Source organism: Hemitrygon akajei, chromosome 1, assembly GCF_048418815.1.
Source record: "Hemitrygon akajei chromosome 1, sHemAka1.3, whole genome shotgun sequence".
In the NCBI taxonomy this organism is placed as follows: domain Eukaryota; kingdom Metazoa; phylum Chordata; class Chondrichthyes; order Myliobatiformes; family Dasyatidae; genus Hemitrygon; species Hemitrygon akajei.
This window is the reverse complement of record NC_133124.1, coordinates 193,097,246-193,385,603: the sequence shown is the minus strand read 5'-3', so window position 1 is coordinate 193,385,603 and position 288,358 is coordinate 193,097,246. Positions and strand designations below refer to the sequence as shown.

Sequence of the window (288,358 nt, the reverse complement as noted above, 5' to 3'; positions counted from 1 at the left end):
AATTTCCTTTTACATACGTTCACTAATGGTATTCTACATTGATGGCGTTCAATGTTGTCATTACAATAAGATTGGCCTGTCCGATCTATCATGTTGGTTTGCCATTGTCCCTCCACTGCTATTGGATGCGAATTTAAAGGTGAAAACCAGGGTAGGCAGAAAGTCATAGACCTACAGTTGCAGGTTTGTTACTGACTTAATGTACCAGCCATCCACCTGAAATAAACCAATATGCAACCGATCCTTTTCTATACCTTCAGTATTTCAGTATAGTACAAACTCTCTGTAGTACTCTGCAATTTTGACTGATGATACATATAATCTCTCACTGCAATAAGCTGCAAAATGTTAATAAACTCATAATATCATAAGATGTAGGAGCGTAGTTAGGCCATTTGGTCCATCAAATCTTCTCTGTCATTCAATCTTGCCTGTTAATTTTTTACAATCCCCTTCTCATTTCTTCCCATAATCCTTTACCATAAAAAAAACTATCAATCTCTGCCACTGCCTAAAATACACTCAATAATTTGGAGTTGACAGCCTTTTGTAGCAATGAATTTCACAGATTTACTACCCTCTGGCTGAAGAAATTCACTCTTCATCTCTTTAGCTGACGTCCCTTTATTCTGAGGCTATGCCCTTAGATCCTAGACTCTACTTTTGATGGACACATCCTATAAATTCTAACTAGGCCTTTTAGTATCTGGTGGGTTTCAATGAGACCCTCCCTCATCCTTCTAAACTCCATTAGATTTAGGCCCAGAGATTAAACCATTCATTCCTGGGATCATTTTCAGTACAGCAGTTGCTCTGCCCATGACTGCAACAAACTGCAGAGAGTTGTAGACACGGCTCAGCTCTTCACAGAAACCAGGCTCACCTCTAGGGACTCTGAGCAGACTTCTCGCTTCCTCAGTAAGTAGCCAGCACAGTCAAAGATCCCACCCACTCCAGAATTCTCTTTTCTACTCCCTCACATAAGGGAGAAGATACAGAAGCCTGAATGCATATACTGACAGGATCATACCCTGCTGTTATAAGATTATTGAATAGTTCTCTAGAACGATAAGAGGTACTCTTGATCTCAGAATCTACCTTGTTGTGGCCTTGCACCTCACTGACTACCTGTTCTGTGCTTTCTCTGGTGTTACGCATTATTCAGCATTCCGCTGTTTTACTTTGTACCGATGTAATGAATGCATCTGTATGGATGGCATGCAAGACAAGTTTTTCGTTGTGCCTCAAAGCATGTAACAATAATAAACTAAATTACCAATCTCCCATTTTATCCATTCTGAATCTCCTCTGGACCCTCCCCAGGACCAGCACAACTTTGCTTAATTATGGGGCCCAAAAATTACACAAAATATTCCAGGTTACTACTGGGGAAAGAGAGCAGTCTGGTGTAGGAAATGGGTAGCATTTTCACTGGTTCCTTCAGGAGTGTAATCGAAGGTGATTTGATATACACTTCCGCAGGTCATGGATCCTTTTTCTTTCAATATCTGAGCTGCATATCTGAAGCAGTTTTAGTGTGACCACAATACCTCTCCACATTGATCATCAGTGGCCAGCAAAGTCTGATGGATGAGTGCTCTGCAAGGAGCCAACACTATTAAAAGATAAGGGACAAGGCCCCACATGCAAGTGTAGCTTGTGGGAAGCACAATAGCAGAGGCGCTGCATCACAACGTTGGAGAGCTGTGTTCAATCCTGACCTCCAGCGTTGTCTTTGTGGAGTTTGCACAGCCTGCCTATCACCCCATGGGATTCTTTTGGGAGCATCACTTTTCTCCCAATTAAAAATAGATGTGTGGGTTGATAGATTATTTGGCCATTACAAACTGTTCCAGTGTTTAGATGGCTGGTGGAATCAGGAGAAAGTTGGTGGATTGTGGGGGTGAATGGAATTAAATGGGTGGTTGATGGTTGTCATGGACGCAGTGAGCCAAAGAGCCTGTTTCCGTGCTGGATCTCTCCATGACTCTATGACTAAGTAAACAGCCTGCTGGGGCACAAGGACAGAGTCTTTATGGATTCCATCTGGATTGGGAATGTTGCAAAGTTTACAAGGCTTTAAAAAGAACAATTTTCCTGTGCTTGCTTATTTAAGATTCCTGCCATGTATTTTTAACAAAAGAATAATATTTTGAGTAATAGAAATATGCAGAAAGGGGGAGGCGGGAGTAATAGGATTAACTCTAGGTGGAGTTATTGTATGAGAATCAATACCAGCTGGGTGACTGCCTTCCAACAGTGAAGACCTTAACAGTTAATCAGACCATACTACAGGCTTCCTCGTACTCCTATTCTTCACGTTACAGAATTTTCGACCTATTTTGGTGGAAGCATCTGAAAATTCTGCAGAGCTCTGAGGATGAGGATGGGCACTTTGCCTGACAAGTTAGAAAGGCTGAAATGGGTTGAATAGCGTTTCACTGTCTTGTATAGCATTGCACACATTTCTGTTAGCCCCATTATAGGAGAGATACTGAGGCTTTAGAGAGGGTGCAGAAGGGATTTACCAGGATGCTGCCTGGATTAAAGTGTATCTGCTATAATGAGAAGCTGGATAAACTTGGGTTGTTTCAAGAGTGGTGTAGGCTGAAGTGAGATAGAGGTTTTTAAGATAATGAGAGGTGTAGATAGAGTGGACAGACAATATCTTTTTCCCAAGGTTAAATTTCTAATAGAGAGGGGATGCATTTAAGGTAAGAGGGAGTAATTTCTAAGGAGATATGACGGGCAAGTTTTTTACACGGAGATCGGTCGGTACCTGGAATGTGCTGCCTGGGAAGGTGGTAGCGGCAGATACATTACAGACTTGTACAAGACGTTTAGATAGGCGCATGAATGTGAGGAAAATAGAAGATTTGGATGTTTTTTAGGTGCAGGGGGATTAGATTAGTTGGACAGTTTATTGTCACTTCATAGGCTTGGCTAACATTGTGGGCCAAAGGGTCTGTTCCTGTTCTACGTTCTATCTCCTCAGTGCTGCTGCCTGCCCGATATTATCTGCTTAAGCTGCTGGAAGGGAACTTGGCAGGGAAGTTTGAATGCCACAAACGCAGCCAAGTACGAGAAAAAGTGAATGCTTATCCAACATTTAATTACTCTAACACGAGCAAAGCAGAAACTTAGGATTTTGCTGTTTACAAACTTAATCCTATGTTTACCCACATAACTGCAATGAAGCAGGAAAGGGAAAACAGGCCGCATAGCATATTCAGTCTGGATCAACTATTTCTGCTTTCCCCATACCCTTGCAAATCGATCCTTCTTCAATTATTTATCTAATTCTATGTTAAAGCTTAATATTGATTCTGTGTGGTACATAAAATTCCAAAAATAATCATGTGTTGCAATGCACTGGAGATGTTCTAAAAACCTTAAAGGCTCTGTTCTGCACTGACAAAGAAGTAAAAACTACAATGTTTTAATGTACTCCCTGCTAGATAATGGCAGCTAGCCAGTGCTCGGTGTAAAAGGAATGGGGAAAGGCAAAATACAGCTGTGATGATAATGAACAACAGCAATAAACAGTTATAAACATTTGACAGATTAAGAAACTGCATTCAGAAAGCATTTCTCAAAAGCAGTAGATCATTGCTGCCAAGATGCAGCCCCACACTGGTACTTCAGCTTTTGAGGATGGTTGAAGCACCATAAAAAATCATCTGCAAAGTAGAAAGCCCGGCAAATGAGTGTATGTGTGTACAGAGCAGCAAGTGCCCCAAGTCATAAGCATCTCTTTGCTGGTGGTTGTTCGACTCCGAGGAGCTCAATTAATTTATTTTTTAATGAACTTCCCCAACAGTGACCTGCTCACACAGACCTTCTTTGCCCCCAACTGTTAGAATCCATTAAAGTGTTGTTAAAGTGAGGGGTGCCCTTAATCACTCCCAACTATTCCCCATCAGATACCATGATAAGATTCTTCAGCCGATTATTATTTTAGCTGCTTATTCAGGTACACTGGAACAGCTAATTATTTTCATGCTGTTAACCTGTTAAGATGGTGGCAACCAACTGCCCTTGAACAGTGACAAAATGGAAGAATGTTAAAACACTCCTCATAATTACAACAGTCTTTATATTGCGCTTTGGAAATAAATTGATACAAATTAGCTCTGTCCATTATATGACAGGGGCTTTGCAGTAAATGGGGAGAAGTTATATCGATAGGTTCTTGAGGGATAATGTACTTAAAGTGTGTTACTGCACAAAATCATCAACTGTATAGCAGCTTTGCCATACTGATTGGTCATCCATGTCATTTACTGCCTTGATGAGAGGCATCGTTGTTGGAAAACACGAACAGGGGAAGGTGTCATGTTTGATTTCGCATCGGGCACTGGAAGGGGCTCTCCAACTGGCCTGCTTATCCTACGAGAGAGGAATCCCCCTCTGAACATTTGTAGAGAATACAAAACGGGCTTGGTCTGGGCTTCCATTCATTTGGCAGGGCGGTGTAGTGATTGTGTTACAGTTGGCCGCTATTTAGATCATTATTGCACAGCAAGCACTGCCCTTCAAGGCAGCCTGATTTGTGGGCACTGCTTCCCTCGCCATGGTATTCGAGAGGAGACTGATGAGCTCCTAGGGTGCTGACATGATGCAAGAAAGTAGCCCTCTATGCAAAACATGACTGAGTCCGCTGATTTCCAATAACTTCAGCACTTAGGACTAGCGAAGCTGAAGGAGTCATAGATGTGGTCTGGTTTTGATTTTCAGTAAATAAACAAATCAAACCCAGCTCTCTTGGTTGTGCTGTTAGTTGAAACAGTAATTGTACACTGACGCTTAACCTATTCAGTACTGAGTCTGCCTCGTAGAAAGTCTTGCAATTTTGTCATGCCTCGTCATACCTTATAGATATTCTGAAACATGCCATAGTTATTGACCTGGTTTTGAAATGTATGAGTGATTTTAAGCAAGCGGACACATTTGTGATCGTTCGGGTTCCACCAGCAGTGGTAAGAGGTCATTTGTCCTGGGTAGTGTTGCAGGAGGGAGAACAACAGCCAAAACACCAAGAAATCCTATTGCTTCTTTGGTTTTGGGCTGTGTGGCTCTTTAGCAGTGGAAGTCTGCAGTTTGGCAGTTCTGTCTGTATTAGTGTTTCCAGCAACAAACAACCTGATGGAGGAATGCAGCAGGTGGAACAGTGTCTGTGCAAGAACATTAATTGTCAATGCTTTGGGTCAAATCCCTTCATCAGAACTCTGCAGTCCTGATACAGGGGTTTAAGCCAAAATGCTTTTAATTCCTTTTCTTCCACAAATGCTTCTTGACCTTTGAATTCCTCCACACTCCAGCATCTGCAGTATCTTGTGTCTCCCATTGGTACTTGCGTTCAGCTATTTCGTGAAAGCTGTTCCAAAACAAACTACTGGGCCCTTACAATCATCTCAAAAACTCGAAGGGTGTCAAAGATCATTCCCTCTGAATCCACTTTGGCACGTTTAATTATGTGTTGATGTTGATTGGCCAAGAGCCCACTGTTCACACTGATGTTATTGCTGAGTTGCTCAAGCTGGAGGGAACAAATGAATGAAATGAAGCAGAAAAGTTATAGCCCCAATAACTGCAATCCAAACCGGCTCTCCCGCACTCCGTACATCAGCTTTGCAACTACTGACTTTGCATTGACAAAATTATTGCTCCCTTAATAAATTAAACTAAAGAAACCCAATGCCAATGTCACATAAAAGCTTAAAGCAATTTATTGTGCGTGGTATGAGAAGTGTTAAAGGCAACCTTTTAGTTAGTTATGTTTTTATGAAGAAGATTAACATTGGACCAAAGGGTCTGTTTCAGTGCTGTATAACTATGACTGCATGAGAATAACTATATGGCGTTATCAACAGAGCAATTTATTTTTCTTCCACAGAAGGTTTTTCCCCATTTTATTACTTCTGTTAAATGATGGTTTATGCCACAAGCTCCCAGGCAGAGCATGGTCAGGTGATGCAAAGGCGCACTGCCGCAGATGTTGCAAATATAAAAACGAAACAAAAATAGCTGGAAATACTAACAAGTCAGAGAGCATCAGCAGAGGGAGAAACATGCTGCTGGTTTCAGAAATGCCATTAATCCACCGAGTGTTTCCAGCATTTTCTGCTTTTCCTTAAAGATGCTATTGTGGTGCAATTTGTGGAATCTTGCTGTGTCACAGACCAGAATCCGGAATTGGCTTTAATATCACTGTCATTGGTTATGAAACTTGTTAACTTTGAGGCAGCAGTACAATGCAATACATGACAAATATAGAAAAGAACTGAATTACATTAAGTCTATAAATGTACATTTAATAGTTCAGTTAAAATAAGTAGTGCAAAAGCAGAAATAAAAAAAGTAGTGAGGTAGTGTTGATGGGTTCAATGTCCATTTAAAAATCGGAAGGCAGAGAGGAAGAATCTGTTTCTGTAAGCTGAGTGGGCTTCTGTACCTCCTTCCTGATGGTAATGGTGAGAATAGGGCATGTCCTGGGGGGTGGGGGTCCTTAATGATGGACACCGCCTTCCTGAGGGAACGCTCCTTGAAGATGTCTTGGATACTATGGAGTCTAGTATCCATGATGCAGCTGACTAATTGTACAACCTTCTGCAGCTTACTTCAATCTTGTGCAGTAGCGCCCACGTACCAGATGGCGATCGATACAGCCAGTGTTCAATCTCAAGCTCTGCTGCGGTCTGTGTGGAGTTTGCACGTTCTCCCTGTGACCTTGTGGTCTGGTTTCCTCCTGCAACCCAAAGGTGTGCAGGCTTGAAGGTAAACGAGTCATTGTAAATTGTCCCTAGTGTGGGCGAGTGTAGCATCTGGGGAGAATAGGAGAAATGGGACTGATGTAGGGTGGTTGATGGTCAGCACAGACTCTGTGGGCTGAATGGCCCATTTCCATGCTGTATCTCTCAATGGCATCATTACTTCTGTTTAATGAATGCAGTATATTTGAACACAAGTGCTGCCATTCCTTTACCCTGCAGGGACATATTGGCTTCCTGCAGATTGTCTCACAGCACCTATCAAGGCAGATGAATCTTAAACTCCATCAGAGTCATTGATGGGAAAGTCAATGTTCAAGCAGTTCACCCAGCAAATGACCAAACAGATGTCATGATAAAAATTAAAATAAGTAAAATTGGCTTTGTATTGCAATTATAGAATGGGTGAATGCTGCTCAATAGAACTCTCTGCCCAAATTTATTCCATCATAAGGGATTTTAAATAGAGAGCAATATCAGTGTGGTAGCACCTATAACTGGTGCTGAAAACTGATTACCTCCCTATAGTTTCAATGAGCTATCAATAGCACTTAACAGAGTCTGGGAGAGTGCTGTCATGGATTCCCCATCCACGTTTGATGGAGCACTGTCAAGGGATCCAAATGCCTTATGGTTAAATTTCCCAATAACTTCTTTCAAATGCAAGGTGCTTTCCATGTAGTAAATTAGAAAAGCAAAGCGCCTTTATTATCAAAGAATGTATAAACTATACACCTTGAAATTTGTCCACTTACAGGCAGCCACTAAAGCAAAAAACCCAAATAGCTCAATTTAAAAAAGCCCAAAAATCACTACTGAGGAGGGAGGGGGGGGGGGGGGGGGAGGAGAGAGAGAGAGAGAGAGACAGAGACAGAGACAGAGACAGAGACAGAGACAGAGAGAGAGAGAGAGAGAGAGAGAGAGAGAACACACATTATGCGAACAATAGAAGCAAGCCAGCATCATTCCAAACCAGACAGTCCCAGATCCAGAGAAGGCCCTAACCTCGGTCCCCAGTTCATCACTCCAGTGGGGCTACAATGCACAATGGCTAGATCAGTTCACAGCCTTGTTGCTGTGGAGAAAGGAATGAACATTCGGAAGAGAGCGAATGAAATCAGCCTGACTCTCGCCTCTGTTCCGACACTCGGGCTACTAGTCTATCTGGGCCAACGTTTAAATTGTTCAAGCACCAAGTCGCACCACGCTCCAGGACATGGATCCAGGTGCCACAATACACTTGGGCTACCCAGCCTGAAGCCATTGGTGATCGTGCCAGATCAACTCGCTGCTTGGAGCAATCTAAACTCACACTCAGGTTAAGTGGATGGGCATCGAAACTCTTCTGCATCGACTTCTCTCCAAATTGATCACTCCTCTTCCAGCAGCATTTCTGCGACCCCGGTTCGAACATGTTGCACCTTGCAATGCTCCAGCACGACTCGTCCCTTGAACCAGCCTCGCTTCTGCCTGCCTCCCCACTGTCTGCGGTGACAGTTCACCACAATTTGCTTCAGAAAAGATGTTACAATTAATGCTTTCAGTTGAATCTCTTGCCTTACGACTTAACAGCAATCTGTTGCACATCTTCGGTAGCGCCATCTTAAACCAGAAGCTTTGATGTCGGCTTTACTCCCATCAAAATCTGAACCAGAATCAGATTTAATATCATGGGCATGTGCCAAGAAATTTGATTTTTTTTTGCTGCAGCAGCGTGCACTGCAATACATGGTAAATAAATCTATAAATTGTAATAAGAAATATATGTTAACAAAATACAAAAAGAGAGTGAATACAGTGATGCCACGTACAATTCAGAAATCTGATGGTGGATGGGGAACAAGCTGTTCCCGAAACACTGCGTGCGTGTCTTCAGATTTCTGTACCTCACCCTTGATAGTAGCAATGAGGAAGAGCCGATGCCCTGGGTAATGGAGGTTCTTCATGATGGATGCCGCATTTTTAGGCATCGCTCTCTTGAAGATGTCCTCAGAGCTGGGGAGACTACTGCAGTGCCCATGGTAGAGCTGGCTGAGTCCACAACTTTCTGCTGCCTTTTCCAATCCTGTGGAATGGACCCTTCATGTCAGTCGGTGATGCAACCATGCTCCCCATGGTACATCCGTAGAGATTTGAAAGAATTTTTGGTGGCATACCAGGACATACCAAACTCCTAATGAAATATAGCCACCATCACGTCTTATTTGTAACTGCATCAATATATTGGGCCCAGGATAGATCGTCAAAGATTTGGACATCCAGGAACTTGAAAATGCTTACCCTTTCTACTGCTGATCCCTCGAGATGAGGGGTGTTGTGTATTCCCTTGACTTCCCCTTCCTGAAGATCACAATTAATTCCTTGGTTTTACCGACATTGAGTGTAAGGTTGCTACTGCAACACCTCTTAACTGGCTGATCTACCTCACACCTGTACACCTCCTGATCGCCATCTGAAATTCTGCCAACAATAGTGAGTAATCGGCAAGTTTATGGATGGTGTTTGTGATATGCCTAGCCACACAATTATGTGTTTTCTGAGAGAGAAGAGTAGTGGGGCAAGCATGTATCCTTGAGGTGCACCAGTGTTGATTGTCAGTGAGGAGGAGATGTTACTTCCAATAAGCCCTGACTCTGGTCTCTTGAAGAGGAAGTCAAGAATTAGTTGCAGATTGAGGTACAGAGGCCCAGTCTTTGGAGCTTGTTGATTAGTACTGAGGGTATCATGGTATTGAACGCTGAGCTGTAATCAATAAATATCAACCTGTTGTAAGTATTGCTATTGTCCAGGTGATCCAAAACAGAGTGGACAGCCAGTGGAAATGCGTCCATTGTAGACATATTGTGGTGATGTCCAAATTGCAATAGATCCAGGTCCTTTCTCAGGCAGGAGTTGAATCTGACCATAACCCATATCTCAAAGCATTTCATCACAGTAGATGTGCATATAACTGGGCGATCATCATTAAAGCTGCTCACCATGCTCTTCTTGGGCACTGGTAATGATTGTCGCCCTTTTGAAGCAGGTGGAAACCAGCAGTGAGAAACTGAAGAGGTCTTTGAATACTGTTGGCTGGCATAGGTTTTCAGATCTCTACCAGGTACACTTTCAGAGCCTGACACCTTGCGAGGGTTCATCCTCTTCAAAGATGTTCTGACATCGACCTCCAAGACAGTGATCACTGGGTCACCAGATGCTGCAAGAATTGACACGGGTCTAGTTTTATTCTCCCTTTCAAAGTGTGCATTAAGGGAATTGATCTCATCTGGGAGTGAACCATCACAGACATTCATGATGTTAGATTTTGCCTTGTAGGAAGTAATGGTCTGCAAACCCTGCCAGAGGTGACATGCATTGAATTCCTTTTGTAAATTCAATTGGAAATATTTTTCTGATCTTAGTAAGTCATACCTGGACTACTTGTACTTCAGTTGCCCAGGAGACTCTTTAGTTAAGTTCTTCCTTCCAATATCATACCTTCCAATATTAGAGCACAGAGCTTTACATAGATAGTCCTCAATGGTGTTTTCCATTGAGTCAAAGCCATTAGCTCTAAGAGAAAAGGAGAAAAAAGGAGGTGGAGAAATAGAATTGGCAGAGAAAGGAAATACAAGAAGGCAAGCAAATAAAAAATAAACTCAGCAGGGCGAAAGATTTTTATATGTTTAAAGTTGTAGAAACAGTCGCGGGAAGAGTAATAATTATTTACAGAAAGGCTTGAACTTTTTGTATTCGAGGAAAGACAAATTCTCGCATGGAAGGTGTCCACACATATCCTGTTTATTATCAGGAATAGTCAAACAGTGCAGCCAATTTTGCGTTTTAATAAGCAGATGAAGAAACACTACTAAAGAGTATCCACCAAGATTGTGCTTTCTTAGCCCCAGGGTGCTGTCAGATGGTTCTTGGGAATGACCATATGTTCAAAGTCATTATTCATTGTCTGAATTAGCGCTCTGTGTTTGTGCTTGACCCACTGTTTATTTTAACATTGTTTATTCATTTAGATTCCTGAAGTCTGTCAGAGCTTGTTTCCCAAGCCAAACATTACTTCTTTTTTTTTAATTATCATTCATTAGAATTTTCTAGAGGTTGAGAAAGGTTAATCACTTCAGGCTGCAGGGGAAAGCACTTCAGTAATGTCCATTTTCCCACAGCTCAGCAAAAGGACTTCATCATCCGAGGCGTTTTAACTGGTCCCAGTTTAGCTTTAGATTTTATGGAAGTTTTAAGGAGCTCTTAAATTTTTGGTTCTACTGCATCTAATTCTAGGAGACCAATACACAGCACACAGGAGTTGGTCAATCAGCCTTTTCCATCTATTCCACCCTTTACTTCAACTTTGATTCATTTTGACTGCTTTCTTTGACTTTGAAACCTTAAAAGATCTCTATTACCTGAAACAAAACTCTCAATTTCAATCCTTAAAGTCAGAGTTATAGAGATACACAGCACAGAAAGGGGCCTTTTGACAGAACTCGTTCATGGCAACCAAGATGTCTCTCTGAAAGAGTTCCTTTTGCCTGTATTTAGCACATATCCCTCCTGGTCTTTTTCTATCCATCTGACTATCCAAACATCTTTTAGACATTGCAATTGTACCTGCCTCTATTCCTTCCTCTTGCAGCTTATTCCATATATCCACCATCACCTATTTGAAAAGATGGCCATTAGGTCTCTTTTAAGTTTATTTCACCTTAAGTCTATCCTGTACTTTTAGAATCCCCATCACAGGAATAAGTCTGTGACCCTCCACCTTATTACTTCCATAAGGTCACCCCTCAGCCTCTTATACTCCAGGGAAAATGACCCAGCCTATCAGCTCGCTCCTTATAACTTAAGCCTTTCAGACACAGTAACCTCCTTGTGAACTTTTTCCAGCTGAATAGCATCCTTACAAGCTTCTATTGGCATATGGTGAAGAGCATTCTGACTGGTTACATCACAGCCTGCTTATGGAGCCTCCAAAGCAGAGAATCACAAGAGGCTGTGGAGGGTTATGGATTCAGTTAGCACCTTCACAGGGGCAACCCTCTCCACCATTAAGGACATCTTCAAGAAGTGGTGCCTCAAGAAAATGTGATCCAATCACTAAGGACTGCTGCAACCTCTGGCATGCCCTCTTCTCATTTCTACCATCACGTAGCAGGTACAGGAGCCTGAAGACCCACACTCAAACATTCAGAAACAGTTTCTCGTCCTCTGCCAACAGATTGTTCAATGGTCCATGAACCCATTAATTCTATCTTTTTGTACCACATAGTTCTTTTGTAATTGATAGAAATGCGACGTCCTAGTACTGCACTGCTGCTGCAAAACAACAAATTTCATGACAAATGTCGGTCAGTGAAAGATATTCTGATCCTGAGTCCTTCCTCACTAACAGCTTTCAGTGTTGTGTCTCCAGCCAATGCAGGAAACACAGCCCCTTAGGACAGAGACAGAGAGAGAGAGAGAGTGAGACAGACAGATTTGTAAATGTTTGTGAAGAATTGCTTCCTGATCTCATTCCTATATGACATGGAAATAAGTTCTGGCTGTCCCAAAGGTTCCATTTAGAAGTTGTTGTTGTGCGTATTGTGCCACGTGTGATCCCACAGATGGCATTGTGATCAGATGCTATGGTTTTAGACCAGATTAGATTTACTTATTTATCACCTATAGATCAAAACATAGAGTAAAATATTGACAGAGGGACATATATTGGCCAAGGTATTAGGAAAAATCCCTCACAAAACAGAGATGCGGATTCCTTCTGGGTCATCCCCAAAGGGAGATAAGCCCTCAGCTTATCACCTCATATAAAACAGTGCCTACAACAATGTAGCACAGCTCACTGAATCAGAATCAGCTGCATTATCACTGACGTATGTCATGAAATTTGTTGTTTTGTGGTAGCAGTACAGTGCAAGACATAAAAATTACTCCGCTGCAATAAATAAACAAATGATGCAAAAGAGGAATCACAAAGGTAGGCTTTGTGCATTGGTAGAGAGATACGTTCCTAATATGTTGAATGTGGGTCTTCAGGCTCCTGTACCTCTTTCCTAATGGTACTCATGAGGGAAGGGCTTGACCTGGCTAGTGAGGGTCTTTAGTGATGGGTACTGCCTTCTTGAGGAGACTCCCCTTAATGATGTCCTCAATTAGAGAGAGGGTTGTGCCCATGATGGGGCTGGCTGAATCTACATCGCTCTGCAGCCTCTTTCGATCCTGGAGCTTGGAGCCTCCATACTAGATAGTGACACAGCAGTCAGAATGTTCTCCACCATACACTGATCCAAATTCGCTGGAGTCTTTGGTAACGTATCAAATCTCAAACTTCGAATGAACTGGAAGTATTGGCATGTCTTCTCTGGGATTGCATCAATGCATTGAGCTCAGGATAGAACCTCTAGGTTTTGACACCCAGTGACTTGAAGCTGCCTACCCTTTCCACCACTGACCCCTTAATGAGTACTGGTGTGTGTTCTCACGGCTTCCCCTTCTTTGAAGTCCACAAACAATTCCCTGGTATTGCTGATACCAAGTGCATCACTGTTGTTACAATTTCACTCAACCAGCCAATCTATCTCAGTCCTGTACACCTCATTGCCATCTGGGATTCTGCCAATAGCAATGGTGTCATCAGACAATTAATAGATGGCATATAAGCTGTGCCCAGCCACACAGTCATGAATATAGACCAGAGAGATAAGCATGCATCTTTACTGTGTGCCTGAGCTGATTGTGGGAAATGAGATGTTATTACTGATCTACATTGACTGTGGTTTCACATTGGGGATGCCAAGGATCAGTCATATGAGACCCTCATAGAATTGAACAAGTTACAGCGATCTCCTTGTAGGAGATTGCAGGGATCTGTCACCAGCTAACATGAAGAACTCTTCCTCTGAGGTAATGATGCAACGGCTGGTCAAGGAAACCATACCTGTGTTTGTACACCCTGCTGGGTGAGGACTTCGCCACCTCCTGCCTCTCACTGAATCTACAGAACTGTGTTGAATGGGCTTCTCTTTCCAAACCATCAAAAAATGCTCTAAATCTACAATCATAACCAAAATGAGCATCACCAGCTGCAAAGTGTCAAAGACCCACGCAATCAGAAAGAAAGTCTCTTGGTCTCATTGAAACCATCCACCCATTTACACAAAGTGCATTTTATTCTCTCCACATTACTTTCCATTTCCTTTCAATTCCATCAACCACCTACCTGAGGGAAAATTCCATGTGGCCTATAAACCAACCAATTCATGTCTTGAGGATGTGGGAGGAAACCAGAGCCTCCAGGGCAACCCCATTAGGCCAAACAGAGAATATGCAAACTCCACACAGGCTGCTCCAGAGTTCAGGATTGAATGTGTGAGCAAGGCAGCAACCCTACTCACTGCACGTTCCAGCACCTTGAGAATGTGGGAAATGTTAGCATTTGAAGAAAATGAGGTTATTCTCCTTGTAGCAAAGTAAACGATGGTGTGCAGTTGTTCACTAATGGAGGTTGATTAAAGTACCAGGAGACACAGTGAAAGTCAAATTCATATGAGTGAGTATGAGTATGTACTGGTGCAATGAAAAACTTACTTGCAGCAGCATCACAGGAACACAGCATCAGTTAAGGCACGTACAGAAGGAAAAACATAGATTAAACATAAATGGTGCACAATTTATGAAATAAAGCACATAGTTGGAGCAAAAAGACCATTTTTGTGGCAGGTGTTTGGAGTGTTGCCGTCTATTAGTGATTAAAGTTGTGCCAATTGGTTTACAGATGCAAATTGTACAAAATTACCTGGGGGACATTAAGGAACAGTATTTTATTAACAGAGTAATTATGAACTGAAACTCACTGTGTGTAAGGATGTTAAGAACAGAACCAGCCAAAGACTTCAGAAAAGATTTGCCAAAAGTCGTGAGAGTGAACAACATGCAAGTCTATGGGACCAATGGAGATTTTCTACCAGGAGCTCACATGGACTTAATAGGCCAAATTACCCTATTCTATACAATACAATTTATTATTCTAACCATTTCACACTATGCACTCCTCCCAGATTTTCATACATAATCACCTGCAAATATTAAATCTTTGTTTACTTTATCCTTATTTTTACCACCCCTATAGTACTGAAGATCTTGGAACTCTGAAAGAGGAAATGCTGCAACACTCTTTGATCAAAGCAGCTCCTTCAGAGGGAAAGAATGAATAAAATTGATGTCTTATCCTCCACCATTGAGAGCTGTTGTTGTACATGTCTGTGAGAACATAAGGTTTATGGTTATCAATTTGTAACAGTAAGTTCACAAACAGTAAGATAGTCGCCAAATAATGTGATATGATCATACTGATATATAAATATTGGCTTGTTCTTTCTGAAAATAGATATGGTTTTTGGGTAACTTACTTTTAATTTCTGTTTGTATAGATTCCATTTCTGCCTGATGTCATGTTGGCGCATTTTACTTTCTTTACTTTCTAGTATAGTCTGGCCTACTGGATGTGTCCCTTAACCAGACTATGGAAAACACATTTCATCAACAAAGAGGCATAATGTCCTTCAATGCTACTCAAACTATATCCATTAATGCATTTGGTCTCACTCTATCAAAGATATCTGCAGATGACACAAAGGCAGTGATGCCGTGGATAGTGTAAAAGGTTTTTCGTAGGTTGCAATAGGACATTGATAAGATGCAGAGCTGGGCTGAAAAGTAGCAGATGGAGTTCAATTTAGAAAAATGTGAAGAGATATGTAGATTTTGAAAGTTTGAATTTGATGTGGAGTACAAGATTAATGGCAGGATTCATAGCAGTGTAGAGGAATAGAGGGATCCCTCAAAGTTTCTACACGTCAACAGGGTTGATAAGTAGGCATACAGTATGCTGGTCTTTATTATTGAGTTCAAAAGTAATTTTGCAGTATGATAAAACCTTGGTTAGACCACACTTGAATATGGTGTTCATTTTTGGTTGCCTCATTATAGGCAGAATGTAAAAGCTTTAGAAAGGGTGCAGAGAAAATTTAACAGGATGCTGTCTGGATTAGAGAGCATGTCTAATGAAGAAAGATTGAGTAAGCAGGGATTATCTCTTTGGAGCAAAGGAGGACGAGAGGTGATGTTGATAGAGGTGCATAAGAGGACAAAAGGCATTGACAGAGAAGACAGCTAGCACTTTTTTCCCAGTGTGCCAATGGTTAATACAAGAGGGCATAATGTTAAGGTAGGAAAGTATAGGGGGATTGTCTGAGGTAATTAACACAGAGAGTGTTAAGTCTGTGGAACTAACGATCAGAGGTGGTGGTAGAGACGGAGCATTTAAGAGACTCTTAGATAAGTACGAGAATTAAAGAGAAATGGAGAGCTATGTGGCACGGAAGCATTAGATTGATCTTGGAATCGTTTAATCATTGACATAACATCATGCGCCGAATGGTCTGAACAGAGCTGTACTGTTCTGTTTTATCTTCACAAGATCTGAGATCATTTCCTTTGTTCAACCCAGCCCTCCTCCATCCTATCAGCTATTGATAACTAACTTGTGTTTCACTCTTTCCATGATAAATTATTAACTGTTGCTCTTTTCACAGATATTGCCTGAGCTGCCTAAAATGTTTCCAGCATTTTCTCTTTTTGTTACTTGCGATCTTTTATGGTCACGTGAGGGAAGACACAGATCTTCATATCTCATTCAAGCAACAGCATCGCCAACAGTGCAGCACACTCTGACTACGTAGAACGTGCAACAGGAGCAGGCCCTTCACATAGAACAATACCATGTGTGGGGGTGGGGGTGGGTGGGAAGCAACTACCAGAAATTTGAGAAATCGATATTCATGCTATCAGTTTGGAGGCTAACCAAACGGAATATAAGGCGTTGCTCTCCAACCTGAGTGTGCTTCTCACGGCAGTAGTGGCGGCCATCGACTGACATGTCAGAATGAGAATGAGAAGTGGGAGTGTAATGGGTGGCTACCAGGAGATCACGCTTTATTTGGCGGATGGAGCATAGGTACTCTGCGAAGCAGTCTACCAATCTACATCATTCCTCGCTGCGAACACCGGATACAGTCGATGACCCCTACAGACCGGCAAAAGAGTTAACCCTTGGATCAAAATTGCTGCTTGAAGTGCAATTGAGTTCATTGCTCTTCCACTGCTATTGCCTGAAGATGCAGGAACCTTCTATTTCAAATAGATTACAGACAACCTTTCCTTTCTGCTCCACTGCTATAAAGATTTATAGCTCCTCTGTGTCCACCTTTCATTCCTCTAATTTCTCACATCGTCATCTCCTTCTATTCTCACTGTTGCCGGCTGATCACTGTGTACTCGCGCACAATCACACCCCCTCTTGCTCTTTCTCTTTCCATGACTGCTGCTTTCTGACATAGAGTTTTCAGCACTTCTTTGGCCTTTGCTTTTTTTATGTGCCTTCAATTGACAGAAATTCCACTACTATCCATTCCCTGGCTTAAGTTCTCTTGCATAAACTGGCTGAGGGTAGTATGGAGTAGACTGACTAGGGTAGCTGACAGTGTTAAAAAATGCACAGGACTTCATACAAACTTCACTGAGACATTTTTTTGCTTACAGCCCCTGTCACTAAGCAATTAAGTTTATGACACAAGGTTAGATATATACTGACATTGGGACATTTGCTTGCAAGAAAACCTAGGCTATTCTATCTGGAGAACAGAAAGCAGACTGATTAGCTTTGTAAGACAAAGGCTATTCTCTGCTGATTATGGTGATTTGTGAAGCCTAGTATGTGAGTCCTTTTACTCACCCCCCAGGTACAAGTTGTAAATCTCCAAGAGCCATGGGCTGGTATGCAAACAGCTTAGCTTGTAGCTAGCTGAGGTTAAAGAGGTGCTGAGTTTCGTCCCTGGTACTGTGTAGTCACCTTAATACCTGCAAATGCTGGATAATTCAGAGCAAGGCTCATTTTGTGATCAATCTGCCTTTGTAACTTGAAGATTATTTTCCTTTTTGTGTTACCTCTGGGCTTAATTGCACTTCCATTTCGACAATACATCGCTCAAAAATCCCTTTATTTCAACAAGGATAAAATTTTACATTTGTAAGACTTTCACAAACTTGTCAACATGATCAAGTGCTTTAGAGATGACATTTCTCATGTTACAATATGGTGAATGCAGTTACAATGCATGCTCCCACACACAGGGAAGTAAGAGTGAGCAGGTTATTTTTCCGGTTGACTGGGATGCTCATCTACATTTCTGCCCAGTTAAGTGGCTGCCCTGATAAGCTGAAGTTTCATGGAAGTAGTTGAAAAGGTATAAAACAGGCAAACTGCTAACAGTAGTTGAACTGAGTAACAAATTATGTATTTAAATGAAATACAGAATAAATTAGAACATTACCAAAGTAACTACAGTACTATAAAACTGTGTATTCATTCCTAATGGTTATCAATGAAGGAACTCATTCAGTGTGCACTGACATTTTTTTGATTGACTGTAAATAAACAAAATCAGTGCAGACACCTAGCGTGGTTAGTAGACGACCTTCAAATGATGCTTTCAACGATTAGATCCTCCAAATCTTCATTTCAATTGTAACAGTCAAGATGATTGTCCACACCTTCAAATTTTTTGTAGTTCCTAACTTGATGAAGTAGTGAAATCATTTTGTTCTCACTCCCAGCCGTTTCTCAGCTTTAATGTTGGCAGTCAGCAAAGCAGTTCTGAATTGTCTTCCAGTTTATTACACGCCAAGTATCAGTGACAAAAATCACTGCTCTTTGAACACAAGCACACAAGTGACGCTATTTAAAATCTGTTTCCTCCAAACACGATGTAGTGTCTTTCTGGTCACATGACATGCAAGCGACTGACGCTAGTGAGAAAACATTCAGCAACAGTCTCCTGCCCCGATTCAGCAGCACTGTGTTCCAAATAAACAAAGGGAATCCTCACTATTTCCTTGATTTGTTTTTGTTCTTTAAGACTTGTCCCAAATAAGTGGCTACCCCGGTTAACCGATGGCCCAGTTAATCAGAATCCACTGTATATTACACTCCTGGTGCATTACCGAAGTGCTTGCTTTGATACTGTGCTCTAATTTCCAAGAAGGAACAATGTTCTGACTCAAAAAAGGAGTGCTGCGGGCTCTGTCAGAAAAATTCAATTAAGAATTAGTAAGGGTTAAAAAGCAATGTAACACCTCAAGAAAATGTGTAAAGTACAATTTAATTATTCAATTTTTCATGTTCTTTCTGTTTTAATATTTAAATGTTCTTTCTGTGGTTAAGAAGGCATACAGTGTATTGGCCTTCATCAATCGTGGAATTGAATTTAGGAGCCGAGAGGTAATGTTGCAGCTGTATAGGACCCCGGTCAGACCCCACTTGGAGTACTGTGCTTAGTTCTGGTCGCCTCACTACAGGAAGGATGTGGAAACCATAGAAAGGGTGTTGAGGAGACTTACAAGGATGTTGCCTGGGTTGGGGAGCATGCCTTATGAAGACAGGTTGAGTGAACTCGGCCTTTTCTCCTTGGAGCAACGGAGGATGAGAGGTGACCTGATAGAGGTGTATAAAATGATGAGAGGCATTGATCGTGTGGATAGTCAGAGGCCTTTTTCCAGGGTTGAAATGGCTGCCACAAGAGGACAAGGGTTTAAGGTGCTTGGGAGAAGGTACAGAGCAGATGTCAGAGGTAAGCTTTTTTTACGCAGAGAGTGCTGAGTGTGTAGAATGGGGCTGCTAGCAACAGTGGTGGAGGCAGATACGATAGGGTCTTTTAAGAGTCTTTTGGATAGGTACATGAAAATAGAGGGCTATGGGTAAGCCTAGTAATTTCTAAGGTAGGGACATGTTCAGCACAACTTTGTGGGCTGAAGGTCCTGTATTGTGCTGTAGATTTTCTATGTTTCTATGTTAACATTGCAGAATGTCTTGAACCAGGAAGTTATAGAACAGTCATAGTATGCACTCCCCACCAATTGTCAATACTCAGGAGATGTTCAGTTGATTTTTAATCCTTTCAATCCAAATTTGAACATTTTCCAGACCTAAAGTCATATTGAATTATGAATCTGAAGTTACTCTGCTTAGTAAATTCCTTGGGGTTGTGGAGCCTTGCATCAACTCTTGTTTTGAGTACACACCTGGCTTACCTATGGCTGGAACTTTTCTCTCAAAAATGAAAAGAGTGCGACTGTAACATAGGAGACAGAGATAATTTTGGCAGCATTGGTGAAAGGGAAAGAGAGCTCAGACCTCGAGTCAAGAGACTTGAAGCCACATGTTTAAATAGAGGTTGGGTTCAGGCTGAGATGGGTGCAGGTGAAAGAACAAAAGTGAAGGTTGGTGATCATTTGGAAGTCACTATATAATGTTTGGTGTTCCAAAAACAGCAAAAAAAGAAATAAAGAAAGTTGAAGGAGAAGTGAATAGATAGATAGATATTTTATTTATCCCAAAGGATATTACAGTGTCACAGTTGCATTGCAAGTGCACAGATATTAATATTAGAAGAGAAGTAGAATGAATTAAAGTAAGTTACTACACGCAGTCTAACAGGAGGGGGTCTTCACTTATAGAGCCATTGTTGACTCATTATAGAGCCTAATGGCTGAGGGTAAGAATGGCCTCATATAGCACTCTTTGGAGCAGCACAGTTGTCCCAGTCTAAATGCCAGCAGCTGAAATAGTACCTGCAGCTAGTTAAAACAAAATGAGTAGTATTAATGATATGAATTACTGAACTGCAGCATCTGTGCAAAGAAAAGTAGTTAACATTGCAGTTCCTTCATCAGAACTGATGCATATCTCAAGCATCTACAGTTATTTTTGATTTTCACTTAATGCTGATACTCGTTGTTTTGAATCAAGTCCTGATGCAGACTTTCAACCCAAAGCAGTGAAAGGTCCTTTCCTCTCACAAATACTGCTCGTACAGAATTCCTGCAAGTGACTGTTTGCTACTCCATGATTCATGGGATATTTCAGACATTTTCTGTTTTTTATGTAAAATTTTCTGCTTCTTTGAAATTTAACTATGATCTATATTAGTTCTATTTCACTATAGTAGCTTTCCCTTTATTTTTATGTTTTGGAAGAAATTATGTTTATTATAACTATGCTTTATATTCTTCCAGTGACAGGTGGAACATATTAACCTGGGTCATTGAACAGAACTGATTCAAAACTGGCAATTTTAAACAGGGTGAGAAGTTTTCACTCAACTCACCTGGTCTAGTTTAAATATGGGAATTGTGGCAGAATTTGATTTTCATTTAATAAATATTTAAGTGGCAGGATTCAGTAGTACAAATGGGTTAATTGGATTTATATGTCAGAAAAGAGGCCAGTATGTCAGTAATTATCACATACTGCTCCTATAACCTGACTTCATTCATAAATAGTATATCTTTTTCTGTTTTCACCAAATGTAAAAAACCATAAAGAAGAAATTCCATTGTTGAGAGGAATGGGTTATTCTTAACACTGTGAGCTTGACATTATCACCTCATGTGCTTTATTGGTTAGCTTTACTTTAACCTTTCAACTCATTGGAGATCAGAGCTGATTTGTAAGTCCCATAACTCACTGGCTTACTCATGCGGAAAGAGGAAAAACCGTCTAGTCAGACAAAACTGTTACCCATTACTTGCCTACTGACTTGTGATGGCTTGAAATGGGTTTCTTCAAGAGATCCACAAACATAACTAATACGAGATTGAAGTACTCAGCATATAATGGCATGAATGAAAATCCTGCATTATGACTTCTGAGCTAAGATATGGTGTAAAAGAAAGCCTGCCTCATTTTGAGAGTCTAGTAGATCAAGGGGTTTGACAGAAAGTCACAGGAGAGACAAAACGAAAACAAACTCTGGCATTTGCCACTCCAGAAAAAATATACAAACAATTTGCCAGAGCAGCTTCTGCCTTTTTTTTTTAAACTTAGGTCACTGGGTAGAGAATCTGTTGAAAAAAGCTGAGGGGTGACTAGGAACTAACGAACATCACACAGCAGTTGAACTGTGCTTTGGATATGATTGTTTGAGAGCAAATTGTTAACTGGCTACAGTTGTTCCTAATTAAGCTACTGAGTCAGGCATTCACAGTTTCAGCATCTTAGTCATTTTTATATAGTGCGTCTGCATCCTATCTGGAGAATAATATTGCCTTTATACTGCAGTGATTGTTAACTGCCTATCTGAGTTATAAGTTTATCCAAAATAAATTAGACATTAAAGAATTAGTATCAACAGTTCTTGCTTTTAAAATGCAATGGTATGTGGTGGTGACATTATATACTATAAAACTAAAAATACAGCAGAACTAAAGCAATTAGGATTTTTTTTTTGTTTTTTGGCATGTTATGTCAAAGAGCTGGCCCATGACTGATGATACGCAATATCTTTGTTATCAGTAACTTACAGCCGTGCTGTCCTGTATATAATGTAGCCACTGTTTGGAACAGTGAGACTAGGTGAAGTGTTCCTCTCCTATGCATTTATGCCAACTGTACCAGAAGGAAAATACTGGGAAAGATGAAAATCTGAATAAAGCCAGAAAATGCTGGAAAAAAGCCAGACAGCACCTATAGAGTGAGAAAGATTTAACACTTCATCTCAGTGACCTTCCCACAAAAAGCTTCTGAACCATTTTCAGAGAGCTGTTAAGGGTTATCCTTATGGATTTGAATGCTGATAGGGTTTCTTCCTGAAAAATCGACAGTTCCCTTCCTTCCTCGGAGGCTGCTTGAGCCGTTGAGTTCCTCATTCCGGCACATGCAGTCTCCCGCGTCTCTAAGAGTTGACTGCTTTGCTGAGATTCTGACATGCGAGATAAGGACTCTTGCCATTACCAATGCCGCCTTTCATTTGTAATTCCAGATTGCTTATGAAACAAATCAAATTTTGTTGCTACAACACACACAAAATGCTGGTGGAACACAGCAGGCCAGGCAGCATCTATAAGGAGAAGCACTGTCGATGTTTTGTTGCTGCCATTGCACAACTTGAAGCCAATGTCCCCAAAACAGCAGTCAGGGGTTCCAGTGATTAAATTACTGGATAAGCATCCTGATTCCAGACAAATGCAATCAACTACTTTGAAGGAATTGGAATTTGGAATATAAAACTACCGTAGTTTCAGTGGCACCAGCAATGAAATTACTGGGTTGTCAAGAAAACTGTCCTGTTTATTTCTGTCCTTTTGGAAGGGAAACAGTCATTTCCACCTGGCCTGGCCTATATATGACTCTAAACTCATCAATAGGGTGAATTGTTAATTGTCTCTTTGGTACAGGGTTAATTACAATCAGCATAAGTGCACCACTACTATGTACCATGACAACGTAAATTTTAAAATGATATGTCACTGTATTCTGGAAGTCTGTAGCATTCTTGTCCAGCCAGCTGATTCATTTTGCTCCCAGCCCTGCTAAGGAAACTCCTTTATCAACTACCAGAGACCAACAGAGCCACTTATGTCTTGACCAGCAGAAGGTGGGTGGCATTTTCAATGAATGTTTCTCCACCGTGTTTACTAGGAGGAAATCTTGGTTGATCAGGAGGCAGGAAAATAATTTGTAATGTTAGGGAGGATATTCATATTACCAAGGGAGGGGTATTTGCAGATTTACAGTGTATTAATGTGGATTAAGCGCCAGGGTCTTTCAGAGTACATTCTCAGACTTTGTGGTAGTCTAGTGAGGAAATTGCAGAGGCCAGAAACATTTGTGGAGATATTTGCTTCATCATTAGCCACTGGTAGTATCCTGAAGACTAGAAGATGACCAATGTATTTCCATTGTTTAAAAAGGGTATCAAGGACAATCCAAGGAAGTACAGACCAGTTAGCCTGACATGGAAGTTATGGGAGGAAATTCTGAAAGACAGGACTTGGATAGACAGAGTCTGATTAAGAGGAATCAGCATGGTTTAGAGCACGGGGATTTGTTCTTGATGAAGTTTTTACAAGAGGTGACCAAAAAGTTAGACAATGGTAGGACAGTCTATTTGGACTTGAGCAAGGCCATCAACAACATCCCGCATACAAGGCTGATCTGGAGGGTTAAGCCCCATGGAATCCAGGGAGAGTTAGTTAGGTGGATTAAAAATGGGGAAAAAAGGATGGTGGTGTAAGGAGTGTAACACAGGGGTTGGTATTAGGACCTGTGTTATTACTAATGTTAATAAATGATTTGGATGCAAATGCACAAGGCTTGATCAGTAAGTTGTGGATGACACAAAAATTGGCTTTGTTGAGAGTGAATTTATTTATCGTAGATTATTGTGGGACCTTGATTAGTTAGAGAAGCGTGCCAAGGTATGGAAAATGGATTTCAGTTCAGACAAGTGTGAAGTTATGTAAGTTAGAAAGTCAAATCAGGATAGGAGTTGAGCATGTGAAATCAACATAAGACAGAGTTATTCCAGTCATGTAGGTGCTATGTACAATGCTCGCTCGGTCGATACCTTCCGGATAGACCATGAAACTGTTTATTTCACTTAATTTTAAGTCTGTTTTTCATTTTAAATGTGTTTCCAGAACTGTTAGAACCAGTAAATCACAGTATGGAGATTCTGGGAAGTGAGTTTGATCCTCAAGGTGAAGAAACAACGAGAAGGGGCTCGAGCCGATGTTCAACTCCATTTCGCCAATTAAAACTTCCATTATTTACTGATTAAAGCGATGAGGAAGATTGTAATATCGAGGTGAATGCAAAAGATGAACAAGGGTTCAGCACCAGCTATCCGGCTTTTGATCTCTGATGCGGTCCCTCTGCTAGCAGAGAAGGAGCCAATATGGGCTATTGCTGTGCCCGGAGGATAGGCCTCTGCGTTCGATTGGTATCTCTCTCATTCAATGATGTTGGAGGATGTTACCGAGGTTCTGCATTTATGGATTTGGACTATGAGCTACAGACTTTTTCAGTCTTAGAGTTTTTATATTCTGTGTTGTTGCCCATTCTTTCTCATTTTTTTGTGTGCAGGGGAAGGCATTTGGAGACCGATATTCTCATTCTGTTTTGTGTTGGGGTGGGGGATTTAGGGGGTGGTTGATGGTCATGTTGCTGTTCTTTTTTTATATGGGGTTTGGGTTTACTATTTCTCTTTGCAAAAGTGAGATATGCCAACTAGTGGAGTGGCGCCACACCAACAACCTGGCACGCAACGTCAGTAAGACGACAGAGCTGATTGTGGACTTCAGGAAGGGTAAGACGAAGGAACACAAACCAATCTTCATAGAGGGATCAGAAGTGGAGAGAGTGAGCGGCTTCAAGTTCCTGGGTGTCAAGATCTCTGAGGATCTAACCTGGTCCCAACATATCGATGTAGTTATAAAGAAGGCAAGACAGCAGCTATACTTTATCAGGAGTTTGAAGAGATTTGGCATGTCAACAAATATACTCAAAAACTTCCATAGTTGTATCGTGGAGAGCATTCTGACAGGCTGCATCACTGTCTGGTTTGGAGGGGCTACAGCACAGGACTGAAAGAAGCTGCAGAAGGTTGTAAATCTAGTCAGCTCCATCTTGGTCACCAGCCTACAAAGTATCAAGGACATCTTCATGGAGCAGTGTCTCAGAAAGGCAGCATCCATTATTAAGGACCTCCAGCACCCAGGGCATATCCTTTTCTGACTGTTACTATCAGGTAGGAGGTACAGAAGCCTGAAGGCACTCACTCAGCGATTCAGGAACAGCTTCTTCCCTTCTGCCATCCGATTTCTAAATGGACATTGAAACTTTGGACTCTACCTCGCTTTCTTTTAATATACAGTATTTCTCTCATTGTACATTTTTTAATCTATTCAATGTACATATCCTGTAATTGATTAATTAATTTATTTTTCTTAGTTTTATTTATTTATTTATTTTGAACTGCTAAGTTAACATATTTCATGTCACACACCGGTGATAATAAACCTGATTCTGATTGAACTGGCTTCCATGATTTTCTCTGTTTCTTGGCTTTCTGGAGAAGAAGAATCTCAGAGTTGTATAGTATATACATACTTTGATAATAACTGAACCTTAGAACCAATGGAGCAGAGGGACTTATAGGTATAAGTACATAGTTCATTGAAAGTGGCATCACAAGTAGATAAGGTGGTAAAAAAGGCACTTAGCATGCAGCCTATTATCATTTATGGAATTGAATATAGCTTAGGGACATTATGTTGCACTTGTATAAGTCATTGGTGAGGCCACACTTGGAGACTGTGTACAGTTTTGGTCACCATGTATAGAAAGATATTAAATCAGAAAGAAAGCAGAAATGATTTACCTGGATGCTGCCAAGACCAGAGGGCCTGGGTTATGAAGTAATGTTAGCCAGACTAGGGGTTTATTCATTAAAAAGCAGGGGAACGAGGGGCAATCTTAGAGGAATATTTAACAATATTTTCCTGTGGATCCAGCTGTCTAAAACTAGGGGACATATATTTCTAGTGAGAGGGAAAAGTTTTAAAAGGTACATGAGGGGCAACATATTCGTACAGTAGGTGGTGAGTATGTGGAACAAACAGCCAAAAGAAGTGGGTGAGGCAGTTACATAGATAGATAGATAGATAGATAGATAGATAGATAGATAGATAGATACTTTATTCATCCCCATGGGGAAATTCAACTTTTTTCCAATGTCCCATACACTTGTTGTAGCAAAACTAATTACATACAATACTTAACTCAGTAAAAAAATATGATATACATCTAAATCACTATCTCAAAAAGCATTAATAATAGCTTTTAAAAAGTTCTTAAGTCCTGGCGGTAGAATTGTAAAGCCTAATGGCATTGGGGAGTATTGACCTCTTCATCCTGTCTGAGGAGCATTGCATCGATAGTAACCTGTCGCTGAAACTGCTTCTCTGTCTCTGGATGGTGCTATGTAGAGGATGTTCAGAGTTATCCATAATTGACCGTAGCCTACTCAGCGCCCTTCGCTCAGCTACCGATGTTAAACTCTCCAGTACTTTGCCCACGACAGAGCCCGCCTTCCTTACCAGCTTATTAAGACGTGAGGCGTCCCTCTTCTTAATGCTTCCTCCCCAACACGCCACCACAAAGAAGAGGGCGCTCTCCACAACTGACCTATAGAACATCTTCAACATCTCACTACAGACATTGAATGACGCCAACCTTCTTAGGAAGTACAGTTACAATAGTATTGTTAAAGAAGCATGTGGATAGGCAACAGAAGGGTGGGTCTCAGAGGGATACGGGCTGAATGCAGGAAATTTGGACTGTCTGGCTGGGAACGGGTCAGCATGACTCATTGGCTGAAGGGTCTGTATCTGTAAGGTATTGCTCTGTGACTTTGGTTCTACGGAAATCCCTAACAGAGCCGCCTGTGTCTCACATACTCTCTCTTCTCCAAAGAATTCTTTTCCTTGCAGCTGCCTCAACGTGATGGCAAAGCCATGGTCTGATATACATGGGGAAAATGAGAGTGAAAATATATACAATGGGTTCCAGTTAATTGGGGCTCATTGAGACCAGTGCATTTTGGCCAATTAAGTGGCTGCCCCAATTAGCCAAAGTTTCATGGAAATAGTTAAAAAGGTATAAAAAAAGACAAACTACCATTTAATGGAGTAATAAATTATGTACTGCAGTTAAATGAACTATAGAACAAATCAGAATACTACCAATACTACTACAGTACCACAAAACTGTACATTGGTGCCTAATAGTAATCAACGGATGGTTTCACATAAACTTCATACAAAGCTTTCAATGTCTGCATTCTCCAAATCTTCATTTTCATTGCAACATTCAAGATAATTATAGAAACCTTCAATTTTTTTATAGATTCTAACTTGTTGAAGAATAGAAATCATTTCATTTTCACTCTTGGCCATTTCTAGAACCTCCAGGCTTAAATGCTTGAAACCACAGTGAGCAAAACAGTTCTGAATTGTCTAACTGCTTATTTCTTACCAACCATCAGATTCAGATTCAGTTTATTGTCATTTAGAAACCACAAATGCAATGCAATTAAAAAATGAGACAATGTTCCTCCAGAATGATATCACAAAAGCATATGACAAAATAGACTACACCAGAAAATCCACATAACGTTTGGCAATCCCTAATCCAGTCAGAAATCACTGTTTTTTGAGCACAAGCACATACAATTGATGTAATTTAAAAACTGTTCACTCTATGCATGGTGCTGTATCTAACGGCCACACAAGTATCTGTAGCTGACGCGAGTTAAAAACTGTTTTACAACAAACTTTTGCCCCAGTTAAATGGCAAAATGTCCCAAATAAACAACTGCTCAGATTAGCCGATGGTCCAATTAATCAGAATCCATTGTATTTTAACGTTGTCCTCAGCAAAAAAACTATGGTGAAAATTTTACCATGGTTTATGCCATTAATTTAAAGCTCTTTTCACAGTCTTATCAATGGAATATCAATACTTAAACAGTATTGTCAATGAAATTTGGCACAAGTTGCAATTACATCTTCTTGGAAACTGACCAAACAGGCCTTTGGCTGCCTATTCCTTGTAGTTATTTACTTACAATATCAAGTGACAAGTTATCACTCAATACTCGCACATTATCGTAATTAAATCAGAGAATTTGAGTCTGGAAGAAACGGATGTGTACAGTTATCATTCTCCACTCTACACTGATGATGACTGAATCATTTTTTGTTGTTTCGTTTTACATTTCACTTTTGAATTATGCAGCTGTACTCCTATTTGATCTGAAGTGAATCTGGCTTTCTACATCAAAGTTCTCATTGCAGATCTGAAGTTTTATTACACTCAAGTTATACAAACAATGTACTCCAGAAACAAATAATTTTCATTATCAGTTCTATGTGTAAAGAGGTTAATCCACAGTTTGAAATGACATCAAGACACTTATCCTGGGAACATATTTACACAAGAGATAACTGGTGTTAAACTTAGTTCCTCAAGTGTACCTAATGCTATTTGCTAAGTGATTGTTTAATGATTCTCTTTATTCCAAAAATAAGTAGAGATTACAGGAGGAAGAGGATCTGATAAACAATTGGCAGTGTCTCTTAGGGGTATTTAGAGTGCAACTGCAGTTATTTATCTTGCAAACAGGTCCCGTGCTTCAGTTTGGACATCACTGGTGGAACTGGTGAGGAGCGAAGCACAGGCATTAGCCTCAGTGTTATTAATGTTTCTTCGTAAGTAGTCCTTCAGGATTAAGGATGACTTGCATTCTGATTTTGAAGGTTGCAAGGTGGCTATTGAGACAATGCAACAACGGTAAATTCTTTCACAAATAAGACATGTTTCCGACGGGGTAGGTGAATATTTGTGAGGTGCTTTTCTCCTTCCTTTGCTGCAGATTTTCTGTATGGTCCCGGTGCCTGGTCTTAGACATCTTCACACGATCCTAAATGTTCTTTCTCTACTATGAGCAGTCATGGGCCAGAGATTCCCAAGACTTGCTGAGGATGATGCAACTTTTCGAGAATGTTTGGCTACTGGATATCCTTGAACCTTTTCTTGTGTTTGCCTGGTATTCAGAATCATGTTTATTATTACCGGCCTGTGTTGTGAAATTTGTCCCTACCCATGATGCTGTTCAGAGCTGTGTCTGCTTTGGTACCCTTGAATGATGTGGCCTTCCCAGCATCACTCAATGAGTGTAACCCGGATCCCTATTGCCAGAGATGTTAGCCTGGGTGACGGCACTAATGTTGGTATGCTGATCCTTCCAGTGAAAATTCACTGCAAAATTTATCTCAGTGTTCTTGGTTCATTGATGAGTGGATACTGATGGAATTCATGGATGTGGCAAAACAGGGATACCTAGAGTCTTACAGCATAAAAACAGGCCCTTTGGCCTAATTGATCCACGCTGACCAATATGCTCATCTAAGCAAGTACAATTTATCCGGGTCTGGCCTGTATCCCTCTAAACTTTTCCAAATGCCGTTTGAATATTGTTAATATACCTGCCTCAACCACTTTCACTGGCTGTTCATTCCATATATGGACCATCCTCTGGGTGAAAAAGTTACCCCTCAAGTTTCTACTAAATATCTGTCCTCTTACCCTAAATCTACACACTCTTGTTCTTGCTTCCCCATCTCTGGGAAAATAGTGCACAGTCACCCCTTCTATGCCTAACATGATTTAGTAGGGCTCTATTATATCACACCTCATTCTCCTCTGCTCTAATGAAGAAGATCTAATCGGCTCAACTACTCTACCTGACTCAGTCCTTTAAGATAGATAGATAGATAGATAGATACTTTATTCATCCCCATGGGAGTACTAGCAACAGCCTCATAAATATTCTGTGTACTCTTTTCTGTTTAATGCCATCTTTCCTTTAGCAAGGTAATTGAAACTGAACACAAGATTCCAAATGTGGCATCACTAGCATCTTGTACAACCACAACATAACACCATATAATCAATATCCTGACTGATAAGCAACATTGTGCCAAATGCCTTCTTTACCACATGACTTTGAGGGAACCATGTATTTGTACTTCTATTTCCCCCTGTTCTTCATCACTTCCCAGAGCCCTATCATTCACTGTGAAAATCCTACTAAATTTGTGTTTTTTCAGCACTTCCCACTTCCATTTACCATCCACTTACCCAGCTGATCAACACTAATCTGCAATTCCTTATAATCATCCTCACTCTCAATGGTGCCAACTATTTTAGAGTCACTTACTAATCATGCCTTGTATACTTTCATCCAAATCATTGATATAGATGACAAACAGCATTGGGCCTAGCACTCACCTCTGAGTCACAACATCTGTTATGAGACAGGGACTGGCAAGAGAGCAGGAAAATGAATGAGGTGCAGTATCCACTGTTCAACCAAACGTGCTGAATCATTCCTCAACCCCCTTTCTCTCTATCACCATATCTCTTTGCCTGCCCATCTGGTGTTCCTCGCCCCTTCTCTTTCTTCCATGGTCTTCTGTCCTCTCCTATCAGACTCCCTCTTCTCCATCCCTGTATCTCTTTCACCAATCAACTTCCCAGCTCTTTACTTCATCACTCTCCCTCTCAGTTTCATCCATCATCTTGTGTTTCTTTCTTCCTTCCCCCAACTTTGAAATAGAACATGGAATATGGAACATAGAAAACCTACAGCACAATACAGGCTCTTCAGCCCAGAAAGCTGTGCCAAACATGTCCTTACTGTAGAAATTACCTAGGGTTACCCATAGCCCTCTATTGCTCTGACTTCTATGTACCTGTCCAGGAGTCTCTTAAAACATCCTATCGTATCCGCCTCCACCACCATTGCCGGCAGCCCATTCCACACACTCACCACGCTCTGCATAAAAAACTTACTCCTGATATCTCCTCTGTACCTACTGCCATGCACTTTACAACTGTGCCCTCTTGTGCTAGCTATTTCAGCCTTGGGAAAAAGCCTCTGACTATCCACACAATCAATGCCTCTCATCATCTTATACATCTCTATCAGGTCACCTCTCATCCTCCGTCGCTCCAAGGAAAAAAGGCTGAGTTCACTCAACCTATTCTCATAGGCATGCCCCCAAATCCAGGCAACATCCTTGTAAATCTCCTCTGCACACTTTCTATGGTTTCCACATCCTTTCTGTAGTGAGGTGACCAGAACTGAGCACAGTACTTCCAGTGGCTACTGACTAGGGTCCTAAATAGCTGCAACATTAACTCTCAGCTCCTAAACTCAATCCCACGATTGATGCAGGCCAATGCACTGTATGCTTTCTTAACCACAGAGTCAACCTGCATAACAACTTTGAGTGTCCTATGGACTATGGACCCAAGATCCCTCTGATCCTCCACACTGCCAAGAGTCTTACCATTAGTACTATGTTCTGCCATCATATTTGACCTACCAAAATGAACCACCTCATACTTATCTGGGCTGAACTCCATCTGCCACTTCTCAGCCCAGTTTTGCATCCTATCAATGTACTGACAGCCCTCTACACTATCCACAACACCTCCAACCTTTGTGTCATCAGCAAATTTACTAACCCATCCCTCCACGTCTTCATCCAAGTCATCTATAAAAATCACGAAGAGTGGGATCCCAGAACAGATCCCTGAGGCACACCACTGGTGACTGTCTTCCATGCAGAATATGACCCGTCTACAACCACTCTTTGCCTTCTGTGGGGCAAGCCATTTCTGGATCCACAATGCAATGTCCCCTTGGATCCCATGCCTCCTTACTTTCTCAATAAGCCTTTCATGGGATGTCTTGTCAAATGCCTTGCTGAAATCCATATGCACTATATCTACTACTCTACCTTTGTCAATGTGTTTAGTCACATCCTCAAAAAATTCAATCAGGCTCATAAGGCACGACCTGCCTTTGACAAAGGCATGCTGGCTATTCCTAATCATATTAAGCCTCTCCAAATGTTCATAAATCCTGCCTGTCAGGGTCTTCTTCATCAACTTACCAACCACTGAAGTAAGACTCACTGGTCTATAATTTCCTGGGCTATCTCTACTCCCTTTCTTGAATAATGGAACAACATCCACAACCCTCCAGTCCTCCAGAACCTCTCCTGTCTCCATTTAGGATGCAAAGATCAATGCCAGAGGCTCAGCAATCTCTTCCCTCACCTCCCACAGTAGCCTGGGGTACATCTCATCCAGTCCTGGTGACTTATCCAACTTGATGCTTTCCAAAAGCTCCAGCACATCCTCTTTCTTAATATTTACATGCTCAAGCTTTTCAGTCTGCTGCAAGTCATCCGTAAGATCCTTTCCCATAGTGAATACTGAAGCAAAGTATTTATTAAGTACCTCTGCTATCTCCTCCGTTTCCATACACACTTTTCCACTGTCACACTTGATTGCTCCTATTCTCTCACATCTTATCCTCTTGCTCTTCTCAAACTTAAATACTTAAGTATGTGAAATCTACTCCATATCTTTTTTTCTCAAGTCCTACCAAAGGGTCTTGGTCTGAAACGTTGACTGTACATTTTCATAGTTGCTGCCTGGTCTGCTGAGTTCCACCAGCATTTTTTGTGTTCTGCTTGAATCATTTTCCTCATGAGTTCACCACCGTTGCAGAAGCCGTTCTCCAGCCAATTCACTCCATATGATTTTGCAAGAAGGTTGAGAGCACTGGATATAGAACTGGACCATTAAGATGTTCCCCAGGCCGCTGTGAGAGGCAAAAGAAAAGCTTGCCGAGCCCTTGACAGAGATATTGAAATCTTTGCTGGCCACAGGTGATAGGTCAGATGACCAGAAGACTGCAAATGTTGTACCTCTATTGAAGGAGTGATAAACCAGGTTGTTATAAGCATATGAGATAAAACTGAGTTCCCTTGACATCAACATAGTACTTGACTGAGTGTGTCCTCAAGCAACCTGATGTCAATAAGCCTCAAAGGGAAACTACTCCACTGGCTGGAGTCATACCTTGCACAGTGGGTGATGGTTGTGGATGTGGGTGGAAATCACTGCAGGAGTTCCTTAAAACAGTGTCCTCGACCCAATCATTTTCAGCTACTTCACTAATGATCGACACTTAATGATGTCAGGACTGGGCTGTTTGTTGGTAGTTGCACAGTGTTCAGTTCTGTTCTCAACTCCTCAGCAGATAAATGGAGCATATGAGCCTGCAGCAAGACCTAGACAACATTGTGGGTCTAAATCCTGGAACTTCCTCCCATACCTTCCCCAGAGGAATGGCAGTGATTCAAGAAGGTGACATATCACCATCACCTTAATGGTAATTAATAATGAGCAATAAATACCGAGGGTGGCAGAGTGCAGATACGTCTCTACAAAAGGAGTGTAAGGTGTTCTTTCCTCCACTAGCCTGCAGGTCACCCTTGGGCAAGGTGTAGCACCTACTAGTGCATATCGCAAGTCCTGGTTATCCAACGACTGACACCAGGCAGACATTCTCTGAAGAGTATCGATAATGGCTGGGGTCGCCTTTCTTGTAAAGTCAAGAAGAAGGCGATGGCAAATCAATTCTGCAGAAAAATTTGCCGATAACAATCATGGTCATGATCAACTACGTCAGATGACGCAGCACATAATGATGATGATGATGAATAAATACTGACTTTCCTAGCAATGTTCAGATCCCAAATACAAGTTACACAATGATTTATCAGGTTGTTGCAAAATGACTGTGGTTTAGCTCTGAAAATCCAAAAAATTACTCTTGGCTTTGTCAAGTGACAGTATGTGTTGTTTCTTTGTACAAAGAAGCACAGTAATACATTCTGAAAGTTGCATCTCAACACATCAGCAACCTGACCACACAAACCAGTGTCTGATATCTGATATGTGGCAATGGGAAGGAAAGAGAGGCAGGCATCTTAATGTTAGTTGCTTGTCTTCAGGAACAGACGTAGTAATGGGAATGTGGACAGAATTTTTTTTTCAATAGAGCTAAGCTGCATAAGAATACATGTTGCATTTGCAAGGCTAGTAGCAATTTAGCTCAAATGATCCACATTCTCATCTGCTGATGTATGGTCACATGGTGATGACACAATGATGCTACGTTTTAAAAGTCTCCTTGGATGGGTAGCTTGACTAAACCCGCTCTGTATAGCTGTTCATATGAATATTGGTCACAAACAAGAGTATGCTGAGCCGATTTCTCTGGGATCGCAGTAACTTGCCCTTGGCATGACAGGAAAAATAGAAAATCCTAAAATCCCAAATATCTGGCTGTGCTATTCAAACATACGAGGGACAAACTACTTCCACTGTTAGAAAGGCCATTGACCTGATACACTAACTCTGGTGTCTGTCTTCACAGACCCTGCTGACCTGATGAGTATTTACAACATGCATCATTTTTAATTAACGGTTCAGTGACCAGGGGAAAGAAATTTATACCAAGTGGCAGAAGTACAAGAGGGACAGAAGAGGTGATTTTCCTTGGCAAGTTGATACGTTGGTTTATCATTGTCACATCTATTGAGGGACAATGAAAAACACTGTTTTGCATGCCATCCAGAGAGATTGTTTCATCACATCAGTGCAAGGGAAAACGACAGCAGAATGCAGAATAAATTGTTACAGTGCACAAAAACGATAAGGTGAAGGTAGATTGTGAAGTACAGAGTCTAACAAACTGCCCTTGGGGATCATTTAATATTGGTATAACAGTGGGATAGAAGCTGTCCTTCAGCCTGGAGGTAGTTGCTTATGTACTTTTGTATCTCAATCCCAAGGCAGGTAGGAGGAGAAGAGAGTGTCTGCAGAGGAAGGGACCTTTGATTATGTTAGCTGCTTTACCAATGCAGCAAAAAGTGTCGACAGAGTCCATGTTCTTGAGTGACTTAGAATCCATTGCTTAATAAACACTGGAAGTAGCTTCAAAGATAACACTTAGCGTGAATTTCTCTCTGCATTTGGAATGGAAAAAGTTTGCAGGTCTGACGTGGAAAAACCAGGGAGAGCGATCCAAATTGTTCTTTCAAAGAGCTGGCAGGAGAATGATGGGCCAAAGTGCCAAAGGGCTATAGTAAATAGGAAACAGACTTTCACAACCACGGAAAGAGTGTTGATCTCACTTGTTACTGATTCCATGCTTCATAACTTTGGTGCCATAACGTCACGATGACAGGAACTAGCACAGGCACATCCAGAATAAACTCGCAGTGTTTTTTATGATGTCATTCCAAGCCCATTTTCAGTAATGATTACACAATCTATTCTGCAGTCTACTCACAGACTCCTTAATTAGTGCAACAAGCCTGTGAATAGGGTTGGCCCGGTGCTCTGTGCTCTGAAGAGGATAATAAATGATGCCATTTTCTGTGTTAATGTGGCCAGACAAGCCTGGCAAAGCAGTCCGAAAGAAAAACATGTGCAGACTTGCTGAAAGGGCTCAGTGTTGACTGACAGACAATCGAAGTGACAAATTGTTTAATTGTCTTTTACCAGTAGGGCAGTATTAGCCAATTATGGCGAGCAGTGAAATGAAAGGTCAGAGGTCAGAAGACGTGTCTGACCCGTTAACTCACACTCCCCCTCTAACATCTCCCCACCCCCCAGTCCCCTCGTGTTTGCTGAGAACACAGGAGAATGAGACATAGCTGACATTCCCTAACAACCCCCTATTCACCGGAGACCTCCCCCTACTCCCTCGCCCCCCCCCCCCCCAACATAAGCTCCAGGGATGGAGCCTCGGAACAATCACTCCCTTTCTGCAGATTAGTGTGTGCAGTCTGGTCACCACACTACAGGAAGGATGTGATTGTGCTGGAGAGAGTGCAGAGGAGATTCACTCAGATGTTGTCTGGATTGGAGGACATTCATTACAGAACACAGGACATGAAAAGACCTATCAACCCACTATGTCTGTGCTTTGTTCATGCACTTGCCTGTTCATGCCTGTTCTTGCATTTGCCTAAATGCTTCTTAAATTTTGCAATCATACCTGCTTCGACCATTTCCCCTGGCAGCAGGTTCCAGGCACCGAACACTCTCTGTGTTAAAACTCCCCTCCTCTTACCTTAAAGCTAAGCCCTCTAGTTTTTGGTATTTCCACACTGGGGAAAAGACCTGTGTTATCTACCCTATACAATGTCAAAGTCAAAGCACTTTTATTATTATCAAAGACTATAAATTATATAACCTTGAGATTTGCTTGCTCACAGGAAGCCACAAAGCAAGAAACCCAAAAGAGCCCAATTAAAGAAAGAAAGGAATAAAAATAAAAGACCAATACCCAACATGCAAAAAAAAAAAGAAAAAGACAAAAATCATGCAAACAATTTAAGCGAACAACAATCTGAACCAAAAATGGAGTCCTTAGATCCGAATCACAGAGCAGCCCAGAGTAAGCCCAAAGCCTCACTTAGCAGTTCATCATATTAGCAGGCACAGAGTAAAAATAGCCAGGGCAGTCTTCATAGCCTCAGCGTCTTGGAGAGAGAGGAATGACCATTGTGGAGACTGAGCGAAATTGCCTCCTGCCTTGGATCTCAACACTCTGCCTTTTCAGTCTATCTGGGCCAGCACTTAAATTAACCAAACAACAAAACAATGACATCTTTACTATCCATGCCTCTCATAACTTTATCTACATCTATCGGGTTGACCCTCAGCCACTGACTCTCCAGAGGAAACAATCCAAGTTTGTCCAACCTCTCTTTATAGCTGAAGTTATATGGAGAGATCAGATAGGCTGGCTTTGATGCCCTAAACAAAAAGAGGATGAGTGTTGACCTGATGGATGATTAAGAGTGACATAAATAGAGTAAAAAGCCAAAATCTTTTTCCACGGTTGGTGAATCAAAAATGAAAGGGGATAGGTTGAAGGTGAGAGGACAAAGTTTCAAAGGGGGCCTGAAGAGTAAGTAAGGAATATGGTTCTAATGTGGTCAATTGGTCATAGCAGCTTTCGTCACCAATCTTTGTGTTCATGAGCAAAGGGAGAACCACCATCAATTATTAAGGGCAGCACTGTGACATAGCCTGTAGTGCTGCTGCTGCTGCCTCTCAGGTTCAGTGAGTAGCGTTTGATATTGACCTGTGTGGAGTATGGTTACTGTGTGGTTACCACGGGAGCTCTGGTTTCCTCCCACATCAAACAGGTTAATTGCTGCCGCAAGTTGCCTCCAACGTGTAGGTGTGTGGTAGAATCCGGGAGTTGGAGAAGGAGAATAAAAGTGGATTAACGTAGGAGCATTGCACTTTATGGTTAGCCTGGACCTGATAGACTGAAGAGTTAGTTTCAATGTAACGTGAAGCGATTAGAACAATCACTGAACACCAAAGTGTTCATGCTAGCTCTTTAACCACTATCCCATTAACCCCACACCCATTCTCCTTCCCGTCTGTTCCCACAATTGGTGACTCTGCAGCCTGAACCCTTGGATTAGGATTAAGGATCGATCATCTAGGACTGAGAGGAGAAGAAATTTTTTCACTCCAAGGGAATTTTCCATTTCAAGGGACCCACTTGTTGAGTATTTTCAAAGCTATGACCAATGGATTTTTTTGGAAGCTATGAGGTTATAGGGACTGAGAATAATGAGTCATAATCTTACAAAAAGGTGAATGGAGCAGTCCAAGAGGTTTATTCCTTCTTTTAATGTTCTTACACAATGTTACTGACATCCCGTATTCATAGAACAGACAGACAGACATACTTTATTGATCCTGAGAGAAATTGGGAACCCCATTTTGAGTGTTATTAATGAGTCTGGGCCCACCATCCTTTCAACCACTGTGTTGTGCTGTATGTGAGCTTCACAGGATGTCTATAATTTGCAAGGTGTGAGGCTGAACTCTGGGTCCTGGACAAGCAGAGCTATACCAGTCCTACCCATTGTTCCACTGTCACATCCAGAAATGGTCTACACTGGAAATTGCACAAAAAAAAAATCAGCTGGAATTCTGCTAAATTTGCCAACAAAACACACAAAGAACTCTGCAGCTTGGCTATTCGATTAGTAAGAGGTAAAATGAACTAAAAAAAAATATTAAATACAATATGTTGCTTCTTCTGTCTCCAGAATACTGGCTGATGGAAACCAAACAGGGATTTTGAGGAATTACCCAGTTTAACTATCACCGTGTATCTAAACAGGATTTGGGAAGATCACACAATGGCTGTAAACACTCCCTGAAATTACTGGGACCACAGTGTATTCCTGCTTCTCAATAGCAAGGGATAAAGTGGGTGTAAACAATCTAAAATGGAAGAATATAAAATAAAAAGTACCTGCAAGTCATGTTAAGTTTGTGATGGAGCATTACTCTGACCTGGAGGACAATAGCTTCAACATATAATTAAACCATATAAGAGTCTAATTGGGGATGGTTACCTTATTGAAACAGAAAGGTTCTGAGAAAGATTGACAGGAATGTCTGCTGGCAGAATGTTTCAGTGTGGGGTTGGCTGAAAGAGTCTGTTTCTGTGCTGTATAACTCTATAGCTCGCTGGTGACGCAGCAGTAGTTGGCCTCATCAGCAACAACGATGAGCCAGCATGCGGAGAGGAAATAGACTGGCAATTGGACTGGTCTCAACGTAGATAATTCTAAAGAGATGATTGTAGACTTCAGGAAGGTGCAGGCTGACAGTGGAGAGAGTCAGATTTCTTGGAGTGCACATTATGAATCGTCAACATCACCTCTTTTGTCAAGCAAGCTCACCAATGACTCCACTTACTGAGGAGATTGAGGTGAGTGAGGCACCACCTCCTCATTCTTACCACATTTATGTTGAAGCACCACTGAGAGTGTCCTAACCAGCTGTATTACCATCTGGTACAGGAGTTGTATGGCATCTGACCACAAGAACCTTCAAACAGATTGTGAGGTCTGTCGAGAGAATCATTGGGATCTTTCTTCAACCCCACCCCCATCCAGGCCATACACCAGAAGCATGATTTTTCAGAGCACTCAGCACTGTCAAGGACCCCTTCCATTTCTGCACAATCTCTTTGACCTCGCACTGTCAGTCAGCAGGTATTAAAAAAGCAATGGTTAGGCTGGGTAACAGATTATACCTCCAGGCTATGAGACCTCTGAACCACCCAGCACACACTATTTATGACAGCGCTAGTAGCATTATACTCTTATATATAGCTATATGTCAACTTATACATCTACAGAACATTTTTTTATTATCTGTTAACATTATTGTGTCAGTATTATTTTATGTGCTGCATGTGATATATGTACTGTGTTTTGCACCTTGGTCCCAGAGGAAGGTTGTTTTACTTAGCTGTATACTTATGTACAGTTGAATGACAATAAACTTGAACTTGAACTATAACTGCATGACTATTAATACAGGCTGTATTTTCAAAAATAAAGTTCCATAAAACCGTTCGGCACAAACAGGCCCTTCATCCCAAAATATCCATTTGAGCTTATCTATACTAATCCTATTGCCTATGTTAGCCATATCTTTCTACACCTTGACTGCATTTAAGTGCCTCTCAAATATCTCTTAAATGTATCTGATTCCATCACATTCACTTACTCTGTCTTCTGAGTATCAACCACATTTCCCCTTATGTCCCCTTAAAAGCTCCATCCTCTTACCTTAAATCTATGCCTTCTTGGTTTTGGTGTCACTTTCCCTGTTGCCTTCCATATTCGCTATCCTCCAGAATTCTGGCACCTCACCTGTGGAAAATGAGGATGCAGACATCTTTGCCAGGCCTGGCTACCTTCTCCCATGATTCTCATAGCAGTCTGGGATAGCTCTCATCGGGCCTGTTGATTTATCAACTCATATGCATTCTAAAGCATCGAAGACTCTTTCTTAATACTGACTGTATTACTCTTTCTTAATACAGGGAGTGACCGCCCTGAAGTCACTCTTTGCCTTTTCCTGATGATTCTCTTAGCACAACCCACAACCTGTTGAAGGGTCCTTTTCCTTCTCTAGATAAAAAACGCTGAAAGGCATTCATTTATGACTGTACCTATTTTGTCTGGCACCACACTTATGTTACCCCTTTGGTATTTCATGGAACACATTCTTTCCCTGGCTACCCTCTTTCTCCTGATATAGAATGTCTTGGGAATCATCTTTAATTTTACTTGCCAAAGATACATCATGACAGATTTTTGCTGAAATTTTCTCTGACACATTCTGTATCCTTCGAGAAACACCCTTGACCAGAGTTGCCTATACTTGGCATAAGCTTTCTTTTTTTTGGCAGAACAGACCTTCAATATATTTTGTCATCCAAACATCCCTGATCTTGTCCTCTTTGCCTTTTACCTTCACCAGAACATGCTGTCCCTGAACTCTTACAATAATTATAAGGTCTCCCACTTACCAGCAGTTATTTTTGTCTTCAAGCAGCTGCTCCAAATTTACTTTCACCAGTTCTCTCTTATGCTATTGAAATAAGTCTTCACCCATTTCAAGACCTTAACTTGTGGACAAACCTTATCCATTTCCATAACTAACTTGAAATTTACAGAACTATGGCTACGATTTTCAAAATGTTCACCCACCAAAACTTCCACCAATTTAATTCTTTAAGATAAGGTTAGGTACTGGGCCATCTCTGTGAAAACTCCACATATTGTCTGAAAAGCTTTCTTGGATGCATTTAACCAATTCCACCCTTCTCTTTCCCACCTAAAATCCATTTGCAGGAGTTCATTTCTCTTTTGACCTTTGTCAATAATACCTTTCTCGCCCTTCAGAAAGTTCTGTACCTGATCGAAGACATCGCTACTACTTAAGATAGGAATCAGGAGAAGTGGCTTCTCTGATGCTCACAGATCTGTGGAATTCTATCCTCAGAGAGCTATGGAGACATGCTCATTGAATATTCAAACTAGATATCGATGGACATTTGAATTGCAAAGAAGGATGAAAGGGAGAATATCAGTGGTGTTGAGGACCAGAGTGGATCAGTTATGATCTTATTGAACAGTGTGCAAGATGGAGATACAGACCTCATTCAGCTCATGTTTCTAATGTTCTTCACACAAACTCTTCTCCCTCCTGCCATCTGGGAAAAGGCACCAAAGCATTCGGGCTCTCACGACCAGACTATGTAACAGTTTCTTCCCCCAAGCTATCAGACTCCTCAATACCCAGAGCCTGGACTGTCACCAACTTACTGCCCTATTGTCTTGTTTATTATTTATTGTAATGCCTGCGCTGTTTTGTGCACTTTATGCAGTCCTGGGTACGTCTGTGGTCTAGTGTACTTTTTTTCTGTGTTGTTTTTTTATGTAGTTCAGTCTAGTTTTTGTACTGTTTCATGTAACACCATGGTCCTGAAAAACGTTGTCTCGTTTTTACTGTATACTGTACTAGCAGTTATGGTTGAAATGACAATAAAAAGTGACTTGACTTAAATATTCCCTCTCTCCTCCACCAGTCTTGATTCAAGTTCACCTTAATCACTTAGACAAGCAAAGGCAACAAGTACATAGCAACACCTCACCTCGTCGGTTTCCCCAGTGCTGAGCTCAGTGGTTTACTCCGAGTGGGCTTCGTGTGCACTACAATGACCTTTCTAGTATTCTTTCAAGCACAATCTTTGTACGTTTTATATAAAATCCATTTTTTCTCATGAATCTTGTCCATATGATGTTACGCGATTGTGATGTTGCTGTGAGTTTTTCATTGCTCTCTGCGTACGTGTACTTGTTTGGATGACAAGAAGCTTGACTTTGACATAGATGAATGAAAATGAGCCAGCTTGTTTGGCAACACAGCATTGAGGTTTTCACAAACCAGTTGTTACATTTGAGAGATGACTTGAGTTACATCAGTCATCGCATGGATGGAAAGGTAGAGGAGGGCATGCAAGGGTTAGAGCGCCCCCTCCATTATAAGCACCAGCTTGATCCAATTACAAACGAGAAAATTTGCAGATGCTGGAAATCCAAGCCGCACTCACATAACGCTGGAGGAATTCAGCAGGCCAGGCAGCATCTATGGAAAAGAGTACAGCTGATGTTTTGGGATATCAGAGTCCTGATGAAGGGTCTCGGCTCAAAACGTCAACTGTACACTTTTCTGTGGATGCTGCCCAGCCTGCTGAGTTCCTCCAGCACTCTGTGTATGTAGCTTGATTCAATTGACTGGTTGGATTTCCAAGTTTCTGGTTCAGCCTATAAAATCATATCCTGTCACAGATTCTCGCTTGCCCTCTGCGCCTGACAGTTTAATTCATATTTTATATGAAATATTAATCAATGGCAGCACCCGAAAGTACTGGGAACCTATAACTGCCCCTGGAACAAGGCAAATTAATCTCATGAGGCACAATAGGGCCAGACTGGGTAAGGACAGCAGATAATTTCCTTCACTAAATCAAACAAATATGTTTCATAAAAATGCAGTAGTTTCCTGCTTATGATTGCTGAGATTAGTTTAACATCCGTGAGTTATAAAATAACTTGATTTTAAATTTCCTGGAAATTTCATCTGATTCAACTTCTGTCTGAGAAGTTCAAAACTGAATTTCTGTCCAAAACTCAAGCATTCATCACAAAGGACCCTTATCATGGGCAAGTTCTCCTCTTATGACTACCATCAGGTACAGGAGCCTCAAGGTCCACACTCTGCATTTGAGGGGCATCTTCTTCCCGTCTGCTATCAGATTTCTGACTGGTCAATGAACACTGCCTCATAATTCCTCTTCTGTTCTATTTATTTTTTTCAACTTATACTAATTTTTCTGTTTTGCATGACAATCCTGTTGCAAAACGATAAGTTTTATGACACATGGCAATGATAATAAAACTGACTGATTCTGATCCCAATGGAATGTTGATTGTATTGATCAACAATGTACTGTAAATGAGAGGCACAAAATAGGAATATGTTTCTCTGTCAATGTCAACTTCTGTCATTGATGCTAAAATTGTGTTTATTAAAATCAGACTCTTTGTTCAAAATGGAGGTACTTATGATGGCCTTTGTTAATGACAACAGCTTCTGATTCCTGTTAACCATTTTGTTAAAGCTGAATCAGCAGCAGGGATATTTCATGGAGCACATTTTTTTAAAAAAAAGGATCACTGCTTATTACTGCTAACTAAAGGCTCTCACTGGTGTGGACATGAGTGACATGGGTCCAAATTAGCTTTTGCAGATTAGGCTCATAGATAGATTTTCCCATCAATGAACACTTTGTTGCAAAGTCTACAGAACAGTCCTGGAGAACAAGGGACAGGAAGGTTAGTTACAGCACCTAGAGAATCAAGGGGCTGTAAAAAAAATCCAACACATTCATTTAGTCCCACTTTCTCTATAAATGCTCGTAAAAATACATTGCATATGAGGTAAGAGTTTGTTGGATAATCAAGAATCCTTCAAAGAGCTGTTGACAAGAGGTTTAGGGAAATAGCATGCTTTGAGTATTCACCTGTCGAGTGATTAGTGGGACCTCTTGTGTGTCTTTCTGGTGTGTGTGTGTGTGTGTGTGTGTGTGTGTGTGTGTGTGTGTGTGTGTGTGTGTGTGTGTGTGTGTGTGTGTGTGTGTGTGTGTGTGTGTGTGTGTGTGTGTGTGTGTGTGTGTGTGTGTGTGTGTGTGTGTGTGTGTGAGTGAGGTAGAGATGAGGAGAGAGATAGGTAGATGAGACAGTTTGGTGTGTGGAAGCTATGTGAGTGATCCTGGAAATGCATTCGTTCGTGTTTTATTTATTCAGTTACAATGTGGACTAGGCCCTTCCATCCCGATGAGCCACTTGCTCCAGCAACCCACCGATTTAACCGTAGGCTAATCACAGGACAATTTACAATGTTCAATTAATCTACAAACCGGTACGTCTTTTGAATGTGGGAGGAAATTGGAGCACCTGGAGGAAACTCAGGCATATCACAGCGAGGGCATACAAACTCCTTACAGACCGCTTCGGAATTGAATTCCAAATTCAACGCCCCAAGCTGCAATAGCATCGTGTGAACCGCAACGTTACCATGGAGCCCACAATGGAAAATTCCCAATTGCAATATGTAGCAAAGAAAATAAATTATTTACTATAGCCAGACCCCTGAGTTAAAATGAGAGAAAGGAATGTCAGTTTTCAAACAAAGTTTTACAACCACTCTCATTTATCTTTCCTATTTAGCTGTTGTGCATTTATTTATTCTCTGAACTGACCTCTCACACAATGCCCAGTAGAATGTATTCTACTAATCACACATCGTGCAGGAATGCATTCATAACCTATTAGAAAGAAAGGAATCCAGACAAATTTCAGCTTGCCTCAGTGGCAAGGACAATTCTGCATATTATCAACTGCCAAAACCCTAACCCATCTAAAACCAATAATACAATATCTGAAATAACATTGGAACTATTCCACGGTCTGGAAGAGAAATACAATCTTTATAATACAACTAGAAAGTTTCTTCAAATATGGTTCTGCTATAATGTCACAATTGGTCTTATACCTGTAGTGGATTTATAATCATTATTCGCGTTATTTGTTTATATGAGCAATGACACTATATTGGTATGATTTCTACCTATGCGAAGATTGGGCCTAATGTATCACCACCCAGCACTCAGATCTACCATGATGAGAGTCTTGGTCATGGCTAGAATTAACTTTTACCTTATCAAGGACCCAGTCCTGCTGCAATTTGCCTACTGCAAAACAGGTCTACAGGAGAAAGAAACTCATTGCCTCTCCACTTGACCTTGGACTATCTGGGCAATAGCGATACCTACATCAGGCTGCTGTTTATTGAATATAGCTCAGAATTCAACACCATCACCCTCTCAGTGCTAATCCGCAAGCTTCGAAACCTGACCTCTGTACTGGATCCCCGACTCGGAAATAACATCTCCCCATTACTGACAACACATTGCTCTCTTCTCTCGCCACTCCTAACTGCATGGCTAGGCACAGCTCAAGTGCCAATCATAAATTTGCCTATGGCACAATTGTTGTTGCTAGAATATCAGATGGTGATGAGGGGGTGTACAGGCATGAGATAGTTCGGCTGGTTGAGTGGTGTCACAACAACAGCCTTGTACTCAACATCAGTAAAATCAAGGAACCGATTGTGGACTTCAAGAAGGGGAAGTCAGGAGAACACATACCAGACTTCATTGAAGGATCAGTAGTGGAAAGGGTAGGTAGCTTCAAGTTCCTGGGCATCAATATTTCGGAGAATCTATCCTAGGCCCAATATGATGATGCATTCATGAGGAAAACACACCAGCGATTCTACTTCATTAAGAGCTTGAGGAGATTTGGTGTGTCATCAAAGACTCTAGCGAATTTCTACAGAGCTCTCTTTCTGGTTGCATCACCCTCAGTACAGAAGCACAATGCAGAGGATTGGGAAAAGCTGCTGAGGGTTGTAAACTCAGCCAATTCCATCATGAGCACAATCATCCCCATCATCGAGGACTTCTTCAAACGATGGTACTTCAAGAAGGTGGTATCTATCATTAAGGACCCTCACCATCATGTACATGCCCTCTTTTCATTACAACCATCTGGGAGGAGGTACAGGAGCCTAAGAACAAATGCTCAATGTTTTGGGAACAGCTTCATCCCCTCTGCCATCAGATTCCTGGATGGTCCATGAACCCATGAATATTATCTACTATTTAGCTTTCCTTTTGCACTATTCATTTATTTTAAATATATATACTGTAACCAATAGAATTTTTTTTTATTCTTTATTGTGCTGTAACACTGTCTTCTGTACACTTGAACTGAAAGGTGCATCAGTTCACATGGGCAGAATGCATAAACTGTAAAGACAGACTGAATCTATGGCAGACCATGCATAGAATTATACTGGGCAGTCTATTGCAAGGGGATGCAGGATTGCAGGTTAACTTGCCCAGCAACAACAAAGCAAGCCCTATGTCTGTGAATCAAAGGCCTAATGCCTACAATCTGCAGTCCAGTCCAGGGATTGTTGTACGATTGTTGAACGTATGTTATATTCCACCCATGTCCATATAACCCCTCTGATTATGTTAGTGTATATGTTCAGCTCAGGCGCAGTGATGTATAAATACTGTGCGTACGTATTTAGTCCTTACCTGGAACTATTTTATCTCAGTATTGTTCAGTATTGCAAAAATGGTTCCTATTTCTGGTAGATGACATACGCTGCCCATGGTTGGTACTATAAATACTCTGACCATGTTCAGAACTGTTCAGACCTGTTGAGGCAGTAAGCAAATTGCAGTAGGCCCAGGCTCTCGCTCAGGCAGTAGTTAATTCTATCATGACCAACCCCTCAAAGTATATCATCATATAACATATAAGTGCTCCTGGGCAATAGACATTGAGGAATCTCACCCTTTTCTTCTTGGGTGTCGGTATGATTAATGCCCTATCGAGGCAGGTGAAAACCTTTGATTGCAGTAGTAAGACATTGAAGATGTCCTTGAACAGTCCAAAATGAGACCAGGAATGACCCTTCATTCCTTCAAATGTGTGTTGCAGAGTCTCACAGTTTCAATCAGTGGGATTCAGCTGTGACCACTTCAGTGTAAAGTTTATACCTTCTCCCTTTGAGCCTGGGTGCTCCAGTTTCCTTCCATCTCATAGTAGATCATGTTGGTTGGTGGGTTAGCTGGTGACTCCAATTTACTGCTAGGTGTAGGTGATTGAGAGAACTGGAGGTGGTAATGAGCATATGTGAAAAAACTTTATTGGAAATTAAGTGGGGGAGTGGAATTTGATGTGAAAGCCAAAATGGACTCAATGGCTCAATTGAGTCATAAAGAAACAATAAGATATGAAATGGACCCGTTAAAATGAATACTGACAACTCACTGTATAGAGTGGTACATAAATACAAGACAGTCTCTAGTACTGAGTTTTCAGAGAGGAACATTTCAAGTAAATTCTTTGGTCTGGGTTAGTTATTGGTAATGTGATGATCCAGCTATTTAAACCAAAGGAATATCCCTTTGAGTATGATACAATTAGTTTAATCTCACACACTAAATTTGAATCACAGAAGGCTGGTCGACAGCTGTAGCAGGGCGTGAATGCTATCACGTCTTACAAAACAACACCCCACAACCCCTGACAACCAGTCTCTAATACCAAAGTGAGAGCATCAATCGAGAGGGTGAATGCACAGAAAGCGTCAGACCCAGCTGGCAAATCTGACTGAGTAATGAGGACCTGTGCTAATCACCTGGCTGGAATGTTTATGAAAATCTTCAACCTCTCACTTTGGCAGTCTGAGATACACAACTACCACCATTGCCCAAGCAGAACATTTTAGCCTGACTCATTGAATATCAGACAGTAACACTTACTGTACATCCAATGTAATGACGTAGTTTATGAGGTTATCAACTCCTACCTGAGGAGTGACCTGGATCAGTTCCAAATTGCCTCTCGTCACAATAGATAACAGTAGATGACATTTCATTGGCCCTTCACTCACCTCTGGAACACCTGGTCAATGAAAGATGCTCTTCATTAACCACAGCTCAGCATTCAACACTATCACCCCCAAAGCCAAGACCTAGGCTTTGATAACTCTCTGCATAACTGGATCCTTGCTTTCCTCACTTGCAGACCACAGTCAATTTGGAATGGCAACAACCTCTCCTCCACAATCACCATCAGCACTGGTGCACTACAGGTGTGCTTAGCTCCCTGCTCTACTTGAGTTATACCTATAATCATTTGGCTAAGTACAGCTCCAACGACATAATTAAGTTTACTGATGACACCACTGTTGTTGGCCGAATCAAAGGAGGTAACCAATTAAAATATAGGAGGAAGATTGAAAATTTATGAGCCAGTCTTCATTGGTGGATAGACGTGGAGAGGGTCAGTCGCTTTAAATTTCATGGCATATGTATCAGAGGACCTGTCCTGGGAAGCATACGTACGAGGGGGAACTTTGTTGGCTAGAGGGTGGTAAACTTGCCACAGTTGCTGTGGAGACCAAAGTCACTGTGTATGTATAAAGTGGAGGTTGATAGGTTCTTGATTAGTAAGAACATAAAAGATTACAGGGAGAAGACAGGCGAATGGAGTTGACAGGGATAATAAATCAAATCAAACAGAATGAAATAGTGGAGCACACTCATTGGGCTTAATGTTCTAATTCTGCTCCTGTACCTTATGGTTTTATGTTATATTAAGAAGGCACAACAACGCCTCTATTTTCTTCAAAGTTTGTGCAGACGTGTCACCTAAAACTTTGACAGACTTCTATAGATGCACAGTGGAGAGTATCCTAACTGGTTGCATCACAACCTGACTTGGAAACACCCATGCCCAGGAATGGAAATGTCCTCAGAAAGTGGTGGATCACAGCAAAATCCCTCCCCATCATTAAGCATATTTACATGGAGCACTGCCACAAGAAAGTAACATCCATCATCAAAGACCTCACCATCCAGGGAACGCTCTCTTCTTGGTACTATCACCAGGCAGGAGGTACAAGAAGATTAGGTCATACACTACAAGGTGCAAGGAACAGTTATTACCCTACCACCATCAGCCTCCTGAAACTCTGTGGATATCTTCACTAACCACAACTCTGAACTGATTCTACAGACTCACGTTCAAGGACTATACAACTCGCGTTCTCAGTATTATTTTTTTAATGTACAATTTGTCTTCCTTTGCAAATTGATTGTTTATCAGAATTTGTGTATAATTTTTCATTATTTTCCTATACATGCCTGCAATAAAACAAATCTCAGAGTAGCATATGGTAACATACATGTACTTCGATAATAAATTTACATCAACTTTGACTCTGAATATACACCAGGGTGCAATGAAATTCTTTGTATTTGTAAGGCTTGCAGATAAACAGTATGCATAACAAAAATAAAAATAACAATAAATGCAACCAGCAATGCAAAACAGCAGAATGGTGTGAAGATTGTAATACAATCTAAAGTAGTGTAAAAAATACTATAGAACAGAGGCACCTAGGATTTTAAGTTCTGATGAGGGGTTTCAGTCTGAAACATCAGCTGTTTACTCTTTTCCATGGATGCTGCTTGGCCTGCTGAGTTCCACCAGCATTTTTCGTGTGTTGCTTGGATTTCCGGCATCTGCATATTTTTTCTTGTTTAGGATTACAAGTACAAGGTCCCCTGAAAGTGCTTTCATAGCGGATGGAGTGCTGAAGAAAAGGCTTTTGGTACGCTAGCCTTCATCATTCAGGGCATTGAATATAGAATGTAGGATGTCATGTTCTAGTTCTACAAAATGTTGATAAGACAACTTTTGCCCAGTTTTGGTCACCCTGTATAGGAACAATGCCATTGAGCTGGAAAGAGTGGAGATAAGATTTTTGGAGATGTTGCCAGGACTCGAGGGACCAAGTTATGGAGAGAGGTTGAGCAGGTGGGAACTTTTTTATTGGAGGAGGAGATCTAATAGAAGTGTATTAAATTATATGGGTCACAGATAGGTCAAATGTGCACATTCTCTTTCCCAGGATTGGGGAACAAAAACTATAGCACATAGGTTTAAAGTATGAGGGAAGAAATTTAATAGGAACATGAGAGGCAACACTTTGACCCAGAGATTTTTTAGTATATGGAAGGAGCTGTCAGAGGAAATGGTTGAGGCAGGCACATTAACAACATTTAAAACATACTTGGATAGGTAACTGGAAAGGGAAGATTTAAAGGGACATGGGCCTTTAAAAAGTTCAGGTTTAGAATGGAATCTTGGTTGGCATGGGCTAATTGAGCTGAACAACCTGTTTCCATGCCACATGACTCTATACACAATGTTTGAATGTAACAGTTCAGTCTATCTTAGCCTCGTCAGTTCCTTCCACCCAGCCCCTTTAAACCTTCACAATGCATTGCTTCAGGGAGGCTAACACTATTGCCAAGGATGCCTGCCACCCTGGACATTCCCTTTTCTCCCTTCTCTTACCTTCTGGGAGAAGATGCTGTAACTTGGAAATCTAGACTTCCAGACTTAAGAACTGCATCTTAAAGTCTGTCATCACTGCTGGCAGACTCCACAACTAATCACCTCTTTCACCTCCACTTTCTAATGGCGTGATTGCATTCTACCCCTTAATTCTACCACTCTCAGATAGTCTGTTGTTGTTGCTTTAGCATTACCTTTTGCATTGCATCAGTCTGCACTACCATCTTTGCACCATTCAGCTGTATTTATGCTTTCAATTTTATTGATTCTTGACTTTATTATTACCATTGTACTCTGGTTATTTGGCGAGCAAGACAATTCCTTGCAATTTAGGATACATTAGAATAAACAAATCTGAATCCGTCTCGGAATTCTACAAAGGGTTTGCATTCCGTGAGGAAGCATATCCCATTTTTGTACCTCCAAAGCAGGACGATGCCCATACATTTTCAATCCTCTGCTTTTCATAAGCGCAAGCACATCTTAAGGCTTATATAAAACCTCTTTGCTCCTGTCATAATGGGAGGTAGATGAGTCACATCCCTCTGCTCGAACATGCCACCCGCACTTTTCTAAAGAGTCTCCTGATATCACCAGATCTCCTGATGGCATCATTCTGAAGTCAGTCTACACAATGCTGCCTCTCTCTGCCGCTTTTACAAAACCTTCACTGTTTCAGACTGAGTCAGAATAACCAATATTAATTTTCAGTGTGATAATGCTGATTGACTTGTGGAAGTGTTGATGTGAGTTGTGATTATAGGATCATGCTTAACTTTATTCACTGGATTCCAAGGACAGAGCTTTTTATTCTTTACTTATATTACTTTATTTATTTTGACATAATAATATCTGAGGCAAGGAGTCAAAAGTAGAAACTTTACTCTGCAGCAGACATTTGGCTCATTTGCTTGTCATAGCTCTTTGAAAGAGATATCCAATTAATTCCACTCCCTTGCTCTTAATGCCATTTGTGCTGCAAATATTTGCTTTCCAAATTACTCTGACTCGACCTTCACCACTCTTTCAGCCATTTACCTTTACTGCTGTTTTAAAAGATCCCCTTATCTTCCTCTCTGGTTCCTTGTTTGTTATCCTAAATCTCCTCTGGATTCCAATCTTCTTGTGAATAGAAATAAACTACTCTTATTTCCACTTGCAAAATCCTTCATAATTGTGAATCTCTTAATGATCTCAATCCAGTCTTTTTTGCCTTCCGGAGAACAATCTGACTTTCTCCAGTTCCCAATCCCTGGGATCAGTTAGGTAATAAAAACAAAACACTGGAAACAGAGGAAAGGGAAACAGAGTTTACATTTCACAGCAGAGATCCTTTGTGGTTTCTGCTGTGTTTCTCTTTTACAGAGGCTGCCAGACCAGCTAAGTTTTTCCAGTCATTTTCGTTTTTGCTTCAACTTTCATGTGACATGTGGCAGCCGAGATTCTCACAATGCTCCAGCTGATGCTTAACTGCTGACTTATAAAGGTTATCATAACTTCCTTCTGTGCTCGCTGTTTCAGGTCATAGATCAAAGGGACATAAACGCATACTAATAGCCTTCTCAACTTGCTCTGCCAGCTACATGTAAGAAATCTCCAAGATTCTCCTTTAGAAATATAGAAACATAGAAAACCTACAGCACAATACAGGCCCTTCAGCCCACAAAGCTGTGCCGAATATGTCCTTACCTTAGAACTACCTAGGCTTACCCAGAGCTCTCGATTTTTCTAAGCCCCAATCGTTTCCGCTTCCACCACCTTGGCCGGCAGCCCATTCCATGCACTCACCACTCTGCGTAAAAAACTTACCCCGGAGATCTCCTCTGTACCTACTTCCAAGCACCTTAAAACTATGCCCTCTCGTGTTAGCCATTTCAGCCCTGAGAAAAAGTCTCTGACTATCCACACGATCAATGCCTCTCATTATCTTATACACCTCTATCAGGTCACCTTTCAGCTTCCGTCCCTTCAAGGAGAAAAGGCCGAGTTCACTCAACCTATTCTCATAAGGCATGCTCTCCAATCCAGACAACATAATTGTAAATCTCCTCTGCATCCTTTCTATGGTTTCCAATTGAGCACGGTACTCCAAGTGGGGTCTGACAAGGGTCCTAAACAGCTGCAACATTATCTTTCGGCTCTCCATGCAAATATCCCCTGAACATTTGCCAAATTTCTTCCATACGTTTCCTTGAGAACATCTGCTTCCAAGTTCCTGCCTGGTAGCCTCATATTTCCCCTTACTCCAATTAAATGTTTCCCTAACTAGTCTGTTCCTATGCCTCTCCAATGCCATGCTAAAGGAGATAGAATTGTGATCACTATCCAAAATGCTCTCCCACTGACAGACCTGACACCTGACCAGATTCATTTCCCAATACCAGACCAAGTACAGCCTTTCCTCTTTCAGGCTTATCGACATATTGTGTCAAGAAACCTTCCTGAACACACCCAACAAACTCCACCCCTTCTAAACCCTTCACTCTAGGGAGATGTCAATCAATATTTTGGAAATTAAAATCTCCCAGCACGACAACCCTGTTTTATTACTCCTTTCCAGAATCTGTCTCCCTATCTGATAGATAGATAGATAGATAGATACTTTATTCATCCCCATGGGGAAATTCAACTTTTTTTCCAATGTCCCATACACTTGTTGTAGCAAAACTAATTACATACAATACTTAACTCAGTAAAAAATATGATATGCATCTAAATCACTATCTCAAAAAGCATTAATAATAGCTTTTAAAAAGTTCTTAAGTCCTGGCAGTTGAATTGTAAAGCCTAATGGCATTGGGGAGTATTGACCTCTTCATCCTGTCTGAGGAGCATTGCATCGATAGTAACCTGTCGCTGAAACTGCTTCTCTGTCTCTGGATGGTGCTATGTAGAGGATGTTCAGAGTTTTCCATAATTGACCGTAGCCTACTCAGCGCCCTTCGCTCAGCTACCGATGTTAAACTCTCCAGTACTTTGCCCACGACAGAGCCCGCCTTCCTTACCAGCTTATCTATCTATCTATCTATTAAGACGTGAGGCGTCCCTCTTCTTAATGCTTCCTCCCCAACACGCCACCACAAAGAAGAGGGCGCTCTCCACAACTGACCTATAGAACATCTTCAGCATTTCACTACAGACATTGAATGATGCCAACCTTCTAAGGAAGTACAGTCGACTCTGTGCCTTCCTGCACAAGGCATCTGTGTTGGCAGTCCAGTCTAGCTTCTCGTCTAACTGTACTCCCAGATACTTGTAGGTCTTAACCTGCTCCACTCATTCTCCATTAATGATCACTGGTTCCATATGAGGCCTAGATCTCCTAAAGTCCACCACCATCTCCTTGGTCTTGGTGATATTGAGACGCAGGTAGTTTGAGTTGCACCATATCACAAAGTCCTGTATCAGTTTCCTATACTCCTCCTCCTGTCCATTCCTGACACACCCCACTATGGCCGTGTCATCAGCGAACTTCTGCACATGGCAGGACTCCAAGTTATATTGGAAGTCTGATGTGTACAGGGTGAACAGGACCGGAGAGAGTACGGTTCCCTGTGGCGCTCCTGTGCTGCTGACCACCGTGTCAGACCTACAGTCTCCCAACCGCACATACTGAGGTCTATCTGTCAAGTAGTCCACTATCCAATCCACCATGTGAGAGTCTACTCCCATCTCCGTTAGTTTGTGCCTTAAGATCTTGGGCTGGATGGTGTTAAAGGCACTAGAGAAGTCAAGGAATGTAATCCTCACAGCACAACTGACCCCATCTAGGTGAGAGAGTGATTTGTGCAGCAAATACGTGATAGCATCCTCCACTCCCACCTTCTCCTTATACGCAAACTGAAGAGGATCCTCAATGTCCCTGTTATGATTGGATGGCTATAAGATACACCCAGTAAAGTTATTGACACCTTCCTATTCCTAACTTCCACCCACAGAAACTCCAAAGACAACCCCTCCATGGCTTCCTCCTTTTCTACAGCCGTTAAACTATCTGTGATCAACAGTGTCACGCCTCCACGTCTTTTACCTCCCTCCCTGTTTTTTCTGAAACATCTAAAGCCTGGCATTTGAATTAACCATTCCTGCCCCTGCAGCATCCAAGTCTCTGTAATGACCCCAACATCATAGCTTCAAGTGCTGATCCACACTCTAAGCTCATCTGCTTTAATCAAAATACTCTTTGCATTAAAATAGATACATCTCAAAACATCGGTCTGAGTGCTTCTCTATCGCCTGCTTATCCTCCCTTTCGCACTGTCTGTAAGCTTTCTCTATTTGTGGGGCAACCTCCCTTTCCTTCGTCACTTCAGTTCGGTTCCCACTCCCCAGCAATTCTAGTTTAAACTCTCCCCAACAGCCTTTGCAAACCACCCTGCCAGGATATTGGTCCCCCTCAGATTCAAGTGCAACCCATCCTTTTTTGCACAGGTCACACCTGCCCCAGAAGTAGTCCCGAGTAAACAGGCAGTAATCCCGAGATTACTATCTTTGAGGTCCTGCTTCTCAACTTCCTTCCTAACTCCCTGTAGTCTGCTTTCAGGACCTCCTCCCTTTTCCTACCTATGTCGTTGGTACCAATATGTACCATGACCTCTGGTGTTCTCCTTCCCACTTGAAGATATTGTGGACACGATGAAAAACATCCCAGACCCTGACACCCGGGAGGTAAATTACCATCTGCATTTCTTTTCTGCGTCCACAGAATCGCCTGTCTGACCCCCTAACTATAGAGTCCCCTATCACTGCTGCCATCCTCTTCCTTTCCCTACCTTTCTGAGCCACAGGGCCAGACTCTGTGCCAGAGGCGCTACCACTGTTGCTTCCCCCAGATAGGCTGTCTCCCTCAACAGTACTCAAACAGGAGTACTTATTCTTAAGGGGATGGCCACTGGGGTCTCTAGCACCTGCTTCTTGCCCTTCCCTCTCCTGACTGTTACCCACTTACCTGTCTCTCCAAGCCCCAGAGTGACTATCTGCCTATTGCTCCCCTCTATCACCTCCCCATGCTCCCTGACCAGACGAAGGTCATCGAGCTGCATCTTTAGTTTCCTAACGCGGTCCCTAAGGATCTGCAGCTCGATGAACCTGGTGCAGATGTGGCCATCCGGGAGGCTGGGATTCTCACTGGCCAGCTTCCACATGCCTCAGTAATCGTGCCCCATTCAAACCGCTGGAGAAATAATCCTCACCTTTTCAATTCTGCTTCCTTTTAAACTCTTCCCGCTGTTCTCACTGGCCAACCTCCATGTGCTTGTGCAGTCATGCCCCGTTCAAACTGCTGAAGAAATAGCCCTTTCTTACACTGCTTTGCCCTCCAGTTCATTGACCACTCCATGTCCCAAGACAACTAGTAACTTTGCAATGATCAACCAATCACCCCAGCCAAACATACATCAAAGATTAAGTTTGTGTTATCTGTCATCTCACATTTAACATTTTTTCTGCTCACTTTATTCAAAACTAGAAGTCTATCTTCCCTACCAGCTCCATAACACAACTGTACTTCTGTCACAGGATAGTTGGTAGAGCAGTGAAGACCATTAGCAGATGTACAGATTCTCCTGAACTTTTGCCCCTGCAAAGTTGTGCTATCATTCCTTACAGGGGGAAAATGGGTGGAATCTGTACTGTCAGGTGGACAATGGCTTTGCTTGTAGAACAATGGCAGCAAGTTCCTAAGTTCCTTCAGTTTCCTGGATGTGCAGATTCTTCAATAGCTGGATTCATATACCGAAGTTCTGTATATAGGAGAGGGAACAAGAATTCAGAAAATCAATTAAAATTTAAGCATATTTGATTTTCTAGTATCACTAATATTCTATTGCATATAATTGATATTTATCTTTCAAACATTCACCTTTGCTATTGCATTTCAATTTATGCAGCATTGTAAACAACACTCCAACCCTTATGTGAAATTTCTTTTCACAAATCAGTATAAAACAACAGCAATTTCACCTCCTCTGTATTTACTGTCCCTGTTTTTCCTTTTATGAATTAAATAAGAATGGTTAATTATGAGCTGCCCTTTAAAAACCTGTAACAAATGGCCCTGATTAACACAAGTTTTTCGAAGTGATTCATAACAGCATCCCATATAATCAACTCCAGTCATTTAATATGTTGATTAAAGAAAACCTGTCTTCCTTCACCTTAAGGGTTAGTGAAGATAGCTATTTTAAATTCTTGAATCAAGTGTTCACTTTCCTAATTGCATTCCATCATACTTTGAATTCTCACTTTAGCGTTAATTTACATATGTTCTCAATAATTCCACAATTTTTAGATTTTTAATGTTTGCTGGCAGTTTGTCTGCTTGGCAGTCATGGAGTTTTGTTTTTGGAAGAAAATAACTTCACAGAAGAAACCTCTAGACTTGAAATCCCACAGTAATGAATGCAGTCTCTGCCATTTTACTGTTGACCAAGGCTTAACTATTCCCAACAGGGAGGCAAGGACAATCATCAGAAATACCCTTGTCTACTCACAAGCTCTTAAGACCAAGCAATTTGCTCATTCAATTAATCACAGGAAAGGCATAATGGGGGAGAACAGGGATTATGAACAAAGCAGAGGGAATTTACCTCCATAGGTTAAGAACACTCAGTAGCTGGTTCCTGGTAAACAACTTTAACTATGGACAATGCAGTTATACTGACAGTACACTGCAGCTAAAATCACTCATGACAACTTATCATCAACTTTTATACAAGTAGTTTTCTGTTGTACTTTGCCATTTTTATGAAGTCTGAGTTGACACATTTTGTGAACTTGCTTCCATTACTTTTAATGACTGTTTGTTGAGCTAGGCAGAATACTGTCAAGGAAATAGTATTTGTGATTAATGCTTGAGTTCGAGATGGCTGAAATTCCTCCCAACATGCTGGATCCATCAAGACTTGGACGATGGAACCACACATCTGAAAAGAGGTCACAAAGAGCCTCTGTCTCTGCTGGTTTCTTGTAGGATCCACCCAAATGGACTCATTCCTCTGTTTACTTCTCAAAAGCCAGCAAAGTATGTTGTTTTTATTCCATATCCACACTTCTTTGAAAAAGAGCACATTTTCTAGCCTATTAGGAAACTTAGGTTTCTACAACTTCCTTTCGAAAGTTGCAAGTTGTCATGGAAAGATTTAAATTTCCAGAGATAAACATCACCTATAGCTTGTCCTGGCCCAATCAGGTTGATTCCATGGACAAGAAAGCACTGCACAGTATCTACTTCTTATGAAGGGTAAATAAATTTGGTATGTCCTGATGACCATTACCAATTTTTACAGATACACCTTTGAAAGCATCTGATCTTAGATTCATCAGAGGTGACATGACAACTACTCTGACCAAGACCACAAGACATTGCAGAGAGCTGTGGACATAGCTCAATCCATCATGAAAGGCAGCTTCCCCTACCTGGATTGTGTTTGCATTCTTGCTATCTTGGAAAAGCAGCCAACATCATCCAATCCAGGGCTTCCTCTCCATTGGTCCTTTCCAAACCGATTCGTCGTGGGAGGCCCGGCTCCTAGTGCAAGTTTTGGACAATTTAAATGCAAGCCCAAAAAGTCTGGGGGGCTCCTCTCTCCACAATGCTACAGCTGTAAGACTGCCCCGGGCTGCTGCGCTTTGTGTCAGTGAACTTTGTAGCGACTTGCTCCATGAATATGATGAACTGAACACCGAGACTTTGGGCCAATTCTGAGGATTTGGAAGTAAGAACTTAGTTTGGTTCGGAATGCTGTTGTCGTTGCTCACTTTTATTGTTTACATGATGTCAACCCCCAACCACTGGGTGTTGGTCTTATTTCTTTTATAATTGGGTTCTTTTGGGTTCCCTGCTTTGCTTTGCCTGTAAAACAAATCTCAAAGTTGTATAAGTTATGCATTTTTTGATAATAAATGCAATTTGAATATTGAATCTTTGAATCTTTAGAACTCTTGATCTCATAATCTATCTTGTCATGATCCTTGCTTTTATTGTCTACCAGCACTGCCCATTCTTTGTAACTGTAACTGTAACACTCCTTTTTCATTCACTTTGTGCTTTTCCCCTGTACTACCTCAATGTGCATGTTTTGAAATGATCTGTACGAGCGGCATGCAAAACTACATTTTTTTCCACAATCTCAGTACATGTCAGAATCTGAATCAGATTTAATATCCCTGACATACACTTGTCAAAATATTTGAGTGTAAAATATGCGTAGCAACCTTTGGTTAATGCACCTAGCAATACGTTACTGCCTTATAAGGGAAAAGAAGATCCCAGATTAATCAAGTCAGTCCTTAGTGAGAGAAGCAGTAAAGGAGCACATCTACGAGACTGTGAAGCAGAGAAAACACAGGGTTAAAATCACACCTGGGCCACTTAGTGGAGAAGTGAGGCAAACAACCTTTGTGTATGCTGTGGAAGAATATTCTCTCTCCCAAACAGAAGAAAGAAAATGCCAGCCCAGGTAATCTGAAACGAAGGTGTTTTTGTTCAGTGAGGTCATTAAAGGATACAGAGGCAGGGCAGGTGGATGGATTTTGGAATTAGATCAATGCATGGGAATAAGCCTAGGGATTGAATGACATTATCCTATTCCTCTGCTCATATTTTTCAGTCACACTAGGTTCTATTTACAGTTCCCTGTTAGAACACCTACTGTAGATGTTAGGCTCAGATAGACTTAACTTGGCATACTTGAGAAAATAGTATTGAGGTAAAATACAGAACAACAAATTGTCTGAGGTAAAATAAATAAGAATAACTTGCACTTACTTGGGACAGCTCACCTAGTAAAATGTTTTGAGATACCCGGCAGGAGCAATTTAAAAACAAATGTTGACATTGACCCAAATATGAAGGAATTAGCTCAGATTAGTTCAGTTGATGAGCTGGAAATTAAAGATGAGAGAGAAGCAGAGGGCTTCAGGGAATGAATGCCAGAGCTTACAGCCTTGCCATCTGGCATCGTGGCCACTGGTAATGGAGTGAATATAATTGAGGATGCACAGAAGGCCAGCATCGAAGGCAGGCAATGACCTTGAATGCAGCCAGACTAGAAGAAAATTGCAGATATAGGACGGAGCAAAGTCAGGGAGTGAATCATATCCATCCCTTCACTTATAGCAATGCAGTCATCAACTTTGATATGGAAATTTTCCAATCACACCTTCATTGGCAGGCCTGCCGAGTATCTGAAAGCATTGCACTAGGTGAGAGACTAAATGCAGTCTTCCATTACATCTGCTTAAATTCATAAATTAAATTGGTTTATTATTGTCACATGTACCAAGATACAGAGAGAAACTTTGTTTCACATGTCCTCCATATGGATTATTTCATTACAATACTATATTGAGGTAGAGAAGCAATTTGAGGCCACACATGATGGGCCAGGTAGCCTAATTTTGTTCTCATGTCTTATGGCCTAAGACAATAACACAATCCTGAATAAAATGTTACAGTTAAAGAGAATTGCACTGGTGATAGATAATAAGGTACAATCAATAATGAGGTAGATTGTGAGGTCAGGAGTCCGAGGCAAATGAGGAAGCTCATGCTAGAGGAAGTTCAATAGTCTTATAACGGCAGAATGCAAGCTGCCCTTGTGGTACGTGCTCTTAGGCTCTTGTCCAATGATTGAGCGGAAGAACAGACAATGTACAGGGTGGGTGAGGACTGCGATTATGTTGGCTGCTTTACCGAGGCAGGAAGACATCCAGACTGAGGTCATGGATGCGAGGCTGTTTTCCATGATGTGGTAAACTGTGTCCACAGCTTTCTGTAGTTACCGGTACTTGCGGTCACAGGCAGAGGAATTTCCTTACCAAACTTGATGCATCCAAGTAGGATGGTTTCTATCATGCATTGATAAAGATTGTAAGGGTCAAATGGAGACATGCCAATTTTTTTTTTTTACCCTGCCATGGAAGAAGAGGCTTTGGTGAGCTTTGCTGGCCATGATGCCACCTGGTTGGAGTACTACAGGCTATTAATGATGTTCATTCCTAGGAACTTAAAGCTTTCAACTCTCTCAACCTCAACACCATTGATGTAAACAAGAGTATGTGCACCAGCCCTTTCCTGAAGTTAACAGCCAGCTCTTTGCTGAGGGAGAAATTAAGACTAATTCTTGCTATTTGTGGACAATCCCTTAATAAATAACTAGGTATCAATTTCCCCTTTTTTTAAAAAATAGTGAAAGACACTTCCCACATAATCCTGAAAATTTCGGAGTGATTACCTTGAGTTTAGCTCACATTGAATATTTGTGGGGTATTTCTTAATTTTATGCAATTTAGGTTGCACTTCATGGCTCTACAGAAGAAAAAACTCTGTACCTCTTATCTTTTTGACTAAACAATGGAATTATCTGTTTCAGGCGCACGGTTGATCGACGGCACAACTGTCCTAACTCTGCCAACCAATAGTTGTGTGAACGTTTAACAAGAAAGAGCTTGCATTTAACAACAGTGGTGATTTCCATCCAACCTTAACAGGAATGCAGCAGATAAGAACTTTATGAATAACAGAGTCAGATCATCAAGGTATATAAAATATTAAATGAGTCAGAAGGGATATCTTTCAAAGCTAGGGAGAAACCTTACATTAAAATGGTAAAAAGCTAATTCAAAACAGATACTGTACATTAATGAAGAATTTCTGCACTCCAAGCATAACAACATTTTGGAAAGATGGAAAAAAAACAAATACCTTGAAATAGCATTTAGTCCCAGAAATCTCACAAATACTCAATAGGATAGGAATATTCCAGGTAATTATACTAGATCAAATGTTCTCAACCTTGTTTTCTATTCTGCTCAGGACTTTTCCAGTGATGACTTGGAATTGTGCAACAAGTCCCAATGGATGCTGCCATAATCCCTTCAGTAGGTTCAAGATTTTAGAAGAGCACTACAGGAAAAACTACACGTAAAGCATAGCAGTACTTTGAGGCAGGTCAGCACCACCTTCTCTGGTTGAAGCGAGACCTGGACAATAAGTGCTGGCCTAACCAGAGACACAGCTTTTGCAAGTGACTTTTGAACTTATGGAACATACGTGAACCTAAGCAGCTTATGCTAGCTCTCTAGTCATATGTTGATAATCTTCATGGTGTCCATTACCTAGAAACATATCATGCAACAGAGGTGAGTCAGACAATTGGCGCTGATTTTTCTCCTTCTGTCTATTGTCTGTTCTAGACCAACCCATTGACGCAGGAGAGAAAACAGGACTTAACGTGAGCAACACGCGCAAAGTGCTGGAGGAACTCAGCAAGTCAGGGAGCATCTACGGAGGGGAATAAATGATTGACGTTTCAAGCCAAAATCTGTCAGAACTGGAAAGAAAAGGGGGGAGGGCAGTATAAGAAGGCAGGGGGAGGGGGGAGTGACTTTTCCAAAATCCAAGGCAATCTGTTGGGTTCAAAGATGACTTCCACAGCAGCTCTGGGATGGATAATAAATTCTGTACAGATTCCACAGACTCAGCAACAGATGGGGTCTGGGACTGGGTAATAGGGCTGTTTTCTAGGCTGTTTGGTGGTGCTCAGCTTTGCTTTTACTGCTTATGCTTGGCACCCGTAATCTTCCATTGTGGAACCGCGAAGGTATTTAATGTCTTCCTGAATGCTCCTACATTTGAATGGCCACAGACGAAGTGTTGTTATAAGATGTTTGTTCGCAGTGATCACTGTTCAGTAAACCATGCACTTTGTATCTGGATCGAGGGTTTGATCTTTGAAAACTCTTCTCTATAGCCAGCCTAAAGCTATGCTGGATGTGGTGGGGAATTTCAGAATCAATACCTGCCTTGGCAGACAGGTGGTAGCCATGGTGCAGAATGGGGAACTTTGAACAGTAACAGGCCCTTTGCCCACAACGTTTTGTTGAAATAATTAAGTTCATGACACCTGATCCCTTCTGCCTGCACATGGTACATATACATCCATTCAATCTTAGAGCCTCTTAAAAGCTTGTATATTGTGTCTGCCTCCACCACCCACCCTAGCAGCACATTCCACGCACCCACTGCTCTTTCTGTAAAAAACTTGTCCTGCACTTCCCCCTCAAAATTTCCCGTTACTTTAAATGAATGCCCTCTAGTTTTAGACATATTGACCCTGGAAAAAAAAGGATACTGACTGTCTACTCATTTTATCTCTATCATAATTTTATAATGTGATCTGCTTGTTCTTCTTGTTTTGTTTGTATTACAGAAGTTGTTGGAGCGTGGGACGTGCAGCTTGGAACGCAATCGAATGATCCAGTCCTCTGCTGTGTCCGGAGAGCTGCCCCGTAGAGAAGATCTCAGACAGAGATTTGAAAAGGGCTGAGAACACAAGCTGACTCAAGGAAGAGACTGGGAAAGGTGTGCTGGGCGGTGCTACTGTCACCGTTCTTTTCTGTGAGTGGGGCAGTGGGGGATTATTATTGTCAGCTTTTTTTTCTGCGGGGAAGGGGTTGGGGAATTTGATGCAGTTGTCACTGCTTTTCTCTGCAGGGGAGGAGGCAGGGGATTTTAGGGTTTGAAAATTTTGTTTCTTTTTCTTTTTCATGCCGGGGTGGGGGTAAAGTTGATGTCTTTTCTTTCAGCATCACCATAGTCTTTCTGTATTTCATGGCTTTCTGGAGAAGACAAATATCAGAGTTGTATTGTACATGTATTCTGTGACAATAAAATTAACCTTTGAACCTTTGAATCTTTTAAATCCTTGCTCTAAGGGTTCCCTGAAGTTTTTTCCTCTCCTTTCCCTGATTCCAAGTTTATTCCCTTAGGTGCCAACCTGTCTTCACCTTCTCTGCCTTAACAAAGGCCCATTAGGGTCTATGTGTAACTGGGTGTATCTATTTCTAAAATATAATTAGCTGGAGAACAAGTCATATTGTCTGATGACCTGTTGTCCTTGGAATCATGGATAACATTCATTAGGCTGAGTGAGTGTACAAATGCTTGTGAAGCAAAATTCTGAACGTGTAGTTTCTTCAGCAGTGGGGTCTTGTTGATGCTAGGGAAGGAAGTACCTGTCACTCCCATGTTGGTCTCACAATCTACTTCATTATGACAAGCTGGAGGAACTCATCAGGTCAGACAGCATCCGTGGAAACGAGACCCTTCGTCGGTCCCGGCCCAAAACGTTGACTGCTCATTTCCACAGATGCTGCCCGACCTGCTGAGTTCCTCCATCCTATTGTACATGCTGCTTTGACCCCAGCATCTGCAGTGTATTTTGTGTTTACTTCATTATGATGTTGCAGGTTATTGTTTACCCGCTCAGCACTTCCTCTGTAGCTATTATAGTTTATTCTGCATTCTGTTATTGTTTAATCTTTTTTTGCTGTAATTCATCGTGTATTGACTTGATCTGAATGAACAGTATGCTGTACCTCGGTACATGTGACAAGAATAAACCAATTCCAGTTCTGTCACCACCATGCTCAGCATCAAGTCAATGGCCATCAAATTGGTGGACAATGAAATCTGGCCCAGTTAGTAGTGATGTGGCACCATACCAAGATGTTAGCAGCCTGCTCCACCCAATCACTGGTGTCAATGCCTCCATCTCCATGGCAACCATGACCATGTCTTTCTCCCTTTATTTTTGGCCACCTGGTGAGCCTCAGCCCACATTCCTGAAAGAGTAGAATAACTAATGGTAAGCTGTTTAATGGCTAAGATCTTGCGCACTCTGAGATGAAGCAATTGATTTCTCCATGATCTAATCATCCACCTCCTTCCAGAACCAGGCACATTTACACAGCCTCGGCAAAGAAGGAGGGGCACAAAGATGAGGAATGTTGCCATTCATCGAAATCCTGGCAGTGGTTCGATTTAATTGTGACTATTCTTTCAACCATTTAAGATCTGAATGTGGTAGATAGTGTTTCATTCAAAACAGTGAACATATGCATTTCAAACTGTAAAGCACCATTAGCAGAATGTTATTAAAAAAGTCCAAAGTCCATTAGCCTTCTACCAAGTGATTGGTTAGATATCCATACCTTCATGCACATCCTTTATCAAGACAGTTGCGAAGGTGAAGCAAAGAGGGATTTATTTTTTCTAATTGCCTTCCTGGAATAAATAATAAATCCTGGTGTGTGTGTGTGTGTGTGTGTGTGTGTGTGTGTGTGTGTGTGTGTGTGTGTGTGTGTGTGTGTGTGTGTGTGTGTGTGTGTGTGTGTGTGTGTGTGTGTGTGTGTGTGTGTGTGTGTGTGTGTGTGTGTGTGTGTGTGTGTGTGTGTGTGTGTGTGTGTACGCACTCGTGAATAGTTTGAAAAGTTTTGTTGAGGTTTTGCCAGCAATAAACTTATGTGCTGATTCCTTATCCCTCTCTCCCAATTTCCCTGAGAGGGGTGGGCATAACAATTGCAGTTTGAAAAGATCTCACGTAAGGCCCAAGAGTCTGGGGGTGGGCTGTTTCTCTTTTGCTAAATTTATGAAATTGATCTAAAGCTGACAAGTAGGTCATTGGGCAAACACAAACAGGTCTTCAGGCAAGTTAAACTAAAATTCACTGAAACAATGCTACACATTTAAGAATCACTGCTGGCACACAAGAGTTTTCAGAAAGCACTTGGGTTGTGATATATACGGTATATGTTTTTACCACAATTGTTCCACACTAGCTCACTTTTCTTTTGAAGGATGAAATGAAAGCTTGGGAGCTGGGGTCGTGGACAAGAGGGGAGTGGGTGGTGAATAGTGGTGGGGTGGGGGAGGTGGGGTGCCTGTCATTTCACCTACAAAAAGCTGATTGGTAAATAAAAGCTGTAATTGACACTTCCAGAGGAGTGTAATAGGGGACGGCCACGGGCTGATTGGTTGGTCTGTGAGGCTCATAGTCTGTGCTGAAGACAGAAAGCTGCACATTGAAAGCAGTACAAGCCTGTGGCTAGAAGCTGGATGCTGACATCAGTGGAGCAAGCTTTATAAATCAGCATTCCTTATGCACATTTCAAGCACTGAAGACTGAAAGGTGAATTAAAAGTGGAAGAAAGTGCCTGGCTGGCCTGGATAATGAAAAAGCAGAGACAGGTACTGATATCTTCAAGGCTTTCCTGTTTCTAAAGCAGAGACGTATTAAAATCAAACAATCACTGCTGCTTTCTGTTAAAGACTGTTGCTCACAGATCAGAGATAAAGTCCAGCAGTGGTGCAAAGCAAGGAAAAGTAATATTGACACCTACGCACAGGGTTCTGCCAGTAACAAAGAAGCCAGAGGAAAATGGGCGAGAGAGGGATTTCAGGCAAAACTTGCTGGAACTTTTGCACTGTGCTTCTTACACTGAGCATGGGACTCTTTGCCTTCTGTGCTGCGATGGAGGAGGAAGAATCCAGTTGGCAAGCCGACAGCCGCGCTTACATCAAGCCACCACACTGTGTGGACATTCCTTTTGCCCTGAGACTCTGCAACAATGTAGGCTATCACAAGATGAGTTTGCCCAACCTGCTGGACCATGAGACCATGGAAGAGGTGCAGCAGCAGGCCAGCAGCTGGGTGCCACTGCTCAACAAGAACTGCCACCCCAGCACACAGCTCTTCCTGTGCTCGCTCTACGCGCCCATCTGCCTGGACAGACCCATCTACCCGTGCCGCTCACTCTGCACAGCAGTCCGAGATGCCTGCACACCTGTCATGGAATTCTTTGGCTTCCCGTGGCCTGATATGCTAAAGTGCGACAAGTTCCCCCTTGACAATGACTTGTGCATCGTCTTCCCAAATCCTAATTCCACCCTCTCCACAAGCTCGCAAGGTAACACGATCTTTTCACTGTCATCTATCTGAGGTCCCAGATGTTAAAGCAAAAATGCTTGCTCTTCACAAAATTACTTGCTTAAATCCAGTAAGGGAAGGGGTAACTTTTAAGTGGAAACGCAGAAATGACAGATGGTAGAGATGCCGCCTTACAACACCAGTGACTCAGATTCAACCCTGACTTCTGGTGCTGTCTCTGTGCAGTTTGCATGTTCTTCCTTCGACCGCGTGACTTTCCTCTGAATGCTCAGGCTTTCTGCCACGTCCCAGAGATGTGCGGGTTGGTACTTTGATTGGCGACTGCAAATTGCTCCCATTGTGGAGGTGAGTGGTAGAACTTGAGGGAAGTTGATGGGATGCAAGGAGAGTGAAAAGTGGGATGAATGCGGGATTAGAGTAAATGAGCAGAAAATGGTCAGTGTAGACTCGGTGGGCCCAAGAGTCTTCTCCCATGCTGAATCTCTATATGACTGCATGACTCTCTGATCTCTAAAGTTTCATCTGTTCCTGGTGAAGTTTGTTTAAGAAAGAACTCAGGGTGAACTTTTCTTTGCCAAGTTTTCAAGTAGCTGCTTACCAATTTTAAATTGTGGATCTAAAGTATGCTTACAAGTACAAAAGGATATCCTGGAAGCTGTAAACCCAGGACAGACCCGCAGTCTGGTGTATGCTCCCAATTCTCTTCTCCTTCCTTAAATTCAGATGTTTTGAAACTGTGCTAATGTACGATAAATTTCAGACACTAAACAAAGTGTGAGGGAAGCTCAGCTGGAAAATTTTCCCTGCTTTTACCAAGATCGAAAGGGTTAGAGAGAGGGCTGGGGCAAGTGGTTGCCCAGATACCAGTTCTGCCCTGAAATGGTTAACAGCTTTTCTGTAACACACACACACACACACACACACACACACACACACAGAGATTATTTTTTTCTCTCTTTTCAGCCTGGTACTTTTCAAAATGTTCATTCTATTTTGTCTGTTTCATTCAAAAAATTTGCTTCAGACATCTGGCTTGTCAGGGAGGGTACATCTCTGTCAGCGAAAATCAATGTGAGGGGTTAAGCTATTACTTTTGATGGGATGTGGAAAAGTTATAATGAGAACAGAGCTGTCAAATACTGGCCCCGCATGGTTTATCCAGCCTTAGAGCTCTAAAAGAAAACATTAACCCTAGGTTTTCTTTAATAGTTTGTGCTACAAAACTTCCTCTCTCCCAACTTCCAAGTATTGCATACTTCAGCTGTGAGATGGAAATCAAGCATTGTTTTCTGGGACGTTACCAGCTCCTCCACACCTCCCCCTCCCTTCTTTCTTGACAAAACCCTAAGGAAACAAAGATGTTCGATTCCATATTGTTCTTATTCGGATTCAGAGTAACTTGTATACCTGACAGAACCCGATGAGCCCAAGCTTCAAAACGAAAGCCTGCGAACAGATGTCACACATGTTGGTCAGGAGAAAATCTGGCCACTTTCCCTGTTTGCCCTTTTTTTCCCCCTTGGTTGCTTAATAGAAGCCAAAGTGAGTCGATCCATGATACAGATGTTGCTGTCAATGCAGATTCCTCAGTGTTGCACTTCGCAGCTTTCAGTGCTAATCCCATATTTCATCAGAGGTGCTTTAAAGGTGTTATTATAATGGTATTTCAACCTAACCCAAGCAAATTAAAATTAAAAGTAATGAACTACAATTGTAGGTACTGTATTTGCAGGAATGTCAAGATAGCAATGTCATCAAAGTTTTCATATTCTGAAGCTTTTGATTACATTATTAGTGTAGGACCTCTCCATATTATTCTGCTCGTTCTCTGTGAATTGCATGGCTTTTATTTCTATGTTAGAGTTATGCTTGTTCTTAATTGGCAGCTGTCCATCACAGTTTTATCAAAGCAGGATTATATTCCCACTGCTTCCTATGCAGCATCATTACTGAAGCTTTTTATTGGCCTGTCACTTGTAGTCGTTTCCCTGGAAACGTGGCACACATTAAGTAGTTCTGAAAGGAATTACATTGAGTGGATTTTATGAACTCCTTGAGACACAATGACCGAAGGTGCGATTTTCAGTTGGACTGATAGTTGGGGCACATCAGTGGGAAGGGAGAAAAACAGGCAAAGTTCTTGATCTTGACAGCAGTCACCGCTTATTGAGGAAGGAACATATCATCCTCTACACCATCTCCAGTGCCCCTCCCTCCCCAAAATCTCTGAGCACCCAAAAAGTTTAATCATGAGGTGATTTGCCAGAAAGCAGCAAATTCATAGTCTAATAACAGTCCAAAGGTTTTGTTGCAGAAAGTAGAAAACTGTCAAAAGAGAAATAAACTTGAAATTATATGCAATAATGAATTTTTAATTGAAATTCATTAACAACATGAATGGCTCTGGAATTTTTGGTTGTCAGCTCAGTCCCCCTACTGGGTTGTGGAAATAGTTAAACTGTTTAATATTTTTCCATTTTGTTCTAGCAATCATAGGACCCTGTTATGTCTTAAAGGGGAAATTGTTGTTTATTTTTGGTTAGCCAATATAACGAAGAGGCTGGGGTAATTTATTGGGCATTTGCAAAATACACAAATAAATGCTTGTTATTTTTGGCTTCTGAACACTTACTGTCGAATAAGCACAGTTTTGTAGTTAGTATTCAATTACAAATTCAGCACCAGCTTTGTCACTAGCCCTCTCCTAAGGGCACAACCTCGTAAAGATATAGGTCCCTGGATGATAATCATATTTTATCTGGCCAACTACCTTTAACATATAAACTCTGAAAATAAGGAAGTCAGTTTTTCTGCCCCCCCCCCCCCTCATTTTCTACATCTCTCGCCATCTAAATGACCTTAAATCCAACACCTGAACACATTGGAAATATCTCATTACACGTGGCTTTATTTGATGACATTGCTAGCAGTGTTGTGAGTTGTTAAAGTTGTCATCAACTCACGACATAAACTTGCAGGTTAGCCGGTATACTGAAGAAACTATATCCGTCTCATTATCTGTTAGTGTTACAGCCCAAAGACACGCTTTTCAAGTGGCACTGTTTAAAACTGTGAACGACTCTTTCGCTTCAGCAGCAAGACAGTGGAAAAGCTGCACTTCATCATGTGAATTAATGCCAGTCTAAACATAGCATTTAAATTTAACTAACAGGAAACCTTCTCATTTCAACAGAGGAGATTGTCTCTGGAGGTGATATGTATCATAAGTGTCCCGACTAAGTATGCAATGGTGCAAACATACATGCAATGGGAAGAATGCTGTATGTCTTTATCAGAATGGACAGCCTGATTTCTGTAATGGTCTGTGTATATCATGTTTATCTTGACCAGATTTGGAACACTGATAAATAATTATTAACAGATTCACATTTGTGTGTGTGTGTGTGTGAATGGTTGTAAATTAAACAGGTACAAAATTAAACTATTTATTGCCATGTGCTTGGTGGAGTGAAAGAAGAAGATTGTTGGACAGAGGTTCTACTTTGGGCAAAGTCAGTCAGAAAATGTCTCCATATCTGACCAACGCTTTGACAAGTGGATTTTCACAATTTTCCACGCTAATCATATCCAAGTTACCAAATGCAAAATATGCCATGGCCATGCAATTGGGCGGCATTTTATCAAATCATTTTTTTAAACATTTTGCACAGAAATATTTCTGTTACAGCTGGAGAGTTAACTAAGGCAATTTTGATTTCAGTGGCTGAAAATAGATGTATAACAATAACTATTTTGAATTGAAGTGTCAATGCACTAACAGTATGCAACCAAATTTATATGAGTAACATTTATTTAAAAAAAATAAACAGATTAATTGGAAAGGATTAGGAATTTTTCAAAGGCAAACTTTGCTGAGGACCTAAAAATATTTTTGAGTGTCCTTGGAACTATAAATCCAGCCTTTGTTTATATAGCTTTCTCAGAGTCTTTCAAAACAGAGCAATTACAGAGGAAATTCCTGGTGGCATTTTGCTCACCCCAGGTTTCGAGGGATAGATCTGCTTCTGGTAGCATGTTTGAGAAAATAGTGCAGAAGATTGCAGAAAGTCAAGGTGGGCTGAACCAGATTCAGGCTTGTAATTTGGCAGTCTTTTCTACTGGTTCTGGGTGACTTACAACAAATTTATCCCAGGGGCAGATCATATTGAATGGTTCAGGAGGCTGAGTGACTTACTCTTGTCCTGTTGCACTGTGTTTTGGTTAACCAGCAACAAAGATCAGCAAACCTAGCACCACATCAGGGAAGTAAATATAAAATGTATGTTGGTTATGCATGCTGGAAGAAATGAGGAGAATCTTTACATTTGTTCTCATTATTTATATATTTATTCTACAAAACTCATATATGTTGTAGCAGATTATAATTGCACAGGCCCTGGTACATTAATCTATCTCATGCCAGGGCAGTCCAATTAGACCATAAGAATTAAGTTACACACACACACACACACACACACACACACACACACACACACACACACACACACACACACACACACACACACACACACACACACACACACACACACACACACACACACACACACACACACACACACACACCCCTCCCCCCCCCCCCCCCTTACTGGCACAGACGCACAAGGCACCACAGATGCTTAATGGCTAGTGCGAAGCTCATACAACTCAGGGTGTCGGAGTTCAGAGTTCAATTCTTACATCATCTGTGATGAGTCTGTCCGTCCACCCCATGGAATGTGTGGGTTTTCTCCAGGTCCTCTGGTTGAAAGATAGGATAATTGGTCATTGCAAATTGTCCTGTGATTAGTTCAGGGTTAAATCGGGAGTACTGGGGTTTGCAGAGCGGTGTACCTCGATGGGCTGGAAAGGCCTATTCCGTGGTCTGTCTCGATGAAATAAATGTTCACCCATTTTCACCTGGTCAGGAATAGTGGAGATTACATTTGAAATCCTCCCTGTGTATCCTAGGAGCATTGAGAACAATTGTACTTTTTTACCGGTTTAAATTATTTAACTTAGCATAAACCAGTGATAAAACTTTGAACTACCCTGATCTGTGCAGTGCAGTTTCACATAGAACAGTTTCCATCCGAGTACTGAAGTGCAATTGATTTTCTGTCTTCAGTTGTTACAGAATAAACTTGTTTATATGGTGCAAGATCTGTTCCAGGGTATTATATTGGGTCAATGGGCTTAATGCCAGAGCAATGAATTCCACAAGCAGGCAGCGAACTCTACACCAGGGCAGTGAATTCTGTGTCTGGCTGGAGAGTGGGTTCAACGTGTAGCGAGATCCCCGCAAAGACAGTGAACTCATGTTGAGCTTTGAGCACCGTGTGATAGCTTGGGATATGTGCCAGCAGAGTGAGCTCCTACAATAATCCCTGGTGAAAATTTACTGGGAAAGAAAAGGCAACGGACCCCAGTTTTACTGGTTCTTCATCACGCTGACATTAGCCAACCTGCTCCTGATGTCAGCTGCCCTTTCCCTAACATGGGTCAGCTCTGATCCCAGTGCATACAGCCCCAGCTTGTCCAACTTCCTGAACAAAATGAATTACAAACGATGGGGCACCCACCTCATTCAAAGCCAGTTATGGTCCTGCTCAAGTCCCAAACAATTGAGAATGTGTTCAACTGCCATGTAAAACTTTGTTAAAGTTTCCACTGGAGGGAGCCACTGTTTATTACTTCCTGGATGCTTATATGCAGAGATCAAAGGATTCAAAGTACATTTATTATCAAAGTATGTTTGCAGTATACAACCCTGAGACTCATCTTCTCCACAGACAGCCATAAAACCATGGAACCCGTCCAAAGAAAAGCATCAAACCCCTGCACAAAAAAAGACAAAATTGCACAAACAGCAGAAAGAGCGTCAACCCCTACACGCGCAGCAAAAGAAAACAAATCACGCAAATGCAACAAGAAAGAAAGACGAAAGCACAGAAATCAAAATTCAAATCTAAAAACCCACATTCCATTCAGCTCAGTGTTCATTAGTGTAATTCACAAACCAGGGACACAGAACTTTGGTAACATCCGCTAACATCAGCGAGGGACAGAGAGAGACCATTCAAACACAGGGGTCTTCCCTTAGAAGCAGTGAGTGAGAGAGAGCGGGACTGTCGCATGCAGACGCCTTCTTCTGACAGCAGCGAGCGAGTGGCTGGTAGTCAGCACTGAACACTCTTGCCTTGATGTTTCAATCTTCCTCAAAGCTTTAATTGGCGATATCAGTGAGAAGTAGAGTAAATCATGAGCTCACGCCGCATCTCTAAGCTTATTGACCTCCCAGAACCTTGTCAGAGACAGCAAAGCTCCAGATCGCTAAATCAGCCCAAAAGCACAGCATTAAACTGTAGATTGCAGGCTCCAGCAGTTCTAGAACCACGTTTAGAAGAAAAAGAAATGAAAGAAACAGTCCCCTTGTACAATCTGGAGAAAGTAGTCCCTTGTAGCATTGTTCACTGGCACCATCTTAGTGTTGTAAGATGCTTGCTTCATTTTCCTTCAGAGATAAGAAGAACTTATTGCATTTACTGCCTTTGAGCTTTGATACAACAGCTGAAGCATGCATGTGTATGTGCCAACATGCAGGCAGACACACATGTAGACAAAATTTTCTCCTAGTACAGACATACATGATCACACACCCATATAAACACACATGCACATTTGTGTATCATGTGGACTTCTACACACATATAGAGTCACAGAATCATAGACTAATACAGCAAGTAAACAGGCCCTTTGGTTCAACCTTCATGCTAACCACAGTGCCCATCATTTGCCCGCATTTGGCCCATATCTCGCTAAATCCATCTGACCCATGTCTTTATCCAAATGCCTTTTGAATGTTGTTATGGTACTTGCCTCAAACATTTATTGTACTTTGCCTCAAACGTGGTTCAAAAATGTGCAAATATACCACACATTCTCAGATACAATTAACAGAGATATTTATATTTAAACAGAAGACAAACACCCACATTCACAGTCAAACAAGCGCATGTACACAAACCCATCTTCAATGCATAATTTCCCTGGCATTCAAAGCTCTAAAGGAAATATTTGCTTTTTTTGTTTTGTAATTTCTAAATGATCTATAAAATGGGTGGGAAGGGTCATTATATTTTTTTAATTAAGAAAGCAGAGCTTTACAGCAATGTTACAGTGGTATTAGGGCTCTCTCTGTTTTTAATCACAGCATAGTGAGTAACTGCTCTGTTTGTCAACTGACCTGCTTTGAGGTACACTAAACAATCTCATTGCTCAGCGATAGACTGTAGCTTGGAATAAAACAGCTGTTGAAACGTGAAAGCCTGTAATAGAAGGAGCAACGGTATAAAAATACAAAAGAATTTCTGATTGGAAGATTTAAAAAGATGTTGATTTGATTGTATTTGCACTGCAGCATTTTCAGCTTGTAGTCAGGGTAACTTTGGGAAAGGGACTATGCTTGATGAATAGACCGGCTACCATGTTCTACTGGCCAGCAGAAATTTGATGTCCCTCCACCAAAAGGTTGCAAACACTGAGGACAAGTGGAATTGCCCAGACAAAATAGGTTGATTAATGCTTAAAGCCAAAAATATTGAGGTATGTTGCAAAGGAAGGAAAATTACAGAGCAGCCGTGATTGAACTGCTGGCCTCCTCCAGTCCTGCTGTTGCCATACCTAGTAGACCTTGGGCGTGACGGAGAGGTATACAAGGAAGAATGATGTAAGCTCTTCCATTGAGGATTAGGCAGACATTAGAATCTAGAAGAACCACAATGATCTATTGCACTGAAATGTATCACTGTGATAACTACCGTAGTCTCTTTTCTAAAAGCATGTTGGGCAATCACTAGTGTTGTGCAAGACACCAATGAGGTCACATTTGGCTTTCACTTTTGATCACCCTGTTATAGAAACAATGCTTTTAAGCTGGAATTATTGCAGAGCAGATTTACAAGGGTGTTCCGGGGACTTAACGGACAGGGATTGGACAGATTGGAATACCTTTGGATGGAATGTTGGATAATGAGGGATGATCTTATAGAGATCTTAAGGTGCATAGCCTTTTCCCCCCAGATTTGGGGAATCAACAACTAGAGGACGCAGATTTAAGTTGCAGGAGAAATCTGAGGGGTGTTTTTTCTCAACCAGATAGTGAATGCTCTGGCAGTAAAAGTGGTTGAGACAGGTAAATAAACATAATTGAAAAGGGGTTTGGATAGGTACATGGATAGGAAATGTTTAGAGGGATATGGACTGAAAGAGGACAAAATGGAGTAGATTAGAGAAGAATATTGGTAGGCATGAATGGAGAAGTTGAGCAGAAGGGCCTATTACTTTGTTGTAAGAGTCTATGACCAAACTTATTTCTTATGTTCTTTAATGGAGGGAGTATCACAGTGGCGTGTTGGCGCGTAGCCAAGTGGTTAAGGAATTCGTCTAGTGATCTGCAGGTCGCTAGTTTGAGCCTTGGCTGAGGCTGAGTGTGTGTCCTTGAGCAAGGCACTTAACCACACATTGCTCTGCGATGACACCAGTGTCAAGCTGTATGGGTCCTAATGCCCGTCCCTTGGACAGCATCGGTGATGTGAAGAGGGGAGACTTGCAGCTTGGGCAACTGCTGGTCTTCCATACAACTTTGCCCAGGCTTGCGCCCTGGAAACTTTCCAAGGCACAAATCCATGGTCTATCGAGACTAACGGAGGCCAACATACATCACAGTGGCAGAGGCTTCATATACTGTCCATTTCCTAATTACCCTTGAGAAGGTGATAGTAAGTCATGTTCTTGAACAGCTGCCATCCTTTGGGTGAAGGTGCTCCCACAGTGGTTTCGTGGATGGAGTTCCAAGGCTTGGACACAATTACAATGAAGGACTCCCTCTATATTTCTGAGTCGCTAAGTTGTGTGACTGGGAGGGGAAGGTGCAGGCAGCAGTGTTCTCCTCCCGTTGTTGCCCTTGCCGCTCCAGATGGATGAGATCGCAGCTTTGGAAGATGCCGTCAGATTACTCTTGGGGACTAATTTCATTGTAGGCAGCATTGGTTGCAACCACAGTGTACCAGTGCTGCAGGGAATAACACTGAGAGCAGTGGATAGGCTGCTTCTTCCTGAACGTCACTGTGAGTATCCTCCCTCGTAGGGAGCACAAAAAGAGGAAGTGGTGAGAGTGCTGTAGATGGGAAGAGATTGAGAAAGGGACCTTGGTGGGATATCAGTTTGTTGAAGGAATGTTGGAGATGTTGTTGCTTTTCTCGACCACACAAGCTGCAGCATTTTCAGAATTCCTTTCAAAAGGCATCAGTTGAACCAACCAGTCCTTAGGTGGCACTGACAGTCCATGGTGGAAGTCTTTGATTGCCCCTGTCTCTTGAACTGCCTGTGCTGAAGAGTCAGCGCTGAAGCCATCAGGACAGAGACTTGGAAATCTGGGTGCCTTTGCCCCAATGCAATTTTCCACGTTACTTTTGACAGATATCGATGAAATTTTAAATCAACTTTAAAATAATTTAGTTCATCTGCTATCACCTTCTGCTGATGGAAACAATGTTAGCCCTGGAAGACAACTGATTTGAATAGTGGTTGCAATGATATTCTAAAGACATCTTCAGTGGCAAATACACGGAGAGTCATTTTCTACTCTTATCCTGTTCCCAATGCTCCTCTTAATCTTCATGAAAACAGCCTGAGATTCTCTGCTAAACTTTATACCTTGCCTTATGGTTCCTGGGAGACAACACAATAAGTTGAGTTTCAGATTATATTTGGCAGTTTTCCAGAGACTCCTGAGAAGGCCAATTAGAACAGGTTAGTGCCCACTGATATGCCAAGTCAAGACCATGTATTTAGTGTTGGAATTGGCTGGTGCAAAAGCAGCTTATAAATGAAAAAATTGCGCCTCCACTGGCATCAGATCAAGTCAAGGGATGCTGACATTTGACGTCTAAATGTAAATGCTTTCAGAGACACAAGAGAATGCAGATGTTGGAATCTGGAGTAAAAAAAATAAATAAAACAGTTAGAGGAACTCAATGAATCAGTCAAAATGGACTGACTGACATTTTGTGGCAAGGCTCATTGCCTGGGTGACTTCTGTTTAAATCAGATGCTAAATTTTAAGAAGAAATCAATGAATTTATAAAGTAGTGATGACTGCACTGCTATTGTATTAAATGTGGTACACACTTTTAAGTTCATTAGTTGCATCAATAGTCTGATTGTACCAATGATTTCTCGTCCCTCCTCCCACCACCCCCACCATAAACTCCGTCAGGAATTCGCTGCCAGGAAGTGTGGTTATTGTAGACTCAAAAGGATAAATAACTTTGCTGAAAGATTGGAAGAGTTGAAATCTTTCAATAACTCACTCAAACATCCATGCAGTGGGAGAAATAGTTTCCTTCCATATTCAGTTCCAGGACTTAAGTGGATAATGTCCTTAAATGCAGCAGCGATCATTTTCATGCATATTTGAAACACTCCATCTTGGCAACAGAACATTTTCTGACACAGAAGATCATTTCCTCAGTGGCAGGCTCAGCAAGGCTTACTGGAGCAAAGAGATCTTGCCATGACTGTTCTGTAGGGAGGACAGAATCAGAACCTGGTTTAGTATCACTGACATTCGGCAGTGATATGTCATGAAATTTGTTGCTTTGCGACAGCAGCACGGTATATTAAAAATAAAAATCTTTAAATACAAAAACACATTAAAATGCCCAGTGTCATTATTAAGTGCTGTGTCGTATGACGTAAGCGATCATGGTCTCATGACCATGATTATTCTTGGCACATTTTTCTCCAGAAGCTGTTTGCCATTGTCTTCTGCTGGGTAGTGTCTTTACAAGATGGGTGACCCCGGCCAATATCAATACTCTTCAGAGATTGCCAGTGGTCACATAACCAGGACTTGTGATATGCACCAGCTGCTCATACAACCATCCCATAGCTTCCATGTGACCCTGATCGGGGCGGATAAGCAGGTGCTACCCTTTGCCCAAGGGTGACTTGCAGGTTAACAGAGGGAAGGAGTGCTTTACACCTCCTTTGGTAGAGACATAGCTCCACCTATCCACCCAATACTGTAAATTGTCAGGAGAAATATATTTTAAAAAATAATAAAATAAGATTTGTAAAAAGAGAGCAAAAATAGTGAGGTAGTGTTAATGTATTGGCTTATTGCCCATTCAGAAATCTGATGGTGGAGGGGAGAAACTGTTTCTAAAACAATTAGTATGTGTCTTCAGGCTCCCGTACCTTCTCCCTGATTGTAGCAATGAGAAGAGAGCATGTCCTGGGTGATGGGGATCTTTAGGGATAGATGCCACCTTCTTGAAGCATCACCTTTTGAAGATGTCCTCAGTGCTGGGGAGGGTAGTGCACATGACAGAGCTGGTTGAGTTTTCAACTTTACGTAGCTCTTTCTAATCCTGTGCAGTGGCCCTTCCATAGCAGACAATCATGCAACCAGATAGAATGTTTTCCACGGTATATCTGTAGAAATTTTTGGCGTCTTTGTAGGCATACCAAATCTCTTCAAACTCATAATGAAATATAGCCGCTGGCGTTCTTTCTTTGTAATTACATCAATACATTTGAGTTTGAATTTCGTCATCTCCTTGCATGCTTTCTATCCGTGCTGGTTGAGTGTCAAGCTAGCAACTTGGCCTCGTAAAAGACAGTCATATGCTACAGAAAAGGCAAAATTGTTGTCCGATGCGCCACAAGACGTGAAAAGGAACAACACAACACATCAGTATGTTGGACCCAGGATAGATCTTCAGAGATGTTGACATCCAGGAACTTAAAAGTGAACACCTTTTGCATTGCCTGACCCCTCAGTGAGGACTGTTGTATGTTCCCTTGACTTCCCTTCCACAATAAATTCCTTGCTCTTACTGACACTGAGTGCAAGGCTGTTTTTCAGACACCACTCAACAGGTCTGTGATCTCTATTCTACTTTGGAGGAAATAAGTGAAGCCAAATCAGAAGCACTTCAGGGCATGACCATTCAGACAGGAATCAGAAGGTGTTCAAAGCGGGAAACCATTGTAGGAAGAAGCAAGTGGGTCTTCCAGAAGACGCAGGTAGAGGAGGATCGGATGTCCCTGATGAAAATTAGATGTAGACACAAAAGAAATGGAAATTGTTAAAAGAAACTTAAAAGGACTTCAGAAGTATTGTGGATATACAGTAGCTGGGATGAAGACTTTTAAGGAGTCACTTATCCCCTGAATATACATTCTTCTGCCTGGCCTGCAGCCTCACTTGCATGTAGTTCTGTCCACTGGAAGCAATCAATGCAGTGGAAGTTTGTAATAAGTATCACCTTTCCTTCCTTTCTAGTATGTCCCTACGAGCTTCAGTGCTAGTCATAACTTTCCAGTAACAAATGCAACAAACTCTTGCAGATGATGCAATGAGGTATACTTTTGGGATAATGACTATAATGAGCAGGATAAGCAAGCAAAAGAAGGACAGATCTTTGAATACCATCACAGACTCTTATCAAAAGGGGGAGAGAGTCTCAATGGTGCTTTTAAAGGAACACTCCTCTCCTACAAAGAATTAAATCAGAACATAGGCCTTTGCACATATTCACCTTAAATAAATTTTATAGCAACTATGTTGCAGCCGTTCGTAATTTCTTGTGAATATCACCCAGCATTATAGCACGTCCTGTGTCATAAACTACCACTTTCATGGAAATAAACTCACAATGAAGTTATAAGTTAGTATGTAAGATAGCTGATAGCAGAGGAGGCACATTAAGCCAGCTGCACGATCTCTCATTTCAGATAATGATTATAAACTACTTAGGCTGCAAGTTTGCGGTTAGTGATGACATGTGAACAATTAAGTTGGATTAAAGACTGGTAAAAATGCATAGTTTTTAGATTTACTCTTTTTGCTTTGTCAACAGATGAAAAAAAGTTTGCATTTATGTGGCATCATTCATAACTCTGGAATGTGCCAAAGCATTTGACAGACAGTGAAAACATGATTTAGGAAAATTTCTTCTTGTTATCTACAGCTGCTTCATAAGGAACATTCTCCATGGTAACCACAATACAGGTTTTCGGGTGAATCTGGATGAGGTATTTTAAGTACACCTGCCAAACTGCAAACAAATTAACTAACTAATCCAAGTGAAGCAAATGCAGATATTTACTGAACATTACATGCAACAACTTTACTGCACAGTTGGTGATAGGGAGAGAGAGTCAGAGAGTCAAACAATACAGAAATAGGTCCTTCAGCCCATCGTCCATGACAACCAAGTTACTCCATTTGGTCCATATCCCTCTTGGCTTTTTCTATCCACGTACCTGTCCAAGTATCTTTAACATTGTAACTGCAGCCACATCTACTGTTTCAGCTAGTAACTCTTTACATATGCTAACCATACTTTTCATGAAAAAGTTGCCCCACCGGTGCCTTAAAATCTTTCCTTTACAGCCTAAAGGGTAGATCCATCAGGCAAATGGAGCTCGTCAGCCTGGGAAGGCCATCCATCTAAGAGAGGAGAGGGAAAACTCTGATTTCAAACCTCTGCTGCCTTGCGGCTATACCCACTCATAGGAAAGGCTTAGAGAGTAAACCCTGAGGTCAAATCTGGAGCTGGAGTCCCTAAGGCAGTCCGGCGTTGCCTTCAACCTCATTCTGGCAACTCCTGCGATGACACTGGTGCCAAGCTGTATCGGCCCTTGCCCTTCCCTTGGACAACATCAGTGGCATGGAGAGGGGAGACTTGCTGCATGGGCAACTGCCGATCTTCCATACAAGCTTACCCAGGCCTGCGCCCTGGAGAGGACACTCCTGAAGCAAGACTTTCCAGGTGCAGATCCACGGTCTCGCGAGACTAACGGATGCCACACACCATGAATCTATATCCTCTAGTTTTAGATTCAGTTACCCATGGAAAAGACTAACCAACCACCTTATCTATGTCCCTCATTTTAAAAAAAAAATACTCTGTAAGGTCATATCTCAGCCTTCTAAGCTCCAGATAAAATAAGACCCAGTCTATCTAACCTCTCCTTATACCTCAAACCTTCAAGTCCCAGTAACAATCTTGTATAACTTTTCCTCACCTTTTCTAGCTCGAAGACATATTTCCTATAGGAAGGCAACCAGAACTGCAAACAACGTTCCAAGTGTGGTCTCACCAATGGCATGTATGATTATGTCCCTCCTCCTGTATGCAATGTTCTGTCTGATGAAGGCAAGCTGCCAAACATCTTCTTTCCTACCATGTATATCTGTGTTGCACTTTCAGGGAACCATGTGCCTGTGTTCCTAGGTCAGCTGAAGAATATTCTGTGAGCACTTCCCCTCAAAATGTTAAACACAATAAATTCTGCAGATGCTGGAAATCCATATTAAAGACCTGATCAATGGCCTTGGCCCAAAACATTGACTCTTTATTCCACTCCATAGATGCTGCCAGATCTGATGAGTTCCTCCAGCATTTTGTATGTGTTGTCTCTGAGAATCTTGTATGTTTGATGAAAGTTACCTTTCATCCAAGAAATCAACTGGTGAATTTTCTCCGGTCCAAGTATACCCTTCTTAAAGAAGGCCACAACTGAAAATAGAATCCTGAATGTGGCACTGAACAGTTGTAACAAGATCTGCCTTTGTCCAAGTTGTATACTGCACCCTCTGTCCAATATTCCTTTTGCCTTCCTGATTACATGTACCAACGTGCAAAGTTGTAATGGCTCTTGTACAGCTGCATTCTGTAGTTTCTTTCCTTTAAAAAATCTGATGTTTTTATTCTTTCTACCAAATTAGATAACCCCAGGCTTCCTCATATTAGAGTCTAACTGCCAAGTGGAACTTCATTAGTTGCAGATTAACAATCTTAAAATGACCCATTCATCCAAAAGCCCTTTCCTGTTGGCTTGTCAGTTTTCTACCCAAAAAAAATACATTACGTCCAATGCCATGAACTTTTATCTGGATCGATAATGTGTTGTATCAACCACATTTTGATAGTTCAAGCACATAATCTGGTTCTCAGTTCTCCATCCAATGAAATCAAATGCAACATCCCTTTGATAGAGACATATTTACACTTATTGATTTGTTTCATATCTTGTAATTGCTGCTCCTTTACTAAAATTGGATTCCATCCTTTCCCTAATGCTAAATGCTTGACAAACTGACCAACAGTTTCCTGCATTTGACCTGACGCCCTCTTGAAAAGGAGTGTTTAATCCCTTCAGTGGCAGCCGGAATCAGTACTGATATTGGTGATCTTTTGACAATCATGACCGCGGCATCTGCTATCTAAGGCACCATGGTGGTGTAGTGGTTAGCGTGATTACAGCTCGGGGCGATCGGAGTTTGGAGTTTATTTCTGGTGCCATCTGTGACGAGTTTCTACATTATTCCTGTGATCGTGTGGGTTTCCTTTAGGCACTCCATTTTCCTCCCACGATGCAAAGATGTACCAATTAGTAGGTTAAATGGTCATTGCAAAATGGTCCTGTGATTAGGCTAGGGTTAAGTAAGTGGGTTGTTGGGTGGTACGGTTCATTGGGCCTATTGCAAGCTTTATCTCGAAATAAATAAATTAAAAAACAAATCTCTCCATCTATTTCTTGTGGGACCTTAACTTGCAGGCTGTCAATTCAGGAGACGTCTGCTTTCAGTCCCATTTGTTTAACCTGTACCTTTCCTTGAATCATAATGACTTCTGCTTCTCTTTCCTTTTAACCCTGGATTACTGACTATATATCATAGGGATGCTCTGAGTGTCTTCTGCTGTGAAGTCAGATAGACTGCTCTCTGCTGTTCCCTCTTTTCACATTATTAACACCCTGGTCTCATTCTCCAAAAAACTAACCTTCATTGTTAAAAATATTTTGATAGACTCTCTTCCTTCATTTGAAAATAAAAGGAGCACATTAAAATTTCCAAAGCATGCAGGAAAAATGAGTAGTCAACACTGAAACGGAGTAAGCAGGCCAGCAGATGCATGCAAATTGCTCAGCAACGGTAACAAATTGTGAGCTAAAAGAAATACCATTATGCTTATGTTCCATCTTTCACGCACCCTCAGCCACCCAGAGATGAATTATATTTGAGTGCAGTCACAGAGTAGATGGGATGGACTTTCAGCTTGGAGTAAGATTACATTGTCAAGTTCGATGATGACATGATAGTGGTGGGACTCATCAACAACAATGAGGAGATGGCATATAGAGAAGAGATGGAAGAAATTGACACCTGGTGTCAGGCAAATAACCTCTTTCTCAATGTCAATATGACAAGTGAGATGGTTATTGACTTCAGGGGAACTTGCACAACACACACCCCTCTTTCAATCAGCAGAAGAAACTGCAAGCAGTTTCAAACTCTTGGGAATGCACATCCCACAAAACCTCTCATGGTCCCAGAATACATATACAGTACACAATCCAGAAAGCTTATCAATGCCTTTACTTTCTGAGGGACCCAAAGAAGCACATTTATGCTCACATCATTTTACAAGCGCGCAGTAGAGAACATTCTAACAAACTGTGTCACTGCTTGGCACGGAAACTACATGGTGGCGGGCAGGAAGGCTCTACAGTGGGTAGTCAAATCTGCCCAATACATCACTGGCACCAGCCGTCCTGTAATCAAGGACATATACAGAGAAAGGTGCCAGCAAAGGGACAATAACATCATGAAGGATACCATTGACACCGTTCGTGGTCTATTTGTCTCATTCCCATCTGGGAGGAGGCAATACAGCATTCACACCAGGGCCACCAGATCAAAGCAGTTACTTTGTCCAAGCAGTAAGAGTGACTAACACCTCAACCCACAACCCCACCCCTCCATAACCCCAACATCCACTACCCCACCCCTCCATGACCCCAACCACCAATACTTTATCATTTCCTGTGTGTGCTGGAAATCACATTAAAGGATGTTGAATCTTGAACAAGCTGGAGTTCAGGTGGCATCGCTCTGAAGGTCTGGAGGAGGTCCACTGTGTAAATCTCACTCCAGAGATTTGGCTGATACCCCAGTGACATAATGAGAGAGGTGAGATCTCAAACAAGGGTTGCACAGCATGTTACAGGTATCTGCTAGATCCTATATTTGCTCTGTGGGACATTGATATATAAAATTTATAGATGTATGTTTGCATATGATGCAGTTGTTCAGATCAGTGGTTATCTATTTGCGATTAAAAAAAACAGGCTCAGACCCCATATTCCTAACTGCTGTATCCCAGATAGTTGTAGCTATTAAATATGGTTACATTTAAGATTCATAGATTTCTTGGGAACTAAGGATTAGACTAGACTACATAGGATGTCCATGGTATTACTGAACAGAAGAGAGACTAACTGACATCTACTCCTCACCAGAGGTGAAAAGTCACTCAGCTTATTAGGGGGTGTGCAAACTGCCTGCTGTGTTGGGATATACAGTAGTGTGCAAAAGTCTTAGGCACATATATAAAGCTAGGGTGCCTAAGACATTTGCACAGTACTCTATTTGTCAACATGGAGCAGAAAGTGAGTTTGTAAATCTGGGGGGAGCAAAGGAGGTTGGCAATGGCGAGGGTAGAGCACTGCAGGAGGTGTGTGGGATAGGTGGCAGTAAAGGAGTGCCAGGGGCGAGGGGTGGCATGGGTACAGACTCACCTAGCCTAAGACTGCAGGCAAGGCCACTTGATTCCAAACAATTGGTTTACTGATCATTACAGAATGTCCATCTGGTGCTTCCCTCTCCCTCCCCTTCCCTTTTCCCAACAATGATTCCCCTTTCCCTGCCCCCTTCCCACTCTCAGTCCACAAAAGGCACCCAGGTTTATCATCACTCACACATGCTATGAAATGTGTTGATATTTCTTTTTCAGCAACAGTACAGTACAGTATATAAAATTACTACAGTACTGTTCAAAAGTCTTAGGAACCGTAGCTATATATACATGCCTAAGATTTATGCACAGTACTGTATATCATGCAGAGGATGGCATGATATGAGGGTGGTTTAGGCATATGGTAGAAGTGGTAAGGTTGATGTAATTAAGCTACCATCTGTAAAAGGGGAAACTGCTCCATTGCTCATTCATAACATTTCCAATTATCACTAGAAATCTCTGCATGAGCTTCCCGTAAACATCTGGTGGGGGTTTGTTGGGCCAATACATTTGTCATGGTTCTTCCTATCGGGAAGGGGCTGAACATTTCTTGACCTTATGGTGGAAATGTGTGTTTCAGATTCTCTCTGATGTATCCTGCTAATTCCCAGTGCTGTGGTGTTTCGTTGAGAGGAACAGTCATTTTTTTACCATCACTGTGAAGGAATAACAGGGGGCAAGAAAATTCATCAATTTGCTGATACAGGTTACAGTGTAAAGTGTTGTTGCTCCACCCACACTCATCTCAGGACTAGTACACAGTAGCTGCAGAATCTGCCACGAACATGCCTAGGCCACTCTGACAGTGCCTTCCAAACTCATGGTCTCTACCACCAAGAAGCCAAGATGTTCATGTAGAGAGAATACCATGGATTCTCCTCCAAAACACCACCCCACCCAGTGGTAGATATATATCACCATGGCTTTGAAGTCCCTGCACCTAAGTCCTGCTGCTCCCTCTCCAGCAGCAGTCAGAGGGCACCTTCACCACACAGAATGTAAGAGTTCAAGAAGGCAGTTCACCATGATCTTCTCAAGAACTGTCAGGGATGGGCAATAAATGCTGGTCTTGCAAGCTATGTCCAGGTTTTGAGAAATAACTACATATATGCAGTATAAAAAAATAACACTGCAGTTCCCCCAACCTGCATGCCGTGACTCATTTTGCAATCCTGGATATTTTTCTTCTATGAAACAAAATGATGTTTCAGGCAACATAAGGAATTTAACTTTCACTCCCAGGATACTCCCAGAATTCTATTCTGCCCAGCAATACTGTAAGACCTCCCTGAATTATTTGATTCATAAAGGAAATCCAGATTTGATAAAATAGTCTCCAGCCCATTTAGGCTAGTCTACCAGGAAGTGATTTAATTCAAAGATTTCCCTTTTCTAAGTGCTTGTTTTGGTGGTCTGTCTCCTGGTTTAGGCTTGCCTTTGAATTGGATTAGAGCAGAAATCATTGGGTGGCTGATTACAAACAGGTGCAAGTATCCTCTGGTGGATCTGGGAAAGTGTGGGAAAGCATCCAAGAACATTCACTGAACTGGGAATAAGGGGCATCATCCTATCCAGTTCCTCTTAAGAATCAACAAGCTTCTAATCTAAGTTTGCCACAGGAAAGCTGCAGCTAGTGATGAATTAACATCATGCATCTCTTTCATAAGCTGTTTCTGATGGTACTGTTGTTTTCTTGAACCCTTAATACTACCTCTTCAATTGTTGACTCCTCAGCATTTCTTTTTGCACTACCTCAGTTTGCTCTACAATAAGCTCCACTAATTCACTGCTTTTTCACTCATAGAACATCACTGCCAGTAAGGAATTTGTACGTTCTCCCCGTGACTGCATGGACGTCCTGCGGGTAGCTAGTTTCCTCTCACAGTTGGTTGGTTAATTAGTTGGTGGTGAATTTGTTGCCACATTTAGCTGTGGAGGCCAGATTGTTAGGTCTATTTAAGGCAGAGATTGATAGGCTTTTGATTGGACATGGCATCAAAGGTTACGAGGAGAAGGCCAGGAACTGCGGTTGAGGATGAGATAGAAAAAATGATCAGCCATGATTGAATGGCGGAGCAGACTCGATAGGCCGGATGGCCTAATTCTGCGCCTATGTATTATGGTCTTATGGTCATAATTGGTCATTGTAAATTGTCCCATGATCAGGCTAAGATTAAATCGGGGGATCGATGGACAGTGCAGCTAGAAGGGCCGGAAGGGCCTGTCTATGTTGTACCTCAAAAAGAATAAATATATAAACAAACAAATAAATATATAAATACTAGGTATACTGTATACTTTGCGAGCTTCTCATGAGTAAAGAATTTCAATGCACCCTTGTGTACATGACTATGTTCTAAACTGCAATCTGAAATCCAAAATCCTGCTAAAAACAATGTTAAATAAAAACATTCTGCATGAAATGCTCACTAAAGGCTAGAGGTCTCCAGATTCAGTCCCTCCTCTCTGCTGAGTTCATCAAGGGCCACATTGTTCCTATTTGGTCTGTCATTGAGGGGATAAGAAGTAACTGCAGATGGTGACTTTGTCAAGAATCTTCCTTCTTTGTAGCTGCAAGTGGGGTAACACGCCTTCGAAAGAGAGACCCAATCTTCACTTCTGATGATGAGGACAGTCAAAAGAAGTTAAAGATCTCCTTTCCTACCCCCCCATGGATACAATAAATGAACTGTCCATTACCAGAAGCCGTCCGATATCTACTTCTGATGCATCTTGATGCTTTCATGCCTATGAAATTGAAGAGATTTGCATGATACCTGCAAATGACTATCCCCACTATCCCTAGTGGGGGGAGGACACAGTTACGATTTTTGGTGGGAAGAGTTAAGCAACCGCATGGATTAACATGAAATTCACTACAACGCTATGTCTCAATAATTCCAAGAAATATCAACTGAAAGTCTCGTAGTTTAAAAAAAATTTTGTTTAAAATCCTCTTCATTTTATGCGATTTAAAAAGGGTGCTCATTCTGGGAGAAGTTTTCCAAAGCTGCTTGTAAAAGCAAGTGAAGCGAAAGGCGATATAAAAGCTGCTTGCCTTTTCCATCATTTGACAAAGGCATTGAAATCTCCCTGAGGGTAGAGTAGGGGAAAAATGCTGAAGCAGGTTTTACTTTCTTCACTGTGAAATTAAGCATGACAAGTAAAACAAACAGCAGTGGGCAGCGAGAGGCTAGGGTCCACTGTATCAGCGTGTGACGTAAATAGCTCTGAGCAGTGTCTGTCAGGGAAACTGCAATCCAACACACCAGCACAATCAATCTTTCACTACTCACCAGCTGATGGAATCCTTACTACACTTTGCATGAAACACCTGTGTATACAACTCGCTTTATTCTCCCAAACTTTGTTTTACTGCGGCACCATTTACTTAGCATGGGATGCAGGATTCTGCAGTTGGTGCTGTAAGGCAATGTAATCAAGAATCCTGCCCCGAGCTTATCGACCTGCAAAAATTCTCCTCTGCTTAACAGTTACTTCTGAAAGCAAAATGCAGCTCAAGCTGGAAATCGCAAATAAAAGAGAGAAAGGGGCAAATTCACAGCGTGTCAGGCAGTATCTGGAGAGAGGGTAAGTGAGATTAGTGTGCGCCATGATGCACTTTGCAGCTGCAGAGATCTGGGTGCAATTGTGACCTTAGCAATCGATGACTGCAGGCATTTCTTCTGGGTACATCAGTTTCCTCTCACATCTCAAAAGTGTACAGATTGGTAGGTTAATTGGCCACTGTAAATTGCTTATAGTGTGTAGCGGAGTGGTCGAATCTGGGAGGGATAATGATAATATAGAGAAAATTTAAAAGAAGAGACTAATGTAAGATTGGCATTAATGTTGGTTGATGATCAATAGAAATCATTGGACCGAAGAGCCTGTTTCCAGAATATGATCCTCTAATTCTATGGATGATTGTGCAGTTCATGCCTTTCATCATGGGCCTGAATATGTCAAAGCTCTTCTCATTGATTTTCTAGTTCCATCTCTGTAAATTTGGTCATCTGACAATCTTTTGCCCATGCGCTAACTCACACTTTCCCTTCTGTCTATCATGCTTGTCAACACTCTCCCATGGTAAACTCTGCTTGAAAAGCACCTTCATTTCAAGGTTATTATTCTTGATTTCAAACCCGTCTGTGGCATAGCATCATTTTAAGTCTGAAACCTCCTCCAGCCCTGCGGCCCATCCAAGTGCCTGCGTTGCTCCAATAATGGCCTCTGTTCATTCATCCTGCAGCTATGGAAAATCTCTCTGCCTTCCAAACTCTTTCCCCTTCATAAATTCATTGAAACTGACCAAATTGCCCTATCTTCCTTAGTGGTTCAGTGTCATGTTTTGCTTGATAATACGCCTTGGTGATGTTCTACTATTACAGAAATGCCACTTGTTGCCATTTTCCCAGTGTATAGAAGCTGCTCTTCGGTAGAGAGAACTCCTACCTTTAAATTCGGAAGCTGAAGAGTCAATAGAATCTAGTGAGAATGTGCTAGATTGCTGGAGATGCGCGGAACATTGAAGCCCAATTTTTCGTCACTTCTTTCATCGTTCATGGGTTTTGTTTACCCCTGATCATGCGTGCTTGCTCCTGGCTTGTTGCTTCCTTTTGATTGTGAAGAAGGCAATTAAAACCAGGCATGAAATATCGTGTGGAGTTTATCTATTCTGCTTGTGACTGTCAGGTTTTCCCCATGTGCTTAAGTTTCCTCCCACATCTTGAACACGTGCGTTGGGAAGCTAATCGGCCGCTGTGAATTGCCTAGTTATGCAGATGTGTGGTTGAATCTGGGCAGTAGTTTATGGGAATTTGAAACAAATAAAAGGGTTAGGGTACATTAAGTATATATGGTAAAAAGGTATTTGATGATCAGTCAAACTCAGTAGGTCAAGGGACTGGCTAGAAACATAGAAAATAGGTGCAGGAGTAGGCCATTCGGCCCTTCAAGCCTGCACCGCCATTCAGTATGATCATGGCTGATCATCCAACTCAGAACCGTGTACCTGCTTTCTCTCCATACCCCCTGATCCCTTTAGCCACAAGGGCCATATCTAACTTCCTCTTAAATATAGCCAATGAACCGGCCTCAACTGTTTCCTGTGGCAGAGAATTCCACAGATTCACCACTCTCTGTGTGAAGAAGTTTTTCCTCATCTCGGTCCTAAAAGACTTCCCCTTTATCCTTAAACTGTGACCCCTCATTCTGGACTTCCCCAACATTGGAAACAATCTTCCTGCATCTAGCCTGTCCAATCCCTTTAGAATTTTATACGTTTCAGTAAAATCCCCCCTCAATCTTCTAAATTCCAGTAAGTATAAGCCTAGTCGATCCAGTCTTTCTTCATATGAAAGTCCTGCCATCCCAGGAATCAATCTGGTGAACCGTCTCTGTACTCCCTCTATGGCAAGAATGTCTTTCCTCAGATTAGGGGACCAAAACTGCACACAATATTCTAGGTGCAGTCTCACCAAGGCCTTGTACAACTGCAGTAGAATCTCCCTGCTCCTGTACTCAAATCCTTTTGCTATGAATGCCAACATACCATTTGCCTTTTTTACAGCCTGCTGTACCTGCATGCCCACCTTCAATGACTGGTGTACAATGACACCCAGGTCTCATTGCATCTCCCCTTTTCCTAATCGGCCACTGTTCAGATAATAATCTGTTTCCCTGTTCTTGCAACCAAAGTGGATAACCTCACATTTATCCACATTAAATTGCATCTGCCATGAATTTGCCCACTCACCTAACCTATCCAAGTCACCCTGCATCCTCTTAGCATCCCCCTCACAGCTAACACTGCCGCCCAGCTTCGTGTCATCCGCAAACTTGGAGATGCTGCATTTAATTCCCTCGTCTAAATCATTAATATATATTGCAAACAACTGGGGTCCCAGCACTGAGCCTTGTGGTACCCCACGAGTTACTGCCTGCCATTCTGAAAAGGTCCCGTTTACTCCCACTCTTTGCTTCCTGTCTGCCAACCAATTCTCTATCCACATCAATACCATACCCCCAATACCGTGTGCTTTAAGTTTGCACACTAATCTCCAGTGTGGGACCTTGTCAAAAGCCTTTTGAAAATTTAAATATACCACATCCACTGGCTCTCCCCTATCCACTCTACTAGTTACATCTTCAAAAAATTCTATAAGATTCGTCAGACATGATTTTCCTTTCACAAATCCATGCTGACTTTGTCCGATGATTTCACCTCTTTCCAAATGTGCTGTTATCACATCTTTGATAACCGACTCTAGCATTTTCCCCACCATCGATGTCAGACTAACCGGTCTATAATTCCCCGGTTTCTCTCTCCCTCCTTTTTTAAAAAGTGGGGTTACATTAGCCACCCTCCAATCCGCAGGAACTAATCCAGAATCTAAGGAGTTTTGAAAAATTATCACTAGTGCATCAACTATTTCTTGGGCTACTTCCTTAAGCACTCTGGGATGCAGACCATCTGGCCCTGGGGATTTATCTGCCTTTAATCCTTTCAATTTACCTAACACCACTTCCCTACTAACATACATTTCCCTCAGTTCCTCCATCTCACTAGACCCTCGGTCCCTTACTATTTCCAGAAGATTATTTATGTCCTCCTTAGTGAAGACAGAACCAAAGTAGTTATTCAATTGGTCTGCCATGTCTTTGTTCCCTATGATCAATTCACCTGTTTCTGACTATAAAGTACGTACATTTGTCTTAACCAATCTTTTTCTTTTCACGTATCTATAAAAGCTTTTACAGTCAGTTTTTATGCTTCCTGCCAGCTTTCTCTCATAATCATTTTTCCCTTTCCTAATTAAGCCCTTTGTCCTCCTCTGCTGGTCTGGTCCTCTGCTGGTCCTCTGCTGGTCCTCCTCTGCTGGTCTCCTCTGCTGGTCTCTGGTCCTCACCCAGTCCTCAGGTGTGCCGCTTTTTTTTGCTAATTTATATGTTTCTTCTTTGGACTTGATACTATCCCTAATTTCCCTTGTCAGCCATGGGTGCACTACCTTCCCTGGTTTATTCTTTTGCAAAACTGGGATGAACAATTGTTGTAGTTCATCCATGCGATCTTTAAATGCTTGCCATTGCATATCCACCGTCAACCCTTTAAGTATCATTTGCCAGTCTATCTTAGCTAATTCACGTCTCATACCTTCAAAGTTACCCTTCTTTAAGTTCAGATCCTTTGTTTCTGAATTAACTATGTCACTCTCCATCTTAATGAAGAATTCCACCATATTATGGTCACTCTTACCCAAGGGGCCTCGCACGACAAGATTGCTAACTAACCCTTCCTCATTGCTCAATACTTAATCTAGAATGGCCTGCTCTCTAGTTGGTTCCTCGACATGTTGGTTCAGAAAACCATCCCGCATACATTCCAAGAAATCCTCTTCCTCAGCACCCTTACCAATTTGGTTCACCCAATCTATATGTAGATTGTAGTCACCCATTATAACTACTGTTCCTTTATTGCACGCATTTCTAATTTCCTGTTTAATGCCATCCCCAAACTCACTACTACTGTTAGGTGGCCTGTACACAACTCCCACCAGCGTTTTCTGCCCCTTAGTGTTATGCAGCTCTACCCATATCAATTCCACATCCTCCAGGCTAATGTCCTTCCTTTCTATTGCGTTGATCTCCTCTCTAACCAGCAATGCTACCCCACCTCCTTTTCTTTCCTGTCTATCCCTCCTGAATATTGAATATCCCTGGATGTTGAGCTCCCATCCTTGGTCACCCTGGAGCCATGTCTCAGTGATCCCAACTATATCATATTCATTAATAACTATCTGCACATTCAATTCATCCATCTTGTTACGAATGCTCCTCACATTGACACACAAAGCTTTCAGGCTTGTTTTTACAATACTCTTAGCCCTTATACAATTATGTTGAAAAGTGGCTCTTTTTGCCCTGGATTTGCCTGCCTGCCACTTTTACTTTTCACCTTACTACTTTTTGCTTCTACCCTCATTTTACACCCCTCTGTCTCTCTGCACTTATTCCCATCCCCCTGCCACATTAGTTTAAAGCCTCCTGAACAGCAGTAGCAAACGCTCCCCCTAGGACATTGGTTCCAGTCCAGCCCAGGTGTAGACCATCCTGTTTATACCGGTCCCACCTCCCCCAGAACTGGTTCCAATGCCCCAGAAATTTGAATCCCTCCCCCTTGCACCATTTTTCAAGCCACGTATTCATCTGAAATATCCTCCTATTTCTACTCTGACTAGCATGTGGCACTGGTAGCAATCCAGAGATTATTACCTTTGTGGTCCTACTTTTTAGTTTATCTCCTAACTTCCTAAATTCACTTTGTAGGACCTCATCCCATTTTTTTACCTATATCGTTGGTACCTATGTGCACCATGACCACTGGCTGTTCACCCTCCCATTCCAGAATGTCCTGCAGCCGCTCAGAGACATCCTTGACCCTTGCACCAGGGAGGCAACATACCATCCTGGAGTCTCGTTTGAGGCCGCAGAAACGCCTATCTATTCCCCTTACAATTGAATCCCCTATCACTATAGCTCTCCTACTCCTTTTCTTTCTCTCCTGTGCCGCAGAACCACCCATGCTGCAATGAACTCGGCTGCTGCTGCCTTCCCCTGATGAGACATCTCCCCCAACAGTATCCAAAACAGTATATCGGTTTAGGAGGGAGATGACCTCAGGGGACTCCTGCACTACCTGCCTACTGCTACGCTGTCTAGTGGCCACCCCTTCCCTTTCTGCCTGTGTAGCCTTTACCTGCGGTGTGGCCAACTCACTGAACGTGCTATTCACGACTTTCTCAGCATCGCGGATGCTCCTGTATGAATCCAATCGCAGCTCCAGATGCTCAATGCGGTCTGCCAGAAGCTGCAGTTGGACACACTTCCTGCACACATAGTCATCAGGGACACTGGAAATATCCCTGATTTCCCACATGCTGCAGGATGAACAAACCACGGGGCCGATCTCAGCTGCCATGACCTACCCAATTCTTGCCTCAACTTTTGAAACTTTCTCCTTTGAAAGGAACTTACCCGGCCTTACCTCACTCAGAGTGAAGCTCGTCCTCAACCTCTTCTCGTCGAAGCCTCTCGAGTCAAAGGCTTCAAATCTCCGCTCACTCACTGGCCACTTTCCACAGGCCGCTCTGCTTGAGGTAACCCTCTATTTATTTGTTTGAGCTTTTCAAACTGCTTGGTCGCCTGACCTCGATTGCCCAATCAGCTGCTTTCTGCGGAGTCTGAGCTATTCAAATCTTGATTATCTAATCAACGGCTTTCTGCTGAGCTATTCAAATCTTGATTGACTTGATTGCACAGTCCAACTGCCAAAACTGCCAGAATCTCTCCAGTCAAAGCCTCAAATCTCCACTCCTTCACTGGCCCACTCACTCACTGGCTGCTTTCTGTCTCCATGCTTACCTCTCTGTGATCCTAATGTCATCATTACCATTCCTACTGATAGCAGCAACTGTGCTAATAAAGTTGAACTCCAGGACCCAGGCATGGTAATGAAGCATTGACTAGGTCCTATCAGCCTCTAAACAGCATGAGCATCAATCACCTCTCCCTGAACAGGACTTAATTGCATATAACGTATCCTTGCGTTATCACCCAGTGAATTCCTTACTAATGCACACCCATGGACGGCAGCCACCTGCATGAAGTAGCAATGATGTGTGATCACCAAGGCATCAATTCCGGGTGGTAGTCTGCCCACTGAAACCATTGGTGTTTGCAAGAACAGGTAATTACATTTAGAAGGGAAAGCTCACTCAGAAAGAAAAAGTACCCTTAAGATGCACGAACCATCAAAATCATTTTAAAGCATCTTCTAGTCTCTGAACATTTTGAATTATTTTCTTTCAAGCACAGGTTAAACCCTGAGATTGATTTTTTTTGAGGAACATATTCATCACAAGATGTAATGGAAACTGCATGGTATCACGCTAGCCGGCTGCATAATTTGTGTGAGAGAGCCAAAGCAATCTCAGCATTACCACTGAGGTCACCCAGCTTTGGTGCACTCTTGCAGGAGGGTAATATTTTAATTAAAACACTGGTTGCTTCAGAGAAACTCGTCTCATTTCATGGTATCAAGGGAAACATGACAAACAAGTCTATAAGAGCAGTAATAAATGGCACGCATTACCCCAACTCACATCGATCAATGTCACTTAATCTGCCTCGTAATCCAGCTCGAGTCTGACTCTAATTAGGCAGCACTGAAATGTTTCTGTGTAAATAGGTACTTGATGGTTGGCATGATTCTGATTGACTGAAGGTCCTGTTTCAGCAATGCATGACTCAAAATGCATCTATTAATGCCAATGGTACTCCCACGGTGCTGCAGTTTTGATCCGGCAGTCATGACAAATTTGAAATGAAATATATATTCCTGATCTGGAGAGCATGGGTCGTCACAGATGAGTGCATTCTTCAATCTCTTCTACCTCTTCCCTTCCAGTGATGGGACAGTTTTGTTAAAGAGGCCTGGGTGAGTTGGAGCAGTCCAGCTTGTAGTTGGTGTAAGTGACCTTCACTTCATGTTGGTGGAGAAATAGTGAGTGCTTAGACAAGTTGGTTAGTAGGCTAATTGTCCAGCATGTAGGTGAGTGACAGAATCCAGCAGATATTGATGAAAGTATGAGAATAGGCTACAGGAAAAACAAGAGATTGTCCTGTGACCTGACAGACATTTAATGGGATAAGATTGTTCTGTGAGATAAAGAACTACAGAGATTTCTTGATATCACATGAAGAGGTCTGTGGTATCAGAGAACAGGAGGATGCAGAAGTGGACCCTTTGTGCTTTTGGTTAAAAATGCTTTTGGTCTTCATTCTTTCACTAATATGTGGGTTCCAACAACATTGCTAGTGGAAAGACTCATGGGTCCTTAATGCCCTCCTGTTGTTCATTAACATTCACAATTAGATGTGGCATTGGTAATTCATGTTCTACAACTTCAAGGCAACTTACATTACAAAGCAACATTACATTACAAAGTGCTGGAGGAACTCAGCAGGTGAGGTCTATGGAAATCAATGTTTCAAGCTGAGACACTTCTTCAGGACTCTTGTTAAATTACATCACCCTTCAAATTCTGTGACCTGACCTCTGGATCTGCCAATCAGTGAACGTAAATTCAAGCCCCTGACTTCCCCATTCACTACCTAATCCCAAATAAAATCACAAACATTCTGATATCATGTCATTTCCTCCGCTCCCACCGCCTCACCTCCATTCTTCAGTCTCTGTTTATTAAATATGGAACTTCAGGAAATATGGTAACTAATTTGCTCAACTTTCCCTTATTGTTTGGGTGATAGATATTGGCCAGAAAAATGGGAATAACTCCTTCCATCTTCGTTTAAAGAATTCATGGGAAGTATTAATTGAGCAAGCCTTGGTTCAATGTCTGGACCTGGTAAAACCACATCCTGTGACACAATAAACCCTCAGGTGTTCCTTCACCAAAGTTGTGATAAAGTCTTTAGAGTGATTCTTGCTTCCACGGCATTGAGTCTTAGACCACTGATCAGTGATTACGAGCATAATCTAATGATCAATAGAAATTTTGTTAAGAATGAAGTGGCCAAACAGTCTCTGGCATGTTCTTGAGCATACATCTGCAAGGCCCTATAATGCATATGGCTACTTGAGCACAGGATCAAGGCAGATTCATCTACAAGAGTAACTGAACATCTTGGAGCTTGAGGTGAAATAGGTGTGGTTAGACTTTTGTCCAAGTGACCACACAATGTAAGTATCGATGTTCTTATGGACTCTAAATATTTGATGTTGTTTTCATTCTGAACCTTGGGAATGTTACTGTATCTTGAAATAGAATCTTAAACAACTATAACCCTCACTCTTACAACTTTCTCTCTCAACTTTTTTTTAACATTTAACTGTTTCACCAGCTGTAAAGAACTTATCACAACTTCAGTGAGCCATATACAGTACCTAAGTTCTGGTTATTGCTAGTGCTATTGAGCCAATTATCAGTGCAGCTTTTTACCTTCTCTGTATGCACTAGTCACGAGTTTTGTCTGTTTTTAACCCCGGCAGCATCGGAGGTGTGTCCACCGTGTGACAACGAGATGAACACAGATATTATCCTGGATCACCTCTGCGCAAGTGAATTCGGTAAGGAACGTCTGTCATTCCGATTGTTTCACTACGATTGTTTTTAGTTCCATTGACTTTATTCAAGGATACTTGTACTGTGCTGCTGTGGGGAGAAGGCCTTCACAATGATTTCTGTGTTGTCGTTGTCAGGATGGGGTTGGGCTGTGAAGAGTGGTGGTGGGATAGTTAGCTGAATTTCAATCTCCCCCACTCTGCCTTCACATCCGATTCAACAGACACTTTTGACGGTTAAGGCGAAGAAATTCCTCTCCATTTCTCCGGAATATTAGTGAACTTGCAGTCCAGAGTTCTCTGATGTAGCTCCAGTGCCTGGTCAGAAGTGCTGTCCCTTCTTATTGCTACCACTTGAAGCCTTCACCATGAGACCCTGCTCGACAAACTCCCACCTAGAATTACATGACAAAGGATTCAGGATTTTGACCCAGCTGCATTTTATTTCTGCTTAATGGCGTTAATGGGTTATACATTTCTGTCAGAATCCAGAAGGTACATAAAGGATGTGTTGAGGAACTCAAGTAACCATTCAACAAATTCAGCGATGGACATCTGGAGCACACTGTCAGAGGGGGTAGTGCGATCCGAAACAATTATTAGGTTCAAGGCAGACAAATCAGTATGGCATAGAATGTGAGCAAATGGGATTAATGTAGATGGTATGTCAAATTGTCAGGTCAATGACTAGTTTTTGTTGCACTGCAGATCACAGTCTTTATTGGAGCATTGCTAACCCATGCCTGGTGGGTGGAGGGTGCTGATGTTGTTTTGTGGAAGTGGATGGGGGAGAGTTTTTGTTTTGCTGCTGCTTGTGCGTGGGATAAGGGAGTGGGGGGGGGGGTTTGGGGTTCTAACGTTTTGTCACTTATTCTTTGCTGCACTCTTCTGTTTTGGTGGATCTCTGAAAGGAAAAAGAATTCCAAGGTGTATATTGTATACATTTCTCTGATGTTAAATGGAACTACTGAAGGAGTAGTTGGCAATTTGGTAAATTGGCTCATGTCACATGTACTGAATTGAATTGAAATGAATTGGCTTTATTACTTACATCCTTCATATACATGAGAAGTAAAAATCTTTACGCTACGTCTCCATCTAAATGAGCAATGTACAATTTATAGTAATTTGTAATAAATAGCTTGTACAACAGGACAGTCAATATAGCATAGACTCTCTTCTTTTGGTTTCTCTGTCAGGATGGACTGCCCAGTCCTTTTTTTTCTATTTGGAATAGTGGGGTTTATTTTTTCTCTTTTGTTCTATATAAAAATTTCTAATAGTCCTCCCTTTCTTCATAAATTGATAACAGGAGAATTATACATTCTATATCAAATTTATACTTTGTAGATTAACACTATGTGTGATTCTGATATTGTTTATTTTACCTTCTGTATGTACTGTTATTGACATACATATCAGAGATATTCTCCTCTTGTTTGTATACACACTTTTTTTTAATCAATAAAAAGATTGAAAAACGAAAAGAAAGAATATAGCATAGAAATACAGTTGTCTCAGCATGAATTAATCGGTCTGATGACCTGGTAGAAGGAGCTGCCCTGGAGCTTGTTGGTCCTGGCTTTCATGCTGCAATACCCTTTCCTGGATGGTAGCAGCTGGAACAGTTTGTGGTTGGGGTGACCTGGGTCCCCAATGATCCTCCTGGCCCTTTCTCTGAAAATGTCCTGAATAGTGGGAAGTTCACATCTACAGATGTGCTGGGCTGTCCACACCACTCTCTGCAGAGTCCTGTGATTGAGGGAGGTACAGTTCCCGTACCAGGCAGTGATACAACCTGTCAGGATGCTCTCATTTGTTCCCCCGTAGAAATTTCTTAGAATTTGGGGGCCCATACCAAATTTGTTCAACCGTCTGAGGTGAAAGAGGTGCTGTTGTGCCTTTTTCACCACACAGCCAGTATGTACAGACCTTGTGAGATCCCCAGTGATGTGGATGCCGAGGAACTTAAAGCTGTTCACCTTCTCAACCCCAGATCCATTCATGTCAATAGGGGTTAGCCTATCTCCATTCCTCCCATAGTCCACAACCACCTCCTTTGTTTTCGCGACATTGAGGGAGAGGTTGTTTTCTTGACTCTACTGCGTCAGGGTGATGACTTCTTCTCTGTAGGCTGCCTCATTATTATTTGGGATTAGGCCAATTAGTGTAGTGTCAGCAAATTTAATTAGCAGATTGGAGCTGTGGATGGTGACACAGTCATGGGTATACAGAGAGTAAAGGAGGGTGGTTATTACACAGCCCTGAAGAGCTCCTGTGTTGAGGGTCAGAGATGCAGAGTTGAGGGAGCCCACTCTTACCCCTGCCAGTGATCTGACAGGAAATCCAATGAAAGTCTTTGTTTTGCATACCGTCAACACAAGTTATTTCATCTCATTAGTACATTGAGGTTGTACAAAAAGAAAAACAATAACAGAATACAGAGTATAATATTATAGTTACAGAGAAAGTACAGTGCAGGTAGACAAGTAAGTTCAAGGCCTTAATGAGATAGATTGTAACATCAGAGTCCATTTTATTGTAGAAAAGATCTTCTTAATAATACTTTAACAAGTTGATAGAAGCTGTCCTTCTGCCTGTGCTTTCAGGTTCTAGTAAGTTCTGCCCAATGGGAGGGCAGAGAGGCAAAAACGTCTGAGGTGAGATGGTCTTTGATTATGTTAGCTGAGGCAGGGGGAAGTATAAACTGAAGCTATGTAAGCGAAGTCAGTTTTTGTGATGTGCAGAGCTGTGTCCATAACTTGTCATGTGTCATGTTCCTGGACGACATGGGCTGAGATGGGGAAAAGGGTCAGCAGGGACCTGGTGAACTGAATGGCCTCCATGACCCGATTAATTTATAACTCTAGAGGGAAATTCTCTTTTAGGTGTTGGATTTCCCAAAGAAATGATCACAGAACATGAAATATAGAAATTTACCTCACTACATTTCACAAAAACATTCCAAGGCATTTCACATAAAGCTAATTAATTTACTATTCTGATAACAGCAAGCAACCTGCTGGAGGAATTCAGCAGCCCTCTGGGGGAAAGTACTCGGCGACGTTTCAGGTCAAAACTTTTCTTCAGTCTTGGCCTCGATTCAAAATTCCGACGGTTCCGCACTTCCTACAGATGCTGCTCAACGTGTTGAGTTTCTCCAGCAGTCTGCTTGTTTCTCTGGCTGCTTTGCTCAGTCTCATGTGTCTCCCAACTATTCTGATAACGTTGTTTTTTGGGATATTTTCGGTGGCCATTTTACACATTTGCTTTGAATGGAGTTGGAGAGAAGAAATATGATTGGGTTCCTGGGGAACTTTCCTGTAGAGCACCATTGTATTTCTACCAGCCTCCTGAACTATTTAAGCAAATTGATGTTTATGTAGCAATTTCAATGTAGCAAAAATTTCCCTATGAGTATTATCAGACAAAATCTGATACTATCATATAAAATGATAATAGGGCAGATGAGCAGGAGCTTAATCACAGAGAGAGGTGGAAAGTAGGTTCATAGAGGTTGGCATGGTGGATACTGGGAATCTGGTTGCTCTGCTTGAAACATCTAGAACTGCAGAGCATATCCTTAGGATAAAGCAAAAGGAAAAAGAAGAAACTGCTGAATGAACTCAATAGACTGAGTAGCATCTGTTTGGAGAAAAGAAACTGTCAAAATTCTGGGTCACAAACCTTTGTGTTCTTCCAGCAGTCTGCAGTTTGCTCCAGCTTCTATCATCAGCTTTCTCTTCTATCTTCACCTCAGAATAAAGGCTGGACATCACAAGGAGTGATAATGGGAAGTTCCCTTTTGCAATGGTCTGTGCATCCTTGGAAATCCCCACCTTAGGTTAGGTTAGGTTAGGTTAGGGCTTAGGTTGTTGAGTGTTTTCGCACACGAGTTTGAGGTAAATTTTAGACATGCAAAGGTTGTTCAAGCCAGGCAGGAAAGAGCCTTGGATTAGTTAAATAATAGCACTGCCTGAGGGGCTGAATAACCTGCTCTTTTTCCAATTTCTTCTGAGGAAGTAGAGAGGTTTAGAGAAGAAATTCCAGAGCTTAAGGCCCTGGAAATTGACAACAAATACGAACAATGTGGGGATGAATGGACAAGGGCATTTGATTAATGTTTCTGACAATACTGCATTCCCTAAGGGCAGGTCTGAACATAAGTGAAGAAAGCAATTAGTGAGTAAGTGGTGCGCTAACTTACACGGAGAGAGAGCACTATAGTCAGAGGAGAAAGTTTTGCCTGATATATATTTGAAATCACAAATAAAACAAAAATTGCTGGAAATACTCAGCAGGTCAGGCCACATCTGAGGGAAGAAAAACAAAGTTAACATTTCTGATTGATGATAATTTACATTTATGAAGTCACATTGTCCAGATATTTTGTTTACTCACCTAATGAAGTGTAATCTTAGCTAAATGGGGTGAAAAAAGCTTTCGCCAGCGTGATTCTTGGGATTCCAGACTTGTCTGAGATAATCAGACAGGAAAGGGACACAGGAATAGTCATGATCTTGTTGAATGGTAACAGAAGCTGCCATCTGAGGAATATTTGAGAAAAGAGAAATGTGAAACTCATGAGAAAGAGACATGGTCTTATTGAAATCATAAACCACGTGCTTGCTGACAATTTCTCATCTCTACCTCAATTGGTACCTTATGGACCAAAATTAAACTTGGTGTAGGAATAATGAGTCCATTCCGTTCAATTGTGAAGCACGCTTATGAGGGATTACGGTAAATGTTTGTCAGTTCACAATTTCTTGAGTTATTGAGTTGGATTAATTGTTCCTCTGTGTTTTTAAAATGTTGTTAAATATTTTAAGATAGTCATTAACTTATTAACTTGCTTCCCAGTAGTTATTGAATATTGATAGCTCTTCCAGGTTCGGCAGCATGTTAATATGAAAAGAATGCTCTCGCCAACTGTTACATTAGTACATAGAGTGTTACATTAGCGTCTGAAATGGAAGCAGAAGCTCTCTTTGCCATTTCACCATTCAGTAAGATCATTTCTGATTCCCTGCCTTAGTGACATATTCCTGCACAAGCACCACATGTCCAGATGCCCCATGTATCAAACAATCCATCAATCTCTGAATATTCTCAGCATAAGAAGCTTCATCCCCTCTTGGACAGAATTTTGCAAAGATTCTCCACGCCCTGCATGATGCATTTTCTTTTCATCTGAGATTGGAATGGCCAAAAAAGTGAGCTGTCGGAGTTTCTCAGCAGGTCAGACAGCATCTGTGGAAGGAAGTGGGCAGTCAGAGTTTTGGGTCCATTTCCCAACACAGAAGCTGCCTTCTTAGCTGAGTTACTCCAACATCCCATCTTTATCTCCAGATTGCAACATTTGTAGTCTCTTTTGTCTCGCTGTTTCTAGTCACTGCAGCCAAAGGAACATCAAACCCAGAATCAACTCTGTAAGTTTCAATCAGATCTCCTCTAATTCTTCTGAACCTAAGGTCTTGTCTGCCTAATGCATTCTCATCCTCCATCCTGGCATAAATCTTTATACAGTCCCTCAAGCATTTGCAGATCCTTCCTTCAGTAAGGAGACTAAATGCATGCATGATATTCAGTTGTATCCACTTTTATGTCACCTTTCTGAAAGTTTTTAAGGTGTATTGATAAGAGTCCAACAAAATAGGATACCTTTACTCTTGCATTCCATTACTCCTGCCATGAAGATGAGTGCACTAATTGTCTTCCTAACTGTTTGCTGTTCCTACACATTAAACTCCACAATCAATGGATGAAGTTAATACTCAACTTCTCCAGCTGCAGGATCTTCTGAACACTAAACCGCATCAATCTTTTACCATTCAAAAATATTCCACTTTCTGCTGAAGTGGATTGCCCCACATTCTTCACCATGTATTCCTTCTGCCAAATCTTTCCCTTTACACTGAGCCGGTTCTTAACTTCTCTGTATCCTTTTCACATCACACAGTGCCCCCAGCTCTGTATTATTAGTAAATCGAGACACTTGTGGTCTCCTCATTCAGGTTATCAATACAGATTTGATCTGTTGGCGCCCCAGCACTGAAATCTGTGACAGCCACTGGTCAGATCCTCCAAATCCAGTTTATTTCTACGTTCTGTTTTCTGTCTATAACCAATCCACAAGGAATGTCAGTTTTTTACCCCAATTCCATGTTCTCCAATTTAGTTGATTATCCATATGCATGGCTCTTCATTAAAAGCTTTAAGAAAGTCTAGATATTTCACATGCACTCTTTTATTTATTTCACCATCCACAATTCTGAAATATTTGTCTAAGATGATTTTCTATTCATGAAGAGATGCAGACTTAACCCAAAACCATTAATGATTTCCAATGTCCTTTTATCATAGATTCTAACATTGTTTCAGCTGTATTTCCTTGCTATAGAGTCACAGAATCATATGGCACAGAAACAGGTCCTGCTCATTGGTAACAATTGAGGATTAATCAATATTAATCCAACTTACTGGCCCATAACCATTGTGTCGTCACTCCCAGCTATCACTGGCACCCCAATCCCCAACATCAAAATAAGAATCAGTTTTAATATTACCAGCATGTGTTGAGAAATTTATTAACTTTACAAAAGCAGTACAATGATAAATATGATAAATTAATATAGAGAGAAATGAGTTACATTAAATAGTTAACTTAAAATAAGTAGTGCAAAAAAACTCAGAAATAAAAACATAGTGAAGTAGTGTTCATGGGTTCAATGTCCATTTAGAAATCAGATGGCAGAGGGGAAGAAGATGTTCCTGAATCACTGGGTGTGTGCCTTCAGGCTTGTGTACCTCCTGACAGTAACAGAGTGAAGAGGGCAAGTCCTGGGTGGTGGGGATCCTTAACGTTGGATGTCACGTTCCTGAGGCACAGCTCCTCGAAGATGTCTTGGTTATTGTAAAGGCTAGTATCTATGATGGAGCTGACTAATATTTCAAGTTTCTGCAACTTACTTCGATCTTGTACTGTAGCTCTCCCGACCCCCCAGCATACCAGATGGTGATGCAGCCAGTCAGAATGCTCTCCACAGTACATCTGTAGAAGTTTTTGAGTGTTTTAGTTAACAAACCAAATCTCCTCAAACTCCTAATGAAATATAGGTACTACCTTGCCTTTTTTATAGCTACATCAATATGTTGCATCCAGGTTAGCTCCTCAGAGATATTGACACCCAGGAACTTGAAAACTGCTCCACTTCTGATCCCTCTATGAGGATTGGTTTGTGTTCCCTCATATTATCCTTCCTGAAGTCCACAATCAGTTCTTTGGTCTTGCTGACATTGAGTGCAAGGGTGTTGCTGTGACACCACTCAACTAAGATGTCATGCCTCCATTCTGTACAGAGCCTTCCATTCCATATAGTCTTACCTTTTAGGATGGAGACAACACTTCCAAGAAGGTCAACGCGTACAAACAAGCTGGACGAACTCAGCAGGTCGGGCAGCATCCATTGAAAGGAGCAGTCGACGTCTCGGGCCGAGACCTTTCGTCAGGACTTGGCCCGAAACGTTGACTGCTCCTTTCAAAGGATGCTGCCCGACCTGCTGAATTCATCCAGCTTGTTTGTACGTGTTGTTTTGACCACAGCATCTGCAGAGTACTTTGTGTTTACTTCCAAGAAGGTGAATACTCGCAGATACAGCAATGGTACTTAAAAACCCACCACCAAGGTGGATGTTGATTATCAGCCTCTCTGATGACAGCAAGTTCTGGTCAAATGAAGTTCATTCTGATGTTCCCAACTTTTATGCCATGGACCAATACCATTAAGCAAGAGGTTCCCAGGGTGGAAAACCCTTTCATTGAAGCTTGACAGAATGGAAGTTGAGAGGAATTTTCCCTAGCCGCAGAGCCAGAATTGAGAATGGTGAGGCAGGAACGTTCTTTCATTTTTCCAGCATCCTGTAGAGATGTCTATATATCTGTGCAATGTGCCTGGGGAGCATTTATTTTTGCATGGCAGGAAGCATTATGTATTCTGTAAATATCAAGTGAAAGAACAAAAAGAAAAAAAGAACAAATAACACACAGAGATTGAGCCAACAAAAGTATTAACCATTATTTGTGATGGACATGAACTCAATCCAAGTGCAAAATTTTATTTTTGAAGGAAGTGGAGAGACGGAGAAGAGAAATTTATTTCTCTGAAATACACTGACGGACCAGCCTTTCAAATTTGAGTTGATAGTAAGGAAGATTCCCCAGAGGCAACATGATTCTGATGTTGCAGTGAAACTTTCTTGGCTGTGGAATTGCCATTGGTACATTTTCAAATTTGTACGAAGACTAGAGCACAGTGGAGTTCATTGGGTGATAATTATACATCATTCCTCAATATAGTTTGTGTTGAAGCAACTGAATGGATGCCGTCCATTTTACGCTGTTATCCAGAGCCAGTGAAAATACTATCTTTCATCAGTCTTACTGTTTTAATTTAGTTGCAAATGACAATTGTGACATTAAAAGAAACCAAAAATGCCAAATCATGAAGACTTTTCACAATTGGAAGCATTGGTATTCGGCTAAAACTATCCGCTCACTTTTAAACACCTCTTTATGTAGAACCATTGTATGATGGAGACAATTAGCTAACTTGTTAATATTTTGCTATGTTTTGCACATATCCTGTTGGATTCTCCAATCATGGTTTTTCAACCATGTTACCAAGGCTAACAATGCAAACTTTAATGTTGGCCTGATCGAAAAAGAATTTCTTTATTTTTAATTTAAACGTCTCAACAAAATTAATGGGCTGTCAAGAGATTACCAAATACCATTTCTGACATTTAAATGGACATTTAGCAGAGCTGAATGACTATGTTTATTTACAGCTATCAGATCTGTAACTTCAATTAAAATGCTTCAGCAGAAATAACATCTGTCCGACCATAAACCACTTCTGTTTGACGGCTCTCAAAGACTGAAGCTTATTAAAGTGTGATTTTAGCAGCTTGAGTGCAGAGTGTGTCAGGCATTTTGCCATTTATTTTGGCCCTGTTTTACTTTATTCATTGACTGTCAGGGAGTCTGCAGACCCTATCCATTAAACCCACACAATGTTTGCAAATCTTCACTGTCTCTGGAGTTCTACAGTTGTGATTTTCCTTTGAAAAATTCCATCAATCTTAAAACGTCATGTCCCTTGAAGGTTGAATAACTATATAAATTTGACTGAAGACTTTAACCAGGTGAAGATAAATTGAAAGCCTGATTTCTGATTTTTACTTGTCTCTGCTTTCCTCATACTGTCTCTGAAAAAGATGGACTTCTTACTGAGATCAGGAAAACATATCCTAACTCTCTAGAATGCTACCTAAGAAGCTATTAATCACATAAGCTAAGAAGGTGACAGCATAGGCTTACATAATGGTTTTAGATGCTCCACAAGGATTTGCAGGGAAATAATGAAAGGAAACACAGTGGGCCATGGGGGACGGAAGAACAGAAGGTCAGAAAAGAGGTTATCAAAGAGAGTTTAGATACAGGTTGGTGGAGAGCTCTAGGGAGTAAGATCAAGATTACAGACATTTTGGCGCAGGTCATGAGGAAGGTGTATCAGAAGGCCAGTTAACATTTATTGGAATATTTGAAGGGAGGGAGATACCCATTGAGGAAAAGATTATCACTATGAAGGGACTTGACACACTTCTTTGTAACATTATGGTAGCATGATAGCATAGTGGTTAGCACAACACTTTACAGTACCAGCAACCCAGGTTTAATTCCCACCGCTGTCTGTAAGAGGTTTGTACATTCTCCCCGTGACCATGTGGGCTTCCTCTGGGTGCTTCAGTTTCCTCCCACAGTCCAAAGATGTACCAGTCAATAGGCTAATTGGTCATTGTAAATTTTCCCATGGTTAGGCTAGGGTTAAATCAGAGGTTGTTGGGTGGAGCAGCTCAAAGCGCCTATTCCGCTCTGTATCTCAATAACTAAATTAAAGGCTTCTTCCATTGCCCATACAAAAGACTCAGCTGACTGCCAATGTGCTGTTTGCTGTTTGAATGAGAAGGTATGTATGGTTAGGACATGTTGTTTCAAAACCTGGCTGTTTGATGAATAGTGCAGGTATGCTATTCAACAGGCCACTTACATAGAGAATGGAGACCGCTGGTGCACAGAAAGGATTCACAGTTCACAGTGCCTGTCACCAGCAATCCCTTTGGTGATTGTGAGGATGAAGAACCTAATCCAGCAGGCTACCTCACGTAGCCCATGGTCAGAATGGGCCTAAAGTGAGAGCATTTGGAAAACCCCACTGTAGGTCTCCTCCCTTGAGGGCACCTATGGAGAGACCCCATTCAATCGGCCAGCCAGATGGCATTGAGTGTCCACTGCTGTGTGGCACATCAGAGCCGTAGATTTCTGCTTTACAACCCACTAATTTCTAAATCACAATGTGGGAAGCCAATTTAGACCAGGAAAGTTTAGGATGCCTGTGACATGGAAGACCATTCTGGGCTGGGAGGTGTTTCCAAATGGTGCAATAACAACAATATCTGGAAGGTAGAAGATAGAAAGAGCAGTATAGCATAGGAACAGGCCCTTAGGCCCACATTGTGGTGCTGAACTGATCACATGACTAATATAATGTCCATTGAGTCTAATCCCATCTGTCTACATAGCATCTGTATCCTGCAAATTCATGTGTTTATTTAAGAGCTTCTGGAATGCCTCTATCATATTTGCCTTCATTGTGACCTCTGGCAGGACATTCCAAGCACTCACCACAAAGAATTTTACCCCGCACATGTACTTTCAACTTACTTCTTCTCTCCTTAAATGCATGTCCTGTGTTAGCAGACATTTCAAACACAGGAAAAAGATACCGGCTATATACTCTACCTAGGCCTCTCATAATCTTAAACCTCTACAGGTCTCCCCTTATTCTCCGCCACTTCAGAGAAATCAATCCAAGTTTGTCCAATGTCTCCTAATAATGCATACCTCTAATTCAGGCAACATCCTGATAAATCTCTTCTGCACCCTCTCCAAAGCTTCCACATCCTTTCTGTAATGGGGCAACAAGAACTGAATTAAATATTCCAGATGCAGCCTAACTGGGGATTCATAATGCTGCCACAAAAGTTCTCGACTCTTGAACTCAATGAATGAAGGCAAGCATGCCATATACCTTCTCAGGGAGCTATGGGCATAGACCTCAAGATCCCTCTGTACATCAATACTATTAAGGGTCTTTCCAGTAACAATGTACTGGCCTTTTGCAAAGATGTTTAAAATGGTAGGTACATGGATAGTAAGGGTGTTAGAGGAATATGGATTATATGAAGACAAGTGGGGCTAGCTTAGATGGGCATCTATGTTGGCATGGATGAGTTGGGATGAAAGACCTGTTTCCATGATTTGTTATTCATACTAGACCTAGCATCAGCCCCATATCCCTGGAATGGAATCCAGCTTCAGCTCATATTGTGGTTTCCAGTGCTAAAGTAAAGTGATTCACTTCGGGGACAAGTTGTCTTTTGCAGGTTCACCGTGATTTCTGAAGTTGGTTTGTATCAAGTAACCAGCTGAGAGCAGATTCTAGCTGGGCTGCTACACCACCTCCCACCCCTACTCACCTCAGGTAGGCTTCATCCACAGTGAAGGGACATTGCCTACAGGAGGCAAGTAAAGCCGAGGCAAGAGAGGCAGATATGAACAACGTTCGGAGCTCTTAACACCACATTTTGTTTCTTGCCATGGGGCTTGGGAAAGGGTTAAATCAGAAGTGGTTTCTGGAGTTGAAAGAAGTAATGCAACCCGAACAAGTGGGCGCACTTTTGATGAATTAGTCTGGATCAGTCCCTCAGCATTCAGCTCCTGACCACAGAAACTGTTTCAGACAGAACATGGTTGAACACTGCTCCTTCTGTTCATCTGGATTTCAGAAAGAAAATCAGAAAAATTCAGCATGAAAACCACAGAAAGTTTTACTTAGACACTTCATATAACATTTAAAGAACTCACTCTTATCCTTCACATCAGCATCAGCCTATATTTAGCTTGGAACAAGTGGCTCTCTACATAGTAATGGATCAAGCATCTCCTCTCTCCCCTTTACTCAAGCCTTGGGTTGTCACTTACCATTGATGGACAGTTCTGTGCCATCGTCTTCCCTTGGCACACATAGGTAGTCAAGCCACCGTCACAGTCAACGGTGACTGGTGCTGTCTCACCTTGCCAAGGGGCCCCTCAGTGGGTCACTTCACAGCCAATGATCCCATCCCTTCAGATATGGTTACTTAACATGACAAAGACTGGGGAATTGACACAGAAACCCCCTTCTCCCTGCAGTTGTCTACTTTTCCACGGAACATTGCTCAAACGCACCAGTATAACTCTTGGCAAACTTTGATATTAAGAAGTATAAATCCAGCTATATAGTGTTCATTTTGTTCTGCTTGAGATGAAAATAAAAGGAAATCAGGTGTTCAGAATTACCTGAGGTGGTAGGATTACAGGAATGAAGTCCAATCAAACATCATTTCAAGAATTCAAGCAGTATGCAGACAGTGAATTTAACATGGCAGCTTCTGTGCATCATCAGTAATTTATCCACAATCAGTGTAAAGACGTCTTTGCAGTGCTGCACACTAAGGGACTGCAAAAGGCTTTATAATCCACAAGACTTTCTTCTCCAACCCTCTTCATCTCCCTTTCTCGGAACATCCTTTCTTCTTTTCTCCCAACCTCTCTTTCCCTCTTGTATTTCTATTTATCTCAACTATTCCTAGTTTTCCCTAGGTCCACAGTCTTCTGAGGGCAAAAAACCCAAGCTCCCTGGTATACATATGTGCTTATGTCAGTAGCTTCTCTCTTTGCTGAAGAGCTTTCGATTTCACCTATGAAAGAGAATGAGAACATTTGGCTCATTCAATCTAAATTGGCTCTCCATTCCCATTTATTTCCTACTAACCTGTTCACTCGTGCTCCTTTGTTCAAATCACAAACAAGAGAAAATCTGCAGATGCTGGAAGTCCGAGCAACACACACAAAAAGCTGGAGGAACTCAGCAGGCCAGGCAGCATCTATGGAAAAAGGTACAGTTGATATTTCGGGCTGAAACCCTTTGGGTACTTTCTTCCATAGATACTGCCTGGCCTGCTGAGTTCCTCCAGCATTTCGTGCATGCATGTTCCTTTGTTCTTTAGTTACAACCACTTAGCAGCATGATGGGGTAGATAACAGGTGTCAGTTAACCTACCAGAACATCTTTAGCATGTGGGAGCACCAGCAAAAACCCAAAGAGTTGCAGAGAAAATATAACATCTCCAACAAGGGCCATGATTGAAACTGGGTTCCAGGACCTGTGAGATAGCAGAATACCTGCTGCTCCATTCAGCTGCTGCCATAATGATGTTTTTATTAGTTTTCCCCACCCACCTCCAATGAAGACATTGATGCTTTTCACAATATTCCAGTGATGCTCTGTACTTGGTTTGAAGCTGGCAAACTTTCCTTGTGCTTCATGCTAATGAACCCAATCACTCCCTTCAAGATCCTCCCTTTCATGAGCCCAGGAATGTGGTCTACGATATTAAGGAAATCATTCATTGTGACTTCACTGTCTTCATTCATTGACTGTCTCGCAGGATGGAGGAAGAGTTGTTCTCAGGATCTTTAGAGCTAGGCAATAAATCCTGGGGCATTCAGGGTTCCCTGTACATCCTGAATAAATTTTTTAAAAAGTGGTGAATGATGAGACATTTTAAAAAATCAGGCAAAGCAAGACAATCTCTTAGTGCTTAAGGAGGGTTCTGAGGTGATTGGTGGGACAGGACTTGCTTGGTGGAATAGAGTTAGGTAGTTTGTGCTGTGGTACTGTCCTTGCAACTATCTGAGATCAACCAGACCTCAACATTAGGAAATTACGGAGGAACCAGATTGCCTCAGTACATGTTGGTGGCTCTGCCATTTAAGGTCAAGTCAATTTTAAAGCATCATTAACGCTAACTGTGCCACAATCAGAACAAAATACTTCAGAGCAATTCTAACAATATTACAATCATATTCCTTTTCCTTCCCCTCTAATGGTGACACTTGGACAAATTTGAGTCAGACTTTGGAAAAGGTTGTAACTCTGTCTACTTGTTTAGGTGCAAAAATTGAATTTATATTTGATAAAATTGGGCAAAGTTCCAATTAATTTTCATTTTGCCTAATTATTGTAAGGCATGTGGAAATTTTACCAACCACACATTCACCATCTTAAGCCTTGGAAATATATTGTCACCTGTACTAAATCCTAGAAGTCCCTACTAATTAGGCAAAGTAAAAGCATCTTCAGCTTAGCAGCACCTTCTTGTTAGCATTATGGAGAGTAAATAAATGCTGGGAACCCCAGTGTTGCCCACCTCCTATAAAAGAAGATGAAAATAGGCAAGAAATGAGGCCTAAATAAACTGGGTAAAAGAGTCAGTCCCTTCATACTTCAAACCCAATTAAGAGTTAACAGTCACACTGCAGATATGATTTGGATAGGGACCAGCTAAACTTGTCAACCAGCCTCACAGATGCTAATGAAATATTTTTACAAGTGAATCGCTTTACAGGTTTTCAAAAAAAAAGAAATTCTCCACTTCATCAAGATTTCAGTCTGCTGCTCAGTATGTTTTGAATAGTTGGTTGATAATGCCAGTAACTTTGGTAATTTAGCACCACTCCAGTCTGAAAAAGTGAAACATTGTGCAGTGAGAATGAAGGTGGCATTTGTGTGTATTTTGAAAGCGCACTCAGTTAGACCTGGGCAAGAACATAATAAAACCACTTTTGTTCCTACCACAGTCTCACTCGTGATGAGTGTTCCTGTCAGCTAGTTTATTACATGTCTAACTCTCTTTCTGTCAAACAGACCAGGAGCCTAAACATGCTGCCTTGCTCAGACCTTACCACAATGCCATTTCACGTTTTCAGTTTACTGCTTGGTGCTGCCTCAGCACTTTGAAAGACGCTGATTCCCTCCACCTCGAGAGAGAAAACAATTGCTGCAAACATCTTGTCCCAAGCTTAACCGCAGAATGCCACCTGGGTCCCATAGGTAGAGGGAGTAACAAATTAAATGCCCTGACAGTGAAAAATAAAAACAAAAAGAGTTGTGAAATATTTTCTGCAGTATTGGGAAAATGGTGCATTCAAGCAACACTATCAGAATAGAAGAACGTCCCTTTGGAACAGAGATGCTGCAGTATTGGAAAAATGATGCTTTTAAAGAGGACAGCCTCAGAATAGAAGGGTATTCTTTTAAGAACAAAGGTGAAGAGGAACTTCTTTAGCCAGAAGGCAGTGAATATGTGGAATTTATTACCACAGATGCCTGTGGAAGCCTCAAGTCATTGGGTATATTTAGAATGGAGGTTGATTGGTTATTGATTAGGAAGGGTGTCAAATGTTACAGTGAGAAGGGAGGAGAATGGGCTTGAGAGGGAAATTATGCTCTAATGCCAGACCATACTCAATGAGCTGAATGGTCTAATTCTGCTCCTATGACTTATAGTCTAAAAGCTTCAGCTCAAGACTAGATTGGGAAATGGAATCTACTGTAAATGACTTAATACACATAAATAGACTAGCAAATGAAAAGCGCCCTCATACTGACCATCTTTGAAGTGTTATCATAATTTAACTGACTGTACATTCTGCTTTCTTATCCCTCCCACTTTGTTATCTTCCTCCAGCATCTGATGAAGAAGAAAAAATTGGTTTTGAATATGGGAACTGGGAAAGAAAGTAAAGAAATTAGCTTCCAGAAGCAAAGGTGTTGGGGTGGGATGGATTGAATGGAAGGAACATCTCGGACAAATTGAAATCCAATGGTAATGCAGTAGTTAGAGAAGCACCTAGAATCAGATGATACACGAGTGAATCTGCAGATGCTGGAAATAAATAAAAACACAAAATGCTGGCAGAACTCAGCAGGCCAGACAGCATCTATGGGAGGAGGTAGTGACGACGTTTTGTGCCGAAACCCTTCATCAGGAGTGAAGTAACATGGGATGGTCGGGGGGATAAGAAGTGGGGGGAGGGATGGAGTAGAGAGCTGGGAAGTGATAGGCTGAAGGGAAATGGGCTAGGAGGAAGGTGGAGAATTATGGGAAATAAAAGAGAAAGAAAGGTAGGGCTGGGGGGTGATTATAGTGAGGGGGGAAAAGAGATAGAAAGAGAACCAGACTAAAATTATAGATAGGGATGGGGTAAGGGGGGTGGGGTCAGGGTTATCAACAGAGGTCTGTGAGTTGAATTTTCATGCCGGCAGGTAGGAGGCTACCTAGGCAGGAGATAAGGTGTCGCTCCATCAACCTGCGTGTGGCCTCATCTTGACGGTAGAGGAGGCCATGGACAGACATATCGGAGTGGGAGAGGTCTGTGGAATTGAAGTGTGTGGCCACAGGGAGATCCCGCCACTACTGGAGGACTGAGCGCCGGTGTTCGGCAAAACGGTCTCCCAGTCTGCGGCGGGTCTCCCCTATGTATAAATGGCCACATCGGGAGCACCGGATACAGTATATCACCCCAGTTGACTCACAGGTGAAGTGGTGCCTCACCTGAAAGGACGGTCTGGGGCCTAGGATGGTGGTGAGGGGAGAAGTGTGGGGATCTCCCTGTGGTCACACACTTCAATTCCACAGAGCACTCCCACTCCAATATGTCTGTCCATGGCCTCCTCTACCGTCAAGATGAGGCCACACGCAGGTTGATGGAGCAACACCTTATCTCCCGCCTAGGTAGCTTCCTACCTGCTGGCATGAACATTCAACTCACAGACCTCCGTTGATACCCCTGCCCCCCGCCCTTACCCCATCCCTATCTATAATTTTTAGTCTGGTTCTCTTTCTCTCTCTTTTTCCCCCCTCACTATAATCTCCCCCCAGCCCTACCTTTCTTTCTCTTTTATTTCCCATAGTTCTCCACCTTCCCCCTTAGGCCATTTCCCTCCAGCCTATCACTTCCCAGCTCTCTACTCCATCCCTCCCCCCACTTCTTATCCCCCCTCGACCATCCCATGTTAGTTCACTCCTGATGAAGGGTTTCAGCCCGAAACGTCGTCACTACCTCCTCCCATAGATGCTGTCTGGCCTGCTGAGTTCTGCCAGCATTTTGTGTTTTTAGTTAGAATCAGATGATATTTCTTTATCTATGTTACTATCACATGGCCAACAGGCCAATCTACACTTACAGAAAAATATAGACAGGCAGAAATATCAGTTCTACTATAGACAGAAAGAGTGAATTACTCAAAATTGTAAAATTTGATATTGTGTTTTCCAGATTTTACAGTTTTATTTGATTCCCAGGGCGATACATAAATAAAATGAGTATAACAGAAAAAAAAACTGCTGGACGAACTCATCTTGCTGGGTTTAAAAAACTCCTTGTTTTAACCCAGCAAGATGGGTTCTTCCAGCAGTTTTTTTTGTTATATAGTCAGGCATCTGAACTGTTTTGTCTTTACTTTTAAGTAATTCCTTTCTGTTGGTACAGAAGTGTTTTATAGCTGCTAAAGTACCTTTGTATTCATAAACATAATGCAGCCAGCTTGCTTCCACCAAGTTGCCACTGGAACCAATGAATGATAATAATATGATATCCAAACCTCTTTGGAAGTATTCAATGATGATCAGTATTAGTCAGGTAGGCACCAGACACCTGTACTTCCTCAAAATAATGTAATGGGTTCTTTTGTATTCACCTGAGAGAAATATCTCTTCCAAAAGCCATTTGTCTCTTAGGTACTGGAAGTAATGTCTCAATGCCTCTGTTGGTCAGGGTCGACCATGGATATTGTGTACTAGGTATGCAAGCCAGGACAGTACAATATGGACTGTTGTTGCCCATGGAGCAAGCTCCCTCTTTCCATGCATCTGATGAACCCAAAGGAACGGCCGAAACCGATACAGTTTGGCACTAGCAGTGTCACAGGAGTTGCCAGTCAACATTGAACTCAACATAGGACTGCTTTAGGGACTCTAGCTCCAACATTTTCCCTCGAGGTTTAAACCCGAAGCCTTCCCCATGAGTGGGTATAGCCGCAAGGCAGCGGAGGTTTGAGAGCAGAGATTCCTTCTCCTACGTGAGCTGCCAGTTGCAGGTGATGAGCCCTATCTGCTCAATGCAACTGGTTTTAAAACACCAGTAACCCGCCCTTGCCCCTTCTCCTGTCAGCAGAAATGATTCTGCCGGGCTTAGTAGCTAAGCCATGCCTGAAAGATAGGAACTGTACTTGGTTGACAGAGACTATTTGAGTTGCGTGCCATTAGAAGCATTTAATAGGTTGTGTGTGCTTATCCCCATTACCACTCCCAGCTATAACAGCCTTAAGGAACCAACGTAGCCAGCTCATTTTTGTGCACTCAGTCAGTCCTATGGTCCTTTTTCATTTATGCTAACCATCAAGGCCATGGATTCTGAGACAGAAGTGGTGTTGCCCAAGAGCATATAAGGTAGCAAAAGAACAACTTCAGCTGCCGTGCATGCTATAGTTTTTGAAAATATCATAGAGCAAAACGTTGTTTTCATATCTTCTTCATTCCTGGCCACTTACATACATTTCTGTGATTTTATCACTATTTCCCCTACCTGACCACATATTCTAATATTTTCCCCCTTTTATCTTTCTCACTGGAGTATGTCCTCCAGTGGTAGTCACTCTTTCTTCTGTGGTTCACTGATCAGGTCAGCTTGACTTCTTCTACGCTTCTCTTCTGAGGAGGGCAGCATTTTTGTTAAGCTAAGCCCAGGTGGGAGAAAATGACATAGCTCGTCACCTTTTGCTTGTCTTCATCCAAACCATAGTAACAAGAGAAGAGATAAGACAAGCAGCGAAGAATGTATTGTTTGTATCTTGTTCAACGGACTACTGCCAAACATTTGACTGATCATAATGCTACTTTGCTTTTTGAACAGCAGAAAATTCTCCTTTGGAAAAGATCTGTAAATTGAAGTGTGGGAGTGTTCAAAGCAGAAAGTGTAACCAACAAAAGCATTTCTCCCCCAGCATATAATCAGTAATCTTTGATGGCATAAAAAAATACACTAACTTGTCAGTAGATGAATTGCCTACATTGATGTATTTATCTTCACCCTTCTCCGATTTACAGCATCCCAGGGGACTGACTTTACAAAGACTTGCCATTCTTCTTCGTGATTGACTGCTTGGGAAACATACGACTGGTTCCACATATTTATGGAGCTGATGGCTTGACATCTGAATGTATTTGTTTCAGCTGAAATAACCCTGGGATTGTTTCTGCTTTATTTTGGGGCTGAGGGTGAACTCATTTAGAGCTATATTTATTTTTGCATGAAAACAGATATGTTTATGCTGGCTTCATTATGACTGACTTATGGAGCTTGTCTGACTTTGGTTACAAGCCAGAATTCACTTAATGCAAATAGAGGCTGGTGTCAGTTGCCACAGATAAAGTATAGATTGGTGTAAAAATGAAATATGGATACTAAACATTTGTATGGCAACCTCTGCACATACAGAACTAACGGATTAGATGCAGCCAATAAAATACTTCAGGAGTGTTATCACTGTTGGAAGACAGGAAATGAGATAGCCAAGTTGTGCACAACTAGATCCCAGATAAACAATGGGATGTTAATGGGGAGAGAATCGGTCATACCTGTGCCAAAATACCTGGGAAACTCCCTTTCTCTGCTTCAGAAGGCTGTAGTGAGATAATTTACCTTTACCTACAAGGGGTCTCCACAAGACCACATCTCTAACTTCCAGCAATCCCTCAGTGTCGGCACCAGAAGTGTTAGCTTACAACGTGTGTTCAACAGAATGGAATTGGAGCCCAAAACTCTCAAACCAACCCCTTTGACATAATAACGTATTTTTCACACAGAGCACAGGACTCAAAGCTGTCCCCAAGAAATTTGCTCCATGCGTCTGCATCCGGTGTGCTCCATCAGCAACCTCTTTCCCTGTCTCAGCTGAGCTGTTACTGAAAGCCCTGAGTCTGCCTTTTGTTTAACTTCTAGGTCTGATCTTCTCTCATTCAACCCCTCAAAAGTCACGAGGCCACATCTATAAATGGAATGAGCAGTCGACTTTTGGAGTTGAGACCCTTCATCTGGACTGTCCCAGCCCAAGATGGAGACTGTTTATTTCCCGCTACGGATGCTGCTCGACCCATTGTTGTCCTATGGCATTTGGTGTTGCTCCATGTTCCAGTGTCTGCAGTCCCTTACACCATGCCCAGTTCCCCATCAACCTCACACGTGCACTGATTCCCAACCAAATAGAAGCCTGATTTAACAATCGTTGTCTTTGCTTCCAAATTCCATAATGGTTTGTGCCTTCCCGTTTTTCAGTCCTAGAATGCTCTGAGATACATATCTCTTGTCCAATCAGTTCACAGTAAATTTATATCAAAACATGACTATGTCACTATATACTACCCTGAGATTCACTGCCTTGCAGGCATTCGCAGTAGAACAAAGAAATACAATAGAATCAGTGAAAAACTACAGACAAAAACTGAGAAGCAACCAGTGTGTAAAAGAAGACAAGCAGCGCAAATATAAAAAATAATATATATGTAATAAATGAACAACACTGAGAACATTAGTTGTTGAATCCATAGTCTTGATGATGGATGTTGCTTTCTTGTGGCAGCACTCCATGCGCAGGGAGGAGTTCTGCCCTTCTGACCATCTCCATGATTTCTGCCTATCCCTTTAGCTGCATAGACTCTAGCTGGGGAGTTTCCTTGCCAAATCTGTCCTCCTCTTCCTTGAAAACTGTCTGATTAGCCAAACTTTCCTCATTGGCTTTAGTCATGAGGTTTGATCTTCGAGGTTGTTTACATTCCTCTAAAAAATTGTACAAATATAAGTGGTGTGAAATTCTCCTTCACAGTGCTGTTGTTTAACAGCTACTAGAGCCTTATTTGGTTTTACAGTGCCACAGAGAGTGGAGACGCTGCCTCACAGTGCAGATCCAAATCCAATTCTGACCTTGGATGCTGTCTGGGTGGAATTTATACGTCTTCCACATCACCATGTGGGTTTCTGGTGGGTGCTCCATTTTCCTCCTACATGGCGGTTTCAAAGGTTCATTTATTATCAAAGCATAGAACTCTGGAATTCTTCTTCTCCAGATAGCCACAAAGCCAAGAAAAAAAAAGAACTGCAATATGATCATCAGCCCACAAACCTTCCCCCAACAAAAATACGAACAACTCTCGGAACATGACCATCAGCACCCAAATCCCTCTCCCCCGCAATAAAATATAGGAGGAAGATCAGGCGAAAAGCACGGAATATAAAATATTCCAGAAGACTGGGGGGAATCTCTACAGTCCATAGTCCAAGTGCATATCCATATCCATAATCAAAATGCACAAACCTGGGTAACATTCTCCAAGCACAGTGACAGGCAACAGGCTTCCCTCTCCGTCAGCAGAGTGAGTCCACCAGCGATCAAAAGGCAGCCACCCCTCTCTGGCAGCAGAGCAATCTTCCTGTGTTGTGCAGATTGCAGGGTTAATTGCCCCTCATGTATAGGTGAGTGGTAGAACCTGGGGGAAGTTGATGAGAATATGAAAAAAAATGTAGGATTAGTGTAAATAGGTGCTTAATGGTGCCATATTTTTCAGACACAGTGATCTTGTTTCTGTTATTCTACAACTGCATGAATGTGGTAGAATTTTCAGCTATTTTAACTGGGATGCAAATCATTAACTGAAGGCAGGATGAACTAATCACCAAGCATAATTTTGCCACACAATCATTAAAATGAACTCAAACCACAAGAACACTGTGTCTTAAATAAATGCTGAAACAGATTCCACTACCCTGAAATTACAGTTATAAAAAGTGCAGTTTTATTAAGGAAAAATCCTTTCATCCAAACTCTGAGTGGAGAGGGACTGTAGGCATGGTGTCCTTTTCATTGCTATGCATGATGTTCAATAGACAGCGGTGGTGCTAATGCTGTGAGCTAGTGAAACCATGTCTTCAGCTAACCAGCAGGGAGTATCATCATCAAGGCATACACCATACTTCCATGGATTTTTTTAAGATCAACTCTTATTCTGAGTAGGGAAGGAATTTATGTTTTTTTTTCTGAGCCTGAGGTAAGTAGAACAGATAGATAGATAGATAGATAGATAGATAGATACTTTATTCATCCCCATGGGGAAATTCAACTTTTTTCCAATGTCCCATATACTTGTTGTAGCAAAACTGATTACATACCATACTTAACTCAGTAAAAAATATGATATGCATCTAAATCACTATCTCAAAAAGCATTAATAATAGCTTTTAAAAAGTTCTTAAGTCCTGGCGGTAGAATTGTAAAGCCTAATGGCATTGGGGAGTATTGACCTCTTCATCCTGTCTGAGGAGCATTGCATCGATAGTAACCTGTCGCTGAAACTGCTTCTCTGTCTCTGGATGGTGCTATGTAGAGGATGTTCAGAGTTATCCATAATTGACCGTAGCCTACTCAGCGCCCTTCGCTCAGTTACCGATGTTAAACTCTCCAGTACTTTGCCCACGACAGAGCCCGCCTTCCTTACCAGCTTATTAAGACGTGAGGCGTCCCTCTTCTTAATGCTTCCTCCCCAACACGCCACCACAAAGAAGAGGGCGCTCTCCACAACTGACCTATAGAACATCTTCAGCATCTCACTACAGACATTGAATGACGCCAACCTTCTTAGGAAGTACAGTCGACTCTGTGCCTTCCTGCACAAGGCATCTGTGTTGGCAGTCCAGTCTAGCTTCTCGTCTAACTGTACTCCCAGATACTTGTAGGTCTTAACCTGCTCCACACATTCTCCATTAATGATCACTGGCTCCATATGAGGCCTAGATCTCCTAAAGTCCACCACCATCTCCTTGGTCTTGGTGATATTGAGACGCAGGTAGTTTGAGTTGCACCATATCACAAAGTCCTGTATCAGTTTCCTATACTCCTCCTCCTGTCCATTCCTGACACACCCCACTATGGCCGTGTCATCAGCGAACTTTTGCACATGGCAGGACTCCGAGTTATATTGGAAGTCTGATGTGTACAGGGTGAACAGGACCGGAGAGAGTACGGTTCCCTGCGGCGCTCCTGTGCTGCTGACCACCGTGTCAGACCTACAGTCTCCCAACCGCACATACTGAGGTCTATCTGTCAAGTAGTCCACTATCCAATCCACCATGTGAGAGTCTACTCCCATCTCCGTTAGTTTGTGCCTTAAGATCTTGGGCTGGATGGTGTTAAAGGCACTAGAGAAGTCAAGGAATGTAATCCTCACAGCACAACTGACCCCATCTAGGTGAGAGAGTGATTTGTGCAGCAAATACGTGATAGCATCCTCCACTCCCACCTTCTCCTTATACGCAAACTGAAGAGGATCCTGGGCGTGCCTGGTTTGTGGCCTCAGATTCTGTATTATCAGCCGCTCCATGGTCTTCAACACGTGCGATGTCAAGGCAACAGGTCTGAAGTCATTCAACTCCTTTGGTTGTGGTTTCTTCAGTACTGGGACAATACAGGATGTTTTCCACTGTCTGGGTACTCTTCTCTGCTCCAGGCTCATGTTGAAGATGCACTGTAGTGGTTCTCCCAGCTCAGTCGCATAGGCCCTCAGTAATCGTGGGGAAACTCCATCCGGTCCAGCCGCCTTGCTGGTACAGATCTTCCTCAGTTGACCTTCCACCTGTGCAGCCGTAATCCTGGGCATGGGCAAGGTCTCCTGTGAGTGGCTATTTTCCTGTGAGGGAAGTAAGCCTGGTGTGGATTTCTGCGGTGAGGATGAGATTGAGCTGTCGAACCTGTTGAAGAAGTTGTTCAGCTGGTTCGCTTTCTCCACATCTCCACTTATGTTCGCCCCCCGCTTTGCACCGCATCCGGTGATGATCTTCATCCCATCCCACACCTCCTTCATGCTTTTTTTCTGCAGCTTTTGTTCTAGCTTCCTCCTATACTGCTCCTTTGCCCCCCTTATCTGTACTCTGAGTTCCTTCTGAACTCTTTTAAGCTCCAACCGATCACCATCTTTAAAGGCCCTCTTCTTCTGGTTTAGGAGGCCTTTGATGTGACTAGTGATCCAGGGCTTATTATTGGGATAGCAGTGAACAGTTCTAACAGAGACAACTGCATCTACACAAAAGTTAATATAGTCCGTTGTGCATTCAGTGACCTCCTCAACGCCCCCACAGAGCCCCCCTTGCAGTACATCCCAGTTAGTAGTACCGAAGCAGTCTCTCAGGGCCTGTTCAGCTTCAGGAGTCCACTTCCTAAAAGAGCGTGTGGTAGTGGGATGCCTCATCACAATTGATTTATATCTGGGCTGTAACAAAACCAGGTTGTGATCAGCTTTCCCCAATGAAGGCACTGCAGCAAGAACAGAATTGGGAGTAAAATAATGTGAATGAAGATTGCTTGATGCACCTATTATTAATCATCACACCTCATCCCCTCCATGTACCAGGGTCCTCCTGGGGCACAGGTACACAAGGCATCTCATCCACGTCAGCACTTGAGTTCAGCAGCAGAGATGGGCGCCATACACACAAAATGCTGGAGGGATTCATCAGGTCAGGTAGCATCTACAAGGGGGCAATGAAGAGTGGAGGTTTTGGGCTGAGATCCTTCACCAGCACTGGGAAGGAAGGGGCAAGAAGCCAGAATAAGATGGGGGTGGGGGAGGGGGATGGAGTGAGAAGCTGAGTGATGATAGGCGGAAAGCTACGCCATGTGCAGCAGAGACAAGCTCCAAGGAGCTTGGTAGCGAGACTGGGTGAGCATATGTTCAAAGAGCTGGAGGACAGCAGAAATCACAGAGGGGGAGCAGTGAGAGAAGGTCACACTGAACTCCTGTTGAAGAGAAGATTTGAAATTTTTCCGGGTAGGCAAAGCAAACAAGGAACTTCTTCACTTTCCCTCATGCACCCTATACAAAATGCTTTTCTTTAACTTTATGGATATGACATAACATAGTCATACAGCAGGGAAATAGGCCCTTTATTCCCATGGTTGCTCATGCCAACCCAACTACTTGCATTTTTCCTGCAATAATCCTACGCATATTCTTAGACACCCATCGAAATCCTTCCCATCCAATCCTCCTGCCAGTTACCTACTGGCCAATTAACCCACATGTATTTGACATGTGGGAGAAAGCAAAGCACCCTGAGTAAACCCACGCGGTCGGAGGAGGAATGTACAAACTCCACACAGACTGCAAATAAGATTTGATATTTCTGAACAGATTTCAGATTCTTGAGGTCAGGATCGAACCCTGGTCTCTGGCACCGTGAGGCAGAGGTACCGCTAAGCCAACACCTTGTTAGATGGATGTTTGTCAGGTTAAATCTCAGTCCTGCAATGAAGAATTGATTTCTTTGAATAAATTTCAAGATATATTCCCTTTTCAAACTGCCATTCGGGAGTTGGGGTTTTTAATACTTTAAAATGGGAATTTGCTATTTATGGCTGGTTCTCTCTCTGAGTTTGAAACTCTCCAGTCTCTGCAAGTGTGGTGGAAGCAGCATTTTGAGCATCTTGAGGACAGAATTCATGATAAATCAATGGGTGAAAGGTTACCAAAAAGAAAACTTAAGGATCCATTCAGAACAGCCATGACATTAGTCATGGAGCAGACTTCATGATCCAAGTGACTTTCTCTTCCTACTAATTCATATGTTCAGATGTAGTTCTGAGATGATAGCTGGCTTTAGCACCAGCTGCTATTGTTTTGATTAACATTATAAAAGGTATTTTCATATTATTTATGTGAGGACTGCAAGCAAAGCCAAGACATATTAATCATCTGCTATTGTTTCTGAAACATTTCAGAGGGGAATCACTAGTAAACCACATTGCTGCGTTACACAGATCAAGGAAGAACAGCAGATATTCTTCCCTGAAGAACATTAGTGACCCAGATGCATTTTAATAAGAACCATGCTCGTGTTTCTTGGTCGTAGTGGGATTCCTGCTCACGTCTTCAGATCAGTCGTCTACACATTATGATAATCTTCCTGTAACAACTATGAAGCAACTGTGCTCATGGTGGCTCTGCACTCCTGCAGGCCAAAACCTCAAAACTTAAATGGAATTAGAATGGCTGAGTTTTCCTAAGCTGTTCTCCTTTTGATAGGAACTCCTTGTCCTGGTCAATGCAAATTTGGGCCAGGGATTTATATTGAGTGAGATGGTCGGTGAGAATTTGTTAGAGGACCAATTGGAATATTTAATTAGTGCTTCCACTGAGTGTTCCAATATGGTCATTTAAAAAAAAAATTGGATAGGTATATGGACAGGAAAGGAATGGAGGGTTATTGGCTTAGTGCAGATAGGTGGGACTAGGTGTGAGTAAGCGTTCGGCACGGACTAGAAGGACCAAGATGGCCTGTTTCTGTGCTGTAATTGTTATATGGTGGTCTCTGATCCACAGCCACTACTCATCCTCCCTCACCTGCCCCCTCCAATTAAGACCCTAAGCAACAAATTTGGAAGTTGTTTTGTTTAAAGTGTCTTCACATGTTACGTTCTTGATGGGTTGGCAGGGACAGGGTCACTGCTAAAACCTAAAGACTGATACCGGGGTGGGTGGATCCATACTGAGGTGCAGTATGTCCAGTAAGCCATAGCGTACGGTCATCATTGTTATTCAATGGTCTCAACTGAAGGGCTGACAGCAGTGGTGCATAAAGACGGTACAGAGGCACTGCTGGTAGGGCCATTTGCTGGAAGGTCACAGCTCCAGAGATCCCAGGTTCAATCCCTCCTCAGGTGCTGTCTGTGCGGAGTTTGCACATGAGTTTCCTCTGGGCACTCCAGTTCCCTCCCACATCCCAACGTCATGTTTGTCAGTAAGTTAACAGTCCTGCTGAAGGGTTTTGGCCCAAAACGTCGACTGTGCCTTTTTCCATAGAGGCTGCTGAGTTCCTCCAGCATTTTGTGTGCGTTGCTCGGATTTCCAGCATCTGCAGGTTTTCTCTTGTTAGCCAATAGGTTCACTGGTTTCTACAAATTTTCTCTAGGGTGTAAATGAAAGATAGAATCTACATGCCAGTTAAAAAGAATGCAGAGACTGGAATTACTGTAAAATCATATAAATGGGTACATACTCAATGAGACAATGGTTCTGTTTCTATTCTCTATTTCTCTATGACTCTATAAAAGCACCAATTTAGCATTAAACCCGTACCATGATCTTGGTGAAAGAGGAAGACCTTGGGGAGCATCTTCAAGCAGGAGAAAAGATGAGAAATTTAGGGAGAGTTCTGCAGAGACACTCAACACTACTAAAAGTGCAGGCACCTGCGCTAGCAAACAGGAACCGGGACGTGGAAGGGATCGAAAAAGAGGGAGCACTGATTCCAAAAATTCTAGCTGTCTACGTCACACAGACATTCTGCTGACCTGCTAGTGGGGAATATCATAGAATTACTAGCCCTTCTGGTCCATGACTGGAAAGCAAACCATTCAGTCCCTTTCACACACAAAATACTGGAGGAATTCAGGAAGCAATATCTATGGAAAAGAGTTAACAGTCGACATTTTGTGCCTAGATCCTTCCCCAGTCCTGATGCAGGGTCTCGGTCCAAAATGTCAACTGTTTACTCTTCTCCATAGATGCGACTTCCTCCAGCATTTTGTGTGTATTGCTTTGGATTCCCAGCAAATGCAGATTTTGTCGTGTTTGTCCCTTTCTCTTGCTCTTTTCTCTGAGCACTGTGTGTTTTCCCTCTCAAGAGCCCTTCTTTCTGAAAGCTCTGTTTGGTTTCATTTCCTTGCACCCTTACTAGCAGTAAGCCTTGAATATAAAGTATCTTCATATTCTCCCTGTGACATTTTGCCATCACTTTGTATTTTTTCATCTGTGTCTAGGAACATGTTACCTCTATTCACCCCTGCTCATCTTCTACATCTTTAATTTAAATTCACAAATCACACTTCAACATAATCTCATTTCATGCTGAGGAGATTAGTGAATGGGAATTAAATATCTTTCTATGGTACTCTTCAGAAATTACAAGAAATGCTGGACTCAATGGGAAACAATAAACAAAAATATTCTTTCGGATGGCCCAGTGCCTTGGCCAGTATAGCAATTGCCTCATACTCCAAAGATACGGATTTATTCCGGACCTTGGGTGCATTCTGTATAAGGAGTTTGCATGCTCTTCCTGTGACTGCATGAGTTTCAACTTGGTGCTCCAGTCTCATCCTACATTCCAAAACTGTAGCAGTCGGGAGGTTAAATGTTCGTGGTGCATAGATGAATGGTAAGCTGTGCAGGTGTTAATGAGAATGTTGGTACAATTACATGGGTTAAGGTAAGGTAAGTATATAAATAGGTTTGTCTAGAAGGAGGTACAGAAGCCTAAAGGAACACACTCAGTGATTCAGGAATAGTTTCTTCCCCTCTGCCATACGATTCCCAAATGGACATTCAACCCGTGAACACTACCTCACTACATTTTTTATCTCTGCTTTGTTTTTTGCACTACTTATTTTAAGTTAACCATTTAATAGACACAAATATACCTTAATTCATGTTTTCTTTATTTTTATTTATCATGTCTTTCATTGCACTGCTGCCGTAACGATAATGAATTTCACGACATATGCCAGTGATATTAAACCTGACTCCAATTCTGATGGCCATTTAGACTCAATGGGCCAAAGAGTCTGTTTCTATGCTGTATCTTCCTGTGACCCTGATATCATTTTAGTAATTCCCACTGAAATTAGTAACTGAGTCCTGGAGAAGATTCTCAGCACAAAATATCAACTATACACTTTTCCATAGATGCCGCCTGTCTGACTGAGTTCCTCCAGCATTTTGTGTGTGTTACTGTGTAAATAAAATTGGACTTCATGTCCCAGGCATGACAATGAGAATTTGGCCCAGTCCTATCAGCCACTAAACAGCAGAAGCATTGGTCCCTCTCCCAAACAGGACTTACTTGCATTATCACCCAGTAAACGTGATATAACCAAAGAACAGGAGCTACCTGCATGAAGTATTGGTGACATGTGTGATCTCCATGGCACTGTGCCTGGGAGGGAGTCTGTCAACAAAACCAATGCTGGAGCCATGTTTGCAGGAGCAAGTGATTACATTGGAAAGGAAAAGATTGTTCAAAAGGAAAATAGATATTTTTAACATGCATTCAAGAGACCAAAATCAAACTTTAATGGATGCTACAGTCTCTCTGAACATTTTGAATTATTTCCCTTCAAGTTCATGTAAAACTGTGAGATTGAGTTTGAAAGGAACAAATTCATCTCAAGATGGAACGGGAAGTGAGTGGCATCATACCAGCCATCACTGATATGTTGCGCCTGATATTCAGCACTGCTTCAATGAACAGAATGGAAAGTTGTGATTAACAGCCAGTCTAGTACACCGCGTGACTGCCAGAGGCATATTTTCAGACGATATTGTTCACATGAAAGCTGCTCCAGATGAACAGATTGCAATCAAAGTGAATGCATGATATAAACTGGGTGCAGAATTATGTGGAACCCTGAATTTCTATGAAACGTTTGTGAAGATAGCTTGTAGATCAGTATAGTACACACTGTGGTTTTGATGTTCACGTTCATCTCGTGAGCATCTCGGAGGAACTATCCAAGGCCAAACATTTTGATGTAATCATGAAGAGGACACACCAGGGTGCACGACTTCATGTGGAGATTCTGCAGATGTACCACGGGGAGCATTCTGAGTGGCTGCATCACTGCCTGATCTGGAGGCTCCAATGCAAAGGATCAAAAGTTACAGACACATCACAGCACAACCTTCCCCACCGTCAAGGACATGTTCAAAAAGTGGTGCCTCAAGATATCAGCGTCCGTCATTAAGGACACTCACCATCCAGGACACTCCCTCTTCTCATCACTACATCAGGGAGGAGGTACCCACTCCCACAGCTTCTTCCCCTCTGTGGCTCAGGAACTCACGAGCGCTAACTCACTATTCCTTTTTTTCACTACTTGTTTATTTTTTTATAACTTATAGTCATTTTTTAGTCTTGCACTGTACTGCTGCCACAAAATAACAAATTTCATGACAAATGTCAGTGATAATCAGTCTGGTCCTTGTTCTGATTTTTGGTAGCCTGAATGAAGTGACACTTAAAATGGAAGACACTCTCTCTTGTAAATCTTGGCCATGGGCGTTACAGGGCAGATGTCTGCTTGCATCTTCATCTGATGTTGTTCTGCTTACTGTTACTGAATCCACAAGGGATAGCAGGAGGAATCTCAGTGTTACCACTGAGATCACCCAGCTTGAGTGGATGCTTCCAGGAGGGAAATACCTTAAATACAAGGCAGCCTGCTTTGGATAAATGCATCTCCTGTCACCGTATCAAGGAAGAACAGGACAAGCAAGCCCATCAAAGCAGCAACAAATAGCAGACATTATGCCACCTCAGACAGGTCAATGGCATTTAATCTTCCTCCTCACCCATCTCAAGTCTGGCTCCAATTAGGCAGCACTTTCAAAGTTTCTGCTCAGTTATGGGTACTCCATGCTCCATAGATAACGGCCACTGTAATTGTCCAGGAGATGCACAGTATATAAAGCCTGCCTTCTACTCTATAATTATAAAGCCCCTCGATTTTTCCCTATGTGAGTTTTACCATTCCTAATGTCCTTGCCAGTGATCTATATGGTATTATTCATCTCCCATTTGAAACAAATATCTATTTTGTGATTGCTCACTCAGAATTATTCCTCAATCAAGTGAGGCAGAAGTCTCAATTCTATTGCTGTCTGAGTGCTCCCCAGAAAGGGCAGTGTTCTCTTTAGTTCCTGCACAGAAATACCTTAGCCGAGAAGCTTGTTACAAGTGAAGCACATTTCTTTGCATCATGATTACTGAACTTTGCAAGGCAGTTAATCTGAAACTTGTTGTTGTTGTGGAATCTATCATGATATGCAAGAATATAACTAAGTCCTGATGCAAGGCTTCAACCCAAAACATTGACAATTCCTTTCATCTGACAGAAGCTGCTAGACTTGCTGAGTTCCTCCACCAGACTGTACATTGCTCCAGATTCCAGCATTTGCAGTCTCTGACGTTTCCAGAAAATAACAAGGGAGGTCATAGAAAAATGCTTTTCTGAAGTGCATTGGAATTCTGGAATTTGGTTGGTACTATCAACTCCTTCAATTATATTGGATTTATAGGCATACATATAAACAAATACAACATGGAAAAAGATTGTTCCTGATGACCACCAACTACCATTTATGCTAATCCTACATGAAGCACATTTTTTCACTCTCCCTCGATTCGCATCAACTGCTCGGGGATTCTGCCCCTCACCTCCACATTCAGGGTAGTTTCCAAGCCCCCACCCTTGCCAGACATTCTCTTTTCTCCCCCCTTCCATTGGGCAGGAGACACAAAAGCCTAAAAGTACATCCTGAGAGGCTGAATATCAAATTCCATCCCACAGCTATCAGACTCTTAACCAGACATTTTGTATGATAAGATGGTCTCTTGGCCTCACAATCTGCCTCGTAACGCACTTTATCATTGACCCCTAGAGCATTTCTTCAGTAGCTTACACATTTTATTCTGCATTGTTATTTGTTTACCTTATTCTAGCTCAATACTCTACTTAATGATTTGATCTGCATATAGAGCATGTGAGACAAGCTTTTCACTGTATCTTGACACGTGACAAAAATAAGCAAGTCCATGAATCCCTCAGCTGTGGAAAGATTGCAGAACACTGAGAGAAAACCTAGCACAAGAGGTCAAAATTAAACCTAATCTTTGGCACCATGGGAAAGCAACTTTACAAGCTCCACCACTATTAAACATTATCGGATAATAATATATATCATTGCATTTCAGCCTAATAGTCTGATATGCCACTTTCCAATGTCAGTTGCATTGAAGGGAAATTAAATGAAGCAGGGTAGTGGATATTATTGACTTTTATGATTTAAGCCTAATGGTATGTGGTTACAAGGTCTGTAATAATACCATGACAGTTTTAATAGATAACAAAAATATCCATTGTTTGAAAAATTCTTTATTAATATTTGGATGCAGAAATGCTGCCAGCTGGACATGTCAGAGAGTCCCAGATCTGTCAGTCAGTAGTGGTGTGTTACCGAGGAATAACCGTCAGATAGAATGACAGCATACAATAGGCAAGTCTGAAATTTATTAGAAGGAGTTAATGTTTGCCTTTCAGTGCTGGGTCTTCATTCCCCTAGCTTATCCTGGTCAACAAAACTACAAGCCTAAATGTTTTCTCCATCATTCTAAGCTGAAATTTAACAGGGTTTTCATTAGAGATGCTGTTGATAATAGGACAGAGGGAGAGCAGATGCTGTTATTTTTGCTCTAGGACTATTGTGACCTTTTGACCACTCCCATCGCAGTCATATGAGCTTTGCTCAACAACATGCTTCAACAAATGCTTCAGAGTCAGTTAATCCATTCCTGTTGCATGACGTTTAAGTTACTAGGGTCGTACAAGGATCTGTGGATTATTGATCCAGAGATATGCGTTTGAGTCCCACCACTCTTGCCATTATATGGGCCCCACATCATGCACTGAAGGCTAGTGGTACAAGACGACAAATTAGGGACACTTAGAAGACTCTTCAATGGAAACATAGGAAAAAAATGTGGAAGGGAGGAGTTAGGTTGAACTTGGAGGGTGTTAAAATACCGGCATAACATTGTGTGCTGAAAGGTTTACGTTGTACTTTATGTGTTTTATGTTCACAAGAGTTGGCATAATTAAAAAGAATCAGAATTAAAAAGTAAGTGTCAACAGTGGTGCCATGAAAGCCACTTGAATCACCAACATCCTTCAAGAAGAAGATCTGCCATCCTTTCCCTGATCAGCCAGTCCATGACTCATCCCGACCAACACATTGACTTTTTACTGCTTCCCCAGGAGCAATAAAGCATGGACAATTGTCACTGGTATTGCCAGTGGTGCTCCTTTATGAAAAGAAAACAAGCACAACATTTCCTCAGTCACAATCAAAACAGTAAGTTGAATGTTATGTGGTCATACGGTACTGTCAGGATACAATTCCTGTATTTTTTGATTAAGATCTAAATCTTTCTGACCAAGTTGAAGAAGGAGTGTCAATGCCTCTTGATGAAAATCTAAAACGAGGGCAGATAGGCCTTGAACTGAGACTGTGCTGACCCAAAAGTTTGGAGAGGAAACAAGTGCATGGATTACTTTATTTCACACAGTGCACTGAGAAAATTGATGAAATGGCAAAAGAATGTTTGAAACATTTCATACTCTATTAACCCAATGCCACTAATGGCATTGTAAGGGCGTCATTACTTTCGTTTGGCTCAGAAACAGCTGACAGAATGAAGATGCCTCATTGTTTGCAGTTCAATAAGACATAATGAAATTTGCACTGCATTGGTGTGGCAAAATCAGCAGGCGCGTAAATCAAGGGCAGAATGCAGAATCATGCTAGAATGGATCTTTATCATAACAAGAAAAGTTTTGCATGTTAAATAGGGTTGGGTCACTAAAATAATGAAAGCAGTTCATGGAACAGAACCAGGCCTGCAAAAAAATCTGGGGTAGCTATGTGTGGCGGATAAATATATTCCCTGTTTTCCTATTGGAAAGAAGTTCCACAATGCTGGATCTTTGCAATCCCATCTGGAGAGGGGGGGGGGGCAGTTCCCCACCAGCTGTACTACTCCCTTAGTGGGCCGAATGGTCTGGTTTTGCTCCTGTGTTTTACCGTCTCACACATGTCCCCTGCAATGCCTAAGATGCATTCAGCACTATCACATTAAAAGCCACTAGCTGGCTCTAGAAGCCTAGAATTAGATAAATCCCACTACTGATTGTACATCTCTTATCCTAATCATGTTAGATTTAAATACATTTTGCAATTAAGCCTTTAGTCTGAGCAATCATTAGATTCATATTCTGAGTTTGCCATTTATCTGTGTAGCAGTAAAAACCATTGGGTTTAATCCTGACCTCAGTTGTTTTGTTGTTTTCTGTGTAGAACTTGCACATTTTCCCTATGAGTGTATGGGTTTCCCTCCGGTGCTCCAGCCCAAAATACAGCCTGTTAGGCAAACTGGTCTTTGTAAATTGATCCCAGTGTTCTGTTATCTGTATAGTGATGACAAAAATTTGGGGAGAATAAAAAAATGAATTAATTTAGGATTGTTTAGGTATTAGTATTGATATCAGTTTATCGATGTAACTTGTACCAAGATACAATAAAAAGCTACTGATTGTGTGCCAACCAGCCAAATGCCATAAGAACACAGGATGCATAATGTATTGTTATTGCTGCACAGAAAGTGGGTGCAGGTAGACAAATAAACTGCAAGGGCTGTGACGAGATAGATTGGGAGGTCAAGAGTTCGTCTTTTAGTGTAGGCGGTCTGTTGAAAGGTCTGATAAAGGGAACTAGGAGACGTCCTTGAGTCTGATGGTATGTACAATTTAAACAGGTAACTGATGGTAGAGCCCTGATGGGCTGAATGGTCTATGCCATGCTACATCTGTCATTGATTATAACATGATGTCTAATTGATATCATTTAGGAATTAAACAACAAAACAAAAAAACAGTTCTTTGCCTCTATACACACCATGGGCTGTACACAACCAGAGATAACATTAGATTGCTTATACAAACTAGGTTCAGAACATCAGGATCTGTCGACGAATTTTTCTCCAATATTTGATGACGGCCCAGGGAATGGTGAGCCATAATGCTTGATATTGTTGGAGGATCCAGCTTAGGAGTTTGAACATGCCAGCAAAAGTAGTTCATCTTGGCCATTGGTAAACTTGTGCATTTAGAGTTAAATCTTCTCATTCAAAAAACATGAAGAGTTTTGACAGCATGATTAAAAATGGATTATTTGCCCTGGTAGCAATGGAAGACACCAGCTTAAGGTAATTTTCAAGAGAACCTGGCAAGACATGAAGAGAATATTTTTAAATGCATTGAGTTATGATGATCTGCAGCACACTGCTGGAAAGAGCAGTAGAACCATGTTCAGTAAAAACTTTTAAAAGTGAATTGGATACATATTTAAAGGGGGATGATTTGCAGGGCTGTGCTGAAGCAGCAGTGGACGAGGTTGGATTTCAAAGACTTGGCACGGGCAGCAGGGGCTATGTTGTAGCATTCTGTAATTCTGTGAATGGAAATATTGCCCGCAGAGCGAGGCAACAGAAATGTCTAATCAAATCAATGCACACTGACAGACTGCATGTGGAAAGTGCCATGAATAGGGATAATGTCCTATTATACCGACAAGAACGTGAAGTACAAAGTAAGCTGGATTAATATAAGATGATGGTTTGGCTACGTTGGGGTACACCACTATAATTTTGGCTACATTTTACATACTTCTCATCTTTACATTTGATGACTTCAGTCAATTCCTTGCTGACTGATCTGCTGCTGGGCAGTGCACAGATTTTATTCAGTGAGACTGGGCTGAGGTTCATCCATCTTAGTTTTGTGTCCTCATAGGAAAAAGAAACGGTGTGACAACAGAGTGGAATTTTACTGTGATGAACTTACACTCAATGGCCACTTTATTAGGTACACCTGCAGACTGCTCATTAATGCAAATATCCAATCAGTCGATCATATGGCAGCAGTTCAATGCAGACATGCTCAAGGGGTCACTTGTTCAGACCAAACATCAGAACAGGGAAGAAATGTGACATAGACCATGGAATGATTGTTGATGCCAGACGGGGTGTTTTGAGATCTCAGAAACTGCTGAATTTCTGAGATTTTCACACACAACAGTCTCCAGAGCTCACAGAGAATCGTGCCAAAAAAAAAAAAATCCAGTGACCAGCAGTTCTATAGTCAAAATTGCCTTGTTAATGAGGGATATCGAAAGAGAATGGCCAGACTGGCTCATGCTGACAGGAAGGTGACAATAACCCAAATAACCATGTGTTACAACTGTGGTGTGCAGATGAGCATCCCTGAACTCACGATGTTTCAAACCTTAAGGTGGATGGGCTACAGCAGCAGAAGATCAGGAATATACTCAGTGGCAACTTTATTAGATACAGGAGGTACCTAATAAAATGGCCACTGAGTGTTTATCACTGCATGCTTCCCCTTCCCATCCATTGTCAAAGGGTGATTGATCGAACCTTCCATGGAAATATGTAGGAGAGATTCAAGTGTCAGCTTCCACTTTCCTGGTAGGGTAGCACTAACAAAGTAAAGTTAGTGCCAACACAGATGCCTTGTGCAGGAAGGCACAGAGTCGACTGTACTTCCTTAGAAGGTTGGCGTCATTCAATGTCTGCAGTGAGATGCTGAAGATGTTCTATAGGTCAGTTGTTGAGAGCGCCCTCTTCTTTGTGGTGGCGTGTTGGGGAGGAAGCATTAAGAAGAAGGACGCCTCACGTCTTAATAAGCTGATAAGGAAGGCGGGCTCTGTCGTGGGCAAAGTACTGGAGAGTTTAACATCGGTAGCTGAGCGAAGGGCGCTGAGTAGGCTACGGTCAATTATGGAAAACCCTGAACATCCTCTACATAGCACCATCCAGAGACAGAGAAGCAGTTTCAGCGACAGGTTACTGTCGATGCAATGCTCCTCAGACAGGATGAAAAGGTCAATACTCCCCAATGCCATTAGGCTTTACAATTCAACTGCCAGGACTTAAGAACTTTTTTTAAAGCTATTATTAATGCTTTTTGAGTTAGTGATTTAGATGCATATCATATTATTACTGAGTTAAGTATTGTATGTAATGAGTTTTTGCTACAACAAGTGTATGGGACATTGGAAAAAATGTTGAATTTCCCCATGGGGATGAATAAAGTATCTATCTATCTATCTATCTAAAGTATTCCAAGGAGACCTTCAGGTAAAACTTATTTCTTCATGAGGTAACATTAGCCTGTTGCCTGGAAATGCTAGCAGGTTTGTGACTCCCATGCACAGGAACAATCATGGAATTCTGAAACTTTCAAGATTTTGATGCAGTTATGTGGCCAGTTGTGCTCTAGTTCTGAGTTCCCCGTGGAGTCCAGCCAGAGATTGCCCAGGAATAGGCTCGCTCAACCTGCACCTATTGATTTCTGAAAGGAATTTTGCAAAGAATTAATGCATGTTTGATATTGTTTAATTATCTGAGCATATTTAAATGTTCTAAATAGGTTTTGAATGTGGTTCAACTAGTATAGTGTTTCAATTTTATTGCACATTTTCCAAGTGACTAATGAAGTTTTAATAGTTCGTGGATGGATTTGAACAGTTCTAAATGTAAGAAAGATTCAGAGTTTTGAAAGCTCCTTTGGCAGTTTTGTGGGCAGGGATTGTTGTATTTCTTGCTGGGATGCATGAGTGGATGGCTCTGACATTGAGCGACACCTTGGTACTAAGTACTTTGCAGCAGGTTCTCAGTGTGGGTGGAGAAATGTATATTTTTTTATATGGAGTTATAATGTGGAACAGACCCAACGAGCCGCACTACCCAGTATCCCACCTATTTACCACTAATCTAATCACAGGACAATTTATAATGGCCACTTGATCTACTAATCGTTACATCTTTGGACTGTGGGAGGAAACTGAGCACCTGACAGGATGACCATGACAGGAATTAAACCTGCAGTTTTCAAATAGCGTTGCATCAACCACTATCAGATGCCTCATTCATTAGACCATCTTTTTCACAAAGCTGTAGATATAGACACTCTCAAAATGCTGGTGGAACACAGCAGGCCAGGCAGCATCTATAGGAAGACATACAGTCGACCTTTTGGGCCGAGAACCTTCATCAGGACTGACACTGTATAGACACTGTAAGGAAACAAGCCCTTCAGCCCACTGAGTCTGGGCCGACCATCAACCACTCATTTACAGTAATCCTATGATCATCCAATATAGACCCCTCCATTCACAACAACTCCTGCCAGATTTGATCATTCACTCAGTTCTATGTACAATTAATCTTCCAGCCTGCATATCTTTTCAAGTCAAGTCAAGTCAACTTTTATTGTCATTTCGACCATTACTGCTGGTACAGTGCATAGTAAAAATGAGACAACGTTTTTCAGGACCATGATGTTACATGACACAGTACAAAAAACTAGACTGAACTATGTAATAAAAAAAAACAGAGAAAGCTACACTAGACTACAGACCTGCACTGGACTGCATAAAGGGCACAAAAACAGTGCAGGCATTGCAATAAATAATAAACAGGACAGTAGGGCAAAGTGTCAGTCCAGGCTTCGGGTATTGAGGAGTCTGATAGCTTGGGGGAAAGAAACTATTACATAGTCTGGTTGTGAGAGCCCGAATGCTTCGGAGCCTTTTCCCAGATGGCAGGAGGGAGAAGAGATTGTATGAGGGGTGCGTGGGGTCCTTCATAATGCTGTTTGCTTTGCGGATGCAGTGTGTAGTGTAAATGTCCATGATGGCAGGAAGAGAGACCCCGATGATCTTCTCAGCTGACCTCACTATCCGCTGCAGGGTCTTGTGATCCGAGATGGTGCAATTTCCGAACCAGGCAGTGATGCAGTTACTCAGGATGGTCTCAATACAACCCCTGTAGAATGTGATGAGGATGGTGGGTGGGAGATGGACTTTCCTCAGCCTTTGCAGAAAGTAGAGACACTGCTGGGCTTTCTTTGCTATAGAGCTGGTGTTGAGGGACCAGGTGAGATTCTCCGTCAGGTGAACACCAAGAAATTTGGTGCTGTTAACCATCTCTACCGAGGAGCCGTCGATGTTCAGCGGGGAGTGGTTGCTCCGTGCCCTCCTGAAGTCAACAACCATCTCTTTTGTACGTGATAGTAAATTTGAGCATACAGGGGATGAACTCTTGATGTCTCATTATGGCCTCACATCTTATTGCCTGCCTGCACAGCACTTTCCCTGTAACTATTACTTCATATTCTGCATTCTGTTCTTGTTTTCCCTTTTTCTACCTCAGTGTATCGATGTGATGAGATGACATTAATGCACTGCTGGAATCTACATAGAAAACAAAGCTTTTCACTGGACCTCAGTAAATGTGGCAATAATAGACTGGTCTCCAATGACCAAGCCCACACAGTGAGAAATCATTCAGTCTTCACACTGGCAGCACCCAAGGTCCGGATTGAACTGGTGTAGTGAGGTGGTTGGGCGGGTGAGGGAGGCGCGGTGTCTAATAGCTGCACACCATGCCAATATGAATCCAAAGCCAATAGGTGTTACTCTCCATATTAATTATGAAACAAAACGACAAAAGTCAGGCAGGATAAGTGATAAAAGGAAGTGGTACCATTAGATCTCTGCCCTTCATCAAAACTGGGAAAGAGAGAGAGAGAGATGCAGTAGGAAGGAAGGAACTGCAGTTCTGGTGAAGTGTCACTGACCAGAAGCATTGACTGTTTCTCTTTACACAGATGCCGTCTGAACTGCTGGATGTTTTCGTCCCCCAGCATTTTCTGGTTTTATTTCAGATTTCCATCATCTGCAGTTGCCTTTGATTTTCAGTTTGGAGTTTTCTGCCCCAGGCAGAGTTTCCTTAATCAAATGGAATGTTTGTTTTTGTCTTTTCCCTCACTAAACTACATTTTAACAGGAGGCCAACTGTAGCTGGAGAGTAAATGCGCCTTTGATATGTGCAGGTACAGATTTTCATTAATAACATACTGGCTATCTGCCCTTGCTACTGAAGCATGTTTGACTGTATGCTGATACAGCTGGATTAGAAACTTGTTGTGCCAATAGATACAAACATTTAGGCTTAGTTACTGGTTCCCCGAAGCACAGTTTTCCAGACCTCAATGGGATTTTCATCTTTTTAATTCTTCAGGATTTGCCGCATTGAAGGTGGAAAGTAATGGTCAAGTTGATTAAATAGCTCCAGTGCCTGCGGCATGTTTCCGTGGCCTGGCTTCTAGATCTACTGCAGACCTTCCAGAATGGGGCAGTAGTCCATGGAGAGGAAGCTAAGCTTATGACCGGGCACGATGGCTTCAGTAGCATTTCCTCAGCTTTACACAGCCAAGAAAATTTTCTCTGGCTTTTATCTCTGTGATTCAATTTAATGCAATTTTTGACTTCCTGTACATTAAACAGTCTTCATCAGGAACAGATTTTTCAAAACAAAGATAAGATGAGGGGCCTATGCTTGTGGTCATCCAGATTTTTTTTTTGGAGCAACACTGGTGGCTGCCTTGCAGAACAGCTGGATAAAAGATGGTTTAAAATAAATCAACGTTGTTTAGCTTTGGGGGCATGGAGTTTTGCTGCAAGATTAGCATTGTGACATTGTTTGCATCTATGATGAAATCCTGCAATTTCTAACATTACCATTGCTCAACAGCTTGGGTAAAACATCACACACATAATGACTGCATTAATTGCTAAAGTTTAATACACAATTAACCTAACTTTGTAGATGGGTACAGAACAAATTTTATTCTGTCCATTGGGAAAAGAACAGCTTGATCTTCACTTCTTTCAATGTTTACCTCCTCAGTCAAAATCCTTTCAAATTTAGAATGCCCACTTAATCTCCTCTCGCCCTTCTCTGTATATTGTCCTTTTCTGTCCTCTCAGTTAGTCATGATGGATGTTCAAGCTCAGATTCAACCACTAAACTTCACTGAGCTCAGTTTTCCGATTATGCAGGAATACCCAACAATGTTGAGACTGGATGCACTTTTCATTCTGTTAATTAATTTAATGAGTACAACAGGTTATTAAGAAGGCAAACAGGATGTTGTCCTTCATTGCTAGAGGGATTGAATTCAAGACAAGGGGGTCATGCTGCAACTACACAGGGTACTGGTGAGGCCACACCTGGGGTACTGTGTGCAGTTCTGGTCTCCGTACTTAAGGATATACTGGCTTTGGAGGCAGTGCAGAGGAGGTTCACCAGGTTTATTCCAGGGATGAAGGGGTTAACCTATGAGGAGATTGAGTCACCTGGGACTATACTCTCTGGAGTTCAGAAGAATGAGAGGGGATCTTATAGAATCATACAGAATTTTGAAAGGGATATGTAAGATAGAAGTTGGAAATTTGTTTCCATTGGTAGGTGAGACTAGAACTAGGGGGCATTGCCTCAAGGTTCAGGAGAGAAGATTTAGGACGAAGATGAGGAGAAACTTTTTCCCAGAGAGTGGTGAATCTGTGGAATTCTCTACCCAGGGAAGTAGTTGAGGCTTCCTCACTAAATATATTTAAGAAACAGTTAGAATGGATTTTACGTAGTAAGGGAATTAAGGGTTATGCAGAAAAGGCAGGTAGATGGAGCTGAGTTTAAGGATAGATCAGCCACGATCTTATTGAATGGTGGGGCAGGCTTGATGGGCTGGATGGCCTACTCCTGCTCCTATTTCTTATGTCTTATGTTCTTATGGCATCCATCAATCACTCTCTCTAAAAATATCTCCAGAAACAAACAGCTTTTAGAGCTTACACCAAATGATTAATGCCTTGTCATCTCAATAACCTATGCATTGTACCCACTTTTCCCATTATAAATATATTTAGTGCAAGACTGCGTGTGTACATTAGCATCAAAGAAGTTTGTGAAAGAAGTTATTTTGTACACCAGTTTTTCCCAATTTCACAAATATTTGTAAAATTTGTATTTCATAATTTTATATTACCAGGAAGATAAGAGTATTTGGGAAAAAAATCTACAGGATTGACAGAATAAAAAAGAGATTAATTGGGTAAGTGCGTGAGGAATAATTTTTCGATAAGGATGAGCTGGTCTTGCTTAGGACACATTGGATAAAGCTTAAGGAACTATATTTTTAAACCTCAGCTGATCTCACTCATGTCAACATTTGGGATGAATTTAGGAACAGAAGCCCCAGTCTAGGTCGTGGAAATAAAGAAAACCAACCGAAATTCTCTTTCCTTAATTGCTCTCTGGTGAGCACTCCTGGCATTCCCATTCCCCTCCTGGAACATGTGCACATTTCAGCACTTCTAACACTCTGTTGGACTGTAGTGGATTCAAATTCCTCTCAGAAACGTGTAGGTTCTGAGGGAGTACTGCATTGCCATTATACGGTCTGTAGGATAAGCCAGCTGCCCCCTCAAGGTGCTGTACAAGATACTACAGTATTCATAAAAGAACAAATATAATGGCTGATATGCATCTTTTTGCCTGATTCCAGAGATGGGCATAGAATACAGATGTATACAAATGAACTGCCTCATTTCTCTCTATTACATCTATTAGAGTACCTTATCAGTTAAATATGTTTCCAATGCTCTGAGCACGAGCTGTATAAACGCAGTCTGTTTCTTTGTGTGTAAATGCAAAATGAGAACCTTTTAAAATTCAACAGGAGATGTTAGCAGCATTGAGTTCAGGGAGCAGGTCAGGAGAGAGAAACAGACATATTTGGTCAAAGGCCCTTCACCAGAACATTATGGCAGAGTCTTCGACCCCCTGAGGTAGAGGTTGGACAAATTTGGCTTGTTTTCTCTGGAATGTCAGTGACTGAGGTGAATTTATAAAATTATGCAAAGCGTAGATAGCAGTAGAGAGTCTCAATTTTTTTTTCTCCGTCGGATAGAAATGCAATGTACCAGAGGACATGTATTTAAGGTGAAAGGAAAAGAGTTTAAAGGAGATTCATGAGGCAATTTTTTAAATATATATACACACACACACACACACACACAGAGTGTAAGAGTTTTTAACATGCTGCCAGGGTAAGTGGTGGAAGCGGAGTTAATAGTGGAATTTCGGAGAGTGTTAGGGAAATAAATATGCAGGGGATGGAGCGATATGCATCATATACAGGCAGAAGAGATTTAGCTTAATGTAACATTCTATTCAGTGCAGATGTTGTGAGGCAAAGTACCTGACCCAGTGCTGTACTGTTCTGCCTCCTGTGTTTAAGATGGAATGCAAGCCCCGGCTCTCTCAACATACGCTGCCTCACCTGCTGAGGTCTCCTAATGTTTTCTGGGTTCACTTCAGGTTTCCAGCACTTGCAGTTTTAAAATTTTCAGCTTTTATCGTTCATCTTTGGGATGTGGGTATTTTAGCAAGGCCAACTGATGCACCATCAATAACTCTCTGAGACGTGAGGAGAGATATCGGCTTTTATTGACTTTTTTTTTTGAACAAGCAGCAATTGACCACCATGCTACATCCTGGAGACTGAGAGGCAGGGCTCAGGCCCCAATTGCCTTTATACCGGGGTCTGTGGGAGGAGCCACAGGAGCAGTCAGCAGGGTGGGGCATGTCCAGACAGGTATATGTAGTTCACCACACCGACATTCACTGCTGATTCTATTTGCCATTGAGGAGATGGTGATGAGCCTCTCTCTCGAAACACTGCCATTCCTCAGGTGAACGTGCTCCGCCAGTGCTGCTGGGATGAATTCCAGGCTTTCTTTCAATTGTTATTCATTTAAGGATTGTGAGCTGAGCCAGCACTTAATTACTTGTCCCTCAATGCCCTTGAGAAGGTGGTGATGAGCTGTCTTCTTGAACCGTCGCAGCCCTTGAGGTCCGAGTCTGTCCACAATGCTGTTAGGCTGGGGTTCCAGCAACCACGAAGAAGTGGTTCCACATTTCCAAATCAGGATGGCGTGTAGCTAACTTCCACATGATGTGGTTTGCTTGCTGTTAGCTGACAGAGGCTGTTGGTATTGAAGGCACTGCCTAAGGAGCTCTTGGTGTGTTGCTGCTGTGCATCGTGTTGATGAGACGGACTGTTGCTACTGTGTGTCGGTGGTGAAGTGCATGAATTGTTGGGAATGGGATGTCAATCAAATGAGCTGCCATGTCCATAAGACACAGGTGCAGAATTATGCCATTTGGCGCATCGAGTCTGCTCCATTATTCAATCGTGACTGATTTATTTTTTTTCTCAGCTCTTTTCTCCTATGTTCTCCCCTGAACCTTTGACAATCTTACTAATTAAGAATCTACTAAACTCCTTGCTAAGTATACCCAATTATTTGGCCTCCACAGCTAAATGAATTCCATAGGTTCACCACCTGAAGAAATTCCTTCTCATCTTTGATCTAAAGTATGTCCTTCTATTCTGACTTTCAATTCTCTGGTCCATGACTCTCCCACTGTTAAAACATTCTCTCTATGACCATTCTACCTGCACCTTTTAATGTTCAGTAGATTTCAATGAGATCGTCCATCATTCTTCTGAACTCCAGTGAGCGCAGGCCCAGAGACATCAAAAGGTCCTCATGCATTAACCCTTTCATTTCCAGGATCATTCACATAAACCTCCTCTAAACCCCCTCCAATACCAACACAACCTCACAATATTCCAGGTGCAGTCTGACCAATAGCTTATAAAGCCTCAGCATTACATCCTTGCTTTTATATTCTAGTCCTCTCGAAATAAACGCTAACGTTGCATTTGTCTTCCCTGCCACCGATTCAACCTGCAAGTTAACTTGTACAAGGAGAGTCCTTGTTCATCAGTCACTGAAGGTGAATGAGCAAGTGCAGCAGGCAGTGAAGAATGCTAATGGAATGTTGGCCTTTATTACAAAGGGAATTGAGTACAAGAGCAAGGAAATCCTTTTGCATTTGTACAGGGCCCTGGTGAGACCACACCTGGAGTATTGTGTACAGCTTTGGTCTCCAGGGTTAAAGAAGGACATCCTGGCTGTAGAGGAAGTGCAGCGTAGATTCACAAGGTTAATTCCTGGGATGTCCGGACTGTCTTACGCAGAGAGGTTAGAGAGACTGGGCTTGTACACGCTGGAATTAAGGAGATTGAGAGGGGATCTGATTGCAACATATAAGATTATTAAGGGATTGGACAAGATAGAGGCAGGAAATATGTTCCAGATGCTGGGAGAGTCCAGTACCAGAGGGCATGGATTGAGAATAAGGGGTAGGTCATTTAGGACAGAGTTAAGGAAAAACTTCTTCTCCCAGAGAGTTGTGGGGGTCTGGAATGCACTGCCTCGGAAGGCAGTGGAGGCCAATTCTCTGGATGCTTTCAAGGAGGAGCTAGATAGGTATCTTATGGATAGGGGAATCAAGGGATATGGGGACAAGGCAGGAACCGGATATTGATAGTAGATGATCAGCCATGATCTCAGAATGGCAGTGCAGGCTCGAAGGACTGAATGGTCTACTTCTGCACCTATTGTCTATTGAATCCCAAGTCCCCTCACACCTCTATTTTTGAATTTTCTCCCCTCTTAGAAAAGAGTCTATGCATTTATTCTTTCTACCAAAATGCATAACCATAAACTTCCTGTATGATGTCGATCTTCTTGAGTGTTGTTGAACCTGCATTCATCCAGGAAAGTGGAGAATATTTCATCACACTCCTGAACTGAGCCTGTAGATGGTGGGCAGGCTATGGGAAGTTAGGAGTTGAGTTGCACCAATTGTCTCTGACTTGATCTTGTATTCGCTTTGGGTAGTTGTCCAGTCCACGTCAGTTTCAAATTCAACACTAATGAAGGACTGGCGATGTACCTCTACATCTGTGTGCTGGAGTGCAATTTGCAGAGGAGGTGTTCTCGTGTGTCCATTGTCCTCGTTCTTGACAACAGGTTTGGTAGATGCAGCCAGAGTAACCTAGTTGGGTAAATGCAGTATAATTTCTGGAGAGTACACACTGCAAGCACAATATGATTAGGATAGTCGATAGGGTGTTAATCAAGTGGGGTGGTTTGCCCTAGATGGTGTTGAGTTCCATGACAGCTGCAGGTATTGTATTTTCTGGGAAAGCCGCAAGCATTCTGTTATGAAACTTCCAGAGAGGCTTTGAGTTGTCTGAAAGTGAGGCAGTGAGCTGGAAGCCCAGAATGATCCTGTTACCTTTGTGTTTCTGTGGTTGGTCACAACAAAGTATTGTTGAGTGCTAATCCTCAGAATGGTGATGGTTTTGTTAAAAAGGATCTGGTGCTTTCCTAGTGTACTTGATGAATAAACTCTTCAACTTCCAGCCAGGTACAGGTATTTATTATAACCAACGTTTCGATGACAAACTCTGCCATCTTCATCAGGGATGATGCCTGGGCATGTCTAGTCCAGTGGGATTTATATCAGAAGGGACAGACTGTGGGGGTATAAATACCACCAGACTAGACATAGCCAGGCATCAGCCCTGATGAAAATGGAAAAGTTTGTCTTCAAAACACCAATTATAATTGAAACTTGTACCTGGCTGGAGCCCGAGAAGAGTTTATTCAGCAAGGTGTTGTTAGCTCCATTGAATTGAATTGCCTTTATTACTTACATCCTTCATATACATGAGGAGTAAAGTTCTTTATGCTACGTACAACGTACAATTTATAGTAATTTAAAAATAGTATGTACAGCAGGATAGTCAATATAACAAAGTAATACAGTTGCGTCAGCATGGATTAATCAGTCTGATGGTCTGGTGGAAAAAGCTGTCCCGGAGCCTGTTGGTCCTGGCTTTTATGCTGTGGTACCGTTTCCCAGATGGTAGCAGCTGGAACAGTTTGTGGTTGGGGTGACTCGCATCCCTGATGACCCTTGGAGCCCTTTTTACACGCCTGTCTTTGTAAATATCCTGAATAGTGGAAGTTCACATCTAAAGATTGAATGCCCAGTACACACACATTGAATGTCCAAGGCTCTCTTCCTGAGGGATGGCCATTGCCTGAGCCTGTAATGGTACAGTTGTTGCTTCCCATTACCAACAGAGGACTAACTGTTCTCTCAGTCTTGCCACATGCAGGCACAGAGGGGCACTTGCTGTGACTGTGATTAGACACTTCCTGTTGCCAGCAGACCTGTCTAAGTTTGCAGAAAAATAGCACTAACTGCAGTACCTTGTAAAGGGATAGAGCAGACAAGAAAAAAGCATAAACACAAGAAAATCTGCAGGTGCTGGAAATCCAAACCAGCGTACACAAAATGGAGGAAATCAGCAGATCAGACAGCATCCATGGAAATTAATAAATGGCCAACGTTTCGGGCTGAAATCCTTCTTCAGGATGGAAAAAAGAGGGAATATGCCAGGATAAAAAGGTGGGGGAGGGAGGGGAAGCAGGGTAGACAGACAGATAGACATACTTTATTGATCCGGAGGGAAATTGGGTTTCGTTACAGTTGCACCAACCAAGAATAGAGTAGAAATATAGCAAAATAAAGCCAGAAATAATTAAATGATAATAAGTAAATTATGCCAAGTGGAAATAAGTCCAGGACCAGCCTATTGGCTCAGGGTGTCTGACACTCTGAGGGAGGAGTTGTAAAGTTTGATGGCCACAGGTAGGAATGACTTCCTATGACGCTCAGTGTTGCGTCTCAGTGAAGGTGAAACCTGTGATGGGAAAGGTAATGGGCTGGAGAGGAAGTAATCTCATTGGAGAGGAGAGTGGACTATAGGGAAAGGAGAAGGGGGAGGGTGTGGTGAACTACATATACCTGTCTGGACACGCCCCCTGCTGACTGCTCCTGTGGCTCCTCCCACAGACCCCTGTATAAAGGCGATTGAGGTCTGAGCCCGGCCTCTCTGTCTCCAGGATGTAGTATGGTGGTCAACCACTGCTTGTTCCTTCTTCCAGTCAATAAAAGCTGATATCTCGCCTTTACGTCTCAGAGTGAGTTATTGATGGTGCATCAATTTTATTGACTGGAAGTTTTAAAACATGGAAACCGTTTTACATCCGGAAAGATTGGATTTGGACCCCCAAGACCCTGAAGCAGCTCTTGCCTTTGAACTCTGGCTTGCATGCTTCCACTCATACTTGGAGGAGGTTCGTGCAACTGACCCCGCTGTTATGCACAGAATTCTCCTCTCGAGGGTCACCCCAAAAGTTTATTCATTTATCAGGGACCTGCCGACCTATGAAGGGGCACTGGACGCCCTCAAAAGACAGTACCTGCAGCCAGTGAACACTGTCTATGCAAGACATCGCTTAGCTACGCGACGACAGCAGCCTGCAGAGTCGTGCGCCCAGTTTCTCCGAGCCCTACAGACACTCGTCCGAACTTGTGACTGCAAAACACTCACGGTGGAACAGCATGCGGAGCTGCTAGTACGAGACGCCTTTGTTATAGGAATTAGGTCAGTGTACATGCACCAGCGGCTGCTGGAAAATGCCGATCTTACCTTACGCTCGGCGATCGAGATGGCCGACGCGCTGGTGGCTGCTCTGCACAACGCTGACGCTGTCCAGCCGCGCGATTCCCCGCCAGTTCCGTGGACACCTCAGACCCCGCCGCCGCCAGTTCCCGCCAGCGAATTCGCCAACGCCGCTGCCAGTCGTGATTCCACGAACTCCCCGAACCCGACCACGGCTGCGGCCAGGCGAAAGCCCAAGCTGTGTTACTTCTGCGGACTCGAAAAGCACCCCCGAAAACGCTGCCCGGCCCGAGAAACGTCCTGCTCCAGCTGCGGGAAGAAGGGCCATTTTGCCAAGGTCTGTAAGTCTAAACCACGAGCGGGGTCGAGCAGCGCTGTGTGTGAGACGTGGGGGCCGCCATCTTGCATGCCCGGATGTGGGCGGCCATCTTTGTCGGCGTCAACATGCCCCGCCCCGACCCGCCGGTGTTTACCGGGCACCAAGACGGCAGTTCAACTCTGGCCACCGTAACCCTCGACCAAAGCGCCCCACACCTGCTTGCAAGGTCAATGATGGACATCCTGGTGGAGGGGCACAGGACTAGCTGCCTGTTTGACATGGACAGCACTGAGAGTTTTATTGACCCGGACACAGTGCAACGCTGTGGACTCGTGACACGGCCAGTAAGTCAGAGGGTCATCTTGGCTTCTGGGTCGCATTCCACAGACATCCGGGTGGGTTGTGTAGTGACATTGGTGGTGCAGGGCACAGAATATCGGGACTTTGCGCTACTGGTCATGCCTCAACTGTGTGCCCCTGTGCTATTGGGGCTGGACTTCCAGAGCCATCTCGAAAGTGTGACTATGGCATATGACGGGCCCCTCCCACCACTCACTGTCAGGAATCCTCAGTTTGTTGGGACTTCGCCATATACCCCGCTACTGACCACACACACACACACACCAACCCACACATCCCTCCCAGCACCATGCCGACAGCTGCGCTACCGACACCACTTGCAGCCTCTCCACCCTAAAGATCTCTCCCCCATCGCTGTTCGCCAACCTGACCCCCGACTGTAAACCTGTGGCAACTAAAAGCAGGAGGTACAGCGCAGGGGACAGGGCCTTCATTCAGTCAGAGGTGCAGCGGCTGCTCAGGGAGGGGATCATTGAGCCAAGCACAAGCCCTTGGCAGTCCCAGGTGGTTGTTGTTTGGACTGGGCAGAAAAATAGGATGGTCGTGGACTATAGCCAGACCATCAATAGGTTCACGCAGCTTGACGCGTACCCCCTACCCCGCATCGCGGATATGGTCAACCAGATAGCTCAGTACAAGGTGTACTCGACAATAGATCTGAAATCCGCTTATCACCAGCTCCCCATCCGCCCAGAGGACCGCCCCTACATCGCCTTCGAGGCGGGCGGCAGGCTCTATCACTTCCTGCGCGTCCCATTTGGTGTCACAAATGGTGTCTCGGTCTTCCAGAGGGAAATGGACCAGATGGTGGACCAGTACCAACTGAAGGCCACATTTCCCTATCTGGATAACATCACCATCTGTGGTCGCGACTGGCCGGATCACAACGCCAACCTCCAATGATTTTTCCAAGTGGCCGAAACCCTGAACCTTACTTATAATAGGGACAAGTGTGTGTTCGGAACCACCCGACTCGCTATCCTTGGGTATGTCGTGGAAAACGGGGTCATTGGCCCTGATCCCGACCATATGCGCCCCTTGTTAGAGCTCCCTCTTCCCACCACCCTCAAAGCCCTCAGCCGGTGCCTGGGCTTCTTTTCCTATTACGCCCAATCGGTCCCTCATTACGCAGACAAGGCCCGCCCCCTGGTCAAGTCTACCACATTTCCCCTCTCTGCCGAGGCCTGCGTGGCCTTCAGCCGCATTAAAGGGGACATTGCCAAAGCAACGACGCATGCGGTGGATGAGACCATTCCCTTCCAAGTAGAGAGTGACACCTCCGATTTCGCGCTTGCCGCTACCCTCAATCAGGAAGGCAGGCCAGTAGCATTCTTTTCTCGTACCCTTCAAGGCTCTGAAATTCGGCACTCCGCAGTGGAGAAAGAAGCCCAGGCCATAGTGGAAGCTATTAGGCACTGGAGGCACTATCTCGCCGGCAAAAGGTTCACCTTGCTGACCGACCAGCGCTCGGTTGCGTTCATGTTCAGCAACCAACAGCGGGGCAGAATCAAAAATGATAAAATTTTGCGGTGGAGAATAGAACTCTCCACCTACAACTTTGACATCCTGTACCGGCCTGGCAGACTCAATGAGCCCCATGATGCCCTATCCCGGGGAGCGTGTGCTAGCGCACAGCTTGACCAGCTATACGCCCTTCATGCACATCTTTGCCATCTGGGGGTCACCCGATTTTACCATTTCGTGAAAGCCCGGAACCTGCCATACTCCCTGGAGGACATCAGGACGATGACCAGGGACTGCCAAATCTGCGCTGAGTGCAAACCGCACTTCTACCGTCCTGAAACGGCGCAACTTGTCAAGGCCACCCGCCCTTTTGAGCGACTGAGTGGTGATTTTAAGGGCCCCCTTCCCTCCACCGACCGCAATGTCTATTTTCTCAATATTATCGACGAGTACTCGCGGTTCCCCTTTGCCATCCCCTGCCCCGACACCACTACCACATCTGTCATAAAAGCCCTGCGCCAGCTCTTCACTCTGTTCGGATATCCCTGCTATATCCACAGTGATAGCGGGTCCTCCTTTATGAGTGACGAGCTGCACTGGTACCTGCTAGCTAGGGGCATTGCTACTAGTCGGACCATGAGTTATAATCCCCGGGGAATTGGACAGGTGGAGAGGGAGAATGCCACAGTGTGGAAGGCCACACTTTTAGCCCTTAAGTCAAAAGGGTTGCCGGTCTCTCGATGGCAGGAGGTCCTCCCTGAGGCACTCCACTCTATCCGCTCCCCGTTATGTACGTCCACCAATGCCACCCCTCACGAGCGCCTATTCTCTTTTCCTAGGAAGTCTGTCACTGGGACCACCCTACCAGTTTGGCTGACATCCCCAGGGCCAGTGCTGCTCCAGAAACATGTGAGGAGTAATAAATACTCCCCACTGGTCGAGAGGGTTCACCTTCTACATGCGAACCCCCAGTATGCCTACGTGGTCTTACCTGATGGGCAGGAGGACACGGTCTCCGTCCGTGACCTGGCGCCCGCAGGAGCAGCAGACCACTACCCCGAACACTCCCCGGTAACTATGAACCCTGTACCCGAAGTGACACCGCGCACACCGAGCCCTACACAGACTCCTCATGACACTCATATACCAGGCGTCTCGTACACGTATATACCAGGCGCCTCGCACACGCATGAGAGATCACTGACGCCTAGTGGGCTGACACCTCCAGTTAGGCCGGAACCAGCACAACCTCCGTCTCCAGTGCAATCACCATCGGCACCTGTGCAATCACCACCGGTGCTACGTAGATCGCAGCGACAGACCCGACCACCTGATAGACTTAACCTGTAAATATACTTGTGAGAAACTTCGCCCCATGGGGACTCTCTTTTAAAACAAAGGGGAGGTGAATGTGGTGAACAACATATACCTGTCTGGACACGCCCCCTGCTGACTGCTCCTGTGGCTCCTCCCACAGACCCCTGTATAAAGGCGATTGAGGCCTGAGCCCTGCCTCTCAGTCTCCAGGATGTAGTATGGTGGTCAACCACTGCTTGGTCTTTCTTCCAGTCAATAAAAGCTGATATCTCGCCTTTACGTCTCAGAGTGAGTTATTGATGGTGCATCGGAGGGCCACCAGGGGGAGGTGATAGGCATTCGAGAAGAGCTAAGAGGCCAGAGTGGGGAATAGAAGGGGAGGGAGGGAAGAATTTTTTTTACCGGAAGGAGAATTCAATATTTATGCCATTTGGAGGCTAACCAGATGGAATATAAGATGTTGCCTCTCCACCCTGAGGGGAAAAACATGATCACCTTCTGTCAGACAGTCTGTGAGAGTCGAGGTTTACCATTTGTGTAACATATGGGCAAGAACATGTAACAAAAGCATTCAATATTCTAGACATTGAAGACGACATTGGCACCAGAATAGGTGGTGTCACTTACAGGCTGCCTCCAGCATACCGTCGGGTGTATTGGTTATTTAACAAATGATGCATTTCACTGCATGTTCCGATGCACACGCGACAAATAGACTTGAAGCTTGAAACTTGATGAGCATGTTTGACTGAAGATTGCAATGACAATAACATGCCCAACATAGACTGATGCCAGAGGAATAAGAGAATTTGGTTGCAAAGTTACCTGCTCCAGTCCAAAATAAAATTGGCCTGATGATGATTCCTTAAAAAGTGCTTCATTTTTCTTGGAGGGGACAAAGTCAAGCGAAATAAAATTGTTTTGGTAAATGGATGGAGGTAATTATTTCTGTGTATTGACATCATGGTCCACATAAAGGGCAGTTGTGATTTAATCAGCAGAGAGACAGAGGCTTTTCTTTTGCTTCATACCATGTCCTTGACATGGAAAAATAAGCACAGTACTCAAGTACAGAGAGGTCGAACACTGCTCCTCTATCCTGTCAGCAGAAGAAAAAGAGACACTCAGTGAAGTGGGTACGCAGTCTTTATTCAGTGCTACCAGGACTGCTGAGGTATTCCTGCACAACAAACAGAAACGTGATACCTATGCTGTGTTAAAACACATTTCTGAAAGGAAAGTGTGTCTGGAAATGAATAACATGCACAAAAAGTGACCAGGGTTAGAGCCAGTGTACCCAAATACAAGGTAAAACGTTGAACAAAGGTAAAATCTGCAGAATATTTTTTACAGGTTATAATTAATGGGATGGAAATTCTGCACGGTTAAGTGACCGGGCAGCCTTGTTTCAGCTTAATCATGCCCACTCTTGCAGCATTGCCTCTGCAGTACCACCTGCATCTTCCCCAAATTACTTGCAACTGAAAATTGCACTCTTTTTACAGGAATATCCTACTCATCTAATTACCTTTGTCTCCTTTACCGGTGAGGTACTGACTTGTTTGCTTGGTCAATGATATGAAGAATGGACAATGGATTCCAACACTGTCTATGTATTTTGCTGAATATCCAGCTCACTGCAGCATGCATTTTGCATCAATGTACTTCTTAGCCAGCAAAAATGATGGTTAAGACTACTTTTAAATACAAACTATTTCTGAGGTCACATCGAGCACCCTGCACCTCATGTTTATTTAATTTTTGCAACTCCTGGACCTGTAATTAGAGACCAAGGGAGGTGGTGACTGGTGATTAATAGCTTGCCAGATTTTAATTTTGAATTGTGAAAGGACTAATTAACATCCCTGTAGGCATCGCCACTGGGTTCAACCTGTCGACGACCAAGTTCAGCTCAGTCACACCTTGGCAGAGGTCTCTGGGCAGTAATCAGGAGGGGAATCCTGGAGACATGTTCCTTTCTTTGACCCAGTGAGATTGAGATTAATTCAAGCTGCTGAGCCTGCTGGGACCAGCTACCACGCCACATGCCGTACTGTAGTGGCTCCAGCCCTCCAGCAAGATGTTCATCAGCAGGAGAAGGAGCCTCACTACGCTGAGCAGCCAGGATATAGACAATACACAAGATGACTGAAAGCTTGCCTTAACCATGACTCTTGTATAGGCATGCCAAGGAGATCTGCTTTCCACTGGAGAATAAAGAATATGCATACATACTTAACAAAAATCACAAATGAATGGAATTCAGGAAGCACTCAATTATCCAGATAAAGATAAGAACAAGGGCAAACTATAAGAATTAGGAGCTGAAGACATCTGGCCCTTGGAGCCTGCTCTGCTGTTTATTAACGCCTTATCTGATCTGCAGAGAGTCTGCAGAAGGACTTGGGCATATAAGGAGAAGGGACAAAGAAGTGGCAGATGGAGTACACTGTAGGGAAGAGTATGATTATGCACTTTGGTAGAAGAAAAAGGTGTCGACTATTTTCTAAACTGGGAGCAAATTCCAAAATCTGGAGCGCAGGAATCCCTAAAATTTAACTTACAGGCCAAGTCAGTAGTAAGCAAAGCAAACACTATGTTAGCATTTGTTTTGAGAGGAATAGAATATAAAAGCAAGTATGTAATGCTGAGGCTTTTTAAGTCATTGGTCAGACTGCAATTGGAGTATTGCCACCAGTTTTGGCCATATGTAAAAAAGAATGTGCTTGCATTGGAGAGGGTCCGGAGGAGATCCATGGGGATGATCCCGGGAATGAAAGTGTTAATGCAATAAGGAGTGTTTGATGGCTCTGGGTCTGTACTCACTGGAGTTTACAAGAATGAGGAAGGAGATTGAAACCTATTGAATATTGAAAGGCTCAGATAGAGTGGACAAGGAGAATGTGTTTCCTATAGGTAGGGAGTCTGGAACCAGAGGCCACAATGCCAGAATTTAAGGATGTCCATTTAGAACAAATGAAGAGGAACTTCTTTAGCCAGAAGATGGTGGATCTCTGGAATTCATTGCCACACATGATTGTGGAGACCAAATGATTGGGTATATTTAAAGAGGAGGTTTAAAGTGTTTGATTAAGGATGTTAAAGGATAAGAGAAGATGACAGGAGAACGAGGATGAGAAGGATAGGATATCAGCCTTGATGCAATGGTGGAGCAGACTCAGTGAGTCAAATGAACTAATTCTACACCTATATCTTATGGCCTTTTAGGAGCAGAGTTAGGCCATTTGGCTTATCGAGTCTGCTCCGCCATTTCATCATGGCTGGTCCAATTTTCCTCTGCCCACTTTCCTGGCTTCTCCCCACATCTTTTCATGCCCTGACTCATCAAGAATCTATCAACCAATTATGGTCTTATCTTCTTCCACAGGTCCATTTTCCTACATTGTCCTTGAAACTTTAGATAACCCAGAATCAGTCATGATAATCCTAATAACCCAAAGTCAGTCATGCTCTGTTGTGAATGAACTGAGTAACTGAGACTTCACAGTCTGCCAGGACAGGGAATTCCAAAGTATCATCCCTTCACTTTTATCTCATTTAAGTCCTAAGTGACCCACCCCTTGTTCAGAGATTCTGAGCCTTGGTGTTAGACTCCCCAGACAAGTTTCACATCCTTCCTGCATCCAGCTTATAAAGCCCAATGTGTACTCTGTAAGCTTAATTAACATCAGCTCTCCATCTTCCTCTAACTGTGACTCATTCTCCTCTCATAGAGCAAACCTGTCACACCAGGAACCAGACTCATGCATCTTTTGTTGTATTCCTTCTATGGTAACTAAATTATATTCTTAGGTCTGCAGACTATAATAGCACACAGTACTCCAGCTGTGGCCTCTCCAAGGTCCAACATAACTGCAGCAAGATACCCTCTTGTAATAAAGGCCCACAAATAATTTAACCTTTCATTAATTTGGGTATACAGTTATCCAGGTCATTTTGAACATCAGCATTCCCGTCTTTCACCATTTAAAATTTACCGTGATTTCCTGTTTTGTCCTCCAAAGTGGATGACCTCTCATTTTTGCATGTTAAGAATCAGGGCATGAAGGATGGGGGCAGAAGGCAGTAGAGTGGACTTGAGAGGAAAACGGGATCAGCCATGATGAAATGGTGGAGCAGACTTGATGGGCCAAATGGCCTAATTCTGCTCCAAAAAGACCATAAGACATGGGTGCAGAATTAGTTCATTTGAGTCACTGAGGCTGCTCTGCCATTCCATCAAGGCTGATGTACTATCCTTCTCATTCCCATTCTCCTGTCATCTTCCCTTACCTTTTAATGCCTTTACTAATCAAAAACCTTAAAACCTCCTCTCTAAATATACCCATTGACTCGGTCTCCACAGCCACCTGCGGCAATGAGTTCCAGAGATTCACCACCGGCTAAAGAAGTTCCTCCTCATTTGTTCTGAAGGGATGTCCTTGTACTTGGTGCTGTGGCCTCTGGTTCTATACTCCCCTCCTAAAGGAAACACATTCTCCATGTCCACTCTATCCAAGTAGAACTTGAGTCAAATATTAGCTTCCAGACATCCCATGTAGGTTTTCTAGAGAATGTTGCCTGCAACCAACAGTTTGCCCCCATCCAAGGCCAGTTCCAAATCAAGATGAAGCAATTAAATCACTCAAAAATTTCCCAGTCGTGATGATGAGAATGGAGAGTTTGGTCTGACTGGGGTGCACCATGTAGGTGACAAGGAAGTATGAGAAGGTAATGGCCAGAAACCAGAGAAAAACAACAAACAACCACAGTTTGACAGCATCAATACACTGAAAGGCACCCTGCACCACAAGCAAGGTCAATTCAAGTACTAATTCTGTTTCCCTTTCAAAAGTCTTTACAGGCACACGGCAGTAAAATCCAGATCCTAACCCCTCACTGGGTAAATAATGTTTCCCCATAGATTAGTTTAGGTTCTTTTGCCAACCAAAGTTCAGAGTTCAAAGTACGCTTATTATCAATGTATGTATGCTGTATACAATTTTGAGATTTGCCTGCTTACAGGCAGCCACAAAACAAAGATTTGCAATAGAACCCATTTTAAAAACACACAAAGATCGTCCAAAGTGTGGGGGGAAAAACAGAACAAAGATTCAAAGATTCAAAATTGAAAGTACATTGATTATCAAAGTGCGTATGCAGAATACGACACTGAGATTCGTACTCCTGCAGGCAGCCACGAAACAAATACACACCATGGAACCCATTCAAGAAAACATTAAACACCCAAAGTGTGAAATGAAAGAACAAATTGTGGAAACAGCAAAAAATGAGCGCACCAGACAGAGAATATCACACGTCAAACCAGGAGTCCGGTAGTGTTCAGTTTAATTCACTTACACCCCACACCACTAGCCAATGTAGGCTGCAAGGACATTCTTTGCCGCATCAATCACTCTGATCAAATCGCTCAAAAACATCAAAAAAGAGAGGAACCAGAATCCAGGAATATGTGCAACGTGAACCTTAAAGTCCCCCAAAGCAGTCCACAGCCTCGCTGATCAATCCTGGCAACATGGATCCCAAGACTCCTGCACTTTCCTCCAACAGCAGTTAGTGAGAGGGAGAAGAAGTCAAATGCAGGCAGATGGTGCTGAGCACCTGTCGTCCTCCACTCTCATCCTCGTTGACTTCAACCTTGCTCTACGCCTCAATCGGAGGGAAGCAAAGGAGTCAATCATGGGTTCACACCCTTGATGCCTCAATCAGAAGGAATCAATCATGGGCTCGTGCCCTGTCTCAAGGCTTCCTGGCCTCCAGGCCACATACTCCACACCAAACCTCATCAAACTCCCTCAGGGACGGCAAAGCACGCGATCAATCAGCCCCAAAATACTCCATCAAAATGTAAATCCCAGGTTCCAATCACACACAGATTAGTAGTAGAATCATATTTGAAAGAAGTAGAAGTTAAATAAGTAGTTTCATGAACAATCACGCAAACAATAAAAAAAAACGCACTGAAAATTAATCGCGGAGTCCCCGTCTTTAGTCAAGAGCCACAAATCTACTTCATCACTGAGGCGAGTGCTGATGGTGGCGTCTACAGAGTCAGTTTAGTGCTGAAAAGACTTGATCAAATTGTGTAAATAGTAAAAAAACTAACAAAAACACATGGAGCATGAACTGCAGGGTCCCCAATAGTGAGTCCACAGCTGCGGAGCCTGTTCAGCACCGAAGTGAGTAAAGTCAGTTCAGAAGTCTAATAACTGCAGGGCAACAACTGCTCCCAAACTTGGCAGCATATGGTGTGACGGTAGTAGCAAGAAGAGAGGGAGATTTTCCACTCTCATCTTCAATGATTTTAACCTTGCTCGACTTTTTAAATCGACACAGAGTAATGCTGCTGACTATGGGCTTGATTTTCTCCATCAGGCGTCGACACAGCATGCACCCCAGCAATAGCCACACTCTTGAGAATCTAGTTTGCAGAATCCCTCAGGAGAATGCAAAAAGGCCATCTGATCAGCTCAAAAGTACATCCTTAAAGGGGAAATTCCAGGCTGCACTCAATCGTAGTTCAGAAGGAGTATATCAAGAAGAAAAGTATCTTGTAATTTTGTGAGGTGTCTGGAGCATGTTGCCATTAGTCGCTGGTGTCATCTTTACTCTATGCTCTTGGTTATTGTCTCCAGCCTGTTGAGGAAACCTTCTCTTCATCTGCTCTTGAGTAGACTTGTCCTGATTTTAATTACCCCTATCAGATCATCTCCGTTCAAAGGAAAACTAAAGGAGCCAAAGTCCTTCAACCTTGAAATATGTGTAATAAAAATTTTCACCACAAAGGGGGAAGAATTGCCCACCCCAGTAAAATCTGGAGAAGTCATTTTTTTTAAATTATGAAAACATGTATTAGGGTACATATAGAAGAGAAGATTCCATCTCCTTCTGTGGGTGTCAGATTCTGTAAAATATAGTTGTAAGATAGGCACCATGACCTAAAATGCAATAGAAAGTGTAGAGTAATCTCAAAACAGCAATAAAGATGTAGAAAGAAGAAACTAAGAAATGAACAGGAGCAGGTTAATTCAGTCTTCAATTAGATAATAATTGAACTGTGGCCTAACCTTAATTTGATACTTTTCCACCAAAAGCTCTGCCTAACAGAAACTTTCATCTGGTCTTACTGTAGACTTCGATTGAACTGCTTGTTTGAGAGAGAGGGAGGGAGGAAAACAGAAAAAAAGAGGGAACTAGACATATAGACAAATAGAAATAGATTCAGATTGGCATCTTAAATCATTCAGTTAGATCAATATCCTATACATAAGTTTGATCTGTGCAGCAAACCCTCATAATTTAACCCTTTCAATCCCATTATCATTTCTGCTTATTGCAACAGTGTTGAAAGTAAGATCCTTTCATTTCTCAATCAAAAGAAATTCAAAGATCCATTTTTCAGCAGCAACACTGAGTAGAAATGAAGTTTTTTTAAAAAACCGGGCAAAGTTTATAGAAACATTTCAATTTGTAAACACTCTAGGCATTTTTCACGTAACAACATACATTGCTAACACACTAACATCTTGTATTTCCATTGTGCCTTTGATGTAGTAAAATGTCCCAAGATGCTTCATAGCATCATAAATTGGAACTGAGCAGACAAGATGGACTTTTTGGAACAGAAAAATAGGCAGAGGGGTTTGCGGAACCGGGAAGTGAAGATTATGGTGAAGGAGAACTCCTGTGCTTAGGTACAAGACAGTAATAAGGACGACAGTTGTGGTGTTATGTGCAAGAGCCCATAATGAGAGGACTACAGATACTGCAGATGATGGTGGTGTTGAAGCAGGTCACAGAGACACAAAGGGCTTTGAAAGCAAGGACAAGAATTTTAAAACCGAGGCATGACTTGGAACTGGCCTAAATCAGGGTGATAGATAAGCAGTATTTGATGTTAATTAAGAGCTGGGCTGCACATTTTGGGTGACCTCAAGCTCATGGGCACCAGCATTCCTCCTTCAATCAGCACCAACAAAGCAACAGATCATCAATCACTCTTCTCCTGTATATTAGCACTGGCACAGAATAGCTTGTTCTTTTATCTGCATAATGGCAGTAACTGACCTTGGACTAATTATATAGCATATTTCAGATATTGAAACGTCGGAAAGTAAGCACAGGATCTGGCCTCATACTTGGCTGATCCGAATAATTATTTGCCTTCATAACTGTTACTGACCCTATGAGCAGAAGAAATGAGAACAGCATTGAGCTAGTCAGCCCCTTCAACCTACTATGGTGTTCAACAAGGTAGTGGACGATCTGTCTCAGCACCGTTTTGCTCTCCTAACCCCCCTATCACTTGATTAATCTGATATCTAGAAATCTCTTTTGAATGCATTCTATGACTGAACCTCCACAGCCTCCTTGGGGGCAGAATTTCAAAGATTCACCACCCTCTGAAGGAAGAAATTCCTACTCATTTCACTCTGAAATCATCTTCTTATTTTGGGACTGCAGGCTCTTTCAGCAAGGGAAACATCCTCACCTATTACAGCACTGAAGGAAACCATGCAGTCCGCTGGCTCCATGCTGACTCCCATCAGTCCCGTTCCTCTTCCCTTCTCTGCGACTTATTCTCATTCATGTGCTTATCACATTTTACATTTACCCGGGCAGACCTCCTAAGGATGTTGCCTGTTTAATGAGATACATGTGTTATTATCTGGAGATTCCTTGCCTGTTAGTAGCTCCAAACACTCCATGCATTTGCAAGTCTGCATCGCACTCCACGACTGAAGTTTGATTCCTTTAATATGAAAATAATTTGGTATGCAGAGCAGTATATGCAGTCAGTGCTATCTCCCAGCTAGAGGCTTTCCAGGCAAGCACCAGTTAAACTGTTAACCCTCACCCTGCCCCTCAGCTCTGCTCATGTTGTCATTCCCAGCCTTACTAGGGATATTAGAGCTCTATACTCAGGGACAGCTGGCAATATAAGAAAGAGTATGACTTTTACAACTGTTTTAATATATATTGTTCTCTCCAATCTGCCAATCCTAACAGGCCTTGGTTCATTTCAGAGGATGCCTCAGTACAGAAATGGGTGTTATATCCTCAACCACTAATGAGTTGTTTTACTTAAGGTGACAAATAAAAATTAAAAGCAAATCTCAAATACATCCCTAACTCATACACTTCAGTGCTTAACAGGGACAGGTAAACAATAGGAAGGGAGCTGGGCTTCTAAATGTTAGAGAGGTTTAACCCTGTCCAGACAGGTTTCTGAGATGTCAGGCAATGCTGGAGAAGTAAGGACAGAATTGGGGGGGGGGAGGGAGTTAAATGCCTGTTCATTGCTATGTGGAACAGGAATTGTAAGACAGCTTCTCTGCAGTCCTGTCCAGTCGCTGGGTCTTACCCACCAATGTCTCCCCTCCCAAGTCATCCTCATCCACTTTCAAATCTACCTTGATGCTTACAGAATTATAATCATTATCCCTCAGATGCTCCTCAGTAACATTTCCACCACTTACCTAGCCCCATTGCCCAAGATTTGGCCCAGTACAGTCCAGTGTGACCCATTTTAATTCCATTTCCCACTCCCATTCCAACATGTCAGTCCATGGCTTCCTCTTATGTCGCGATGAAGCCACACTCAAGTTGGACGAGCAACATCTGATATTCCTTCTGGGAAGCCGCCTACCTGACATGAACATCAATTTCCCTAACTTCTGGTAATGTAACCCCACCTCCCTCTCCTTCACCGTTTTCCGTTTCCATTTCCCTCTCTTACCTTACCTGCTAATCACCTGCCTCTGGTGTTCCTCCCCCTTTACTTTCTTCCATGGCCTTCTGTCCTCTCCTATTAAATTCCCTCTTCTACAGCCCTGTACCCTTTTCACCTTCCCAGCTCTTCAATTCACTCCTCCACACCTCCCGGTTTCACCTATCACCTTGTGGTTCTTTCACCCCCCCCCCCCCCCCCCACTTTCTTACTCTGACTTCTCATCTTTTTTTCCAGTCCTGGTGAAGAGTCTCAGACTGGTTGTTGACAGTACTCTTTTCCACAGATGCTGCCTGGCCTGCTGAGTTCTTCCTGCATTTTGTGTGTGTTGCTTTGGATTTCCAGCATTTGTAGGTTTTCTCCTGTTTGTAATAATTCGGCACATACTAGACAGGCTGAAAGCCCATTTCTGTGCTGTAGTATTCTATGACTCCATGACTCTAAGACTTCATTCTGGGCTGTTTCAATTCAGTTTAAAAGTCCTGGTACAAATATTTATTTCAAGATCAAACACCAGTGGTTAGATGACAAGCTCAGGGAAAATGTGCCACAATTGCACTCTCTATCCCGCAACCTTCCTCCTATTGTTCAAATCACCTTTTCAGAGACCACAACTGTTTATATCTGGTCTCCTCTGTGAGCAGTAATTTTCACTGGAAAGAGGGAATTGATGCAAATACTACTCAGTGTGTAAAATTTGCTGAATTTTATTCTTCATTATCACCTCCAAAGCCAATGCATATTACCACAAGATGAAACAGGATTACTAGTTTTAGTAATCTGTTTCAAAATAGAAAATGATTACTAGAACTATCAGAAATATATGAACATTATTTTGAATTTTGGAATTTGCTTCTACCTTTCTTCTAATGAAAAACAAAAAAAATTGCTTATCTTCCTAAGATAAAACAGTCAAGCAAAATTTCTTCATTTTGGGGAAAAAAATTAACTTGTGAGCCACAACAATAATGAAGGAAGTAAGTACCTTCATTGACAATTTAAGTATTGAGATCACTCAGCATAATTTTGCAAACCCACAGCCTGTTAAAGGTGGCACATTGGCACAACAGGTAGAACTTCTTCCTGACACCGCTAATAGCCCAGATTCGATCCTGACATCAGCTGCTGTGACTATGAGGGTTTTCCTAGGTTTTCCAGTTCTCTCTTACATCCCAAAGTGTTCAGGTTGGTAGGGTAATTAGTAAACGATATGTCTCTAGTGTACGTGGGTGATAAGAGAATCCAGAGAAAGTTAATTGAAATGTGAAAGGGAATGGGTTACCAGGAAAATAACCGAGGGAATGGATTGGAAGGATTATTCTGAATGCTGGACCAAATGGCCTTATCCCAAGGAAACATGAGGTTATTCAAGTGCAAGAATGGTCTCAGGTTCCACACACTCTTCACCAATGCAGGGAACATAGACGGCAAAGAAAGTGGAGAATGACAGCCCAGTGCTGCATTTCAATGAAGGTTCAAAGACTTGATGTTAAGACATCAGCTTACAGCAATCAAGGGGAACGCTCTTTCAGCACAAGAACTGACAGCAAAATAACCTGAGCATTGTTGCGTGTCTTCAGAGGAGTCTCCTGGGGACAATTACTTAATCGTACTAAATAATGATATTGTAAGGAAGAACACTGGTGAATGGATATTACTGTAAAGGGATACTGCAGCATCAAGTGAAGGTGAGACTTGCAAGGCTAGTGAGTTTTTTTACATGCTGAAGTTTTAAAATATTAATTAGCATTCATTACATATTGCAAAAAATGGCATTGTATCTCATTGTTAATATTACAACGTCAGTTAGTCCCTATTTGCATGAAGTAAGTGATGCAATGCTCTGAAGATTAGTTCTCGGAATATTCTTGTTCTTCTGTGGAATGTAAACAATTTATCCTCTTGCTTCCAAACTGAGGAACCAGCTGAGTGTGTTCACTGTCAGAACACAGCAAACACTTCAGCTCATCTTTTTTCACAGCTATCTCCTCTAATCAGCAGAAATGGCTGAACAAGCAATGGGTTGGTCTTCTGATGCATTCCATCCTGACCTCAGGCGTTTTCTGTGTAGAGTTTGCGTGTTCTCACTCTTTCTGTGCATGTAGGAGTTCACTTTGGATTTATCCTGCTTCCCAAAGGTGTGCAGGTTGATAGGTTAACTGGCCTCTGTAAATTGCCTCCCAACATGTGAGTGAGTGGGAAATCCTGCAGGAAGATGAGGAAATTGGATTGTGTAGATGAATCACTGGTGTGGACTCAGTGGGCTGAATGAGCTGGTTATCTGTGCTGTATCTCTCTATTACTGTTAATATAATTATTAGTGGTGAAAGGACATTCAGCATGCTGGCCTTCATCAGTCAGGACATGTCTGGGAGTTCAGACAATATATTGCAGTTGCATATGTTATTGGAGAGGTCACAACTGGAGGACTACGTACAGTTTTGTTCACTCTGGTAATAGGAAAGATGTGGTTAAACTGGAAAGAGAGTAGAAAAGATTTATGAGGATGTTGCTTGTGACCAGCAGGCCTGAGTTCGAGGGAGAGATAAACTTATTCCTTGGACAAAGCAGAATGAAGGCAACCTTATGGAGATGTTTAGAATTATGAGAAATAGATAAGGGAGATGGTAAGATTTTTTCCCCAGGGAAGGGAGTTCTAAAACTATGTGCTAATATGAGATGGGAGAGGAAAGTTTTAGAAAAGACCTGAGGAACAACTCTTTCACAGAGGTTGGTGAGTATATGGCACAAAATGTCAGAGGAAGTGGTCAAGACAGGTACAATATCTTTTAAGTAGTACATGGAGGGGTGGGTCTTAGAGCAAAACAAAGCAGAAAATTGGGACTAGATGATTTGGCATAGATAAGGTGGGTTGAGGGTCAGTGTCAATGCTGTAACTCTGCACTTAGAGAGAAGCAGAGAAATGTCTAATGAAGTCTCATTGACCTGAAACGTTAACTCTTCTTCATTCTCCTTAGCTGCTGCCTGACCTGCTGAGTGTTTCCGATTTCCAGCTAGTGAAGTATTTTGAGTTCCACTTCCTAAAAACAGCAATGGCTGGATAATATGGGCTCTTTTTCCACCGACGACTGAGAAACTCTGCCGGCAGCTATGAAAATTGAAAAAAAAGGAACAAGAAGGGGTTGAAGGATTAGGTAGAAAATATTGTCCAAGAGAAGATATATACTTTCCTGTGATTGTTCAGGATTGCAAGAAAGATTTATTCTTTATATTTCAGAATTCCTTCTGACATAACAGGACCACTCAATCTATTATATCTATGCCAGTCCTCAGCAATCCCATTTCCAGACTATTTCAATATAACTTACTCTGTTGCAGGCTTCCATCAGCTCCTCCACACCCCTAATTCTATTACTCACCTATATATTAGGGGTCATTAATCCACCCGCACATACATCCTTGGAACGTGGAAGGAAGCCAGGTGAGCTGAAGGAACTCCAGGGCAGTCATGGGGAGAACGTGCACACTCCACATAGACAGCACCAGTGATCAGGATGCTAACAAGAAAGGCAAATGCAATGTCAGCACTCATTTCTAGAGGACTAGCAAGGAGATAATGCTGAAGATTTATGAGTTATTGGTCAGATGGGATTTGGTGTATTGTGAGCAGTTTTGGACTCCTTATCTAAGAAGGGATGTACCAGCATTGGAGGGGATCCAGAGGAGCTTCACAGTTATGATCCCAGGAATGAAAGGGTTAACACACGAGTAGCAATTGATGGCTCTGGGCCTATACTCACTGGAGTTTTGGAGAATAAGGGGGTATCTCACTGAAATCGACCAAATATATAAAGGTATGGATTGAGTGGATGTGGAGAGGATGTTTCCAGTAGTGGGAGAGTCTAGGACCAGAAGCTACAGCTCCAGAATAGAAGGATGTTGCTTTAGAACAGAGATGAGGAATTTCTTTAGCCAGAGGGTAGTGAATCTGTGGAATTCATTGCCACAGACAGCTACAGAGGCCAAGTTATTCAGTATATTTAAAGCATGGATGGGTAGGTTCTTGATTAGTAAGGGCATCAAAGGATTCTGAGGGGAAGGCTTGAGAATGGGGTTGAGTGCCATGATGGAATGGCAGAGCAGACTCAAGGTGACATGGTCTAATTCTGCTCCTGTGTCTTATGGAACCCAAGTTCCAGGAGAGCTGCTCCTACATAACGTACCACTGTGGTCTGACGTTTATGGTCGATACAGAGACAATCTGTGTGTATACTACACTAGCTTTATCAAAAGCAATGGAAAAGGAGGCAGCTGACATGCATTATAAGATAAGTTATAGCATCAGAAATATGATTAGTGCTTATAGGTGCAGAGCTACTTTCAAGGGATTTTGATCTGTAACAATGTGCATGATTGCTTTACATGATTGTGTGAAGTTATATGTCAGCTTGCATTTATCAGCAATTTCAACAATTTTTCTCTTTTCCCTTTGTTTTATTGTAACGAATGAGGAGTGACGAGCAAACCTAGGCAGCATGAGCTTGAAGGAGGAACAAAGCAATGTGTGTGGGACTGAATGAGGAGCAGAGGTATCGGCTACTAACCTGCACCAGTATTTCATTTCAACTGTGCATGCAAATTCAGCTCCTCTGGCTTATCACTCACAACAGCTGGAACAGGACCAGGAAGAAAGGGCAAATATTTAGTTTATCCAGCTGTGGAGCATGTGAAGCTTGAACAACAGTCTCAACAATGATTTTGCAATCTCATTTTACACACGTCTTTGTACATAGAAATATGTGATGGTCTACATGCATAACTCTGTCCTGGCAGCTTGATACTGACTGATCCTGATCTCTTCTGACCCAAGTCCCAGTGTCTACTCTTACACACCGAGGGACTGAATTTAACGGGTTGAAGTAGTGTAGATTTAAACACAATGCCAGGATGGGCATGAGCAATATCCTGTACACAGTCAATTAAAGAAACTTATAGCTGACAAGTCAGGACTTTTGCTTCTGTTAAGATAGATGTACACTGGACACATTGTAGTGAGTTTACGCAGACAACTTGAATAGCTGTGTACGTGTGTGGTCCTGCAAAGTTTGGCCATGTGGCATCATGTTTGAGGAATCCATTATGCATTCTTAATGTGGCAACCTAATCTAAATATTCATCTTTTCAATTCCCCAACACTAATTCCTTAAATACCATTTCTGAAACAATTCTCTATAGTACTGTACCATGCCTAAAAAAAAACCAAGTACAAAACATGATAAAATAAATGATTTACAGCATTATGAGAAGCTTAGATAGGGAGAACAGCAGTCCTGCAAAAGCTTCTTGGCCCAAAACATCAAATGCACTCTTTTCCATAGATGCTGCCTGGCCCATTGAGTTCCTCTAGCATTTTGTGCATTTCCTGTCATAATGGGGGCAGTGGGAGTGGACCCAAATGCAAGACAGACACTGAAGTACTGGGAACAGGACTAGGAATGAGAAGGAAGCAAGGCACATGGGGAAGAAAGGACACTGGACATGACACCAGCCCCGGACAAGACAAGGACTTGGCTAGGACCTGATTAGGATAGAGAACCAGGACATGGAACTGGGTACTAGTCACCTGGGCTTGGACCCCAAGCCAGAGACTGGACAAGGACCCAGAACCTGGGTCTTGACTCAGGCTCAGACTCCAAAACCCAGCAAGGACAAGATGTGGCAACAGGACGAGGAAAGGCACAGGGCTGGATGTGAGATTCCTGGACAAGGGAATCCCAGCACCAGGCTGGGCAAGGTACTCCTGTGCTGGGTGAGGCACATGGACATGACAAGGACACAGACCCTACAGAGAGACAGGGACATGGAACACCAAGCCAGGACTCCTCCTTTGGTACAGGACATAGGGCCAGGACTTAGTACACAGAACACCAAACACAACAAGACAGTTCCCAACACTACATAGCAGCAAAACAACCAGACCTACCTAGCCAAGGCACAGGCATGAAGAGGCAGTTCCCAACACTAGGTAGCAGCAAAACAGCTGGACCTACCTAGCAAAGGTGTGGACATGGACAGACAGTTCCAAATAGGGCAAGGGTCCAGGCAGGGAGGTGAAAGGAAGGGGTTTAGACAGGAACAATCCAGCAGCCAGAGGCTCAATCCTGAAGCTATTTATGAAGCCAGCCCAAACAAGAATCAGGTGCCTCAATAGAAATTGGGGAAACCCAGTAAACCTGGAATAAGGAATATGGACCAGGCTGTGAACCAGAATGTGGATTTCACGGACTGGACCATGATATTTCCAGCATCTACAGATTTTCTTGTGTAGGGTAGACAGCCAGTATCTTTTTCTCAGGGTGAAAATGTCTGAGACTAGAGGACATACGTTTAAGGTCGGGGAAGTGAAGTTCGAAGGAATTGAGCAGGGCACGTTTTTTACACAGAGAACGGTACTTACTGCTCGTTACACCACTGGCATTTAGGGCAGCAGTAGAGATCCGGCCAACATAACTCTGTTGGTCATTGAGGCACAAAAGCCTCCAAACCCTACGACAAAGTTGTGGTCCTCCTGGAAGGCAGAGAACAGAGGGAGCCTGGAATGTACTGCCACAGGTTGTGGTAGAGGCGGAGATGAGAGAGGTGCTCAAGAAGCTCTTAGATAAGTACATGAATACGCAAGGTATGTTAAGACATTTCAGCCGTATCAGAATCAGGTTTATTATCACTAGCATGTGAGGTGAAATTTGTTAACTTAGCAGCAGCAGTTCAATGCAATACATAATCTAGCAGAGAGAGAGAAAAATAATAAATAAAATAAAACCTAATAATAATTAAGCAAGTAAATCAATTACATATATTGAATACCAACTTTCTATTCATTAGACAAATTACCAGCTCTTATACTTAGAGATCGCTGGGTGGATTGGGTATTGTACTACACCACGAAGCTGTTCAGCTTTACCACATCCACCGAGCCACATTGTACATGTAATACAGTTGGAAAACATCTTGCCTTCATCACAGAGATGAATCATGTCGCACATTGCTCTACCCTTTGAGGATTTTCTTCTTCCAAGGAAATAGTTGCAGATTTAATTTTTTACTTCATGGCTCAGTTGTAGTTTTTAAAAAGACTGCATGTACTGCCAATGTAGGCAGAACAGAAATGACTTATTCTCTTGTCAGTCATGCTTGCAGTTCACACTGGTATAAGTGATTAACAGTGATTGTACTTCTTTTTGTTGACAATTTGTGTATAACAGTATCCACAGATTTTCTGGAGAAATTATCCCATGTTGACTGAGAAAGGTTGCTGCAATTTCTGTTTCCTCTCATCTTTCCCCTGAATAAATTGATTTAGATTTACAATAGACTGTTACCTTTATGTCATCATCTATGCCTCTCCTTCAACATATTTTCTGACACAGTATTGACAAGCAAAGTAATTTTTTTTTATAAAGTAACTTGTAGAAGTTGAAATAGAAGGGCAGAGATTATTTGTCTACAAGTAAGAGCTAAAGGATTAGAATTAATTGCTCAGATATTGTAGAACTACAGGCGACTATAGATGCTGGACATTTCCAACATCACTTGTAAGGAATTTGTCCTTCCTGTGGAATGCTTGGGTTTTCTTCAGATGCTCCAGTCTCCTCCCACAATCCAAAGACACACCAGTCAGTAAGTTAATTGGTAATTGTAAATTGTCCTGTGATTAGGCTAGGGTTAAATCAGGGGTTACTGGGCAGTGTGGCTTGAATGGCCAGAAGGGCTTATTTCTGCCCTGTATCCCAATAAATAAATAAACAGACATATGAAATCTGCAGCAGAAACTCACTGGGTTGTGCAGCATTTGTGGGGAGAAAGGAATTTAAGTAGGTTGTTGGTTGGGCGAAGTTTTTTGCTTGGAGATTCACTTGTCTAGAGGAAAGAGTATCACCTGAAGAATTCCTAATGATGAAGGCTAATAGGATATATTAACTGAGATGATGCAGAATGGATTCCTTCCAGAGATCTCACCATCTATCTCCTATTGAACTAGATGGTGAGATCTCCATCTGCAATCTCCTATTGCAGATGGAGCTTGTCAGAGACAGTGAAGGATCCTGGCTATTTTGATTTGGAAGATTGAGAAGGAGTGATGGGTTTTGTGGGGTAGAGATTGAAAAGTGATGGGGTTTCCTAATGGAACTGTCTGGGCTGAGTTAGGTAGCTTAAGTGGTTCTCTTTTTACAATGGGAAATTTAAGAGTGTTGGTCTCATAGAACTGATAACAAACCAACAATACCAATTGCAAGACCTTGAACGCAAGATGTTTATAGCACCAGACATTGTGGAGATGCCAACTAAGCAAAGACCTAGAGGTGATTTTGAACCTAAATACCGTAAAGTGTGGTCACCGTCCAAGGAAGGAGGAATACTTCAAGGGGAAAAGAGATGAAATAAGAAGAGATCACATCAAAAGTTAAAAAGAGATTGAGTTAAAAATTGGAATAGGCACAAACTTCTGGATTTCTTCCCATTTCCTTGCATAAAAATTTGGAGCTGAAGAGGTTTCCAAATTGCTCACTAAAACTGGAGTGGCGGACAAGCGTAAGGAAGAGCTAACACAAGGAAGAGTTCTTTATATAGTCAATGGGTGGGATCTGGAATGCACAGCCAAGGGTTGTAGTGAAGACCAATTCAATGGTGGAGTTCAAAAGAATCTCTGAAAGGAAAGAACTTGTGACACAATGGGGAAAGGGAGAAGGAGTAGGACTAGTTGGACTCCTTTGTATATTTGCTGAAATATCCAAGCCGTGCCTGTAGTGCCAAGTTTTTGGGAGCAAGGAGCAGATCTTCAATGGATAATTCTGTGGGTTGGAAAGTTTAAAAAACAAGAGGCTGTCAATCACTGCAGATTGCATGTGGACTGCATTCCTCACTGAGAACAAAGGAAACTTGATGTTTCCAGAATCTGGAATGTTGTAACTTGCTGGTTCAAAAAACAACGGTCTGAGAGAGGTAGTGATCACACATTTGTGGTGAGGTAGCATAGAGAAACAGTGAGACATAGCCTCTGGAGTGATAGCTCCATTTTTCTACAACAATAGCCAAAGCTTATGATTAGCCATAAAAATGCAAAACTTAAGTCACAACTTAAGTTGCCCCTCCAAACGGTTGGGGACTTCATTTCTTAGCATTTGTATCAAACAAATTTATCTTTCCATTTATAAATTTTAGACAAATAATAAAAAAAACTTTAATTCAATTTTGAGTCCCAATTTATTCAGTTAATACCATCCAAAGTTACGTTTTATAACTTAAAAGCTCAAAATTCAAAGTAAATTTATTATCAAAGTATATACAGTATATGTCGCCATATTCAACTCTGAGATTCGTTTTCCTGCAGACATACTCAGTAAATTCAAGAACCATATAGAATCAATGAAAAGCCACACTCAGCAGGGCAGACAAACAACCAATGTGCAAAAGACAGCAAACTCTGCAAATACAAATGAGAAATAAATTAAGCAATAAATATCAACAAAGTGAGATGAAGAGTCCTTGAGAGTGAGGCCATAGGTTGTGGGAACAGTTTAGTGATGGTTCAAGTAAAGTTGACTGAAGTTATCCCCATCCGCCCAAAAGCCTAATGGTTAAGGGACTTTGAGGAATTTCAAGTTTTCACGTAAACTTCAGTGGAATGTGAATAAGCATAAAAATAATCCTTTGTAATTATATTTAAATTCCATCAAGGCTAATTTTTGTATAGAGAATGTACACAGATGTAACTTGTTTTCTTTATCACCCCAAGCATTCGGAAAATAGGCCAGTACACTGGATTTTACAGTATCTCCAATAATTGTTCTGCAGTCTCTGAAGTGACACAGATGCAAAGTGAGATCTTTTCAGAGTAGCTGAAAGGTAATTCTAGGTTCCACTTGAGATGAAAGGATCAATAAAGACCTTTGATAGAACAGCTTGCTGTCACAGAGAGGAAACAATTGCGAGAAGTTATGATTATCTCCTTTCAGTCATGTTTTAGAAGTCAGGCTGCATAAGTGTTTGGCAAATTACTCCCTACCTTGTTGACTTTGTGGACACACTTCTGTTGGTCTGCTTCAGTGAATTCTGATCATTTGACTATTGGCAGTGTATTATTGACACAGATGCAAGTTCCCGCACCTGCCATTACTCAGAGAGGTTGATGCCTTTGATCAGAGTGAGAGCAGAGACGTTTCCCTCTAGGCCTTACAATGTGTGACAAACTCCTCCAATGTGCTTAGTGACTTTGCAAAAGCAAATGCTCTCAGACAATGCGACCAAAAAAAGTATCAAGGTGGTCTCAGTGCCCAGGACTAAACGTGGGCAGGGTGTGTGTGTGTGTGTGTGTGTGTGTGTGTGTGTGTGTGTGTGTGTGTGTGTGTGTGTGTGTGTGTGTGTGTGTGTGTGTGTGTGTGTGTGTGTGTGTGTGTGTGTGTGTGTGTGTGTGTGTGTGTGTGTGTGTATATATATATACACAGGAGCACACACGTGGCTAAAAACACAACCCTGCTAGGAAGCCCTTATGGCTGACCCACTTACAGCGGCACTTTATTCACCATGGAGGACAACTGCCAGGCATTAGAGAATGAAATATGGCCACAGAACCAAACCTAAGCATTCCTAACTGCTTATGGGACTGGATGAAAAGCAATGAGGTGATGAATGGTACAACATCCTGGGCTGAAGAGTCCATATTGTGCTGTAGTATCCTATATTCAATTTTAGTTAAGTCCAAATTTATTGTATATTTCTCATTGCCCTAAAGAGTTGAGTCAAGGTTAACCAGATCTGATTTTCTGACAATCCTGTAGTTTCAGAATCAGAATCAGGTTTATTATCACTGATATATGTCATGGAAAATGTTGTTTTGTGCAGCAGCACAGCGTAAGACGTAAAAATTACTCTTAAGTTGCAAAAAAAAAGTGCAAAATAAAAGGTGCAAAAGAGGAATATCGAGGTAGTGCTTATAGGTTCTTGGACCGTCCAGAAACCTGCTGGCGGAGGGGAAGAAACTGTTCCTGAAACACTGAGTGTAGACCATCTGCCTCCTGCACCTTCCCCCTGCTGGTAGTAATGCGAAGAAGGCATATCCTACAGACAATGGTGATGGTCCACACTGATGGATGCTGCATTTTTGAGGAACCACCGTTTGAAGGTGTCTTTAGTGGTAGGGAGGGTTCTGCCCTTGATAGAGCTGACTGAGTCTACAACCCTCTGCAGACACTGTCAATCGTGTACCTAGGAGAATGGAGACTCAGTCACTGTGCTCTCCACTGTACATCTGTGGAAATTTGCTAAAGTCCTTGGTGACATACACATGTTTTCAATCCCCTAATGAAGTACAGGTGTGCCTTCTTCATGATTGCATCATGCTCATTTTACTGAGGCTAAGTTTTTATTCTAAGTGCAACCAGATAGGTTTTACAATAGAATAGTGTTTTCATTGTTAGCATTGCTGAGCTCAAATTTTTAAGATCCAGATTAATTCCTTTTATTTTCAGTTAAACTTATCCATTTGCATGATGTGATTGAAACTCACCTCCGCATCCAGATATCTGGATACAAAACCGTTAACTCAACTCTTCTGCCGATGGTTATTTCTGCCACAGTTACAGTAGGTTCTGCATTTATTACAGGGCTGCTCCATCAGTCAGAATATTCAACTGTGATTATACATGAATTTGGTGTCACAAATGACTGCCAACTTCTAAACATCCAAACTCAAGGCTTCAACATAATCTTTGGGCAATTTAAATCAATTTTGTTGCACAGCGCTGCATGCCTTCGGGGAGAGGAGAAGAACAAAACTGCAAAACAGTGTACTGCCAAATGCCAAAATAATATAGAGTATTGAATATTCTTGCAAAAAAATCATGATGCTTGCAATCTAAAATGGTTGCACATCACATTGACATGGCCATATCTCAAAGGGTCATAACTCCACAGTAATTCTGCCGGTTTACAGTACTTTTATGTACTTACACATATACTGCAGTCTGTATGGTCTTGACTATTTTTCATGTCACTGGCTGTCCTCTGCTGCTATATTATTTTACTGACATGTTATGAACAAAAAATGACTTAGAAATTTTAGTACAGGATGAAATTTCATCAAACGATGGATTTGTGGAAACTTATCCTGAGCTTACAAGGCACTTCAAAATCCATTTGCTTTAACTAAGCATTAGTTAGGTAACGTCAGGCCACAGGCAACCATTGCCTCCCTGGTAGGTCTGACCTTGCATGTACTTATTCCTGTTAACATCTTTGGAAATCGGTCTGATTCTTTGGATTTGATTCCCAGTCAGATAAGCAGCTTGTAGGATAGACATGAGGGCGTGAATCGTAAGGGGTGGGAAGCTTGGGTTTGCCAGGTTTCTGTTCTTGAACACAAGGGACTGAAGGAGAATGAATCTTCTTTGGAAGAGAGAATTGGAATATCCAGTCTTTGACTGTCAAGGTAGTCCCATCCAACAGCGTTGACTCTTCAGTGATGGCTGTAGGAGGGTGTGATATTGGAGACAGGTTACATGAGTAAATGGGAGTCAAGTCCTGGAAAATTATTAGCAGTCCACCCCAATTCTCTCTGTTAACCCCAGAGATTGGTCTGTTAGCATCAGATTTGTGAAATAATTAATTTCTGGTTCTTACCCAACCTTAAGTCATCTGTTTGTTGGGGATTAAAAAATGAAAATTCTCCAAAAATTAGTTGATACTTTCATGAAGTGTTAGTGAACTGGAGCACCATAACATGAAACCCTCAGCCCTCATTAGATACACTATCATTTTAGACCTGGAAGGTTGCCCTGTTTTTTCCAGAGTTTATATTTAAAAGTATTCCAGATTACCAAGTGGATCAAAGTCACCAAGTGTATCGAAGCTTAAGCTCATGTTTTAGGAGGATAGGTTGAGCAAGCTAGGACTTTTCTCTCTGGAGTGAAGGAGAATAAGAAGGGTAACTTGATAGAGGCGTACAAGATAATTGGAGACATAGTTTGAATGAATAGCTAGAGACTTTTTCCCAATGTGGAAATGGCTAATATGAGGATGTGAATTTTAAGGTGATTGGAGGAAGGTATAGGGAGCATGTCAGAGTAAGTTTTTTACTCTGAAAGTGGTGAATGTGTGGAATACCCTGCTGGGGGTGGTGGTACAGGTAGATATGCTAGGGGCATTTAAGAAGCTCTTAGGTAGGCACATGAATGACAGTAAAATGGAGGGCTATGTAGGAGGGAAAGGTTGGAATAGTTTTTGAGTAAGTTAAAAAGTCAGCAAACCATGGTGGGAGAAAAAGGTTTGTACTCTAATATAATGTTCCACGTTGATACAGTTTGTAACTATGGTCTGAGTCCAAACCTTACCCACTCAACCAATGTTTGCTTTCCCACCCAGTCGAAGATTTGGATATACTAGACCACAGAGAATCCAAGACCTGTATAAGTTGTTGTAAAATGAAGTTGAGTGCTTCATCTTCCTGAATGGTGGATCAGCCCTGAGGTGACAATTGGTTTCCACCTGCTCCCATATCTCTTCTCATCATACAAAATGACTGAGTTCAACTTTAGCATAACGTGAAGTTGGCTTCTTGTTTCCCTGAAAGCTCGGGGAAGTTGGAAGCCTGCAGTAAGAGCAGAGTTTGGTGGAGTTATTCAGGAACATCTGTGGAGAGAGATATGCAGTTTAACATTTGAGATGATAATAGAACACAGTGAGGTCTTGTCTTGTTAATCAGGTTCATCTTTACCGACACGACAAAATGGTCATCTCACCTCTTATCAAACTGATTCACTGCCTTTAATGTCCCAGGAACCTGGATCCAAAGTCCCACTACTTTTCCATAATCTAGTATATATCATTTTATAAATGCCTAGAGTTGTAGAGAACAGAAACTGGCTCTTTGGCCCACAACCTGCATACTAACCTTTTCTTCCATCTACACTAATTCCATTTTCCTACATCAGACACAAAATGCTGGAGGAACTCGGTAGTCCCAAAATGTCGACTGTACTTTTTTCCATAGATGCTGCCTGGCCTGTTCAGTTCCTCCAGCATTTAGTGGTGTTGCTTGGATTTCCAGTATCTGCAGATTTTCCCTTGTTCCAGCTTAAGATTGTATTTCTCTATGCATAAAACAGGGTCCTATCCTGGGCTTTTCTGTTTTTCCTGATGTATGGACTCCAGGTTGTCAATCTCATCCTGAAAGCTTTTTCCTCTTTGAATGGTCATGGCTCAGGGATTCCCAGGAATTTATGGGGATGATGCACTCTTCTCAAGAAGACCTTGAACTAACCTTGAATCGCTTCCTTTCTCCATGTACAAAATTCAGAATATAATGGTTCAGTGGGTCCAAAAGTGATTGCAGATGCTGGAATCTGGGGAAACAAGCAATCTGCTGGAGGAACTCAGCACGTCAAGTAGCATCTGTGTGGGGTTGGGGTGAGGGTGAAGGATTGTCAATATTTTGTGTCAAATACCTGCATCAGGACTGAGGGCAGAGAGGGATGATGGCTGGTTAGAAAGGAGAGGGGGAAGTGGTGAGAAAGGGGCTGGAAGGGGATCGGTGGACTGAGGAGGGGTGAAAGATGATGGGCAGGTTGCACTAGGTGGGGAAGGGAGGAATGGTATTGGGTGATAGTGAAAGGTGGACAATAGATTGAGGCAGACAAAGAGAAGAAAAAAGTGAAAGGCAGGTGGACTGAAGTGGAGGAAGGGGGCATGAAGTTTAGAGCCAGCCACTGGAAGGTGATAAGCAAGAGCATAAAGGGCCACCAGAGCTGGAATCGGTGAAATCAGTGAAATATCAATGGATGATTGATCTCAAGCTGATGTCTGTATAGCATAACCAGCTTAGGGACGCAATGTGATGGATATTCATCAGGAAAGGGGCACTGCTGATGCCTTGCTTTTCCTTCCAGTCAGTTTGGAGGCTATTATAGAGACAACTTTGGTGGTATCTTTCCAGAGCCTTAATCAGATTCCAGCTATGTGATTTTTGATAAGTCAGCTCAATTATGATGCTTAATCTTGATCTTATACCCCTTCTACATGATGACATTTATTTGGCAAATCATTGCAGATATGGCTTTATCTCTTGTTGACTTGGGCCTGCTTAGAAACCACACCAGTCTCCCATAGCAACCAAGTAATGATTGATCTAAGTTAAGAAGGCTCCACCAGCAGTCATGCTGCATGGCAAAGATTCCGGCAATTGTGAAAGAGGGCTTGAATGTTTGACTATATTTGTTTTATCTTCCTTTTATTGAGTTAGGTCAGAGCTTTATTTGCAAAATGACAAACAGATGTGTAATTCTGCTGTTTAAATATATAGAGGAGACGGCTACTCAAAGGGAGATTATATAAAATTTCTTCTGCTTGCAAAATGGCTGCAACAATTGACTGTGCACAGGATAATGTATGGTTGGCAGAGACTAAAGACAATGAGCTCATTCAGGAGTTCTGCTGAGGTAGCAATCTAAGAAGCGATTTTAACTCTGCCAAGTGAAAGCAGGCTCCTTCACCTTGGTGCTGGCTGGTACGGAAATGCTAAACCAGACTGTAATAGATATGCAGAATTAGGAAGGAATCTGTTTTCTCAGTCAACATAACAATTGCCATGTGATGGAGTGGGGTTTCACATACTCAGGCGTATTTGATTTCCAAACCAGAAGCCCTTAGAAAGCAGAGACACAAAAGACTGCAGATGCTAGAAACTGGAGCAAAACAATAAAGTGCTGGGGCAGCTCAGCAGGTCAAGAAACATCTGTGGAGGTCGAGGAATAATAATCCCTTTGCCTCCACAGATGCTGCCTGACCCATTGAGTTCTTACAGCAGTTTATTCTCATTAGTCTTCATACAGCATTGAAGACTTGAATTTGTCAATCAAAGGAGGAGAAAGTAATTTTCCTGCAATTCCCCTTCACCAGCAATTATGAAGCTGCTTTCGTAATTGAGTGACCAGGGAGGAGAAAGCATTTGAGAACAGCCATTCCATCCATTCAGCCCTGAGCAGAACAAATCAGGATCCAAAAGTGAGCAGATTTCAGGAAGTTAGATCCTTAGCCTGTTTCCTGAAATAAAGCAGCTGTCAAATCTGGGCTATGCCCAAAACCAGATCACCACTTACTCTTGCCTACACTGCAACAGGATATGTGCAACTTCTACAGCCATCTGAGGACCCACCATAGACAAGTCCTTAGGAGAACATCATACTCAACTCGAGTGATTGCACACCCACTACTGCTACGCCCATTTAAAAAGCTGTGGAATGGTGCACTACAGAGGTGCAGCTAGTCAAGATGCTGCCTCACCATGCTAGCAATGCAGGGGTTCAATCCTGACCTGTGTGGAGCTTGCATGCTCTCCCTGTGACCATTTGGGTTTCTGCCATGTCCTTCCATATTCCAAAGGTGTGTGGGTTGGTAGATTAGTTGGCTGCTGTAAATTATACCAAGAGCATGACCGAGAATCTGGAAGGAAATGATGGGAATGTGGGAGAATAAAGTGGGATTAGGGTAAATGAGAGGCTGACATTCAGCACAAAGTGAGTAGGCACTGTTTTTTGCACTGTTTCTTCCTTGACTCTATCTCAATGGACAGGAGCAAGAGCAAAGTGCCTATGAGTTCATTTAGCCAACTTACAAGGTGTTTCAATTTTTTCTTACCTTTTAAAATTGTTGATTATTAAAAATAGTCTTTCATCAAGTTTTGGAATTGGAATTCTGGTGCTTGATGGGTTTGACACATGTCTAAGCCTGCCTGCTCGTTGTTTTATTGGTAGAGCAATTCATCTAACAGTGCCATCTCTCTGCTGGCAACAAGTCCAGACCCTGTGACTGTTGCAAAGAATGCTCAAACATAGAAAGAATTTCTCTTAAAGCTTTCTATTCTATAAATTGAATTTCTGATTCATTGATTCCGTGTAAATTTCCTTTCTGCTTGAGGGTTGGGGATGTACAAATCATGGCTGGTTTAAATAGGGTAAATAGAGGGGAAAGATAAGTTTACTAAAGATTAGCTTTATTTGTTACATGTACATCGGAACATACAGTGAAATGCGTCGCTTTGCTTCAATGACTTACACAGTCCAGGGATGTGCTGTGGCAGCCCACAAGTGTCACCATGTTTCCAGCACCAGTATAGCAAGCCCACAACACTTTCCCAACCTGTATGTCTTTTGGAATTCGGTGGGAAAGCAAAGTCCCCAGTGGAAAGTCACAGTCATGGGGAAAACGTACAAACTCCTTACACACAGCAGCAGGAACTGAGCACCAATCTTCTGAACAGTTGCACGTAAAGCACAAAGCTAACCACTATGCTAATGCATTAAGAAGCTGATATAATTGGCAGATCAATCAATAACAAGGAAACATAAGTTTATAATTTCAGCAAGGTATATGGGCTGGAGGGGGAGTTATTATGCAGAGAGTGGACATGTTTGGAGATCACCACCTGTGTATAAGGTTCGACGAGTGTCAGTCAGAAATTCAAAATGGAATTGGATTCCACTTGCGGGAGAATCATTTGCAGAGCTCTGGGGGAGAAAGCAGAGTTATGGTGGGATTGTTCTGCTGGGATCCTGCTTACTGGTAGAGTAATCCATCAGTCATATTCCCCTGCTTCCCATTCTCCCTTCAGTGCAGATCCAAGTCTGCTCCAAGAGTACTGTTCGAGTCTATTTCCACCACCAAACTTGCTGAGAGTGAAACCCATATCCTAACCTCTCTCCAATCAGAAGATGTTCATCTTCCTCTAAACTTTGTTCCCCTCAATCCATGAACCTTCATCCGGGAGCAGCTTCCTCTGACCCATCAGGCTCAAACTCTACCCATTGTAATCTTGCTCACCTCTATCAAGTCTCTCAAAGTTCAAAGTTCAGAGTAAACTTATTATCAAGTAGTTATAAGTCGCCATATGCTGCCCTGGGATTCTATTTCTTGCGGGCATTCACAGAAGATGCAAAAAAGCACAATAGAGCCAATGCAAAAGACAAAGACAGATAAACAACCTAAGTGCAAAGACAGTAAACTGTGCAAATAAAAAGAAAAAATATAAATAAGCAATAAATAAATAGTTGTAGAGTCCTTAAAGCTGAATCCATAGATTGTAGAATTAGTTCATTGTTGGGGTGAATGAAGTTATCCGCTATGTTTAAAGAGTCTTATGCTTGAGGGGTAATACTGTTCCTGAACCTGGTCATGCGGGACTTGAGGCTCCTGTACCTCCTTCCTTCATTGCCATCTGGCCACAACGGTTCAATGATTCTTAAAGGTTCATCAGTCACACAGGCCAAGGTCAGGGAAATCTATCCTTCAGCATCGTATCAAGAAGGAGCGAAGTTATCTGAACAGTTGCATTCTGTTTTGCTTTCGATCCACCAGTTTGTTTTTGCTAATAAGATAAGGCAAGTTGTAACTCATACCAGACAATAATACGACTCATTCAGCACAGTCAATGTGCAACTGATTAATTAATATGATGAAAATAAGCTTCCTCTTGTTGGAGGCTTGTTTTGATTTACAACAGGCCAATCAGTTCTGGCTGCAACAATGCTTCATTGGTAAGAAATCTGATCTTTGTTTAAGCTGCTCCCCAGAGTTTAAACGCAAGAGGATTTTGACAACGTGCCACACTATTTTATTTTAACTGTGTGTTGAGAGATTATTTTTTGTTCAAGGATCAGTCCTTGACTAGTTGAAACATGCACAATTTGTTTTTAATTCTGTTATAGTGAAATGAAATGTTAGATTGATAAAAGCTCTGCCTAGAGCTAACCTCTTTATCTAAGTTTATCAAAAAGCAAGAAGTTGAACCTTGCACTGGGGATTAATTCCCTCAATGGCATTTGCACACAATAAGTAATCCACTATTGATCTTTTAATTGTGTTTCCAAAAGCAGATGTCTGCTCTCTTTGGCATCACCATAATATGAAGCACCATCTAATTACTCAACTATCTCACTCTGAGATTGGGCACATGTCTGAAAAAGCAAGATTAAAGAAAAATTCAAAGGCTTTGCAAAATTAAAATGCATGAGGAAAAACTGAAACACTGTTTGAAATCAACTTAAGTGACCTGAATGTTTTATTTGGGAAAAAGACTTAATCCCCTTCCAATTTTTCTCAGCTGCTATGAAGTTAAACCAGAGAAGCTAAGGTTGTCTTCCTTGGAGCAAGAAAGTTTGAAGGGAATATTGATGGAGATAAAGAAGATTGCAATGGGTTTGGATTGGGTAGATAAAGGGAAATCACTAGAAATTGCTGTCTGTACGGCTGGTGAAAACAGAATCATTCCATGCTCTCGGAGAGAAACTGGGTCAGCACTGAAAGAGAATATCTTGCAGAGCTTCAGACATGCAGGGGAATGGAACCAATAGGATTACATTATAAGGAGCCAGCATAGGAGCAATGGGATGAATGACCGCCCTTTATTCTGTAGCAATTCAGTTATCCCATATCTTACCAGAAGAAATTTCAAGGTTCAGTTGCAAATTAGCAGCCAAATGGCAATGGCAAAATTAGTAGAGTGGTTTTGGGGACTTTTGGCAGTATATAGCCGTGTACCATCACAAGTCACAAATTTCATTTCTGGGGAGCTGGACTTAAGGGAGGATGTTCTAATTATCAAGGTGAGCACACAGCAGGAACTGAGTTCATTCTGTAATCTCAGAAGATTGCCTTCTAGCTTGTCTTTCACCAAGACATGCCCTTGAACAGAATATGTCGGATACAGCCCAGTCCATCACAGGAAATTGAGGACACCCACAAGGAGCATTGCCACAATAAAGCAGCATCATTCATCAAGGACACCCACCATCTAAGCCATGCTCTCTTCTTGCTGTTGCCACCAGGCATGAGCGATAGAAGCCATAAGGTCCAAACCAACAAGTCTGGGAATAGAAATGACCCTTCAACCATCAGGCTCCAGAACCAGTGCGGATAACTTCCCTAAAGTCAATGCTGGACTGACTCCACGACCTATGGTCTCACTTTCAAAGACTCTACAACTCATGTTCTCAATATTATTTATTAACTTCTTATTTTGAAAAGTTTATCATTTTTTATCAATGTTTTCATTGATCCTGTTGTACTTCTTTGCTCTACTGTGTATGGTCTGCCTGCAAGAAAATTTTATTCATTATAATTGAGCTACACAACCCAGCAACCCCCCAAAACCCTGATTTAACCCTAATCTATTTGCGGGACAATTTACAATGACCAACTAACCTACCCAGTGAGTCTTTGGACTGTGGGAGGAAATCTGGAGGACCTAGAGAAAACCCACGCATCCTAGGGTGATGACATTCTGAAATTCCTTACAGAGGACACCAGGACTGAATTTCGAACTCCAAAGCCCCAAGCTGTAGTAGCATCACCCTAACTGCTACACTATCGTTGCACCCCAAATGAATCTCAGGGTAGTCTACAGTGACATATATGCTCTTTGAATTTTAATTTTAATTTTAAACTCTGAACCATGGCCAGGTAGTTGTACACAGAACAATTGCTGGTCCTGTTCTCCACAAATGGTTTAATATCAGCTCTGCAGCCCAGAGTAATGAATGCACTGGTGGTCAAAATGCCAGCACACCTGACCTCCTGCTCTGAATGCCAAGGGGTAACCCTGGAATAGACCCAACTGAAGGGCCAAGTAAACTTCACATTTGAATCTTCATCCTTATACCAACAATGTCTAACATCTTAGCCCTAAGCCCAATCATTTGAATGGGATTGTTGACCTTCATTAAGAAGTTAAGTTTAGTGAAGTTTACCTATCTCCGTCTTCCAGGCAGAAATCGGAATACTCTTCAAATCTCAATCCCTTGTTGTCCAGAATTCAGAAACTAAATATTCAAATCACGACAACAGTGGTTTTCTCAGGCCTGAGTTTTGTTCTATTTTCTTCAAGAGGTAATTTTTGACATCTTCCCTTCTGCCCACCCTGCCACCTGATTCCACAAACATTCCAGGATATATTAGAACACGAACCAGAATAGTCACTGTCATATATGATGTGAAATTGGAAATTTGTTGTTTAGCAACAGCCGTACAGTGCAGTGATATTAAAATTACTACAAATTACAAAATAAATAAAAAAGTGCAAAAAAAAGGAATATTGGGATAATATCAGTGAGCCGCTTGACCTCACCACAAGTGGTGTCACTTTTGCCTCAACCACTTCACGCAAGGTTGGCAGACGGAAAGTCACAGCAGAGGCTAATGCTAATTTGATCCACATTCTGCCTGAAGTCAATTATAGGTCCTTAACACTTCAACCATCTGTCACCTTCATTCACTCCACAGTGTTCTGACTGAGGGCATTCCTTGGTAGTTAAGAAGCCCAAGGACATTCAGAGCAAAGTAGCCAGGCACATAATCCACTACCCGAAGCATGACCTCTGTTTGTACCATCAACTAATAGCACGTGCAACATTACATCCTCAACCACCAACTTACCCAGGGCAATATGCACATGGGAGCATTATCACTTTCAAGTTCCTCTGCAACTTGCTTGTCACCCAGACAGGAACAAGCCCTCTGGCCCAATGAGCCCATCAGGCCCAAATTACACCCATGTGACCAATTAACCTACTAACACATTTGTCTTTGGGATGTGAGAGAAACCATAGCACTCGGAGGAAACCCATGTGGTGATGGGGAGAACGTACAAACTCCTTACATGCGACAGCTGACTTGAACCTGGGTCGCTGGCTCTGATGAGCATTACGCTGCTGTGCTGCCCATATAAGCTTTATTTTGTCATTGGGCCTAAATCTTGGAACTCCCTGCTAATATGATTGGAAATTCCTTCACCAGGATGGCAGTGGAAGTTCAAGAATGCAGCTCACCACTACCTTCGCAATGGCAAATAGGAATGAACAGTAAATAGTTTGTCAGCAACACCCACCTCTCGTGAGCAAATGTGACAACAAAAAGCCTCGGAGTACCTCCAAATAATCTAGGAAGTACTCGGCAGGTCAGGCAGCATCCGTGGAAAGAAACCGATTTACAGTCACAGATCAAAGACACTTCATCAGTCAGATCTTTTACCTGAAATGTTAGCTCTCTCTTTCCACAGATGCTGCCTGACACGTTGAATGTTTCACCATCTTTTCTCTTTTTATTTAAATTTCCAATTTCCGGCATCTTCAGTAATTTTCATTTTCCTGTCTATTCAGAATGGTCTTATGATAAAAGCTTGAATTTTCTATGTCTGCTACAGCTTTGACCAGCTGTGTTTCTACAAATATATTTTATCAGAATTATTATTATTACTTATCTCAGTCATTCAGGTCAAAGTCAGAATATTCCCCACATTTCAGTCCCTTATTTTACAGAGTTCAAAAGGATAATTCTTCTTCGTTTCTCTGCCATGCTCTCATGGATCCAGTGGGGATTTGATAGTCTGTTTGATGAGTGCAGCGATCTTCCAAAAGACAAACACAATGATGAAATGTGTAATGAATACGATATGTTTATCACTGCTGCTTGCAGCCACAGTGATGGTTTACACAGGTGAACTAGACTTTATTTATCAGCAACACAAAAACTCAGCCTTCCCTTCCTACATTCTGATCAGGTGCTGCTGTGTCGACTGGGGACTGAGTTAGTGAATTTCAACACACGGCTTCCATGGTCAGGCTGTAGCCTTGCTCAATAGACAGACAGGAGAGTAGGAATTTTCTCCCTGAAGTAGAAAGCAAATGTGTAAGAGCCCTTGTAATGCAAAAGTCCAATAATCTAGTATTCCGTTCTATAAAAAGCCTGATGGTTCAGTGTTTGGCTCACCTATATGTCTGCAGTGGACAAAATGGGTCTATACTGAGACTGCTTGGTGTGTGGCCAAGGCTGGGCTTGAGGTGCAAAACATCACAGGTCAGAAATGTGGGTGGGTTTGTAGCTGGAGCCAAGGGCTTGAGCTATTCTATATCTCCTGCTCCCTTTAATTTCACTGGGTTTGTCAGAGAGTTTATTACACTCATGTGTAATGTGTAGAAAAAGTGAAACAAATGTACTTGGTTACTAATACAATCAACATTCAAAAGTGCAGAAGATCTATTAGTTCAGCACCACAAAATCCCAAGGGTGCTGGATTATCTGAAGACCAAATCACCAGAAGGATGCTTAGATTATAGAGCATGTTTTATGAGGATAGTCTGAGCCAGCTGGGCTTTTCTCTTTGATTTTTTAGAGGTGCACAAGATGATAAGAGGCACAGATCAAGTGGAGAGCCAGAAACTGTTACCCAGTAGGTTCATGGATCTAGTTGATTTTGTTGTCAGGGGTGGTGGCAGAGGCAGACACATTCCGGACATTTAAGAGTCTCTTAGATAGGCCATAAGACCATAAGGCATAGGAGAAGAATTAGGCCATTCAGCCCATTGAGTCTGCTCCACCATTCCACCATGGCTGATCCCAGATCCCACTCAATCCCACATACCTGCCTTCTTGCCATATCCTTTGATGTTCTGACCGATCAGGAAACTATCAACGTCTGCCTTACATATACCCACGGACGACATCTACTGCAGTCTGTGGCAGAGCATTTCACAGATTTGCTACTCTCTGGCTAAAAAAAAAATCCTCCTAATCTCTGTTCTAAAAGGTTGCTCCTTAATTTTGTTGTTGTGCCCTCTAGTGCTGGATAACCTCACCACAGGAAACATCCTCCCTACATCTACCCTATCTAGTCCTTTCAACATTTGGTAGGTTTCAATGAGATTCCCCCACATTCTTCTAAATTCCAGTGAGTACAGGCCCAAAGCTGCCAAACACTCTTCGTAAGATAACACCTTTATTCCCAGAAGCACCCTTGTGAACGTCCTACAATTACAATGCATCTTTTCTGAGATATGGGGCCCAAGACTGTTGACAATATTCCAAGTGTGGCTGACGAGTGTCTTATAAAGCCTCAACAGCCTTTATATTTTAATAATATTAATTGAAATAAATGCCAACATTGTATCTGCCTTCTTTACCGCAGACTCAACCTGTAAATTAACATTCTGGCATAAGTCCCTCTGCACCTCTGATGTTTGAACCTTCTCCCCATTTAGATAATAGTCCACACTATTTTTCCTTTTACCAAAATGCATTATCATACCTTTCCCAACACTGTATTCCATCTACCCCTTTTTTGCCCATTCTTCCAATTTGCCTAAGCCCTGTTGCAGTTGCATTGCTTCCTCAGCACTACCTACCCCCTCCACCTATCTTCGTATCATCCACAAACTTTGCCACAAATCCATCAATTCCATTATCCAAATCATTGACAAACAATGTGAAAAGTAGTGGTCCCAATACTGACCCCTGAGGAACACCACTAGTCACTGGCAGCGAACCAAAAAAGACCCCCTTTATTCCTACTCTCTGCTTCCTGCCTGTCAGCTATTCCCCCATCCATGCCAGTATATTTCCTGTAACACCATAGGATTTTATCTTGTTAAGCAGCCTCATGTGTGGCACCTTATCAAATGCCAAAGCCCAAGTAAATTAAATGCACTGCCTCTCTTTTGTCCACCCTGCTTGTTACTTCCTTGAAGAACTCTAACAGATTTTTCAGGCAAGATTTCCCTTTACAGAAACCATGCTGACTTTGACTTAATTTATCATTAGTCTTTAAGTACCCCAAAACCTCATCCTTAATAATAGACTCCAACACTTTCCAACCACTGTGGTTAGTCTAACTGGCCTATGATTTCCTTTCTTTTGCCTTCCTCACTTTTTGAAGCATGGAGTGACATTTGCAATCTTCTAGTCCTCCGGGTCCATGCCAGAATCAAGTGATTCTTGAAGAATCATGACCAATGCATCCATTATCTCTTCAGCACCTCTCTCAGGACTGTGGGACGTAGTCCATCTGGTTCAGGTGACTTACCTTTGAGTTTGCCTGTCACTTTTTGTTTTGTAATAGCAATGGCACTCATTCCTGCTACCTGATGCTCACAGACATCTGGCAAACTGCTAGTGTCTTCCACTGTAAAGACTGATGCAAAGTACCTATTAAGTTCATCTGCCGTTTCTTTGTCCAACTATTACTACCGCACCAGTATCATGTTTCAGTGGTCCAATATCAACTCTCACCTCCCTTTTACTCTTTTTATAACTGAAAAAACTTTTAGAGTCCTGCTTTGTATTATTGGCTAGTTTGCCCTTTTCCCTTCTTATACCCTTTTTACTTGCCTCTTGTAGAATTTTAAAAGCTTCCCAATCATCCAACTTTCCACTCACTTTTGCTACGTTATATGCCCTTTTCTTGGTTTTGATGCAGTTGTTAACTTCTGTTGTCAGCCTAGCTCTGGCATTTGAGAACAACTTCTTCTGTGGGACATATCTATCCTGCGCCTTGTGAACTATTCCCAGAAACTTCAGCCATCTCTGCTGTGCCATTATCCCCACCAATATCCTCCTCCAATCCACCTGGGCAAGCTCCTCTCTCATCCCTCTGTAATTCCCTTTATTCCATTTCAATACTGATACACGTGACTCATGCTTCTCTCTCTAAAACTGCAGTATGAATTAAATTATATCATGTTCACAGGGTTATTACACAATATCCCATCTAAGATAGCCTTTCCCTGAGTAGGCTAAAGGGTTTTTCTTACCCTTACAGTTTCTGAGCTCCACCCACAAAGATTTGACATTCTCTGATCCTATATCACCTCTTTCTAAAGATGTAATTCCATCTCTTACCAACAGAGCCACACCATCACCTATGCCTTCCTACCTGTCCTTTGAATAGTACAAAGTATATCCTTTGATGTTAAGCTACCAACTATGGCCTTCTTTTAGCCATGACTCAGTGATGCCCACAATGTCATACTGACCAATCTCTAATTGTGCCACAAATTCATCCACCTTATTCCAAATGCTACATGCATTTAAATACAGCACCTTCACTCCTGCATTCTTTGCCCTTTTGGATTTTGCCTCTGTGGAACAATTTAACTCTTTGCTCTGCCTGCATTTGTACCCTGTCATTGGTTTGTCCTTCCTTACGTTCATGTTGCACCTGTCATCTACTTGTAAACCTGCTGGCTCTTCCTCAGCTCTATATTCCAGTTTCCTATCCCCCGACATATTAGATTAAACCGCTCTAGTTGGGAGTGTCCGCAAGAATATTGGTTCCCCTTGCCACCCCTCAGATTCAAGTGCAACCTGTCCCTTTTGTACAGGTCACACCTGCCCCAGAAGAGGTCCCAATTACCCAGCAATCTGAATCTCTGCCCCCTGCTCCAACTCTTCAGCCACGCATTTACCTGCCACCTCATTCTATTCCTATCCTTACTATTGTGTGGCATGGGCAGCATTCCTGAGAATACTACCATTGAGGTCCTGCTTCTCAGCTTCCTTCCTAACTCCCTGTATTTTTTTTCAGGACCTCCTCCCTTTTACTACCTATGTCATTGGTACCAATATGTACCATGACTTCTGGCTGCTCACCCTCCCTTTTCAGGATATTGTGGATGTGTTCAGAAACATTGTGGGCCTGGCATCCATGTTTCTGCCCACCCCCCACCACAACAGTACTGAAAATGGGGTACTTATTGTTGAGGGGGACAGCCAGAGGGGAGCTCTCCCCTATCTGATTTTCTCCCTTCCCTCTCCTGACAGTCACCCATTCACCTGTCTCTTGTGGTCTTCGGGTGACTAACTCCACGTAGCTCCGGTCCATCACCTCTTCACTTTCCCTAACAAGAGCTGAAGGTCATTGATGGGCACATGGAAGAAAGAAAAATGGAGGTCTATGTGGGATGGAAGGGTTAGATTGATCTTGGAGAATGTTAAAAGGTTGGCACAACATCATGGGCCGAAGGTCCTGGATTGTGTTGTACAGTTCTGTGACCTATAGTCTAACTGTAAACTGAATTGTTTTGCAGTAAGAAATCACATCCACTCTAAATCCCCAAATACTGAAAAAGGACAAAAACAGATCACCGCTTGCCAGATCCGGACTGACTACTAGACCAAGCAGTTCTGCCTCACCTCTGTTATCACCATTCAGTATATCTCGATAATGATCAAGAACTCATTCAGGAAAATATATCTAAGAGGTGGTGGGGTGTGGGGCAGTGGGATGGGAGACAGTCAATCTCGAACCGATGAGACAATGTTGACATGAACCCTTCATTCACGCTAAGAAACAGACTTGGGTCCCTCCGTAGAGACGTGGAATCCACTGAAAGCTTTCCAGAAGAAGGGTTAAGGCCCCTTTAGTTAACACAAGAAATTAAATCGGAATCGGCCATTTTGCTCCTCACACCTGCTCCACCATCCAATGAGGTTATGGTACTTTCTTGCTTTAACCTGATATGATGGGAAAAGAGAGAGCCCGTGCAGAAAGCAATGTGACAGAAAGAAAGTTACCAACTCAAATGGCATAGATTAGTTAAACTTGTAATGTTAACAAAATGTTTGTATTGGTAACTTTAAACCCTCCTTCTATCCACTTTATCGATTAACCTCTATTATGAATGAACTCACTGACAGTATGACCAGAAGACATCAGAGCAGAATTGAATCTTCTGTCATTCAATCATGACTGCGTTTTCTCAACTCCTTTCTTCTGCCTTCTCCCGGAAACTTTTCAACCCCCTCAGCATTTAAGAACCGATCAGTCTCTGCCTTAACTGACCCAGTGACTTGGCCTTCAGAGCTGTCGCTGGCAATGAGTACTGCAGATTCACCACTGTCTGGCTGAAGAAATCCCTCCTCATCTCAGTTCTACAGGGAGTTCCCTTTACTCTGAGGCTGTGCCCTGAGATCCCTGTCTCTCCGACTAATAGAAACACCCTTTCCAAACCCATTCAATCCAGATCTTTCAGTTACATCAACAGAAATAATAACTTCTATTTCACTACAGTACAGTGCTGAATATTTTTATTGGTCTATCTTTGAAGTCATCCGTTAGCCTTGTCTCTGATCACATTTAGCTATGCATGCTATGGTCTCTAAAGTGACCAACAGGACCACAAATAAAAAACTTTGCAACATTGCTCCATTGTAATAATTAGAAGAAAACCAGAAATAATTTATTTTTTCCATTCAAGCTGGAAGTACTTCAGAAGCAATTTTAGAAGTCATCTCTTTATAACACATCTCTATACAGACTGTGGCTTCTGTGATTTATACCTGAAGCTGCGCTGGGATGTGGTTTCACAGCTGCAATTTTCCACATGGCAAGTTTCTCGTCCAAATTTTTCTCTCAGAAGTGAGAGATTGCATTACTATTGGCTCTTCCACCTCAAAGCAGCAATTAGCTTAAGCTTACAATGTCATACACCATTTTATTTTTAAATGCCTGTAAGGAACACCTCAGCCTTGAAATTACATTCTGGGAGTAATAATCCATAAATGCTTAACTTGTTGACCGTTCTCCTTAATGGGGACTTAAGATTGAGATTGTCTTCATTCATGTTCAGGGGCAAATCACCCATTGACATGTTTAGTCCAACACACAGAGCATCATGTATGGCTGTACCTATTAACAACTTTATAATTATTATTAACCTTTAACTTCTGTTTGCATCTTTTGTGATAAAGATGCATTTATTTAGCAGCTCTCACCATTCCCTGAATAATGTAACTAGATACGGTTACTTTTACGGATCTCACAAACTACCTGGGTCGTAGGGGTGCTGTATAGATAGAGCTCTCTCCGGTCCACTTTGCAATCTTATCTGTCCATTTCTTCCTCTGTCTGCCCCTTTTTCTTTCCCCTGCTCCATTATCCAAAGAAAGGTCTCTGAGAGTCCGTTTGATCTTATTATGTAGCCATACAATCTCAGTTTCCTCTTCTTTACTGTGGATAGTAGATCTTCATTGCGTCTCATGTGCTGGGTGATGTTTCTTCATACTTTATCGTTTGAGACATGGTCTTTATAGGAGATGTTGAGGAACCTTCTCATTTCTACTGCCTGGATCATCTTTTGCAGTTCAAAGTCCATGACTCACATGCATCAAAAAGATGGAGAGCACACGTGCATGCATGAATTTCAACTTGGATCTGAGAGCGATGTTATTATCTCTCCAGTTTGGTTTTAATTTACCCAGTGTTGCTGTTGTTTGGGCTGTTCGTGCAAAGACTTCAAGCTTTGATCTTTTTTGGTCGATGATGACACCAAGATACTCCAACCATTTGACAGTCTCTAGCTCTTGACCACTGTGATTTTTGTTGTGATTGGCTCCTCCCTGTTTCTCATCAGCTTGGTTTTCTCTGTGCTGATCTCCATGCCATATATATGCCATATAGATATATCGTCTAGACGGTTCACAAGGCAGGCCAATTCATTCTCACCTCCTCCCAGCCCATCAGTGTCATCGGTGAACCTGAGGTTGATTATGATCTGTCCTCCAAGGCTGACTCTGCCTATATGGTCTTCCAGGGCATTTGTCATTATTTGCTCTGGAAAATGTTAAGCAGCATAGGTGAAAGGAGACAGCCTTGTCGGTCTCCAACTGATGTGTAGAACCACTCTCCAGTGCCATGAACAAGTATCGCCTGCTAACTTTGGTGTAGAGCAGCTTGATGGTTTGGATCACCTTCTGGCACATGTTGTAATCTTCACTGTGGCCTAAAGTGCATCATTCCATGTCCTATCGAATACCTTCTTGAACACGTGGAAGATGCAAGAAATACATCCTACATCAACAAGGCATCTTCTATCTCTGTACACTGTCTCTCAATCACTGATTCTTCCTTGGCCTTGATCATGTTTTTCCTGATCTTCCTGCTGATACCTCTGTATGCTACAGCTCCTGGTGTTTTGTTCTTAGTTTTTTTAGGTCTCTGCTAGTGTCACACATTTACAGGATCTTCTCCATTCCCAAGGTTGGGTTTTCCAGCTGTTTTCCAAGTATCTCATTGGCTCTTTCTGTCATCACTTCATTGAACATAGCTGTCAATGCTTCAACATCTGCATCAAGCAACAGAAGTGGTGCAAATTTTCCACCAACTGTACTATTGAAGGATTCAGCAATGGAGGGGTCCTTCAGCCTGTCCAAGCTGAATTTCATTCTGATGTTCTTGCGCTTCCTGACTTTCTTTAGTCTGATTCTAAAGTTCCTTATCACCAGGTCATGGTCACTTCCAATATCATCACTTGGGAATGTCCTTGCTGTGGCTCTCCTGATCCCAGACCGAAACCGGTTCTGAACCATTATGTAATTGACCTGGCTACGATATATTCCATTGGGCGCGTGCCAGGTCCAGCGCCGTGATGGCCTGTGCTCTCCAAGAGTGTTCACCAGCACCATGTTGTTGAGGCTAGCAAATTTAAGTAGGTGTAATCGCCGCTCATTGGTTACAGCTTTACAGGAGGGGTCTTAGAGTTCCTTCTAGTCTTTTGGTGCATCTGCACCCACCTTGGCATTCCAGTCCCCTGGATGATTAAAATGTCCTTTTTGTCCACCTCTAAACCCTGGAGTTGAGCGTAGAATTCCTCTACGTAGTCATCTTCATGGCCAGTTGTGGGTGTGTAGGCCTGTATTTCTGTGACGTTGAAAGGTGCTGCTCTAAGGCGGATGGAAATAAGCTGAATACTGGACGGCACCGGAGTACTGAGTTCTTGATGCTCTTGTTGACAACAAATCCTACACCATTGGCATGTTTGTCAAATTCACTATACATGGCCTTCTTCAGTAAGATGTCCATTGAGGTTTTTTCACCTGACTTCACAGAGTCCCATTATTTACCAGGTATACCTATCTAACTCATTTGTGAGCTCCAGCAGTTTCCCAGTTTGGTTATGTGTTCTTATGCTCCACGTGGCTAATGAGATACGGTCTCTCCCACAGGTTTTCTGTGGTGAGGTTTACCAGAAAAACAGATTAAAATGTAAGCAAAAGGTGCTGGTGCATTTACATATGAACATAAAAATAAGCAGAAGGAAAAGCCTGTAATTCAGTAAAACTATCGACGATGCGATTGAAACCTCAATCCATTACTCCTGCTACCCTGTAACCTTTCACCTCCTTGACCGCCATATATCTTTGAGGATGGGAGGCTCACAACCATGTGAGAGAGAAAAAAAATCAATCTTTAGCTCACTGGTGTCCTAAATGGATTAAATACTATTTTTCAAAAGTTTGTACAAAGTAGGTTGACTATATAAACTGTTTGGTAAGAGATACTAGCCAGCACTGGAACTCTTTGAATCTTTGATTCCGATTCTGTGCGGGTATCCCATGTTATCGTAAAGGCACTACTAACATGGCCGCACTCCTCCAATGTGTTAGACACCTCTGGAGTGAGTCCCGGAGCTGAGAGGGCTACCAAAGCAAACCTCACTTACATCCTCTGTTTATCCTGAGTGAAATAATCACTTATATTGTTATTACATGAATCAGGATGCAAGGGATTAAGACACTAGCTACTAAAACAGAGAGGCACTTTGCAACTGCATTTCTGCAATGGAGCCAATTAATAAAAATAAATTAATATGACATTTCCAACAGGCTCTAAATTGATGATGCTTAATGTTGACAATTTCTATCAAATAAGAGGCATCTATGTGTTGAGGTTGGTGCACTTAATAGAGACAAAGCAGTCTACGCGATTTATCATGGACATTTTTCACTTCCATCTGAAAGTAACTTGGAATTGTGTGCTGACACAAGATGGAAACCAGGCTAACACATAACTCAGATGTGTATCTTTGGAAATAAGTGCATGTGACGCCTCAGTGTACAACTCTGATTGATTGAAAGCAGAATCTTTTTTTTTTATATTCACTAACTAGGCACCAAACCCGTAAATGCACAACCATTTTTCATTTGTATGTTTATGTCACTGTTTTCCTTTTGCACTCCGGAGTCTGTTTTACATCTTTAAAACGATTTCTAAGTTAACTAAAAACAACAATTTACCAAGCAGATGGAAAAACAAAATGTAATTTAAAACCAGTTTATAACACGCAGCACTCTAATACCTGTCACCTTGTTAAAGTTAGTTCTTTTATGGATGACGATCATTCAGTGTGCTTTCTTATAAAGATTTTACCATTCCTGTTGTGGGGATAGACAACATGTTGCAAATTATTTTCCATCTATTTTCTTCCATTTTGTAGGAAACACAAAAGAGTCCTGTTTTCTGAGCAATTGCCAAGGCTGTGCAGCTGTTGCACATTTGAAGATATATTAACTGAGTCCCCACACACATTCTCTCTTTGCTGCATTTTTGGAGTTCGGACTCAGGAATACATTTAGTCTGTGACCGTATTGATTTAGTACTAGTGTAAGAAAGTGCTGAACCTTTGTGCAAAATCTGCTGTTTGATGAAGATCTTTTTAAATTGTCTTCAAAAAAGTTGTCTGATCTGTGCCAGTTAACTTTAAGATATGTTGTGATAGTATATTCTTCAATTAATAGAATCGGAACTATTCGCAATGCCAGGCAACATTTTTCAGGGATCAATAAGAAATGCTGACCCATTTATTCTGTATTTATAATTACTCAAGCATGTACCTCCTGGTGTTTGTACACTGCACTTTCTTCACTTGAATGGAGAGGTCCAACTGAACTGTGCCTCTGTGCTTGGTAACCCCTCTGTAAAGAAAAGCCAGTCACTAGGCTAGACTTCATTTGGCTGATCCTGACGTTTTGCTCGGAGTATCCTGATGGCCTTTTGAAGCTCACGTGGTGAAACAAAATATCTTAAAACAGTTTTGTTTAATTTTTCTTATAATTGGATTTGATTAAAACAACTAAAATCCTATGTGAAGTGAAATATGGTAAATGTAAATATCTGTCTTGTTGCAACCTCCTGGTGACTCCACTTTGGCATAAATCTGAGGGGCCAGGTGTGAAGTGTGCCTTCAGATGTGAAGTGACTAGCGCAGTGGTTAGCCAAACACTATTACGCCACTAATGACGCGAGTTCACTTCCAACATTGTCTGTAAGGATTTTCTATGTTTTCAGGTGACTGAGAAGGTTTCCTCTACATTCTGAAGATGTACGGGTTAGTACATTAATTCATCATTGGGTGTCATTGAGTGACATGGGTTCATTAGGCCAGAAGGGCTGTATCTCTAAATAAAATAAAATCAATCCCCTCAGCTCAGCTCACCTATGCCCTTCCCTGACTTTGCTTTAGCATACTCCTGATCACTTACTGCTCAAAGAAAGAAAAATTGAGATCATGATGATAACAAGAGCTTACGATATGGCTTCCTCCCTCCTCATCTGCCTTGTCTTCTGACATCGCCGCCTGTGGAGGTCATGTGGTGAATCTCTTGAAAGGACGCTTGACTCAGGCTGGTTCCCTGCAATGCTCTTGGTAGAAGAGGACGCAACTGCAATGTTTAGGAGGCACTTAGTCAGACAAATGAACAGGCAGGGAATCGAGGGGTACAGATCCTGTGGATGGATTCCCTTTATGATTGGGGCAGACTTGGTGGGACAAAGGGCCTGTTCTGTGCTGTGCCGTTCTACGTTCCATGGCCTATCTTCAATGAAATACTACAGTCAGAATCTTGCAGCACCTGTCGGGAATTGTACAGGTCCTGCTTTGGTGCACAAGTCTGAATCATGACCACCATATTTTTGATCATTTTCAAGAATGTGTACACAGGATTCAACTATGCATTTCCATTAATCACATACCCATTACAACTAAAGTTGGAAGAATCATTTATGCATGATTATTTAACGCAGGGCACATATGTATTGTTTCACTTTGACTGAAGAAACATATTCATATGCTGTTCAGCCTCAATTATCCTTGGTCTAATTAAACTTCTGATAAATTAATTACAGCTAAATGGGATTGTGTTATTTTGAATATATGTTGTGATGCAAGAAGTAAGTTTAAGACTGTGAGTGTTAATTTTTTCAATGTTCTAGGACTAATATATTGTGTTTTTATAGAACAATTACTGGAGCAGTGAAAAAGTGACTAAAGCAACACAATTTGTACTTTTCTCAGAATTTTCACGTCCTCAGGATACCCAAGAACATTCTGTGAGTTCAGTTGGCATTAATTTTGGCAATCAATATGCCCGAATCAAAGTGCCACAAACAAAAAGTAAACAACAGTTTTCATCAGGTTTTCAAAAAGTCATGGAGGAACCATTCAGCCCATTGAGACCATGCCAATTTCTAATCACACAAAAACAACACACAAAGTGCTGAGGGATCTCAGCCCAACATGTAGCATCCATGGAGAGAAATAGTCAAAGTTTTCTGTCGAGCCTTCAGTTAGACTGAAACATTGACTGTTTATTCCCTTCCATAGATGCCGCCTGACCTGCAGGACTCCCCCAGTGTTCTGTGCGTTTCTCCAGATTCCAGAATCTCATGAATCTCTATTTCGCTACTCCACTGCAAAGTCTCTCCAAGTGATGTCACGTTTGAAAATGTTCCTCATCCTGATGACGGCAGTTCTGTGATACCTGTTCTCATTGTCCCCCCTCTGTGATCGCTGTTGCTCTCCTGCTCTTTAACCACGCTCTACATGTTTTGTAACGCCAAAACAAAACTAATTGAAAGGAAAACAAGGAAGCCAGGAATGTGGGTATAGCTTAATTTTTTTACTTTAGGCAAGGCACGCAAGTATATGACATAGTGGCTTGATGACGTATGCCATTTACATACCTTGATATATAATCCGTAATGAATTACTTGAACAAGCAAAGGATACTTAATCAAAGAATATTACTCAATTATTACTGAAGTATTAAATACACAACATTCACAGCCATACTTGTTACCACAGCCAACAGTACTTCATAGTACTTGCCTCCACATCCATATTGTCCAACATACCTACCAGCTCCATTTCCTGAGTCCAGATGAAGGGTCTTGACCTGAAACATCCACCTTCCTTTTCCTTCCTCAAGTGCTGCCTGCCTGTTGAAATCCTCCAGCATTTTGTGTGTTACATCTAATATTGCAATATTGTCATTTCTGTTCCTCCACTATGCCCCCAACTGCCTGTCAATGAAAGTTGTTTCAGTCCACGGAAGAACTCCTTGACCTTCTTCAAGCATGTCTTTTGGCCCTTCAAATTTGTTCAGTGTGATCATGGTTAATTCCTAATCCAATTCTATATTCCTGTTCCTTTCATATCCTCAGTACCTTTTATGCACTGAACATTGAACACTGTCTATCTCCTCCTATAATATATTCAGCAGCTGGCTTCTGTGCCTTCTTTGTTCGAGGATTCCACAGGTTCTGGGCGAAGGCATTTCTCTTCAGCTTATCCTAAATGTGTCCTACCCTGACTCCTGAGATTACAATTTTTGGTTGAAGACCCTCCCCCTGCCCACAGGTGAAAGAATTTACCCACATCCAGTCTATCCAACCTTTGCAGAATGTTTCAAAGAAATCTCCTCCCATTCTACTGAAAGCAGGCCTAATACCTTCTTAGTGCCAGTTTTACAATCTTGAAAGCAGCACAGTATTAGAGTCTCAGTGACTAGGATTCAGTCCTGATCTCAGGTGAATGGTGTGAGGAGTGTGTTGGAAAAAGAAAGAGAGATACCGCTTCTACCTCTTCCAACGATTCTGAGTGAGGCACAGAGACATCTGTATTTACTGACAATTACCTTTATTGTTCAAACTAACAAATATGTGAATTCATACACTAAGTACCTTGTGCGCACGCCTGCTAAGTATCCCTGACTCTCCTGGATACTCAAAGAATAGCAAAGGTATTACCCGGGCGGAGGAATTTACGCTGGCCAGGCGCTCCTTGTTTCTCATGGTCCCGATTCACTCTCCACGTGCTTCACGCAGGGTTCTTCTCACTTGTATCTGCGATGGATATTCTTCGAAGTTACTGCCCCCGGCACACACAAAGCATCCACTTTTATATCCATTGCTTATCAATTCAAATGTCGCATTCCCGTGTCATTGGCCGCAGGTCATGTGTCTGGCCTTTAACACCTGGTCATTGGCTCTGGTCCAAGCCAGCATCCATCTATTATCCTCTTCCCATCAAGGGACAGTTGCTGACTAATGGCTCTTTGTTCTCAGTCAGCAATGAGCTTGAATCACCTCAGGCATTCACAATCCTGCATGTTATATCCAACCAAAGAACACCTCACAAACAACTCCTTATTTGGAAATGACCTCCAGTCCAGCAGACCACCTGAAGACTCTTTGCGTCTTCTTCAAAACACTAATCAAGTCCAGCAGGTCAAGCTCACAAAATGGAGAATCGAGTGTCTTCACAAAATGGCAGCCTCCATCCCCCAAGCACACGGCAAGAACAAAGACTGCTTCCACTGTCCTTGATTCATTTGCATTCACTGATTTGAAGATTGTCATTCTTTCTGGCCAATAAGTGTACACACCCATTCTATGGCTGCATGCGTTTTTTTCCTAGATGATCTGGCTTCCTCCAACATTCCAAAGGCGCACAAGTTGGCAGGTTAATTGGTGGCTGCAAATGGTTCCTAGTGTGCAAGTAAGTAATAGAATCTGGGGTGAGTTAGGTGGTATAAATAGATGGTTGATGATCAGCATAGACTCGATGAGTCCACTGCTTTTGTGCCGCACCTCCCTGTGACTGAATGAGTCAGTGTGGCTCGTTCTCTCTGTGGCAGGTATATGTTTTCTTAGTATGGAAACCAAACCTGCACACAATACATACATAAATTAAAGGCAGCATAATGGTTAGTGTGACGCTATTACAGCTCGGGGAGCTCAGAGTTCAGAGTTCACTTCCTGCGCCATCTATTTGTATGTCCTCTGTATGACGGCGTGGATTTCCTCCGATGCCTCAGTCTCCTCCAAGGATGTACTAGTTAGTAGGTTAATAGCTCATTGTAAATTTTTCAGTTACTAGGCAAGTGGTAAGTAGGTAGGTTGTTGGCCTGGTCAATCAATGCTGTATTTCTTAATAAACAGGTAAATAGGTTATCACTCAGTATTCTTATCCGATATCCTGTATGGATTGAATAGAACAGCACTGCACAATATTGAATATTAGCACTGCACAGTACTTTGCTAGAATGAGATACGTACCCACAATCTTAGAATGAACAGTACCAGTACTTAGCTATTCTTAATACTCCCCTATAAAACTCTGAAGCCAACATCGTTCTTAAGAATATTAAAAGAAAAAAAATGCAAGGCTGTCCCAGGCTATTAATTGCACTGCATGCGTTTCATATCCGATAACTCCCATAAAATATTCTGTGTGTTCCATCTCATAAAGCCCTACTTATGAAATACTTTCCTTGTCAGCCCACGGGCCACCCATCTGCACGAGCATCACTGAATGAAAGTTACACACTAGGATTCAAAAGATACATGTCCGGCAACTGTGATGCCTCAACAACAGACCCAGTCTATGTAGCAAGTTCGTGGGCAAAGAAGTTAATCGTTGAAATTGAGATAGCAAATACTATCACAATGAGAGTGACTACAACAGAGAAAGTGACATGAAAGTTGGAAAGAAGATCTATTGCACTCAAGGTTTCTCAGAGGCAAGTTTACAATATACAAGCCATCCCCTGGTTCAACACCAATTTACAGGCAATACTATATTCAGTTGAGCTCCTATAATATTATTAAATTCAAAAGTTTAACATACTCTATATTCATTTCTACAAGCAATAAAAATAATTTTCTTTCCTTTCCATCAACTTTAAGTGTTTTGATGCCATTGACTGCAAAACTGTGCTGCTATGATTGCCATATTAAAAGATTTTGTGTATTTTGTGACTGTTGGCCAAAATTGACTTATGGACATCTGTAAAAATGGAACATGTTCATTACCCAGAGACAGCCAACAAAAAAGCAACAGGGTTCTAAAACCTTTAAGTGTTGTGGAGTTAAAATAATCTTGTCTGCTTTCCAAGCATAACAATCGCCTTACTTTTAAAGCACCCCAAATCTCATTATGTTTAAATCAATCCAATCTTCATCTTAACATCATACATCGGGTGAAGGAAATTGCTAGTGCCACTAACGGGGAAAGCAGAAAAATATATGAAGGAGCATAAGGATATATTGCAGAGGAAGATGACATATTAGTGAAGTGAGGCTTATGCGGAGCACAGATATTGGCAGAGATGGAATGCTCTGTACTGCAAGTTCTGAAGCCAAATGTGTTGGAAATCTGAAATAAGACAGAAAATGACAGAAAACTCAGCAGATCCAGCAGCATGTGTTGGATCTTAAAACTTCCAAGTGATGTGCTACGATGGAATTAGGTTTCATCTTGTGTTATGGTTAATTCCACTGAGCATTTCCATTTGGCTTCATAAAGCAAAGTTGTTGAATGAGCCCAAATTGTCTGAATCAAAGTACATTACATAAAGAAAGCTGCAGTAGATGGAGTGGGATAAAGCACTTTAATGTTCTTGTTTCCTTTATCCTCTTTACCACTCATTTTTCTGGAGAGCTGCTTTTTGAGTTTTACTGCGTCAATCAAATACCAATCACATCTGTCAGGGGCGGAGGCTTCTGAGACACTTCGGGGGCAACACCTCAAACATCACAGTTTTCTCTTTCCAGATGCTGATCTGTTGCAGTCGGGAGAGCCTTATTCTGTACCGTCAATCACGTAGCTGAATAAATAAACAGGGTCCCCAGCGCTTCTCTCTTCTGCTGGATGTTGTTTTGTTTGAATGTCTGTTCCTTGTATTTATTTAGTTCCTCTGACCCAAAGGCCATGTGTGAATCTCCTTAACTTGTTGGTGGTGGATGTAAAGATCTAAGCATCATTGAGTTTACCACATACCAGTAATATTAGGCAGGGGAGGGATGCTTAGAAACAGCAGGAGCTTCATCTCATTTCCTTTATCTAACCCAATGATGTCCACGTTTCTTTATTACAGAGTTAACGGGGATTTACTTATTCAAAGTGATCTGGGAATTCAATACAATGAAACCAATTCCACCATCTGGAGTAATTCCTTAAAAATCTTTTCCTTGAAGATGTAGTTTAAAACACAGCAATATCAGGCGAGAAGTTCCAGTGAAGAGCAATTAGTTTGTCTGACAGAAAGATTTAATTAACATTTTGTACAACAGTGAATGCACGGTAGTTTACCACGCTTTACAGTACCGGTGACCTGAGTTCAATTCCCACCGTTGCCTTTAAGGAGTTTGTGCATTCTCCCTGTGACTGCATGGGTTTTCTCCCATTGCTCTGGTTTCCTCCCACAGTCCAAAGACATACCGGTTGGTAGGTTAATTGAAAATTGTCCCATGATTTGGCTGGGGTTAAATCAAGGGTTGCTGGGCACTGCAGTTTGAAGGGCTAGAAGGGGCCTAATCCATGCTGTCTCTCAATAAATAAATATATTTATTATTCTTCCTCACTTTTCAAATGGCTTGCAGTCACAGAGACCACAGTGACTCTCTGGCATGATTAGTGAATTGGTGAAAATTCCTATACGCAAACTGTTCTCACTGATAGCATTAGGAGGCTGCAGGTCAACCAAATAGATGCTTACAAAATTATGAGAGGTATAGATCAATAAAGTCTTTTTGCCAGAGTAGAAATGTCCGATGCTAAAAGACACACAGTAGATTTATGTTGAGGGGGGAAATTTTAAAAGGGGTGTGCAGGACAACTATATTTTTAAACAGGTAAATAGTAGGTGCTAGTTAAGTGCTGAAAGCAGATACAACAGCAATGTTCAAAAGGCATTTAGAAGGTACATGAGCGAGGAAAGAAAATGAAGGGAAATTGGCATGCACAGGCAGATGGAATTAGTTTAAATTGGCATCATGGTTGGCAAAGATTTCATGGGCTGAAGGGCCAGTTCTTATGCTATACATTTCTAAGTTCTGTATTCTAGGATCTGGATATATTAACTTTTATTACAGTTAAGATTTTCATGAGATTCCAAACTATCCGACCGCTGTGCTCCATGTCCACTATGAGGAGAACTTTGGGCCAACTCTGGCTTGCTCCAGGGTTCGGATCAGAGGACTCAGCTTTGGTTGGGAATGCTGTTGTTTGCATGATTTTGGTGTTTTTCTTCTCTTACGTATCAAGTGTTGTTCTTCCATTACGCAGACTATTTTCTAAACGGGGAGAAAATCCAAAAATCTGAGATGCAAAGGAACTTGGGAGTCCTTGTGCAGAACACCCCTAAAGGTTAACTTGCAGGTTGAGGCTGTGGTGAGGAACACAAATGCAATGTCAGCTTTCATTTCAAGAGGTCTTCAATACAAGACCAGGGATGTGATGCTGAGGCTTTATAAGGCACTGGTGAGGCCTCAACTTGAGTATTGTGAACAGTTTTGGGCTCCTCATCTAAGAAAAGATGTGCTGGCATTGGAGACAGTCTAGAGGGGTTCACAAGGATGAATCCGGGAATGAAAGGGTTCTCATACGAGGAACTTTTGATGGCTCTGGATCTGTACTTGCTGGAATTTAGGACAGGGGGGTTCTCATTGAAATCTTTTGAATGTTGAAAGGCCTAGACAAAGCTGATGTGGAAAGGATGGGGGAGTCTAGGACAAGAGGGCACAGCCTCAGAATAGAGCAGCATTCATTGAAACAGAGATGAGGAGAAATTTCTTGAGCCAGAGGGTGGTGAATTTGTGGAGTTTGTTACCACGGGCAGTTGTGGAGGCCAGGTTGTTGGGTAAGGCAGAGATTGATAGATTCTGGACTGGACATGGCATCAAAGGTTACGGAGGGAAGGCCGGGGAATGGATTGAGGAGGGGAGAAAACAATCAGCCATGATTGAATAGCAGAGCAGACTAGATGGGCCAAATACCAGAATTCTGCTCCTATGTCTTACCGTTTATTTTTATTTTTAATATGGTCTATTTTTAATTTTTTATTTTTTAAAAATTGAGTTATTTCATGTTTCTTGCTTTGTGGCTGCCTGTGAGCAAGCAAATCAAGGTTGCATAATTTATACATTTTTTGATAATAAATGAATCTTGAATTTTGAAACTCGATAATAAATTTACTTTGAACTTTGAGACTTAAAGTTCTATTTTTTAGATATTTAAATTTTTATCTCGTTCTTCACCCACTTTCATCATACGTATGCGATCAAAATTTGATTTCAGTCTCTGTGAAACACTTCATAATTTAGTTAAAAATTGTGCTTATAACTTCCCAGTTTGTTGCCCATGGGGATTCTAAAGTGTGATTGGCTACCAGTCATTCTGATGACCTCACAGTTGCTGGGGTATGAAGATCCTGATGAACCGAAATTTGAGAGCAGTGGGCATTTCACAGGAAATTCTGCAAAACATTTTACAATGTTAGAGAAAAATGCTATTTTCTCATTGTTGATTCCAAGTGTTGTGGTACCTTGCTTCTCATTGGAAGTAAAGTAACTCGATATTCGCAATTAATTCCCAGTTCCGAAGGTAACACTTCTATCTGAGACACTGAAAATTAAGGAATGTCATTGTGCTCGCAAAACAATTTGCGAAACTACTTTACCTTTGGATCTGCGCAAGAGTTCTGTGTTACACACACAAGCTGCATGTTACATCAGTGTTGCTCAATTGCAAACAAACGATGTTGCCAAATAGCTGTAATATAATTGGCACTGCAAAAAACGCCTTGTTTCCTTTCCTCTCTTGAATTCAGTAAACCCTCAATGTAAACACAAATTCTTCTTCTACAGATATATTTTAAACTACTTGGAGATTTTGAAATTTGTGTTGAGGAGTACAGCTGTGTTTTATTATAAAAGGCAGACAAGAGACATTGTAAGTGGTTGCAGACAGAGGGTCAAGAGGTTTTTACGTTCCTGCACAGCAAATGTTAGCACATGCTTACATGAACATAGGTGGTATAGAGTGCACATCAAAACAGGCCTTTAGAATGCAGAGTGCAGACAAGTACAATGCACACCAGTGCCTAAACCGCTCTGCTTCTCCTGTATGAAACTTTTGTCTTTTGACTAACTGTTGCTCATTGTTGGAATAGTGCCTTCTCTGGCTTACCGCCAATATACTTTAGTCTGAATGTACATCTGCAAAATGCCTGGGGTATTTTAATATATTAAAGTTGCTACATAAATACAAGTCGGTGTTGTTATTTTCCTGTGCAAGGGTGAAATTGCTTTGTATCGGAAATTGCAGTATCCTTTGGGCAGTGATCTGCCAAGTCAACAATCCACATGATGAAACAATAATCTCTGGGCACTTGGGCTGTCATACATGATCAACATAATAAAATACACAGATCTTCCATCATCAAGTTGGGTGGCATGTGTTCCAGGGTTCAGTCGTTTCCGTGGATATGAAGTAAATGTAAGGAGCATTGGCCCAGGATGGAAAAACCTACACAAAAGCATTCATGATCAGGAGTGCTGTTCGAAGCACAGTTTGGATCATCGCACATACTCCCACAGCAAAAAGTTTCACATCAATGTTGTTGGCCCCAAAGTGCAGTTATTGGGGTTCAAGTGATTACATAAACTCCTTGTCCCCTTTGATATCAAATTCATGTATACTTCAGTGTAACACCACTCTGCTTCCCCATTACAAATATGTTTGTAGAAGTAGATGAGGGGAGACAGGGTGAAGTTCAAATGGACCATAAGTGCCAGTATGGACTAATTGGGCAGAACGGCCTATTCCTATGTCAAGTGAGATTGGGAACCTGATGTCGGTCTAAACACTCTGGTTTGGGCTTGGTTCAGTGCCTAGGGCTTACACTGTTCATATCACCTGTTCTTCACAGGCATAGAGAAGGTGGTGGCGGATCACCTTCCTGTACAGTTGTGGCCCTTCTAGTGAAGGTGTTCTCACATGCTTTGGGTTCCAGGATTTAGACCTGACCAAATTTCGAAGCTGCAACTTGGCAGAGACCTGTGGTGGTAGGTGACTTCATCCATCAGCAATCTTAGTTCTTAGTGGTGTAGGATGTAGGCATTTGAAGTACCGTCAGTGTAGCTCAGGTGTAGATGGAGGGAGAGGATGTTTAGGATGGTGATTTAGGCTGCTTTGTATGGAACTTCTTGAGTGGCGCTCTTTTGAAAGATATCAGTTCAGTTCAGTTTCAATTCATTGTCATTTAGAATGCAATGCAGTTAAAAAGAGAGACAACGTTCTCCAGAATGATATCACCAAAGCACACGACAAAACAGACTACACCAGAAAATCCACATAACGTTTGGTAATCCCCAAATCCAGAGTCCTGAGAGGCTGCTGTGTATTAATATCGTGCTACCATCTTAGCACGTTCCCTGGCTTGTGTTGGATAGTGGTGTATCTAATTGCCCTTTCCCAGCAGTTTCTGCCTTGTAGGGGAAATACACTAACAGAACACAGCATAATTGTGGCAAGTTATTTTAAGAGGTGGAACAGTTAAGGTTTATAAAGATGTTCCAGGACACAGGGAATTTGGTTATATGGCAAAGTTGAGCCTTGGAGTGCAGGAGGGTGGAGGGTAACCTTACAGAGGTGCGCATAATTGTGAGGAGCACACATAGTGTGAATGCACATAGTCTATTTTCAGGGTTAGGACTCAAGAACTAGAGGGCATAGGTTTAAGTTGAGGGGGGAAATATTCAACAGAAACATGAGGGCAAAATTTTTAACCAGACTGTGGTCCATACATGGAATGAGCCACCCGAGGAAGTGGTTAAGGCAGATATATTAACTCCATTATAAAGGGATTTGGATGGCCCTATGGATAGTGAAGGTTTGGAGAGATATGGGCAGATGGGATTAGCTCAGATGGTCACTTGATCAGCATGGAACGGCGGGACGAAAGGGGCTGTTAGATGATATGAATCTATACCATTCTCTGTATTTAAAAAAATTAGTATGAGAAAATGCATGCAGAATTTTATCTGAATTGTATTGACATTTGTAAACACTCCAAAGGCTACTGAATCCTGCAGAAGAGTGATGAGTTTGCTACTTAGTTTGCAAGATGCTCTTTGCCCAGCTTGAAGTAATAGCCGGTAATCAAAGATTATTTTCATCGTCATGCATTTCAGTAAAACTTCAGAACTCAGGTTTGCCTGGAATTATGACTCTGAGACTGGAAAGAAAATGGCTGGGTTTATCAAATCAGTTCACTTCTGGACTGAATTTATCTCAAGGGTATGCCACTCCACTGCTAAGTAAGCTCATTCATGTAGTGAGAAAAATTAATGGTTACAATGGATCCCCTATATTTCCCAAGAACAGGGAGTTAGGAATGAATGTGAACTAGGATTTCAGTTCAGATGGAGAGCCACGATAGAGGAGGCAGTTGGAACACATGCGTGTGAAGACTGGGTGGTGAGTTCTGCGTGGGGTCAGCTGCGGGTGATTTGATAACTAGCTACGCTACATGCCGACCACAGAATGAGCTACTTGTAGACAGCAATTTGTGTGCACAGCACCATGACATTTTCCAGATGTGATTGGATTGGGCTGACCACACAATAATAGCACATGGTCAACCCAGACCAATCAGCAACAAGCGCATCCCCAAGCCCAATCTCTACAGAACAGCAGCTGCATAATAATATGTTCTTATGACAGCAGGAGCATCCGAACTGTCGGATGATTTAAAGTACATTTAGTATCAAAGTATGTATGCAGGATACAACCTTGAGATTTTGGTTAGCCGTCAGGTCCCGTTAAGATCTTTCCCCTCTCACCCAAAACCCATGCCCCCTACCCTAGGGAAAAGGCTGTTGGCATCCACCTTAGTTATGCCACTCATCATTTTAAACAGTACTATAAGTCCATCGTTTGCAAGTTCTACAAGTTTTTCTTCTAAGTAGTCTACAATGTGCTGCACTCTCTCTCATTCTGTTTAGTCCCTATATAGCTTTTCTTGTTGATGTGCATTGCACTGGCCCAAAGGACACCAGAAAGCCGAAAGTTGGTGTTATTTTTAAATGCTGAAAGTTTCTGAGCCGGTAGACTTTAGCGAGGCATTGGTATCCTTCTACTCAATTTACTGAAAGTTAACACCAAGGTACAGCAAGCAATTGGGAATGGAATTATTTGTTAGCCTTTATTGCAAGAGGATTTGAGGGCAGTAGATGCCTTGTTCCAGCTTTATTGGGCCCTGGTGAGACTACATCTGGAGTATTGTGCATGGCCTGGTCTGGCTAACAAGGGAAAAGTATACTTGCAACGTAAAGCGTGCAGTGAAGATTAATTCCAGGGATAGGAAGTTTTTTGGGTAAGGAGAAGTTAAGCAGCCTGACCCTATACTCTCTTAATTTTAGGAAACTGAGAGGGGTCTTACCGAAATGTTCAAAACTCAAATGGGATTCAGCACAGTAGATGCGGAGTTGACACTTCCCCCTGGCCAGTGTCAGGGTCACATGCAGCCACTCAGGATGGAGATGAAATGAAGTTTCTTCAAGCAGAGATTGGTGAATATTTGGAATTCTGGGCCCAAGAGAGTTGTGGATACTCTGTTGTTCAAGAGCAGATTGTTTAATACCGAGGGAATTGGGGAATTGGGATTTGAGCAGCAAAGTAGTACTGAGGTTAAAGAGCAGATCTGAACTTGTAAGTAGGGTGGGCATGATGGCCTGAATGGTCTACACCTGTCTTTGCTTCTTTTGTTGCATTCTACTACATTATTGTGTAGTCAAATGTTACACTGGTCAATGTCTGCATCTCATTCATTGCTTTAGTGATTCTTTCATCAGATGCCTCCAGAGACATTGCAAGTACATTTTGCTTTGCAATTAAGAAGCAAAGAAAGCCCAGAAAGAAAAAATATATATAATAATGAGACTTTGTAGTGGCTTTCCAGTATCTGCCAAACATAATTTTGTTTCTTTTCTCCAGTGTGCAGTCTGAAAAGTGTGTTGTACAAAAACCAACTGTAGATTTGATTTGCCACTGTAACGTCATGCTTTTTAAGAGTTCGACCTGACAGCAGATGCCCTTGACTTAATTAAGTTACATTTAGAACATTTAATCAGTCAATCCTAAAGAGAACATGCTTAATGAGGAGGGAAAGGACAGGTTGTCATTGATGTAGTGCCTTTCCTAATGCTGAGATGTCCCAAGGAGCTCCACAGCCAATGAAGAATTTTTGATGTGTGTTCAAGTTTTATTATGTTGGAAACATATCAGCCAATTTATCAATATCTCCAAACAGCATTTAATCAAATCTTCAAAAGTTCTATAAAAATGTCTTCCTAGGTATAAAATTAAAAGCCACATCTGATTACAACCAATCCACATTGAGCACAAGGTCTTCCAGGTTATTCTGTGGCTGATCTGATGGGAAGGCATTTGCAGAAAACTGGAACAAAAGACATGCTATGCTTCATGCATGTCATCACTGATGAAGAAAGAGGAAACATGCAGTAAATCGTCCTGACCTGGAGGAACTACTAAGCTGTTCTGTCAGAGTGGAGCAAACTCTACCAAAGAGCACCAGCCTGTCTGAACATCTAGGCATCCCATCTGATCATATTTCCACCCTGTATTGAACCTGACCACCGAGCCAGGTCCTCTCAGGATCATGGACTGCGTTGAAGAGTTAGCATGGACTATATACTCACAGCTTTGAAGAAAAAATTGAAGAAAGCAACCCCAATATTTCAGGGGAACATGACACCCTCGTGGACATAAATAAAGTTTGCAATAACCTACATAGTTGGCAACTGCAATTGTGCAGAGTTACCTCGGTGGCACAAGCTATCAGGCTTTTGAATCTTCTGCTCAATGGAAAAGTGAAGAGAGCGTGCTCACAATGGGTATAGTCTTTGATTATGCTGGCTGGTTTACTGATGCAGTGCTACTAGCAGCCTGCAGCTCCATTAATGTGGGTACTGCTGCCATTCTTCCTGCTGGGGTTAATATTCAGAGGGTCTTTGTACTCAAGTTGTCAAAGACCAACATTCATGCAGCAAAAATTTAAAAAGGAAAATGAGTTGTTGGCCTTTATTACAAGAGGTATGATTACAGGTGTAAGGTGGTCTTATTCTGCAATTGTATGTGGCTATTCCTTTTAGTCTTCACCTCCAAGCTTGGGTGGAAACTCAGAAGGACATCCCTTTGGAACAGAAAGTAGGATAAATTTCTTGAGCCAGCACGTGGTGAATGTGTGGAATTCATTATTGCAGTCAGTTGTCGAGGCCAAGTAATTGGTTATAGGTAAACAGAGATTGGTAGATTCCTGATTAGTAGTGGCTTCAAAGGCTATGTGGAGAATGCAGGAGAATGGGGTTGAGAGGGGAAATGAACCAGTCACACTGCAATGGTCAAGCAGACTCAATGGGCTAAATGGCCAATTTCTGCTCCGATGTCGTAAGGTCTTATGGTCTCCCTACCAAAGAATGGATGCACTGTCACAGAGGGCTGGTAGGCAAAGGACTGGTTCCAGAGATGGTTGATGTCCTAGAGTTTGGAAAAAAGTTCAGAGGAGGCCTCTCTAAAACTTGCAAAGTTGTTAAGGAGCTTGATGAATTGAGTGAAAGGCAAAGGTTTCCCAATGCTGAGGAATTCAATTATTTATTTATTGAGATACAGCAGGAGGAGCAGGAGGGCCTTTCTGGACCCTCAAGCTCTACCATCCAGCAATCCCAGTCTAATATCAATTAATCTACCAGCTGATGATCTTTGGATTGTGGGAGGAAACCGTAGCCCAAACATTCATGGGGAGAACGTGCACTTTACAGGCAGCAGCAGGAGTTGAAACTGGGTCTCTGGTACCGTAAAGTATTCTGCTAACCATTGTGCTACCGTGTCACCCCATCTATGACCAGGGAACACAGGCTGAAAATAAGAAATTGATTATTTAGGACTGAGATGAGTAGAAATCACTTACTTCAGTTAATAGTGAATCTTTGGAATTCCTTATCCTGGTGGGCTTGGAAGCTCAGTCATGGAGCTCATTTAAATTTAAGATTTCTGGGCATTAAGAGAATCAAGGGATATGGGGACAGTGCTGGAAAAAGGTGCTGAAAATTAGTAATGATAGAGCAGACTTAAAGGAACAATTGCTTCTTATGCTACTGTTCCTACTGTGTGAAATTTGTTTGTCTTCTTCTTCAATGGACTAATTGATACTGCAAAGAGAAAGAGATGGCGAGGATAATAATTGTAAGGCCACACAACATGGTGTAAAGTGCTCAGCCCATCCATTCCCCCTTCTTCCACTTTTTCCTATCAAACATTTATCAAATATCGTTTTGCTGCTCTGTCACAGACCCAGAAAGTCAGCTTAGATCCCGATTTCATCTGGCACTGGTGCTGAGTTTGCAAATTTTCCCTGTTGCCACAAGGTCTTGCTCCTATTATTTCCCCTGTTACATGTTTGGGGCAAAATGGGCAGATGGGAGTTGAAGGGCATGTGAGTGAGAAAGGCTGCAGAGAAGTAAGCAGAGGAATGGGACTGCTGTAGATATACTGAGAGCCGGTGCCATCACTGATAATAAAATTAAATTAATAACTGGACCCTGAACACACGCACTCTTACGACTAGGCCACACTTTATTTTCCTTGCGCACATGGAGAACACCATGGCCCCTGTCACCACACTGTTCTGAAGTCTGAAAATAAAAATGCCATGTTTATATAGAATTGTCTTAACAATTATGGACATTGACCACATGGGTAGATTGTGTATGTTTACGTATGTAAGCTATCCTTACTTGCAAGATCAATCCTCTTTCACGTTAGAGGTGTTAAAAGTCAATAGAAACTACAAGGTGACAGCCGATGTCACTTTGAAGTTAGTAAAGGAACTAGCCCTTAGTTGTTGGATGTGTTTCACATCCTTCTATACATTTTTAATCTCATCTGCCTCTGTATCCCCCTCCCCCATTGTGTAAAGGGAAGCTATGTACTTCAAAGATATTTCCAGAAAGAGTCTCATTTCAGGGGCTCCACTCACAGAGTTTGAATTTACACAGTCACAGTCATCCTCGCCTACCTTGTCTGTAGTAAGCAAGGGTAGATCCAGCAGTCTCACATCAAAGATCTCCCTTGTCTCGGTTGACTATACACTGCCACAGTCATCCTTGGCTGGATATTGTTCTTAACCCTTCTTAACCACAGCTCCCACACCAGCATAAACTCAAAAGGCCAAATGGCATCCGTAGACTTATGGAGTCATAAAAGAGAGAAGCAGGTCTTCTGGCTTAATATGTCCATGCCATGTGCTCTTAATGTGTCCTGTTCTTGTGCTGAAGAGTTCTATCACTTTGTGTCAGCCACCAGCTACCAGTGTATCCATCTTTTGCAAACCCTTTAGTAGTTGCATAGACACCTGAAGAGTGGACTATCTGTTGGATGGAAGCGACCAACAAATCTGATAGAGGCAGATGCCAAGTTTTTAAACTCACCAGTGGGAGGTGGTGCTTTAGCACTGCTAGCCCTCCACCTTGAGGGAGTCTTGATCATAAGTGGGCCAAAACCGCTGAAGACAGGTAGCAGATCAACTGATGATCCCACTGGTGATAGCACAGGACAGTTAACATCTTAGGCCAAGTGTATTTTTAATTCAATTCAGCCACCAGCTACCTACCTTTATTATTCCCACTTACCAGCTCTTGCAACATTGCCTCATGTATCTTTGGTTTCAAGCTCACCATTAATTACAGAGATGTAAAGTTAATGAATGCAGTCATTGTTTTGTTTAATTCCATGTCTTCCATTCCACACAACAGCAGCCTTATTTCAGACCTTACCTTATCTTGTTATTGGAATTGGTATTGGTTTATCATGGTCACATGTACTGAGATACAGTGATAATCTTGCCTTGCATTCACTTCAAACAGATCACCCAGTACTTTGAGGTAAAACAATAACAGAATGCAGAATAAAGTAGAACAGCCATGGAAAAAGTTCAGTGCAGGTAAACAGTAAAATCATAATGATAAGAGTCCATCTTATTGTCCAAGTCACAAGAAAATAGGAGAAATATGAGTAACTTTCGACCATCCTTTCTGCCAGTGAATTGCAGGCTAAAGCAACACAATAAAAAAACTATAGTCTCACATAATTTTTTTTGGCCAAAATCTTCTTTCTAGCCTTCACGTCATGGAAGGCAGTGCCCCTAACCTCAGCCAAGCAAAGCACTTCATGCCTCTGAGTAACCTGTCCTGAGGTTCAGAGGGACAATAAATCAGCCATTATAGACTGGCAGAATAGACATAAGACCATAAGATTTAAGAGCAGAATTAGGCCATTCAGCCCATTGAGTCTGCTCCACCATTCAATCATGGGCTGATCCACTTCATCCAGTCATCCCCACCCCCCTGCTTTCTCCCCATAACCCTTGATACCCTGGCTAATCAAGAGCCTATCTATATCTGACTTAAATACACCTAATGACTTGGCCTCCACAGCCGCTCGTGACAACAAATTCCACAGAATTACCACCCTCTGATTAAAGTAATTTCTCCACATCTCAGTTCTAAAAGGACGTCCTTCAATCCTGAAGTCGTGCCCTCTTGTCCTAGAATCCCCTACCATGGAAAATAACTTTGCCATATCTATTCTGTTCAGGCCTTTTAACATTTGCAATGATTCTATGAGATCCAGGGAATACAACCCAAGAGCTGCCAGCAGTTCCTCGTACAGTAACCCTTTCATTCCTGGAATCATTCTCATGAATCTTCTCTGAACTCTCTCCAATATCAGTATATCCTTTCTAAAATAAGGAGATCAAAATTGCACACAGTACTCCAAGTGTGGTCTCAGAAGTGCCTTATGGAGCCTCAACATGATGGGCTGGATGTCCCAATTCTCTTCCTATGTCGTATGGCCACCCTCTTAGTCTCAATATACCCAGTCATTACTGACATCTGTGGTCTGCTCCTGTTCAATCTCCTGCAACCTCTCAAAAGCCTTGACTTCTTTCCAAAAGCATGATATCATGAACTGAACTGCAGCTGGCTACCTCATTGGCTGGTGGTGGCAATGGTATAGTCTTCTTCCTTGCCATTCATCAGACAATTATACCAAGTCCCAATTTTAGTGAGTTCCACTCCTCTTGCACAATATAAAGACAGTGTTAATATCATTTTTGATGGTCAAGTGATGGGGAGGAGGAAGCTTTGGCCATCATGTGGTACACTAAATGGGATTAATTCTGGGGTGGGAGTTGAGAAGAATGTGGGGAGAACAGAAAAAATGGAATCAATGTAGGAGTGTAAAAGGATGGTTGATGTTCAGCATCGACTCAGTAGACTGAAGGGCCTGTTTCATGGATGTACCTCTTTAAGACATAACTCAGCACTTTAGGGCCTAACCCCTCTGCTTCCCTTTTTTAACAGTGCCCAGCAAAAAAAAACTTATAAAGCTAAAGTTTTTGGATTTATTTTAGCAGTGCTATAATGCAAATAACCTCAGTATTCCTCAAAAACTGTCCTGAAGCAAACCTCCTAGAAATAAGCTACTAATTTTTATAAGCCTGAAAATCTGGTTTTATGGAATTGTGTTCCTGGTAGGGAGTCTTCTTTGCCAACAACAGCATACTCTGTACACTGAAAAACCTTCCTTTATTTTGTGCGTTTAAGTTTTTCCAGATATGGACTCCCTGCAAGAGAGTCTCCCTCCCAGGAGGACGATTTCACAAAATCAACTGCAGATAACGACACCACTTAATTAATGCACAGTAGTAATTGAAATCCACGAACATGTAACAACTTCACTGAGGTTTCGGTTGTGTGGGGTGGAACACCAGGAATTGAACAAAAAACAACAGGATCAATTAAGGAAGGTCTGTCCTGCATTTGCAACCCACCTTCTCATGCTCTAATGGCTCTACTGTGCTGCAGACCATTAATTACTTCCATACAAGGGCTGGTACTCTGTGGGCATCGACAGTCTTCCTACTGTCAGGCCCCAAGGATAGCAAACCTATTTGTTTGATTGAAGGAAGCTAAGAGCATAAATTCTTGGGCCTAGAATCCGGAACCTTGAACAACTGTTGCAGAAACTTGAGTTCAAATCCTAAGACTGCCGGTGATGAATTTAAACTCAGTTAGTCATTCACACTAGGAATATAAACTTTACACATAGGATCAGCATTCAATTCCTCCACCAACTCAGTTCAATAATTAACAGGTTAACATGCAAATAATAGGAGAAAGCAAAGGAATAATATGGAACCAACATGTATGAAATTTAAACCCACTATAGCCATTATTTTTGCATGGCATCATGAATGAAATTATTTGTACTGAGAGAAAACATGGTCCCTCAGGACAACAGTGTGAAAGTGATCAGCTCATGATCAAGAAATTTGGGTCACTGTTTGTTTTAGTGTCTCACACAGGAAAGGGCATTTAAGCCATAGTGAAATAGATAGATAGATAGATAGATAGATAGATAGATCGATACTTTATTCATCCCCATGGGGAAATTCAACTTTTTTCCAATGTCCCATACACTTGTTGTAGCAAAACTAATTACATACAATACTTAACTCAGTAAAGAATATGATATGCATCTAAATCACTATCTCAAAAAGCATTAATAATAGCTTTTAAAAAGTTCTTAAGTCCTGGCGGTAGAATTGTAAAGCCTAATGGCATTGGGGAGTAAATGAGCTAACCACTGTTATTGAGTTCTTACCTCTAAATCCAAATATTAAACTTGGAGTTTTGTGATGTATAGAATCATGATGGATCTAGATAGGATGAATGCACAGACTCTAGTCCCAAAGGAAGGGAACTAAAAGCCAGAGGGATAGGTCTAAGGTGAGAGGTGAAAGATTTGGAAGTGACCTGAGGGGCAAATTCACATAGAGCATGGTGCACATATGGAGTGAGACGCTGCAGGAAGTGGTTGAGGCAGGTACAATAACAGCATTTAAAAGATTAAGTAAGATGTTTGGAAGAGCTTAGAGGGGTATGGACCAAATGCGGGCAAATGGGATTTGCTCGGTGGGCACCATATGAGTTGGGTTTCTATGATTCTAAGTCCTTTGAGCATCTCTGCAAGGATTTCACAATCAGACATCCACCAAGAAATATCAATCCTCAATGCAGGGGAAATTAGTCTATATTATGTGTTGGTGTGACAAGCTCAATTTCTCTTTCGTAGTACAGCACCAGATGGAACCATAAGAAGGTCTTTCCTAGTGCCCCTCCATTGATACCATCACTCTCCCTCCACCCACTGCTCATTCCCAGACCCAGATGGTCCAAGATGTTATCCCATGACTGATCAAAATGCCCATTTCCACAAACTTGGCCCCACTCCCATTCTCACCCTCACCCACACCCCACTGCCACCAGCTGTCATCAGAGCATTGCAAGCAGAAGGGCAAGGTAGGTTCAGTTGTACAAGAGATAGAACGTAGTACACTAGAGAACAGTACAGGCCCTTCAGCCCACAATGTTGTACCAATCTTTAAGATCAATCTAACCCTTTCCTCAGATTTCTATCATCCATGTGCCTGTCTAAGAGTTTCTTAACTGTCTCTAATGTATCTCCCTCTACCACTACCTCCAGCAGGCCGTATCACATGCAGACAACTCACTGTATTTAAACTTACCTCTGACATTCCCCTACACCTTCCTCCAGTTATCTTAAATTATGCCCACTGTTAACAGTTTCCATCCTGGGAAAAGTCTCTGGCTGTCCACTTGATCTATGCCTCGTATCATCTTGTACATCTCTATCAGGTCAGATCTCATTCTTCTTCACTCCAAAGAGAAATGCCCTCACTCATTCAACCTATCCTCTAGGACATGCTCTCCAATCTGGGCAGCATCCTGGCAAATCTCCTCTGCACCCTCTCTAAAGCTTTTACATTCTTTCTGTAATGAGATAAGCAGAACTGAACACAATATTCCAAGTGCAGTTTAACAAGGGTTACAAAGAGTTACATTACCTTGTGACTCTGGAACTCAATCCCCCGACGAATGATGGCCAGCACACCATACGCCACACCCTTTCAATTTGCATTGTAACGTTGAGGAATCTATGGATCTATCTCAAGATCCCTCTGCCCTCCACACTGCTGGGAATCCTGCCTTTAGCACTGTATTCTGCCTTCAAATTCAACTCTCCAAAGTGAATCACTTCACACTTTTCTGGGTTGAACTCCAGCAATACAGCAAACAAGTTTGGAAATTAGTTTTTATTGTCTAGCAGGAGATGTTGCTGCTTCATTGCTCTAGCAACCAAGATTTTATCCTGAACCCAACTGCAGTCTTTGTGGATTTTATAGTTTCTCCTGTGACCAGAAGAGTTTCCAATGGTGTTCATGTCCTCCCACTTCTTGATGACATGTAAAGGTAAATGACCCCTTAGTGTAAGGAAATTGGGACAAGAATCAAAGGGAAGCTGATAGGTGAAAGAGGGATAAGGTGTAATACACCAGGGAAATATGGGATTTATGGGATTACTCTCTTGGGAGTTGGCATGGGCTCAGTGGGCCAATTGGCCTCCTTGTCTTTAACAAATTGAAGTCAGCACATCATCTATTACATTCACTGCAGCTTCCAGAAAAGCTTGTAATGGTGACGTTGATTGAAAAATATCACTAAGAACAAATCTTTCCACTTGTCCTAATATTAGTGGGATCCTGTCTGAGCACGTGTTCTACACTCCATCTGAAAAGTGGTGCACCACATCCTCAGTACTCTGCCGTGACTCTTTGATGGTGCTTGTATCAGTCTTTCTTGTGGCACTCCAAAACTACACTGTGGAACTTTACCCTTCTCCTTCAGAAATGTTACATTATTTTAATGTGCAGGTATATAAGTATCATTAATTTGGTTTGTTAATAATTAGAAAAACACAGAGACCAGAACAACCAAAACCATACTTGAATACTCCATAAAATTCAGGAAGTAGGAAATATATTAATGGAAAGAGCCCCTACTGACATTTTGGCACAAGTGGTAAGGAATCAAAATGTTATCCAATAATGTAACTATAAGCTTTCCAATACTTTGAAGACAAAGTATATTTTGCGAAGAGATTGTTGAGCTCACTGCTGTTGATTGTTGTAATGGCATTGCTCATTGGAAACTGCAAGAATCCTCAACTCTTAATGCTGTCCAATGTTTCCATCTCCTCAAATGTCACATTGAGGTTTACTGCCCACGTCATAGCTTAAGCCTGATGTTGATCATTGAGTGTTTGTTATACAGGATCATGGAGACATACAGCATAAAGGCAAGACCTTCAGACAGCTTGGTCCGCACTGACCATCAGTGACACACACAAAATGCTGGAGGAACTTCCTCCTGCCCATCAAAGACCTAATCCTACATGAATCCCACCTTTTATTCTTCCAACATTGCCATCAACTCCCCACCCAGATTCTACCACTCGCTTCTACACTGTGGGCAATTTACAGTGGCCAATTGACTTACCAATCTGCACGCAATTGGAATGTGCGAGGAAACCACAGCACCCAGGGGAACCCACGTGGTCACAGGGAGAAGATGGAAACCCTTCATGGACTGCATCCCAGTTCAGGATTAACCTGGGTCTTCCAGTGCTCCACTAGCAATACCATTGAGTCTATTGTTATCTCTTTACATGGCCTCATCTTCCTAAATCCCCCTAGCATTATAACACTCACACTCCTCGGGCATAACCTTCCACCGCCAATTCTAATTGCTCCTCCATTGCAGTTATGCCTTGAAGCACAACATGTGTCCCTCTAATTTTTTTTATATAGCTGTGTGGACAACTGAGAAGGAAATTTTTATAAAGGCTGAAAACTGCAGAGTTTATTTTTTTTAATATACGTTGTATGAATATTGACTAGACAGAATCAGCATTCAGCAGGGCAGGCAATTTATTAACAATGAGCTATTGACTTCCATTCTGTGTATATTCTTACAATTTCTAACCTGAAACATTAAAAATGTAAGTACATTGAAGACCTAAAATGCTTCAAAGTAAAGACTGTGGTACATTAATTACTTGGAAAATTTATGAATTATATTCATTAACATGATTAATTACAGGGTACTTCACAATTATGTTAACATAGATTTCATAATCATTTTAGCATAATTTCCAAATTATATCATGTTTTATAAAATAAAATTCCAGTTGCATGGAAGCAAAGGCTACGTGCATGGGAGTGTTTCAGCTACCGTGTGGCCACACACTCGTGCAGCTTAAAGGGAACAGTATCCAGGCAGCAAATCCCAAATTCTGCTTTCCCATCTCTGAATCAGAATTGGAGTAAGGCTCATTATCACAATTGCATATGAAGTGAAGTTGTTGTTTTGCAGCAGCAGTACAGTGTAAAGGCATAAAATCACAATAAACTACAAAATAAATAGAGTGCAAAAAAAGGAATTATGAGGTTGTGTTCATGGACTTATGTCTAAATGTGTTCAAGCTCCTATACCTCCTCCCTGATAGTCGTAACAAGAAGAAGGCATTTTTTCTAAAATAATACCTTCTAACTTGGCTTGGAATTAAATTTTAATTAATATGATCCCATGTATGCCAATCTGTTATTGTTACAGCAGATATGTATCAAGTCCCTGTCACATATGGTATGGAACGAAAATCCAGCCTCAGTTTTAAGCGCATTGTGCAGGAAGACATCTATTTATCCAACTTGTTTGTCTTATTTACTTAATAGAAACCATTTTCCATGTGGTTTTGTAGACTGTGGTTTTATTCTATTCTTAATTAAAACCTTTCAATCCATCTTCTTTATTCCCAGTTTCTGCATTTCATAATCGCGGTGTCATTATCAGCAGATGATGAAGATCAAAAACTGCAGATGACAAAAATCTAAAATGAAAACAGGATTCAACAATTTTTTCTTCTGTTTGCATGAGTACTCACCATTTGTGTTGAAGCTTATGTGTCCATAATACTCAGTTTTTCTCTCTCCAGAGTCCGACTGACCAGCCTTCTCCTTTCACTTTCAATTTCCAGCAACATTTTGACCGACCTTTTTCACCTTTCAAGTGGCCCTGTGTTTTCTGCCACTTACTCACTATGTCTTCCTTTTCTTTCTTTATGTCTCCATCTTTATGTCTTTCTCTCTGACTCCTTCCTCTCTCTCACTCTTTCCTTTTATTTTCCCAGTCTCCTTATCTCTCTTGTCTCTGCTGCCTCACTTTCTCTCTCTCACTCTCTCTCCCCTCTTTCTTTCTCTCTCCCTGTCTTTATACACCCTTTCTTTATCTTCTTCTGTCTGACTCTCTCTCTCCCTCTCTCTCTCTCTCCCTCCCCCCCCCCCCTCTCTCTCTCTGTAACTGCTCTAATCAATCTATCAACCAACTGGCTCTTTAACAAGCAGAATAACCATAGGCACTTCTCTCCTCAGAGATATTTCCATTGTTCTATCTATTTCTACCCATCACAGCACCTTGCAGCAATTTAAAGCTATCTTGCTTTCCCATTTTCCCAATTTTGACCTGAAACACTAACATTACAGGATAGCAACTGTATGCTGCAGTACGTCTGGAGTTTCCAAGAAATGAATTTTAGAGACCGAGTACAATGCACTGACACTACTCTCAGGCCTGATTGGAGGTGTCGAAGATGGATGAAGATAAGGCTCTTTGTAGACTGAGCTTTTAAATTTCTTCAAATCCGGCCTGAGTCCATCCTCTTAAAATGAATTATTTTGAAACTCTAGCTGAATAGAATAATTAGCCTAAGATCCAAAGTGTCTCTATTATAGTTAATAGCCAAACTGGAATTTCACAAGAAAAGAAGTCCTCAGAAACTGATTAAATATTCAATTAATTCATCAAAGTGTGTCTACTAGAGCAGTGGAGACAGTGCAGATGAGAATCACAAAGACTTTGCCAGTCCTGGAGACTTTTACATAAATAGGATGTGATTTGGTGTTTCTTTCTTTGAGTCAGTGGAGGCTGAGGCAAGATTAAACAATGGGATACAAAAAGGAAGGGCATATTTTCCTTAGCAGAGAGGTCAATAACTCAGTGGTGGAGGCTTGGGAAATTGGTAGAAGGAGTAAAGAGAAATCAAGGAAGAGGTTTTCTACCAATGTTGAACTGATTGCCCAAAAGAGCAAAGGAGGCAAAAATGTTCAGCGCATTTATCTGGACAGGTCCTTCTTAGCTTAGGAAGTCCTGATTTACGTACAAAGCCCAGGCAAATGACCCCGTATTTGGAAGACCAGAGGGATGGATTTACTGGTCTTTGGGAGGCTGCAGATACCTTCATCGTGCAAGAGCTAAGATCGCAACCACAGTTTTGACTTGTGGTTTGTTCCAGTCGCAGTAACAGAAAAGAACCGTATCCTAGGGAGGATCTCTAACAACTGACGTGCCATAACCTATAAACTACAGTCCAATATGGAAAAGCTGGAATAACCTATTTTCCCGGCATGGACAGGATGTTCCTATGATTTAAACTTCCCATTCTATGTAAATTGAGAAGACACTTCGAGGTGAACTCTATCGAATCCTCCATTGAAAGATCAATAAAAAAATCTTCACCATTTCTATTCTATTCTTTTACCAATCCTTCTCTCCTTCTACCCCAGTTAATAATTGTATTATACAGATGTTATTCAACTCACTGAGCTCTCCCAGAAAGACTGCTTGTAGCTAATAATTGTATCGCTCTTTTACAGCTCTTAAAATGAAGATCAAGGAAGTTAAGAAGGAGAACGGTGATCGAAAGATCATACCGCAGAAGAAGAAAAAGCCTCTGAAGCTGGGGCCACTGAAGAAAAAAGACCTGAAGAAGCTTATCTTGTACATTAAGAATGGCGCAGACTGCCCTTGCCACCAGCTGGATAACCTGAACAGTAACTTCCTCATCATGGGCCGCAAGGTGAACAAACAGAACCTCCTGACGGTTATTCACAGGTGGGATAAAAAGAGTAAGGAGGTGAGAAAAGCTGTGAAGAAAATGAAGACTCATGTGTGTCCCACATTCCAAGGGGTCTTCAAATGATTATCTGCCTGTTCTTTAAATCAAACATCTGAACTTGCACATGCTTTCATTAAAAAACAAATTAAACTTCTTTTTCCTCAATAAAATAGGATGTTTTTTTCTTTGAACTATGATTCTTCCCTCCTCTTTTTAGATTTGCTGTGTATAATAAACATGATTCTTTGTATGTTTCTTTCTGTTGATAAGTATGATAGCATAGACTAATACGCCAGCAAGGAGGGGCAAGCTGAGACGAAAAGGTACCACGATGAATTCTGAGGCTTTTAACCAAGTTTGAGGCTGTCCAAAAAAAAATAGGGGGTGGGGGGAGGGTGTCAGAACTAACATCTGCCAGAAGAACAGTTGGAAAAAAGAGATAATGTTTGGAATATCACAAGAGCTGTTGCAGTTTCTCCCCCATCAACATATCACCACCCAGTTCTTTGGGCAACCCCCTGAGAATCACGAAATGCAAACAAGAACAGGCTTGGAAACTTTATTGAGTTATACAGTCCGGCCTGGACCGTGAGCAGTCAGCCAAGATTACAGTGTGCTGCAATCCCCCCTGGAGATGTCAGACTTGCTCAGGGACTCTGGGTATGCACAGAGTAGTCAGGAAAACCACTTGGCACCTTGCCAAAATTCTGAACTGCAAATGCTCACTGTTGCCGTTTGGACTTAATAACTAATCATCACTTTCTTCCTCTGCACAATGGCAAAATATTTTTAAAGTTAAAATATTCATCAAAATTCATGTGCTGTGGAAGTTGGGCAGCATCCAAAGACTCCTGTGTTCATTTATTATGGCTGACAGCTTTGAACCTCTTGAATGTTCACCTAGCATTTACGAGTAATTTGGGGAATGAATCCTGTGTAATGAACAAATTAAGAAACTTAGGAGAAGCTTCAGTTAGAAATGACTTTTGTTAATGTAGCTTTGAAGACACAACGATAGGCAAAACATTTTGACATTGAGCCTCACTGCTGTTGGTGCTTCTCAAGAAATCTTTTACATACTGAAAATGAAGCCTTGTAAATTTTAATTAGCTATCAGCAGCTTCTTTTTCTGTGTTTTGTTTCTTTTTTTTTGCTTTATAATCATTTATTTTCTTCCAGATTTATGTTTTCTCAGCAAAGCAATGGTATGCAGTGTTTCAATATCACACTGAATTCTTTTAATTTTGGTTCAATTTGTTATTAGCTCATTTACTCAAAGTTATAAGAATTAAGGTCATAGACACATAGCTAAATATGTACATGCGTTGCATTCTTGATCTAAGTGCACTGTGAATATATATCATTCTGCCATGAAAAGGAATCTGGATAACTATTGCCTTCAACTGGTCTTATGTCACACGGTTTTGGATAATTGTTCAATTAAAGAGCTGCTGCATTTGTAGTTCCTTGTAAGTAGACCTGCTTTTTAAAAATAAATTGGTTTGAAAATAGAATTTTGTTTTCTAATCTTTGCTGCTTGTGAGGATGCACCTTGATTCTTACAAACTATTCCACATACCCACCAGTCCCTAACTTTCAGTTATCTAGTTCCTTGGTCTCATAGGCAGAACCAACAAAAAATTGGTAGGTATTTATTTAGATCACTTTGAGAATAGCTTCTGATACTTTGTTGTAGCATAAATTGAACAGTGCAACAGGTAGTGCCATTGACTCAGGGCTCCTGTGATGAGGGTTCAGTCTTGACCTTGAATTCCATTTTGACTGTGTTGGATCCCACCCCCCCCCCCCCCCATTACTGCAGTGTAAACAGATTAAACAGTTTGCTGTACTCCTATAGGTGAGGGTAGCCAGCAGCCTCATACTCTGTTGAGATAGGGACATCCGTGCTCTAGCATGTAATATCTGCTCCGGCGAACTGGGCAGATGAGATCTACAATGAGATTCAATGACCAGGAAGGCGGTACTGCAATGGTCCATGGAGAGCGAACAGCATGACAAGGTGCAGGAGATGTCATGGTCATCCTCTGCAACCACGGAAGACCCCAGTTTGCGACATTTGTTCATACCACTGGTCCTGGACATCAAGAGAGTGGAAATGCCCCAGTGCAACGGCTCTTCCACTTTAAGAACTTTCCCACACAGGTTCCCTGTCATCATCGGGCACAATGGACAACCATCAATATTACTGCTAGTGTATGCGAGCAGGGGGAGAAAAAATAGCAGAGAAAAGGTTACTGGACAATAAGTGAGAACTGGCATGGACCTGGTGGGCCAAATATCCTCTTTCTGTGTCAAAAGGAAATAGGAGACAGGGGAGGGGTAGGGGGTCGCCAAATGACGTTAGGCTCTTTTTTGACATGAGAGGCAATCCAGTAAAGAGGAATCAAGTACAAGGGAGTGAAAACTCACACATCAATGTAATGGGTCAGTTGGTATCTTACAGAAAGATTTGGTGCTAAGATATAACTTGGAAAGTACACATGTACTTAGCCACAGCTGAATAAAAAGGAGATTCCGTGCATCAATAGGCTACATTTTGAGCTCATGTCCATGTGCCAATCACTACAAGCTTACAAGACCAGGAGAGAACTTTCAAGGAGAAAGCAGGGATTATCTTTATAAAATACCACTTCAGGGAGAAAGTTACAAACAGAGAGTTTATCATTCCATTAAGAAAAGAGGAAAGCAAAATTCAAAGATGAAACCAAGTAATTTTACAACTGCAGCCTCACGACTGAAAGCCAGTCTTCATACAGATGGAAGCAGTTGCTGTATCGAGTGATGTTGAACTAAAGTGGATCCATATTTTAAAGCCCAACTAGTTTTCCAGGTAATTCTATAATAATTAATGGCATATGTATTGAACAAAAATGTTAAGAGTTGTTTAATCCTCTGTCTGACATTTGAAGGAAAGGACATATTCATTTTAGTCTGTTCAATTCAACACAGCTGAGGAGGAAACAAAAATACGTGCAACATAAAATGGGAGGTAGGAGTGACGCTGGCTGTACCCCAACACAGGTGGGCAGTTTTATACTCATCTCACTTGTGCCCAAAGAGGAAATTCACTTCAGCATTGTTTGTACAGAGTTGCATTGCCAGGCTCTAATGAGCTGCAAAAAAGATAGGGAAATTAGCTGCACATTTACACCAAGCCATTGGCAAGCACTGAGTAGAATTCCTTGCACACTCTGTTTTCCACAGATGCTGCCTCAGCTGCTAAGTATTTCCAGCTTTCTATGTTTTTATCTTAGATTTTCAGCATCTGCCGATATTTTATGATTCTTACTGGATAATATTTTGCACCATCGCCGTCACAGTCGTTATGTGCTGTGTTGTATGATGTGGGCGACCATAATTGTTCTTGGTACATTCTACAGAAGTGGTTTGCCATCGCCTTCTTCTGGGCAGTGTCTTTACGAAATGGGTGTCCCCAGAAGTTAACAATACCCTTCAGGGATTGTCCGCCAGGCGATTGTGGTTGCGTAACCAGGACTTGTGACATGCACCAGCTGCTTATACAACCATCCACCACCTGCTCCCATGGCTTTATATGACCCTGATCGGGGGTGGGAGGGGGCAGGGGCTAAGCAGGTGCTATACCTTGGCCAAGGCTGGCCCGCAGGCTAGTGGAGGAAAGGAGCACATTGCACCTCCTTTCGTAGAGACTTAACTCCATCCCACCACCGAACTTCACACTGTATCTCTCTTTAAAGAAAATAAACCTGCTTTTAGGCTGAAAGTATCAGGCTCAATGTATGAATATCTTCAACAATCCATGCACTGTGGACTGTGCTGATGCAATATTATGCAGCACTTTTCCCTGAAACTGGAATCACAAGTAGAGAGGATGGTGAAAAATGCTTATGCCACACTGACCTTCATCAGTCAAGGCAGTGAGTATAGAAGTTGGCATGTTCTGCTGCAGTTGTATTAGTCATTGCTGCGGCCGCACTTGGTTAATATTATTAGTTTTGGTCAGCCTCCTGTAAGAAAGAGGTCATTAAACTAGAAAGAGTGCAGAAAGGATTTATAAGGATATTGCCAGCATTTGAGGGATTGGGGTATAGAGAGTGTAGACAGGCTAGGACTTTATTCCTCAGAGTGCAGAAAACTGAGGAATGATTTTATAAAGGTGTACATAACCATTGGGGTATAGATAAGGTGAACACAACATTTTCCCCAGTTTTGCAGGATCAAATAGAAGAAAGTATAGGTTTAAGAAATGTAATAGGAACCTGAAGGGCAACTTTTTCACATTAGAGGTGCAAATGTAGGAAAAGCATTCAGAGAAGTGAAATAACATTTAAAAAAAAACATTTGGATGGGTACGTCGATAGGAAATTGATAAGGACATGAGCCAAACAGGGATAGCTTAAATGGGCATCTTGGTTGGAATGGGCCAGTTGGACTGAAGGGCCAGCGTTCATGCTGTACAACTCTATTACTCCATCTACAGTAAGGATCATTGAGAACATCATACGGCTTAGTCATGATAATATAATAATGGCACAGAAAGAGGCCATTTAGCCCATCATCTATACCAGCACTTCACAGAGGAATTTATTCATTCTCAGTCCTCAGCTCTTCCTAACTGGAATTGATTTCCTTCACTACTTCCATCAATCCATTTTGAAAGACCCGTTGACTCTTTAGCTTTCCAAGCAGAGTGTCCAGATCAATGCGACTCTTAGCAGGGAAAGCTGTTTCCTCACAGCATCAACATATCTCTCACTCTTTCCGTATCCCAACAATGTATGGCAAAGCACAGCTGCTGGATAGACCCATTGGTTCAGTTAGCATCCATGGAGGGAAAGGGACAGTTGACATTTCTGGTCAAGTCTCTCAACCATGAATTCACCTGAAAGGTATCAACACAAGATGTCAACTGTCCATTTCCCTCTTGATGCTGAAGGACTCATTGAGTTCCTCCAGTAGTTGTTTTTGTTGCCCCAGATTACATCATCTGCAGACCCTGTGAGATGGTAGCTTAAGTGGTTGTGATCATCAGCTATGATCTTAATGAATGGTAAAGCAAGCTTGAAGGGCCAGATAGCCCATGTCTTCTCCAAATTCTTACATCAGTATGTCCTGATAGTTCTGCTCATAGCTCCAGAAGCCAAGGTTCCAATGTGACAACAGATGTTACATTCTGGAGGTAACATATTCTCTCTGTGATCACCTGGGTTTCCCCAGATGCTCTCATTCCTTACCACGTACCTGGTTGGTAGGATAATTAGCCTCTGTATATTGCCATTGGTTTCAGTGGGTGACAGGAGAGTCGGGATATCTGAGGGCATGTGAGAGAGAATATGTTACAGAGAAACAAATGGGGAGATGAGTAATGGAAATGCTACAAGAATGCTGGCTCCCTTGATTGAATGGTCTTTTTTCTCAGAAGAAAAGTTGAGAAATTCATTACTCTGAACTTCATATTTGGCAGAATGTATCACATTCACAGACCCTGAAAACCCCAGTGAATAAAATTTAAGATCAGATTTTCAGTTCTTCATGCTCCTTTGGTTCAGCTCGAGATCCGCTCCAGTTAACTGACCCTGCTCATCTCATGAGTAGCTCTGACTATAATGTATTCTGCATTGCAAAAGACGATATTCATGACTACAAAGTAGGTATATATGCTAGCAAAAAGCAGTGGGGAAAACTTGCCACCAAAGTCAGAGTGGTATCCAACACTGCAATTAACGGTGGAGTCAAGAAATGCATTACAGGGTGTGTTTGCAAGGACAAGTCAACACCAGGTAGCAGTACCTATCCAGGATTACAACGAACCAAGCTGGAAGTGTTCAGAATTGGTACAGCGTAACATGAAAGCTGCAACCTTCAGTGATTCTAGCAAGGTAGAATAACCTAGCAGCTCAAGATAAGGCAGGTGTTTCAGACATATCCAATAATCAACATTTCTACTCAGCCCTGAGATGCTGCAAAAGAACCATAATGTGCTGTGTAAGAGCATTGCATCAGCAGATAACTGGCTCAATGGAGCACACAATCAAACTAGAATATAACACACACATATCTGAAGAGCTAGAAAGTTCATTGATCTTTAAACATTCTCGTGGCATGGAATCATTGTGCTGGAGTTGGACTGCATAGCCTGAATCTTGATGTGCTGACGGACGTCCATTGTAGTGGATATTCGGTGGATTTGGGTCAGGCCCAGCTCTGAACTATCCCAATCAGAACGATTTTCTGAGCATAACCCCGTGCCTTTTTGCTCTTGATCAGTAGCAAGGCATGAGTTTTTCAGCCAATGTTTACAGATTGTTTATGGACAGGGCATGGAAAAAAAAGTTATGAATTTTCATGTTCAGGTCACCTTTGGATTGACCACGATCTGGTTATTGGTCAAGGGTGGACTGGGATCAGATTGGATTTTGCCAGTTCTGTTGAAGGGTCTCAGATCAGAAACACTGGCCTGCTGTGTGTTTCCCGTATTTTCTGTTAGTTTTGTAAACTCTGCAGCTGGCCAATAGGGAGCCCGTCTCCTCTCCCTGCAATGACAACGCAACATTCCAGCTATATTTTTGCTTCCCTTCTCCTCTCCCTCTCTCTTTCAAGTCCTGATGAAGGGTCTTGGCCCAATAGGTCGACTGTTTACTCTTTTTCATAAATGCTACCTAGCCTGATGAGTTCCTCCAACATTTTGTGTGTGTTGCTTGCATTTCAAGCATTTGTAGATTTTCTCTTGTTTCTCTCTCCCTTTCAATGCTGGACAAAGAAACAGCCCACAAGCCCCCTCCTGAATCTCGTGAACCATAGTTGGGAATAAGCAAAGGAAGGTAAGTGACACAATCACAGCATAGTAGAGACTAAGAAACCAAAAACATTTGGGCAATTGATGCTTCAAGTTGACACTTCATCTGCTCTGGATGGTCAACATTTCAAGAAGGGCCTTTTCATGTACAACTTCCCTCTTCGGATGTTGCCTGACCCATTGAGTTTGTCTAATAATTAGCATCATAGAGTCATACATCACAAACTGGTCAACTGGTCCATACAGTTTAAAATGCTTATCCAAGCTAGTCCCATTTGGCCCACATTGGTTTAGGAGATTCTGGACCAAACTCAGTTTTTGAGGCAAGACCCTTCATGGAAGGTTGACTATCCAGACCACATAAAAGGTCTCAGTCTGAAACATCAACTGCCCATATCCCTCATCAGATGCTGTTTGAACTGCTGGGTTCTTCCAGCAGTTTGTTTTTCACTCCAGACATTATCTTCTATATATATCGTCTGCAGTCTCTTGCATCTTCACACTGGGACCCTTTAATTGGAGTTGCAATGATCTTGACCTTCAACCATTCTCTCCACAATTGGCACTGAAAATTTGGATCATCACTGACAAAGCAATTAAAACTCAGCAGCATATTGTTGAAGATTTTATTGAGAATTTTTTTAAGTTAAAACTGCAGCAGGCACACTTCAAATATAAATGCTGACTGCCAGCATACTGTGGTTATTTAAAGTGTCAGACAGCACAGCAGGTTTGCATTAGCGGTGGGGGGGGGGGGGGTGATCAAAATCTGCAAGAAAATTCTTCCAACTGCACAATGTGATACTAAACACAATCGCACTTTTCCTCTAAAGCAAGCATTGACAAAAAATGTGAATTCCCTGTTGCCTACCAATTTTCTAAGCTGTTTTTCTGAGCAAATTAACTGCATTGGACCATCACCAACATTCTCATCTACCCTGATACAATTATGATATCTCCAAGTTAATGATTGTACACAGAGCAGAAATGAAACTAATAAAGGAATAATTGACTATTTCCAGAATTTTCTGTTTTGCTTTCAGATTTCCAGCATCTGCACTTCCCACATGATCAGAGGTTTCCATGCATTCTAGGGAGATGATGTAAATTTTACATTTAACCTAATTGTAGTCACTTGCAGCCAATGGTTCTGTGTAGAACTTGTTGCTTGCTCTTCTGATTTCCAGACCTATAGATTGAAACATGGAAAGTCACTGATAACTGAGAGATCAGATAACTAAATTCTGAAGCAAGCCTGATGGAATTTACAAAAAGTGACAGACTATACCCCATGGATGTGGCAGTGGGTTAATGTGTTTTATTGGCTGGGTGGAAAGGTGATGCAACTGGCATATATGCAGTCCTGACCTGGTTTGCTCTCTGTGCGAATTTGCACTTTCTCCCTGTCACCATGACAGTTTCTCTGGATGGTATTCTTTTATATTCCTCCAAGAAGAATGGGCTAGTGGGTTAACCAGCTACTGCAAATTGCAGACACAAGGGATTCTGCAGACGCAGTGTCTTGGCCTGAAACATCAACTGTTTAATTCTCCTCCATAGCTGCTGCCAGATTTGCTGAGGTCCTACACTATTTTGCATTTGTTGCTATTGTAAATTGCGTCTAGTGTGTTTGTGAGTGATGGAATCTAGGAGAAATAGAGCTGAATGTGGGAACATTAACGTAGAGTGAGTGTACAGTTCATCCCCGGGTAATGAACAAGTTCCTTTTCTCCAGACATCCATCAGTTGATTTTGTTCATAAGGAAGACAGTTACTCACTCTAGCGACCATGCCTCCATGACATTGTAATAAATGGCATCAAAAGTACAGAAAACTGTCAAGAAAGTAGAGGGAGATAGAAGAATTAGTTTTGCTGGCCATATGAATTTAATAATAAACTCTAGAGATTCCACACATGCTGGAAATCTTGAGCAACACACACAATATACTGGAGAAACTCTGTAAGTCAGGCAGCCTCTATGGAGGGGAATACGCAGTTGGCGTGTCTAGCTGAGACCCATGATCTGGTCATGGAAAGAAGAGGACAGAAGCTATAATAAGAAAGTAGGGAGAGGGAAAGGAGTACAAGCTGGCAGATGATAGGTGAGACCGGGTGAGAGTGAAGGTAGTGTGTGGGGGAGGGACGGATGAGATGAGAAGCTGATAGGTGATAGGTGGAAGAAGGAATCTGATTGGAGAGGACAGTGGACTGTAGAAGAAAATGAATGAAGAGAGAAACCAGAGGGAAGTGAAGGACTGGTGAGAAGGGAAAAGAAGGGGTGAGAGGGGAACCAGAATGGGGAATAGAAAAAAAGAGAGGGAGGACAAATTACCAGAAGATAGAACAATCGACACTCAATCCATTAGGCTAGAGGCTCCTATAATAACGTTATGGGTGCTTGCTCATATGCAGTGGTGAACATAAGCTGAGTGTTTGTAACCAGGGGAACAGCCTGCAATCAGGTGTTTGACTGTGATTGGCTGAAAGGCATACTTTCTTTCTGTACAACTTGAAGAATTGGCTACTGTAAATTTTAACTTTGTGTAAGTAAGTAGCAAAAAGGGAGCTGATAGGCACAGAAAAGAGAATAAGCTGGAAGAATGCAGGGAAATATGGAGAGGAATAGCAACAATAGGATAGCCCAGCTAGTAGCCTGTATGGGCAAAGTTAACCAAAAGAAGAAAATAAGCAAACTCATATCCAGATCTCAGGGTAGTATTCCAGTGAAATATTTCCAAAACTGATAGTTACAAGCTAGAAGGAGGTGCAAGTAATTCATAACCTCGCTGGGCTCTCTGAAAACACAAAACACACAAGGTGTGACATAAAAGCTTGCACTACACAACTTATGGGAGGAAATCTCTAGGTTAAATGAAGGGAATGCAAACCATCCCAAGAGCATCCTGTGCTGAAGAGCATTGGCCCCTGTGCTCCATGGCAGGGAGGGTTAAAGAATCTATTCATTTCAAGAGTTTGTTGCCCCTGAGTACACAGATGAGACTGGATAAGTATCTCACTTATTTTACTTCATCAGAATGTGTTAATTAATATCAATCGTGTTCTTAGTTTTTTTTTACATTTCTAGTAGTATTATTTTACTTATGTAAATTTACTCAGACATCTTTTTCTAAAGAGTCTTATTATCAAAAACGTGAAAAGATTTTCAGAAGGATTTGATGAGACAAGCTGGCCAAAAGGTCATCAAGAAAGTTGAGGTGATGGGGTTTGAGGATCTAACATCTGAAGCCATCTACACCCAGAATCTACACCACTCTGCGGAAGTAGAGTTAGTTTGACTGGTCCTTTCTATCCAAACAGGTTGTTGTGGATGTACAGGCAAGTACTCGAGGAGTGAATTTGAATGTTAGATCAAATCCCAAACATTCCAACACTGTGGTAATAGAAGTTGAATCATGCAAGGTGTTCAGCAAATGTAAAGCCAAAGGCACCGTATCGAAATGGCACCTGAGAATTGGATCATTTATTGCCGAATCTCCCTCACTGGCACATGGAGTACCTTGTAGTTAGATAACCAATGATTGGACCAGGATAGGCTGGATTTCAGACCTGTTAACAATGGAGAGGAACATAACTGTCAAACTGGTTGAAGGTTATCCTCCAAGGGAATGAAACCTGCCAGTCACACAAGTCTAGGATCAAAGAGCAGAAGATCATTCAGCCTACTGAATCCATTCCAGCTTGGTAGAGGAGTACTATCAGACCAGTTTAACGATTAATTATGAGAAATAGTCCCTAAATTCATTGAAACTCATTGAGGGAGGACAATGAGTGCTCGTCAGCTGCCCATGTTTGAACAGACTTCAAGTGACCCAAAATCATGTTCACCTCCTCTGGTGTTCATGTTTATAGACTGTTGAATATTGTCAGAAAGGTTTGCATCTGTTGAAAATGGTAATTACACAAAGGACAAATCTCTCAATCTAGGTAAGTCCTTAGCTGTCGTGAAATGGAGTATTTAGAGCCTTTGATGACAATAGATGGTTCTATAATAATTTATTCTTATTGCTCTTGCAGTGAAACTTCAATAAAATTCATTGTAGATGAATTCAATGTAAGCCATTATAGATGATTATTGGGGACAACAAAATTCCATCCCCAAAGGGCATTCATGAAGCACAGATATTTTTTAACAAACCAAAGACATCACAACAACCATGATGGATGTGAAATTTGTTATTTCAAATTGATTCGCTTAATTTAAGCTTTGTAGCCCTAAGGTGAGATCTGTGCATGTTGGCAGATCATAAGTGTCGGCGGAGGCAAAAACAGGCTGCGATGATGGAATGTGATAGGAGAGGAGGGTGAAGCATGGAGTACAACAGAGTAGGTGAGGTGGCCAGTTAGGGAATGGGACAGTGGGAGGAGGATCTGGGTATTGGGCAGAGGGAGAGGGTGGAGGAGGGGAAAGAATGGGAATGCAGCCTGGTGATGGAAGACTCAGGGAGGGAGTGGAGTTCAAATAAAGTGGGAAAACCAGAGGGAAAGAGAAGGGATGGAGGGGATTAGATTACCTGAAATTGGAGAATTCAGTGTTCATGCCCTCGGCTTACAGACTGCCCAGTGGGGATTTGAGATGCTGGTCCTCTAGATTCTACCTAACCTCATCCAGAAAATGGAGGTGGTCAATGACAGATAGGTCAGTGTGGGAATGGGAAGATCATTAAAATGGATAACGACCAGGACATCAAGGAGGCTATGATTGACAGGGTGGAGATACACAGCAAGGTGGCTGTGTAAGCCGCTTCTGGTCTCATGGATTTAGAGGATCCCAGGAGAGAAGAATCCCTCCATGCGACTGGATCCTAGACTTCCTCATCAGGAGACCACCATCAATGTAGACAGGAAATAACAACTCCACCTTGCTGACAATCAGCACAGGTGCACCTCCAGAATGTATTCTTAGCCCACAGCTCTACAGTCCCCACAATCATAACTGTAAGTACAAAATAAAACTAAAGTTTAAAGGTCAAAAATTGCAAAGTAAATTTATTATCAAAGTACATATATGTCACCATATACAACCCCGAGATTCATTTATTTGCAGGGATTCACAGTAAGTAGAAATAAACAATAGAATCAATGAAAAACTGCACAAATAAAGATGGACAAACAACCAACATGCATAAGACAACAAACTGTGCAAATACAAAAAGAAAAAGCCAAACAACATAGTAATTATAAGTAAGTTAGCAATAAATATGAGACAAAGAGTTCTTGAATATGAGTCCATGGGATGTGGCAACAGTTCAGTGTTGAGGTGAGTGAAGTAGAGTGATATTATACGCTCTGGTTCAAGATCCCATTGCTTCAGAATTAATAGCTGATCCTGAACCTAGTGGTCCTGAGGTTGTTATATCTCCTTCCTGATGGCATTAGCAGGAAGAGAGCATGGCCTGGGTGGTGGAAGAACCTTGATGATGCATTCTGCTTTTTTGCAACATGGTTCCTTGTAGATGAGCTTCATAATGGGAAGGGCTTTACATGTGATGGACTTGGCTATATCTACTACTTTTTGTAGGTTTTTCTGTTCAAGGGCATCGGTGTTTCCATACCAGGTCATGATGCAGTCAGTATATGCTCAACTGCGCATCTATAGTGGTTTGTCAAAGTTTTACCTCCTCCAGCCATATTACAGGTGTCCAACATCTTGCTCCCAGTCTACACATAAACATACTGGACTGAATTATCACAGTCCCATTGATGCAGTTAATGGGAATGTCAAAGCAGCATTGACTCCCTTGGGGTCTAACGCCTTTTGTGTTGCTTTTGATAATATAGGGTGAGAGACAAATATATGATAGACTCTTCTGTTTTTAATGAAATATTCATCAGCAAAACATTTTTTAATCCACAGATTGCTCCATACTAAGTCTGCATGGTAGATTTCTCACATTTTAGTAATTATTAAACATAAAGAGCTCATTAAACATGGTGATTTTAGTTGGAATTACTCGCTAGAAAGAATTTTCTTACCTTTAGTTCATGAACTGTGGTAACTAGCTTGATCAATTTTGTTATGCAATCCGAAAGCAAAAAAAAAATGCTGGTAACTGCAGATTTGAGAAATCTTAAAATAACTTCTGAACTGAGTGAACACGGGTCACAATACGAAATGGTGAGATATGCATTCTGTTCCTTAAGTAAAATCAATGGGAAATGATGAATGATATTAAATAAATGCATTGTGCTCTATTCACCAGCTGAGGCTGTTCCAAAGTCATAATTGTAAACAGGGAGGAAGGTCCTTCTGTGCACAACAAGCTCTCACAGATGGTACTACAACAATGATAAGATGATCTAGTTTAAGTGTTGGTTGAGGGACATATGGTATATTGACCTGGGCACTAGGAAGAAATGCCCTGTTCTTCTTCAAACTCATGACCCTTGGATCTTCTGCTTCCACTGGAGAGGACAGAATGTGTCTTGGCTGAGTATTTTTTCAAAGGAAACCAATTCCGACACCACAGCACTCCACCATTCCATCACAAAAGTATCAGCCTGAATTAAATGCTGCAGTATCTGAGTGGAGCCTTAAACCTACACCTTATGACTTGGTGAGATTGTTTTCGACAGGGCATGTGTGATAGTAATTATACAAGTTTGCATTTCCCTGTGATGACACAGGTTGGGGTGACCATTCAGTATTCACAGAAAAACCTACAATTTGCTTAAGGCAGTTGAGAAGCAACACACACTCCACATAATGAATAAGAGCAGTCAACATATAAAGAATAAAGCCAATGCAGCCTATCAAGGAAAATGTGTATCTATGGACCTCTCAAGTTCAACTGAATTATATTCTAAGATACATACCGGTAGTTTTCTAGCTCAACCTTTGAACTGTCGAGTTGGAGTTCTAGTGGGTCTTATGATGACAGACACCTGAAATGGATCTAGTTCCTGGACAGGATCCCAAAATGCCTTCTACCCAATGGAAGTGAGAGCAGAAATCCTCAACCTGGCTCTTCTGTTTCTAGATTAGTCCCAACCACTTATGCAGTTCTGGAGTTTTGGAACAGGAAAGGTGTGAAATACGAGCTACCAATGCCACCATTAGGTGTCACTGGTAGGCTACCTGCCTCATGATTTGGTCCTATTAAGACTTTAGTTGTGAATATTCTGCTGAGGATAATTTGCTGCATATCACCATTGTTATACAGTATTACATGCTTATGGCAGCAGAAGGAATAAAGATTTGTCTTTGCACCTTGACTCCATAGTAACGCTGTCTGGTCTGGCTGTATTCATGAGTATTCATGTGTGGTTAAATGACAATTACACTTGAATTAAATTAAAATGACTGAGGAAATCCTTGCCATTAAATTTCACTTAGATATTACCCATGTCAGGATCTAACTGAAGTCACTGGAGCTGTGAGACGAGACCCCCTTGTTGCCTCCAAAAGATTTTCTAAAAATACTTAAAAAAGGAAACAAATATCAAAATTGTTATGGAAGAAGATAACTTTATTAGCCAAAAGCAATTAAAAATGATCAAATTCTATTTTTCCACATGCACCAAAGAGAGCATCCTATCTGATGCATCAACTCTTGGGAAGGCAAATGCTCTGCCCATGACCGCAAGAGTCTTCAGATTTATGAACACAGTCCAGTACATCACGTAAACTAGTCTCACCCCCATTGACTCTGTCTACACTTCTTGATGTCTTGGAAAGACAGCCAAAGTAATCAAAGACCTTATCCACCCCTGTGTGTTTTTTCTTTCCTCACCATCCCCTGCAAGCAGCCAGAAGATACAAAACTTGAGAATGCATAAAACATGTCTCAAGGACGGTTTCAATTCCACTGTTATCAGACTCTACAACAAACTTCTTATACACTAAATATGGACTCTTACACTCTCAATCTACCTCAACATGGCCTTTGAACTTCATTTGTCCATCTGCAGTGCACTTACTCCATAATTGTATTCTGATTTCTTTCTGTATCTTTTGTACTCCTACACTTTACTCATGTATGGAATGATCCAACAACAGGGTAAGCAAATAAAAGCTTTCACAGTATCTTGGTACATGTGACAATAATAAAACTACTGGTATGGAAACACTCATGACCCTAACCGGTAAATCCTACCAAAAGCAGTTGATACGGCCCACTCCATCGTGGATAAAACCCTCCCTGCCAATGAGAATATCTACATGGAACATTATAGCAGGAAATCAGCATCCATCGTCAGGGACGCCCACCACTCAAGTCATGCTTCCTTCTCACTGCTGCCATTGGGAAGAAGGTACAGAAGCCTCGGGACTCACACCACCAGGTTCAAGAACAGTCACTACCCCTCAACCATCAAGCTCTTGAACCAAAGGGGATAACAGTAGCGCGATATCGATACGCAGCAGCCTCTCCGGACTCTGGACTGGGGATTACCAAACGTTATGTGTTTTTTCTTGTGTGGTTTGTTTTGTGCTTTTTCGCGATATCATTCCAGAGAACGTTGTCTCATTTTTTAACTGCATTGTATTTGTAGTTTATAAATGACAATAAACTGAATCTGAATCTGAATCTGAACTTCACTTGCCCCATCGTTGAAATGTTCCCACAACCTATGGATTGCCTTTTAAGGATTCTGCATCTCATGTTCTCAATATTTATTATTTATTTACTATCATTATTTCTTCCTCTTTATATTTGAATTGTTCGTTGTCTTTTGCACACTGGTTGAATGCTCAAGTTGGTGCACTGGTTGGTGGTTCTATTATAGTTATTATTCTATTATGAATTCCTAAAATGAATCTCAGTGTTGAATATGGTGATGTATGTGTGCTTTGATAATAAATTTACTTTGAATTTTGAACTTTTAGCCAATTACCTTAGCCCTCACAAAACCAGATGCATTTGACATTAATGAAACACCATTGTGTAGCCATTCCAACCTGGAGTATGTTGTTCAGGCAAATCCCCCATTTAAGTGCTGTGGAGTTACTGCAGTTTTGACTGCCTATGCTGTAAGATGTAAGATATCAGCAAGTATTGGGCTTACACTTATGCAGACGTTTGAAATGAACTTACAAACAATTATGTAGGAGGACAGGTAAAGCGCTGGCATTCGTCTGCAAAATCTTTCAGAATAATGACAAATCAGGATCCTATGCAATCTCTAGCCAGGGACTTTTTCACACTTCTCGTCGATATTCACCAAGGAGAAGGATGTGAAGTCAGGAGAGTTCAGGAGAACTCTGGACCATGTCAGGAAGGAAGAAGAGTTAGAAATATTGTTGAAAACTCTTGCAGGTAAATCTAACCTAGGTGCTAAAGGAAACACGGGGAGAGATTGCTAGAGCTCTGGTGGAGATTTTTATATTTTTGATAATCATGAGTGAGGTATCAGGGAAAGGAGAATAGCTAATACTGTTCCTTTCTTCATAAAGGATGGTAGAAGTAAGGCCAGAAATGATGGGCCAGTGAGTCTTACATCAGTGAGAGGGAAGCTGTTGGAGAAGATTCTAGGGATCGGGGACTGATTAAAAGGAGTCAGCATGGTTTTGTGCTAGGGTGATCACGTATCACAAGTTGGATCAAGGTTTTTGAAGAAGGGCCTCGGAATATTTATGAAGGCAGAGTGGTGGGTGTGGTATACGAGGGCTTTCATAATGTTTTTGAAAAGATTCCACATGGTGGGCTAGTCCAGGGGGTTAAGGCACAAGAGATCCAAGGTAGCTGGTAAACTGGATCCATGAGGATAGAGGGAAGAGGGATGGATATTCATCTGGCTGGAAGGCGGGAACAAATGGTGCCGAGACTGGTGTTGGGACTTTGTTGTGTGTAGTATACAAGTGAAGTGAATGAAAATGCAGGTCAGGTGGTCTGATTAGTAAGATTGTAGAATACACTTTCTTTAAGGTTGTCATAGCTGGGGATGGTAGTGGGGACAGATTCCCACTACCTGTTAAATGCTTCCAATGGCATGCATCTCAAATGGCCTCTGCCAACAAAGTCCAGCTCCTGGCCTTCGCATGTGGCTTAGCTATGAAGACCTGCAAAGCCGTTTCTACTAACAGGTAGGAGGCAAGAGCGCCTTAAAACTAGCTGCTTTGAGCTGATGGGGCTCATCAGCCATGGTTGGCAGCTCATCTCAGAGGAGGATAAATCTGATCTCAAACCTCTGCTGCCTTGCGGCTCTACCCATGGGGAAGGTTTCGGGAATAAACCCTGAAGAAAAATCTGGAGCTGGAGTTTGTACGGCAGTCCTGCACTGAGTTCAATGCTAACGCTGACTGGCAACTCTTCCGATGCCGCTGGTGCTAAACTTTATCGGTCTCTGCTGTTCCTTTGTATTCATCAGTTGCACAGAGGGAGGGAGCTTGCTGCATGGGCAACAGCCTGTTCTCCATATTGTACTGCCCTGGCTTGTATATCACATAGGCAGCTAGGCCACAATATTTATGGTCGATCCCGACCAATGGAGGTCGTCAGATAACATGAAAATTGGTGGAGTCATAGATAGCGAATAAGACCATAAGATATAGGAGCAGATTAGGCCATTTGGCCCATCAAATCTGCTCCGCCATTTTATCATGGCTGATCCAATTCTCCTCTCAGCCCCAGTCTCCTGCCTTCCTGTATCCCTTCATGCCTTGACTAATCAAGAATCTAAAGATAAAGTTTATCTGAGAACACAGATTAATGAGAAAGTGGGATGGACCAGTGGCAGATGGAATTTAATCTGGACAAGTGTGAGAAAATGCACTTTGTGAAGTCCAATGTTAGTAACACACATAGAGTAAACAACAGGGATCTTTGGAGCATTCATGTGGAGGGAGACATTGGGGTGCAAGTCTAAAGTTTGCTGGAAGTGGAAAACCAAATGGAAAGGCATTTTGCATCCTTGCTTTCATTGGATGAGGCATTGAGGATAGGAGTGAGTTGTCATATTGAAGCTGTACAAAGCATTAATTATACCACTCTTGGAGTTTTTTGTACAGTTCTAGTCACTGCATTATAGCAAGAATGTTGTAGCAGTAGAGATAATGAGAAGGGAACCGTCAGTATGCTACCTGGAATGGAGAGTTGTAGCCACATTGAGATTAGACCGGCTGGGTTTATACTCCCTGGGATACAGGAGGCTGAGGAGTAACTTAATAGAGTTTTACAAAATTGTGAGAAACACGGACAGGATAACTAGTCAGAATCTTATCTTCCAGGGCTGGGGAGTTTAGAAGGAGAGGACACAGGTTTTAGATGAGAAGGGAGAAATTTAAAAGAGATCTGAGGGGTACATTTTTTAACAAAGGTGGGCAGGGGGGTTGGTTATCTGGGAAAAGCTGCCAGAAGAATTAGTAGTGGGAGGATACAATTACATTAAAAAGTATTTGGATAGGTACTTAGAGAGAAAGGTGTGGAGAGATATGTGCTTAATGCAGATAGGTTTTATGGTTGGCTTGGAAGAGATGGGCTGATAGGGCCTATTTCTGTGCTGTACCATTTTATGCAGAGTTACTCTGACAGTGAAAGAAAAGTTATATTTCATTCTTTCCTTTTCAATTACTGGACCCCCTCTAGGTACTCTGACAGTCATAAACTCCCAGAATTTCTGTTTCCGATTTCAGATTTTGTGGCTTTTCTCAATAACCCAGGCAGGTGTCATATCATAAACACAAGAGATTTAGCAGGTGCTGGAAATCCACAGTAACACGCACAAAATGCTGGACAAACTCAGCAGGCCAGGCACCATCTATGCAGAGGAATAAGCATTCAATGTTCCGTGCCGAGACCATTCCTCAGGACTCATGAAAGGATTTGGCCCAAAACATTGACTGCTTATTCATCCCCATAGATGCTGTCTGACCTGCTGAGTTTCTACTGCATTTTTACGCGTATTAGTGAATTTTCCTGACTGTTCAAGCCAGCAGTTACCCTATCTTTTTCTGTACAAATCACTCTTTTATGTATTGCATGACTTAAGTTCTCCACACTTCTATGCACTTTTATTTTGCGTGGCTGTTTCTTCTTTTGCTCGCTATTTTGATTCATGTGCTGTGTATGTTTTGCACCTTGGCCTGAAAAGAACGCTGTTTCGTTTGGCTGTATTCATGTATGGTTGAATGATAATTAAATCTGAATCTGAATTTGATTTGAACGACAGAGCCTCTGCTTCACCACTCCAGAGAGCCAGGTTTGATCCTGACCTCAGGTGCTGACTGTCTGTAGTTTGCACATTCTCCCGTTGACCATGAGGGTTTCGTCCAGGAAATCTGGTTTCCTCCTGAATTGCAAAGACATGAGGTTGGTTAAGTGGTCACTTGCTTGGTTAATTAATCATTGAACAGATGGTTCCATTACTCCTATTCCTGCAAGTGGTGTAGGGATCAGAAAAAAATGATTAATTTTGTTCTGACAAAATTTTCTGCACAAAGGCCCTTTTCAGGTTGCTCACCTCCCACATGCACTTTCTTTGTGACCTCCCTCAGCTCTAGAATCCTAACTGTGTTCTTTTCATCCCCCCCCCCCCCAAACTTCTTTTATCCCATCTTAAAGGATGGCACTAGTTACCCAAATCCTAATCTCTGGAATTATTTTCCCTGAATCTCTTTGTTCTCCATTTATGTCACCCCCTTTCAAGCTTTGTCAAATACAACTCTTCGATTTAGCATTTAGAAAAAATGCTCTCGTGGCTTCTGCTTAACTAGTGCAATCCTTGATTTCATAATTTCATGAGCAGTGTAGCAGATACCACCAGTTATTGTAGGGAGGGTCGCGCCATAAAACTGTCTTGGAATTCTCTGTCTATGTGTATACAAGGAAAGATTGTACCATTGCAGAGTAGAAAACAAGATTCAGTTTAGCTCCTATTGGCTCCACAGAATATCAATAATGACGTAATTAATATTAATTCCCCCCCCCCCCCATTTTGAGATGGGTTAGTGTTGGCACCGCACTATAATCAATGGGTAGTACAGTGGTGCAGCTAGTAGAGGGGCTACCTCTCAGTGCTGGCTGGAACCATTGGTTCAACCCTGACCTCTGGTACCATCTATGTCATGTGAGCACACTCTCCCTGTGAGCACTTGACATTCCCATGGCTGCGCTAGCTTTATTGAGCAGTAATTAACCCACGCTTATACGAATATTGAATGGTCCTCTACTACAGTAAAATAGACTCCTGACCTCATAATCTACCTTGTCATGACCTTGCACCTTATTGTCTACCTGCTTTCACTATAACTGAAACACTTTATTCAACTTTATTACTTCTCCTCTGCACACCAGCATATTTTGGTTTATCCCCTCTTCTTTTTGTAGTATCCATGCCCCCAATTTACCCCCATTCGCCTAAGGTGAACCGCTGTCACCCAGCCAACTGTGCAATACTTCGGTGTAAATATGATGTAATGCCCCCCCCCCCCCCCCCAGTACACACTCGCAACACAAATACCAGACAATACACCAAAGGCGAGTAAGTAATTGCAACTTTATAGTTATTTCTTAGTGATGGGTTAGTAGAAACAGATAACCTAAAGGCACCAAATCAGTAAGTTTATCAGTTTGTGCACATAATATTTTAATACATTGGAGCTCACACCTCCGGATCCATCCATAACGACCTTCCGAGCCTTCAGCCACCGTCCGAACCACCAACCTCCAGTGTCTACTGCCCTGGAACCGCTGTCCACACCTCACACGTCCGTCCTCCTCGCTCGTCTCCCATAAAAGACCGCAAACTCCCGCTCAGCTCACAGATACAAGATAGCATAACAATTTCTCCATTGGTTAGTTCCCCCCTTATCTACAGTTATAACCTAAACATTCCAGGTACAGAAACCTATTACAGCATTAAGTAACATTACAGAGAAGCCATTTTGTTAGCCTGAACAGTTCACACCACAGTCACTGGTACTGAGAGCCCTACATTTTCTAGTTCTGATGAAGGACCTCAGCCTGAAGCATCAACTGTTTATTCTTTTCCACAGATGCTGTCTGACCTGTTGCGTTCCTCCAGCATTTTGTGTCTGTTGCTCTTGATTTCCAGCATCTGCAGACTCTCTACATTTTGTTTCTGGTTTCCCTCATACTACCCCAATGCACTGTTGTAATGAAACAATCTGTATGGAAGGCATGCAAGACAAATTTTTCACTGTACCTCAGTGCATGTGACAATAATAAATCAATTTACCAGTTGGTAGGTACATTAAGCACAGTAAATTGCCTTTAATGTGTAGTTAAGTGGCAGAATCTGTGTGGGAGTTGACAGGAATGTGACACAACATAAAGTGGGATTAATTCAAGGCTGGAACAAATGGGTGATTGATGGTCACTGTAGACTAAGTGAGTTGAAGGATCGGTGACTGGTTTTCATACTCTATCTCTCTCTGACTTTACGGGATGATCACCTCATGGTTAACATTGTCTGAAAATGCCTAAAATCAAGAAAGTCAAAAAGACTTCTGCAATCTTCACAGATCCAGTGCTATAATGTAATGGTTGGACAAATTTGGGCTATTTTCTCTGGAACAACGGAGGCTGAGGGAAGATCTGATAGAAGATTATGACAAGACTAGATAGAGAAGACAGACAGCATTGTTTATCCCACCAGGGTCAAAGTGTCTAATACAAGAGGGCGTGCATTTAAGGTGTGAGGAAATAATTTCAAAGGAGATGTGAGGGGCAAGCTTTTTGAATCAGAGTGGTGGATGCCTGGGGTTGTGGTAGAGGAAGAGACATTAGGGACATTTAGATAGGCACGTGAATGTGAGGAAATGGAAGGATATGGACATGTATAGGCAGAAGGGATAAGTTGGCCATTTGATGATTAATTTATTTGGTTCTGCGTAACATTGTGGGCCAAAGGGACTGCTCCTGGGGTGTACTGTTCTGTGTTCCATCTCCAGAAGAGCAAGTTTAGTCAATCACTCCAAAGCTCACTCTGTTGCTATTTGCTTTCCATCTTGCTCACATCAAGGATATTGGTATCGCTGGTAGTGTTCCTTACTTCTATTTAGCTGGCCAGCAGCAGTGGAGTGAGGTATGGAAGGTGCAGTTAGGGTAATTTCAGCAAAAAGTGCAATGAATTTTATAGATGGAATCACTGTGTGCTGCTGGTAGAGAGAATAAATACTTAGGGCAGTGGATGTGGCACCAATCAACTGGCTGTTTTGTCCTGAATGGTGCCAAGTTTCTGAATATTTGCTGGTGTTTCACTCATCTAGGAAAATGGCAAGTATTCCATGCCGTGTGCCTCTTACGGTATGGAAAGAGTTTAAGGTATCAAGTTCAAAATACATTTATTATCAAAATATGTACACTATATACAACCTTGAGTTTCATCTTCTTACAGGCAGCCACGGACTGTGGTGGAGGCCAGTTCTGTGGATATATTTAAAGCGAAAGCTGATAGTTTCCTGATCGGTCAGGGCATCAAAGGATATGGCGAGAAGGCAGGTGTATGGGGTTGAGTGGGATCCGGGATCAGCCATGATGGAGTGGCAGAGCAGACTTGATGGGCTGAATGGCCTAATTCTGCTCCTATGTCGTAAACAAATAAAATGCAATAGAACCCATTTTTTAAAAAACCCATTCACCAAAGGCCATCAACCACCCAACGTGTGAAAAAAAAGAACAATTCATGCAAACAATAAAAACTAACCAAAAATAACACTCGGAACATGAACAGCGGATTCCAAGAGAGTGAGCAGACAGTCACAGGGCCAGTTCAGCTCTGCAGCCGTTCCAGGAGCCCAATGGCCGTGGTCCACAGCTACGGGGGCAGTTCAGTGCTGAGACGAGTGAATCTGGTCCAGGAGCCCAATGACTACAGCCACAGACACCGAGCTGGTTCAGTGCTGAGGTGAGTGCCGATGGCTGCAGACCTCAGCCCACAGAGTCAACTCAGCACAGAGAGGAATAAACCTCATGGAGCGGCGAGCTGAAAATTCCTGACACCCCAACATTTTCAACCTAACCCATCATTTCAATCGGCTAAACATCAGCTCCTTCCTCACCCTCGGGCCCAGGCCCCGCTAGCTCGATCCGGCCCCGAGTCCACTCTAGCAATGGCTACTTGCACCCCTGAAACACCTTAATTCGCTGAATCCCTGAGAACACCACAAAAAAGCCAGGTCATACAGATAGTTCAGAAGCACAGCTCCTGAATGTTGATTGCAGTGATCGTAGTCCAGGAAATGTGTAATTTATAGAATCGTCAGTAGATTGGCTTGCGGTCGGTAAAGCATCACTGAGTCTCGCCAGTGCCATCTTCTCCACACGGCCCAAGAGATGAGTCATTTATCACAGGGTACTCAACCTCTTACAATCCTGTCGCCAAGTTATGTGGCAAATCCATCTGAGTTTCTGGTCAGTGGTGATACCCAGGATATATTCAGGACAACAGGAAATATTCAGTGCCAGGTAATATTACTTGTGTTCAGGCAGCAAAATGAGGGGCAGTATTACATGCCATCTAAGAGCTTACTCCTGCATCTTATTGACATCCTCATTCAGGTGTGGGCTGCTTTATCTGCTGAGGGATTGTGAATGGAATTGGACATTGTGCAATCTTTAGTGAACATCCTCCCTCCTGAATCTCTGCTAGTCATCAGCAGGAGAAGATGATGGAGCCACAGCCAACCAAAAATTAATTCCCAGCTGACAGATTTGTCCTCAGTAGTTTATCAATCCAACTGTAAATATTGATCCAGATCACCGCGATACCAGCCTACTGGTTGGTCTTGCCCGTGGCTCCCATTTTATCTCCAGATGGGAAGGGCTGGTGAGATAACCCATGCATCCTATGATTCAAAGTGAGCTGTGAGCATCATTTAGGTCTCATACATCTCATTCTGAGCTTCCATTTTGGAATAGCCTATGTAGCTCACCAGTTCATAGAATTGTAGCGTCTTACAGTATAGAAATTGTCTCTTGTTCTCCATGGTCCACGCCAAACAAGATTCCCCTCTAGGCTAAATCATTTACCCGTGTTTGGCCCATATCCCTCTAAGGCTTTCCTATCCACGTAACTGTCCAAGTACCTGTTAATGTACCTGCCTCAGCCTCTCCCTCTACCTGCTCATATACTGAGTACTCTCTAGGTGAAAAAATTGTCCCTCAAATTAAACCAATGCCATCTAGTGCCCAACCCTGGTAAAAAGACTATGTACATGGACACCATCTATGTCTCTTGCTGTTATACACCTGTATAACATCATCTTTCATTCCTTGCCTGCTCAACCTCTCCAGACCTCAGTGTCTCAGCTTGTGGCAATATCCATGTAAATCTTCTCTGGCCTCTTTACAGCCTACTGGCATCTCTCCCACAGCAGCATGATCAACACTGAACACAATATTCCAAATGCGGCCTCACCAACGTCCCACACGAGAAAAGGCATTTCCAGCTGATGACTGGAAAATTTTTTAAACCATTAAAGCAATTTTAAATAAAAGAAACTTAGGAAGCCTGAAAGAATTAAAAGCTATTATAATGTTAGAAATGACTTAAACAAATGCTAAGCAATATAAAATAAAGCAATTACCTACATTGACCTTTCCACACAAGGTCATGACCCCAGTCCTTGAGTAGACTTATTCAAAGCTTGATCCTTTCTGGCTTTTTAGTCCAATCTCTATTGTGCCACTGGGCTTCATGGTGAGTCTGCGACAGTATGGACAGTCAGATATACACAGGGAAGTCGGAGACCGATGAAGCAACAGCAGCTGGCACCAGTGATTCCTTGTAGATCAGGCAGCAATCAGTCAGCACTATCCAACTATTAACGAGGCATTGTGAAATCAGCACATGCTTCAACATTGAAATGTGATATGATTCATGTTTATGATTAAAAGCTCGCAGGAGGTCACGGCAGAACCATCGCTGTAAATATAATTCATGTGTGTCATGAAGACAATGCAGTTTGCCAATTAAATACAAAAGGACAGGATGGTTTCCTGGAGGCAAGAATAATCCAAGCTGTAAACTATTAATGTCAATCCTGTTTATGTTTGATTTTAGCGCAACATTCAAAGTAATTGAAGCAAATTGGGAAAATGTCAAAGAGAAGGATGATTCTTCAGTCCTCCACCGGCACATTTATATATCCAAAGGAAATAATTAAAATGTTCAGATCACCTTTAGAATTCTTGAATCTTGGAGCATTTTTTAAGCCTGGAGATGTTAAGTTGTGGAGCTGGTTTGAGATAGAATCAAGCGTAGACCATTCCGCTGCTCGTGTCTCTGCTGCTATCATGGCTATCCCTTGGCATTTCCTTCCAGTACTAACGATTAATTCCCTCATATCCAAAAAAACCCTTTGAGATTCTGTCTTGTCTCCATGGCCCTCTTGGATTGAGACTTCCAAGCAATCATTTGCCCTTTGGATGATAAACGTACTTTTCATCTTAATTCTGAATAACCAACCCCTTATCCTGAGGCTGTGACCTGTGATTCTAACACCTCAGGAAGGGGAAACATCATCCCTATGTCTGCCTTTCCAGTTCAATATGTCTGAAAGCCTCAGTGTCAGCTGCTTGGCTAAGCACTAGTGCTTTCACTGGGAATTTCACCAATTTTCCTTCAGTGCGCTCATAACTACATGTATTTTCTGGTCTTTATTCCCTTGATAAAAACATCATCATGTTTCCATGAACTGTGGAGGTGGTGGGGGTGGGGGGGGGGGGTAGGGGGCGGTAACTGGTTCCTGGATAAAAGAAGTACTTTTCCATTGTGATGTTTTGAGAAAGATTTTGCAAGACTTAACCCCAAAACATCTTGTTCATTCTGAAAGAGAATGCCTACGCACTTGCAATCATTTATGGGATTTGCTGACAAGAATTATATTTAAACAGCACAAGACTAAAAAAGAGACCAGAGTGATGAAGGTCATTGTGAAGACTTTAACTATCAAACGTAGAATATATTTCCTACACAGTTTGCAATTGGCGTGTTTCAAGGTGAGTCTGATCCAAGCAAACATTGACTATTGAAAAGCACAAATCATTTTCAGTAATTGCCTTGTAACCAGAGATGCCTTTCATGCCAGGGCTTGAGCAGTAATTGGCTGCATCTCAATGGGTAGAAGCTTCACTCAACTGCCCGAGGCACACTGCCGAAACCAGAGGTCAAACTGGAAACTTCAGAGCATCTCTGAGGGAATGCAGCACTGCCAGAGGAGCTGTTTCTTGACTGTTTAAAGCAAAACCATATTTTTGATCAGCTCTGTTTTTCATTTACCTACTGTGTACTTTGAGCAATTTCTGTTTTCATTCAGTTTTCTTCCTACTGAAGTCCCACTCCTCTATTCCAAGAACAACGGGGGTGGGGGTGTTCCTTATTGCCCAATAATAATTGCCGATCCAATACCCAGGAAAAAGATTATCATTTAATTTAATGGATCTTACTGTTTGCAAATTTCTTGCCACATTTCCTAACTGAAATGTGACTGTTAGGAAGTTTATATGCAGTAAGAGACATTGAATTGAATGATAATCTTCAGGGTATTCCAAATTGTTTTATAGCCAATTTAAATGAAACGTGACTGTTAAATTGGCTATAAAACAATTTAGGATGTCTTAAAGTTATGAAAAGTGCTATATAAATTCAGTGCAGTCTTTCATTCAACAGAACAGTAATCACTGATAAAGTTTCAAAAGCAAACTACTGTATTGGCTCTCTTCCTGTTTACCCTGTATAACTCGGACTTTAGATACAACACCGAGTCATGTCATCTGCAGAAACTCTCTGATGACTCAGCAATAGTTGGATGCATAAAGAGAGAATGGGATGATGAATACAAGATCCTGTTGGAGGACTTTGTCAAATGGTGAAAGCTGAATCATCTGCACCTCAACATCAGTAAGACAAAGGAGATGGTGATGGACTTTAGGAAGACTAAGCCTGCACTGTTCCCTGTTACTACTGATGAATAGAATGGGAAGAGGAACAACAAGTACCTGGGGTTGCACCTGGATGACAGACTTGAGTCGAGCACCAATGCAGAGACTGGGTAGAACAAGGGCCAGAGTCGCCTTTACTTCCTGAAGAAACTGAGGCCCTTTGGAGCATGCAAGCCTCTCCATCACATATTCTACCAATCTTCTATGCAGTGGTGTGCTGGGGCAATGGCATCAACACGGATGATGCCAACAGGCTCAATAAACATTAGAATGTCTGGCTCTGTATGGGAGTCAAACTGGACACATTGGATGCTGTGGTAGAATATAGGACCCTATGGGAAATCTTGGCAATCTGGACAATGTTTCTCACCGTCTGCATGCCACCTTGGCTGAAAATAGAGGAGCACTTTTAATAACAGACAGACAGCAGCGCTGCTCCAAAGAGCACCATATGAGGTAACTCTTACCCTTGGCCATAGGCACTATAACGAGTCAACCTATAGCTGGGGAAGTGATGACCCCTCTTGTTAGACTGCTTGAGGTAACTTATTTTTTTATTCTTTCTACTTCTCTTCTAATATTGATATCTGAGCACTTGTAATGCTGCTGTGACACTGTAATTTCCTTTGGAATCAATAAAGTATTTATCTATATCTGAAGCTCAAAATCCTCATCAAATCAGGGAGTAACACACACCAAATGCTGGAGGAACTCAGCAGGCCAGGCAGCATCTATGGAAAAGGTCACAGTCGACGTTTCTGGCCGAGACTCTTTTTCAAGACTGAAGGAAAAGAAGAGATGAGGAGTCATAGCTACAAGGTGGAGGGAGGGGAGGGAGAAACACAAGGTGATAGGTGAAACTGGGAGGGGGAGGGGTGAAATAAAGAGCTGGGAAGCTGATTGATGAAAGAGATATAGGGCTGGAGAAGGGGAATCTAATAGGAGAGGACAAAGACCATGGAAGAAAGAAAAGGCGGAAGAGCACCAGAGGTAAAGAGAAAAGTCAGGGAGCATCTGTGGACAGGGTTTGATGACCTTTCATCAGTATAGGTTTGTCAATTTGTAAAATATTGATGCAATACTTAGGAAAAGGAAAAGGCATTTTCCACCTCAAGCACCCTCTACTGCTCAATAAGATTGTGACTGATCCAACTTCCCTCGTCCACCTCAAAGGTCCAAAGTATGCTTATTATCAAATACATACACATCACCATATACAACACTAAGATTTGTTATCTTGCAGGCACGCACAGTAAATCTGGGGACACAACAGAATCAGTGAAAGACCACACCCAATAGGACAGACAAACAATCATTGTGCAAAAGACTACAGACTGCATAAATATGAAAGAGAAAAGAAAAATAAATAACAATAAATATTGAGAACATAAGATGAAGAGTCCTTGAAAGTGAGTCCATTGGTTGAGGGAACAGTTCAATCATGGGGGTGAGAGATATTGAGTGAAGTAATCCCCTCTGGTTCAAGAATCTGATGGTTGAGGGGAAATAATTGTTCCTGAACATAAGTGGTGTGGGTTCTGAGGCTCCTGTACCTTCTTCCTGATGGCAGCAGCAAGATGTCATGGATTGTGCAGGTCCTTGATGACGGGTGCTGCTTTGCTACCACAAACAAGAGAAAATCTGCAGATGATGGAAATCCAAGCAACGCACAAAAAATGCTGGAGAAACTCAGAAGGCCAGGCAGCATCAATAGAAAATAATGACAGTCAACGTTCTGGGTTGAGACCCTTCAGCAGGACTGGAGAGAAAAGCTGAGGAGTAGATTTAAAAGGTGGGAATATCTGAAGATTTTCTTATGTTTGTGTTTCCAGCATCTGCAGATATTCTCTTGTTTTGTGCCTCACCTAACCTTATAAATCTACTCGTCATCTTTTTTTCCCTCCATTGTTGCCGAAGGGTCTCTGCCCAAAACGTCAACTGTACTCTTTTCCATAGACGCTGCCTGCCTTGCTGCATTCCTCTAGCACTTTGTGCGTATTGCTGCTTTCCTACAACAGCATTCCATGTAGATGTGCTCAATTGTGGAAGGTCTTTACCCATGATGGACTGGGCCATATCCAATAATTTTTGTAGAATTTTCAGTTCAAGGACATTGGTGTTTCCATACCAGGCAGTGATGCAATCAATCAAACCCTCCACCACACACCTATAGAAGTTTGTCAAAGTTTTAGATACCATGACAAATCTTTGCAAACCTCTAAGGAGGTAGAAGCACTGCCAAGTTTTCTTCATAATTGCACTTACGTGTTGGTCCCTGGACAGATGCTCTGAAATAATAACACCAAGGAATTTAAAGTTGCACACCCTCTCTTCCTCTAAACTCCTGATAAGGGCTGGTTCATGGATCTCTGGTTTCCTCCTCTCGAAGTCAAGTAATTTCTCCTCCTGAAGTCAATAATCAGCTCCTTGGTCTTGCTGACATTAAGTGTGGTTGTAGAACCACTTAGCCAGATTTTCAATCTCCCTCCTATATGCTGATTCATCACCACCTTTGATTCACACAGCAACAACGCTGTTGACGTAGCAGCTGTGATTCACCTCACATTCATAAGTATAAAGTGAATAGAGCAGGGCACACAGCCTTGTGGTGGGCCCGTGCTGATGCAGATTATAGAGTAAGAACCAGCATCCATTAACCTCAGTTATCGGCTTTCTGGAACTCCCCTCACAAGCCCGTAGGCATTTCATTTTGCAGCTCTCTGTATTCTTTCTCATTTAAACGATAATTAGTTTCATCAGATCAAGCTGCCCATATATCAGATCACATTATTTTTTAGAATGATTACAACACAAATATACTGTATCTGTCTCTCCGAGTCTATCAATTATTATATTGCTTTGTCATTGCTAAAAGACCCATTTTCATCTTCTCTTGCCACCAGGGGCGGAGGAAAATCAGGAGAAGTGCTGATTTCTTTTCCCCATTTCATCCTTATGAGCAAAATTAGAGTGAGCTACCAGGTGCCTGTCTCCCTTACAGTGGAGCAGGATTCCAGTTGTTATTGGAATTGTTATTGATATAGATTTTTGAGACAAATCTCCTCTTGTTTATACTTTTTATATATATATACTTTTTTTATTTAACTAATAAAAAGATTGATAAAGAAAAGAAAGGATTCCAGTCAATACTTGGGCAATGGGTATACATGGGGAAACACTGGGAGTGGGAGTGTTTGCTAACCAGAAGCAGTCACGTTCCTGACCCGATGAGGAAGATAGTTAAAGACCAATGTTCCAGAGAAATGGAACTCACTGAAGGTTGCTTAGAAACCTGATTAAATTTGATGAAAAGCAGATCAAAATTGATGCTCTATATCAAATCTGAAAGGTAAAGAAAGCATTTCACTGTGGTAGGTGAAATGATCCACAACAAGAGCTAACCGGTTAACGAAATTGGCTCCAAGTCAGCCAAGTGTTGGCTCCAGCCTCAGATATGCAGTCATGTCATGTCTAATCAACAAAAGTATTCTTTAGGATTTTCTGCCAGTATCGCCTATGTTCCCTGCCCCCATTCCAGGTCTTGGTTTAATGTTTCATCTAAAAGGTGGCACCACCTTCAACGTTGCACTTACAGAATCATAGCAAGCATAAACACAAAAAGGCTACTGTTGTGTTATGTCTGTGCTGGTTCTAATTGAGCCAGCCAGCCTAATCTCACCTAACACTTGATCTGTATCCCTGCAGGTCACAGCTTTTCAATTGCAGATCCATGTGGTGTAGGTTACTCTCTCTAATTCCCCCAGTCCAAACCCCTCCACATCTTTTGTCTGTGTCCTTGCTCCGTTCATAACAGGCAGGAATTATCAATGGCCAACCATTTTAATTCGACTCCCCATTCCAATTCTGACATCTCAGTCCATGGACTCCTCCTCTGCCGTGGTGAGGCCACTCTCAGGTTGGAGGACAGCAGTTCATATTCAGACTGTGCAGCCTCCAATCTGATGGAATGAACTCTGAGTTCTCTAATTCTCGGCGATTTAACCATCTTTACATGAAATCTACCAACAATCCACATTATTCTTCTCCTTACAGTTCAATCCAGTCTTCCTGAAAAATTTCCACTCACCTATAATACATCGTAGGGGCAATTTACAGTGGGCATCTTATCTAGTAACCTGCGTGATTCTCTCAGAAATTGGTAGCTCCAGGAGAAACCCTCAGGGTCACATCAAGAATGGGCAAATTCCACAGAAACAGAACCAGGGGTCACTGCGATGGTGGAGCAGATTTAAGGGGCCAAATGGGCCATGAGAGAATAGGGAGATGATTCTTTCTCTCTAATTTTCTGACATCCCACTTATCATCGTTGCAACCTTGGCATCTTCTTGAGCTACTGATTAGTCAGTTGCCGAGCAAACTGGTCAAATATTGGAACAGTAAGCGGTGCCCTTAATACAGTACAACATCTACTTGGTATAAAATCACTCCTCTGGAAAACACCAGGTCTACTTCTTCTTCTTGGACAGTCTGTTGATGTTGAGGATCACTTGCTTCCACTCCAGACTGTGCTGGGTGATGAGACAGTCATGAAACCTCTAGAGTGTATGGTGGACATCCGTTGTTAGAAAAGGGGGCTCTCCATCACTCAGCATTTACTGGACTTCTGAATGCTCCCAAAGAGACACAAGGTTTTCAATCCCAACCCAGTTGCACCTTACTGATTCTGATTGCTCATATGGCAAAGTTGCCCAGGAGACAATCGCTCAGTAGTTCAATCATTCCAATAGTTTCATTTAATATCAGAGAATGTATACAATATACAACCTGGAATTCTTGTTCTTCAAAGACATCCATGAAAACAGGAGAGTTCCCTAAAAAATGGACAACAGGAGAAACATTAGAGCCCTAAAGCCCTCCTGCTCCCCCCACAAGCAAGCAGCAGCAAAGCAATGACCCTCCCTCTCCCCCCAACTTAGATCAGCACCCTCCACTGCAAAGCCCTCAAGACCATGATATGCAGAACAACAAAAACTAATCATTCACCTGACGATTTCACATACCAAAGCCTCGCCCTCTCCCTAACAAAGAGACAGAGAAGTTTCACTCAGTGAGAGGGAAGACATAAACAAAACAACTCACCGATTTATGGTGTTAAAGTCTGCTGTGTCGCTTTTTCTCTAGAGTTCTCCAATGCAAGAGTCAGCAACAAACTGTCCCTCATCATCGAGAGAAAGAGAGAGAGAAATTCACTGTATAGAGCCCTCTGACAGCCAATCCACTTTTCACGATATTCCGTTTTCTCCCACGAAACTTCAGAGAGTGGCACCCACATAGAATCAGCTCATTGCCTGGGCCACAAGCTTCAGAACCTCGAAGGCACCTGTCTTGTAGGCTGCATGCTTAGAACATCAAAAAAATAACAGCCAGCAAGCCAGGAGGAGGTCCCATTGCAGCAAAGAACCAAAGTTTGAGGTTAGTTCTAGGTCAGGGTCTTGGACAGAACCCTATCCACCTTGAAAAGGGAAAAGAGAAACATTAAAGGTAGAAATTGTATCTGCAGATGAGTTCGGAGAAATTGCTGTCTAGTGATGGTGAGAATTACTTTTTTTGGAGGAGGCTATGAAGTGGGCCTCCATCCTATTGAGTCTATGCTGAACATTAAGTACCCACCTTTACGCAAAGCCTACCAACAAACCATTTTATTTTCCCCACTCTTCCCAAAATTCTACTGTTCCCCCAGCCTTCCAATAATTACAAAGCAGGGAGTAGAGTGTCTGTTTTAGGAATTGATGTCAGGCACACAGAGAACATGACCATAGGACATTGGAGCAGAATTAGGCCACTCAGCCCATTGAGTCTGCTCCACCATTCCACCATGGCTGGTTTATTGTCCCTCTCAACTCCATTCTTGTCTTCTCCCCATAACCTTTGATGCTCTGACTAATCAAGAATCTATCAACCTCCACTTAAAATATACCCACAGCAGAATGCATTTATTTATTTATTTGTTTATTTATTTATTTGTTTGTTTGTTTATTTATTTATTTATTTGCTTGTTTGTTTGTTTGTTTATTTATTTATTGATACAGCACAGAACAGCCCTTTCCAGCTTAACAAGCCAGCCACCCTGAAACCTATGTTTTTAACTATAGCCCAATCACAGGAAAATGTACAATGACTAATTAAGCTACTGACCAGTACATCTTTGGACTGTGGGAGAAAACCAGACCAGCTGGAGGAAGTCCAGCCAGTCACGGAGAGAACCTACAAACTCCTTACAGACTGCTAAACCTGCACAGTCATGTACCTCCCAGTCTCCACTCAGCTAAAACGGGTCACCTGCTACTCACCACCTGCAGCCTATTTAAACCCAGCTCTCACCCGCAACCTTTGTTCACTCATTGACCAGCCAGCCTCAACCAGTTGCTCCTAGATTTTAGTTAAATTTTTGTCTTTTTCGATTAGGTATCCATTCTCTATTGTTTGGTGAACCCCTTGAAGCTTCTTAAGTTGCAGTTTGTTATTAAAGTTATTGCTTACTGCTAAGTTGTCTCCACAGCTCTGAATTTAGGTCAAGCCTCTTCTACATCTCGTGACAGGATGGCTGAAACAACAACTGACCTGAATTTTCTGTAATGCGAGTTCTAGTGGCCCACCATCATTACAGATGTCTGTCAGTTTGTTGCTGCCTGCCTCAATTTGTCTAATCCAATTACTTCAACCAGTGGCCCTCTGGGCTCTTGCAGTCCCTGCCGGTCCCTCGGCGCCTGTCAGCCAATGTTGCCAAAGTGGATTTACTCACACCTTCAGATGGGTCCACACTGAGCATGATAGTTTGGACCAGTTCTCCAAGATGATCCACTTCATTTCTCTCCCCAGACTTCTGTCAGCTGCTGGCATGGCGCACCTGGCTCTCCAACATGTAGTTTGCTTCCATGGCTTCTCCCAGTACCTTGGGTTGGATTGGAGCCCACAATTCATCTCCTGCATCTTGGAAGCCTTCTGCTCTGTCTTCCACACCCTAGAGTTTGTCCTCTGGCTACCATCTACAGACCAATCAACAGTCAGAAAGAGCCAATCAGCAAGTGAAGAAGTCCTGCAATGCTTTGCCACCACGACCCCTTCCACATGGTAAAAGTATCTTCTCTGGGCTCTTCTCCCACAATCTTCACACTTCCTCTGCCATGGGTATGATGCCCTTTCAAGGGTTTCATGGCTACCAACCCCGTTGTTCCCCACAGAAGAGACAAAAGTGGAGGTCCCATCACCAGAGCCCTGTTTTGCAAATGCCAAAATGCCTGGAAGAGGATATGGAGGGCGACCCTAGCTGCTAATAGTGCTCGCTGCTGCCAGGCTAACAATCATGGGCGCCCAGCCAGACCACACTGGCCTGGGGACCATGTCTGGCTTTCCTCTTGAGATCTGCCCTGCAAGCTCTCACCCTGGTTCATTGCTACATTTAAGATTACCCATTGCATCAACCCAGTCACTTGCCATCTCTAGCTGCCTCCATCCCCCAGGGTCCGGCCTCAAGCTTTTTATCCAAGGACCACTCAAACCACCTGAGAATGCACTTGCAGAACCTGAAGCATTCACTGAAGAGTTCCACCAAAGCCATCCAGATGATCCTGAGCTATCAGGTGTCAGGATGTGGTTCCTGCCAGGCCTGCACAGGAACTGCCACTTGTTTCCAACTAATGATCTGCAGTCTATTTATACCCTGCTCCTACCACTGCCTTGTTCACTCATCAAACCAGCCAGGCTCAACCAGTTGCTCCTAGCTTTCAGTTACCTTGATGCTTTGTCACGTTAGATATCCATTCTCTATTGCTTTGTGGCCCCTTGTGGTTCATTATTTTGCAGTTTATTATTGAAATGATCACTCACTACTAAATCATCTCTGCTGTTCAGCGTTTGGGTCAAGACTCCTCTATATTCCCTGACACTGACAGTGCTGGAAATAAACTCTGAACTCCAACACCCCAATTTGTAATTGTGTCTCACTGACCACTGCACTACTGTAGCGCCCAATTCCATAGACTCACCTCACTTTGGCTAAGGAAATTCCTCCTCATCTCTGTCTAAACAGACCTCTCTCTATTCTGAGGCTGTGCAACTGGGTTGTTTATCCTGCCGGTGGGGATTGGAAGCCCTCCCTCACGAGCAAGGACTCTAACTGAACCTGCAAAGCAAATGCGTGATCAGCAGAGAACAGATGGGGCCCAATAACAAAAGGGTTTCTTTGGCATTTGAGCAACAGATCCTTGATTTTAGTGACGCTTTCCTTAATGGCTGGAATTTCGCATCGACAGGGTCATTTCGCTGGGAGTGATGATGCTGTGGGACAGTCAGGAACTGTAACCCACTTCTGAACTTCCAACTTGGCCTCCAGAGAACAGAAATAAATGACTATAAAACTGTCTGAAGCCATATGATTGGATGGGATAATCATTACCATCTTTAACCTTATGTTCCTATGAAACCTTTCTATCTCTGAAAGAAAATGATGTTTCAAGGATCATCTGTCCTTATTACAAAGCAACAGTGAATAATTGTATAATTGATGTTTAAGCTACAATGCTAGTTTCAGTCATCAGATATATTTAGCCTGAAGACCTTTGAGATCATATTTAGTTATTGCAAATGGATATAACCATTTGTCATTTAAATTTGCTCCTACCTTTTCTCCCCACCTCCTGGTGCCCATTCCATTCAGATCACAGGCCAGCCAGTATTAAGTTGCCAAGAATAATACATGGCTTTGTTTGTCTGGGATGAAGAATGCAGTAGAAAATCTAGTGCGTTGGTGATGCAACACTGCTGCTTAGTAGCACAGGGGTCATATATGCCTCAGGAGAGAATCAAAGCAGGGATCACGGAAACCATGGCAACGTAGAGGTTAGCGTGATGCTATTACAGCTTGTGGCATTCCAGAGTTCAGAGTTCAATTCCGGCACCGTTCTGGAGAAGTCTCTGCATGTTCCGGCGTCGTTTTGTAAGGAATCTCTGTGTGGGTGTTCTCCAGGTGCCGCAATTTCCTCCCACAGTCCAAAGGTGTACCGAGTAGGTTAATTAGTCATTGTAAATTGTCCCGTGATTGGGGTTGCAGGGATGCCGGGGTGCAATGGCTCAGAGGGTGGAAGGACCTACTTCATGCTGTATCACTACATAAGTAAAATAAAAATCAAAACATGAAAATCAGAGGTTAATTTTAGAAAATTCCAGAATGTTTAGCAGAAATTTACTATTATTTCACAAAAGTTGATGTGTGGCATGTTACTGAAAACAGATATTTTTCATTTAGCACAAGAGGGAATATTACTTACCCGATTTTCTTGCATCCAAAGTATGTATACCAAAATTTTGTAAAGAAACATAGAAAACCTACAGCACAATACAGGCCCTTTGGCCTACAAGGTTGTGCTGAACATGTTCCTACCCTAAAGCCCTCTGTTTTTCTAAGCTCCATGTATCTATCCAGGAGTCTCTTAAAAGACCCTATCGTATCCGCCTCCACCACCTTTGCCGGCAGCCCATTCCACGCACTCACCGCTCTCTGAGTAAAAAAACTTACCCCTGACATCTCCTCTGTACCTACTCCCCAGCACCTTAAACCCTGTGTCCTCTTGTGACAACCATGTCAGCCCTGGGATACAGCCTCTGACTATCCACATGATTAATGCCTCTCATGTAATGCTATCACATAAGGAATAGTATTCACTCCAGGGTAACACAACTTGGAAACCATCAGGCCTACTTGTCCATGCTGACCATGGAGCCCACCAAGCCAACTGCATTTGCCTGAGTTTGGTGTCTATATCTCTAAACCTTTTTTTTATCCATCTATTTAGCCAATGTCTTTTGATTGTTGTGATTGTATCTGTTTCATCCACTTTCTCTCTCAGTTTGTTCCAGATGTTGGCTGAGGGCAGCTTTTTCAAGTGCACCAGCAAAACAGCTGTAATTTCTTCTCTTTAATGTCTCTTTTTCCCTTTTCAAGGTGGATGGGACTCTGTCAGAGTCCGTGATCTGCGGCTACACTTAAACTGCGGTTCTTTCCCGTGGTGGTTCCCACACCCAGAGCGCACCAACTGGCCATTTTTCTATATCCCAAAGATGAGACCTGGAAGACACATTCCTTCAGGGGAGGCCCTGCGACCCTGAGGACGGCACATTCAATGCTGGTGTCACAGACTGAGGCATCATAGGAAAATGGAGCATTGTGAACAGCAGGTTATCTGTTGGAGGCCTCTGTCGTCTGACAATCTTTCTCTCCCTTTCTCGCGATGCTGGGGGAGAATTTGCTGCTGATTCACGAGTCAGAGAAACTCAGAATAAAAGTAATGTGGCAGATAGTAACATCGTTTCTGTGACTGCTTTGTTTGTCTCCCCTGTCGCTGTGGTGACACCTCTCTATCCCTTCTTAGTGAGAGAGAGAGCCTTTGGCAAATCAAAAGAACAATAATCTTTGTAGGACTGCAGATCATAGTATCTGTCTGAGGTCTTGCTGTTACTTGCTGGGTGGGTGCTGGTAACTGACGCTTCCTGCTGAAACAAATGAGAGAGGAGGAGGTGGGAAGATTGATGCTTTGTTGCTGCCTGTCCTTGGGAGGGGTGAAAGGGGGTTTGGGGTTCAAACATTTTTCTCTCATACATTCTTTGGGGTTCTCTTCTGTTTTTGTGGATGTATGCAAAGAGTAACAATTTCAAGTTGTATACTGTATACATTCTCTCATATTAAATAGAATCATTGATCCACCATCTTCCAATTGAAGAAGTTGCCCCTCAGTTCCTTCTGAATCTTTCACCCCTTACCCTAAACCTCCACCCTCCAGTTGTACAAAAACAAAATGCCTTAAACCTACCTATGTATCTTGGGGTCTTAACATTTATTTATCATGTGCCATGTCATATGATTGTTCTTGGCAAATTTTTTCTACAGAAGTGGTTTGCCATTGCATTTTTCTGGGCAGTGACTTTACAAGATGGGTGATCCCAGCCATTATCAATACTCTTCAGATGTCTGTCTGGCATCAGTGGTCACATAACCAGGACTTGAGATGTGGACCAGCTGCTCATATGACCATTCACTACCTGTTCCCATGGCTTCACAGGACTCTGATCGTGTGGCTAAGCAGGTGCTACACCTTGCACAAGAGTGAACTACAGGCTAGCAGTGTGAAGGAGCAACTTACACCTCATTTTGTAGAGATGTATCTCCACCCGATTGAATCTGCCACCCGATTGAATCAGGACTTTATAAACCTTGATAAGGTCATGCTTCATTCTCTTATGTTCCAAGGAATAAAGTCCTAACCTGTCCAAACTCCCCACATGACTGATGCCTTTGAATCCTGGCAGAATTCCCTGCACTCTAACCAGATTAATAATGCCTTCACTATAACAGAGTAACCACAACTAGACACAATTCTCCAAGTGAAATCTCAACAATGCCTTGTACGACTGCAAGGTAATGTCTCAACACCTGTATTTGGTACCCTTGCTGATGGAATTAGACTGATGGAAAACCAAATGTCTTCTTTACCACCCTGGCTACCTGTGATGTTGCAATCAGCAAACTATTTATTTGTACTCCTAGATTTCTCTGCTCCACGAGATGCACTGCAAAGCAGCCATAATTTCTTCTCTTTAATGTATCTTTTTTTCCTTTTCAAGGTGGATGGGACTCTATCAGAGTCTGTGATCTCCAGGTGCACTCAAACTGGTTTATTGCAGTGGTAGTTCCCACTCCCAGAGTGAACCAATTTCATGCATTTTCTACCATAGCTTGACTGAGCTGGTTTGCTGGTGCTACTGCCTTAAAGAAAAGCCTGCAGATAACCCAATTATAATCGGTGCATATTTTATAGATGTTTAAATCCACAATTATGACTAGTTGCTGGCTGCCGCCATGTGATAATCATCTTTCTAAAATCTGGACTATTTATACTATTTAATAATATCCTGTAATATTTTTGAGGGAAGAATACCTCAGGATAAAATGTTTGGCACCAAATGTTTCCTTTAAACCCCTGAAGGTACATACTGAATTTACTTGCATCGAGGAGTAAATGTGATGCTTATCCATTAGATTCAGCTGTAGTTTTATTGGGGAAGTTTTCACAGTTGTGCACACAATGGCAAATGTGAATATCCAGTGGCTTGATAGATCTGAACCTAAACATCCAAAGTTTCATTTATTATCAAAGTACACAACTCTGAAATCCTTCTTCAGGTAGACATGAAACAAAGAAAGAAGAGAAAGGCAGCACCAACATCCTCCCCCAAGTCTCCCCTCCCCACACAAAAAATCTAACAGGCGCATTGACCCCCAAATCTCCCTACCTGCACAAATTAAGCAAGAAAAATCGGCCAAAACACAGAATATAAAAAAGTATAAGGCTGAAAAAGGTCTATAATCCAAGTCTACAACCAAACGCAGAAAACCTGGGTTCTCCCCCTCCTCTAGCAGAACAATCAAAAAGACAGGCAGCCGGTGCTCAGCCTCCACATTTGCCTCGAAGCTTCAGTCTCCCAGATTGATGCTATAATTTCATAGAAGAAGAACTCATGGAAAAAAAACATCTCTGGGTCATTTTCTATCACTCTGGAACTGCAACTTAGTGGGAGTCAACCCTCACTTGAATTCCACATCAGGTACAAATGGAATGATCAATGTAAGTGATAGGACTTTGTAAAAACATGTGTTTGCCAATTAAAAGACAGTTTCAATTATGATTAAACTGTCCTAAACAAAAATATTGCTTTATTGTGACTTTGTGAACTTGCACCTTATTATCTACCTTATTATTGTGCACTTTTCCCATACTATAAAACTTTATCCTGCTCTCTGTTATTGTTTTACCTTACATGACCTCAGTGCAAGGTAGGAATATGTGGTCAGAATGCAAAGGAAGTTTTCACTGTACCTCAGTACATGTGACAATAATAAACAAATTTACCAATTAACTTGTACCCTCGTTATATTCCATCAGAATCACTTAGCATGCAAATTAATAGACAGAAAGAGAACTGACTGGCAATGCAAGGCTGCTGGAAGGTCTGGACGTTGAAGGCTGAGTGCTGTCTGGTGAAGTGAAGGACAAGGAGTTCTACTGTTTTATGCTGGGAAGGAGGGAACAAGGTGCAAGAAAGAGAAATGTGCATGCTTGCGAGGAATTCTCTTTTTTGGATGATAAAAACATGTACAAAAAGGTAGCATGGAAAGATAAACTTGGAATAGAATGAAGCTGCCATGGCAGTGGGAAGGAGAAAATGACTTTGAACAAGTTGTGGTAGCCTGTCGGCTTATTGCTAGGTTATCCCCCTCAACCTTCAGGCTCCTGAACAAATAGGGATAACTACACTGCTTCTGTTTCTGATGTTCCTACAACCGATGTTTAAGGATTCTTTATCTTGTTATTTCATGCTCTCATTATTTATTGTGATTTATTTACATTTGCAGTTGCAACCATTTGTTGTTCATTGTTCCTGTTCACAGTTATATACATTTGCTAAGTATGCCCACAGAAAAAAGAATCTCAGGGTTGTGTGTGGTGACGTGTATGTACTCCGATAATAAATTGTGCAGTCTGGAAATAAAAGTAAAGGGTTAGAGATGAATTGTATGAAACTGAGAGAAGGGTGGAAATTGGCAGCAAAGAGAAAGATCTTCCAGTGGGAGTGAAAAGCAGGAAGCAACACCCATCCGGACCTTAGTGTGTCCAATAAGGAAGATGACTAGAGGGGGACGTAACTCTCCCTGAAATGGGAGCCATTACACCAGATCATTTATTATTTGAGTAAGTCAGTGAGGTCAAAGTCAAGTAAATGAAAGGTCAGGGAGAGGACAATGGTGATGAAGATACAGTTAACATACATTCAAGGACGAACGTTCTTACTGAAGTTAATTATTTAGAATGATTGAGCATTTATTGTTAAGTTGAAATGTCTAACAAAAAGAAACTGAAACTGCTAAAGTGACAAAGAGACTTGGATCAGGTGGCACCAAACACAAGAGATTCTGCAGATGCTGGGAATTCAGAGCGACACATACTGAATGCTGGAGGAATTCAGCAGGTCAGGCTGTAACAACGGAAAGGAATACACAGTTGGACTTTTGGGCCAAGACCCTTTACCAGTCCTGATGAAGGGTCTTAGCCCAAAACATCTTCTTTTTATTCCTTTCCATGGATGTTGTATGACCTGCTGAGATCCTCCAGCACTTTATATGTGCTACTTAAGTGGGACTAGACAGGATAAAGGTGAAAAGTGTTGAGAGAGTCAGAAATAACTCCTTTCGGGCAAGAACAGATAGAAATATTGTGAGGTTATGCTTGTAGATCTGGGTAGGAATAAATACTTGTAGTAGTTTGCGGAATGGTAGGAGAACTGGCTAGATTCAAGTTAGGGTGAAATCAATGGGCTGAATGGCACCTCTATGGGAATAGAGGAGGCAGTACAGGCGGGTTCTATTACTGTGTTTAAAAGATATTTAGGCAGATTCAGGGATAGGAAAGGCTTAGAGGGATATGTGTCAAATGGAAGCAAATGGGAATAGCTGAGGAATGCGGTTTTGACAGCTGGGATGAGTCGGGTTGAAGGACCTGTTTCCATGTAGTATAATAGCATGACTGCAAGAATATGGGAAACAAAGGCTTAACGTTAGCATCACAGCTAGAAGGTAATGTTAGATAGTTGCTGTCCAGCCTCAGCATGGTAGAAATTGGTTGGCCAAGCAACAACTGTGTCATTGGATTAATGGAAGGAGCTGAGTGGAGAAAGTACGAGATGAGTAGTGTTGTGGGAAGGTTACTTTTAGGAACTAGGTGAACACCTTAAGTGCATTGGATTAGAGGCCAGACGAATAGTTCAAATGGATCATGTCCCTCTTGTAGAAGGATCTAGAACACAGGATCATTGTTTCAAAAAAGCCACCCCCCCCCCCACTTCCCTTTAAGACAGAGGTAAGTCAATTCACTTTTGCTTAGAGGGTTGGGAATTTTCAAATATTTTTCTCTTTTAGATAGATGCTTGAAGAGCAAGTGGGTAAAATGTTAGCTGGGAATAGGAATTGAGGTTACATTCAGATCTTATTAGATGACAGAGCAAAGCTGTATTCCACAGCTATTCCCATCTGCTTCCATTTGACACATATCCCTCTAAGCCTTTACTATCCCTGAATCTGCCTAAATATCTTTTAAGCAGGCTTGAAGGGCCTAGTAGTCTACTGAATTACAGAATGATGCAGTACAATTGGGCCTGTCAAAAACCTGTCCAGATAGTTCAACTTGTGCTTTCTCTGAATAATTCTTACAGATATTTCCATCTTGGTGTTTCTCCAATTCACATTCAAAAGTCATTTCTCCCACTGCCCTCTCAAGCAACACATTCCAAATTATTTCATATTTCTGTGTGAAAGACTATCACTTCATCTGTACCCTGCGTCTTTTGCCAATTAACGTAAATTTCTTTCCTCTGGTTACAGACCTTTCTATCACAGGAAACACTTTCTACTAAAGTCTATCAAAAACAGCATTTTGAATGCCAAAAAAAATCATCTTTTATTTTCTGCAGCTCATAGGAAAACAATCCGAACTCTCTTTGCCTTTGCACACAACCAAGATTTAATTTCCTAGTACCATCTTGGTAATCACCTCTGTTCCCTCTTGATAATTGCAGTATTATTCCATGTGATTGGCTCATCTTTCCATCTGGTTTTTGTATAATAACCTCCTGGAGAGGCATTGCATGAAAACAGGACCTTTATCCCATTGAGCCAGCACTAATCATCAACGAACCATTAGGAAGGAACAACGGTACTTTAAAAAGGTGGAATCTATACACCTTCTGAAGAAGGGTCTTCAATTTGAAACATTATCTAATTTTCTCTTCCCAGAGATGCAGGCCAGGTATCTCCTGTAGTCTCTATTTCTCTTTTAGGTATAAGCTGACGTTCCCTAGACAGTATCTCTGTTTATCAATTAACTGACTAGGTAGATAATTTCAAAGTTTGCAGAGCTTACAAGTTTTACAAGCGTAGGAAGCAGTGAGGACAATAGTATCAAAATTCAGGAGGACCCAGAATAAATTAGGGCTAACGTTTCAGTTAGAATTAAAAAACGGGCTAATGTAGGATCATTGTAGGGCAGTTGGCATAAAATCATTGGTTCGAAAGGACTGATTTGATTCTATGACTCCACTAATGAAATGTGCTTCCTTGTGTTCACTATGCATACAACGCCATTGCATTTGAATTTTATTCAATTATTTAATATTCACTAAATAGCTGTAGGAGTCCAAACACAAAGCCAACACAGATGCCTTGTGCAGGAAGGCACAGAGTCGACTGTACTTCCTTAGAAGGTTGGCGTCATTCAATGTCTGCAGTGAGATGCTGATGATGTTCTATAGGTCAGTTGTTGAGAGCGCCCTCTTCTTTGTGGTGGCGTGTTGGGGAGGAAGCATTAAGAAGAAGGACGCCTCACGTCTTAATAAGCTGATAAGGAAGGCGGGCTCTGTCGTGGGCAAAGTACTGGAGAGTTTAACATCGGTAGCTGAGCGAAGGGCGCTGAGTAGGCTACGGTCAATTATGGAAAACCCTGAACATCCTCTACATAGCACCATCCAGAGACAGAGAAGCAGTTTCAGCGACAGGTTACTGTCGATGCAATGCTCCTCAGACAGGATGAAGAGGTCAATACTCCCCAATGCCATTAGGCTTTACAATTCAACTGCCAGGACTTAAGAACTTTTTTTTTTTTTTAAAGCTATTATTAATGCTTTTTGAGTTAGTGATTTAGATGCATATCATATTATTACTGAGTTAAGTATTGTATGTAATGAGTTTTTGCTACAACAAGTGTATGGGACATTGGAAAAAATGTTGAATTTCCCCATGGGGATGAATAAAGTATCTATCTATCTATCTATCTATCTACATTAGCCTCATCGTCAGCCCCTAGTAATTCACAAATTTCCTTTAACATAGCCATGCTGTTTCATATTTATCGATCCTTATTTTTCCAAGATACAATTAGCATCATCAAACCTATTCAAGTCAATTTTATTGTCATGTGAACAAGTACAGTGAGGTACAAGTTCACTGAACAATATGTTTGCAGCAGCATCACAGATACATGGGTAAAGACAACTGTCCCAGGTTACTACATCTGATATATCTTCACTGAGGACACTGGTTTTTTTGGCTGCAGCCTTACCACTTTCTTGAAACGGGATGTAACATTTACAATTTTCTGGCAGCTCTCCCATACTCAAAGAGCATTGAATCTGAGCTTTCTCAGTTCATATTTCCTTTGTATCTGAGCTGGGATCCATCTAGTTTAAACATTCCCAACCTTTCAATTTATACTCTTTATCATAAACTAATCATTTAACCATTAGCTTTCTTTTTAGCTGCACCTGTAAATCTGTAGGTTCCTGGAGTTGTCATGAAATAGAAATTGTGGTTTAACTGATGTGCCATAAATGTTTAAATGTAAATGAATAATTATTATAGCATTGCGTCCTCTTGCTTGAAGCAATCCAGTGCTGAGAGGGATTGCAATCTAACCAACAGTTAATAATTAAATGACGAGTCGTTAGCTTCTGTAGTAGTCCACAAGGTTCAAAGCCTGAACTAATTATTCACTTTATTATTCTATGAACTGTCAAGGAGCCTCTGTGCAGTTGGACTCCTGGATCCCTGTTGGAATCATCTCTGAAATATTCAAACTGCTTCACATGGTAATAAAAATAATAATGGACAGCAGATACAGACAATCTCATTGCAAAATGTGCACTACAGTGGGCACTGTTTTCTATTTTGAAAAAAATACTGTTTTTTTTAAACAGAATGCTGTTTAAATGGCCCTTAACTTGGTACAATTAGTGGCTTTCAAAAGTTCACTCGTTTGAACATAGAACTGTACAGCACAGGAACAGGCTATTGGTTACAAAGTGTCGACCATGATACCCGTCCAAACTAATCCCACCTGCTTTCACGTGGTACATGTCCCTCCATCCTTGCCTGTTCAGGTCCCTATTTAAAATGTTGCTGTGGAGTTTGCTTCCAGCACTTCTCCTGACAGAGGGTTCCAGTCACCTGCTGCTCACTGTGCAAAAAAATCTTGCCTCATAAATATTCTTTAAATATTACCCCTCTCACCTTAATACCATGTCCTCTAGTACTTGACATTTACACACAGGGTAAAAGGCATTGACCTTAAGAAAGCTTCTCAACATGATATGCACTATAAATCCTGGGATATGAGAATAATGTATCTCCAGCCTATGGGGAGTAAATTTCTTACTGGGTTAGATACCGAGAGATTGTTTTCACTTTGGAGATATTAAAATGATGGCTGATTGTCTGAGGGTGAGGAATGAACTGAACTGAGGAGGGATGTGTTACAAAAGGACATAAGTTGTAAGCTGTCAGGCACCTTGAGTGTGCTCCACCATTCACTAAGAAAACTGCGGATCCCCTACTTCATAGCTGTTTCCCCGCATAATCCCCAAGTACCAACTTTGTGTGGTTTATGAACCTTGCAATCTTAGCTCAGATTGAGCAGATGCACAACATGACATCACAGAAACCAGTCTCCTCTCCTTGTACTCTGTCTACATTTGTCACAGTCTCCCTAAAGCAGCCAACGTATCAAGGATATAATTAACCCACCCTGGACATTCTCTCTCCTCCCCTCTCCTATTAGGTACAAGGTACAAAAGCCTGAAAGCACGAACCACCAGGCTCAAGGACATCTCCTACCCTGCTGTAATAAACTATTGAAAAGTTCCCTAGTACTAACTCGTCATGTCTTTGTACTTCAGATGTCCTTGCACTGCATTCTCCCTGTCACTGAAACACTTTATTCTGTATCACAAACAAGAGAAAATCTGAAGATGCTGGTAATCCAAGCAACACACACAAAATACTCAGCAGGCCAGCCCACATCTCTGGAGAAGAATAAAGAGTCGACATTTCGGGCCAGGTCCTTTCATCAGAACATTCTGCATTATGTTTTCCCTTGTATTATCTTTGCATTGTTAAACATAGCAAAGGCTTTTATATTTTCCCCTTTGTACCACCTCAATGCATTGATGTGATGAAATGATTTGTCTGGATGGCATGCAAAACAACGTGTTTCAATTTACCTCATTACATGTGACATTAATAAGCCAATTCCAATTCAAATTCCAACCATGATTTATGTCATGGATTCATCTATGTGGCTTGTCTTTGCATATTTCTCCTGTATTACCACACATTGGGATGGCCTGGCCATATTGTAGGTGTCCTGCAACAAACAGTGTGATAGTTAGCAGGCATTCTGTATCTGAAACAATTGATACCAAAGTGATAAATACATCTTGGGCATCTTCTCCTTCTCTGTGAACTAAAGGGTCCTTGTTCTGATGCTTTAATGGAAATAGTGGAGAGCATTCCTTCGGTACCACAGTGGTGTAACACCTTGGATCTTAGCAATGGAATAGAGAACACAGAACCACCAGTTTCAATGCTGTGAATATGCTGAACAATGAACTGGATTCGGCAATGGGAAGGTGTAAACCTTTTTTGAGATAGCAAGCAAAGGGGCAGAAGCACTGTTAGTGCTTCAGTGAGTTTAAGGTTCGGACAAACTCAAACATTAAAATCGATAGGTCAGCTGCCGAAGGCAGTTCTCCTCATGGATGTGGCTTCACTTTTTAAATCCACGTAAAAAATCTGATGCAGCTGTAATTCTGTTTTTAGTGAAAGGGATGCAATAATAAAACAGGGACCAATATATTTTAATAACTTTCATAGTACCAAATGAATAAGTCACAAGGTCCAGCAGAGATGGAATTTAAAATCAGAATATTATGGCTGTAAGGTGGCTGCTACACAAAGCGATATTTTCCTTCCAATCCCCAGTTGGGGATTATTTTGGTGTTATCTTTCACTATCTAAAATACTTGCTTAAACAAAATATTCTGCTTGCAGATAAGTATCATAGGAACTGCCAGAAAATTTCCAGACCTCTAGGATGTTTTTTCTCTCAATAATTGTCTTGCATGGTTAGAATTTGCCTTTCTGTTTTTCTTGTAAATCCTTTCCTACACATTTTCCAATGTAAACTACAAGCGGTAACCAGTTATGAAGCCACACAGCATTGTAGACTATTCCATATGTCTCAGTCTTCAAAGAAATATCCAATTAGTCCCATTCCGCACTCTTGTTCCTTAGGTGGAATTCTTTTCTCCTCATGTATTCTTTCCATTTCCCTTTTCCATCCCACTGCTGAATAATCGCTGTTCACTGCCCCTGTCATCAGTATATTCCAGGTCACAGCAACTCGCTTCATAGAAAAACATTCTCCCCGTTTCTCCTCTTGTTCCTTTCCCGATTATTTAAAATCTCTCCCCCTTATGACCCAGCATCTTCAAATATCATTTTTTACTTAGCTGCCTTACCAAAAACCATTGTTAGTTCAAGCCCCTCGATTAAACCTCAGTCTACGTTTCCATAATGCATATCCTCCACGATCAAGAAAGCTCGCCGACTACTCTGCTTTCTGAAGAGAGCTTGTCTATGCAAAGCAATACTCATGACCTTCAGCAGAGAGCATCATTGTGTGATACAGTGCCCACACTGTGCTGGCGGACAGGAGGTTATACAGCTGGTGGTTAAAATTGTGCAGCACATCACCAGCGCCAGCTCACCCACCAACAAGGACATATGTAGTAAAGGATGATAAAAGAAGGCCAGAAATGTCATGAGGTTCCCACCCACCCTGCTTACCAACTGTTTGACCTACACCCATCAGGAAAGAGGCTACACAACATTCATGCCATGAGCATTAGGCTCAGGAACAGTTACTTCCCCCAAGTCATCAGGCTGACCAACACCTCCATCCATTAACCCAACCACATCAACCCCACCACATGACATACATATCACCTAGCATCACATTTACATACTACAGTTAGTCTAAGTCAATAACCCTGCAGTTGCTTGTACACTGTTTTTTACAGGATTGCTCTTATATTTATATTTATTGTGTTGTTTATGCTTATTGTTTTTCTCTGATGCATCAGATGCGAAGTAACAATAAGTCCGTTCTCCTTTACACTCATGTTCTGAAGAAGGGCAATAAATAATCTTGAATCTTGAATCTCGATTCTTGGTTAAAGTGAAGGTTGATTGGTTCTTAGTTAGTGAAAGCATCTAAGGCTGTGGGGAGAAGACAGGAGAATAGGCTTGATAGGGATAATAAATCAGTCATGATGGAATGACGGAGCAGACTCAATGAGCTGAATGGCCTAATTGTGCTCCTATGTCATATGGTTTTATGATCATGAATCTTGAATCTTGAATCTGATAAGCAGAATAATCCTAGCCTCTGGTTAATCTTTGCAATAAGTGCTTCTCAACCCTAGCTATGAATAAATCCCTGAACCTTTCTGAGGCCTTGACATTTTCTGCAATGTGTGATGTATGGAATTGTGCCTTACCCTGAATCTAGTAATTTAATAGAACATTTTAGTCAATATAATCTCCTGACAAATCTCATTTATTAATAAAAATTGCTTTTATATGGTTATGACTTATGTCTCACCGAAAGATATTAGAGCATTCAGCACAAAACATATTGTTCTGAAGTACAGTGGCTGCCATGGCAAAATTCGCACACAGTCAGATCTCAATATCAAGAGTCAAACTAATGGTGAGCATTTAGCTGTGTTTACCCAAGGGTAAAATGGGTGCTCTCCTCGCAGACTTTTGCCCCAAGCCATTGTCACACATGGATCCTGCAGGTAAATTCTCAGCTTAGTCCATCACCAGAATGATAGCACGTTGGCCATGTGGTGTTCCTGCAGGAGGCTGTTTCACATCAAGATTTCCATAACCTAGTTAAAGAATTCAAGCTTACTCATAAAAATAAACACTGTTCCCTGGGTAAAAATGGTATTGAGACCTGCCTCAACCTTTGCAATCACAACTCTGAGCTAAATAATGTAAACAACAGATCTACGGACACAGCCATTTAAAGTATTTGATAGAAAACTATGGTATCCTAACTGGCTAACAAGCTTTTAATGAACCTTTGAACGCATTTGACCTGCATGTCCAATTTACAACACCATTCCAAATTCTGGCTAAATTATACATACAAGCATCAAGTGATAATGAACATCAGGCTACCTGATCTGTTCCAACATGACTGAACTGTAATTGCACCAAGATAATCCAAAGAAAGTAAATAGGTCCTGTAGTTTACCTGCTACCAGATCCTACATTTTTTGTAGGGTTTGTGCTTTAGCATTCAATTGAGTGATAAGATCCATTTGTATGGACCATGAAACATTAAATAACTTGTGGGCTGGTTAAGTGCCAAGATTTCTGGTTGGATTATTTAAACATATCATGTCAGCCATGCAGCAAGAGAACACTTTGTTCAAATCTTACAACCTTCTTTCTAATTTTTTTTTTTTGGACTGTTGCCTGCAAACCAAATGGCTAGGGCCAAGGTTTATTAAAAAAAACAGAAGTACTTTGTTCTGTCTTTCATTGGAATTTTTTTTCCTTTCAACAAGATTTAACTGCATTTATGGATATTTTTAACTCCTGATGAATAGATTGGCAGGTTTCTGGATGGACTTGCCATGATCTAAACATCTTTTTTTCTAACATTGGTATACACTAACTGGCCAATGGAACTGACTCAGCCTAATTGGAACAGTTGAGGAGACCAGAGATAAAGAGGTCAGCATGAAATTGCGATGGACAGTGAAAGAGACAGAAAATTGGAAGTTCAGCATCGTGCTTAGGTACTGGATGGAGATGTTCTGCAAAGCAGCAACTAAATTTGGTTTGTCCTATGTAGAGGAGACTACCATTTGAGAGGAGACCAATTGTAGTGTGTGAAATTGAAAGAAAGTTCTGCCTCATCAAGAGGGAAGAAATAGCTCAGAATGCAAGAAATTGCATGTTTCCCTGTATGGGATCTATGTCTGCAGGAATGATCCTCCTATTGGTACTGATCTTATTACATTGAACTGCACATGCATATCTCAGTAAGTAAAGGCAGTGATTAATAGGGGAATGTGGGAGCCATAATAAAAGGGATAAATTTCACATGTTTCTGAGACCTGCTTTAAAAGACTTCCAATGTATGGATTTATATCTTTTAGTGCAATGACCTCCCCTTAGCACTAATTATTGAGTGATAGCTTACACATGCACATTGGTCTCTGCAAAGCGAATATACCAGTTAACTTCTCTGAGTGCGTGCCTTTCTTTATTTGATATGCAGTTGTACAGACACAACAAATTGGCGACGAGTACAAACCTGAATGTCAGCAAGTATCACCAGTTGCACTGAAAATTACAAGACAGCAGAATTCGGAGGAAGTGAAAGAAGCAGTGAAAGGAAAGACTGAACTGAACCAGTACAGGGAAGGCAGTCGTGGATGTTAGAAAAGAGCGTGTGAGTAAAAGTGCACAGTACACAATGAGAGATGCACAGCTAGCAAAGCTAAAGTAAAAGTAATGTGATGATGACCTTGGTTGAGAAAATTGATGAACTTCATAGTGCTAATGAGGACTGGCAAACATATATCAAGCGGGCTGAACGTATTGTAATGCTAACAACGTGGATGAGGAAAAGAAAGTCTCTGCACTTCTTAGCTTAATGCGTGCTAAAATGTAGAGTCTCTTACACAACTTAGTAGCTCCTGAAAAGCCAGCAAGCAAGATATTCAATAAAATTCTTGCAATCTTACAAAATTACTTGAGCTCAAAACTGCTAGTAATAGCTGAGAGTTTAGCTGAGAGGTTCATTTCACAAATGGAACCAGTCAAAGGATGAAAGCATTTCTGAATATATTATAGAGCTGCACAAACTTTCCCAATGTTGTGACTTTAGAGATGGACTTTCTAATGCATTAAGGGACAGGCTTGTGTGTGACATGCATCGTTAAAGCACTCAAAAGAGGCTACTGTCAGAAACAGCCCTAACCTTAGAACGGGCATTGGCCATTGCAATATTGTTAGAGACTGCAGCAAAGGATGCCTCATAACTACTGAAAAAAATTAGAATGTGAAAAGCCCAAAATGTCCCTGAATGATGCAAAAAGCCAAAAATGTTATCAGTGAGGCAAATCCTTCATGATGCAAATTACTGTTGTTTCAAAAAACTGTTTGCAGAAACTGGCACACAAAAGGCCACATCAAGTGTGCAAATCAGACAAAAAGGACAACCAAAGAGATAAACCACACAGAGTGAAAAGTTTCAAACACAAAACTAAACAAACACATAAAGTGACTGAATGCGAAACTGAATCAGATAACACAGAGTCTAACAAAGGTGAGCTGTCATGCCTAGAACTGTATAGCATTACTGAAGCAGATCACAAAATCATATGGATCACAACAGATGTGTCTGGTGGAAAACTGAAAATGGAGCTGGATACAGGGTCAGCCTTGTCTGTAATTTTAGAGGCTGACTACAACAGACAGTTTTCTAAGCTACCTTTAGAAAAGACCTTGACAATGCTAAAGACCGACAGAGTTGGAAAAAGTATCCCAAATGGCAAACTAAAACTGAATGTGATGAACAGAGACGAAACAAAGCAGTTAGGGATTTATGTATTGATAAGTGGAGGGCCAGCACTTCTTGGATGTGAATGGTTGAGAAAAAGCCAACTAGACTGGCACACAATCAAAGCTCTCAATGTGTCATCAACAGCCAACCGTAGTCCAAATGGCAGCACTAACCACAGACTGTGACTGTTGCTTAATGCTAATGAGAAGGTGTTTGAGAAGGGAATTGGTAAATTCAAAGGCATGAAGGTCAGAATTGAATGGGATGAAGCAGCAATGCTAAGGTTCTATAAGGTACATCCAATTCCTTACGTACTGCGTCCTAAAATGGATGCTGAACTTCAGAGCTTGGAGGCATCTGGCATTCTCTCCAAGGCTGAATGGAGTGATTGGGCTGTGCCTGTTGTCCCAGTGACCAAGAAAGGGAAGGTTGGAGCTGTTTGTATGTGCAGCAACTTCAAGAGTGCATCAACCCTATGCTCCATAGTGTGCGGTATCCCCTGCCGTGAATAGAAGACATTTTTGCATCCTTGGTTGGCAGGGAGAGATTTTCAAAGATTAACTTGTCACAAGCCTATCAGCAAATGGAGATTGAAGAGTCAAGCAGGAAGTTCCTCACAATCAACACTCACAAGAGACTATTCCAGTATAATTGTCTCATCTTTTGCATCGGATCAGCTCCAGCAACTGGGCAAAGAGCAATGGACCAAATGCTCCACAATATCTTACCTTGTTGACATCATTGAGACTGGCAAGAATGATGAAGAGCACCTCCAGAACCTTGGTAAAATGCTTACCAGGCTGAGTGACTATGGTCTGTGCGTAAAAATAGAGAAAATCTGAATTTTTCAAGAATGAAATCTCATATTGTGGATATGTCATTGACAAGGATGGCTTTCATAAGTCACAAGAGAAGATTGAAACTGTGCTGCTGTCACCCAAACTAGAAAATGTGTCAAATCAGGTCATACTTGGGTCTTGTAAACTACTACCATAGGTTTCTCCCAAATCTTTCAGGACTGCCATACACATTAAATGCATTGTTGCAGACAGAAGCAAAATGTGAATGGTCAGGAAGATGTGAAAAAGCATTCAAGGAGCCAAAGAGACTAATAGGGCATCAAATGAACTGCTCACTTGTTATGATCCATCTCTGTCTAGTGCATCCCATTATGATACTGGTGCCATTTTGTCACATGCTATGAAAGATGGAGTTCCACTATTACCTCTATGGATAGATGTTTACTCTAATGGCAGACCAACAGCCCCTTATGACCATTTTCAGTTCCAGTGATGTCTGCTACCCAGTTGCAAGGTTGGGCCCTTTTCCTAGGAGCCCAATCTTATGATGTAGAGTTCAAAGGTACGAAACAACAGAGCAGCACTGACGGCTTGTCACGTCTTCCACTGTTGACAACTGAAGAAAAACCTTCATTCTGTAATCCAGCAGAAGTGTTTCACACAGCACTGGACAAACAAGGAATGACCCAACATTGTCTATGACATCACCATACAAGGATGGCTAGCTCATGGTAATCCTGCGTTTCCAGAGTTCTCAGTGAGACAAGATCGACAGTCTGTGATTCAAAGAACCCTGATGTGTGGATCTCATGTTGTGGTTTCCTCTAAACTGCACACCAGAGTGTTAGAGAATCTGCATGAAGGACAGCAGGGTACCGTCAAGGTGAAGAGTCTCGCCCGGAGCTATGAGTGGTGGCCAGGAATAGACAGGCAGATTGAAAACTTGACCAAAAGCTGTTCAGGATGCCATAAACTTCAAAATGCACCCCCACAGGCATCGTTACACCTGTGAGAGTGGCTGGCTTCATCATGGCAAAGTGTGCATACTGTCCTTGCTGGGCCATTCATGAACCCCACGTTTCAGATTGCTGTGGATGCTCATTCGAAGTGGCCTGACATCATACCAATGATCAGACTGTTTCCACTCTGAGGACTATCTTGCCCAGAAATGGCTTACTAGAACAAACTGAGAGTGACAACAGACCACAATACACGTCAGCAGAGTTCAGACTATTCATGAAGAAAAATGGCATCAAACATTTCAATCCAGCTCCTCACCACCCAGCAACAAAGAGGGTAACTGAAGGGCTTGTCCAAACTTTCAAGAAATCCATTAAAGTGACGGACAATGAGGACATTTCTCTACAGTACAAGGTCAATAACTTCTTTTTTGTGTATCGGAACCCTGTTCATGTGACAACAAATCAAACACCTGCAATGTCATTCCTGAGCAGGAATCTCAGATATTACATAGACCAACTGAAGCCAGATCCATGGAGAAAAGTTCAGAATAAACAATTAATCCAGTTGCCAAGTAAATCAGCAAGGAAATTTGAGGTTGGACAGGACATCCTACCACGTGATTACCGAGAAAGCAATTGGGCACTCGATAAGATAACAACAAGAACTGGACCATTGATGTACACAGTGGATGCCAGAGATCAGATATGGAGACATCATGTGAACCAGATACTGGATGGACAGTGGAAGAACACACCTGAGTTGACTGCATCCAACAAGACGGACACATTACAGCCACTGGAATTACCTCTCAGTGATGAGAATGTCACTATGGCAATGTGATACCTGCAACAGAGAAAGTTGTCTTTGACAAGACACCTGCTAAATCTGATGACACTCCACAGGTCCAAAGGCACTATCCTGAAAGAAGCAGAGCGCTACCCAAAAGACTGATCTTTAGTGTAGTGAAGATAGTTATGGACTGTTATTGTGAAAGCACGTTCATTTAAATATGGTTTGTTAAAGGGAAATTGAATATTTATTTACATATAAAGTTTTATGCCACATTACTCTAACAGGGAGGAAGTGTAATGTATGTATCTATTTCCTTTAGCACAATGACTCCCCTTAGCACTGATTATTGACTGATAATTTACACATGCGCATTGATTTGTTGCTCTCTCTGCGAAGTGAATATACCAGTTAACTACTCTAAGTGTGTGCCTTTATTTATTTGATATGTAGTTGTACAGACACAAGACTGATAAGTCCTTTAGAATGTCCAATGGATACGCTTTGGCTCAATCACAATTTCTCGCAGCATTTCTACTTGAAAACGGTGAACTTAAGAGCTCCACCCAAACAAACAGCACACAGATAAATATTGTTGTAAATGTGTGTAAGTCTGTCAAAGGTCTATCGAGCAGTTCCCTTATAGGATCAATACTTTACACATAAAGTACAGAAGAAGGCCCCAAATGAAACTGTCACTTTTGCTACACATTGCCCCATTTTATACAAAGCTATGATTGCATTGGAGAAGGAACAATGGAGATTCACTAAGTCGTTGGCTGCACGGAAGGACTTAGTTAAAGTGGGGGGGACATCTTTTCCCCAGTGCCTTCCCTATTCTTCCATTCCTTCCTAACTCTTCCCTTCTCCTCACCTGCCTATTACCTTCCCCTGGTGGTCCTCCTCTTTCTCCCATAGTCCACTGTACTCTCCTATCAAATTCCTTCTTCTTCAGTCCTTTACCACCCCTCAGCTTCTCTCTTTATCCCCCCCCACCCATCTACCTTTACCCTCACTTAGCTTCACACCCTTACCCTCCTCCACCCCCTCACCTTCATACTTTGGCTTCTTCCCCTTTCCTTTCCAGTCCTGAAGAAAGGTCTCAGCTTGAAATGTTAACAGTTTATTTCTCTGCATAGATGCTGCCTGACCTGCTGAGTTTTTCCAGCATTTTGTGTGTCTTATTTTGATAGACTGAGCTTGTTTTCTCTAGATCAACAGAGGCTGACCGTTGTTCTGATGGAAGTCTATAAAATTATAAGAGGTATAGATGTGTTAGATGGGGTAAATTGCCAAAGTCTTCTTTCCATGAAAGGGGATTAAAAAAATAAGAGGAAGGAGTTTTAAAGGGGATTTGAGGGGGATTTTACAAAGATTGTGGTGGTGGAGCACTACGTTTAAGATACATTTTAAACAGGCAGTGGAATAGACAAGATCTAGAAGGGATTACTGTAGATGGGCAAAATGGTTGACGTGGGCACGATAGTCTGAAGGATCTATTTCGATACAGTACAACTCTATTCTCACATTATTCTCCACCCATTTCCATTAACTCTCTCCTGATTTTACCACTCATCTACTCACTGGGGGCAATCTACAGCATCAAGTTAACTAGACAACCGATGCATCAATGCAATGTGGCAGGAAAGTGGAGCACTCAGTAGAAACCCCATATGGTCATAGGAAGAACAAGTAATTTCGGCACAGAGAGCATCAGAGGTCAAGTACAAATGTGACAAGAAAGATACTTCAAACTTCAAAAATCAAACCATTTATAAATGGAAGTCCTCAACAAAAAGTCCTCTTCAACCTGTAGTCCAGAAGACTAAGCGAGAGCTGAAATCCCACTTGGATGTACAATATGTGGTGATATTTCAGTCTAAGATTGATGGGAACCCTATTATTCAAGATAATCTGTGTGGGTCAAAACATTCAATTAAATCAAAGAACTGTGTATCTTTGAATTTGTTGCTAAATATACTTTTCTGTTTCTCTTTGACTCTACTCAAGCTAGCAAGACCAAAGAACTGAATGTGGACTTAAGAAAGGGAAGGTCAGAAGAACACGCACCAGTCTTTATTAAGGGGTTAGCATTTGAAAAGGTCAGCATCTTTAAGTTCATGGGCATCAGCAAATCTGAGGATCTGCCCTGGGCCCAACATATTAACACAATCATGAAGCAGGCACACCAGTGGCTCAATTTTGTTAGGAATTTGAGCAGATTTGGTAAGTCACCAAGGACTCATGCAAAATTGTACAGATCTATGGTGACTACTTGCATCACTGCCCAGTATGAAAGCTCCAATGCATAGGATTTTAAGAGGCTGCAGAAGACTAGATTTAACCAGCTCCATTGCAGGCACAACACTCACCACCATCGAGGTCTTCTATAAGAGGTGGTGCCTCAAGAAATTGGCATCCATCATGAAGGATCCTCACTATCTGGACGTTGCCCTTTCCTCTTTAATTCTGCTAGGAAAAAAGGTACAGGAGCCTAAAGGCCAACACTCAATGATTCAGGATCAGCTTCTTCCATTCCATTATCAGATTCTTGAACTCTCCATGAACTTAAGTACACTACCTCATTATTCCTCTTTAGTTTGACTAGTTATTTATTTTGTAATTTATTTCTTTGCACCGTATTGCTGCCAGCAAATTTCACATTATATAAAACAGAGATAATAGACCTGATACTGATTCAGATTCTGGATGGTCCAACCAGAGTTTTAGTGTTGTGCTGTCAGCTGGGCAATGAATATTGAGGGGATTATCAAATTGACAATCAGAATTTGGATTGTTGATACAGAACTCCCATTCCAGATGCTTTAACCAATGCCTCATACTCCAGACAATATGAAGGTTGTCCTGCATGTCATTTTTTATCTTTGGTTTCATCTTTGACAAACATTAGGCTGCTTTTCCACAATCCAACCACTGTCACATCTGAAGTGTGACACCAAGTTTAACCTGCATGCAAGATGCAAAAACAAGAGGAAATATAAACACCAATTTTCAACCCCACTTGAGGTTGGAAGCTATGCATGAATGTGATTAAACATCTGGCAAATCACATTATACCACTTGCTACTACATTGTGCCCCATTTCCAACTGTGGCATGGACTGGTATAGGAATACAAAAGCATAAATTAAAAATAGGAGCAGGAGTAGACCATCTGGTCCTTCAATCCCACCCTACCATTTAACACAGTCATAGCTGATCTAATCCATTCCCATGATCTTCCTCTATATCTTGAAGTTTTTGGAAATATGAAATATATCCATTTCCTTTGTGAATATAATTACCGTAGATTCCGGATTTTAAGCCGCTACTTTTTCCCCACATTTTGAACAGCTTTGAACTCTGCGGCCTTTAATACGGAGCGGCTAATACATGATTTTTTTCATGCCGCCAAAAACATTTTGCCTCGTAACAGTAGACCAATAAAATTGATGAGTAGTTCACAGAGGTCCAATGAAATTGTACAATAAATCAAGCGCACTTTCACAATTAAATTATTGTAAATCAGTCATTTGTACTCACCCTCATCAACATGGAAAACACTCGAAGAAAAGCATTGTGCTGCCTTTATGGCAGTTATTTAGTTTATAATATTTTCGCTTAGTAATTCATTTTCTAGTTAAAGTTAGAAGTGTTTTAACTATATTTGTTTTCTGTACTACATCGCGGGATGCTATGACGTCACACCCGGTTTCGCCGCGTCTTGTGGGAAAAATGCTGTTTGCGATAAACGGGACGGCGGGGGGCGAGCGGCGGAGCGACATTAGATCTGAGCGAACGCTGCTTTTAAGTTAAAGGCGATCAATAACTTTTCCTGGTAGGCTGCAGTATATATATTTTTTACCAGTCGTTAGGAGATATTGGAATGTTGTTCAGTAAAAAAGTATACGCAACGTATATTTAAAAGTAGCCGCGTTACAGGCACGGTTCAAAAAAAAGCATTTGCAATATGTATTTGTTTATGTTACCATATGGATTTAATTAAAAGTTAAAAAATCCTCACGTGTAATATCTTTCTGTGTAAATATCTCATATTACAACGTGGGACACCTGCGGCCGAAAATCCGGTGCGGCCTAAAATCTGGTGCGGCCTGTACAAGTAAAAAATTGATTTTCTTTCTAAAATTAGAGCCAGCGGCTTTTAATCAGGTGTGCTCTGTAGTCCGGAATCTACGGTAATTACTTGGCCTCAGCTGCCTTCAGTGGTATTGAAGTCTGCAGTTTCACCATCTTCTAAATAAAGAAATACCTCTCGATCTCAGTTCAAAAATTCTGATCCCATGGCTTTCCAGAGAGAAAAACAACATTGAACTTCCAGGCTGACGGACTTTCATAAAGGTTTTAAATGCCCATCCTCCTGACTTCTGTCTGAAACACAGACAGAGACCATTAGAACTAGGATAGATTCTAAGCAAGTAATCCCAGCAGCCCCATCCATGCCTGTGCCCTGTTTTCCTATACCCTGCAACTTAATCACGCTTTCTCATTGCATTTAACCCCCTTCATGATTTGCCTTGCTGTCAGACTCCATTAAAGAGTAAGTTACTGAAGTCAGTTGGGAAAATGAACACAATGGAAATAGGGAGAGCACACAACAGTCTTCACAAAGGACTGTGGAAAGGATGAGCAGCTTCTAGGTCCTTGGCATCAACAGCTCAGAGGATTAATTCTGGGTCCAACATACTGACAAAATCATAATCGTCAATGATTTAGATGAAGGCATTGAGAATAACATCAGCAAATTTGCTGATGATACTAAGCGTTGTGACATGTGATGAGGATGTTAGGAGAATTCAGGGTGACTTGGATAGGCTGGGTGAGTGGGCAGATACTTAGCAGATGATGTTTAATGTGAATAAGAGTGAGGTTATCCACTTTGGGAGTAAGAACAGGAAGGCAGATTATTATCTGAACGGTGTAGAGTTAGGTAAGGGAGAAATACAAAGAGATCTAGGAGTCCTTGTACATCAGTCACTGAAGGTGAATGAGCAAGTGCAGCAGGCAGTGAAGAAGGCTAATGGAATGTTGGCCTTTATTACAAGGGGAATTGAGTACAAGAGCAAGGAAATCCTCTTGCATTTGTACAGAGCCCTGGTGAGACCACATCTGGAGTATTGTGTACAGTTTTGGTCTCCAGGGTTAAGGAAGGACATCCTGGCTGTAGAGGAAGTGCAGCGTAGATTCACAAGGTTAATTCCTGGGATGTCTGGACTGTCTTATGCAGAGAAGTTAGAGAGACTGGGCTTGTACACGCTGGAATTAAGGAGATTGAGAGGGGATCTGATTGAAACATATAAGATTATTAAGGGATTGGACAAGATAGAGGCAGGAAATATGTTCCAGATGCTGGGAGAGTCCAGTACCAGAGGGCATGGTTTGAGAATAAGGGGTAGGTCATTTAGGACAGAGTTAAGGAAAAACTTCTTCTCCCAGAGAGTTGTGGGGGTCTGGAATGCACTGCCTCGGAAGGTAGTGGAGGCCAATTCTCTGGATGCTTTCAAGAAGGAGCTAGATAGGTAACTCATGGATAGGGGAATCAAGGGATATGGGGACAAGGCAGGAACCGGGTATTGATAGTAGATGATCAGCCATGAACTCAAAATGGCAGAGCAGGCTCGAAGGGCTGAATGGTCTACTTCTGCACCTATTGTCTATTGTCTATAAAGAAGGCATGCTAGCAGGTATACTTCATTGGGAGTTTCAGAGATTTGGTATTTCACCAAAGACTCTTGCAAATTTCTACAGATATACAATTGAGAGCATTCTGACTGTTTGCATAACCATTTAGTGTGAAGAAACCAGAGTCACAAGATAGTTTCATCACAAGCACAACCCTCCCAACCATCAAGAACATCTTCAGGAGCCAGTACTTCAAGAAGATGATATCCATCACTAAGGACCCCCACTTTCCAGGACACACTCTTCTCTTAGTATTACCATTGGTACTCAGTGTTTTAGGAAGAGTGGCATCCCCTCCACCATCAAATTCCTGAATGGTCCATGAACCCATGAACACTACCTCATTATTCCTCTTTTGCACTTTTATTTATTTTTGTAACATGGTACATTTTAAGTTCTAGTTTAAGATGGCACTACTGAAGATGGATGACAACTTACTGGTGATTTTCAAAGCAAGAAATTCGACTGTACTCTATTAATAACACTTTTTATATAGAAAATTGTGGTAAATGATCATCGCAAACAAGGAAAAGCTGAACGAAGGCAAAGCTGATCCGAAGGTTGAGGTGTGCTGATGTGAGATAGAGATAGAGCAAGGTCCAGGCATGTTCTAGGAGAAGTTGTAGTCAGAATCGGATTTGGAGATAAAGTTGGAGCCAACAGTGTGGAGAAAAGTTGAAGCAGAGTTGTTTCAGACTCTATCCACCTGATCTGGAAGCGAGTTTGAATCCATCTAAGCACTGGGCTGATTTGGAAAGATTGAGTGCAGACCAGAAGCGGTGCAGAGCATATCGCTGTGATGGGGCCCATACCCTAGTATGACGGATGACCCAGTACTTGGACAACTTAAAGACTGGTCCAGATGGACTGAAAAGTCAAGGTGTCAGGATTGGAGGCAGGAGTTGAGCCGATTCGGTTCAGCAATGTTTCATACTGATTTCCTCGGTGCTGAGGGTGAAGTCGTGTCATGTTCCTGCTGCTCTGGCTTAAGAGTCTGTGAGCTGCAGTGTTTTTCCCTCTGTGTGATGTAAGTAACTGAGATATGGGCATAGTCTGGCTGCTCTGGGCTTCGGGTTTATGGACTCAATTTTGTTCTGAATGCTGATGTTTGCACTAGTGTTTTCATGATTTGTTTTTTTCTCTTTCTGTACATTGGGGGTTGGTCTGTTTTTTAAAAAATTGAGTCCTTTCAGGTTTCTTGTTTTGTGGCTATTTATAAGCAGACAAATCTCAATGTTGTACAATATGTACATACTTTGATAATAAATATACTTTGAAATTTTAATGTTTTGCACTGCATTGGTACCACAAACAAAATATTTCATGTTGTTGGTCAATTGTAATAAACCTGATTGTGATTCTCTTCCAATTTTACCTTAAATGGTTTTATTACCTCTACAGACCTTCATTTTATTTTCTTAACTGAGACCTGGTTAAAGCCAATTGAATACAGCCAGTCATCTGACTGGCTATGACAGTTTCAGTATACTAAGACCTAGTGGAGGAGATAGCAGGCTTGTCATCAGGTTCAAAATGCATTTTAGCTACAATCTACTGTCTGTCTATAATTTTTCTAGTTTTGAGGTACATACATTTAAAATTTATGGTACGGATCCTCTCCTCTGCGTTATCATTTATAGCCCTCCTAAATCCAATGGCTGCTTTCTCTCAGAATTCTCATAATTCTGATCTTCTATTATATTGAACAGGATTGTCATCGCTGGTAATTTCAACATTCATGTTAATGATCTCTCAAGTGCCAACACCATGGCAGTTGAATTCATGAGCTTACTAGACAGCCTAGATCATACCGAGCATGTTACTGAGTCCACCCACTCAAATTGGAAATACTTAGGACTTAGGAATGACAAAAGGGTTAAATATCATTAATATCTCTCTATTCATTTTTTTCTGTACCTTTTGATACTTTTCTGGCTGTACTCAAGACAACAAAATAAATTACATTTAAAAAACATTTTCTTGATGTTGCAATGAAACTTAAATTCTTTGTGCTGGCTAGTTTATCTGACCAGTGTGACCTAAACTGCTCAATAAATGAAATGGTGGTTCCTTTCAAAAATATCTTGACAAATATATTAAACGCAGAGGCCTCACTTAGGGTTAAAAAGAAATCACTTTATGAATCACATGTTTAAACAATTTTCTCTGCAATTTCAAGAGATCAGGCAGAGTAGCTGAGAGAAAATACAGGAAAACTGGACTAGCATTCAAACATAATATTTTCTAGGAAAATCTAGGCTCTTTTAATGCTGCTATATGTTCTGCAAGAAAATGATTTTTTCCAAGATTATTACAAAGAATAGCAGTGATTCAAGAATATTGTTCTGAACTATGAAAGACTGTTGAACCCTGCCCCAACCTGTAATGTCTTCAGCCAAGAAACTGCCACAAAATGTTAGGATTTTGCAATATTTTTAACAACAATATACTGTATCTACAGATGCTGGTAACCTTTATAGCCAACCTTGTAAAAAGACAGCAACCATGTCAAAATTTACAAGTATAACAGATTTTGGTTAATCAGGGAAGTGTCTTATTTGGGACAAATTTTAAAGAATAACAACGTAGTGAGATAATAGCAATATGCTGCTTAATTGGGACAGGAGACTATTGCCAAACAGTTTCCAACTAGAGGCATTCACATGCACTTGTGCAGCCATTTGACACTACACCATGCTTAGAGTGAGCAGCTTTTAAATAGCATCAATTGCGTGTGTTTGTGTGGAAAAAGCAGTGACTCTTCTCACTGGTAGTTCATGAGAAATAAGAAGTAAAACTGTGGTTTCAATCACTCAGGCTTGGAGATGCCCGAAACAGCTGAGAGTGTAAATGAAACAATTTCACTACCTTAGCAAGTTAGTAACTAAGAACAATTTGAAGGTATTGACACTTACCTTGAATGTTGCAATGCAAATGAAGATTTGGAGAATGCAATTAGCAAAAGCATCGTAGGAAAGCAGTCCACTAGTTGCACTAGGTGTCGGCACTCATTTTATTCATTTACAGTCGATCGAAAGAACACAGCCGAGTACACTGTATGAATTCCTCTGTCAATAACTGTTAGGAACTAATACACAGTTTAATAGTACTGTAGCAGTACTAACACAATTTGTTACGTATTTCATTTAAATGCATAATTTCTTACTCAGTTTGTCTTTCTAATATCTTTTTAACTATTTCCATGAACCTTAAGCTAACTGAGTTAGCTGCTTAATTGGGACAAAATATATTGATCCCAACGTGTCCCAGCTAAACAGAGTCTTTCTGAATATTTCTGATTCAGAATTCTATCAGACTGTAACAAAACGTAAAACATCTACTAGCTGAATAAACTTTTCTTGAGCTTCCAGCTGGGTGCAGGTATCAATTTTAACTGATGTTTCAATGATAACTGATCTTTTTCAGTGATCTTTTGGTAGACTGGATTACTGCAGTGCACTTTTTACTGGCATTCCAAACTAACCTATTGACAAACATCCTCCCATTCAGGATGCCACTGCTAGACTTTTCAACAAAACCACGATGAGGGAATGTATCACTCCCGTACTAGCTACTCTGTATTGGCTTGTCATTGAGCAGGACTCCCTAAAGGTTAACTTGCAGAGTGGTAAGGAAGGCAAATGCAACGTTAGCATTCATTTCAAGAGGGATGAAAGGCCTAGATAGAGTGGAGGTGAAAATAGAAATAGGCCTTTTGGCCCATTCAGTCCATACTAACAATCAGTTACTTACCAGCACTAATCCCGTTAGATCCCCAAGCCATGGTAGTTCAAGTGCCTGTCTAGTTATTTCTTAGACATTATGAGCATCTCTGCCTCTCCCATCCTCCCAGTCAGAGTGATCTGCAATCCAACTATAGTGATGTGCCTTTTGAACATCACTATCATAAGTGCTTCCAATACCAGCCCTGGCGGTCTGTTCCAAGCTCCTACCACTCTTTGCATAAAACCTTTCCCCTGCAGGTACTCTTTACACTTCCCCTCCTCTCACATTAAAGAAATGCCATTTAATATTTGACAATTCTATCCTGAGAAAATGATTCTAACTGTCTCAACTTTATCGGCTTCTCATAATTTTAGTAACTTTATCATGCCTCCCCTCAGTCCCTGACACCCCAGAGAAAACAATCCAAGTTTTCTTTCATTACAGATAAAGCCGTCTTATCGAAGTAACATCCTGGCAAAACATTTCCACACCCTGCCCAATGCTACCATGTTTTTCCTGTAATGCAATGACTAGAACTGCATATAACACTCAAAGTGTGGTCTAACCAAAGTTTTATACAAATGTATCATGATGTCCTGACTCTTATACCCTATGACCTGAGTTTTGAAGACAAGAATGTCATTACTCAGGTAACGATAATTCTTTGTTTTATCTTATCTGGAAAAAAAATTGAATTTGCAGCTTTAAATATTACACTTAAAGGAACAGGTTAATAGATGCTGTCAATGAGAGAATGCAACATTCCTACTGATTCTAGGGTATCTCTCCCTAGCAGATCTCCATCTGGAGCAGGAATATCAAAGATCTAAGAATATCAAAGAATATCAAAGATCTAGAGAGCATGGCTTAATGTGGTCAAAAGCCAATTCCATCATGCTGATTGGTTCATTTCAGTGGTGTTCTTTTCCCATTGGTTGGTTTAAGCACCACAGAGCCCGTTTCCAGTTCTGGGCACCTTAGGAGTATAAAAGTTAGCACGTGCGGAGAGTTCACTCTCTTTCTTCTCTGCCACCGACAGGGCCAGACTTCAGGCTGATTTTACGATGAGTCCTGAAGGACCACTGAGAAAGAGCATGGCGGACATGGACGGGCCCCATGCAGTTTGCTTTGTTAAGTATCCGTTTTTAGCATGCTTTCTTCTTGGGTTTTATATATCGGGGAGGTTTAGCAGAGTATCTATTCATTTAAAGGGTAACTGAATGTACAATGTAGTGGTTTTGGGTAGCTTGGACGAATACGTGTTTAGCTAGATGCCCAATTTACTGTTCATTTCTCAACTAAGTACTTAATGTCCCATTTTAGACCTGTGTCTCCTGCTCTACACATTGGATGCTCAAACCTGCTCTCCCACGTTACAGATGAGAATCAAGAACAGTGAACACATACATTGCGTTCACACAGAAGCCCTGTGTAAGTGACAGAAGAATCACGTTAAAATCGAACTTGTCCCATCAGTCACCTCCTGCCCAATCAGTAAAAGAGTCTGCAGTTCCCTATTTGACATCAAGGGCCATAGAAACATAGAAACACAGAAAATCTACAGCACAATACAGGCCCTTCAGCCCACAAAGTTGTGCCGAACATGTCCCTCCAATAGAAATTACTAGGGTTACCCATAGCCCTCTATTTTTCTAAGCTTCATGTACCTATCCAAAAGTCTCTCAAAAGACCCTATCGTATCCGCCTCCACCAACGTTGCTGGCAGCCCAATCCACGCACTCACCACTCTCTGTGTAAGAAACTGACCCCTGACATCACCTCTGTACCTACTCCCAAGCACCTTAAACCTGTGCCCTCTTGTGGTAGCCATTTCAGCCCTGGGAAAAAGCCTCTGACTATCCACACGATCAATACCTCTCATCATCTTATACACCTCTATCAGGTCACCTCTCATCCTCCATCGCTCCAAGGTGAAAAGGCCAGTTCACTCAACCCGTTTTCATAAGGCATGCTCCCCAATCCAGGCAACATTCTTGTAAATCTCCTCTGCATCCTTTCTATGGTTTCCACATCCTTCCTGTAGTGAGGCGACCAGAACTGAGCACAGTACTCTAAGTGGGGTCTGACCAGGGTCCTATATAGCTGCAAAATTAGCTCTCGGTTCCTAAGTTCAATTCCGCGATTGATGAAGGTCAATACACCGTATGCCTTCTTAACCACAGAGTCAACCTGCGCAGCTATTCTGAGCGTCCTATGGACTTGGACCCCAAGATCCCTCTGATCCTCCACCCTGCCAAGAGTCTTACCATTAATACTTTATTCTGCCAACATATTTGACCTACCAAAATGAACCACTTCACACTTATCTGGGTTGAACTCCATCTGTCACTTCTCAGCCCAGTGTTGCATCCTATCAATGTCCCACTGTAACCTTTGACAGCCCTCCACACTATCCTCAACACTTCACAACTCGCATGTCATCCTTGTTCCTAGGAAAAAATGATATATTTATAAGCCTATGCTTTAGTTTCCAATATATCAGTAGAAAATCTGTCAAGCTTGGTTCTACCTCAAGGTAACAATCAATGCTTTAAAACTGGCTGGAGTTCAGTTGTGCCATGGGCAACAGGTTTCACAGTATAAAATGGCACTAAGATAGGCAACTAGAGACTGTTATGGAAAAATGGCAGTCTTGAGGGAGCTAAAGACCATGAGAAGGGCTGAACACAGTTGGAGGTTTGGAAGCAAATTCAGTGAAGCCTTTAAACCGGGACAGTGTGCAAGTGTGTGAGGTGGACAGGTCAGGAACTGAGTTTGAGAGGGGTGGTGTGGGCTACTAGGAGTGGGAGTTAATGAACGAGTATGGGGGTTTGGTTAGGGACTGGGAGCTGCTAAATGTCAGATAGAGGAGATGGTTAAGAGCCTGAGAATGAGTTTGAGAAAAAAATCAAATAGGATGTCAGCCTTTAGAGCAAGAGTATCAGTACTCCAATTATATTAGAGATTGGTGAGACTTCACCTAGAATATTGTGCAGCAGGCTTGTCTCCCTATCAAAGAAGGAATATATTTGTGAATGAGGGAGCAAAAAGAATGCTCATCAAATTCATTTTGTGATATGGGGAAGGGGAGATTCTATGAGTGAGGTTAGGTAGTCTAGACCAGTATTCTATAGAGTGATCTCATTGGTACATATAAATTCTTGCAAAACTTGACAGGGTGGCTGTAGGGACATTGTTCCCCTGATTGGGGTGTCTAGAACCAGACTCAAGATCAGTGGACAGCCAGTCAGGACCAAGATGAGAAGAAATTACTTAAACCAAATCCCAATGAATCTTTGGGATTCTATATTGGCCGGTGCAGAGCACGAGGCCTGGAGTTTGGGGTCCCATGACTGGTGAATCCTGGGGTCAATACCGAGATCAAAACCCCAAGGTCGAAAACTGAAATAGGTGAGTCCAGCGGTCCACAATTGATGGTCAAAGCCCCTGAGGTGGCATGTCCAGAAGACAGTGGCACAATGACTGTCAGTCTGCGAGTGGCCTGGGGAAGTTGGAGGACCGATGTCTGCGAGTCGGTGAGTCGGTGAGTCTACTGGAGGATGGAGGCCCTGAGGCGGGCTGTCCTGGGGTTGGAGGTCTTTCTGCTTACATGAGGGGTGGGTGAGGCGGTCAGAGGGAGGGAGGAAAGTTGCTTTGCTGCATTTGTGTTGTTTTTGCTGTTGACTGTGTTGCTCTGCTGAACGTTACAAGCATGCTACGTTGGCACCAGAACGTGTGGTGGAACTTGCAGCCTACCCTCATCCTCAGGTATGCTGGTTGTTAATGCAAATGGAGCACTTCACTGTGTGTTTCAATGCGCAGAACAGGTAGTAAGTAAGAGAATTTGAAATCTGAAATCATTGGAGGTTCAGTCACTGCGTATATAAAATGCAGTAAGACAAAGATTTTTGGATTGCAAGAGAATCAAGAAATTAGTGTCAGAAAGTGGTGAAAAGGTAAAATACTAGCCATGATATCATGGAAAAGCAGAACAGACCTGAGAGGCCATTCTATTGCTTTATGTTCCTTTTTCATTGATGTGATGTGCAATATTCTGGTTATTAAAGTACCATGGGCCCTTTCTCACTGTGTTGGAGATTCTGAGTACATGCAAGTTTTCACATTGGGCTTATGACTCATTTTCTTTATATATCTGTGTAGACAGGGGTGTGTGACAAGACAGCAGCAGTGACTGGAGTCTGGGCCATCAAGTAGTCATACATTGCAAGGTCTCACTGGCATTGATTAGTGTGGGCCTGATGTGATGCATCCCAGGGTACTGAAAGAAATGGTGGAAATTACAGTAGACAAGTTGTGATAATTTAACAAAATTCTCTAGACTCTGGTCTGCAGGTCCCAGCAGACTGGAAAGTCATGCACTTTTTAAAAAAGGATATAGGCAAAAGACACATAACTATCAGCCAATATAGCTTAACGCCTGCAGTCATGAAAATGCTTAATGCTATCATTAAGGGAAAAGTATCAAGACATTTGGAGAGAAGTGGTTCCAAAAGGCAGACACAGCATGGATTCATGCAGGGCAACTTCTGGCTCAGAACCATACTAGAGTTGAGGATATAATAAGCACAGTGGATGGAGGGGAACAGAGGATGTTGTATACTTCAATTTCCAGAAGCTGTTTGATAAGTTGTTACATAAGAGACATTGGTAAGAGACACGTAAGGATTGGTTAATCAATACAAGGCATGGATGTTTCTCTGGTTGGCAGTCACTGGTGAGTGGAGTACCTCAAGGGATGGTGCTGGGCCCTCAAATGGTCATGATATATATTGTTCAGATTTGAAGAGGAAACTGATCGTAGCATATCTAGGTTTGCTGATGACACTAAATTGAGTGCAAAAACAAATCGTGCAGAGGATGCAGCGAGATAGTTGAAGTCTGTGGGCAAGGCTCTGGCAGTTGGAATTCAATGTTGGCATATGTGTGGCCATCCACTTTGGAAGGAAATATGGAGGATGATATTTTTATTTAAATGGTAAATGATTGCTGCATGCTGTTGTGCAGAGGGACTTGGGAGTGATTGTGCATGAATTTGGTTTGCAGGTGCAACAGATTATCGAGAAAGTACAAATGTTTGTAGATGGAAAATTGGCCTTCATTGCTGAAGGGATTGAATTTAAGAGTAGGAGGTCACGCTCCATCTGTACAGGTATTGGAGAGGCTGCTCCTGGTATACTACATGCAACCTAATCTCCTTTCTTGAGGAAAAACGTATCAGCTTTGGAGGCAGTGCAGAGGAGGTTCACCAGATCAGCAGTTAGCCTATGAGGAGAGATAGTGTCATTTGGTTCTCTCCTTGCTGGAATTCAGAAGAATGAAAGGGGAATTTATAGAAACACTTAAAATTATGAAAGGGAAAAATAAGACAGAGGTCAGAAAGATGTTTCCACTGAGAAGTGAGACTAGAACTAGCGGACATAGCCTGGAGATTTGGAATAATAGACTTAAGACAGAGATGAGAAGAAACTGCTTTTTTCCAAAGAGTAGTAATTCTGTGCCCAGGGAAGCAGTAGAGGTTATCTCACTAAATATATTTAAGACACGGTTAGATAGACTTGTGCATAGCAGGGAAATTAAAGGTTATGAAGGAAGAAGCAGGTAGGTGGAGCTGAGTCTGCGACAAGAGCAGCAGTGATGTTATTGAATGGTGAAGTAGGCTCGATGGGCCAGATGGCAGACTCCTCCTCTTAGTTCTTACGTTCTTATGTTCACATGTATGCTGGTCACAGCCATATCGAATAATGTCTCCAAAGTCAGAGACGATGGAGCCATACACTTATATTCTGTCATTTTTATTTTTGACCATACAGGTGGTTTCAGTTGCACTCAGGAAATGTGCGATTGAAAGAGAAACTGGAATCTGGGGACATGTCTAGAAATTAGGTAGCATAGAAAATATACTGCGTGCATCTGCTTCTTAAACAAAACCATGTATAAAATGCATCTTGTGCATGTATTGACGAGTTTTCCCCCAGCACTAGTGTCATTTCTCCACCCAACCTTAATGGAAAATGGCATCATTAACATGCCCCTGATAAGTTAATTATCAGCACGAGAAAAATGGTTGGATGTCCAGCTGAAGAAAGGCTTTTCTCCTAGGATGTGGAAAATATCAAACGATCTAGATATCTAATGAAAGAATGAACGCAATGGAAGAATGTCCATAGTTTACTGGCAGATGTTCATGAAACTCAGAGGATGATTTACAAACATTAAGACTTACATTGCAAAGGCATTTGGTTGCATCCATGTGTTCCCATGGGATGAATATTCTGATTTCAACTAATAGGTTGAAACTAAGAGGCGTAGTGGGAGCAAGAGAAGAGGTTTAATAAGCTGAATTTACCTTCCAAGTGAACAAAGAGGCGCTGCCCTCAACTGATCTGCTTTGGAAATGGTTCTGGAGCCATTTTGAACATAGATAGAGGGAAGTTGTAATCTGTAGACACAGGTTCAGGACAGCACAATGCTACAAGAGGTGGCCAGGAATCATGGACTTTATTTTTCAGGGGTTCTCACCTTTCTCCAAAACATCCAGATACTGATGTACCTGCACGTTGCTTCACATACTGACTGAACACAGACCATGCGACATGGCACCGTTGAGCACAGTATAGGTCCCTCAGGCCACAATATTGGTCCAACTTAGTCCACAATCAATCTAACCTTTGATCCTACATAGTGCTCCAAATTTTCTTTCATCCATGTGCCTATTGAAGAGTCTCTAAATTGCCCTATTGTATCAGCCTTTACTACCTTCCTTGGCAGTGCATTCCAGGCACCAGCTACTCCCTGTGAAAAATACCATGTAAAATACATGTAACTCACGTCCTCTTGCATTTACCACTGCAACCTTGGGAAAGAACGTGATGCCTGTCCACTCTATCTAAGATTCTCATAATGCTGTAGACCTCTGTCAGATTGCCTCTTCTTCTCCTTTGCTCCGAGAAGAAAAGCCTTAGTCCACTCGATCTTTCTATAAGACTGGTCCTATACTAACTTGGCAATTTGCAGGTCATGGTCTTCACATAAACAGACCCACTTCATGAGATGGATGGTTGCTTTATCCTCTTAACGGACTCGATACTAATCCTATTTGGAGTCTTACTATACAGGTGGCACCATCTTCCTGGAGTGCAAATTGGCAGAATGACTGAAAGAGCCAAAGGCTTCTTTTTATTCAAAAATAAAGTTTATTTATAAAAGATAACTACAAGAAATGCAAAAACAGTGCATGGCCTACTTTACTTTCAGAATACTGTCTAGTCAATGCATTCAGAGCATTATGGGTAAGTGCCATGGCAATGGTGGCACATTCTTTATACAGTATATCATTGCCACTCACGAGGCCTCCTTGAGTGATACATGCAGTAATTCAAGTATTTGGAAGGCTTTTTACAGAGGGCATAGCCCCTCAGTGTCTAGTGGCAGGAGGACCTCAACTTGTAGTCCTTCCCCACAAGACCTTTACATTGATACACCAAGCTTCAGTGCAACCCTCAGCATATACTCCTACAGCCCAGACTGTGCCAGGCATTGGTGTTCCCTTATGGACATTTCACTGTACTTGAAGATCAGCAAGCATTGGGCAGATCAAAATGTGTCTTTCACCAAGTTGATGAAGCACCAACAACTGATGCTTGTCTCAGTCTGCAATCCTGGGGAAAGCCCTTCAGCTGCAGAATCCTCTGAAGACACAGTGCGATAATACTGGTTAACTGTAAAACTGCTATGCTTGGCCCATGACTCAATTAATATAGAGATGGGAGGCTGACTTCTCTGCCACAGTCTGGAAGATGAAAGTTTGCTTGATAAGAGGAGGCTGATTAGAAGAAAAGAAAAAAAAAGTTCATTAGTTTAAAACCGCGCCTACTTTAATAATATATAAGAAAATTAAAAGTCATTATTCATCTTAAATTACAGTGAACTGTGATATGTGCATGAAAGGGAGGTGACATTTAATGTTTAATCTATGATTTGAATTATAGCTCAGTAGCTCCACCAAATGACATAATTAGTATTTAAAACAAAGATAATAAACGATTGTCAAGCACCAGCAGATCTCCGCAGCCTCCGGCTATATTGATGCCCATTAAAGTCCTAACTAACCAACCAGAACGAATATAAAATCATCATTACTCTGTTAAATTGATGTAAAATGTGAAACGTCATTTATTCTGTCTGTTTGTACTTCCTGTTACCAAATATCCCAATTTGAATGTGGAATTTTTAAACTAACACTTGGAGTTATTTTAAAGGCAAACACGAGGAAATCTGCAGATGCTGGAAATTCAAACAACACACACAAAATGCTGGTGGAACGCAGCAGGTCAAGCAGCATCTATAGGAAGAAGTACAGTCGATGTTTCGGGCTGAGACCCTTCATCAGGACTAACTGAAAGGAAAGATAGTAAGAGATTTGAAATTAGGAGGGGGAGGGGAAAATGCGAAATGATAGGAGAAGACCGGAGGGGGTGGGGTGAAGCTGAGAGCTGGAAGGGTGATTGGCAAAAGGGATACAGAGCTAAAGAAGGGAAAGGATCATGGGACGGGAGGCCTAGGGAGAAAGAAAGGGGGAGGGGAGCACCAGAGGGAGATGGAGAACAGGCAGAGTGATGGGCAGAAAGAGAGAAAAAAAAGGAGGGGGCAAAAGAAGCTAAATATATCAGGGATGGGGTAAGAAGGGGAGGAGGGGCATTAACAGAAGTTAGAGAAGTCAATGTTCATGCCATCAGGTTAGAGGCTACCCAGTCGGAATATAAGGTGCTGTTCCTCCAACCTGAGTGTAGCTTCATCTTGACAGTAGAGGAGGCGCAGAAGACCAGAGCGGGGTGTCCATGAAGAGGAGGAGGGTTGAAGGGAGAAGGAGGGAGAAGGGGTCATCGGTGGGGGTAGGAGTGTCCTTGTCAAAGAAGTAAGCTCGGAGACGGAGCTGGCGGAAGAAGAGTTCAGCATCATGGCGTACGCGGAACTCGTTGAGGTGTGGGCGAAGGGGGACAAAGGTGAGGCCCTTACTGAGGACAAAGCGCTCTGCCTCAGAGAGTTGAAGGTCGGAGGGAATGGTAAAGACCCAGCACGGATGAGAGATGGGATCGGGGGTGGGGGGGGAGGGAGGCTGGTGGTGTCGGTGGAGAGGAGAGGGTTGGGGTGAAAGGAAGATGGAGCCTCTGAGGGCCCAGGAGCTGATGATGGGATCTGAGGGAGAGGGGATTGCAGTCAAGATGAAGCCACACTCAGGTTGGAGGAACAACACCTTATAAACCGGCTGGGTAGCCTCCAACCTGATGGCATGAACATTGACTTCTCTAACTTCCGTTAATGCCCCTCCTCCCCTTCTTACCACATCCCTGATATATTTACCTTTTTTCTCCCTCCTACTTTTTTTTCTCTCTTTCTGCCCATCACTCTGCCTGTTCTCCATCTCCCTCTGATGCTCCTCTCCCCCTTTCTTTCTCCCTAGGCCTCCTGCCCCATGATCCTTTCCCTTCTCCAGCTCTGTATCCCTTTTGCCAATCACCTTTCCGGCTCTCAGCTTCACCCCACCCCCTCTGGTCTTCTTCTATCATTTCGCATTTCCCCCTCCCCCTCCTACTTTCAAATCTCTTACTATCTTTCCTTTCAGTTAGTCCTGACGAAGGGTCTCGGCCCGAAACGTCGACAGCGCT

At 41.9% G+C, this 288,358-nt stretch overlaps 1 protein-coding gene across 1 annotated transcript; it reads left to right on the top strand.

Moving 5' to 3' along the window:
• Positions 1 to 64,899: 64,899 nt before the first annotated feature.
• LOC140734359 (secreted frizzled-related protein 1-like) lies at positions 64,900 to 217,002 on the top strand. Its single transcript, XM_073058227.1, has 3 exons — positions 64,900 to 65,819; positions 95,528 to 95,605; positions 215,247 to 217,002. The coding sequence occupies exons 1-3, from the start codon at positions 65,291 to 65,293 to the stop codon at positions 215,570 to 215,572; spliced, it is 933 nt and encodes a 310-aa protein (XP_072914328.1). The 5' UTR covers positions 64,900 to 65,290; the 3' UTR covers positions 215,573 to 217,002.
• Positions 217,003 to 288,358: the final 71,356 nt, after the last annotated feature.

Excerpts from the sequence above, each read along its gene's own strand:
- LOC140734359 (XM_073058227.1), top strand. The coding sequence starts at position 65,291 with ATGGGCGAGAGAGGGATTTCAGGCAAAACTTGCTGGAACTTTTGCACT. Across the intron at positions 65,820-95,527 it reads CCTCTCCACAAGCTCGCAAG|CATCGGAGGTGTGTCCACCG; the intron begins GTAACACGATCT and ends TAACCCCGGCAG. Across the intron at positions 95,606-215,246 it reads CCTCTGCGCAAGTGAATTCG|CTCTTAAAATGAAGATCAAG; the intron begins GTAAGGAACGTC and ends GCTCTTTTACAG.